A 274,346-nucleotide genomic window follows, 5' to 3' on the forward strand; every position below is an offset into this window, starting at 1 on the left:
GACGTCCCTACAAGCTCGCAGAGGTGCAAGCCCTTCTTCTTGAATTCGCATCACGTTTTTCTTTAAAACTTCTCTCCTTTTGTTAAGAGCGTCTAATACAGATTTAGCTAGATCATCAAATGCCACATCAATCTCAGTTAAACTTTCTTCAGCAGTCCCTATTACCTGTACGAGGGAAATCTTAAATTAGTAGGTGGGATTAAAAATTGGTGACCTAAGCTTTTGACTACCTATCTACCTTAAAAGTAGACTAAAAAAAGTGAAAACATTGTAATATAATCAGCTCCCGATTGGTAAACCTACAACTCATAACTTATTTTGCAAGAAAATTGTGTTTAAGCGAATCGAAATACTAGCTAACAGCCAAATTGGAAATCGTCTGTTCGTCTAGTCCTATGGTCTAGTCTTTGTCTGTCGTCTGTCAACTAACATCAGTCATGAGGTTATGTAAAATAACTTGTTATTTCGTTGTGTTTAACACACTATTTTGATGGCACAACAACTGCCTTCCACACATGCCTACCTAAATAAAATCATTCTGAAATAAGTTATTCAGTGCCGTGTTGTTTCTTAGATGTTTGTAGCACATGTAGGCCTACTTTGAATGTCTTGATTGACTTATTTTTATTCTCTTCTCTACAATTTTGTATTTTCATTTTCATTTCAGGTTCAGTATAACTTAGTTCTACAAGTAAAAGTTAGTCCGTTCCGTAATTCCGTAATGCGGCAAGCAGTAGCAGACTAGAATAGAAGGTAGATAAAGGAAATCAAAACGATAAATTACCTTAAGTTACCTTAGTTAATATTCGTCGCCTCGGAGACATTTTTGCACTGTAATTTCCAGGTCAAAAGTGAGTCTTATAAGTTACTTTAATTGGCTGCACTTTACTTGACGTCCTACACTCATTCGAATGAAAATATCGATCGATATATCGAATAATCGATTGCTTCATTCGATATATCGTTTGGTTAGTTAGGTAAGGTTAACCTAACCTAGGCCTACTTATAATTAACGTAATATATCAAGTATCTGGAGAGAACATTTCATAGGCTTACAAATAGGCCTAGGTTAGGTCAAAAAAACAAAGTACTGGTAGCCCTAAATAAAACAGCCGTAACTCCGTTAATATGTGAGAGTGAAGAAAATTTTTGCACCGTTATTTTCAGCTAAAAATCTAGTTTCTAGTGATATATAAATCTATATAGGTTCCCATGGTCACGTTCGTCACAATAAGTAGCCTACCAATAACAGGGTAGGCTCCAATGTTTTCTTACCTGTTGCTCTGCTCCAATTACAGAGTTTAAATTTCTGTCTAGCTTTGCAGAGTACTCAATTGCAGTATCCACCGTTTCCAAAAGCGTTTTTTTAGTTATATTTTCCATTTTTTATTTCACCTCTTGGTTAAATCCTGTTCACTTTAAAAACGCCCTACAATTCATAACCTATTTAGCTAGAACATAGATTTCGGTTTAGTGCCTAGGCCTACTTTAAATGAATGATCACTTTTGGATTTGGTCTAGTGCATAATGAGTCCAAATAACTTAACTATTTCTGAAGAAAGCAATACTTATTTCAATGAATCTCAGCAAGATGAGAAAAGTCCGAGTAATTACTCCACAATTGAAACTTTGCTAAAATAAAACCTCTCCGACTCCGACCCTCCCCCCTCATCAGACGTGACTCTATTCTATTGTATATTCTATAAGGTAAGGATTAGGGTAGGGATCAGGGCTAGGGAAGATTTTGTAAACAAATAATAGATAGAAAATAACACGAATCGAAAACAGACAGAAACTAACAGAACAACAGTACAGGCAACTGGAGAGAAGAAAAATCAAAATGAGCCTTTTTTTCTGCAACAGTTTAGTAGTCTAAGCACAGAATTTCAAATTAACTTGTTATGTTACTTCCTGCAACCATTGATTTAAGATCATTTTAGGTTCGAAGTGGAACGGCTGCCTTTTAGGGGTTGTGGAAGTGGACAGTATTGTTTGTTGTTGGAAATGCAAGTGCCTGTTACATTTACGTATTAAGGTTAGTAGATACAAGAATCTAGCTGAGTAGTTTTCACGGATTTCTTTAACTTGATCTTATTATAATAATTGCATAATTCAAGGTGAAATTTCGATACAGTAGTTCATGGTTGGTTTATTTGTGCACGGCCGTGGCACGGTGTACCGGTGTACCTCGTCGCGCGGACGAATACGCTCGTAGCTATGTTATGATATGTCCTACAACTACAACATTTATGTTCAAACCCACAAATAAACTAATGATAGACAAACCTCAAGTGAATAAAACTTTGGCCTGCAGGAGCCCATATTTTAGTAGCATCAAGATCTTCAACTCACTAACAAAGAACATAATTGAAGAGCAAAATACTAATAAATTTAAGAAGATGATAAAGGAATATACATGTGAAGCGGCCTACTTTAAAGTAAATGATCTGATAAATTAGGCCTATTATGTTTTTCCACTTCCAGGCGTTTTGACGACCACGTCGCAGAGGAGCGATGCTAGTGGGGCATAATCAAGTATTTTCGAAGTCATCCGGTTGTAGAAGGATTTGCTGGTTGCCTGGGGTGCGCCCGATTGTGATGTCGTTCATAGTGTGTAATGGTCACAAGGGGAGTCTCCTTCTGTGCACCCCAGAATGTCCTCAGAACCTCAGCTTTAGCGCTCAGTGTGTCGGCTGCGGAGTACGCTGCACCAGTATGGATCGCATCGTCACATGCAAAAAAGGTTGACATTATGCAGTCAATGACATGGCCCGGATTGTAACTGGGTGTTTGAAACCAACCCCAGTACACAAACTCTATCGAGGAATCGCCCCTCCACCAATCCGACGTGATGTCGCTGCCGACGCAGAAAGGACTAAGCAAGAGACAGACCCTCGTCACCCATTACACGGCCACCAACCTGCAGAGCGACGCCTTCGGTCCAGAAAGAGCTTTTTATCACGGACACGAGTACTGGTTGGATCACTCTCAAGCAATCGGGTGGCAAGGTGGGAGGCCACGTTGACTAACCCTCCCATACCAGCCAAGGAGGAACTGGCTCCTATAGTGGAGGCCTTCATTACATACGGCTAATTTTTGGAAAAGCGAAGTCTGATTTCCGGACACGGAAAGTAAGTACTGTATCAAGTATCAAGTAAATACTCTTGCGCTGCATTGAACAAATGCTTAAAATGGAGATGGTCTGGAAATGGGTAAATTAATTTCATAATGTCTGATACAAGACAGAAAACTTCGTGAGAGCACGTGTCGATGTGCCGAACTTTTCTAACAAATCTTTCAAACTAAAATGCCACCATTGTAGTTGTAGACCACTGACCTATAATAAATGATTGTAGGTATCAGTTTATCGATAAGGTTTCGTGCCACTTGCGGCAATTATTTTACAAAGTGCTGGTTGTCGAAGACACTATAATTTAACACTGTGAACTAATTTTATTACAACGTCAAAATGCAACTCAAATTTTGAAAAAAAAAACTGAGAAAAAGCTAGGCCACTTTACATTTACCTTTACCGGTTCCTCATCGTTGCCCATAGCCATAGCTGGATAGATTAATTGCGTTATGAAAAATTAAAACTTTAAAACCTAGACTATATACACGGCGGTGGATCATGATGTCCAAACTGAGTCAGGGGTTTGGGTTTGGTCACTCTTCTCTCCCCAACTAATCTGTGGAATATAGATATTCTGTATAACTCCTTATCCTCTGTTGTCAAAAAAATTTCAAACAGAACGCGTTCTTTTGAGCTTGGTTTGAATTATGTTGGATAATCACTTTTTCTTCTGATCTTTAGTTAATTCTAGCGTTATTGGCTTTGGGTGTGAAAACCAAACCCTCTTTTACCTAATTGCCCTTATAAGCAACTAAAAGAAAACACAAGGACATAAAATAAACCTTGTAAAATACATTTGGATTATGTTGAAATAAGTCAGATAGTTTTGTATTTAATTCAACACCAAATTGTAGAAAAGTAATTAATTTATCACATATGATGATGATGATTAATGACTAAAAATCAGTTTATGAAACTACAAGACATGTAATCAAGCCTGCCTTATTAACTGGTACTGAAGAATACAATAAAATGTTTTACTGAATTATACTTTCTACACAAAGAAAAAAACAAACGTCAGAACCAGAACAAAATCAAAATGTCAACAATGTCTGTCTTGTCTAATGTCACTACACTATGTCAGTAGTCAGTACAGTAACAGTATTTTCATTTTCAGTTGAGTAGTGACTAAGTGAGGTTAAGTTGTGTGATTTTATTTTAAACTTGTGAAACTGCATTATAAACTTGATTTCAAATACATAACAATTAATTTGTAACTTTATAGATTGAAGTGTTTGACAAAGTTTCAAAGGAATTAAGTCTTCTGAGATATGTAGCTGGGTAACTTATTTTCCTATTTCTGCCAAACAAGGATTAAGAGTTAGGACAAATAAATTTTCATGAAGACCATGAACTATCAAAGTGTAGCCTACAGTCGATTATTATATTCTGGTGAAAGTGCCAATTCTTGTTTATGACTTTGTAGGTGAGATATTTATTTTACTCATACATAAAAATGGGGAAGCACGAAGCAGGAACACCCAAATACATAGCCAATAAAATTAAAGCTAAGGGACTCCAAAAGCTCAGATGGTATTGTCAGATGTGTCAAAAACAATGCAGAGATGAAAACGGTTTTAAATGTCACACAACTTCAGAGTCTCATCAGCGTCAATTGTTGCTCTTTGCAGATAATGCAGACAAATACATTGATGAATTTTCAAAAGAATTTCAAGAGGGGTATTGTGAACTATTGAAACGCCAGTTTGGAACTAAACGTGTGAATGCAAATAGGGTCTACCAAGATTATATTGCTGATAGAAATCACCTTCACATGAATTCAACCCAGTGGGAAACATTGACAGACTTTGTCAAGTGGTTAGGACGAGAAGGATTTTGTGTTGTTGATGAAACTGAAAAAGGTTGGTTTGTGCAATACATTGACAGGGACCCAGAAACTATAGCACTGCAAGAAGCCATGGCCAAGAAGGAGAAAATGGAGAAGGATGACAGCGAGAAGATGATGGAGTTTTTAGAAAAACAAATTGAACGAGGAAGACAATTAGGAAATAAGGTAGAACATAAACCAACAGAACTTGTTCGGGATGAAAGTAGTGAGCCAATTACAATAAGTCTTCCTAAGTTTAAGAAGCCTGAAACAAAAGTGAACATTGTTCAGAAACCTCAAGCAAGCAACAAGAAAGATGATGATACTGCGAGTCTAAAGGCAGATTCTTTGAAAGGTCAAACTATGAAGAAGGAGAAGAAGAAACTAACAGCCCTTGATGAGATTATGAAAGAGGAAGAAGAAAGAAGGAAAAAGGCCCCTAAAAAAAACAATTGGTTAACAGAGGATATTGTTGTTAAGGTTGTTACTGATTCGCTCGGAGAGAAGTTTTATAAGAAGAAAGGAGTTGTTACTAAAGTAATTGATAAGTTTTGTGCTAAGGTACGAATGCTTGATTTTGATGTTAAACTAAAGCTGGACCAAGCCCACCTAGAAACAGTGATACCTGCAGTTGGTCGACGTGTGAAAATATTGAACGGTGCATACGCGGGTTTAGTTGCGGAATTGGTTGAAATAAACACTAAACATTATTGTGTGTCTGTTAAAATAATATCGGGACCACTGAGTGGTAAAGTTGTAAACAATGTTCTATATGAAGATATCAGCAAGCTGCATTCTTCGTAGTTTGGAATGTACCACGTTTGGTATTTTACATGTAATTCGATTTCTTTATATCTCTAAGGTTTTTTATGTGTTATTTTAATGAATGAAAGCTAAATTAGATTTAAATTTGAATCCCTAATAAATCTGTAAGTATTTTTGGGTAATTTGAGTTGTGGTCAATTGATTTACATACCTACTTGGTTGTCCATTAAACAAGAAGTTGATGTAAAGGTAGATCATTTGTGCTATTCTATATTACATAGTTTTATTTCCTACTCTTTGCATGTTTTGCTTAGCAGATGGATCGTGTATTTTTCAGAAGAGGGCCGTCACTATTTAAACTGTGGAAAAACCACAGTTTAGGCTAGGTTAATTTATAGCTTTATCATAATGTTATTGCATAAACGTATTGATCAGCGTCACCTAAATGTCTGATATAAAACAGGCCAATCCAGCAGAGTTCCGGCTACTAAAGGTAGCGGTGAGACAAGCTAATATTACGGTTGATAAGATATTGACAACTTATCCTGACTTTCAATATGCACTTAATTGCAGATAGAGTTTTCATTCATCTTTGACTCTCTTAATATGAAGTACTCATGTGAAAACAATTTAATCGTGTAGGGAATCTTTAAATACAGTAGCGGCAGCCCTCTTCTAAAAGAGACCCGATAAATTTCATACACTAATAATATCAACTAGGTACATCAAGAACGACCACAGGCCAAATTATTTACCCATTAAATATTGCAGTGCATCCTTGCCTTTGTGAGACAGGCAATCCGACTGATCCTCTTTTATAGCACACAGCCAAAAATGAAACATTAGGCCTACCTACTTGGTAATGATAATTAAATGGTTTGATTCATTCTGATACAACATATTTTTTCTAATTCGTACGCCAGTGGCATTTTGTTATAGAGAGAGAGAATACCTAAAACGTTTAAGAGAAAGTGGTCTAAATCCCTAAGTTTCTCTAATTAAGTAAGAGATTAACCCATACCTGCCTAAAGACGGGCGGCGCCTGTCCTAGACCAGGCCTGTGTTTCGTCAGGTTACGAAACACTAAAGATTTTCAGCGTCTGTCCTCACGCATAATGTATTATTATTATGCATTATTATTGACTTAGGGCCTACCTAATTTTTCCCATTTTTATTGTTAGTTGAAAAATTAATAATGTATAATCATGCTTAGAATATAATTTTACATTTATTTTAATACTCACAACATCATAACTTAGTAGGCCTACACATGCAATTTCGGTGCAAAAATTGTATTAGGCCTATTTTTGTCATTTTGCAGTTTAAAAAAATCAGCTATAAAATGAAGGATTTTATATAAACAAACCAAATAGGGACCTAAAGTTTTAACTATATATATAATACCCCCGCCGCAGCAAATCTGCAGACTAAGCGAATTTCCATTTGCCTGATTGGATTTACACTAAAATGCCTCCTGAAAAATATCACATTTATTCCCTATTTAAATAGAATTAGTTTAACGAGTACTTAGGTTTGCTGCAACAGGGAGGGTGAAGGGTGTTTTTTGTTGTAAAATGTTAGGTAATAGTTTAGCCTAGTAAGAAATGAATGTATTTTACATATTCTATCAAAATATGTTCATAAACAAGCAAACTACAACAGTTGACTTATTCCCCATAAGAATAACATAGAAATTTTAAATTTACAATTTTTTAGAATTTTCTCCGTAACCATTAGGCGCACAACAACGCTTCAATATACTAAATTATTTGTTTTTTAAGCTCTACAAAATGGAATTGGAAAGAAATTATGAAATTTTGTGTTTTTAGGGTCAAAAATGGGAAAAACCTATTTTTACCCCATAAAACCCCCCATAAACCCCCATTCCCATCATGATGTCCGATCATGATGGTTCGCGAACTCGTTCGAATAAATGTAGGTTTACATGTTTATACCAAATTTCATCAAAATCGGATCATTTTTGCTCGAGTTATCGTGCTAACGGACACATACATATATATGAATTTGAACGGATGGTGTTTTTGGCCTCTAGGGACCTCAAAACAAAAAAGTAAATCGGTCCCGGGTCCAGGTCTTACCATGAGTACTACGGTAATAGTTTATTCCCTATATGGGAAATTCGCTAAAATCCAATGTATGTTTGTTTGTTTGTCTATTAGTTTGTTTATCCTTTATGGACTCCGAAACCGCTCGACAGATTGTAATGAAACTTTCAGGCATTATTAAGCATTATTCAAGGATGGTTTGTGTGAAGTTTGGTGCAGATCCGTCAAAAGGGCTCCGCCCCAGTTGCTCTGGAGTTTCCCATGTTAACCTTATGAGTACCGGTACTCATATTTAAATGGAATTAAAGAATCTTAACAGCTGGTTCAACTAAACAATTTGATTCTGTGATGTTCAATAGCATTAAAAAGTTAATAGGTTTACCAACAGGGCGCAGCTCTACTGTATTATTTTTTAAATTTATGACAGCAGCTAATTTGCAACCAAAAGGTGAGTGAGCATAGCGAACAAACTTCAACCTGGAGGCGAGTTAGCGTAGCGAACGAGCAAAACTCCAGGCAAGTGAGCGCAGCGAACGAACTCCAACCTAAAGGTGAGTGAGCGTAGCGAACGAACTTCAACCAGGACGTGATTGAGTTACCGTATGCATCATCTTGAAAAAGAACGAGCATTTGACATAAAACCACATTAGGACAGGACAACGTCTGTCGGGCCAGCTAGTATGTAATAAATTGAAAACTGTTGACCAAGAAATAGATTTAAAAAATCAATAATTTTTGTAAGGTTTGGTTACAAAAAATATATGTTGTATATGTCTCTTTCATACAAATATTAAACTGCATATAATATATGCATTTTTATATACATATGTATTGAAAGTCACTATAAAATACTATATTTAAAATTAGTGGAAAAAGGAAATTTTATGTAGATCAATATAAACATGTTAGGCCTTCATGTTAGTGCTTCGTAAATTACATTTTACTGAGTTTTTTACTAAAACATTACACCCATTTTTACTCAATTTCAACTGTGTTGATTGCCAAATAACTCAGTCAGCAATGGGTTAAACCTGTCCCAACTACATCAAATTCCCAAACACTAGTAACAAAATTTATGTGGCATTTAGGTAAAATGCTTTATTCATGTTTTGTGAAAGAGGAAATCAGTATTTGGGATGGTAAAAATCTCACACCAAGCTAAAAAAAACACAACAAGTACCATTAGCTAAATGTTACTGAATGGATGTAGGGCTTAATACAAAATAAGTTGATTTAGTTTAACATGCTTTAATAGATCAAACATTAACATCATATAATAAAAACATTTAACTAAAACTTAAGTGCAATGAGTCATTACAATATACTATGGAGATCAAAATAAAGCAACAGAACAACATATTAACATAGTCATAAAGTAGCATTAGCAAATAGAATAGTGATAATAGCCAAGAAACATTAGGCCTACATTCAATGTTGTAAGCTCAATAGAATGCAATGAAATATAATTCAATCACACATTAGTAATTGGATTATAAATAACATTTAAAATCCATAGTAGAAAATTTATTCCATAGTAGCTATATTGATATTTTCTAACGTTCTAACAATATATTAAGTCTTAATCAGTTCTCTGAAAAACCTTGTATGAAAGCAATGTTTACGTCAACTGTTTAAGTTTGCTCTTCAGAGTAAGTATATCGCAAGGATTCCTCCAGGGTCTTGCATTTTTTTATACTTTATAAAAAAAATTAAATTTGGTACATCATATTGTTGAAATGAATAAATAAAATCAGCTGAGCCAAATACATCACGATGAAACCACCATTGAGATGAATAGATTATAACTGGAGTCACCACTTTGTTTAAAAAAGTGTACCACTCTTTTTGATGTTTTTTTTTCAGTTGTTCTTATTGTTATGTTGACCATATGATTGGTTGGTTGGATAGTTGTCAAATTTGATCCAATCAGATGGGGTTATACTTTGACAAGTCCAACCAACCGAGACAGTGTGACAGTTATAATCTATTCATCTCAATGGAAAAAACCTTATGATTCTCTGTCAGTTGTTATACTCTAACTATAAATACTTCCCATGTATCAAAATATTTAGGTCCAAGCCTCTGTTTTCCATAGTTCTACATGGTAAATTGGAATCAATCCTAAAATACAGCCGGAAAATATTAAAATACTTCTGAGTATTTTACAACTAGATACAGTACAATACATGATATTGAATGAATGCTTCATTGAATTGGAACTACCAGGTGTAAATAAGATATTTTCAAACTAAATTGCATTGGAAAATAGCATGCTAAAGAGTAAACTTAACAACTGACTAAAATATTTTCAGTTTCTCTCTAAAAGTATTAATAAACAACATTACAAATTTAAAAATATTTCAAGTTCCACAAAATTGGTCAAAGGAGAAATAAATATTGATTGATTGTAGAGGTAGCTGTATAAAGTTATAGCGTAATCGTGCTAATTGAGCGGAGCAAAGCTCTTTGGAATCGACTTCAATGCAAACTTTCTAACACATTTACTCAAGGATAAAGTATTTTTTGCGTTTTTGTTTTACAAGAAAATACCTAATTTGTATAACAGTGTCATATTACGGAAAATTTCAGAATGCATTCTCAAAAACTGCCTGATATTTGTAAAAAATGAAGACGAGCAATAAACCCCAAAACACACAAACAACTACTTCTGGCAATGTTTTGAGATAGTTGAATGTACAAAATTTAAAAAACAAACCTCATAAGGCATGGTGACAACTATTTGTGCAATTCTCTCAAAGCAGGCAAGTCTTCAAAAGGTTACATCTGCTAATTGTATGGATCAATGAAGGATTATTTCTGCCTGAATTCGAATTGCAAAATCTGGCCAAGAATGAGAAAATGTCAGTTGGTTTAGCTTCAAGGTCGGGTTCAACCAGAACTGTGGGTTCACCAGATGACATTAGCAAGCAAACACAGGAAAAATACCGATACAAAGGATTTGTATTTAATGTCCACATATACTAATGAAACTTCTTATAGATGTTGATAGTTCTGAGCAAAGCTTATAAGTTAAATTTTTATTTATTTATTGCTTTATAAAAAATCATAAAACGTCATCGCTCCGCTCAATTGGCTTTCACTGCTATGAAAGAAATCCCACTAATCCTAGTAAATATTAACATGTCCCTACTACAAAATCTTGAAAATTGTTATTTTAAAATTCACATAATCTCTACAGCTGAATAATGCACTTAAGTATATACGAACATCAAAACTTAACAAAATATGATAACAAAATGTAAAAGCATTTATTTACAAATATTGAATAACATACAGTACCAACATAATTTAACATTTTTTTATTGGATAGCATATTTTTTATTGGATTGGGTTTCTCTGTTACCGGTGAATCAATTGGTTGATTTTTGGGTAGAGCAACTAACGACTTACACATGATCTAACTTTTTAATTAATCCTTAACTAAAGTATCCATTTTACTTACAGTGACTGCCAACCAGTAGCAATGCAATAAAATTAACCCTCCAGTACACGTGCCGCGGACTCAGAGTCCACAAATTTGAAAAATCGTGTCGAAATAAGTGAATCCACGAGCAAATTACATGACCTGTCATCTACCTTCCCCCACTACCTTTCCAAGGACAATGGCGGTGTTTGACAGTCTTGGCGTCAGTTGGCCCTTAGCTACGAGTTTGTTAAGTTAAACACGTCATGTTTCAAGAGGATGAAGAACAGGCCAGCGATTGACTTCTTGGTTTTCAACATGATATTTTCAATTTAAAATATTTGTAATTATTTTGAAGTTTTTCTATATCTATTTACCTATATTTGGATTATTTGAAATGATGATGCTTGCTATTATGAACTTTATTAGGTATATAAAAGAGAGTTTCCACCAGTAAGGAGTAAGACGCGGACTGTCAGTCCGCACGCGTGTACTGGTGTTACTTTTAGCCGCGCAAGTACTGGAGGGTTAACAAAAAATGTAACGGTCAAATATATTTAGTATGCTACCAGAGGAGATTTGGCAAATAGCTTTTGGCAGCAACAAGAAAAAATTCAACACATTATTGTCTCTTCTGTGCTTTCTCCATTAAAAAAACATTTCCATGATCTATCTGTTTGTCCTAAATTGTAACATTACAATAAATAACGGTCAAACTGGTAAAACTTTCTGGATCACAACAATTAAAACCATGTATTATCACAGTTAACAATGAAACATTTTTAGCAATAAAACACAAAGATATGGTAACAGTGTTGATAAAAACTACACAGATCTGGAAGAACTATGTCAGAGAAACGTAAAACTGTTGGTAAGATAGTCTATTACTTCAGGTAACAAGTAAGCACATTTAATATTTCAGTAAAATCTTTGGCTAAATTCCTAAGGGGTTATAGGTACTACTAAAACTATAAAATATTAAACTAGGAAGATGAAAGTACAGTAGTGATGTTACGTTCAATGTGACTAGCTTTCAAACGGAATGATCTGAAAACAGAAATAAATATTAAAAAGGATTTGTTGAAAAACAATACAGCTAGGTATAAACCATAGACTAACCATTAACCAACACAAGTAGACTTCTCATCATATAGTAAAACCTGAAGCTTGTGTTTATGTGTAAGATTTGCTACAAATTTGTAAATTAATCCTAGCTCTTTAGACTTCAATTTTGGACTGAAAAAAAGTTCCATTGAATGTTTAATTAAATACCAATGAAATTTAAGATAAAAAGTCGTTACTACAGGGTGTCCACCAGGCCTACCAGAAAAATTCATGAGTAATTCCAGGTAGTTCAGGTCGTACTTTTCATACTAAACTTCCCAACGCGTTTTTGCGCCAACTCTCACAATGCTGTTTTAGCATTAACCCAGTTCGCTATTTTAGTTATAGTTATCGAAAAAAGCATTCTCAGTTAAAGAAACAAAATTTATGATTACTGTAATATTACCTGACACAAGTATGCAATTTTTATTTAATACTGATTAAATAATCAGAACATTACAAACTAATCCTTAAACCTACAATCACTAACATCTTAAAAATGTATCGAATCTCCGTACCGACACCTAAAAAATAGATTCTAATTACTGATGATTTTAATTTTACTGAATTTTCTGTAAGGGTTACTACACCAACCCCATTCTTTATGTACTTTCATATAGGCCTTATATGTGATTTTGGAGTTATTGGTTGTTTTTCAAGAAGCCTACAGAAATAATTAATGCAGATATTACGAATAATTCACATAGCCAATTTAAGTTTTAAACCCTTCTAAACACATTAAATAGCTTCCACGATAATGGTAAATGAAGATATTACAAAAAATACATATCAATAAAACTTTCTAAAAGTGTGTCATTTTGGAATTTTTCATTCGCAGCAAAATCATCAAAAAATCCCGCGGCCGTTTAGAGTTTAGATGTCATTGTCGTCTCCCGCGATCACGAAAACGTCATCGTCGTCATGCGCGATTGCAGAATATCACTAACATATCCTGCGGCTGTTTGAAGTTTGGTCATCATCATCATCTCCGGGCAACGGAAACGTCATCGTCGTCTCCCGCAGTCACGGAAACGTCATCGTGTCCCGCCGTCACGGAAACGTCGTCGTCGTCTCCCGCGGTCACAGAAACGTCATCGTCGTCTCCCGTAGTCACGGAAACGTAACCTTTATGCACGATCTTGGCAAAATCACTACAAATCCCGCAACCATTTGGAGTTTGGACATCATAAATCCTGTCCCGCGGCCATTGAAATTTCATCGTTGTCTCCTGCAGTCACGGAAACGTCATCTTTATGCGTGATCGCGGCAAATTAAAAATTCCTGGTAAAATACAACAATTATGCATAATGCCCGTTTTTCCCAGTCAGTGGACACCCTGTTACATTTACATTATAAGCCACCAAAAATTTGTGTCCGTTAATTCACTACACTACTTTTTTATCGCAATTCCGATATTTTTTAATAGTTAGCCTAGTCTATGAATATATCAGACCTAACTCAAACTTTCCCTATCAAACTTTCTGATTGTGAAGAAATTCTGGTAGTGAATAGACGGAATTGCAATTAAAAAGTAGTGGTAGTGAATTAACAAAAAAGCACCAAAATTTGTGTACCAGCACTGTGATAGTGTTTCTTAATATTTACAGACATTGTTCATAAATTAACCCCAGTGACTATTACAATATTTAAATTATTTAATAATTCAAATATTTGTTTCATATTTATGAACGGGTTAAGTGTAAGAAAGGACCATGTGGTCCTAACCTTGCCTGTGTAAATAAATAATATTTGTTTAATTTTCATTACAATGTACAATAAATTGTTGATATGCAGGGCACATGTTACTATAATGAGTAATGGCCATAACTTGTCTATTATTAAAACGTTTAAATCCAAAAGTACATACTTGGCTTGGAAGGCAAGGTAGTGTTGATATGTTGAGATCAGTCTTCATTCCCTGAAAGTAATCAAGTATTATTAGCTTTTTTTGTAAAAACTTCAATGTGTAATATAAAAAAGAACTAAAGGAATGGTAGTGACAGATTAATGTAATTAATAATGTCAGTTGCTGACTCTAATTATAATTGATAATCTAAATTAATAATATCAGTTGCTGACTCTAAATTGTCTATTTAGTACCACAATTAACCCTTTGAGGTTAAATTTTTTCATTTTTCGGCGAATATAGGTTGCCATTTGAGCAGTCGGGAAAATAGTATTCCGTGACCTACACTCGCCATTTGACCACAAAGATCTCCCTAGAGACTAAAAATTCTACTTAGACCCATAACGCACGCATTAAAAACGGATGTTTTTGCTGCAATATGACAAAAACAATCAAACATGCATGGTTGTAAACAATCAAACAAGGAATAAACATATATTAAAAGTTACTTTTGATTTTAACACACGTTTTCAGCTTAAGAGAAATCAATAATGTTTTGGCCCAGGTTGACAAAAAATTTATTTTGGTTAACAAATTATGATCGGAAAATACTTAAGTGTTGTTAAAAATACTTAAAAAAAGTAGTCTGAATTTATTTAATACATAGTTTAAATGCCTATTACCGATAACTTTAAATATTATTGAAATATCAGCCATTGTTTTAATAACTAAATCTCTGTCCCAGAACACCAACAGCTCTATTAGTTTTTGAGAGTTGTGTCACACAAAAAATATATTTAAAAATATAAAAATTTTCATTGTTTAAGATTGACTTTTGGGTGCTGAAGTAGACATCTCATCAACATGGACCAGTTGTAGCCTGTTTTTAATTCAATATGATAGTTGAATGAGCCACTAACAGAGTGCATTTTTTCTCCCTAAGATAATAGATGTGGTATAAAAGATACTGAAGCTGACAATAAGTCTTATCAGAAATTTACATCAGCTTACTGTCTAAGGCTCAGTTCAACTATTTTAATTCTGGAACTGGTAACAACTTTAACATGGGGATGGTATGTCTAGTTGTCTCAAAGGTTATATTTAACAGTTTCCCTCCTACCCGTTGGTGGTGATGCCTCGATACGGACATGGGTCCTGGGGGCACGGTGTGATGCTGTTGCCGCGGCAGACGACAGTGGGGACATGTGATGAGTCCCACATACCAGTGCCGCACAGCTGACATAGTCCTACCAGTGTACAGGGTATCACAGGGCGTTCTCGGAACTTGTACACCAACCCTCGAGCCTACAGTCCAAGACAATGATTACAAATAGTGATTGTTACATGTATTATTTACGCTTACATAAACTACCTTTAGTTCCAATTCTGTCATACAGCCTAGACACATGTAGGTATTAAAAAGAATCTTTAGAAGTAAAACTTTTAGGAAAAGTAATTGAAAAAGCAAAGATGAGACAGGAACAGAAATAAAAATCTAAGTGACCACAAGTTTTGGATAATGTGGCAACATAGATCCAAGAATATGTATTATTTTGTATTGGTTTATATTGGAGGAACAAACTCATCACTTCTTTCATTATTTCATCTTAGATTAACTGTTAAGTGTGAAAGAATATCGTTTTGTTTTTAATCAGATTGGCAAGACTACTCTAGTATAGGTCAAGTAAAAAGAACTGATGGCGGAAGAGTGTCTAAAATCAAGTCTTCTTGATTGACAGTTAATCTTGATTATCAAGATTAAGAGAAACTGGTGGAAAAAGAAGAGTTGAATCATCACAAAGTGTTCGGTCAATTTGTTTTGTATATTTTTAATAATTTGGAATGTCTTTGATTTAAAAGTCTTCCTGTGATTTCTCTCACATGACCATAAAAATATGTAAATTTTCATTTATGTATTCAATCATCATAAATCACCTCTCACAAAAACATGTACTCGTTTTTTTACTTCATTTAAACCCTCGAATTTTTAAATTCTTGTTCATAAACTACACCGCACGCAAAGGAAATGAAATGACAAGAGATCATTAAAGCTAGGAAATATTTCTGAAGGGTAAACATCTACAGCAAACTGGAAAGACTTTGCCTAAGAGACGAGGATGGAAGAGTTGCCTTATGCTGATAACTCATAGCCACTTTTTTCTGTTTCCATATTTTAATCCCTGTCTGTTTACCTATCTAGATCTTGGTTATATTCACTCAGCTAGAATATTTTTTCTAATGCAATGAACATGTTAATGTATGATGAAACAATGTACCTTGGACAAGCAATATTGCAACGTGTTGCCCAGTAAAATATTTTACACTCCTTAGTCAGATGATCCACTGATTACAAAACCATTTCACAGTATAGGTACACACTTTATTTCCAATACCCAATCTCATATTTTCAAACAACTTAGGCCCAGCGCACACGGTGTGACTGTTTTGAGAGCAACCGTTGCAAACCCGTTGCGACTGCAATCAGTTTGCAACTGAAAAAGAGCTTCTGTCCGCACACGGTGCAACTGTGTTACAACTACAGTTGCGTATATTCTGCAATCAGTGGAGTGTTATTGTAAGTGCAGTTACGTTGTTTTTAAGGCCTTCCTTGTTTTTAAGTGTTTTTAAGTACAATAACAATGTCAGACTCAGACGAAGAAGACGTCATTAGTTATTATGAATACAGAAAGCACCGTAGGGTACAGAGGGAACATTGGGTCCACCCTTATTTGAGAAATAACATCAGGCGTAGGCTGTTTGTAGCAGCTAGAGAGTTGTCACAGTCGGATAGGAAATTTAAATCTTTTTACAGAATGACAAAAGACACCTTTTTGGAACTTACAAGACTGGTTGGACCTTCCTTGGAGAAGATAGACACAACTATGAGGGAATGTGTTCCTGCACAGGAAAGAATAATGATCACTCTGAGGTAAGTTTTATAACTCAGCTTTATTGTCATTTAGAATTACACTAGCAAAGGTAATGAAATGATCAATAGATGAAAATATAATTAGACATGTGTTTACACGTAATTAGAATTAAGACTTTGAGAAAAGGCCTCATAAAAATTTGCACTCTGCATATTATCAACAGCATTGGAGATGTTAGTCACGTCAATTTCTGAGTCTCTTGATTCGGACATAGATGGGGATGTGAGCACTGTCAGAGCTGATGACGACCGTGACTGCTGATGTTGGTCCATGGCTGAAATATCATCAATGACTCTTAAAACCTGACGTTTGAATAGCTTGACTTGTGAATCACTGAATTCTTCCAATTCTGGTAGCAAGCTGAGCATGAACATCTTAATCCCCTGCTGTTTATCAATCTTCTGATTGCTAGTGTCTTCCTTGGTGTTTGACAGCAACTTAGCCTTTTTTGCTTTGAAGTAGTCAGCAACTGAATGATCAGCTACAGCTGCTGGGCTTTTGTTCTTTTTCTTCTGGATTTGGGGAGTACTCTTTGACGACAAACTTGCAGGTGTTTTTTCAGTTTGGGGTTGAGATGGCTCATCTAAAATTGACGGAGACATTGCTGGACATTCAACTTCTAATTCTTCAACTTGAGTTTCAGAACCTTCATTATCACAAATTGGCGACTGTGTTGTGCAGGGTGGTGTAGGCAAATTTCCCGATGAAGGAGGAACCACTGTTTTTATGAATGGTAGACAAAACTGCATTGCATTTTCCAAATAGTAAGCCTTTTTCTTCCCTCCTGAACCGCTGGGCGAAGGTTTCATTTTCCTCATGAATACTGTCCGTAAATTTCTCCACTTTTCTTTGCAATCTTTAACTGAAAAAAAAAATGAAACAAGAGATAAAAACAATACTTTTATTAGCAAGAACTTATTGATGCAATAAATCAAGTCTGGTTTTATCTAACCTATATTTTTTGTTTTGCTTGCAGGTATTTGGGTACTGGTGAAACATTTGTGGCAATTTCCTTATATTTTGCCAGAGGTGAGAGCACGGTAAGAAAAATTGTCAAGGAAACTTCAGAAACTATCTGGGACGTCCTGAAGGATATTTACATGCCTGTTCCTACACAAGATAAATTGAAACATACTGCTGATCGTTTTGAGCTGCTATGGAACCTTCCAAACTGCATTGGCGCAATCGACGGAAAGCACATAAGAATTGAAAAGTTTCCGCATACAGGATCTGAAAATTTCAATTACAAGAACTTCCACTCCACCGTGCTTATGGCGTGTTGTGATGCTGATGGGTTTTTCACGATTATTGAGCCAGGTTACGCTGGGCGTAACAGTGATGGAGGGATTTTCAGAGCAAGCTCGATTAAAGTCTGGATGAAGCACAGTGACAGTATCCCAACATCCCATTTCCATACTACTTCGTTGGAGACGAAGCATTTCCGCTGAGTCGCAACTTGATGAGGCCTTTTTCCAGCAAAACCCTCGACAATGTTAAACGCATATTCAATTACAGGCTGAGCAGAGGAAGGAAAACAATTGAATGTGTTTTTGGAATGGCAGCGGAAAAGTTTGCAGTGTTGAACGGGCCAATACGATGCCGTGATCCTGTAACAGTGAATAGTATTGTAAGAGCAGCCTGTATCCTACACAATTTTGTGCGTAAGCATGAAGGAACTGACTACAGTCCACAAGACGTATCAGAATGTACGAGTAACAATCTACCAGAACATCCAAACAACATTGAACCAAGTGACCTTGAGTTAGAGGATGGTGCTTCAGCGACTACTTTGAGGAGTTATCTGGCAAACTACTTCCTTTCTTCAAATGCAAGTTTACCATGGCAGTGGAAAGTAGCAGTACAACAGTAAACAAAATCTGGACTTGATTCCAAAGACTCTAGATTTGTCATGATAGTTATTGATCTTGCCATTTAAAATTAGGTGTATTTTAATACAATTTTCAATCCAGTTACTGTCATTAATTATTACCCTTTCGCCCCTTTTGTATGAGCTAATTTTTCTGGTTTGTGACCTGGTTTGTGGCAACTGGGTAGTACACTTAAATGGTGGTCTACCATACGAACGAGGCCTAACTAATATAAACCACTCCTGACACCAGGAAAACTATATGTTCAACCCTATGTTATCAATTGTATCCTAAAAAATACTGCCAATTAATAGCATACTTTAATTAAAAGACTGCTTAATTAAACAAAAACACATCACATAAGGTTTTTGTTGAAACAATAAACACAAGACATTTAAGCTGTATAGCTTACTGCAGCTGTATTCAAGCATAATAAAAAATAAATACATAATAGGTGCCTTGTTGGAAAACCAAGTAAATTGTTAATGACATTGCATATCATAGAATCAACTTATTTAGTTGAAACAGTTGTCAAAATTCTTTAATTCTTTTTGAATACAAATAGGCCTACTCATAAGGTTAACATGGGAAATTACAAAGCCACTGGAGAGGAGCCCGAAAAGATTTTTGAGATGAGAATAGGCCTATATGTTAATCGGGAATGTGAGCATTCATCATGCAAAATGTAAGCCCAACCCGTCCAGTAGTTATTGCGTGATTGAACCCAAAACAAACACACCCACACAAACTTTCACATTTAGTATGATATGATGACTCAATAAATAAAATGCATCATTATTGTTTGTCAACTCTATTCTAGACAAGTTAGACTGCCCAAATACCGTGACCTTAAGAAAAATTATCTTTAAATTGTCTTATTACTAATATAATTACGACTTTTGGACAAAATATTTCTTACCAATAGGCCTATGTAAAATTTTTTCAAGAAAATGAAGGTTTCAGATTGTAGGTAATGTGCCAAAAAAAGATATTTTTAATTTTTTTGTCAACATTTTTCAAAAATGTTCCTAATATTTCTTATTCCGTGATTTTTCAACCGAAGTCCGTGATTTATCAGCTAAAGTCCGTGGTTTTAAGCCAAAGTCCGTAGTTTTAAGCCAAAGTCCGTGTTTTCAACCAAAGTCCGTGGTTTAAAGCCAAAGTCCGTGATTTATCAGCTAAAGTCCGTGGTTTTAAGCCAAAGTCCGTGGTTTTAAGCCAAAGTCCGTGTTTTCACACAAAGTCCGTGATGTATCAGCTAAAGTCCGTGGTTTTAAGCCAAAGTCCGTGTTTTCAACCAAAGTCCGTGGTTTAAAGCCAAAGTCCGTGTTTTCAACCAAAGCCCGTGATTTATCAGCTAAAGTCCGTGGTTTTAAGCCAAAATCCGTGTTTTCAACCAAAGTCCGTGATGTATCAGCTAAAGTCCGTGGTTTTAAGCCAAAGTCCGTGTTTTCAACCAAAGTCCGTGATTTATCAGCTAAAGTCCGTTGATTTATCAGCTTAAGTCCGTAATACTGCAATTTTGGAGATAGAAGTTCCGAAAATTACCAGAAACGTCTATTGCCTATGTCATATAAAAATATACCAACAGTCTACGACCAGGAATATTATTGTTATTTGGTAGAAAAAACCAAAATCACGGAAATTGGTTTAGTCACGGTGTTTGGGTTGTTTGGGGGACCGAGCAGGTTTTTAGATCCCTAGGGCCGCAAAATCAACTGTCCGCTTACTTTCTTAAAACATAAATAAATACACAACCAGTATTGCCGTTGGTTGCCTAGCAACTATTATTTATTATTTTTTTCTAATTCTTCAATGATTTCAATGATGGCTGTCATTGGGCCGAGTGAATAAAAACAAGTAGCCTACAGCAAGTATTTACTTGTGAGTAAATACTTGCAAGTATTCATCCCTCCAAGTAAACTCTGTTTAATTTAAAAATTATAAACTTAATTAAAAATTAAAAACTCTTTAAAAATAATAATAGTTGATTGTGCATACGTTCACTGCAGTCCTAGACCTAAATTTTTAGGGGGGAATGTTCATGTTGCAGGGGAGGTCTGGAGGTCCTTCCACGCCACGGAAAAATGTTAACATTATGTGCTCAAATGAAAGATTTTTAAGCTATTTTGGGGCGTAAAAAGATAAATTACCTAGCTTGATGTACAAGCATATCATATTATTATTGAAGGTCCAAGAACTTTGTTTAGGCTAAACATGTAAATTGTAAAGGTTTTGCATTTTTGAGACTTGTGGATTTGCATTAACACATAGCTTGAACATAACAAAAGAATACACCTCCACTTCAGTTGAAAATTATTATTTTTTTTATTATCTATGTTTTAGGACTTTTGAATTTAAGGTTCCATCTTCTCCCCATGCATTATTTTGCGGAAATTACTTAAGCCATACATCATCATTTAAATAAATGTATTAGGCCTACACTATACTGAATGTGTTACATGCATTTATCAACAAGTAAACTCAAACAAGCATGGGTTACCTACTGATAAATTGTTGAAAAACAAGTATTTACTCTTTAGGCAAGTATTTGCTCGTTGTTATTCACACCAAATTTATAGGTTTATGAGGGTATTATTCCTTGGCAAGGCTTTACTAACAAGTACAAGTAAATACTAGTGTTTATTCACTTCTGTTCAAGTAAATACTCAAATTATGAAAATTTAAGACAAGTAAACTCTTTTACTCGTTTTTATTCACTCGGCCCATTACCAGTAATGTAGTGTTTGTGAGGTTATGTTGTTAACACCTGAGTTATGGTAAATAAATGTATAATATTTAATTAATTTGATCAATTGATAAGTTTACAAATAAATAAATTGATTAATTTATAACATTACCTGGCAAACCCAATTCAACAGACACATCTTGCCATGCTTTATCAGTCAAATCTTTCCTTGAATATCTTGGCAGTTTGTAGTTGTACAGAACTTCATGTTTCTCCACTTCTCCAACGAGCTTCAAGTTGAAATCTTGATCATTCATTTTGAGATGAACACTATACGGCCGTCAAAATAACAACAAATTTCCACCAAACACCACAAAAACACCCCGTGGTTTCGTGCAACTGGTTGCTGCAACGTCGGGCCCACCGTTGCATGTGACTGGTTTCAAACTTTTTTGAAAATCGCAAACGACCAGTTGCGTCGTGTGCGGCTCCCCACTGCAATACATTGCCGATGTCGCAAAACAGTTGCAAGCGCAACTGGTTTGCAACGACAGTTGTAAAACAGTCACACCGTGTGCGCTCGGCCTTAAACATTCAAAATAAACACAATGAATCAAACCTTGCGCAAAATGAGATCTCCGTCCATAAACATGGCAAGAGAACTGAAGTGCAGCAACATCTCATCAGTGCGCAGACACTGTGCGATGACGTCGTCTGCGTACGCAGAGACAATGGCAAGACAGAGGAACAGGTGGAAATAATCAGTCAGATAGTTGGACCAGCAAGCCTCCCAGATACGCAGAACTACAGGTTCAGGGAACTCACGCTTGAAGCATCTGCAGAAAGTCGTTACATTTTAGACTGGTGCAGTGAAAAGATTCCCCTATAGTGATGTCTATCGTTTCTTTGTTAAGGTGATTAGTTATTAAAATATTCTTGATAAATAAACTAATTGTGAGTAAATATTTCAATTGCATTCAGGAAGTTAAATATATCAAGAGAACGTTATCTCTACAACTTTGCTGGAAAAGCCTAGGCCAATGGTCGATTATTGCATGCTTTCACTCTAATGGTGTTTTTTTGTTAATGAGTATACCAAGTAAAATTACTGAATTACCTTAAGAACTCAAGAATCATCATCAAAGTACTTACAATAAAATCCAACGATGACAAAACAGTAATTCCATGGCATCAGTATGCTTTTGTAAATGTGTGTAAAACTCCGGCACCATTTCTCTAATCAGTTCTCGCAAGTAATTCTGTAAATCCCCAAAAGATCATTATTGAGTATGTATATGCAACACAAAAGAATATTTTTTAACCAACCATGTTTTAAATTATACTTAAAAATTTTGAAAGGTAAACACCTTAAATGTTGATCTGATAACATAAAACCTTGTCTTTGTCAGATAGCGCAGTGAGCACTTTTTTCTTCATACCTTTACATCATAGGGTGCTAGGCTTTAGTGCGGAACTGTTATCATATTACTTCAGACTAAGACTAGAGGGTTGTGGCATTATCAGTTAGATAATTCATTGGTGATTGGTGGGATTTCAACACAGCATCCCATGCACCAAAGTCTGGGGCTTGCTCCCAGCACAATAATCACTGGTGCCAATGTGTTATACAACTACAAAATCTGTTTTATTCCTGTCACTAAACAGTACACCCGCTGCATCAAACCCGCAGACTAAGCGAATTTACATTTGTCTGATTTCATTTTCACAATCTATTCAAATAACATTAAATTTAATGAGTACCTAGGTTTGCTGCTGCTGCTACAGGGAGGGTAATACAGTGTGTTTTTTTAGTAAAATATTAATAGCTTAGTATAAAATAAATTTGCCAAGTTCGATTAATATTTATCCAAAAACAAGGAAACTACAACAGTTTACTTATTCTCCTTAAGAATAACATGGGATATTTTCAGAGTTATGAGTTAAGAGCCGCTTACCAAAGTGGAACAGTGTTCTGGACCCTTCCTCTCTCTAACAGAATATGTACAAAGTTTTAATCATTTTAAACAAAGATTTTTAAAATTTCAACAGAAGCTACATTCTTATTCCTCACTACAGCAAAGCTGCAATAGAGGGAGTCAGATGAATTGTGAAGGATGTAAAGGAATTCGCCAGACATTTATTTAAAACGTGGAAGGACACATCCTAATATCTCCCCTGCCTACTCTGGGGTCATAGTTTCTGCTAAGTTTCAGTCCCATTACCTCAACTTTTTTAACCAAGCAATGAAGACAGATACATACCAGGTTTCTCTCCATGTCCGAGTCGGTCGGAGTGCAGACAAACATGCCTCGCTGCATGAGACCCACAAAGCACCAGAAGGCATCAGACTCAGTCTCAATCTCAGCCAACACTGGGGCCAGCAGATCCGACATGCCCTGAGTGTAGCCTAGACTGGCATTGTACACAGCGTAGTTCAACAGGATCCTCCTATCACATAACAAGTGTTAGTTGCTGTTATCTGTTACCAAGTGTAATGCTAAAAAAACCATTTAGTCACTAATACTGAACCTATGGAGTTTTGGATAAGAAAGATCGTAGAAGCAGAAAAGATTTGAACTTATAATTTAAAAAATATTCAGAGTAAATTAATTTATATCTGTGGGGTTTTAATTGGCATAAAAATACTATGCCAAACCCCAATAAAATACCCCTGCCGCAGCAACCCTACAGACTAAGGGAATTTCCATTTGCCTGATTGGATTTTAAATTAAATCTACCTATTTACATAACATTAGATTTAATAAGTACATAGGTTTGCTGCTACAGGGAGGGTAGTAATGTGTGTTTTTAGTCAAATACAGGGTGTTTTTAAAAGAATGCCGGGATTTCAAACGGTCGTTGCTCGGGGACTATTCAAGATAATTAAACGATTTAAACGTCAAATTGATGGGAAAAGAATACACTTTTTTCTCATTCTTTCATACAATTCGGAATGATTGATTAAAATTAAAATTTTAATCAATCTTATATGAGCGTAAAACTGGCAATGTCTGTACGCTTAAGGCGATCGGCGGGTTTATCTGATGTCTTAACTGAATCTTTTTTGGCACAAAGACTCTATATTTTATAGATAACATCATAAAGTGCCCAATTTAGGTTTGTTAAACTGAAGACTTTGTCGGGCAATCAATTTTTTCGGGCTTCTGATGCAGAATTGTCGGATTTCTTCGACTATGGCATCGCTTTTTTTAGCCGGCCAGGTGAATGTCTTTTCAAAACATTTTGGTGCCACGAAACTCATTAAACCAGCTTCAAGTTTCTTTATAATCAAGTAGATTTAAATTTAGTTTAATTTAGCAATTGATATAAACTCTGCGAACTACAGATTACAATCTGTGCCTTCTGTTGCACCGTAAACGTCGCACTGGCGACTGGCGTCAGGCGTATGAGTCACAAAAGCGGCCTAGCACCACGCACCTGTTTTACGCATACCAAGGACAAAGTTTCCTCCCTTGCTACACGGGAAACAAAACTTAGTTATTTTAGCTTCAGTTTGACGTATAAAACGTTTAGTTACCTTGAATGGTATCCAAGCAATTACCATTTAAAATCCCGGCATTCTTTTAAAAACACCCTGTATATCCAGTTATTGTGTTTACAGACGTATCTATACAGCGTGTCCTGTAAGTAAACAGCCAAACTGAAACAATAAAATTTGTCTATCTATGCCGATGACACCAACATGATTGTAACTGCCAATAGTAAAGAAAGCCTAGAAATTGCATCTCATATTAACCTATCAATGATTAAAGACTTTTTTGATAGTAAAACCCGGTAATTATATATCGATCACGGACGTGTCGCTAAAAAAAAATTTTTTCACTATTCTTATGCTAAATTACATCCTGAATTCAAAAATGATTGTCATTTTCGTCGGAAAAGCACCGTTTTCCCGGAAAAGCGGAAAAACGGAAAAAACAAAAGTTTTGCGGAAATGGGTCATGGGTATACTCAAATTAAACGGTAAAGCGAGCTGAACAAGAATATGCAAAAAATTTCAAGATCCGATTACTATTACGGAGATACGGCAGGAAAAGCGTCGGTAAATCGAGTTAGCGTCAAAATGGCCAAAAATAAGGTTAGGTACGGTTAGGTTAGGATAAGTTAGTTTAGGTTAGGTTAGGTTAAGTTAGGTTAGGTTGGGTTAGGTTAAGTTAGGTTAAGTTAGGCTAGACAACCTAATCTAACCTAACCTAACTTAACCTAACCTAACCTAACCTAACCCAACCCAACTTAACCTAATATAATCAAGGGTATAAAGAATATATATTCACCAAATAACCTCTAAATCGCTCCCACAGACAGCAGCACCTACGGATCCTCCTGATGCCGTTGTTCCTGTGACTAATGAACTTTTCCGGCCGCTCTTTCGGCCGTATCTCCGTTAATATTAATCGGATCTTGAAATGTTTTGCATATTCTTGTTCAGCTCGCTTTACCGGTTAATTCAAGTATACACATGACCCATTTCCACAAAATTTTTGTTTTTTCCGTTTTTCCGGGAAAACGGTGCTTTTCCAACAAAAATGACAATAATTTTTGAATTCAGGACGTAATTTAGCATAAGAATAGTGAAAAAAAAATTTTTTAGCGACACGTCCGTGATCGATATAATTGCCTAAAACCCTTCTGCTAAATTCACAAAAATCTAATTTTGTTACATTTACAACCAAACAGACTAAGCAAAAATTAAATCCCACAATATTCATTGAAGAAAACTTAATAGATCAATAAGAGAGAACAACTTTTTTGGGATTAGTTATTGATGAAAACCTAACGTGGAATGACAATGTAAATCTTGTAGTTAAAAAAACAACAAGTGGTTTGTATGCTCTTCGGAAAATGGCAACCTCTTGAAATATTGAAACTTTAAAAACAATATATTTTGCCTTAATCCATTCACATGTGTCTTATGGTATCTGCATCTATGGGTCAACCTCTAAATTAAACATGGATTGAATATTACTCCAACAGAAAAGGGCATTAACGGTAATTTTGAATCTAAAAAAAATCTGATGTAGTTAAAAATAATTTTTTTCAAATTGAAAATATTTACTGTTTACAGCCTCTTTATTTTTGAAACAAAAAAAGTGTAATATCTAACAATAAACTAACATTTGGTAATACTGTCCATAGCTATAATACAAGACCCCATCGATTGGTTAAACATCATAAATTAGAGTTTTTTTTTTTTTTTTTTAATAACCTATAAAGGAAACAAATATTTTGACCTTTTGCCACAAAATATCAAAAAAAGAAATACATAAATAATACGAACAGATTTTTGAATTTGGCAAAAGCATTTCTAATTCAATCAGCTTTCTTTTCTATCGGGGAGTTTTGTTCTTGACACTTTTAATTTTGACTCTTTCTCTTAATAATTTTGAATGTAATTTAACCTTATGTATTTTTTAAAAAACCTACTCACTTAGTTTTAGTTCCCATGACTCTATTTCATATTTCATGTAACTATATGTTTGCATATTATGAAATAAAGATATTTTGATTGATTGATTGATTGAACTCCGAGAAACCGGCTAATTTTATGAAAAATAGGCCTAAACAAAAGTGTGCGGACCGGTACACTGACTCGTGTGGCACAACGATATAATCTTTGTATCTTTGTATAATACTTTAAGAAAAGTATAAATTCTCAATGTTACGTGTAAATATAAATGTTTCGTTTGTCAGTGTATGTATATATGTGAACTTCAACGATAACCAATGCTATTAACAGTAATAAACAAGACAGAAAATTTGACAATGGGGCTGTTGGCCCCGAAACTATAGTCATCATAAAAAGACGACTTGGATTGAGGACGTAAACAAGGTATTTAACCTATTATTATTATTACTACTCATTATCAATCCAGGAGGCAAACATGGATAAAATGGTTATTGAAGCGACTTTGGAAAAAATGTTATACTTGATTTTCTCTTTATTTTGACTCAAGGGATCAGTACGCAAATTATGTCAACACCTTTTTCTGAACACGCTGTATAAACATATAAAAATTTGGACGAATAGTGTTTTTGGCCTCTAGGAACATCAAAATAAAAAAGTATATAAGTTCCCGCTCCAGTTCTTACCGTGCCACCTATGGTTGGTAATACCTACAAATGGGTAGCTATTATTGTGTAGGGGAGAAATTCACTAATACTTCTCTATAGGGAAATTCGCTAAAAAGTTGAATATCAATTTTTGTAGAAGTATTAGCGCAAAAGCGCAAAATTTTTGTCACCAGATATACCACTATGAAATGAGGACATTGGGTTATGTGATAAGAATTAAAGAGACCCATTTAAATCTAATATGTTTTTCGTCTGCTGTCATCGGTGAGCGAGAAAAATTAACAACTGGTGTTGTTTTGAATAGAGACGAGAAAAAAGCTGTGCGAGTAGCATTTTAACTAAAGTAAAATCTTATATCTTCCTATCAATTTTGTTTTATTGCATATTTTCACATTAAAGAATTTATATTATATCAGTGATTAAATAGTTATGGTTTGTTTTTAATAACAATAACATTATTTTTGTATACAATGGGTCTGTTTAAATGATACTATTTTAACCATCCATCACAATTAATGAGTACTTTGTTTTTTTTTAACACACCATTTTGTTTTCTCACACAGATATGTTGTAAATTAAATTAGATCTGTAACGGTTTAGTCACTGAATCTTTAAGTTTACATCTAGTGCCTGACCTACATTTCACTAGGTCTATCAATTATCACACAGGAAGTATTGTTATGGAACAGGAACTGTGTTATCAGTGAGATAAGAGAAACAATGTAACCATTATCATTTGTGTAAAGTGCAAGACTCTAGTATTGAATGTTCAAACTGAATGTGGTAACCTCTATTACCTTCGCACCTTGTTCTATTTGAATAAAATTACTTACATATTATACTGTACCTTAACATTTTTTTAAATGAAAAAGATACTTGGTTACTTTTGATTTGTCGCCAGTTAAAAACTATATTAATTATAAATTGATCAAAACAAAAAAAAAGGAAAGGAAGATAACCACTTACATTCAAACAAACGTAGAAGCATAAAATATTCAAGCTACCATCTAAATTGGTGCTTTAAACATCCCAGTGCTTTCTAAATGTAATAATAGGCCTATAATAGCTATTTTGTGCAACACAATACACCTTCTATTAAAAAATCATAATTTGATTTTACACATTTTACGCCAAACAAATCCCTGTTGTTAAAAAATCATACAGGTATCATCTTAAAAATTTACTGCGACACAATATCTGGTTGAATTGTACTTTCAGTGTGGAGCAACAATTATGTAAACTATCTACTTGACTAAATGGTGTTCTCTTTTGTGACTGTCAGAAAAGTTTTCTAATGTAAAAATAATTAGCCTATTGAATAAACGGTATCACCAAACCGACACATTTTTTTCTCCCATTACCTTGACATTGAAATTATGTGTGGATGTGTACAGACAGGGCACAATTTTTATGAAATAGGGGATGTGGGTTTTCCATGGTATCTCCTAGATGGTTATTTTTCATTTGATGAAATTTGTATCTTGATTTTTAGCAAATTTTTAAAGGATTTGTGTAATTTTGTTTAAGGTTTTAACATATACCATATATTACCATATATATATATACCATATATTTTAATAACATAGGTACCAAATTTCAATCAAAATTGTTGGAGCAGTTTTTATAAAAATTAGAGTTTTTTGTTAAATCACGAATAAACTTAAAAATTGCCTGAAGATACAACAAATTAGTTTTTTTTGTCCCACCTTCACATCCTAGGACGCTAGTTTTAGCCCGGAACTGTTTTACACATTACTTAAGTCTATCCCTAGTGGGTTGCGGCATTATCACATAAAATCCATTGGTGATTGGTGGGATTTGAACCAGGGACTTGGGGCACCGAAGCTCTGCGCTCAACCCTTGACAAGCTCTTTCCCCCTTCCCAACAGTTATACTAGTAACAGTAACTCACATCATGGTCTGCACGTGAGGGTTGCTGTCTCCCGCGTAGTACGGGTGACTTCTGTCCGTTCTTACAACATCCTTCTCTACGACACAGGTAATGTTGCGAGTGAACCTTTCCCTTGCCGCACCCTCCAAACTTTCACGTCGACAACTACAACAACGCCAACTGCCATGAAGTATTAAAGCAGATTATTCTGTTGAATATTTTAGGCTATAGTTCCCACTGCATTTAGGTTAAAGATTTACCTCTTTAATTATTACAATGAATGATAACTAGTTGAATCTTTGATGAACACTCAATTGCGTCTTTGTTAAATATGATTCAAATGTGAGTTAAGAAAGAAGGGAGATGACCTGTATGGGCTGGTTACTGACTAAGATTAGCTGTAAATGAGATTCTTAACGAGTTGCAGCAGTATCTCCATTGTATTAACAATATAGATGGATACTACATTACCATATCCTTGCCTTTTTCATTGTGATTTCTGTAATATCACAGCACAGCTATAGCAATATTTTCTCACTTACATTTTAACTATAGGCTGATAGGCTAGTAAGGGACTAAAGTAATCAAATTGATTTTTGTATGTTTCAGCTTCAGTGATGTTGCTTAATGAAAGTAATATGTCTTGTACAAATAATCTTCTGTAGCTAACGTGTTTTCAGAAAATGGTAACTAAAGATGGCTCTGAAATGTGTAATTTTTGTGATGCAAAATTTAAAATAACCACTGGTTCTGGAACAATATTAGCAGTTTTGCGAGTGTTTAGGATCAATTGTGTATAACAACTTTTCAGGCAGCATACCTTTGTCACAAGGTAACACGTAACTGATTCACTCCATCCACTACAACAGTGAATGGTGCAACATCAGGTAAAATCACCAGATAAAGGTAGGTGTTAATTGATACAGACTACTCTCGTTATACAAACACTCCATAAAATGAAACTTTCGGTAATTCCAAAAGCTCAGTCCATAGAGAATCTCTCAATATTTCCAAGTTTTACCATGCATTTTGATACTCTCAGTATTTAAAAAGCCAAGCAGAGGGAAGGTCGATTTGGAACAAAAGTAATTCCAAGTTTCAGCAACAAAACGTTCTATAGTTCAAAGGCACAGAATTCTTCCTATCATAACAAGAAACTATACATCCGGTTAGCACAGAGGCATCTTAAATAATGTAAATAATGTAATTCATGACCAATAATCAATAAAATAGGAAACAAAATAACAGATTTGTTGTTACTAACTAAAAAAAAGCTGTTGATTGTTGTAAAGTGACTAAAATAAGCTGTTTAATTGTAACGTTCTGTACCTTACATAGTACAGTATTTAATATAATTTACTCTTTGTAATTTGAATTGTTTATTTTTCTTCCAATAAATCAAACTCTTAATAGTTCTAATTTATTTGCTAGGCCCACTAATTTAGAATAATCAAGAGTCTTCTGTACTTACTTAATCTGATGATATTCGAGCCTCCGTCTCTGTAGGATGTGTTCTCGTTCCGCGTAAGTTGACTGGAATGAGTAAAAATGCAGCAGGAATGGCCAAACAGTTTTGCGTAGGTCTGGTGAAAGTCCACCCAGAAAAATTCCCTAAATTTAAAAAATCAGATTAAATTATCTGTCAAGAAAACAGAAGTATGCCAATGTTAAGTACATGACGATTTACCTCTAGACCAACTATCTATCTAGAAAGAAACTGACTCAAATCATCCATTCAATCAAAGTAAACTTGTAATGGTCAAATTTATTAGGGGGGTTCGTTTTAATTATTTAAAGACCACGAAGTGCTAGAGTGCGCTCGACAACAATTATCGGAAATAAACATGTCCAGTTGTCCACTTGTCAAGGCTCCTAGTTCGTGACTTGACCGCCGCGACCTCGGGGCGCTGACGTAGACGTGGTGGGGAGAAGCCGAGACCGGTGGACAGTGGACAGTTCTTAGGACAGTCTACGGCGAGCGCTTGTTCGCCTAACAACCTTCCTCAAGAGCGTGCAGCGGACCTGCGAGCATAGGTCGTGGATGTCGACTCGCAACGTGCGAGACAAAATACATAAAAGCGACAAAATAATAGATCGAGAGAAGTATCGTCAGACGTAAGTACAGCGGTCTATCATTGCGTTAATAATAATCTTATTTTCCCGTTTTACTTTGGCGAGTAAAAGTTAACCTTTATTTACTATCATCTTAGTTGTAAGTGATTAGCCTATTGTATTTCTCGGGCCGGCACTGCGTGTGCGGTGCCACAGTAGCCTACACTTTTTAGTTTATTTATCGGAAGTTATTTTATTTTATTTTACCTAAAAGTATTTCATTTAGTTATATTTCGAAGCCAAGAAGTTCATTGGCATATTAGCGCTGACGCCATTTCATTTTGTTATTTTGTTATTGCGCGGGTCGACCTTTTATTTCATTACGAGAGTTTTATTTTTAGTTTTATTCGAGAAGCGATACCTTTTGTTGGACTAGAAGCTGGTCACTTATTTTAATTCTCATAACAGCATCGTATTTAGTGCCGATATATTCCTGGTCAGCGCGTCGTTGTGCTGACACGCAACCATAGTCTCGGGTACGTGTAGGACGAAAACATATACGAAGATCGAGAGCGGCGAGCGAGCGACGAGGACTGCTAGCGAGAACCCTGGACTACTCCTGAGCTGTCCGAGCAAATCGGAGGTAAGTTTACGATAGTTGCCCTACCCGACATAAACACCTCACAAACTCAACAACCATAGATAGAAAATAATAAGAAATAAAACTGCATTAAAATACCAATGTTAGGTAGCACATTAGATAAGTTTTCAGATCATTGTATTCAGCCTAATTGAAGCGGTTGGTTAATATGTACGTTTCCTTATTGTTTACCTTTCTAAGTGGAACATCATCTTCCAATTGGCCGTCACAGTTGAGCATTTCCACCCAATCAGCTGATGAGATAGGAGAAACAGTTCCTTCCTCAGGGTGCAGATCACTTTCACTGACAGCTGGCCTGGACAAAGAGATAAATAAATGGTATCAGCAATCTGACACATACATTCTCCCATTGACAACAATCCTTATAATGAACAAGCGGAGGGTATCAGCAGTCTGACACATACATTCTCCCATTGTCAACAATCCTTATAATGAACAAGCGGAGGGTATCAGCAATCTGACACATACATTCTCCCATTGTCAACAATCCTTATAATGAACAAGCGGAGGGTATGAGCAATCTGACACATACATTCTCCCATTGTCAACAATCCTTATAATGAACAAGCGGAGGGTATGAGCAATCTGACACATACATTCTCCCATTGTCAACAATCCTTATAATGAACAAGCGGAGGGTATCAGCAATCTGACACATACAATCTCCCATCTATATATATAATACGCTAAGCCGATTTTTGTAAACAGAACTCCTCCCACAATTTTGGACCGATTTTGATGATTAAAACGTCAAAAAAATGGCCCTGATCTGTAGTTTTGCAAAGTGTTTTTGGTTTTTTGAAATCTTTATTAGTTTGGGCAGGATCTTCCATCAAAGTTGGGTTTCCTCCCTTAAGATTAACATGGGGAAATCTAAATAATTAAATGGAAACTTTGTCTCCACTAATTTGAGAGAACGGCTGGACGTAGAAACTTGGTAGAGGTCTCCAAAGAAAGGCCTTGGTCTGTAGATGAGTTATCAAAAGAAACACGAAGTAAATTCCCTTAGGGCTCTGCCCCAGAAGCTTTTAAAGATAGCGTGACACATTTGTTTACATTTTGGCCATGTAGATAATACTGTTTCATGAAACAGCTTTTGATTTTTCAATTGTGTTTTAAACAACACACATTTATTGGTAGTTACTAAATTGTCCAAAAGAAGTATTTGCAATGCTATTTTCTGATTATAACATTTATTTTCTTCTGTATCATGTCATGTTTTGCAATATAACATTCCATTACGAGTGGATATTCCTTTTATCACAGAACTCTTACAATAATTTCTTATTGAACTATCTTATATCTGCTGTACGGGTTGTTGTCTGCCTTTTCCCCCACTTTTGCTTATATTTTATCATATTATTATACAGATCGTCATAGGTTCACGAGATTATTGTTATACATGTTTTCAATCATTGGAAAAATTATACAAGTGCAGAAGGGCACGTTGCCCCCAGTGTCCATATTTTGCTAAATTAATAGAAGTTTACAGCAACTGGATAAAACAATTTACACTATTTATGTAGACATATCTGGCCTAAAATGGTACCTATCTTGACAGATAATTTGAAGTGATCTATATTACAGACCGTGGCTCACTGGGTTGTTAACATGATTTAAAATAACACGCCATTTTGGCTGTAAAAAAGGCACAAAGAGTAAATACTATTTAAGCAGCTACTGTCATGACAGAAAGGTCATATTCCTTTTAAACTTGATCACATCATCCTTTATAAGATACTTTTTTGCTTGTATGAAAACGTCAATATTGACGTAACAGCCAATTTACAGTATTTATTGCTTTTTGGAAATGCGGCATTGTTATGTAATTTGAATGATTTGTTGCCAATGAAGCCGCACAACCATATAAACGAGGAGGTCCCTAACAGTTTAAGAGAAAAAGCCAACTTCACTTCAAGTATATTCCACTAGATCCACTAGATCCCAACTTTCCGTAGATGAATAATTAGCTTAATCCTTGACAGTGACCGTCGATTTCGACGGGTTTCACCTAGTTGTATATAATGAACAATCACAACAGTTTCAATAACTTAGGAACCAAAATGTTTACAGTTTTGGGGATTGTACTATTTTGTGTATTGCTACAAGGTTCATATCATGCCAAATTTTAATCATAATCAGTCAAGCCATTTTTCTTTTTTGTGATCCGATTCTTATTTTATGGGTTTTTATGGGAAAATCACATTAGTTGCAATAAATATTCAACTGTAATTCAACGGGGGTTGTACCGTGCTGTTAAAGGCAAATTTTGTAATAAATAATTTTTTTTGTTTTTAGGCTAGGGGTTTTTTTTTAATGACCATTAAAAAAAATATTAAAAAATGATAAAATTCCTGGAGAAATCATGGATTAGTACCTACTACAACCATTTCATAAAAATCTGACCACAGGTGTAGTCTGTAGCTCTGTACACATCTACACATACATACAGACAGACAGACAGACAGACATAACTTCGAAAAGCATAGTGGGAGAAAGTAATAAAAATTTTATACTTTGCAAACAAGGAGATTTAAAAATAAACTTCTATTACCACAATAATTTAGAAAAAAATATAACTTTTTTGGATGAGGAACGATTTTTATTATAAGTTAGTCCAACCTATAACTACCGACGATTTACTTTTAAAGTAATCTTTCAAACTCTTCAAGATTGGGGAAACACCATGTTTAGCCTTATTTACAATGAATAACACTAAAGCCGCGTTTACACCAGAGTTTGAAACACGAGTTGCAAACAGAAATTGCAAACATCTCTAAAAACGCCCATTTTCAGACGAAACTTTTCGCTGTTGCAAACAGTGTTTCAGTGTTTGCAACAGAAATTTTTGTTTCTACTTGAAGTCGGTAAAGATCAAAGAAAGTTGCAAACTCTTTGTTTGCAACACTAGTTTCGGTCACTAAGAGCCATTGAAACACAAAACAGAAACATTTCTCCGCCATCCCCTACGCTACCACCTCCAGTCTCACTCACGTGATCACTCGCACCACCCTGTGTCTCGACTCAGTGAACCCTGTCTGAACTGCTACCTCGTGTTCGTGTTTGTTGTGACTTATCTCGTATCGTTCGTGCGTGTTGTGAGTGATGATCTACTGAGTGAGATGGAGTGAAGAGATGACAATATTATTAAGTTAGCTTGTACAGAGAACATGAAGTGCTTTGGAATCAAACTATTTCTGACTAGCATATAAAAACAAAAAACAAGAAAAACTATGCGTGGAATGACATTTCACGGGAAATTAACTTAAGCAAGGCAGAGGTGCAAAATAAGATGAGGAACCTATAATTCAATTTAACGGAGAATCTAAAAAGGGCAATAAGTCTGGATTGGGGATCGCAGGCTGAAGATTGGGAAAACCAAGTGGAAGTTTTTTTTCAATCAACGATGTTTCAATCAAGGTTGAAATTATTTCAAACATTTTAATGAAACATGAAAACAAAACCATGAAATAAAAATTGCAAACTTTTATTTGAAACTACTGTTTGCAACTGCTGTTTGCAATAAAATTTTGCAACTTTTTATTTAAAACTCCGGTGTAAACGCGGCTTAAACCTCACAGATAACTATGCGACAATGCATATCAGCTGATCGGCAATGAAGTAAATAAAACAAGGATACCAAAATATAAGCTTGTTTTGTCGTTAATATGTGTCTGACAGTACTCTTAATTTGGGTTAGCCTACGTTAAAAAAACCCTGTATTTTTTATTATGGTGAAATTTGAACTATATTGTGTTTTATGATTTTTTGGCAAACCAATAAAAGAAATGGATGAGCTTATTCTTTTAATGATAGATAGGCCTCCTAGATACTTGGATCCTACATCAGTGACCGGCAAAGTCGGAATTGATTGTGTCAAAATAAGAATATAGACTCTCCTTTTAAATTGAAAACCACAAAAAAGAGAAGAGAACATTGCGCTCACCAACCTGCAGACCATGAAGTGTCTATAAGGTGCGTCATCATTGCTAGTGTCACTCTGGACAGTGAGCAAGTTCCATGCTTGTAGCGTGTTGGCCAGCCTGTCTAGCCCTCCATGGTGGAAGTGTAGGATCTTGTACTGACACTGCCGCGAGGCAACCACCAGCTGCCCCTGTGTGGACGATGCGTCGCTAAAGAACAATCGCAACGATCTCATCTCACCTGCAAAGCAAATTATAGGAGATCTATAGTCATTGAAAAATGCTTTCTGCTTTCTAGCTAAATTAATATTATTAGAGACATGGGTGTCTTTTATTTTCTTTGAATTAGATCAGTATGGGAATTAAACATGAATGTTGTGATTTTGTTTTTACAGTAATGCTTAACTTGTGTCTATGGAGTAAATTGTCAGTTGAACATAACAGAATTGTTGACTTAGCACACTCTTGTATAAAAGTAACTTATTATACCAGAGATTTTATAAAAAATCAGATGGTGAATATATCGGATGGTATCTACTTCAGCATCCAGAAAGTTAATGGTTGATCAAAACCCATTTCCCAAATCTAATACTTACTTAGATCGACAGAAAACTTCCGACAGGTCCGGTAGGCTCTCCGGACGACTGGTGAGGCGGTAGCGCTGTCAGGGAATGTGAGGTTATGTCTCTGAGCGAGCACTTCAGGCGACACCATCCACGCTGGCATCTCCTTAGACGCAGACATCCTTCTCTCACACATTGAAGTATCACTAACACTATCTAATGAGCACGGAGGACTAGAATCGATTACTATATTTGGCACTGATTCACAACACTCTGGCTTGTTCTCATCTGGACTCTTGATGGAGTTGTCTGATGAGAGGCTGCCTCGCTTCAGACGACTTTCTATCTCTCTAAGCCAATCACTGTTGGGCACACTGCTGTGAGACTCCAGACTATCAGCCGAACTGTGTCTGAACGAATCTGGTGTCGAAATTGATTCGGTTGACTGTCTCCGCTTATCGCCACACCTGTAAGATAACAGATCTTGAAAAAGGTGTTAAATGTTTTTTCAACAGCTAAATCTTATAAATGAATTTGATCCCAATGACCATGAAATTGTCTTTATTCAACCGAACCATGTAGGGATCTCAAGTTTAATTTATAGCTTGTACGAGAGAACCTAAACTATCATAGACGATACTCTTATGTATATCTTACTGCACTCACTACTTATATAAACAGAAGTATTGAATTTCTCATGCCAGCTGACACAACAAGGACAACATACCGTAGGTTATAGGCCTACTTGACTAAGTTAGCTGGATTTAGGTTGAGGGACGGAGTTATAGAATAAATATTTAGATTTAGAATCTTCCTTCTTATCTTATGTTTCTAATAATGTACCTATTATAAATGTGTAAAATACAGATTTTAATAAATAGGCCTACAGAAAAATTAAATTGGATTTTTGTGATGGACATAGGCCTATTTTTATTTTGAGACCCTCCCAAGGCTCCCCCATGCAAGCGAGCTGGTCTAGTGATAGAGCGCGGGATTTCAATCCCTGAGGTTCTGGGTTCAAATCCCGCCAAATCAACAAAGGATATGATCAAGTGTTAATGCCGCAACACCTAAGTCTAGCCTAAAGTAATGTGAAAACCAATCCCGGGCTCAAGCCTAGCCTCCTAGGGCTCCGTCCAATTGGCTCCCTGCTTGCTTAAGTTGCTATGTTATTCTTATGTTTACATTGACATTAGAATTAATTTGTTACTAAGAACCAAATGTTTGGAATGTTTTTTGTTGATGTTTTATTTACACTGAAAATCCTTGGGCTATTTAAAAGAAGGTTATGTTTAATTAATGTTCATTCATCATTTTCATTAATTTGTTTTTGTTTTTAATGAGCTTTAGGTAAAGAGGCCCAAATCAAAGAATTGGGTTAAAAGACTTAGAAGTCTCTATTTTAATATCAAGTATGGCAATTGATTTTATTGCCTCACTATTGTCTTCATTAAATATAATTGGGAGTTTAAAAGCACATACTCATTTAAGTAATATATAGTGCTACTCACACATCAGCACCACTTATAGACCGTAACTAGAATAAATAATTTATAATAGGTAGATTAGAACATGTAAACCCGTTAACTAAATTTTAAAATGATCAAACAAAACGGTAACATTATGTTTTGATTCTAAAATAAATTATGGACAAGTAATTATTTCATGCAGTAGGTATGAAGACCCACATCGTTCTCTTCCACGTCCTCTTAAGTTACCATGGTGAAACAAGGGTATAGCTGCTACTGTAGTTTGTTAATAATCTGGAAATCTGTACAAGTTTTCAAAACTGTTCAGTAACTTACATGGTTTTTTCTTACACAATTATAGCATAGAACATAGAATTTGAAATTTTAGAATTAATTTATTGTTATGTCACTTGGCAAAGTTTTTTTTTTTTTTTGATAATATGGTCTGGTTTGAAAAATTGACAGTTCATGTTACCTACATCAAAAGTAAATATCCTTAAATCTTATACCGAAAACACATAACGTGTTGTTTGTTGGTTATTTTGGCCTACTGTAGTTCAGGGGTCGCCAACCTGTTTTACTCAAAGACCACATTGAAAATTTTTTAAGGAAAGGTGGGCTGGACCGTCAACATTTCAGTGTAGAAAGGTAGCCCTCCTCCAAATAACCCACAAAGAGGTAGTTTTCTAACTAAGAGCTCAGCGATGAATTTTGAACATTTCATGCTGATTTTTTATTTCTATATAACCTTTTGACTAATAATTTAAATTCTGTACGTTTTTGAGCACTGTGGTACCGTGTACCAAACAAAATAATTGACCAATCTCACATATTAAATGGGTACCTATACAAACTGTGTTTGTCATATTTACAATTTGTCATAACATAAGTAGGCTTATGATTAATTAACTTATTTGAATTCAAAATAAAGTTTATATCAATTAATTTTACAGTTTATTTACCATGACATTAGTATTTGTTCTATAATGGAAGTTTTTAGTAGGAATGATGATAAACACAGGATGACGCACATAAACAACAAAATATTTTCAATGTATGCCTACTAAGTTTACTTAATTGAACATTTAAATTGTAATGAAAATTAAAATAATTGATAATTGATAACATTTACAAGGAGAACACAAAATATGGCCGGGAGTGTTGCCACGATTGCAAATGACGATCACAGAGACCGCAACATTTACTTACGAGTGTTGCCGCGATCGCATATGACAATCACATTATTACCGATCATCGATTTATACCAATAATATAAAAATAATTATTTTCCAGTAGGTCAACGTGGGCTGGATTAAGTCTGTTCACGGGCCGGATGTAGCCCGCGGGCCACAGGTTGGCGACCCCTGCTGTAGGTGGCTAAAATAGGCCTAGCATCTTTCTTTCAGAATCCTTCTTTCTTTTTTTGGAAGACCTATCAGCTCAAAGAAAGTTAAGTTACCTCGAAGCAGAGAGGCTACGTTGCTCCACTGTCGCAGGGTTGCCTCGAAGCACCTGGTTGGGTATCCATGCTAGCATCAAAGTTGGTCTGTTGGTAACACTGTTTGTCTGGCACGTGAGTGTTAAGTAGCCAGGATGATGGATGATATCTGTGTCTTGTCGTAGCATCGTAGGTGGGTGAACGCAGACATTGTTCTTACCTGTAAGATCCAAATCATTGGATTTTCACTAGCTAACAATGTTCCCTTAAAATTGTCAGACTAGGTAATAATATTAGGCCTAATTTAAATAACTTACGAAAGTATTTTTTTAGTTACCTTATTACCGTATCTTCATCTTTTACCCAAAAGGAATTGATAGTGTCAGACTTTCAAATTCACAAATACCATACATTAAATACTAAATATAAAACACATATAAAACAACATTGGCATATAGGCGGATCAGTCAGAAAATTCTAGAAATTTGTCTTCAAAACATTCTTTAAAGAAGTAGTAGGCTCTTGACTTGAGTAGAGGGACCAGCTTCTTTGAGAAAAGATTATGTGCAAGATGTTTGATAGAGTTCGGCAGCTTGTTATAGATTATTATTGCTACTGTGTTATAATTCTTCTGGGCTCTCGCTAGTCTAACCCTGGGCAAATCAAGTAATCCGTGCTGCCTTGTTTGGTGGTCATGAACCGCTGAACAAAGTTGAAATTTGTCGCAGTGGTCATGGATCAGCAGTCAGCATACCAGAATGCAATGGCTATATATATGGTGAATATTCCCAGACTTGCAAAGATGGGTTTACAGTAGGCAAGGCAGTCACTAAATGTAATAGGTAATGTCTTACATCACGTTTCTGGATCACTAATATATCTTAAAAATCAGCGGCATGACCTCAAAGTAGTAGGCCATAGCTCACATAGCTGCCATAGACCATGGCATGATAGATGTTTAGCAGGTACTGTTCAGTCTGGAAAATTACGCAGCTGTAGCAGAAAGCAAACCCTACAAAGTTTGCTGCTAACTATGTCTAGTGATTGTGACCATGGCGTGATAGATGTTCAGCAGGTAGGCCTACTGTTTAGCCTGGAAAATTACGCAGCTATAGCAGATAGCACACCCTAGAAAGTTTGCTGCTAACTATGCCTATGTGACTGGTCCACTCCAATTTTCTATCCAGATCGAATCCAAGGAGTTTAACTGGTTCATTAGGTGGGGCATTTCTTTCCAGACTGCAGACCAGTGTGTGGGTTTTATCCTGGTTGATCTGAAAACCATTTTCTACAAACCAGAGGGATGCTACGGAGAGATGATGGTTGGAATCTGCAGTGGACAGCTGAACTTGGGGTCCCCGTGACACCAGGGTTGTTTTGTCAGCAAAAAGCACCACCCCTCAATCTCTCTATCAAGCTCATTGATCATTACCAGGAATAACAACGGACCTACAATCGATCCCTGAGGGACACCATACCTGAAACTCTGGGCTTGGATGTTGCGCCCTCAGAAAATATAAAATAAGCAAGTAGATACCACCGTCATAATTATTGATCTGCTGTGGGACTTTAACAGATTTGATTATATACACTCTGTGTCATCGTAGAGGTATTTTGCAGTGCTGAAAATATCTTCACTGCATTTTCATAATTAGTCTGCCAAAAGGATAAAAAAAAATAAAACTCTTTACTTCTTATAACATACAAGAGTAGGCTCCAATGTAAGCCAGAGAACCCTGGTCTATCAACTGCTGGTGGGTCGTTTACTGGGATAAAAATATGTGTTTTACTCTTTAAGTCTGCTGTTAGCAAATATCCCTATAGGGAAGTGGCCATTACGTAGGTGGGTGGTGTCTGAACACTGGTTAGTGTCTGGAGAAGTTCAGTGTTATAGCAACATTGGCGAACTCGATCTTTTTGTCATTTTTGTAGGACAAATCCTAGTGGCGGTGTCGCCATATATGTTAAGCCTGGTCTTAAGTGTGCAGGTTTGGATCCAAGCAACTACTGTGAAGAATTTGAGGGTGAGTTTGCCTAGTAAATACATAGTTTTACTACTTTGGTTTTATTACAATAGGCCTAGGGCCTAAATAACTTGAGATTGGGTACAGTTTCGTAACTGGGCTATGCTAATATTGATTGAAACTATATTGATTCGATAAGTAAACCTTCAAGCAATTTGTTCACTATCAGCAAGTTTGGTTGGTTAGGTTAACTTAGGTTATGATAGTTTAATTTAATAATCTTATAGCCTATTTAAAAATATCAATTAGGCCTATTAAGTTAATCAATATTTTCAATTCATAGTTTCAATGGTTAAAAATTAGCATAGCCAAGTTAAGAAACTGTACCCCTGATAGTGATATGATTACCTGGGTGACAAAAAATATGCATAAACTTCAAATAGTCCAGGTAAGTAGTAAGCTATGCAAAATGATAAAATTTGTACTTACAGAATATGATCTCCCCTTCATTAGTAAACTGGCATTGCTGAGACTCATTCTGAGACCCAAGAATATAATGTGATGCTTTTTTGAAAATTCCCGATAAAGACATAGCCCAACCAGAATAAAGTTAGTCAGTTTATTTCTTCCTTAAGTAAGTTTATGTTATATAGTCAATGGTTTATCTCAGCCTAGGCTAATTATTAGAACTAGGCTAGGTTGTTTATAACATATTCTAAAGTCAATATGTTAACTACTTCCAACATAAAATCAATGATAAAATTCAAGGCGATAAATTTAAACAAACTTAAGATAGGCTACCTAACAATTTTCGTGATGTTGAAATAGGCTAACTGATAAAGATGATATCCCCCAACTTGGAACACTACCATATGTTTGACATTTAAATGCAATACTTCATTTTGTTTATAGCAGAAGCAGAGCAGAAAGCACTGCGAGCAGGGAATGGGCACACGGGAGGGACTAAGGCTAAAGGTGTAGTGACGTCATATCTCTAGTGGCTAATTTCTTCTCGACCTCGACACGATTACCCTAACGAAACGATGTGAATTCAGCGGCGTTAGTGGCGTAGTTGGTAGCGATTCGGATTAATGTTCTGGGGGGCCCGTGTTCGAATCCCGCTGGCAGCACTAACTTTTTGTCAACAAATTTTTCATATCAGCAAGTTTGGTTGGTTAGGTTAGGTTATGACAGTTTAATTTTATAAAACTAAATTTTAAAATTAATGTTATAATTAATTAAACATTATAAGTAATCATTAATTACATTTTTATCTTATATAGTTTTTATATTATCAGCAAGTCTGGTTGGTTAGGTTATGTTATGACAGTTTAATTTTAAAAATTAAAAATTTATTTTATAATTTTAAAACAATATTTTATAACTAAAAAGTTAATTTAATAACTAAAAATTAAAAACAATTAATTTAAATTTTTTAAACTTAGCAGTTCTAGCGGCGAACGCTGACACTACAAGATATGTTTATGTTAGCCTTAGTCCCTCCCGTGTGCCCCAACGCTGAAAGCAGTACAGTAACAATAGCTAGGCCTAGTTTCTCACGACACGTCACGACCGTCTGTTTGTAGAAACAGAAACTAGGATGACAGCTGGGCTGCGTCCTGTTACTTTTATATAACGGTTGTGAGATGTAACGCTAGTTGTAGCGGGGGTAGTTGTTTCTGCGATGAAGGTTGAGTGAGACCAAGATGGACAGTAAGGCGAGGCCGGTGACACACTATCCTGTTTCGCCGGTCCGGTTAAACGGGATCAGTTTGGCGGGACGATTCAAACTCATGGGTTTTAATGGGAGCTGTCACATTGATGCAGTAGCGGCGCGTCGATGGGATCTACTGCAAGGTGCTGTAGCGTGGCGGGACGACCGGATGACGACGTGATGAAAAGATAAATACATGTAGTTAAATAAATTATGCCTGAACCAAGCCAAAACTCAAAACATCACTTTCAGTCTATCTAGGGAACTGAGGGAAGAAAACACTGTGAAGCTGCTGGGCTTCACCCTTGACCCTCAGCTTGATTGGAACGATCATATTGAAATCCTGTGTGGTAAGCTAAGTCGTGTAATCCATTTGCTCAGACGGTTGAAGGCTGACATGCCATTTGAATTTGTTCGTCTTGCGTACTTCGCTTTTTTCCATGCTCACATTCTGTATGGCACTAGGCTCTGGGGTCACTCCCCTGGAGTGCAAAAAGTCCTCAAACCACAGAAGAAAGCTGTCAGGGTCTTGTGTGGAGTCCATCAGCTGGAGCATTGTAAACCTCTGTTTGTTCAGCATTGTATAATGCCTGTACACAATGTATTTATTTACCAATGCCTGTTAGAGATTAAGAACAAAGAATCAGCTTTTCCATTGGTTAATAATGTTCATCATTATAGCACTAGGAACAATGAAAATATTTTTAGAGATAGAGTTAGACTAGATTTAACTCTCAACTGTTTTCCTTTTGCAGGAATAAGGTTCTACAATGCCTTACCCAAAACTGTAAGACAACTCTTACCGAACAAGTTTGCGACCACACTAAAAGCTTGGATGCTTGCCAATCCATTTTATTCCACAAAAGAGTTTTGAAATGCACAGCTTGTTACAATTGGGTTGAACCCACATACAGTAGTCTAGTAGAGGTACTACGAAATTTTAAATTTATTTTTTTCTGCCTTGCATGGCTTGCAGCTTGTAGTTTTATTTTTTTTTAATTTTTAGTATGCATGCATTGGTTTTGCATGTTTTATATAAATTATATCCTGCATGCGTTTATTTCTGCATTGTTATTGTTTGACTTAGCCTATTGTCTGTACAAACTGAATGGCCTAATAAATCATTTGAATCATTTGAATTTGAAATGAGTGCCGTCACACTGTCCTGTTTTCCCGCGCGCGTTTAGCATTTTCAACACGGACAAGTTTATCGCGAATGTGTCCACGATCTACTTGCACTGTTTGCTTGCTTGCTTGTTGGTATCCCATTAGTAGCACGGGTGTGCCATGGTCGTAAAAGTTTTGGCCTATTCTTGATTTAAAAACTCTTCTATTGAGTAGTAAGGCCTAGTAGTTAAATATTCTTTTAGCTTGGATTTAAACTTCTCCGCATCTTCAATTTCCCTTATGCCAGCTGGAATTTTATTGTAAATTCTTATGCATGTAGGTCTTGGTCCATCTCTCACTAAACTGGGTCTGACTTAGGGGAGGTACAAATGAGGCATTTAGTTCAAAATTCCTCCGTGAACAGCGCTGTAGTAGAGAGCACTTTGGCAATGAAGGTTTACTAATCGCAAAAATAGTTCTGTTCATAAAATAAAATTATAAATGCCTCAAATTCAATTTTACTATTTTTTTAATTATAAAATTAAACTATCATAACCTAACCGAACTAACCAAACTTGCTGATAAAGAAATAATATAACAAAAGTTTAGTAATCGGAAAAATAATTCTGTTTATTAAATAAAACTAGAAATTGCTCAATTAAAATTTTATAATGACTTAATAATAAAATTAAACTGTAATAACCAAACCAAACCAACCAAACTTGCTGATAATAAAAAAATCTTGGACAAAAAGTTAATGCTACCAGCGGGATTCGAACCCTGGACCTACAGTATATCAGCCCGGCACGCTAACCAATAGACCACCGAGGCCGATGGCTGTTGAACGTTTTGTTACGGTAATGGCGTTCCCTCAGCTAATAAGAAGCCCTCAGCTGTCATCGTAGCCTCTTCTATACCTCCCCTGAGTAAATACCCACTAAACTGGATGAAACTTGTGGTACATGTAACATTTCCTTCTGCCTCGTTGAATAGTTATGGATTTGTTGATTTTTTGGGAAATGTTCTGGCTTCCTTTTAACTGTCACTGCAGACTCAAGAATGAACAGGAGCTGGCAGTGTGAGTATTTTCAGTTGTATAAAGATTGGTTTACAATGTGATAAGTAGGGTTCTCTCGCAATTGTTCTTACTATGCGTTTTTGAAGCAAAAATATACGCTCCGCTAAAGGACTATTCCCCTAAAATATCACACCATAATTCATCATGCTATGGAAGCATCCAAAATAAACTTTCAACAGTACAGCTTGATCATCTATAAATTGCAGCCTACGTACCATGTGACACACAGCTTTCAGTCTTGCTGCTGTGGCGTTCACTTGGTTCTGCCATTTTAAGTCACTATGCTATTGTCAGACCAAGATACTTAATAGAGTCATCTACAACGATACTAGTTGCCTCAAGGCGAAGAGTGGGGTGCTTTCAGGCTTCTTACGGTTGTAGAATTGTATAGCCTTATAGTTTTACTCCTATTCAGTATAAGATCGTTTTCTTTACACCATCCGCTCATTTCATTTAGGCCAGTTTGTGCCTTGTCTCTTAGCCTACCTGGAACGTTTGGGGTGCAATGACTTGAAATAAAAACACCATTTGGGGAATTAAATAAAACCCGGCCGACTACATGGTTACGGTTTGCTGGAATCTTGAGGACTGGTCAGCAAGGAAACTTTTGGAACGGCGGTTAAACGTGGAGGGAATAGTGGCGTGATGGGTTGTAGCCAATCCGGGAGCTTTATTGAAATCATACGATATGACGTCACAGTCGCCTGATCGCAGTCAGGACACAAATGCAAAACATATTGCCAACTCTTTCTAACACAAATCTAAATATCGTAAAAATGGCAACATTATGGTACATTATTATTGTATACACTACATTTCCTCCCCTTTAAGTTTAAAATATTTTTTTCTTAAAATACGAAATTTTATCAACACATCAAACCAATTAAATAATCATTAAGTAGCCTAAAACAAAAACACTTTTATAAAACAATATTGTATGACTCAATCAAATAATACAAAACAATAAACATTAAAACAAAACAACCTTGATAAAATTGGAAACAAAACACAGAAATAAATATTTACAAATTCAACCTTTCAGGAGGTTTTATTTCTCTGGCAGATCGCCTCAATGGCGATGCTTGTTTTGGTCGATCAGCTGATCGTACAGGTGATGTAAAGGTCACGTCCGGTGGAGTAAGCGATGAGCGCGTACTACTACGTTTACTACGTCCTGGAGTACGAGGTGTACTCGGCATTTCCGGTCTCATGGGTGAAGCTCGACCAGCTGACTGAGCATTGTTACCAACATCCTGGTCAAACATATGTTCAGCTGGAGGCAACACTACCTCTCTAGTAATATCATTCTGTTGATCATTTAAATTTACCTTAGTGTTTAACCCGACCAGCTGGTCAATATGGCGTTTCCATACAATACCTGAGTCTAATTTTACTAAATAAGATACAGGACTTAACACTTTAATCACTACACCTTGTGTCCATTTATTTCTTCCCCTGTAATCACAAACTAAAACAGGCTGTCCTATTGACAGTTCTCTAGTTTGACTTCCCCCTTTGTTTACAATTTGTTTGTTTTGGTTTGACAAAACCGTTTTACTAACAGAAGGACGTATCAAATCTAATGTAGTTCGCAATACTCTACCGAACATTAGTTTGGCTGGAGTTTCATTGGTTGTATTATGTACTGCATTTCGATATGCCAACAAAAATCTACTTAAAGCTAAGTCTGGATTTTGATTTGAAAACAAAGCCCCTCTTATTCTTTTCTTTACTGTTTTTACAGCATTTTCCGCCTGGCCATTACTAGCGGGAAAGTAAGGTGGTGTCAGCGTATGCCTAACCCCATTAGCTTTAAGAAACTTGCTAAATTCACAGGATGTAAAAGGAGGGCCATTGTCTGTGACACACTGTTCCGGAATTCCAAACCTTGCAAACATAGGTCTCAATTTATTTATGACTACTTTGGCAGATGTGGAACTGACCTCCTCTACTTCTATCCATTTACTATAAGCATCAACTACAACCATATACAACTTTGAATTAATAGGGCCTAAAAAATCGATGTGTAACCGTTGCCACGCTGACTTTGGGTATTCCCATACATGTAAATATGACCTTGACGGGCTTTGACGTTCCATGAGACATTGCGAGCAACTATTGGCAAGTTCTTCTATGTCTTTATCTATTGAAGGCCACCATAGATAAGAACGGGCTAGAGCCTTCATTTTGACTATCCCTAAATGTCCACAATGTAATTCTTGTAACAGTCCCCTTTTATACATTTTTGGAATGACAACCCGATAACCCCACATTAATATGCCATGCTCAATAGTTAGTTCGCTCCGCCTTATGAAATAAGGTCGTAATTCCTCGTTTACCTCATTAGGCCAGCCATACAAGACATAGCCAAATACCTTACTTAACTCGTGGTCTTTTTGTGTTTCCCTCTTAATATCAACAAAACTAATTGGAATATCTCCCTCCGCTAAAAATTGCAAATAGGTTCCTACATAAGGATTTTCCTCATACTGATCGTTAACATGTTTGGCTTGCAAAGGTAAGCGAGATAAACAATCTGCAGACGCATTTCCCTGAGAGGAAACATATTGTATGTCAAAATCATAGCTGGCTAAAAATAAAGCATACCTCTGTAATCTGCTAGCGGCAAAAGCCGGAAGTCCCTTTTTAGGGCCAAAAATTGACAACAATGGTTTGTGGTCTGTTACTAGTGTGAATTTTCTACCAAACAAATACTGATTAAATCTTTTAACAGCAAACACAATAGCTAAAGCTTCTTTGTCTATTACAGAGTAGTTTGATTCGGCTTTAGACAATGTTCTTGACGCAAAACAAATAGGTTTTTCAGATCCATCTGATTGCATTTGACTTAACACACATCCGACCCCGTAGGCAGAACTATCAGTAGCTAACCTCAAGGGTAAATTTGGGTCATAATGCGCCAAAATAGGAGCTGAAACTAATTTGCTTTTAATTAATTGAAACGCTTTGTCACATGATAAATTCCATTCAAATGGAGTGTCCTTTCTGAGTAAATGATACAGTGGGGATACAATGGTAGACATACTTGGCACAAATTTAGAATGATAATTGACTAAACCTAGAAAAGCTTTTAACTGAGTTACATTGGTAGGCACTGGGGCGTTTACAATAGCTTCAATTTTACTAAGAGATGTGCCTAGTCCTTGTTTACTTAAAATGTACCCTAAATACTCAACAGATTTACAGAAAAACTGACATTTATTTTGACTTACTGTTAAACCATGATTCTTTAAAGTTTCACACACTTGAATCAACCTCTCTAAATGCTGTTTGTCATCAGTTCCTGTTACCAAAATATCGTCTAGGAAGCAAACAACGCCGGGAATGTGAGCTAAAATGCGTTCCATTATACTCTGAAATATTCCCGGGGCGGATGCTACACCATATGGAACTCGGTTGTAAATATACAATCCTTTCGATGTACTTATTGTACAATACTTCTTTGATTCCTCGTCTAACTTTACCTGAGTGTAAGCCTGAGAAAGATCGATTTTTGAAAATGTCTCCCCTTTTTGTAAATTATTAAAAATGTCCTCAATCCTTGGAATTGGGTGGCGATTGACTACTAAATAGGGGTTGAGCGTTACTTTAAAATCGCCACATATTCTTATACTTCCGTCCTTTTTCAAAATAGGCACAATTGGAGTTCCCCATTCACTATTGCTAACTTGAGTTAAAATCCCATTATTTACTAATCGATCAATCTCAGACTCCACTTTACTCTTGATCGAAAATGGTATGGGTCTGGGCTTGAAAAACTTAGGAATTACATTTTCCTTCAACTCTAATCTAGCTGCATCTCCCTTGTAACAACCTAATGCATCAGTAAATACTTCCGGAAATTTGCTGTACAGTTTACTGACAATTACTGGTTTTTTATCTAGTTTTTCAACCGTGTTCAAACTATTTTCTTTAGGGATTTGGATCGATATTTCTAGTTCCCTAATCCAGTCTCTTCCCATTAGAGGATTAGCCCCTTTAGACACAACATACAATGTTAACTTTTTATGCTCAGATTCATGCTGTACATTTACGTTAAGTTTTCCTACAGGTTTTATTGGCTGGTTTGTATAGGAGCTCAAAACTAAATTAGTGGGCATTAATTCGAGATCAGAGAAATTATCGTTATAACACTTTTCAGAAATTACTGACACGCATGCTCCACTGTCAACCTCAAATGGCAATACAGTATGTTCTACTTTAAGATTAACCGTGATAGGTTTTATTCTATCCCTCTGTTTAGTTTCCTCGTCATTTATGGAAAATAAGTTAGCTAAATCACTATAATCATCGTCATTGTCATTGACCCCTGTGTTCTCTACATAGTTTTGCTTATACTTATGAGACTTGTTACCAGAGGTAAACTTAGGTGTACAGTTCTTTTGTCCATCTTTACGCTTATCATTAAATGCAAATTTAGATTGTGACTCACCATTGTTTTTCTTCATCAGACACGCACTTTCTAAATGGCCTTTCCTCTTACAAAAATTGCAAGATAAACTTTTAAAACGGCACTCACTTTTTAAATGACCAGATTTACCACAACAATAGCACTTTACTTCACTTTTTGAGCGCTGCCACGGCTTCCGCTGGTGCTGCTGCTTCGAAGCGACGTTGTGGAGACGACTTCCTCCCCCCGTGTTGTGGTAGGTCAGGGCCGCGGTGTCTCTAGCTGCCAACTCCATCGATGTGGCTATTTGGACCGTCTTCTCGAAGGTGAGATCTTCCTCGCCCAGCAACCTCTTCTTGGTGGCGTCGTCCCTCAACCCACTAACGATCCTGTCCCGAAGATGATCCGGTAGTTTGCCCTTAAACTCGCAGTTGACAGAGAGTTTCTTCAGGTTGACGATGTAATCAGCGACTGATTCATGCTCTAATTGTGTTCGTAGACTAAACTTGTACCTTTCGGCAATAAAAGATGGTTTTGGATGAAGATGTCCCTTAATGATCCGTACAATATCCTCGTAGCTCTTAGTAGCAGGTTTGTCTGGTGTACATAAGTCTTTAAGCAGGTTATAAGTTTTCACTCCGACAACCGTCAAAAGCGTACTAACCTTTTTAGCATTGGTAATATCGTTACATGTAACAAACAATTCGAAACGCTCGATATATGAGTCCCACGTTTCTTCTGAATTATCAAAAGGACCTATCGCACCGATGAACGACATCTTGAAATTTAATAAAGTTCTAAAGTTATCAATAAGGTTCTCATCAAGCGGCATTAATGTTCACACTCACACGCACTGTTCGAAATTAACTTGACCGAATTCTTCTGTAAACACACGTACCTTCCTACGGTGCACTAGAAGTTCAATTGTCACTTTTAAAAACACACGTACCTTGCTACGGTGCACTTCGATTGTCACTTAAATCACTTAAAAACTTTTTACGCGTTGAGTCATTTTCGTACCTCGTCGCCACTGGAACGTTTGGGGTGCAATGACTTGAAATAAAAACACCATTTGGGGAATTAAATAAAACCCGGCCGACTACATGGTTACGGTTTGCTGGAATCTTGAGGACTGGTCAGCAAGGAAACTTTTGGAACGGCGGTTAAACGTGGAGGGAATAGTGGCGTGATGGGTTGTAGCCAATCCGGGAGCTTTATTGAAATCATACGATATGACGTCACAGTCGCCTGATCGCAGTCAGGACACAAATGCAAAACATATTGCCAACTCTTTCTAACACAAATCTAAATATCGTAAAAATGGCAACATTATGGTACATTATTATTGTATACACTACACTACCCAGGTCACTGTCCTGAACTAAGTGACACACGTCATCAGCAAAGAGCCACACTTTCCCTTCAGTTAAAAAGTCGGGTAAATCATTGACATATAGATCAGAAACAATTCTGGTCCAAGGGTGGAGCCTTGCGGCACTCCGGTGTTTATGGCAGGGGAAATTGTAGAACGGTAGTTTCTTGTTAGTCCATCAGAGCCTGAATATTTTATTGTTACAATCTGGTGTCTGTAGATAGGTAGAAATCCATTGGAGTGGCTTATCTTTAATTCCAATATTTGCCAGTTTAATTTTATGGGAGAGAAGGTCAAAGGCCTTTGTCATGTCATAAAACAAGCACAGGGATTCTTCGCACACATCCAGGTTGTCATGTACTGAGACTAATAGATCAAAAATTGCATCAGTTGTTGAACTATTTGTTTCTAAATCCATATTGTTGTGGTTATAAAAGATTGTTATGTGATAAAAAAAGGATTAAGTCGTTTGAGGAAAATTATTTCAAAAATCTTAGAAAATGCACTTTGGACTGCCACTGGCCTGTAGTTTTTTACTTGATCTTTATCATCCTTTTTGTGGATAGGCACTACCTTGGTGTCTTTAGTTTACTAGGAAAAACTCCATTTTCAAAAGATTTATTTACTGTGGGATATACACTTTCAAGAGTATTCTGATAGGACTGAACGTGAGAAATGTTGGAATTTAGTTGGAGGAGAGATGTTCAGCAACTGATTGGAGATTAAATTAAAGGTGAAAGATGCTAGAGTTATCATTGACATATAGATCAGAAACAATTCTGGTCCAAGGGTGGAGCCTTGCGGCACTCCGGTGTTTATGGCAGGGGAAATTGTAGAACGGTAGTTTCTTGTTAGTCCATCAGAGCCTGAATATTTTATTGTTACAATCTGGTGTCTGTAGATAGGTAGAAATCCATTGGAGTGGCTTATCTTTAATTCCAATATTTGCCAGTTTAATTTTATGGGAGAGAAGGTCAAAGGCCTTTGTCATGTCATAAAACAAGCACAGGGATTCTTCGCACACATCCAGGTTGTCATGTACTGAGACTAATAGATCAAAAATTGCATCAGTTGTTGAACTATTTGTTTCTAAATCCATATTGTTGTGGTTATAAAAGATTGTTATGTGATAAAAAAAGGATTAAGTCGTTTGAGGAAAATTATTTCAAAAATCTTAGAAAATGCACTTTGGACTGCCACTGGCCTGTAGTTTTTTACTTGATCTTTATCATCCTTTTTGTGGATAGGCACTACCTTGGTGTCTTTAGTTTACTAGGAAAAACTCCATTTTCAAAAGATTTATTTACTGTGGGATATACACTTTCAAGAGTATTCTGATAGGACTGAACGTGAGAAATGTTGGAATTTAGTTGGAGGAGAGATGTTCAGCAACTGATTGGAGATTAAATTAAAGGTGAAAGATGCTAGAGTTATCGTTAATCTTTCTTCAGCACTGATTGAATTCCTGAATTGTGTACTGATCTTCGTTAAATGTGGCTTCAACCGCAGAGTAGCTCATCAAAAGATGTGATGGACATTCTTTAATAATTCAAAAACGTGCGAGGATATTACCTTATACTTTGATAAAAACTCTTAAACTGTTCATCTATCATTTTCGCAATGAAAATGGTGTAACCAATAACGCCTACGTAGAGGGTCGAAATCGACGGTTACTTTCAAGGCTTAAGCAAATTCTTCAAACTGCGATAAATAGAATAACATTTTACAACTTTTGAGCATTTAGCTTTTTTTCAATTTTGCCAAAAATGGCCGGCTTTGCTTTTTATAAACAATGCAGCCACGAGGTTCTATATTTTACATAATTATAACTTTTTTCGGTTTGGTTGCTTCCTTTGGACTAGTATAATTATTGTCATCTGAAATGGGCAGTTTGTTAGTTACATGGTTGTACAATAAAATTGTCAATTTTTGTTAGCATAGTTACTTTCACATGGTTATTTTTATTATTGTAATTTGTTTTTCAAGAAGATTGGGATATTTCTAATGTTAAAATGGGATTTTGAGGATGGTCAGGGTTGAATGTCTTTACTGCTTGGGGTCTATCAAGCAGAATTTCCTAATAAATAAATAAAAATGCCTTTATTGATCAAGCGTTTCTCAGTACAACTGCTTTTCAGAACAACTCTCGTCATATTATAAGTAACAATAACTTAACTAACAAACAAATAAACAGGAACAATAACAAGAACAATAACAACAATAACAATAACACTAACAACATAACAATAACAATAACAGAAAAAAGAAAATCTGAATAACAACTAATCATAACAGTACAGTTCCTTAATTTTGGCTCTAAAAAATGGAAAGGCATATTTATTGAGGCCAGAGGGGAGGTCGTTGTACAGCTTTTGGCCGAAGTACGAGAAGCTTCTCCTTCCAAACTCAAGCCTCATACTCTTGGAAAGTGAAGCTGGGGACCTCCATGGCGGGTACTGCGCTGGAGAGAAATCCTCCCGGAAAGAGAGCCACTCAAGAAGGTACTGTGGCTCCTGTATGACAAGAGCCTTGTGCACCATGCAGCACGACTAACTCATTGTGTAGTATACCGCAAGGTCCTGGTACCCATTTGAAAATTATATTTTTTCACATTCCATAGCAAGATAAATAATTTCTGACGTTAATCCGTTCTTCTCAATTCCATTATAAGTACTCTCTAGGACTCTCGATTGTGAGTCAGTACATATTACAAAGTTGAATCCTTCAAGTTGTTTAATCAAACTCGATGGCTGGCTTTGTAGATGACAATTAGTTCAACTGAATAGCTTGAACAAATTTTGTTTATACATACTGTATTTTTCGATAAAGTTTGCACTCTGCAGATGGAATCGTGACAGCCGCGCCAACTCCTTCTATATTGATTTGAAAATCCCGCCCGAGTGGTGAGCGTTCAAACTTTGTATATACAGTGTGTAAATTATGTATTGAAACAAATCTGTGTTTTTTAAACTAAAAGAGATAGAAATATTCTGTTCGTGGCATTGATTGTAACAAAGGTTCCGCAATTTTTTACACCAACAAAAATTGTTCACCCCTTTAATAGCAACCCCTATTGAGTGAAGGGCTTGTCAAAAGAAACACAATGCCGCAAACCCGAAGTGAATATCTCACCCCTAGCCAAAATGGCAGGTATTCCAAAATGGGTGCTTTTTCACATAAATCAAATTTTGGAATACCCGCCATTTAAGCTAGGGATGAAATACAGTATCTACCTTGGGTTTGCGTCATTGTGTTTCTTTTGAGAAACCCTCCAAAATGAGGGGACACTCAGGGGTTGTTTTAAAAAAATAAATCACCCTCACCCCCTACCCCGTTAAAGGGTAGAACATTTTTTTTTGTGTAAAAAATTGCGGATTCTTTGTTAAAAATCAATGCCACAAACAGAATATTTCTATCTATTTCAGTTTAAAAAATACAGATTTGTTCAATTCTTAATTACATACTGTATATTAGTATATCTGGTTTTTTTATAGGACGCTAAGCACGAGCCTGGGATTGTTTTTCACATTACTTCAGGCTAGACCTAGGGGTTACGGAATTATCACTTGGATAAAATGCATTGGTAACTTGGCGGGGATCGAACCCGGGACCTCAGTGACTGAAGTCCCGCGCTCAAACCACTACGCCAGCTCGTTCCCCAGGTCCCCAGTATATTCTAGTTGGATTGGATTGGATTGAACGAGGGTCGAGGACGAGAGGAGGAATCGAGGAATCGGAATCGAATAACGGATATGACCATTGAGAGATTGAGACCAGTCGACCTCGCTCGACTCGACACGCTCCACCACGCTCGAGGCTCGACCTCGACTCGACCAGTCGGAGTCGGAACAGTGTTTCCATTTGAGGGATAAAAATCCCTTTCTAGGGATATTTAGGGCCTTCGAGGGATTGAAAAGGGATTGAGGGATAACTAGGGATAATCAGCGAAATTGAAGGATTTTTGAGATTTTCTAGGGATTTCAGGCCTTTGACATTATAAAATTGAAATATTGATAAAATAATACATTATGGCTGTATTTCAACAACGTTAAGGACCTATTTTGGCTAATTTTGCAAGGGACTGATAACACATTGATTATACTATTTTTTCCCTAGGTTTTGGTAACAAATCGATTGTAGCATAGATAAAAGATACTCCTCAAGGAGGATGTTTTGTCTATGGCCCGTATTACACTATCATAGTTCTATGACATATATCTATTATCATATGTCTTTGATGAAAATTATTACAGTGTAATGTACCAACTATTATAATGGTTTTGAACTATGATAATATGTTCTCCTTGAGAGAACATATTATCATATATTTGATAATATAATATGTCATAGAACTATGATAGTGTAATAATACCGGCCTATGGTTGTAGGTAGTGGTATGGTAGTGACGTAGTATTTCAAAGTCGGGACACTCACAGGGAAGAGTAACAAACAGCCAACACTGCAGGAAACAAGCGAAGTTGGAGTTGGTCGGTGGAATGGAATGGCGGATCTAGATTACTGTATTTGTTTCTTAGTAGCCCTGTGCCCTGTGTCAATGTCGAATGTTTGTTTTCGTTTTTATTTTGTATGCCGGTGATTTCTGTGATGTTCTTTGGTTAGTAACTAACTTGGGGTAACCTTTTCACCAAGGCATGGTGGCCTTGTTTGAAAAAGACTATTAAGTTTGAAATTTGGACACTTAAATAATATTTTTGAAACAATTGTATACCAATTAATCTTGTTTTGTACCACATAGACAGTTTTTAATCACGGCTACCTTTAATTCCAGGCCGGAGGCCACGGCCTTCGAAGTGGCAACGTTGCAAGTATAGTGTTGTAAAAGGTGTTTGTTTGGAGAACGCTAAGCTAATGATATTTATGTATTTTTTTAAGAATACGAAAGCTTGGTTACTGAGCTAAATGTTGACTCCACATTCAATGTACAGAAATAGATTTTCAATTTATATTGTTTTGGTTTTCGATTCTATATTATTTTTTTTTCATGTTAACTTATGGGACGGCTTGCGCTAAACAATGCCTACTACGGTACTTGCAACGTTGCCAATTCTACCAGGCCGCGGCCTGCCTGGAGTTAAAGGTGGCCGTGGTTTTAATGGTACAAAAATGTTTTTTATATAGTGTTACATTATAAATAATGTGGGATATTGAAGAATAATATCACCAGTTGCCATATTTTAGGTGGCTACCTATACATGATATCCATTGGTATTGCTGCAAAAATAATAAATTATCTAGATTTGATATAGAGGGATAATTGGAGGGATTATTAGAACACGGACTAAGGATAACTAGGGATTTTTTGACGTTGGCCCAGGGATATTTTTTTCTTGCGGATGGAAACACTGAGTCGGAAGTCGGAGTCGACCGACGAGTGACGACCACGTGACGATTTCATTTCCATTTCCATTCAAGTACTTTGTCTTCATCATACAGCAAGAGCAAACCTTAAGTCTTTGTGAAGTGATCGTGCCGTGATGTGAATTTAAGAAGGATTTTATTATATCTTAAAGTTTGAGTTGAAATTTTCTTATCTAGCTTTGGCTTAACATAGCACATAGCCAGCCAGCCTAACTTAGGCTAGGTCTACGTACTAAGTAGTCCTACTAACTATCCAAAATGGAATCAGTCCATCCTCCTCCCAACTTTATACGGTTTTTATTTTCATCCAAACCAAAATTTGACTGCTATTTCGCAGTTAGAAGAGAAGGTCAGGAAGAACCAGTAAGTGTCTTATTCATATTAACATATCGACAGATTTTTTATATCTTGTCCCTTAGAAATTCTACTAGGCTCACAAAATTGGTAATAACTTGCGCAGGCCTATTAGGCCTAATATATTTTCATCAACCAAGCTAGTCTAGGCCCTAGGGATGAGAATTGATAGGTCAACCATTGGTGGTCACCTAAATTACTAAAGCAAAGAAGGGTTAGGCCTAGGCCTACTTCTTGGATCTATTTTTAAAAGTACCGGTATACATCTAAGTTAGGCCTGGTCCAAGTCAGGGCTCTCCTACGCCTTCTTTCACACCAGCGTGGTGCGGGACCGTCCCGCACCGGACAAAGCTGTTTAGACTATTGAATCATATGGACTTGTGTGAACCTGGCAATAACTTGGCAATAAGTAGTACGCCCGCCCGCTAAAATCTATTGCTGGCCGTTTTGCGGCAAAATGCGACCGCGTAACATGAAACCGATGATGTCACCAGATAGAGGACAGTTTAACGGACACAACAGTATCAATATCATGTACCTGGGGAATTGGAAAGGGGGGGTAAAGTCAGCAATAAGTAGTGGGCGCGCCCGAAAAAATCTATTGCCGGCCGTATTGCGGAAAAATACGTCCGCGAGCAAAAATAACGACGATGCCAACAGATAGAGGACACTTCAACGGACACGACAGTATCAACATCATGTACCTGGAGAGTAATTTTGGGGGGGTAAAACCAGCAATAAGTAGTGGGCGCGCCCGAAAAAATCTATTCCCGGCCGTTTTGCGGAAAAATACGTCCGCGAGCAATAATAACGACGATGCCAACAGATAGAGGACACTTCAACGGACACGACAGTATCAACATCATGTACCTGGGGAGTAATATAAGGGGGGTAAAACCAGCAATAAGTTGTGCGCGTGCCCTTTCAAATCTATTGTTGGCCGTATTGAGGAGAAATACGTCCGCGAGCAATAATAACGACGACGCCAACAGATAGAGGACACTTCAACGGACACGACAGTATCAACATCATGTACCTGGGGAGTAATTTAGGGGGGGTAAAACCAGCAATAAGTAGTGGGCGCGCCCGAAAAAATCTATTCCCGGCCGTATTGCGGAAAAATACGTCCGCGAGCAATAATAACGACGATGCCAACAGATAGAGGACACTTCAACGGACAGGACAGTATCAACATCATGTACCTGGGGAGTAATATAAGGGGGGTAAAACCAGCAATAAGTAGTGGGCGCGCCCGATAAAATCTATTGCTGGCCGTATTGCCGAAAAATACGTCTGCAAGCAATTTTAACAATGATGCCAACAGATAGAGGACACTTCAACGGACACGACAGTATCAACATCATGTACCTGGGGAGTAATATAAGGGGGGTAAAACCAGCAATAAGTAGTGGGCGCGCCCGAAAAAATCGATTCCCGGCCGTATTGCGGAAAAATACGTCCGCGAGCAATAATAACGACGATGCCAACAGATAGAGGACACTTCAACGGACACGACAGTATCAACATCATGTACCTGGGGAGTAATTTAGGGGGGGTAAAACCAGCAATAAGTAGTGGGCGCGCCCGAAAAAATCTACTCCCGGCCGTATTGCGGAAAAATACGTCCGCGAGCAATAATAACGACGATGCCAACAGATAGAGGACAATTCAACGGACACGACAGTATCAACATCATGTACCTGGGGAGTAATATAAGGGGGGTAAAACCAGTAATAAGTTGTGCGCGCGCCCTTTCAAATCTATTGCTGGCCGTATTGCGGAGAAATACGTCCGCGAGCAATAATAACGACGACGCCAACAGATAGAGGACACTTCTACGGACACGACAGTATCAACATCATGTACCAGGGGAGTAATTTAGGGGGGGTAAAACCAGCAATAAGTAATGCGCGCGCCCGATAAAATCTATTGCTGGCCGTATTGCCGAAAAATACGTCCGCAAGCAATATTAACAATGATGCCAACAGATAGAGGACAATTCAACGGACACGACAGTATCAACATCATGTACCTGGGGAGTAATATAAGGGGGGTAAAACCAGTAATAAGTTGTGCGCGCGCCCTTTCAAATCTATTGCTGGCCGTATTGCGGAGAAATACGTCCGCGAGCAATAATAACGACGACGCCAACAGATAGAGGACACTTCAACGAACACGACAGTATCAACTTCATGTACCTAGGGAGTAATTTAGGGGGGGTAAAAGTTATTGCTCGCGGACGTATTTTTCGGCAATACGGCCAGCAATAGACTTTATCGGGCGCGCGCACAACTTATTGCTGGTTTTACCCCCCTATATTACTCCCCAAGTACATGATATTGACACTGTCGTGTCCGTTGAAGTGTCCTCTATCTGTTGGCATCATTGTTAATATTGCTTGCGGACGTATTTTTCGGCAATACGGCCAGCAATAGATTTTATCGGGCGCGCGCACTACTTATTGCTGGTTTTACCCCGCTTATATTACTCCCCAGGTACATGATGTTGATACTGTCGTGTCCGTTGAAGTGTCCTCTATCTGTTGGTATCGTCGTTATTATTGCTCGCGGACGTATTTTTCTGCAATACGGCCGGGAATAGATTTTTTCGGGCGCGCCCACTACTTATTGCTGGTTTTACCCCCCCCTAAATTACTCCCCAGGTACATGATGTTGATACTGTCGTGTCCGTTGAAGTGTCCTCTATCTGTTGGCATAGTCGTTATTATTGCTCGCGGACGTATTTTTCCGCAATACGGCCGGGAATAGATTTTTTCGGGCGCGCCCACTACTTATTGCTGGTTTTACCCCCCCTAAATTACTCCCCAGGTACATGATGTTGATACTGTCGTGTCCGTTGAAGTGTCCTCTATCTGTTGGCATCGTCCTTATTATTGCTCGGGGACGTATTTTTCCGCAATACGGCCGGGAATAGATTTTTTCGGGCGCGCCCACTTTTTATTGCTGGTTTTACCCCCCCTAAATTACTCCCCAGGTACATGATGTTGATACTGTCGTGTCCGTTGAAGTGTCCTCTATCTGTTGGCATCGTCGTTATTATTGCTCGGGGACGTATTTTTCCGCAATACGGCCGGGAATAGATTTTTTCGGGCGCGCCCACTACTTATTGCTGGTTTTACCCCCCCTAAATTACTCCACAGGTACATGATGTTGATACTGTCGTGTCCGTTGAAGTGTCCTCTATCTGTTGGCGTCGTCGTTATTATTGCTCGCGGACGTATTTCTCCGCAATACGGCCAGCAATAGATTTGAAAGGGCGCGCGCACAACTTATTGCTGGTTTTACCCCCCTTATATTACTCCCCAGGTACATGATGTTGATACTGTGGTGTCCGTTGAAGGGTCCTCTATCTGTTGGCGTCGTCGTTATTATTGCTCGCGGACGTATTTCTCCGAAATACGGCCAGCAATAGATTTGAAAGGGCGCGCGCACAACTTATTGCTGGTTTTACCCCCCTTATATTACTCCCCAGGTACATGATGTTGATACTGTGGTGTCCGTTGAAGGGTCCTCTATCTGTTGGCGTCGTCGTTATTATTGCTCGCGGACGTATTTCTCCGAAATACGGCCAGCAATAGATTTGAAAGGGCGCGCGCACAACTTATTGCTGGTTTTACCCCCCTTATATTACTCCCCAGGTACATGATGTTGATACTGTGGTGTCCGTTGAAGGGTCCTCTATCTGTTGGCGTCGTCGTTATTATTGCTCGCGGACGTATTTCTCCGAAATACGGCCAGCAATAGATTTGAAAGGGCGCGCGCACAACTTATTGCTGGTTTTACCCCCCTTATATTACTCCCCAGGTACATGATGTTGATACTGTCGTGTCCGTTGAAGTGTCCTCTATCTGTTGGCATCGTCGTTATTATTGCTCGCGGACGTATTTTTCCGCAATACGGCCGGGAATAGATTTTTTCGGGCGCGCCCACTACTTATTGCTGGTTTTACCCCCCCTAAATTACTCCCCAGGTACATGATGTTGATACTGTCGTGTCCGTTGAAGTTTCCTCTATCTGTTGGCATCGTCGTTATTATTGCTCGCGGACGTATTTTTCCGCAATACGGCCGGCAATAGATTTCTTCGGGCGCGCCCACTACTTATTGCTGACTTTACCCCCCCTTTCTTATTCCCCAGGTACATGATATTGATGCTGTTGTGTCCGTTAAACTGTCCTCTATCTGGTGACATCATCGGTTTCATGTTACGCGGTCGCATTTTGCCGCAAAACGGCCAGCAATAGATTTTTTCGGGCGCGCGCACTACTTATGGCTGGAGTTATTGCCAGGTTCACACCAATCATAATGTTGATACTGTCGTGTCCGTTAAAGTGTCCTCTATCTGTTGGAATTATTGGTAATATGGATCGCGGACGTATTTTGCCGCAAAACAGCTAGCAATAGATTTTTCGGGCGCGCGCACTACTTATTGCCGAGTTATTGCCAGGTTCACACAAGTATCATATGGGAGCTTTCACACCAGTGCGGGTTGACCCGGACAGACCTAAACCTCTGTCCGGGTTGAAAAATCACCTGCACGAACCTAAACTTCCAATGCGGGTTGAAACCGCATGAATAGTTTTTATATCATGGGCACAGAAAACGTACTACTATAACCCAGAATGCCAACCACATGGTAAAAAGCATTAAGCGTTTTGAGAGAGCTTTGCCTGTCGATCCGTAGGCAGCGCCACCAGCGTTGCCATGCAATAGCATAGCAACGCTGGTGGCGCTGCCTACGGATTGACAGGCAAAACTCTCTAAAATCACTTAATGCTTTTTACCATGCGGTTGGCATTCTGGGTTATAGTAGTACGTTTTCTGTGATCATGGGCTCTTATGTATGCTTTCACACTTGCGCGGGACGGGCTGGTTTCACCCGCACATAAATCAGTATTTTTTACAGTCTGCGTGGATCAGTGGTTGAGTGTGGTTGATTTTGTAATACTCTTGTTAACTTAATAGGGAAGTTTGTTGTTTTTGGTATGGAGGTTAAAATTTATATAGGCTGATTAGTTTGGCCAATGGTCAAGCTTTATATTTTGGTTTAGTTTGAAGGCCAGTGCGTATGACGAGACCCCCACTGCAGCAAACCATCTTTCATTTGCATGTTTAAATTTTTACAAACTATTCTACAGATGTTTAAAATACGTTACCCCACAGCTGTCAACATAACTTTAAATACAATGAATCGACATTTTTACACATACCGTACTGCATAGATCCAATTATTAAGCAAAGGGGGCACTGTATTTTATTTTCGGATACAACAAGCAGCATAACCAGCTTTCTTTTATTTATTTGAATGAAATATATCAAAAAATCACAAAGTTTCAGCCTGGAAACGCCCGGATCCGGGCAGCTAGTGTGAAAGGGCCTTGCGGGTCGTCCCGCATCGACGGTGCGGGACGGTGCCGCACTGCGCTGGTGTGAAAGAAGGCTACCTCTTTTAAGATACCGTACCGTAGCCTACTCAAGGTCCACATTGACAATTTTGGTTCAGCGCGAAACTAGGGATCTTGCGATAAATACCGGTAGGCCTACTATCGATACCAGTTGGTATATCGATATTTTTATTGTGACATCTTTTCTACATTTTTTTATTGTAAAAACTGTTGGTATTGTATTGGTAGGCCTATCGGTTGTTCCGATATTTACTTGGTATCGATACCGGTACCAAGAGGTGTGGAGCTCAGGACACCGAGGCCGTTATCGCGTTGCGCGGACCTGACCGTTGACCCTACACAATCACTGATACACCACTTTCTGTGACTGACTAATACACCACACTCCACCTCTCCTCTTCAATCTTCACCAGATTTTATAAATTACCTCTGTTTGCACAAAGAGTTTTTTTTTACCGTCAATTTGTTCCAGAACACAAAAAATTCAGCTTCAAGCAAGACAAATAAAAAAAGTTTAAATTATACGATTTTTTCTCCATATATTTTTTACTTTCCATTTAAATTAATCTTTTCGCAACTCGAGTCTACGCACAGGCCCTGCCTTTGTAGACTGTTTCCTTTCTTATAGAATGTATTTTTTTTTTGTTTACACTTGTATTTCTACAGTATATCATTTTTGTTTTGTTATCTAGTGAGTAATGTTTTGCTGTTTCATATTTAAGTAAAGAAAAAAAAAAATACAATGTAGGCTTACTTGTCTGTAAATAATTAATTAATGGGAAATAAAATATTATTTCAATTATTATTTCATTTCATTCATTCACTTGGCCCTTAAATTAGGACCTACCTAATTGATTTTTTAAATTCAATTTAGGCTAGTAAATAATATTAAAATGATCAGAATTTCTACCACAACCTTAACCTTTATTGCAATGTGGCAATTAAAAAAAATAATTTTCATTCTGGATTTTGTGACCGTGGGCTTTCAACATACCAAATGAGACATGAAATAGTCAGACCATCTGAGACATGATTAAATGCTAAACTATAAAAAATGGACTATGAATGTGAGATACGGCAGATTGGCAGTAAGTTACTAAACTATTTCACAACTAACACAAACAATACAAAACATTTTACTTACTTACACATGTTGACACATTTAACATTCATACCGACAAAGATTCATACACGGACGAACATTTAAAACATGACCCCTAGCATTGTCTGACCGAGCGGAATTTTCACGACAACGGTTTTTTCACTGTGTAGGACAAATAATTCCTTTTTTTCGAGCTGGTGTTATTGATTCAATTGAAAATACCGTCACGACAATTTATGACTCGATAAGAAATTAACATTTACTACCGTATCGATTATGATGCATGTACGAATTTCCTTACGAACGCAACAATCAATCTGGCAATCTCAACTGTCTCGGTTTAAAACTAGTAAAACACTTCCCCCAATTGCAGTTAGGCGAAATTTAGACAATTGCGATCATTTGATGCATGTACAATTTTCACCCAAACGCGAATTTCCGAGCTACGAATTAGATAAAGATTAAATTGTCCTACACCCGCAACAAGCGACCTTCTTGTTGATGGCGCTGCTACGAGTGACTTGCGCGTGGCACAGTTTCAGTCCTCCCCTCTCATCTCAATCCGCGTTACGTCATGGTTGGACAGACTTGTCCGTTGCCTTGTCTCAGATTTTAAACCTTGGGATTTAAAATCGGCACACTATTTAACATCAAATTAAACAAATAAATATGATACTTGATAGTTTTTTTGACTTAATCTTTTTTTCAATTTACCGTAGGCTGATAGTAAACACAAATGTGTGCGTTGGTAATGTAATAGAATTGTCTATTAAAAAGATAAATTATTCAGGCCTAGGGATGCTGCGATACCACTGTCTTTCCGATATTTGGTATCGTTACTGTCAGTAACTTATAGTATCTATTCGATACCAGTGACATCATATTCTGATTAATAAATAATGGTCTATATAAATAGGCCTACCTTATAGGCCTACTGTCAAAGTGATGCTTTGTAGGATACTGCAGTTTCATTCCCTAAAGGAACTTACATCAGAATCAAAATCACATTAAGTCACATAAATCATGGACGAACACAGAAACTTGTGTTTTTCGGTACTGGAGTTTTTGTAATGTCTATGTGTTATGTTCGTATGTTTGTCCGTGATTTATGTGAATGTGATTTTGATTGATTTTTACCATTACTTCCTCTGGAATGAAATTTGGTTGTCTTTTGAAGCCTAATGAAGTTCCTTTAGGGAATGAAACTGCAGTAGCCTACATGGACTACAAAGGATCACTTTGACAGTATAAGGTATTTAAACCATTATTTATTACTATAGGCCTACCAGTGATCCGGTGGCTAACAACATGAAAATATTCTGATTCACTGGTCTTTAATTAATGTTCACTTGCTCCAGTACAGTACAGCCAATATAGGATTTGAACCGCTAAGAACTACCTAAGTTAATTTTAAATGTAAAAAGTTCATAAAAATTAACCAAACATAGCCAAACTTTGTTTTCAATTTTACCTTCGAGTAAAAGATCAAGTAGGCCTACCTTATTTTCTAGGCCTATATAATTTATCTTTTTAATAGTAAATTTTATTACATTCCCAAAGAATACACACATTTATGTTTACCATCAGCCTAAATTGAAAAAATAGATTTAGTTAAAAAAAAACTGTAGTGGTGTCATCTATATTAGTTTAATTTGATGTAAAATAGTTCATGGTTTAATTTTATTTGCTTAACGTTGCTAACATTGGGTTGTAATAAAAATAACTCTTTGCAACCAAACCGTCAAGTTTGACCATTGACTACATGTTTTACTTTTATATGTTACCTATGTAAAGTTCCATGAATGAATAGTGAATCATAATTTACTCAAACCACATATCAGATAAGCTAGACATAGAAACTAAATATTTGGGTGAAAATATGTTTTTTTTTATCACACTGGTGCTCCAACATTTGAAAACAACCACTCAGAAGGCACGAGCGTTTACCATTTGCCTCAGATATTACCTTCCAATTCTTACGTTACGATACTGGCCTCTTGGTATTGATACCAAGTAAATATCGGAACAACCGATACTGATACGATACCAGCAGCATCTTAATATCTCTATTCAGGTCTAGAACATAAGGTACTTCAATTTTTACTTGAAGATAAAATTTAAAACAGAGGTTGTCTATGTTTGGTTAGTTTTTATAAACTTTTTACATAATTCGGTAGTTAGCAGCTCGAATCCTATATTGGCTGTACTGTACTGGAGTGAGTAAACTTTAATCAAAGATCAGTAAATCAGAATATGATGTCACTGGTATCGAATGGATACCATACTGACGGTATCAATACTTAGTTCCGATACTGAGCCGGTATCGATACTTCTTTTCGATACGGTATCGATACTAAATATCGAAAAGCACTGGTATCGCAACATCCCTAAGTGAAACTGACAATAGATGAGCAATAACTCCCTCTCTTTCTCTTATCGCCCCTCCGACAATATACGTCACAGCAAAACGTCACTACTAAGATAGCGTCATAGCCTGACTGCTCATAACAAGCGTGATAAGTTGTGATCTCTAAATAATCGTTGGCGGGATTTTTTTGCGAAACACTGCCAAATGGCATTTGGTGGTACCTGCGCAGGGTTGAGTATGAAGGTACTGTATAATATGTATGAATAAAACGGTACGCTGAATGAAATTAAACAACTATTGGCATGCATATGTGAACACAGTAAAAGCATTACCTATTGCAGCAGTATACACTTCAAAGACTGGTTTATTGAAAGATATTAGCATCTCACTTCGTTTTTCCCTCTTATTTTTCTTAAACACATGGTTATGAAAAATAAATGACATAGTCATGGTAAGCCCACTCTTTACTAATGTAGCTATTTAGCCTGGAATGGTCCTCATGTGACCTCAGCTGAACGATGACGCTATTACCTACACAAATTAACTAGCGGCCCGGCTAAGTTACCATTTTAGATAGAGAAGAGATAGCAAACTCTGGTTTTCACTATTCTTTAAGTTTTCGTAAACACTTCAAAATGAGGTCTCACTTGAAGGGGGTTTACATTTAAAATTTTTGAGTTGTCCCTAAAATTCCCCCTTTTTGAGGGACACTAAAAAATTTCAAAATCATAAAATGAAACTTCCTGCTAAGATTGTTGGGCCACCAAAAGGATATCTCTATATTTACTTCGAAAATATTAGAGGGGGGGGGGGTTGACTTTTTATTCACTCTGTATATTGGCTACAAGTAATAATGTAATAATAGGGTAATATCTATATAATTAATACGCTACATGAAACTTTGTCGGTTGAACTCCTCCGCCATTTCTTAACCGATTTTATCCATTGACGTCTCATTGGAAAGAGCGTGTCGCGTAGATTTGCAAACTGGCCTTACATTTTTGAAATAGTCCCTTGGGCTCTGCCCCAGTGGCTTTGAAAGTTCCCATGTTATCCTTATGAAGAACATAATTGTTTACATTTTGATCAGCTGTATAATTTAATTGCTGTTATTTACTTTTCAATTCAACGAAACGCATTTGGTACATTTTACTGATTTTGTTGAAATTAAATATTTCCTACTTTAATTTACATTTGTGTTTAAATAACTACTTTACTTCTTTGCAATTGCTCGATTTCGAGCAACATGTACACTAGTAAGTAATATTTAAATACCTGCCTATATCTATTCATAAAAAATAACTTAAGTTTTTTTCATGCTAAAATCATGAAAACTGTTCAGCATCACACCTAACAAGTGTTGGGCTCTGCTTATAAAAATGTCAAACTACAACTGTTATTATTAATTAATTGCACACAAGATTAATTGCTATACCCGTGCTTTGCAACGGGAAGAAAATGTGACCTAGAGAGCTATTCAAGTGGTGCTGATGTGTGTTTTAAAATACAGCAACTCTATGATTTAGTTTGAAAATATAAACTGATTTAAAAGTGTAATCCTACTTTCAAACCCCTACTTTTGATGTTAATAGATCCAAAAGAATATACCTCCATACGGACACATACCTTAGCATCAATTTCTTCATTTTGCTGCTTCATGAATGACATGTTTTACCATAATTCTTCAATTTTAGTCAAGCCTCTTTCCATGTAGCTTACTATATAAATTACAAAATAAAAACTAACCTAAACTTTGAGCAATACTTAAACAAAACTTATACAACCTTTCTTTAAAACCAACCTCCTCAATTCAATCTTCATTTTTCTAGTAAATAAACAAACACCAATTCATTGCACTGACCAGCTGTTTCATGAACTAAATTGAATTATATCATTTGAACTTTGGAAATATGCCAGGGGTAACCCTTTGGAAATTAGCCTGTGGGGCAGAGCCCTTAGGAAATTCGTCCATATTAATACTTTTCGGCAAATCTACACACTCTAAGCTTCATTTTGATGTGCCATATGCCTATATTTTTATTTGGTAAATGACCTTAACCGTTTACATAAAATTTGATTGTATCACTTTAATAATATAATAGATTACTAATGTCAAATTTACCTTTTTAAGGAAAGGATTGGAGCTGTCAAGTTGATGTTGATGGCTCACAGTGAAGTTTTCAGACTAGAATTAGAAGACAGTAAATTGGCTGAGAAGAAAGATGTTCCTATCAAAGACATCCATCCTGAAACCTTCAGGGGAATGTTGAGGTGAGTTGATTGTAAACTACCTAATTATGGAACTTAGCGATTCCATGTCCATCCATCCAATTAATTGTTTTTGGTTGGAAATAATTCATCAAATTTAATTTATATTTAATTACCACACTTAAATTGTCAAATATTTGAAATATTTATTTATCCCCAGTAGTGGGCAATAATAATGTTTGTGACTTCTAAAGGTGTGTAGTAAATGTAGGCCTAAATGGAATAAAATATATATATATTTTTTTAAGTAGAGGTTGGCAGCCTCTTTTAACCTTGCATTTGCCCGTACACATAGACCAACTGCCCGTGTGTGGAACGTATCCAGCAAATCAAGGGGTGAGCCCGTACAGTACAAAGGTGAACTGTATGCCTACTGATGACATGTTTTTGGCAGTGACCAGGATCCGAACCCACGACATCGCAACCTTGGGCCCGAAGTCTGTGACGCTACCGACTGAGCCACCGACTCACCATTCTTTACTAGATAGCGTATTAATATTGTCCTGAAACTTAAAATTTGTATTAGCAATAATTTAAATTGGTTTTAAAATCTTGTTAATTACCTACTGTCATCTAGAAGTTACACAATTTTAACCTGTTTCAGATATGTTTATGGCTATGACACTACTGCTACAATGGAATTTGATGAGGCTGATAATTTACTGTATGTTGCGGAGAAGTATTTGATGAAACCTTTGAAAGACAGCCTGGCTGCTAGACTGATGACTCTTTTGAACACAGACAACATTTGTTCCCTGATGAACAACCCTGCGTGTTACACTCATCTGGAGTTGGACTCGGCCATTACCAAGGTTAGTTTGAGTGTTTTTTGTACATAGACTTTCGGTATGTAGAAATTCAAATCAAATCAAATCAAATATGTCTTTATTCATAATATGTACAATTTATGTACAATGAATGGTGTCAGATCTTATTTCTAAGAAATAAAAATAAGTACATTAAAATTAGCCTATTTACAAGTATAATACAATATACCTAAATCTTACCAACGCCATTTTTGTTATTTAAAAACTCATTAATTGAATAATAAGTGTTCTCAATCATGAATGCCTTTAATTTTTTTTTTAAATTTCTTAATATTAATCTCACTTTTCAAACTCTCTGGCAATCTATTAAAGAATTTGGCGCCCTTATATGTGGTCTTTTTTTTTTTTTAAATTCTAATTTATGTGTTTCTAATTTCAAATTATTTTTGTGCCTAGTGTTGTAAGTATGATTATGGCCAAGAAAACTGGTATTAGTCATGTTTTGTTTCACATACATTACACATTCATATACATATAAATTAAATACTGATAAAATTCCTAGTTCACTAAACCTATCCTTTACATGAGCCTTGTACTTCAAACCTAGCATGATTCTTATACATTTCTTTTGGAGTTTCAATAACTTTTTTAAGTTTTAAAATTAGATGTGTGAAGTAGATATACACCTGAAGCTTCGAGTCTTGGCCACGACAGAGCTTATTGTTAATTTTCAGACTATGACATGATCTCCTAGATATTGAGTCCTTAAAAGTTTCCCACATTAAATTTTTTTTTTAATTTAAATTTTTTTTTAATTTAAATTTTTTTTTTTTATCTTGTCTCGAAAATATCCCGCTAGTATTTCAATCCCGCCCAAAGCTTCGAGATAAAAAAATATTGAAGTTTCGGTTCTTGTCCATCACTAATTGACAGTAAAACAATGTGTAGCCTACATATCCCAGACAATTTTTTAAACCCAAAGCACTTGACTATTTTATAACTTGCAGATGCATGTTCTCTGTGAAATAGAGCTGCTTTTTCCGATGGATGAAAAAATACCATCATCATTATATTGGGAGTAATTGTAACATAGAAGAGGTGGCGGAAGAATATTTATAAACGTAACAAATAAATTAATCAATCACGATGTGACAACTAACTTGGATGCGAAAAAAATTAATACTATTGATTTAGATTTTGTTGCAACTAATGCACTATTTTTTTCTTTAATAGATTTTGAGATTTGAGACGGATCAAGTGTTAGCAAGCCCAGAGTTTTTGTCGATGAATTCTGACGGTTTCCTCAAGATTTTGGAACAGGACGAACTTGTTGTTCCAGAAATAGAATTGTGGAGAGCAGCGATTAAATGGGGCAAACACAGAGGTAAGGATTTAGATCTTAAAGCTTAGTGTTATTTATGCACACCTAAGCCAAATATGAGTGCAAGGTGAGAATGGAGGAAGATGATCCGTGTAGCTTTGTGTAATCAATTCATCAAAAAGTCCATTTATTTTTATATCTTCCAAATCTTACATTGGATTTTACTATTTTGAATTACAGTACATACAGAAAACAATGGTTGAAAAACTTCTGTTTGGTTTGCACTCAGGCCCACTACTACTGTGAATAGTTAAGATAAAATACAATTTTTTTAAATATAAGTTAGGTTGCATGATAACCTATGCCGGTAATAATAATAAAAAAAAGAACATTCTTCCTTCTATTAATGTACAACATAGGAAGGATTTAATTATGAAATAAGTGACTTAAACCACTAGTTAAAACTCTCAAGGTCTTAATAAATTATTGTCTTGAGAAAATTAAATACCTTGTTTAGAATACTAAGTTGTTCAGACTAGCCGTATAAGCATTAAAATTGTATCAGATAATTAGAAACAAATTTACTATTATGACTGTACAGTGATAATATCAATTTCTCTTGTACAAACTCCTGCATCACGGAGGCATCATGATCATATTGCGATGATTATATCGCTTTAGGGTATCGGCGGTTATTCAAAATTTCTGGTTCCAAACGACATTTACCTACAATTTATGGAATTTCTCCCGGTCAACAAAATTCACATACAATTCCCGGTTCTTTTGGTTTCCCGGTAAGCTGGGCATCCTGTTAATATTTTAGAACACGAAGCTACTGTTAACCTTTTCTCCCTAACTGATAGTTCGGCTTTGAGTGTCCTAACGTTCCATCAAGAGTTATCATGCATAATTAAATCATCAAAAACCACTGATATTTAAATCCAAATCTCATAAACATAACAATAACGGAGGGAGTTTTCCCAGAAGCGCTGAAAATAGCACAAGTGGTTCCTATTCACAAAAAGGGCTGCAAAAATAGTGTCAAAAATTATTGCCCAGTGTCATTAGTGCCTATTTTAGGTAAATTAATTGAACGGATTGTAAAGCACCAGGTATGTACACACTTTGATAGATTTAGGGGGAGTAAGCCTTTTTTTCTGCCAGTTTGGTTTTCTCAGTGGAAGGTCAACTACGGATGCCATTGATTGCTTTGTTTTTGGGATTTTGGAAGCTTTTGAGGGAAGGAGTCTTGCTCAGGTGACTGTGTGTGATTTGAGCAAGGCTTTTGATTGTGTCGATCATGGTTTCTCAATGTGTAAATTGGAGCACTGTGGCATCCGTGGTTGTTCTAAAAACTAGGGTTCCCCAAGTCTCGGTCCTTGGTCCCCTACTCTTTTTGATTTCTGTCAATGATTTGCCACTTAGTATTGAGGGTTCTCAAACCACAATGTTTGCAGATGATACAACGTTCCTAACTGTTCACCATGATCTCAATAGATTAAAGTTATCTGTAGAACAAACAATGAAACAAGCTGGGGATTGGTTTAGTGACCAACAATCTCCTTCTTAATGTAGATAAGACACAAAGTTTGCCATACAAAAAACAAAGATTTGGGCTCAGGTGTAATTTGTAAAGAGGTTAGGCCCATAAAAGTCCTGGGTGTGTTGATTGACATCAGCCTTTTTTGGTCAGCTCACATTGATTTAGTATGTTCAAAACTGTCAGAGTTATTTATTTAGTTAGGTTAAAAATTGTTGAGAAATATATCCGAGTAGCCTATTTTGCATATTTTTAGTTAGTGTTAAGCTATGGTCTGATTCTCTGGGGTAACTGTAGTAATATAAGTGATGTTTTGTTACTTCAGAAAAAGGCACTTAGAATAGTAACCAAATCAGCTTTCAAAGCCCATTGTAGACCTTTGTTTATCAAAACTAGAATATTGACTGTCATTAACCTGTTACATATATAGGGTGTTCCACGAAGTGGTTTAAACGTTTGACTTTATATTTCTTGCCCATTTATAGACCGATGTCTTTGAAACTTTGCATAATTTATTAAATATGTTTTAAAACTATTCTGGGAAAATTTAAGCTCCCTAATCCTCGTAGAAACAAAATGGTGGCATATTGAATGTTTTTAATTAACTAATCATATTAAATTAATTAATTTATTATTATTTATTAACTAGTGATGGATCACAGTTTGAATAATTTTGGACTCTACTCTTAGGTTTTTCATTAGGCTATGTTCTAATTTCCTGATTAAAAAGCATTATTTCCCTAGGATGTGATAATACAAATATTTTACAAAACCAAAAACACTATTTTAATATGTTTAAAGTATCATTTTTTCAATATAACTCCATTTTAGCGAATTTCCCATATAGGGAATATTAGCGAATTTCCCATATAGGGAATAAGCTATTACCGTAGTACTCATGGTAAGACCTGGACCCGGGACAGATTTTTTTTTCGTTTTGAGGTCCATAGAGGCCAAAAATAGCATCCGTTCAAATTCGTATATATATATATCTATATAAATAAAATTAGAGTTTTGTCTGTACATTGCTCAGAATCATAAACTTTTAGGTTATTTTTACGTTTTATACATTAAAGAAACCGAAACAAGTCTCATCTAAATTTCTGTCTGTCTTCCAGTCTGTTACGGCCCAAGAGCCATTTTACGCGGCCTTCTCCTGAAAAACAAGAGTACCTATCAAGTTCCAAATCATTTTAATGTATTCACTGGATTGGCAAGATTGTCTTTAGCCATTAAAATATGGCGTCACTACTTTGTAAATAAAATGACGGACGTTTAAAAACCCAATTTTGTGCGATTTTTGTCAAGTTTTCTCCCAATGTCCAATGTTCATCACTTAATCATCAATGAAATAACGAACAGCTGTTCGGATCAAGATTATTTTTTCTATCTGTCACTGATATGTTTACATTAAAGGTTGTTTACAAATACCGCAAACATTTCCGATCACGTTTTGAAAGCAAAATCCAAAACCAAGTGAGATTAAAAACTATTTTCCTTACATACAGAATTTCATTAATCGCAGGTTCAATAATGTGTAAAATGAAATAGAGATTCTTTGTGTATAAAATTGCTCTGAAGCTTTGATAACCGGGAAAAAAGACCTTGAAACAGTGATGTAAAGGGCTGGGAAACTTACGTTTATTAATTAATTGACGGCGTTTCAATGGCGGTTGTGTAAAGCGTAAAGTGAAAAATCATAACTGCAGTGGGTGATTGTAACAGAGGTTTACGGATGATGCTAAACTCGCTTTTCCAATGTGTCACTTTCAGTTTCTACTTACCCCTATGTGCTACAATCGCTGGTCCATACAGCCAATAGGAAAATAAGACTGTATCTTGGGTACATAGGCCTACCCAATTATTCATAACAACCTATTCGACGACGATCCTTGATACCGGTACTTTTCCCTAGAATACATGGCCTACCTACTTACGAAATCAAATTAAAAACTTTCAAAACACAACATTGTGTGATTTTGTTCTTAGAGAATACGTCATATTCTAAATAACAAAAAGCTGTTTGGATGAGATTGTTTGGTTCAAACTGTCACCAACATTTTTACATTAAAAGTTGTTTACAAATAATGCAATTAATGGGAAATAACTTTGATTTCCGATAACGTTTTGTCAGAAAATCCAAAACCAAGAGAGATCAATCACCTCGGAACTGGATTAACGCATTTAATTGGTCGGATGTAGTATAGTTCTTAACTGTAAACGTTGGTTTTTGGTACTGGTTCTTTTCCTTAGAACCGGTGGTATTGCACAAGAATCAATTTTACGTACCAACACATCATATTTACAAATTAGTTATCGTTAGTGTTGCACCTTATTTATTACATTAGTATTAAATTTAATTGATGTCTTACTGTATAAGTTTTGCTTTTTCTTTATATGTCATTATATTAGGTTTATAGATAATAGTTTTACCAGCATATTTGCTTATAAAATTGTTCTTGAGTTTTGATGACCGGGAAGAAGACCTTGAAGGCCTATAGCCCTATATTAAAAGGATTGTTTGAAATCTGTCCTAATTTTCAACGCATACATTTTAACCCTTAAATGACAACTAAGAGCTGATGGAAGTTGATTCATTATGTATTAAAGTAAGTATCTTCTTTTGAATATTTTAGTGACATTCTGTTATATTCACTGTTTCTTCATTGGAGCACTAATTAAGGTAAAAGTCCATTTGGAACTATACAAAAGTCCATAGTACAGTACCATCAATATATTTTTTCTTCGAATCACCTAATTCATTTAAACGTAATATTTATATATTTATACACACTTCATACATATTTTTCTGAATTACTATTTGTTTTAATTTGGTGAACCATACTCAGCTGGAAATATGCTATGTAAATATTTACTATCATATCGATATTTGAATGAATCAAAATGCCTCGAAAAAAAAGAAGTTGTTTAGGTAGATTATCGCAGGACGCAAAGAGGAGAAGGCTGTTGCAAGAAAATCAATACGAGTCGGCAGATGATCTTGCTGGTCAAGAAAGAACAAATATCGTGGTAAATGACTTTTCTCTGAACGAACGTGCAGTTGACGAGAGCGCGGGGACCTCAAGATCCCAACCCTTGACGACTCGAGAGCGAATGGCTCTCTACAGAGTTCGACAGTCCTATGACGAGAGAGAAAGAAGAAGAAAAAAAGATAGAGAACATCATCAAGACTTTCGAATGGTTCAGTCCGAGGAGGAACGAGAGGCATGGAGAAAAGATGCAAGGTTGCGGTACCAAGAATTTAGACAGCAAGAAACTGAGGAAGAACGAGGAGCGAGAAGAGAATACGACAGGTTGCGGCACGAAGAGTTAAGACAAGAAGAAACTGAGGAGGAACGAGATGTGCGGTTAGAAGAAGACAGAGTGCGTCATGCCATAGTACGACAGAATGAATCAGACGAGGAGCGGAGAGCTCGGCAATTAAGAGATAATGATAGGCACAATCGTGCTGTTCACCTCCATCGCCTGACATTGGAAAATGCATCAGACAGAATAAATATCCATAGAGCAGAACAAGACCAAAACGAAAGAAATGTAGTAATGGTTGCAGACGCAGAAAGGCACCAAATAGCCAGACATCTGGAAACCATTGAGGAGACTCAAAACCGACTTGAACAAGAGAGAATACGTCACGCAAACAGAAACCTAATTAGATGGGAAAACAAATATAACAGTGGATTCCAATACGACCCAAATATTAACTATAGTGAAGCCGCTAACATTGGTGACTTTGACAAAGTTTGCAGATTCTGCCATGCTTTGACTTGGGCAAAAGAACCACGTGGAATATGTTGTGCATCTGGAAAAGTGACCATCCCCCCTATTTTGGAAGCACCTGAGCCTCTTTGTTCTTTGTTGTCTGATGATTCACCACAGTCAAGACATTTTCTCCGTAATATTAGAAATTACAATAGTGCATTTCAAATGACTTCATTTGGAGGTAATGAGATACGTGAACATGGATATATGCCTACATTCAAAGTTCAAGGCCAAGTGTATCACCTTGTCGGTTCTCTTTTGCCTCCTCCAGGTCAACCTCCATCTTACCTTCAGATTTACTTTGTAGGAGATTATCAAGTTTAGCTTGAGAGAAGACAAAACTTATTTCAAGGCCTTGAACCTAACTTGTTAGCTGCTTTGCAAACAATGCTTAATGAAATTAACAACTACTTAATAAGTTTCAAGACTACTTTGGAAACATTGCCTAGAGATTCGCCTGATTTCAAAATTGTCATTAGGGCCAACAAACGTCCTGCAGGAGAACATGCAGGCAGATACAACGCACCGACGGTGAATGAGGTTGCTGTATTGATGATTGGAGACCAAAGTGATCATCGAGACATTATTTTAAATTCAAGAGAACATGGTTTGAAGCGAATATATGAGACTCACCGTTCGTATGACGCTCTCCAGTATCCCCTCATGTTTTGTAGGGGCGAAGATGGATATAGTATCAACCTGTATCACGTAGACCCTAATACTAGGCAACTGACTACCAAGAAGACTAGCTCCAGAGAGTTCTATGCCTACCGAATAATGGTGAGAGAAGGCGAGGTGAATCATATACATAAGTTCAAGCAGCTTTTGAATCAATACTTGGTTGATATGTATGCCAAGGTTGAAAGTGAGAGATTGCTGTACCTCCGGACGCATCAAAAAGAACTGAGAGCAGAAAACTACATTAATCTGCAAGATGCTCTTAGGCGAGATGACAACATAGAACAATTAGGGCAGAAGATAATTTTGCCATCCACTTTCACTGGGGGTCCAAGGTATATGCACTCTCGAACGCAGGATGCCTTCTGCTATGTAAGGAAGTTTGGTCGCCCAGACCTTTTTATTACCATGACAACAAATCCAAAGTGGAGTGAAATCACTAATACTATTGAGGAAAGACAGACTGCTCAAGACCGGCATGACATTGTATCTAGAGTTTTCAATCTTAAACTCAACTGTCTTATGGCCGTTTTAACAAAAGGTCAGATTTTTGGCTTGGTTAGATGTTATATGTACTCTGTAGAATGGCAGAAGCGTGGTCTGCCTCACGCACACATACTGGTTTGGCTCGAGGAATCTATTCCTCCAAACAGAGTCGACGAAACTATTTCAGCAGAGCTTCCGAATCCTCAATCTGACCCTGAACTTGCTGACATCATTAAAACCCACATGCTGCACGGCCCCTGTGGCGCTTTTAATGTAAGGCAACGTAAGCTTCCCTGCATGAAGGATGATGGCCAATGCAGTAAGAGGTATCCGAGGCCATTTGTTAATGAAACAACAACGGGAGACAATGGATATCCTACATATAGGAGGCGCTCCCCAGAGGACGGAGGTCATTATGTCCTTATCAAGGTTGGAAATGAAGAGATCCCAATGGACAACCGATGGGTAGTGCCCTATTCACCTGTATTATCACGTACATTCAAAACCCACATCAATATTGAGTATTGTAGCAGTGTAAAATCAATCAAATACATATGCAAGTACATAAACAAGGGTACCGACCAGGCCACATTTGCTGTTAGTGACGAAACTGATGAAATAAAAATGTATCAGAGTGGTCGGTACATATGCACATCCGAGGCTGTATGGCGGATTCTGTCTTTTCCAATTCATGACAGGTTCCCTGCTGTGTCACACTTGGAGATCCATCTTCCAGATCAGCAAAGAATCTATTTTCAACCGGAAAATGTCAGGGAAAGAATGGAAGGAAGTACCACCACACTTTTGGCATTTTTCAACCTTTGCCAAACGGATCCATTTGCTAAAACTCTATAATGAGTTACCCTCCTACTACACATTCTCAAAACAAAGAGGTTGGTCCAGGAGACGGAGAGGACAACCTGTGGCAGGTCATCCGAATGTGCGGCAGGACCCTTGTATCGGCAGGGTGTACACCGTCCAACCCAGCTGCAGTGAACGGTACTACCTACGACTTCTGTTGCACTCTGTTCGAGGGCCAACGTCTTTTGACGATCTCAAGACAGTTGATGGCACCCTTCATGACAAATTCCAATCTGCGTGTCGTGCCCTTGGCCTTTTGGAGGACGACTCATGTTGGGAGGAGACTCTTGCTGAAGCTGTTATTTCTGAGAGTCCCACCAAACTGAGAGATCTTTTTTGTATATTGATTGTGTTTTGCAACGTGAGTAACCCTCTCGAACTCTGGATAAGATTTCGAGATCACCTATCGGAAGACTTTTTGAGAGAAGCTCAAAATGTTGAAATCAACACCACTTTTGAAAACAACCCAAACCTTTACGATCGTTGCCTATCAAGTGTGCAAGAGATCATCTCTCGCATGGGTGGGCTTGGCCTTGAAAGCTACAATTTGCCATTGCCAACCGCGGTTATTGATCATTTGAGTACGGATTACATTAGAGAGACAAGCTATGACATTCCTGGCCTTCTTCAATTTGTTGTAAGGAATGTTCAAAGTCTCACGGATGAGCAGCGACATGTATATGATCAAGTTTTGGGTAGCACAACTGTTGAAGACAACCAGAAAATGTTTTTTCTAGATGCACCTGGAGGTACCGGGAAGACTTACCTATTAAAGTTGATTCTCGCTAAAGTTAGAGGGGACCGAAAAATTGCTCTAGCTGTGGCCTCATCTGGAATTGCAGCAACACTTCTGCCGGGTGGGAGAACTGCTCATTCAATGTTTAAGATCCCAATCAATGTTGAACATATGGACGTTCCTATTTGTTCAGTTTCCAAAAACTCCCCAATGGCTCGAGTCATACAAGAAGCCTCATTAATCGTCTGGGATGAATGCACAATGGCGAACAAATTGTCAATCGAAGCTTTAGATAGGACACTTAAGGACGTCAGGAACAGTAACGCTATCATGGGAGGAGTCACATTACTTTTCTCCGGTGACTTCCGACAAACTCTGCCAGTTGTTGTCGGAGGAACGAGGGCAGATGAGATGAACGCCTCTATCAAAAGATCTACCTTGTGGCCAAATATAACGAGACTTTCACTATCAAGGAACATGAGGACAAACTTTGGAAGTGAGCATGGGCATGATGATTTCGCAAATGTTTTGTTAAAATTAGGAAATGGAACTTTAGAAAACAACAACGGAACAATTGAAATACCCCCTTCTCTTGGCGTATCTGTAGGAACCTCAGATGAACTCATCGAAAGGGTTTTTCCAGGAGTGAGAGATCTTCCAAACAGAGACAGTAGGTGGATCTGTGATAGGGCTATCCTGACTCCAACAAATGACTCTGCAACTGAGATGAACAACAAAGTGATGTCTCTACTACAATTTGAGGAACATAGCTACTATTGAATAAACACTGTTCTCAGACAGGATGATGCCGTCCACTACCCGGTAGAGTTCCTCAACTCAGTCACAGCACCTGGACTACCTGCCCACGAGCTTAAACTTAAAGTTGGAGTGCCAGTTATTCTACTGAGAAACTTGCATCCTCCTAATTTGTGCAATGGGACACGGCTTAGAGTCCGTAGCCTTCAAAGAAACTTAATTGAGGCAGAAATTCTTACTGGATGTGGCGTTGGAGAGATGGTTTTTGTTCCCCGAATTCCACTAATCCCCACCAATTACCCGTTTGAATTCAAACGTATCCAATTCCCATTGGCAATTTGCTTTGCCATGACAATAAATAAGTCACAAGGCCAAACTCTGAGTACTGCTGGGATTGAGTTGGGTGCGTCTCAGTGTTTTTCTCATGGACAACTATACGTCGGGTGCTCACGAGTGAGATCTCCTGCAAACCTCTACATACACGCCCCAGGAGGCCGGACCACCAACGTTGTATATGAAGAGGCTTTGCGATAGATAACAAACTACCCTTCATGTTTTTATTTATTTTTTATTATTTATCATTTATGTTATTTTTTTGTACATGTTTTGAATCAAAATTTGAAGTGTATTTTTTGTATTGTCAATCTCTTTCATGATTTTATAAACATCAATCTTTTTCACTATGCTTAATATCTCGACAGACAAAATTTAATTTATCATAAATGTTTTTTTTGATGGTATGTAAGTCTTATTTTAAACAAAATCCGTACGAAGGACGGGTACACTAGCTAGTATATTTATATATATATTTATATATATATATATGTGTCCGTTAGCGCGATAACTCGAGCAAAAATCATCCGATTTTGATGAAACCTGGTACAAACGTGTAAACCTACGTTTATTCGAACGAGTTCGCGAACCAGCATGATCGGACCATGGGAACGGGGGTTTATGGGGGCTTTTATGGGGTAAAAATGGGTTTTTCCCATTTTTGACCCAAAAAACTTAATTTTTGCAACTTCTTTCCAAACTGTTTTGTAGAGCTTAAAAAAACAAATAATTTAGTATATTGAAGCGTTATAATGCGCCTAATGGTTACGGAGAAAATTCAATAAAATTGTAAATTTAAAATTCCCATGTTATTCTTATGGAGGATAAGTAAACTGTTGTAGTTTGCTTATTTATTAACATATTTTGCCCAAATTTGGAAAATGTTTTTATTTCTTACTAACTATTAACATTTTACATAAAAAACACTTTAACCCTCCCTGTTGCAGCAAACCTAAGTATGTGTTAAACTGATTCAATTTTAATAGGGAATAAATGTGATATTTTTAAGGAGACATTTTAGTGTAAATCCAATCAGGCAAATGGAAATTCGCTTAGTCTGCAGGTTTGCTGCGGCGGGGGTATTGTTTTTACGAGGGTTAGGGAGCTGGAATTTTCCCAGGACATTTTTTAAACCTACTTTATAAATTGTGTTAAGTTTCAAAATGTTCGGAGCAAAATGAGCAAATAATTTTAAATCAAACGTTTAAACCCCTTCGTGGGACACTCTGTATGTGTGTTTACTTGATGTTAAATTAAAATTAGGAGACTTGGCTGATAGAAAAGATTTCCATCCTCATTACACTAGATCTAACTCTCTTCTTGAAATTCCGTCCCATAGACTAAGTAGATGTACCAGTAACCATTCAATCATGAGCTTAAAGTTATTATAATGTATTGCACTCTGAGTCAAGAGCGTTGCCTGAGTTGGTTTTTAAAGATAGGCTATACAACTGGCTTGTTGAACATACTTTTTATGTGATTAAAGAGTTTTTTGATATAAAAGTTGTTAAGTTTTGATGTTTTAATAGTTAATCTAGTATATTCTCCGCCCAGCCTATAGCCTTCTTTTTACTTTTAAATTTTTACCTGTTATTTTCTGTGATATTAGCTTATTAATCTAGTCTGACTGTGTTACTGTGTAACCCTATTTTACCATAATATGTGACCATGTCTATTGCAAGATTGTTTTGCTTAAGGACAATAAAGGATTTCTGATTTCTATTTGAGCCAGCCATGCCTTTAGTTACTACATAATAAACACAATGAAGCAAAGGAAATCTATCATTTCTGTTAGAGTTTAGGAATCCACCAGATTTTTTTAAAAGTAATTATCAGTGAATTATGTATATTAAGTGTTGATATCAATTTCACGCTCAGTAAGCTAGTTACATCAGTCATAAGATCAACAAAGTCCTTTTCTTCTTAACAACATTTTTTTTAGCGACAAGTTTTTAGCGAATTTCCCATATAGGGAATAAGCTATTACCGTAGTACTCATGGTAAGACCTGGACCCGGGACCGATTTACTATTTCGTATGAGGTCCCTTAAGGCTAAAAACACCATCCGTTCAAATTCATATATATGTGTCCGTTAGCGCGATAACTCGAGCAAAAATTATCCGATTTTGATGAAATTTGGTACAAACGTTTAAACCTACATTTATTCGAACAAGTTCGCAAACCAGCATTATCGGACCATGGGAACGGGGGTTTATGGGGGGTTTTATGGGGTAAAAATGGGTATTTCCCATATTTGACCCTAAAAACACAAAATGTCACAATTTCTTTCCAAACCATTTTGTAGAGCTTAAAGAAATAATTTTGTATATTGAAGTGTTGTTGTATGCCTAACGGTTACAGAGATAATAAAAAAATTAAACTAAAAACTCGCATGTTATTCTTATGGAGAATAAAAAAACTGTTGTAGTTTGCTTGTTTATGGATATATTTTAATCAAATTTGGCAATTTTGTTTGTTTCATTCTAAGCTATCAAGATTTCAATAAAAAAATAACACCATTATACCTTACCTGTTGTAGCAGCAAACCTAAGTACCTACTCATTAAAATAATGTTATTTAAATAGGAAATAACTCTGACAATTTTAAGAGAATACTTAAGTAGAAATCCAGCTCGGTTAGTGGAAATTCGCTTAGACTGCTGGTTTGCTGCGGCGGGGGTATTTTTTTTTGTGATGTGTGATGATACCAACATAGCTGGCAAAAGGTCTCATGAAAATAAAAATTCAAAAATATTGGTGTTTTTTTTTCTAATTTGAATACAGTAACCCAATATTACCAGTTCTTGATGAAGACAATCATCTGTCAAAATCCATTAAAGAGAAAGCAAAAGTTGGTAGTTTTTAGCAAAAGCTGAAAGAATATGATAAACAGACCAGTTCACTAGGGACGTTTTACTTGTTGCTCCATCTAAGAAGAGAAATCCGTTCATCCCAAATTTTATTATAAATCTATAAATAAATTAATAATTAATGTTACTACTGTATCAGGTTACTCATTTCAAATACTGTTCATCTACTTGAAGCTATTTAAATGTAAAAAACTGTAGGCTAACATGATAAAGTTTTTATTGATTAATTGATTGATTTAATCAAATAGTTATCAGTCAGAATCGAAAACCCAACATGTATTAATATGAACTAATATTAATGTCATGTAAAAAAATTAAGGTATGCCATTTTGAAATCAACTCTTGGAGACTGTAATAGGTTAAATTAATCAAGTCTTAGTGGAAGTTTTTGATGATATTTATTTTACTGTGTAGTTTGATAGGAACATATACATGATACACGACAAATAAAAAGGTTTTATAATTCACTTAAAGACAAGGTTCTTGGCTTTCCACTTCTACAGCAGCAGTATTCCAGCAACATAGAAAAAACTAAAAATCTGTTGAAAATTGCATTTTTGTCCTTTACTACACATACTGTATGCTGATAACCAAACATACTTCAATTAAATTTACACTTTTTATTTAAATTTGGATGGGAAGAATTTTTAAAACAGCACATAAGTTCCATAATGATAAGAGTAAAATGAAAATACAAGATAACTATAAAAAGATATGCATTTGCTGCACTTAAATGGAATTTAAATCCCAACAACTCCTCAGTGTTATTTCTAGAGTTCCATTATTCCTCTGTTGTTGCTCTGTACCTCAACTTGTTTGAGGGAAAGTCGTAACATGCATGATGTCTGCATATTGTTAGACTCATGTGATTACTTTCGATGTTGGACTCTTCAGGACTTGTGTATCTTAACTTGTGGCCTCCAATCACCTCCATCTTGACAGAGTACTTGGTGTCTGGCTTCAAGGTTATGTTTCTCCCATCAACAGCTAGAGGAATCTGAAACTTCACCCCATACTTGACATGCTTACTGAAGTTATCCAAGGTTACTGGAGGTTCTTGCTCATTTTTGTTGGTCCGCTCAGTTATTGTTGTTGAACAGGTGTTAACTTCATATGTCCAACCTACAGGGTCCCCTGGTGTATGATCAAGTGATTCACACTGTAGTGGTAACAGCTCAATCGCATTCTTTTGGGTAGTCAGGTAAAAATTGTAAACTTGTTCAAGTTCTTAAAACTTGTCCCATCCAACATCATCATGTCTAGTTGACCAAGAACAGACTTTGTTTTGTTCAGTTTCCTTTGTTTAGTCTCATTTGAAAACACGCCAACTGAAATAAGGACAACTGACTGCTCGGGGTGCTTCTCAAGCGGTTCTCTCGTATCACTCCTAGTGTCGGGGTTGAGAACTACGGTCATCCCCTGCACATGACACCACCACGTCCAGCGTTTGGTGCTGTCTTTGGGTGTACCAAATGTAGGCTATTTGTGATGGTCGTGAGAATACTACCCCCCCCCCCTTTAAAATTTGTCCCGTTACAAACATATAGATTATAAGAATCATAAACTTGTTCTGATATGTGCAGACTCAATTCAAACAAAGTCATCACTTGTTGAAAGTTGATGTTTGGGACTCAGTTAAATTAACTTTCACACGATCATGAAGGAGATAAAAATCTCAAGGACATATTTTTTTCATTTGTAACCATTATTTATACGAAGGAAAAGTCCCTTAGTTGTCATTGGCTTTATGGGGTATTAATTAACAGCTGTGCCTAAGGAATATGTCATCCTTAGTCACTAACAAGACTACAAGATCGCGCCATTCATCCTACACTCATCTCCATTCTTACTTGGCTTAAAATACCTACGTTGTATGGTCGACATTTCAATGAAAAGTAAAATATTTTAATAAGGTTATGTTTTTTCCTAGCTGACTCTGAAGATGGACAGCTGGTCCGCCAACAACTCTCAGGGTTGATTCAACAGTTAAGACCTGACTCATTGACTCCAGAAGACAAACTGGAAGTAATTTCTTCAGGTGTTTTAAACACAGAAGAAGTTCTGAGTATAAGTCGTTATCGGAATAAAAAGAAAACCCCTCCAACTCTTGGCGAGTTTTCAAATGAGACTAAACGAAGGAAAGTGAACAAAATAAAGTCTGTTCTTGGTCAACTGGACATGATGATGTTCGATGGGACAATTCTTGAAGTACATGAACAAGTTTACATTTTTGACCTGACTACCCAAAGACATACAATTGAGCTGTTACCACTACAGTGTGAATCACATGACCATACACCAGGGGACCCTGTAGGTTGGACATATGAAGTGAGCTGTTCAACAACAATAACTGAGTGGACCAACAAAAATGAGCAAGAACCTCCAGTAACCTTGGATAACTTCAGTAAGCATGTCAAGTATGGGGTGAAGTTTCAGATTCCTCTAGCTGTTGATGGGAGAAACATAACCTTGAAGCCAGACACCAAGTACTCTGTCAAGATGGAGGTGATTGGAGGTCACAAGTTAAGATACACAAGTCCTGAAGAGTCCAACGTCGAAAGTGATCACATGATTCTAACAATAAGCAGACATCATGGAAGTTACGACTTTCTCTCAGACAAGTTGAGGTACAGAGCAACAACAGAGGAATAATGACACTCTAGAAACAACACTAAGGAGCTGTTGGGTTTTAAATTCCATTTAAGTGCAGCAAATGCATATCTTGTTATGGTTTTCTTGTATTTTCATTTTACTCTGATCATTATGGAACTTATGTGCTGTTTTAAAAATTCTTCCCATACAAATTTAAATAAAAAATGTAAATTTAATTGAAGTACATTTGGTTATCAGAATACAGTATGTGTAGTAAAGGACAAACATGCAATTTTCAACAGATTTTTAGTTTTTTTATATGTTTCTGGAATGCTGCTGTAGTAGTGTAGTAGTGGAAAATCAAGAACCTTGTCATTAAAGTGAATTATAAAACCTTTTTATTTGTCATGTGTCATGTGTATATAATTATCTGTACCTATCAAACTACAGAGTGAAATAAATATCAAAAACTTCCACTGAGAAATTATTTATTTAACCTGTAACAGCATCGCAAGAGTTGATTTCAAATAGGGGTCTCAATCGGCCGATTCTAGATCGATTCCGATTCGGGATCCCGGGATCTCGGCCGATTTTTGATACCTAGAAATCCCGGGACTGGTGTGTTTTAATCCCGGGATTAACGGGATTGCAAAACCTATGTTTATATTGATTTTTTTGTGAATTTTAGGACTTTTACTTACGGAAAATTAATGACAAATAGTCCAATAACACTTGAAACACATATACTCTTTATTTTTAGGACGATTATATGAAATGGTATAAGTAATGGTCTTTTTTTATTGGAAAATTTAATTATCATTAAACTCAAATTGGCGAACAAATGTAGGCCTAAATATATGTTTCAGTTTTTAGACGATTTGGATTTACTTTCTGTAATTGTTATTACAATATTTAGAACTTAATTACAGTAGGCCTATAAGTTATTTTGAGTTTTACTTTTGACATTAAACGTAAACAACGCAATTCGTGTAGCAAACATAACATTGCAATCGGAAATTTAAGTATTATTTTCATGGAAGCTATAAAATATACCTATAAACACACGATTATAATCTCATTATTAAGATTGCTTATATTTAGGGTCTATAACTTTTATCTTCGTATTTGGTTATTAGTGTGGTGATTAAATTTCTTACAATCCAAAATTACGTTTTTCATACACACGCTACTACATAAGCATATGGTTTATTGTTTTACAGTATCACATATTGTTTTATTGCTGTAAGTCCAAATAACATTTTACGCTGCTACTCGTGATTCTTCCCATTTTATCTTTTTCTCTTGGCTATCTTTAATCTATCTATTAGCGTGAACGTGACGTATAGCTTACGTGCGAGTGCGGTTGCTCGTGATTTTTTTAAATGTATTTATTATATTCTAGAGTGACATAATCAACATTTATACACTGTAAATAAGAAATACGGGCAATGAAAGTTCCACGTGGTAATATTTTGTAACTTAGAAAATGGAAACATTGCGCAGTGTAACACTGGCCAAAGTTTGAACATTAAAGTACTCAACAAGGGGACTTCTTGCTCGTTTAAAATGGCTAAAAAGTTTAAAATCATAATATTATATAATCCCGGGATTGATCCCGGGATCCCAGGATCGGCTGAGAAGAATCCCGAAATCCCGGGATTGGATTGAAGGCCCGGGATTGAGACCCCTAATTTCAAAATAGGATATCTAAAATTTTGGTACATTACATTAATATTAGTACTAGTAATATTAGTACATGTTGGGTTTTCAATTTTGACTGATAACTATTTGATTAAATCAATCAATTAATCAATAAAAAACTTTATCGTGTTAGCCTACAAGTTTTTACATGTAAATAGCGTCAAGTAAATGTACAGTACAGTAGAACCTCGCTAATTTGAATTTCAGAGGAAAGCCAATATATTTCGAATCATAGGAAGTTTGAAATATAGAGAGTTTGAATTATAGAGGTCAGAATAAATACAATTCAAATTATTGAGGTCCCAGTTTTAAGTGTAGAGAGTTTGAGAGAACGGAGACTAATGAACACATCGTGGGAACATCAATAAGAGCGTCAGTTCATGTTTGAATATGCATATTTTTATGAATTATGACAACAAAATTAAAATTGTAGAGGCTCAAGTATGTGCAAATTCAAATTGTAGAGGCGACATCAAGCGTAAAAATCACTTTGAATTATCGGTATATTATTTTTTGAATTTTAGAGGTGTTCTGAGGGGAACAGACAAACATTTATAATTATAGAGGTTTTCGAATTATCGAGGTTTGAATTTTTGAGGAGACAAACATTTATAATTAGAGGTTTTCGAATTATCGAGGTTTGAATTTTTGAGGTTCTACTGTATTTGGAATGAATAACCTGATACAGTAGTACCATTAATTATGAATTTATTTCTAGATTTAAAAGAAAATTTGGGATGAACGGATTTCTCTTCTTAGATGGAGCAGCAAGTGAAACGTCCCTTTAATCATTGAACTGGTCTGTTTATCATATCATCTTTCAGCTTTTACTAAATCTACCAACTTTTGTTTTCTCTTTCTTTAATGGATTTTGACAGATGATTGTCTTCATCAAGAACTGGTAGTATTCGGGTTATACTGAATTCAAATAGAAAAAAATTCACCAATATTTATGAATTTTATTTTCTTGAGGCCTTTTACCGGCATCACACATCAATAAAAAAAAAACTTAGAATAATTTTCGTTGAGAAGAAAAGGACTTTGTTGATCTTATGACTGATATAGCTAGCTTACTGAGCGTGAAATTAATATCAACACTTAACATACATGGACTGTTTTTCAAATGGAAATTCACTTAGTCGGCAGGTTTGCTGCGGCGTGGGTATTTATCTTAAAAGTGTGATAATGATGTAAGTTATTACTTACCTTATCACAGGATGTATTTAAGCTGCATATCATTTATCATGGTCTGTTATTGTGGAGTAGTAGGTACAATTATATTTATTCACTTTCAAAAAATTGTAGGAATTATTGTCAAAACAAAAACAATGATATTCAATAACATAATAACTAATTCAACTAAATACAGCTGTCAAAATTATGTAAAATATATAAAAAGAGTGCATACAAGTTGTAAAATCTATCCTTGATTAATAAGAGTGAAACATTGAGTTGACGCAAGTGCATTCAAACGGCACCAACACGAAACGCTCATCACTTATCAACACTGACTTGCTCTACTTTCCCTTAAGCAGCTTATAGACGGGGACAGTAGGGACGGCAAGTAGCGGGTTTCCTTTCCAGCGGCAAGTATTTGCTGGCGGCAAGAAAACTCAAACATGTTTGATTTTACTGCCTGGCCGCAGTAAGTAGGGGGTCACAAGGGTGGTTACGTGACCACTCGCGGCCAGAACTTTCCTGTCAAAATGTGTACTTGCCATGCACTTGCCGCCAGTAGAAGTGGCAAGTGAAATTATAGTTGATCAGTTGAGTTAGGACTATGTGGTATGTTTGGGGGACTTTAATATAGATTTATTATCTAACTTCTGCCCTGAAGCTAAATTTCTTTGACGTCACCTAAGCTTCCATAACAGTATACAGCACATCACTGAACCGACTAGGGTCACTGACATCTCAAGTACTTTGATTGATCGTGTTATTACAAATAATTCATTGCAGTTAAAGAGATGTGGCGTTATTGATACTTCAGCTGTACTTGACTATAGAAATAAGAAAATCACTGACTATAAACTAGTTTATTGTGAATTAGAAGTAAAAAAAGATAAATCTATGGTTAAGTTCGTAACATACAGAGACTTTTCAAATTTTAAAATAGAAGACGCAATTTCAATCTTACAGAATATCGAATGGGAAGTAGTAATTGACATGACCAACGCTAGTCAAATAAATTCATTCATTTGCTCTGCTATAAAATATATTTATGATAAACAATTAAACATGCACCGCTTGTAACAAAGAGAGTGACAAAGAAAAAAGCACCTTGGAGAAATAATGAAATCATTATGTTAACAAAAATTAAAAATAAATTTAAGGAGGAAATTTTCAAGCTCGGGACAGAATGTAGACTGGGTAGATTATAAAAAAGTTAGAAACAAACTGAATAGGGCTGTATGGAAAGCAAAAAGAATTTTTTCTCAGAAAAACTGGCAGACTGTAAAGATACGAGAACTTTTTGGAAATGCCTTAGTGATAAAGTAGCAGGAAAGGGCAGAAATAATTTACCAAATGATTTTAGGGTCAGTAAAATTAATTTTTTGTAAAAATGGGATCATTTTTTGATTTGGGATGCAGATTTGATTAGATTATATAATGAAGATACACGTTATGTAAATAAATTCCAGTTTATAAAAATATCAGTATCAGAAGTGAGAGAAGCTATTAATGAAATTACCTCTAGAGCTGTCGGTGTTGATGACATAAGTATTGCAATGATAAAAGCCGTCAGCCCTTATGCCATTGGTGCAATAACTCACCTTATGAATATGTCTCTTGTAAACAGTGAATTTCCACACGCGTGGAAGAAAAGTATGGTACATCCATTGCCCAAAAAACAGATTCCTTCAAACTTTAATGATTTAAGGCCAATATCAGTCTTGCCTGCTATGTCCAAAGTGCTGGAAAAATTAGTAATACGCCAAATAACAGAATTTTTAGATGCAGAGAATCTGCTTCCCAAACTGCAATCAGGGTTCAGAAAGAACCATAGCACTTGTACTGCATTGATGAATATGTTTGCAGACTTGTTTGGGGCGAGGAGCGGGGGCAAGTGTAGCTCTGTAGTAATGCTTGATTTTTCACAGGCCTTTGATTCCATAAGCCATGGTTTGCTCCTAGCAAAATTGAAACATTTTGGTTTTCATTGCAATGCTATTGCTTGGTTTAGATCTTACCTGGAAAACAGACTGCAAGTGTCCAGGGTGGGTACCGATATCTCACCTCCCCTAGAGAAATCAAAGGGAGTGCCTCAGGGGAGCTGTCTGGGGCCCATTTTGTTTACCCTGTACACTGCAGATCTGTCCAGATGTGTGAGTCACTGCAATGTGCATTCATATGCCGATGACTGCCAATTGCATTTCTCCTATGAGATTCAGGCCACTGATCAAGCTTTTGCAGGAGTGAACTCTGATCTGGTGAGAATAAGTGAGTGGTCACGCAAACATGGTTTAAAATTGAACTCTGAAAAATGCATGATTCTTCATATTGCTACACCCCTACTCTTCACAGAGTTGCAAATGGAGACATGCACGTTCAAATCGCAGGAAACCCTCTAATGGTGAGGGATACCGTCAAGACCTTGGGTGTGGTACTTGACAGAGGCCTCACTTTCTCGGACCACGCCACTTATGTTTCCCAGGTGGCTTTGGGAAGGCTGCGTGGTCTGTACCGGTACAAACACATTCTTCCAGAGACAGCTAAGCTGCAGCTGGTACAGTCACTAGTGTTGTCACTTCTCCATTACTGTTTTCCTGCATACGGCAACAGCATCTCAAGGGAAGAGATGTCCCGATTGCAAAAATTGCAGAACTCCGCAATTCGTTTTGTTTACGGTATCCATAAGCGTGAACGCATATCCCCATTCCGGGATGCTGTGGGGTTGCTGTCAATGGGTGCCGTGTGCTGGGCGCAGACTTGTAGCCTCATCCATCGGGTCTTGGTTCAGCAAGAACCTAAGTACTTGGTAGAGAGGCTTGTGGCACGTAGGGAGGTGACTCAACGTGTGACCCGGCAAAACGCCTTGCTCCACATACCAAAAGTAAGCCTAGAAGTGGGTAAAAAAGGGTTTTCTTACTTTGGCCCAAAGATGTACAACGATCTCCCCTTGGACCTAAAACAGCTGGGGGTCCTGGCTTTCAAACAAAAAGTGAAAAAGATGTAAAATATTGTATATAGCTTATAATTTAAAAAAATAGTTGTTTAGCCTCCGGATTACTGTATTATACTTAAAATGGTTTACAATACCTGCATATAGTAATCCTTTGTTCCTGATTTTGGCAACTAGTTTCGGTTCATTATTGAACCATCTTCAGGCCTCAAGGTGTCAAATAATCACTTCATTCGAAGGTCGTTAATAACAAAGTTCAATAAATAAGACATATACAAAACACAATACATGGAACGGACACACATTTTTAACACATAATTTTGTTTTGTCATGCACAGTGTTTTGTATTATAATTTTTGTATATTTTTAAGTTAGTTATATTGAGTTACTTTGTAAAACAGTTCTTGTACTGAAAGACGTTCGCAAATAAAGGCATTTTTATTTATTTATTTATTTGATCGTGTTTATAGAAGTGACAAAGTTGTTTGTTAAAAGTACAAAGTTTGTTTGTTTAAAATGTCAGAGTGCCCTGTTGAGGAGAAAAAAAAAACATTAAGTGGAGTTGTGATGACATTATCAAGTTTTTGGAGATCTATCAGATCTAGAACAACAACACATTCAAGCAATTGCTTCATTGAACGCTTCACAAAATTCTTCATCACAATCAGGCATTCTAAACACAATTAAATTCAACTATTGACACCATTCACTCGCGATCTCAAATCAGACTGGCTGCAAGCTCTTTCCTTGACACCGGCCGCCAGTACTTACCCAGTGTGTAGAAAAACATATGGCAAGTGACGTAATGGACAGTACTTGCAGCCAGCAACTTGCCGTCTCTACTGTCCCCGTCTATACGTTGCTTTATATCGAGTAATCTTTGCTCAATAGTTGCAACTGATGTTTTATCACTTGTTTAATTGGTTCTTACAAACACATGTTACGTTTCTTTTGTTTGCTTTTTACTTGTTAGGGAATTTCCCATATAGGGAATAAACTTATACTGTAGGTCTCATGGTAAGACCTCGTTTTGAGGTCCCCAGAGGCCAAAAACACCATCCGTTCAAATTTATATACATATATATTTAAGTATGTGTCCGTTAGCACGATAACTCAAGCAAAAATGTTCTGATTTTGATGACATTTTGTATAAACGTGTAAACCTACATTTTACACGTTCACGTAAACGTGTGCTACAAAAACTAGTTTGTGAACCAGCATAATCGGACTATGGGAACAGGGGTATATGGGGGTTTTTATAGAGTAAAAATGGGTTTTTCCTATTTTTCACCCTAAAAACATAAAATGCAATTTTTTCCAAACCATTTTGTAGAGCTAAAAAAAAAAACACAAATAATTTAATATATATTAGCGCATTGTTGTATGCCTAACGGTTATGGAAAAATTTCATAAAAGTGTAAATTTAAAATTACCATGTTATTCTTATGGGGAATAAATAAACTGTTGTAGCTTGCCTGTCTATGGGCATATTTTAATGAAATTTTGAAATTTTGTTTACTTCATAAAAGCTATCAATATTTTAATAATACCCCCGCCGCAGCAAACCTACAGACTAAGCAAATTTCCACTATCCTGATTTAATTTACACTAAAATGCCTCCATAAAAATATCCCATTTATTTCCTATTTAGATAGAATTAGTTTAACGAGTACTTAGGTTTGCTGCAACAGGATGGGTAAAAGTGTTTTTTTTTTTTTGTAAAATGTTTATAGTTTAGTAAGAAGTAAGAAATGAAAGTATTTTCCAAATTCATTAAAAATATGTTCATAAACAATATACAGGGTGTTTTTTTTTTAAACTTGCGTCTTTATTTATGTAAAAACCGCAATAGATAGAAATATGCAGTTGGCGGGAATCATCTATTGACGTAGGGGGCACATTTTTTTTAAATTCAAAGTTACATTCACATTGCCCCCCCCCCTTCCCCCCTGCCACCAACTTAATTTTTTTAAATAGCAAGGTACCCCTTGTGACATATCAAATAAAAGAGCATGAAAAAAGAAAATGTTTGATGAGAAAAAATTGAAAATCGGTTCATAAATTTGTGAGATATTCCCCCCCTCCCCCCCCCCCGGAACTTAATTTTTGTTTTAAAGCAAGGTACCCTTCGTGACATATCAAATGAAAGAGCATGAAAAAATAAAATTTTTGGTGAAAAAAAATTGAAAATCGGCTTATGAATTTGTGAGATAATCCCCCCCTTTTCCCCTACCCATAACTTGTTTTTTAAAAGCAAGGTACCCGCCCTTGTGACATATCAAATCAAAAATAAATTTCACCAAACATTTTCTTTTTTCGTGCTCTTTCATTTGATATGTCACAAGGGGTAGGCTACCTTGCTATTAAAAAAAAATTAAGTTTCGGGGAAGGGGGGGGAATATCTCACAAATTTATGAAAAAATAAGTTGGGGGCAGGGGGGGAAAGGGGGGGAATGTGAATGTAATTTTAAATTCAAAACAATTGGGCCCCCTACGTCAATAGATGATTCCCGCAAACTGCATATTTCTATCTATTGCGGTTTTTGCATAAATAAAGATGCAAGTTTTTAAAAAAAACACCCTGTATATACTAATATATATTTACTAATCGATGTGTCATTGAATGAAAAGTTGACAATTTCAATGACACATCGATTAGTAAATATACCAATGTCAAGCAACGATTTTGAAAAAGAGAAAAACATCCTATATTTAGCCTTGAAAAATGGGTACAAATCTTCTATAATTGAAAAAATGATTTGAAAGAAAATTAGGAAGAAATTTGAAACACAAAGATCGTTTGAAGAAAACAAAAGAAAAGAATATATTTGTATACCCCATAGTACAACCTTAAACAAAGCAACAAAAAAAACCTTCCAAAATTCTAATTTGAAAATAAGTTACAGAACTAAAAATAATGCCTTTCAGATGATAAAAAACAAAATTTCTAATGAAGCATATAACAACCAAGTTAAAGATATAAACAAATCAGGCATTTATCAAATTAAATGTTCAGACTATAATAAATCCTACATTGGCCAAACAAGTTGTATAATCCATAATTATATAACCCATGTCTGAGTTTTATTATATGTTATATCCAACGGGTTTCGCTCTTGACGATAGCTACAAGATCAAAGGACACCTTCTTATTCAAACGCAGTTTTCCGCAACATTGAAATTTCACGTTTTTTAAGATTAAATTTGATATATCTTGAGAGCCACTAAAGTTACAAAGTTGAAATTTTTACTACTTATTCTTGACAATGTTAGGAAAGTATTTAGGTAGAATTAGGTATGTAAGTTAATTAGGTAGGGTGAAGTGGGGTAAGTGTTCGCACGAAAATCACTAGTTGCACTTTGATTTGCTATAACTTCAGTTGTATTTAAGATATCGTAATGAAATTTGGTGAGCAGAAAGCTTGGAATGTGGTCTATAAGTGTGATTTTTTTCAAATCTTAAATCATCATACTTTTTTTTATATACTATTTTTTGTAAAGTGATGTCCCGTGCGTACACTTGCCCCTAAAATCGGGGTAAGTGTACGCCCCCCCCTATATTCCATATAACTCGCTTTAGGTGCAATCTGGGGCAAGTGGATTATAGCTTAGAATCTGCTGATTAAAATGGTTTTTTATTTGTAAAAATATCTCAAACCGTTCAGGAGTTATGAACTTTTTCGTGAAACTCCGCGTACAATTTCCGCAAATTGGCAAATTTGTAAATTTACAATTATTAATATAAACTTGTTAATATATTTTTATTAATTAATCAAATGCTGTAAAAAACTTCTTTGACATCACACAAATAATGGCAGGTTAGTTATTATCTAAAAATATAATTTTTAATTGACTTAGAAAAATCTTACCTTGTGGGGAAAGTGCATGGCAATTGACTGTTTTTCACTGTATTCACTGTAAGTGCGTATTGTCTACATAACTAAAATAAAACTGTTAATTGACTTAGTACCTAGTTCACACACACTTATAATTATATTTATTTACATATTTACAGGTTTTTTTTTACTGAACATGGACACTAAAGAGGGAAGCGTCGAAAATCAGCTCCCCCCGTCTGCCTAGTGTAGGTTCTGGCAAAGATTGAAAATAAATTGGGGTTTGAGTAAACAAAAGACAGTTCAGATATAAGGTCCAAAGGTGAAATCAACCAGGAATATAACTTAGGAAATAGAAAAACTTGTCTTAACGTGATAACTAATTGTAAGTTGTCACACCATTGAAAACCCCTATGTACACTTACCCCGGGGCTGAGAGTACACTTGCCCCATCCACTGTTAGACCTGGGGCAAGAGTACGCCCCCCCCCCCCATTTTTGTAATTATAAATTTTAGTAATATAAAAATGACATTTTTGGATTCCTCTTCAAAAACTGCATCAGTGTACCAATTTTCAAATTTCTATGGCTATCCGTTGATTTTAGGGAATTTTTCAAAATTTCAAGGCGGTACTTTCGTAGTAAGTAGAAATGCAGAGGTGTTTTAAAACTTAGTTTTAATGTATAAATAGTCATAAATGTTGATTTCTAACTTCAGAATCTGAAAGAACACATTTCAAACCATAAAAAATTATAAATTTTAAATTTTTTTCCCCAATTATGGCTTATTTATAGCCAGCGCGTCCACTTGCCCCGTGCGTACACTTACCCCACTTCACCCTACTAAAAAAATAATTAAAAAAAAACTAATTCTTTTTTCTAAAGAAAAATTATATTTAATGTGCCACAGCAAAAAAAGTATCTGAGATATTATTAAGAATCTACCTGAATATTAAGTTTAGATAACTGTCTTAAAAAAAAACACAAAATTTATCAAAATCCATGAAGAACTCTCTTCAGAATATCGATTTTTAAAAACCCTTACAAACTGACCGAAAAACTTTATTTTTAACACCTATAATTTATATTTAAAATTAAACCAACATTTTTGTATTTTTTACTAAATTATACCTACTAGAAAAAAAATAGTTTCATGACTTTCCTCATTAAATAAAAAAATCACACTTTTCAGTGGCGAATCCCCCATATGAATATATTTATTCCTTTCATTAATTTGTTATTGTATTTGTATAAAAACATGACTATGACCCAAGTGTTGAAACATGTCGTTTGTTAATTAAAATGAATTTGAAAGGGTACTTGATGTTGTTATAATGTTTTCAATTTTTAATATAGTAGTAGCCCTAATCACAACCATACTTAGTATAAATATATATATATACTAGCTGTGTGCCCGTTCTACGCACGGGGATCTTATTGTAGTCAGTTATTGAAAAATTTTTATTAAGAACAGAATTTGGTTTGCATATTTTCAGATATGCTGGCAAAACTATTATATATAAACCTTCGCAAATACAGTATCTGACAGTTTCAAGCCAAAACAAATGCTTCGAAATTAAATGTAACCTGGGTCGTGTTGGTCCATATGTTAAATCCAATGATTAAACTAAAAAACGCTTTATAGATCTATGAGGCATAGCCCTAATGTAGGCCTATAATTGAAAGTTACCTTCCACAATGGTTAAAAGTATTTAAGGTACTACTTCAACCTCCCAATTTAACACTTTATTCGTGTTGACATTTTCATTATAAAGGTACTTTTGTCCTTTCCGTGAAACACTGAGAAATAAGGACATTAATGCTTTACTAACAGACATACACACAAAAATACAGAACTTAATTAGGGGATTTGCTACGCTTTAAGCATAACAAAGTACTTGTAAAATTAGTATCTGAAATATTTTGTTAATGTCATCAAATTTCATCATAACAATGTATATTTGCTTGGACCGATGATGACCCGAAATGACGGCTTACTATATGAAATGAAGTACTATAGACGATTGGTAATTTATAGTAAATATTACCAAAATAGGCCACGAACTATTGATACATAAATAACGTAAAGCGTTTAAACAATTCATTATGGTTTGCTGAATAAATGTTTTACTAAATTGCGTTATCGTTTTCTTAGCATAAACTAACATTTTGGAATCAAGAAAGAAAAAGCCAAAATTGTACAGTTAAGACATCAATCAAATTGAATACGCCTGTAATAATAAATAAGGTGCAACACCAACGATAACTAATTTGTAAAGTACAGTGATGTGTTGGTACTTAAAAATGATTCTTGCTTCTACCAACAGTACCAACGGTTCTAAGGAATAGAACCGGTACCAAAAACCAACGTTCACAGTTGAGAACTATAGTACAGCCGACCAATTATATGAGTTAATCAAGTCCCGAGGTTATTGATCTCTTTTGGTTTTGGATTTTCTCGTAAAACGTTTTAAAACGGCAATCAAAGTTATTTCCCATTAATTGCTTTATTTGTAAACAACTTTTAATGTAAACTTATCGGTGTCAGTTTGAAAAAAAAACAACCTCATACAAACAACTTTTTGTTATTTAATAGATTACGTACCTATTCTCTAAACAATGATTGGTAAAGGCTATCTAATAACATTAGAAGGAAATGTGACAAAAATCACCCAACGTTGGGTTTTTGGACGTTTGTAATTTCATTTCTTAAGTAGGTAGGCCGTGTATTCTAGGGAAAAGTACCGGTATCAAGGATCGTCGTCGAACAGTTTGTTATGAATAATTGAGTAGGCGTACGTACCCAAGAGATGGGCTATGGCCTTAGGGCTGTATGGTACAGCGATTGCATCACACGGTGAGTAGGTACTATTGACTATATATATATAGTCAATGGTAGGAACAGAAAATAACACATTAGAAAAGCGAGTTTAGCATCATCCGTAAACCTCTGTTACAATCACCCACTGCAGTTGTGATTTTTTACTTTACACTTTACACAACCGCCATTGAAGCGCCGTCTCAATGAGTGGAAACCATATTTCTAAGCCATTTGGCGACGATCATTATTAAATTTAAAGTTTCCCAGCCGTATACAACACTGATTCAAGGTCTTCTTTCTGGTTATCAAAACTCAAGAACAATTTATACACAAAGAATCTCTGGTTCCTGAACTGGATGATGCCTAGTTATTTAATTTCATTTACACGGTTACACTATTACACTATATTATTGCACTTTCGATTAATTAAATCCGTTATGTAAGAAAAACGTTTTTAATCACTTGGGATTTACATTCAAAACGTGATTGAAAAAGGTTGCGGTATTTGTAAACAACATTTGTAAACATATCAGTGACAGCTAGGAAAAATAATCTTGATCCGAACAGCTGTTCGTTATTTCATAGATGATTATGCAATAAAAATTGGACGAAAACTTGACATAAATCGCACAAAACTACATTTTTGAACGTTCGTAATATTATTTACAAAGTAGTGAGGCCATATTTTAATGGCTAAAGACAATCTCGCCAATCCAGTGAATACATTAAAATGACTTGGATCTTGATAGGTACTCTCGTTTTCCAGGAGAAGATAGCGTAAAATGCCATCTTGAGTGTTACAGACAAAGGGAAAGACAGACAGACAGACAGAAATTGAGATAAGACTCGTTTCTGCTTATTTAATGTATAAGACGTAAAAATAACCTAAAAATATATAATTCTGAGCAATGTACTGACAAAACTCTAATTTTATTTATATAGATGAATTTGAACGGATGGTGTTTTTGGCCTCTAGGGACCTCAAAACGAAAAAGTAAATCGGTCCCGGGTCCAAGTCTTACCATGATTACTACGGTAATAGCTTATTCCCTATATGGGAAATTCAATAAAAAACCCCAATTTTTCCCCCTGTAGCAGCAAACCTAAGTACTCATTAAAATTAATTATGTTTAAATCTATACTATTATTATTGTGAATCCGTGGATTAGTTTAAGTTGTAAATAGGTTTACCTGCATTTAATCTAAGTTTAAGTTAATAATAAGTTGAATAAATTAAGAGTTTGATTTTTTGTTAACTTTCTTTCTTTCAGTTTTAGTTTACAATACAAATTATTTCCATAGAAACCAAAAATCCAAATATTAGGTAAATCATTAAACATTAGCACACTCCCACATCCTTAGTTGTTCTGGGCCCCTTTTTTCTTTCCGGAATTCACGTCAGAGACTTCAATGGGATACAACAAGTTAATAGGTCTGGTGATGTATTTCCCAGATCCTAACTTTAATTTGGCACTTCTTACGTTTCCATCAGCACTGACGTTAAGGACTTCTATTTTCGCAACTCCCCATGTCCCTCTGGGTAATGTGTCGTGAACATGAACTACATCACCAACTTGTGGATGTTGGGTGGACAGAATTCTTCCTTGTTTGATATTATGTTGAGTTCTCTCCCTTAAACTCAACAGATAGTCTTTCTTCCAAATCTTCCAAAAGCTATTTAAGTTGTTGGTTCCCTTTTTCCACATCTGTAATAAGTCCGATTCAGTCACTTTGGAAATAAACTCCATGTTGTTTTCTTGACGTTCATTTAAACTATTTACAAAACCATTTTTTCCATGGAAGTTGAGGAAGTGGCCAGGAGTTATAATAAAGTCAGTCAAACTTTGATCTGAGGAAGGTACCTAAACTAGTGGTCTTGAGTTGACAACAGCTTCTATTTCAATCATCACAGTGTCGAGTTGTGATTTAGTCAGAGTAACTGCACCAATACTCTTTCTTAAACATCTCTTTATCAAAGATATCAACCTCTCGTACATTCCTCCCATCCAAGGTGCAAACTCTGGGATGTAAGTAAATTTGATGTGGTTTTCACTTATATAAGACAGTAATTCTGGTGTATCGAGATGTTCAACAAACATATCATTCAAGAACGAGGAAGCCTTCTTAAACTGAGTTGCGTTGTCCAAGGTAATCTTCTTCGGAGTGCCTCTTCTTCCCACAAACCTCCTGAGAGATAGTAAGAATTCTTCTGATGACAAGTTATTAGCGATCTCTAAATGAACAGCTCTCGTGACTAAACAGGTGAATATGCAACCGTAAACTTTAGAAACTTCAACTTTAGAATCTTGAAAGGATTTAACGTAAAGAGGGCCAAAGTAGTCAAGTCCTGTAAATTGAAAAGGTATACTTTCAGTCACCCGTTCTGTTGGGAGAGAGGGTATTTGGGGCAGCTTGTATGGTCCACCTTCGTATTTTAAGCATTTCAAACATTTTTGCAAAACCCTGTTGACTTCAGTTCTGCCATGGATTATCCAGAAGGATTTCCGATGTTCTGAGAGAGTTTATTGCACTCCCATGTGAAAAATCTTACAGTGACACTCTTCTATGAGCAGTTGAGTAAATAAATCGTTCTTTGGTAGAAGTATAGGGTACTTGCAATATTCTTCTAGGTCTGCATTTGAGATCCTACCCTTACATCTGATAAGTCCATTCATATCAACGAATAGGCCAAGTTGATTCTGCAATCTATCACACCTACCATCTCTTATATTAGTGTTTCACCAAAACATGTGTTTTTAACGTGTTTAATCCACGATAAACGAGCATCTTTGAGTTCTTCAGATGTAGGAATGACATAATTTGGTCGTTTATTCCGCCTGCATCCACTTATAAATCTTTTACAATAAACTGTTGTCAAAATCAGTTTCGAAAGTAATGAAAACCTTTGTATATCTATGTCAAAAGGAATAGTTTCACACACGTCTTCGGTCTTTGTAGTCAAGGTGACGACGTTTTCTTCAATAGCTTCAACAATATCGTCTTCAGTTAATGTCTTGTAGAAATCAGAAGACCAATCCGGCCACAAGTCTTGACTACAAGACAGCCATCGTGGACCTGACCACCATTCATTGCAGTGTTTCAGATTATCCACCGTTTTACCTCGAGTCGCCATATCAGCTGGATTTTCGTCAGTAGGAACGTATCTAAATTGCGTCTCGGTGTTGGTTTTGATCTCCATTACTCTTCTCTCCACAAACTTAGGAAGCAGCTTTGTTGTGTTAATCCAATGTAACACACATTGTGAATCAGTCCACAGGTCCACAGTATCTTATTTACAACAGGAAAATTTAAGGATTCTTCCACAAAACGTAATGCTCTTGTTCCAATCAACACGCCTAAAAGTTCGAGTCTTGAAAGGGTAATTTTCGGCTTTGACTTTGGGGTTAAATGGCTTTTACAAAACATCAGAGTCACTTTGACAGTCTCCTTATTAACTAATTTTATATACACAGCACACGAATATACATCCTTTGATGCATCCGTAAAACAATGGAGCTCTACATGATCTGCTCGTAATCCTGTGAATCGAGGAATAGAAACTTCAGATACTTTAATAATATCATCACATATAATATTCCATTCCCTACATTTAGGCTCATCTAGTAATTCGTCCCAGTCCAAATTGTCTTCCCACAACTGTTTGAGAAAGAGTTTAGCCTTCAGTGTTACAGGGGATAATAACCCTAAGGGATCAAAAACGGATGATATAGTACTTAAAACTTGTCTTTTTGAAATAGGTTTGTTTCTGTCATTGTTAACAGGTTTGATATGGAGAGTGTCAAGATTGGTGTTCCATCTTAATCCAAGAACATTGACATCAGTAGGATTCTTAGTTGATGTTTTATCCAATGGTATTTGTGTCATCAGTGTCTTTGAGTTTGAAGACCAACATCTAAGGTTTATGTTAATATATCAGAGAACAAACTAGAAGCAGTTGTAAATAGTGTTGTGGCGTCTTGATCTGTGTCACATCCGGTAACCATATTATCAACATAAAATGAAGACTTCAACCTTTCATTAAGATTATCAAGTTCACAATTTGACAAATGATGAAAAACAGTAGCACTGAGTAGAAATAGACTGGATATGATTCCGAACGGAACCCTACAAAATCAATACTCCTCAATATTATCCTTAGTAGGTGCTGACAAAGGATCTTTGAGCCACAGAAATCTAGTTACATCTCTATCTGGAGTTTGAAGATTTATTTGAAGGAATGCCTTCTCAATATCAGCAATAATTCCAATAGCATTCATTCTAAAACGTAAAAGTAAACTACATAGGTTTTCCAAAATTACAGGTCCACGGTAAAGACAATCATTAAGACTATTGTTGCCATTTCTGGTTTTGGCTGACGCTTCATTCACTATCCTAAGTTTAGTTGAGGTTTTCGACTCAATGATAATAGGGTGATGAGGTATATAGTGAAGGACTCCATCGTTTCTGTCTGAAAAACTCACTCGTTCGATTATACCGTCTTTCAATTGGGTTTGAATTACCGAGTCGTATTCACATAGAAGATTATGTTTGTCTGAAAGTCTATCTGTTAAAGATTTCAAACGACCGAGAGAAAGATTGTAGTTTGTGGGTAAATTTGGGGGATAATCTTTCCAAGGCCAGGAAACTGAGTAACGACCATTCTCAAATTTAACAGTTTCATTAAGTTTATTCAATGCGATGTCATCATCTTCCACGTGTGGGTCATCCTTAATACCAATAGTCTCTAATTGCCACAAGTTTTTGATGTCATCACCTTCACAAATATTGATATCTGGCTTTAAGGTTTGTGGCGACCTAGGAAATAGGTTGTTGGGTTTTACTAGGGGAAGAAAAGATGACTCGTACATCAGAGGGAAATGATCATTGTTATCGTTATGCCTACCAGCTATGATCCAACCAAATTTGCTATTCACTAAGAATAAGCCAGGTGAAATTTCTATCTTCTGACCCTGAATGATATCAAAATAATAATCGTTCCCTATTAATAGATCAATATTTTGTGAAGTAAACTGGCCGTCTGCTAACTTTAATTTGGGATAGGAGGAAGCAATTGTATTTAAGTTCATATTGGTACTAGAAACTACCTTCCCAGTGATATGTGGAACAATGTTTACTGTAATATCCATACATGTGTTGGATGTGTACACAGGGGGATGTGTGTTTGTTGTTGTGTGTTAGATGTGTTGGACATGTGTTCAGCAGTAATCGAACATCTGTTACTTGAGTCTCAACAGTTTTTAGATTCACGGTTGCCGAACGTAAATGAAGACAATGATTGACAATATTTACCATTCAAACTCAGTTTAGAAGCCAAACCTTTGGACTAGTGATGTGGGCCGGGTAAATACCCAGTGGGTAGGTAAATATAAATTGGGTATTTACCCGGGAATTTACCCCAGGCCCGGGTAAATACCCAAAAAGTGGGTATTTATAATTTTTATTAAAGTTAGAGAAGATTGAGATGTTTTTTTGCAATTATCACCCTGTAAGGATAGTAAAATGATGATAAAATGTGTTAAACAAAATTTCATATGGTCATTACTAGCATTTTACTTCTGGGTACAATCGCCATAAATACCCAGGTCTGAGCATTAAGCATAATCGGCATAAATACCCTGGTCGCATGGTTGCACTGGTCCTGACTACTTATGATTTTTTAATTTCTATGATGGATAGATGAATTTATTTTATTGAAAGTGAAGAAAAATAATTTGCGAAGTAATAATTATTATTTATAAATACATGAAAATTTAACCAAGTAGTGGCCTAGGCGTGTAAACAACTTAAGAAAATACTTAAAATTCAATCTGTAGGATGGCAGGATTTAATAATATTTTTGTTCTAGATCTTTTGTTGATATCAATGGTATCAAAATAAAAAAAAACTAATTTCATAAACTTGTGATAGGTACAAAACATTTAAATCTATAGCACAATAAATCTTTCAAAACTATATTAAGTTAGACCAAAAACAGGAGATAAATTTTTTTAGTAGGTTTATCCAAATATTCCAAATATATTATTTTTTCCAACCAAGCGGTAACACAGAAAATTGTAATTACTTTTAGTATTCCGCCATTCTGCCTTAGGTCTGTCTAGCCTTCCAAGCCATTTATACGATCAATTTTTTTAACTATCATAATTTAATAACAGTAGAAGTAGGTGAAGTTCACTATTTCTCTGATGAGGTGTTGCCTTGATAAAAAACAAAACCCCATTCTTATTTAAAAACTTTATGTTTTATTTTTTTTAAAGTGCTAAATTATTAAATAAAAGGTACTAGTAAAGCTTCAAGTTACTGTAAAAGGTGTGACTATCCTAATTTTTCATGTAATGATAACAATAACATATTTAGGAGTGAATATAAATTAATTTCAATCGATTTCATAAATACCCAAAATACCCGGGTATTTATGGATTTTGGGTATTTACCCGGGTAAATACCCAGGGTATTTACCCTGAGTTTTAAATACCCGGGTATTTTACATCACTACTTTGGACACATAAGACCTCTGACTACCGCTATCAAAAAGAACACCACAACGCGTTTCTTGGTTAGTATCACCATTACGCAAAGTAATAGTTGCAGTTTGAAGAATAACACTCTCCGACATATAAATTAAAGCAGACTCTTCGGTATTTATATTTCCCTTGCTCGGGTTGAAGTTACTTGCAGGCAAAGCTTTGGCATGATTAGTTGATCGGGTGTCTACTTTGATGGTGCTTCTAGAAATTTGGTCTGTTGGAAACTGTTTGGTACATAGGCTTCTACTGTGATAATTCTGTTGTTTACAGTAAACACACCTTTTCTGTGATTTACAAAATTTCACAGTGTGTCCCTTACTTAAACATATGTAGCACCTACCTTGAATTGCTTTCTTGCGTGTCTCAGCAGATTGATATTTTGTACACTGGTCATTCCAATGTGTTCCTTCACAAAAAATACAAGCTAATTTATCGTTTCCACGAGGTAGTGGGTAGTTGTCAACCTCTTAGTGCCCGCCTGTGGATTGGGAACAGTAACAAAATTATTAGAGTAAGATGATGTGCTAGAAGAGCTCGTCAGTTGCTCTGCTTTCTCCCGAATCGAAATTAAGTTATTTACAAAATTGCACAAAGTTTTAACATCTAACTCCCCAGAAATATTAATTTCTTCAACTTTCAAAACAATTTCACAGGGCAGCTTACTGAAAATTTGAGAAACAAAGTAGTTAGAAGTAATGTCTTCACCTAAGGCTTGAAGACAACACATATGTTTCTCAATGTTGTCAAATCCTCGCCTAAGTGTTACTGTGTCACTGGACTTGATAGGTGGCATATCCCTCAAGGCACAGTAGTGAGAATTCACTATTACCTGTTTCTTAGCAAATCTGTCTTTCAAAAAGGTAATAGCAATATCATAGTTTATATCTGTAAAAGGGAGTCCAGCGATGCAACGTTTGGCGTCACCTCTTAATTGTGCAATCAAATAGTTAAATTTGTCAACGTTACTGAGTGTGGGGTGGCTATGAATGGCAGACTCAAAACTATCCCAAAACTCCTGCCACCGTAGCATGTCCCCTTGGAAGGTTGGTAATACCAACTTTGGTAGTTGAACATACTGGTGTTGTATGGTTGGTATTGGCTGCACGGAAGCTGTATCAGGCACTGTTGCTTGTGGCTTATTAGTTTGAGAAATATCTAGTCTTACCGTAAGCTGTGCAAGCACCTCCTCACAGTCCATCATAGTATTTATGAATTCGTCCTCTGAGGAGGGTCCTTCAGTTTGTCCATCTTCAGTAATAGGCTCGGTGTCCAGACGTTGTTGAATTTCTTCCATCCTCTTCACAAAACTCGTCAAAGTCTGTAGTCGTGTTTGAAGTTGTAGTTCTGTTGATTCTGAGGTCTCCAAGAATGCATTTGTATCGGTAATATAGGTCTTCAGTCGTAGTAAAGCAGATTTCAGTCTAAGATCCCATCTTGAAGACATTCTTAGTTATTCGTGAAAGTGAAGTTCAAAGTTGGAAGTTGTAAAAATTTTGAGTAAAGGAGTTAAGTTTAGAAAGTTGTAAAAATTTAAAGCAGGAAACCACGCTCTGCTACCATATTGTGAATCCGTGGATTAGTTTAAGTTGTAAATAGGTTTACCTGCATTTAATCTAAGTTTAAGTTAATATAAGTTGAATAAATTAAGAGTTTGAGTTTTTGTTAACTTTCTTTCTTTCAGTATTAGTTTACAATACAAATTTTTTCCATAGAAACCAAAAATCAAAACATTAGGAAAATCTCAGCTGTCTAAAGACATTGCTTTAGCACAATTATATAAAAATCTAATGGTGTCTGTCGGTATGTGTATTACTAATAGGTGCAAAAACTACTGAACCAACTGGGCTTAAGTTGTACAAAAATATAGCTACCATACCAAGGACCATAATAGGACTATTCACATTTCGACACTGACCGTAGGCTTTGCCCCTTTGGCTTAATTGGACATAATTACCACATTTTATTTTAAGTTGCTTACGTTTTTTTTTTATTGTGTGTGGCTGGTTTTTATGTACGTTTGTTCAAACTTTCACCAACTTACAAAAGTTAGGTACCTATTTCAATTCAACCAATAATATGAACAACCAGTGTAATTGTTATGGACAGAATGAAGAGATTTACCGTATTTTTTATTATAAGGTATTTACTTTTGTAGTTATGTTTTTTTATTTCATATAACTGTATTTAATAAGAATCTGTTATATAATCATATTGTAATAACTTATAACATTATAATTAAAATTGGATTTGTAGTGGTAATCTTTATTATGCATTTGATTGCGGTGAAACCCCAAGTATTAGATATTTTACCCCAAGTTTGGATGCCATATTTTACATTTTAAACCATATGTATTCGTAATAATATATTTTTTTTCTTATAAGAAAATGCCTCTAGTTAATATTTAGCCGAGTAATTAAGTAATTACACTATTTTTTATCAACAATTCATATGATTTTTTAAGAAAATAGCTGTATAATGTTGATTTTGTTAAACTTATTATTGTTATAACTTTTTTATTAGTTAAGATACGACTTTTTACCCAACAACCTTTTCTATTGGCCATATTTTTTGGATTAAAACTACGTTTTAACCGATGCCCTATCTTGTACCGTTATCGAGCTACAGTCGTTTCAATGCATTAAGTCGTTCCGCCATCTTTGCCCCCCTCCCCCCAAGTTCTCGACCACCTGAAAAGTAGGCGACATGCGTATTTTTTATCACCACAGTCCATATTAAAACTATCAGCAAAAATATTTGATACTTCTTTGCGATACTCACAAATTAATTCTACTTTTGGTAAAAAGAAAACTACACGAAAAGTCAATTTTTACATATTTTATACAATAACTTGTTTATTTATAGAGATACGAACTCGGACATGAGTATTCATATTTAAAGGGAATTAAAGAATTTAGTCAGCTGTTTCAACTAAAAAAGTTGGTTCTATGATATGGAAAAGCATTAAAAAGTTATAAGATTTACCAACAGGGTGCATCAGCCTATATTTTTTTGCATTTATGAAAACACCTAATTTGAACTAAGCAGCAACAAAAAACTGTGATTGAGAACTGTCAAAGTAGGATTGTTTACAGTTATGTTTATGTTTTTCATTTCATGAATAATTTGTGATATTTTGCGAATTGTTTTGTTTAGGTGAAGTAGTAGAACATTATGGCTATGGCAGATGTGTAATACTATAGAATACTGTTAATTAAAAAAGCAAATCTTATCAAACTGTGTCCTCCCTTATTGCAAACGCAAAGCTTGAGTACAACTGCAATAAGCATTTTATACTTATGTTCCAACCCCGTACGAAGGACGGGTACTCTGCTAGTAAGAAATACTATAACTGATAATTTTAATGGATAAATTTAGTTGAATTGCAGCCAGGTAGATGGAAATTCGCTTAGTCTGCAGGTTTCCTGCGGCAGGGGTATTTTTTCAACTAACGTAGTTACTTGCCAACCCGTAATGTCAATGTTAAATTTTATTTTTAAATGAGTTGTGTAGTGAAATACAAATTTTACTGAGGTAGTGGCTGTCGTCAATCATGTTTTAAGGCTACAAGTCCCTAATTCCAAAATGTAATCAAAATCCATCTGCTGGATTTTGAGATATATATTACCATTGAGTATATACTCAATGATACTACAGACAAACAGACTTTGCTCGTATTATAGTACTAGCACCAGAGCCCTTTGTGGTTAAATACAACGGTCTCTAGTAAAATAATGGTTGTGAAATCCATACACCACTTTACTCACTAATATTAATGGTACAGATTAAGCACATAACTTTAGAATCACATACTTAACATAAGGAACTTCTTTTAAACACAAATGCAAATTGTTAACAACAACATTTAATCAAAGAAAAATCAATTAAATAACAATATACCAATATGCTGTTAAATTATTATCACATGTTTCGTATGTTTAGATTATGCTTAACGGTAAACCAATTATTGCCATCTATTAAAATTATTGGTTTTTCTTTTCCGAGTTGGGTTAAAGGTTTTTTACCCGACCGATTTTCATAATTTTGGCCTTAAACTAAAGGTATGGACGCACCACAGATTTGCCATCAAGCATCGGCATTCATTTTGACGTATATTTTGAGCTATGTAAGCACATATTTGTCATCAAACATCATTATTAATTTATCTAATGTGTTACTCCACGAAAAAATATAAATTTGATTCTTTTACTTCAACTAATAGCATGTTCTAATTTCATTACCCTATATGTTTTGGTCTAAAAACCTTTAGTGAAATACCAGCTTACATTTGAGCTATTGATTATTAAGATTCCAATCTTAATAATCCTACCTATAAAGCACACTGCTAAATCACGAAAAACCCAAATTTAAAAAAAAAATTGAGTTTTTTATCATTGATTTATAGTCAAACGGTCTTGCTTGCAACCTCAACAGCAACTGTCAGACTTTGACGGGTTTCATCAAGTAAATATTGAAAAAACCAAACTTTCATAATTATTTGCAAATCTACACGAATTAGGCTTTCCAAAAACCTGTTAATTAATAAAATCGGTTCAGTAGAACTGTAGATTTAATTGTACAAAGTTTAACAACAAAATCTTTAGTTCAGTGTTTTCTCACCGTTATAAATTTGGAGGTTGCTTAAGGTTTTTGCAAATAACTTTAAAATGGTGAGGAAATCAACCACAGTGGAAGGTAATTTTCTGATAGAGAATAAAATTTCCTACAGATTACTTTCATGTATTTCTGGAAAATACGCAATAAAGGCAGGCTAAAGTTGGCTACAAATATAAACTTGGAAAAAAGGCGTTTTAAATGTATTATTGTTTATTTTTATTGTTTTACCTCAAATATGTAATAAAATCAAACTTTCATAATTATTTGCAAATCTACACGAATTAAGCTTTCCAACGACCCATTAAGTAACAAAATCGGTCTGGTAGAAGTCTAGATTTAGTTGTACAAAGTTTAACAAAAATATATCTAATTCTGTATTTTCTCATCACTATAACTTTGGAGATCACTTAGCTTATTGCCAATAACTTTTAAATGGAGGAGAAATCAACCAAAGTGGATGTGATTTTCTAAAAGAGAATACAATTTACTACAAATTTAATAACGACTATGCATTTCTTTAAAATGCTTAATAAAGGCAGCAAAAAACTGGCTACAATTAGAAACTTGAAAACAGAAACTTGAAAAAGCAGTTTCTAATGTATTTTTGTTATTTATACTTTTTTACCACAAAGATTTAATAAAATCACACTTTCATAATTATTTGCAATTCTACATGAGTTGGGCTTTCCAATGACCCATCAAATAACATAATCGGTCCAGTAGAAGTCTAGATTTAGTTGTACAAAGTTTAACAAAAATATCCCTTACTCAGTATTTTCTCATTACCTACTAAAAATTTGGAGGTTGCTTAGATTTTTTGCAAATAACTTTTAAATGGTAAGGAAATCGACTTAAGTGGAAGGTGATATTCTGAAAGAGAATAAAATTTCCTATAAATTGATACCACACACTTCTTGGAAACACTCAAAAAAGGCTGTCAAAAGTCCCACCCAAATAAAAAGTGTGAAAAACACCGTTTTTAATGTATTTCTTATGGAAAACATATTTTTTTACATTTTTCACCATAAATCATATTAAAAACAAACTTTCATAATTATTTGCAAATCTACACGAATTAAGCTTTCAAACGACCCATTAATTAATAAAATCGGTCCAGTAGAACTCTAGATTTAGTTGTACAAAGATTTTTAAAACTGAATTATATATAGAATAGATAGGACAAACGGAATCATTGATTGTTGAAAGTGGATATTTGGGACTCTTAATAATTGTATTTAATTTCTCACGATCATGAAATAGATAAAGATATCAAGGGCCTCTTTGTTTTTTGTTTTTTTTTTAGAATTTGTTACCATCACATTTTAATAAGGCAATATTTTTCCCCAGCTGACTCTGAAGATGGACAGCTGGTCCGCCAACAACTCTCTGGGTTGACTCAACAGTTAAGACCTTACTCACTGAGTGCAGAAGAGACATGTGAAGTGATTTATTCAGGAGTTTTAGACACAGAAGAAGTCAACAGTTTGTGTCATTGTCATTTTAATAAGGAAACCCTTCCTACTCTTAGTCAGTTTTCAAATGAGACTAAACCAAGGAAACTGAAGACAACAAAGTCTGTCTATGATCAACTAGAAATTCTTATGCCAAAAATGTCAGGTCATACGGATTTCTTTCACATCTTCAACCTGACTACCAAAAGACATGCAATTGAGTTGTTACCACTACAGTGTGAATCACTTGATCATACACCAGGAAACCCAGTAGGTTGGACATATGAAGTGAGCTGTTCAACAACAATAACTGAGTGGACCAACATTAATGGGCATAAACCTCCAATAACCTTGGATCACTTCAGTAAGCATGTCAAGTATGGAGTGAAGTTTGAGATTCCTTTTGCTGTTTATGGGAGAAACATTACCTTAAAGCCAGACACCAAGTATTCTGTCAAGATGGATTTGAAAGGACACAAGTGTCGTCACAGTGACAAACTGCATACCATCGAAAATGATCACTTGATTCTAAAGCCACCATATTGTACACACAGGAGAAGCTATTATGTTTTTCCCTCAGACAAGTTGATGTACAGAGCAACATCAGAGGAATAATGGCACTCTAGAAAATACTAAGGAGTTGTTGGGGTTTAAATTCCATTTGAGTGTATGTGCAGAACACTCATATCTTTTTATAGTTTTTTTTTTTTATTCTTGTTTGACTCTGATCGTTATGTAACTAATATGCTTTTCGTAAAATTCTTCTTATCTAAATGAAAATAAATACAAATTTAGTTAAATGTATGTTTATAATCAGCATACAGTGTGTGTGTTTGTAGTAAAGGAGAAAAATACAATTATCAACAGATTTAAAGTTTAATCTATGTTGTTAGAGTAACTGCTGTGGTAGAAGTGGAGTGTAAAGAATCTTGTCTTTAAGTGAATAAAACTTCTTGTTATTTGTTTGTGTGTCTTTTGTATATAAATATGTACCAATCAAACTACACAGTAAAATAAATATGATGGAAAACTTCAACTAAGAATTGATTAATTTAACCTGTTACAGTCTCCAAGAGTTTATTTCAAAATGGGATATCTTTAATTGTTGTACATTAGATTAATATTAGTAATGGTAATATTAAAGTATTTTGGACGTTCAATTGTGACTGATAACTATTTGATTTGATTAAATCAATCAAAACTTTATTTATCATGTCCAGTGCCGGATTTAGGGTACTTGCGGCCCTAGGCCAAATTACTTGAGCGGCCCTCCCCCTGTGGTGGAAATTCTTTGCGATCGCGGAAGTAATCGTGATTATCTCCTATGCATCATGGGGACATCATCATCGACACCCGTGATCGTGGATGAAATGGTTGACATCTCTCCTAAATCAAGGTATCCGTGACCGCGGCAAAATCGTAAACATCCCCCGTGGGCTGCAACAAAGGGACATCATCATCGACACTCGCGACCAAGGCGAAATCGTGATCATATGCCATGAGCTGTGACCTTGAGGACATCATCACCGTCACCCACGACCGCAGTAAAATCCTGAACATCTCCTGCGGGCCGCAATCACGGGGACTGCGATCATGAGGTACATCACCGTCAGCCGAGGCCACGGCTAAATCGGGAACGTTCCCGCCCCGCGGGCTGCGATCATGAGGATACATCACCGTCACCCGCGGCCACGGCTAAATCGGGAACGTCTCCCGCCCCGCGGGCTGCGATCATGAGGATACATCACCATCACCCGCGGCCACGGCTAAATCGGGAACGTCTCCCGCCCCGCGGGCTGCGATCATGAGGATACATCACCGTCACCCACGGCCACGGCTAAATCAGGAACGTCTCCCGCCCCGCGGGCTGCGATCATGAGGATACATCACCGTCACCCGCGGCCACGGCTAAATCGTGAACGTCTCCCTCGGTCCGCGGAGACATCATTATGGTCACCTGTGATCTTGGCAAACTGGTGGCTTAAAATAAATAATTTTTTTATCTAAAAAAATTTTTTTTCTCAATCCTCTGCGGCCCCCTTTTGCTTGCGGCCCTAGGCCGCGGCCTAATTGGCCTAGTGGTAAATCCGGCACTGATCATGTCACAAGTTTCTACATTTTAATAGGGTCAAATAGGTGTACAGAATTTCATTTCTTGAAATGACAGTACAATATAGTAAGTAGGAACATTAAATATAAATTTATTTATGGATTTTAAACAAAATTTGGGATAAACTAATTACTCTTATTAGATGGAGCAGTGAGTAAAACGACCCTTTAAGCAGTGAACTAGTCAATTTATCATATAACCTTTCAAGTTTGACTAAAAACTTCCAACTTTTTTTTGGATTTCAACCGATGATTGTCATTGAGAAGAAAAAGACTTTGTTAATCGTATTGCTGACGTAGAGCTTGCTTACTAAGCTTGTTCCCAGCACTAAATATACACAATTCACTGATAATTAATTACTTCTAAAATGTCTAGATGATAATTAAGCTCCAAAAGAAATTATAGATTTTGTTTGCCTCATTTTATTTACAATGTAGCAACAAAGGCTTGGATGGTTCAAATACTTGAGCCATTTGCCCAATTTAGCCCAGCCTTCTTTGTTTTATATCTGCTGATTAATATTGAACTAATTTCAAATAAAACGCTACCTACCTTTATTAGTTTTTAGATTTATGGTGGATATGAATTTGTCACAAGATTGTAAACTGGTACTAAACTGCCAGGAGAGTATTATAACTAAGATTATGAAACGGCAACCAACAAAGCAAAGAAAATGACAAGACAAATCTATGTCGGAGGTAGCTGATAGAGCCGTTGTCTTGTCATGATAATTGCGTGGCCATCCAGAGTCTGGGTCGAGCTCTTCTTATCTCACTCGCACACACTATGCTGTCATACAATTACATAAAAGGTCTGGGTAGTTATAGTACTCACCTGACAATCAGTAGGTTGCCGGTTCGATACTGAGAAAAGTCAGTAGCTTTTTGATTGTTCCAAATGGACCCAACTGTATTTTCTTATTGGGCTTTCAATAAATAGTCCTTACTAAGGAACAGCTGATCTCAGGACAGGGTTCCCACAGACCTGGATAGTCAGGGAAACAGGTATAGGAACAGGGAAAGTCAGGGAAAGTTTAAAAAAAGGCCAAAAGGCATGGTACAATTTTAGTCAGGGAAATTTATTAAAAACTGTTAAAGATCACATCATTTTGTGGATGATTAGTTATGTTTAAATGAGATAGTGCTGAAAAGATAACTAAAGTTCTGAAAAATCTATGGTGTATGTAATTTTTATTACCAATTTTGGGTTTTATTTTGAGCTGTAAGTATTTAGAATTTGATTTCTCATTTAGTATTGTATTAATAAATACCCCTGCTGCAGTCTAAGCGAATTTCCATTTAGCTTACCTGGCTGGATTTCTACAAAAATATTCCCTTAAAATTTATCAGAGTTATTTCCTATTCAAATAACATTAATTTTAATAAGTAGACTACGTTGGTTTGCTGGCTACAGGGAATGTAATAAGAGGTGTTTATTATTGAAATCTTTAAAGCTCAGTGTGAAATAAACAAGTTCGCCAAAACAAAAAGCTAATCGTTCTCGGGTTTAGGTCTTACCATGATACCTGCAGTAATAGCTTATTCCCTATGTGGGAAATTTGCTAAAAGGAGGAGTACGGGATAGTTGAGGCTATGTTAAATAAAAAAAGATGTTTTAAGCGATAAATACTTAAATTTTATAACTTCTTGATCAGCATTGTACGTGTTATTAAATTTACGAAAAGTAAATAAAAGAAACGTCTTACAACACTTAAAACATATATTTACGCTTATACTGTTACTCACAAGACGGTAAATATACAAAAAAGATGGTAAGTGGTGATCGATTTCGATTGGACACTCCAATCATCATCATACCCAATAGGCTAATGACAAGAATCTTGAATGGTGTCCCTACTTATACCCTATTGGCTACCGTAAGCACCGGCCAATACATTTTTATAAGTACAGTACAACTGGAATCGAAATTTACTTGTTCATTAATCAACTTATTTCTATTTTTACATTTTTACTTTCTCCCCCTATACCATAGTATATGGAGAAAGTATTGTTTTCGTCAAAATTTTCGAGTTTGAGTTTTGAGTGGATATATTCGTTTTGGGTCCCCCTGGTCCCAAAAAAGTGGTTTTTAAAGTGATGTCTGTGTGTGTGTGTGTGTGTCTGTGTGTCTGGATGTGTACAGAGCTAGGGACTACACCTGTGGTCCGATTTCAATGACATTTGGTATGTAGGTTCTAATCCATGGTATCTCCAGGCGTTTTTTTCATTTTTTTGAAATTTTGATTTTTAATGGGGATTTTCCCATAAAAACCCATAAAAAACCGGAAAAATCTGATTTTCTCAAAAATGGCCCGAACAATTTTGATAAATTAATAAATTTGATAATTTAGTATGTTGTAGCCCTTTAAATTCTGAACAAAATGGTTCAAATTCCATTTCTGTAAAAATTACGGTTCAAAAGTTATTGTAAATTATGTTATTTTCCCATAAAAACCCCATAAAATAACAAATAAACGGTATCAGCATTCTGACACATACTTTCTCCCATAAGTTTGTCAACAACCTTTATCACGTGTAAGCGGTGAGAGTAAATATACGGAAATGGGATTAGTACAATTTTGATTATAATTTAAAGGATTATAACATACAAAATTTTTATCAAAATCGTTTGGGCCATTTTTGTGAAAATCCGATTTTCCCGTTATTTTATGGGGTTTTTATGGAAAAATAACATAATCTACAATAACTTTTGACCGGTAATTTTTACAGAAATGGGATTTGTACCATTTTGTTCAGAATATGAAGGACAATGACATACTAAATTTTTATCAAAATCGTTCGGGCCGTTTTTGGGAAAATCCAATTTTTCCGTTATTTTATGGGGTTTTATGGGAAAATCCCCATTAAAAATCAAAATTTCTAAAAAATAGAAAAAAACTATGAATGTTGTAAGGACCATTACATACTATGTTAAATAAAAACCGGTTTTTTTAATCCTATTTTTCGTTATTTTATGGGGTTTTTATGGGAAAATAACATAATTTACTATAACTTTTGAACCGTAATTTTTAGAGAAATGGGATTTGTACCATTTTGTTCAGAATTTAAAGGGCTACAACATACTAAATTTTTATCGAAATCGTTCGGGCCATTTTTGAGATAATTCGATTTTTCCGGTTTTTTATGGGTTTTTATGGGAAATTCCCCATTAAAAATCAAAATTTCAAATAAATGAAAAAAACGCCTGGAGATACCATGGATTAGAACCTACATACCAAATTTCATCGAAATCGGACCACAGGTGTAGTCTCTAGCTCTGTACACATCCAGACACACAGACACACACACACACACACGCACACCTACGGGGTTTTACCGAATACTCGCAAACACCTAATTGTGGCATCTTTCAAACTGCGGCCACCAGTGGATGAAGAAAGGTGGTAGAAACATTTGTGCATCGATATTTTTAAAGAACACTCCATTTTAACATCTAACATTCCAGTTTTTAATTGTGGCACCTTGCCACAAATCGGTATATATCAACAGTGTGTGGACAGGATGCCACTAATGCGTTGTAGCGCTTGAGCGGTGTGTTCGACCCCCCCAACTTTTCGCGTGCGCTGTTGCCAGTTCTCCGTTCTAGTTCCTTCATTCCGTTCTGTATTCATGTGGCTATGCCCTAGCTGCTGTAGTTTATTGCCCGCGCTCCTCACGTCGTCTTTTATTAGTGTAACGATTTTTTTACATGCAGTTTTTTCCAAGCTCCAATAATTTTGACAATTATTGGATTTAAAGTCAATGGACCAAATTAAATGTCGTGAGGATTACATAAAACTACATGCTATGTCGTTGATATTTTATCGTCACATTGTATGTATGGCTTACGAACTTAGATACTTGGATTAAAGGCCTTAATGTGCTGGGTAAATTATCAGTTTCATGGGAATATACAAGAAATTTACATTAAAATACGCAATAAGTATGACTCCGTTTTTTCTGTATACATATAATTAATGCATGATAATGTAAAAGTATGCGTAACGAATTTTTCACCACACTATGATGTTTTTAGATGTTTTACATACGTTAATTGGTGGCTGAAAGTTATGTTTTGTTGGCCATGCCAGCTGTCATCGTCATATAGGGGCCGAGCAGGGGTTTACATCCCTAGGGCCGCAAAATCGCTTGTTCACTAATTTACTTAAAACATTAATGTATATTAAATGCACAAGCTGTATCCATGGCATTGCAATAGACTTGTTTTTTTGTCACAGCTGCAAAGACAACTATTTTTATTGTTATTTTTGATTTTGGTGATTCCTCAAAGTATTTCACATAAATAAGAGGGACGTTATATTGCAAAACATACTTGGGTGAAAAATAGCGTTCGTACCACGAGCCAAAATGGGTTTGCAGCTCTCGATCGTTTCACGTTCTCGAATTCGTCTTGAACTTAAAACCCGATCTCGAGTCGGCAAAACGTCACTTTCGGCCCTAGGTACGAAATATACTATTTTTTTACGGTGGATTTAGAGACCCAAAGATTCTCACCCCGTTGCGAAGCACGGGAAGAAACACTATAGTTAATTATAAGATTATAAAATCTTTACTGTTTTGTCTGTACATTGCATAGATTCATGAAGTGTTTGGTTATTTCTACGTGTTATATAATAAGAAAGCCGAAACGACTCTTGTGTCAATATCTGTACGTTTGTTTGATTGTTTCCGTCATTGTGTCTGTAATGCCAAAATTCCAATTCACGTGTCCTACCATGAGAAAACTAGAGTACCGTTCATGATCCAAATAGTTTTGTAATTGTTAAAATAAATTTGCCTTGTTTAATCAAAATTTAGCCATAAACAAGCAAACTACAAAATTTTACATCATTCTTTATAAGAATAACATGGCATTTTTTTAATTTACAATTTTTGAATTTGTCCTGTTACCAATAACCGTACAAAAACACTTTGATATACTAAATTATTTGTTTTTTTAAGCTATTTAAAAAGGTCTGAATATAAATTGGGAAATTTTGTATTTTTAGGGTAACGTGTTTCTCCATTTCATATACTAGTAAAGTAACAATATGTATAGTATCAAATTCAATAATAGCATTAAATACTGTATTTAAACCTTAACACAAGTGTTTATATAGTCAATGAGGCTACTAGTCAATGCCACACTAAAAAAAACAGGCCGTAATGCTCGTATAGCATGACGTTACGATAGAAGACGCAATGACGTAATGTTTGCCGTTTGTGATCAGCTGCTTGTTTTAATCTTTTCATGGAAAACAAAAATATAACCTGAAATACGTCATTGCCTTCTTCTATCGTGACGTCATGCTTGACGAGCATTACGGCCTGTTTTTTTAGTGTGGCCTTGTACTAGTGCTACCGCTTGATGGCTTATGCATGTGTACGTTAGTAGCTAGCAGACAATTTGCCAACTAGGAACATGAAATCAGCCGTTTCCCCGTCCTCACTGTCGCGGTTGCTCGCCTAGCATGTCAACAGCTGACTGCTGTAAAAATTGGATGAGGCGACAGTAACTTTTTCTAGTACGCTTCTTTACCATGATATCTGCCAATTCAATTTCGTCCAAAAAATGTATACACATCTCTAAGATTTGTTGCCAATTGACAAGCAATTCAATAAAAAAAAATAAAAATAAAAACTATTGTTTATCATCCCTGCAAAACTGCTAATATTTCATGTTCAAAATTTCATCAGACTTCCGTTAGTTTAAATCAACGATCACACAAGACCAATAGATGGAGCACGCCTATCTAACTAACATACAAGCAGTTGAAGCCAGGTCCGCCATCTTAGTGCAGGCATTTTTTTGTCTATGGTGCAGGTTAGAAGTGGTAGATGCCAATGAAAACGGCACCAAAACTCAATGTCCAGCTTCAAAATAACTTGACATTTAGCCTATTATTTAGACTAAAGGTAAATCGTTGAAACTTCGTATAAAAGATGTCAATTAGTCTAGGACACTATTGGTTCTAATTAAAAGCTTAAAAGTTTTTATTTTCTTTTTTAAATCTTGAAATAAATTCGGTACTTTTAAATGAGTTTTAAAATATGACATAAAAAAGTTCGTCGGCTGCTACTGTTTTTATTTTTTGGTCTGGTAAGTTAAAAAACGGTGGATTTCGTGGATAAAGAGCTCAATTTCTTGGATCATATTTTTTAAAATTTTATAAAGGAGAGTTTTATAAAGACTTTCAGAAACCATATTGTGGCTTTGAAAATGTGTACATTGTAAATCAAACGCCAAACCTTTATCACACTTTAATAAGATATAGATACATATATTATACATTAATTTGTAGCTTTTCAGATTTTTTCTTTCGCCCAAAAAGTTTTTGTTGTTAATATGTAAACTAACTTTTTCTAAGATTCGGTAAACGCTAGAAAACAAATTAAAAGCGTATTTTAAAGGTCATTGTTCAACCGTCATGAATTGTTACATACCAACCTTAGGGCCTATTGGTGACATTGGGGGGTGGAAGTCTAAATTTAGTTTATTACAATTACATCAATGACCTTGAGCTCTGCTAGTAAGATACCGTGGTATGGTGGCGTGTCGGGGAGAAGGGTAAAGGGGATTAATTATTGTTCATGCTTACTCATTCACTCTTACCCACAAACAAACTTATTTCAAGCCTAAAATGAAGAACGTAGATCTAACTTTCTATATTCGATTGGAAAACGTCAGTCAGAGGCAAGTCTAGACCATCAAAGTATATAGTTGTGTTATATACTTCGATGGTCTAGACTGTTCCTATGCCTGCTCGGTCCATCACAAGTTACTGTCTTTACTACTTTTTTAGTAAGCCTATGTGTCGATTATGTATCATGTGCAATGTAAAATCAAGATGACGTTGTTCAAACTAAGATATAAGTTTGGACTTCCTTGTGTGACCAAAATAGTCGCCTACAGAGCAACAGAAGAATCTACCATTTCTCATAAAATTATTTTTATCGACATTTGCAGACGGTTTTATATAATTGTTTTTAAGGAAACCCAAAATCTATTGGCAACCATAAATTAATATGATTTGAATTTTTTTGCCTCCTACAAATGAAATACCATGTGCATATTGGTCCTCTGGTCCTGTTAATACAATTTTGTAAAGGGTTTCTTTTATAATTTAAAACTATATCATTGCACAAGCATTTTCAAGGACTCTCTGCAGTTTTGCGTACTCTTGCAACTACTAATTCAAAAATTCAAGATACAGTTTGGTGGACAATTAAAATTAATGTGTTGATGCGTTATAACAATTCAACTGTTAAATATTATAGTTTTTGAGGGTGGGACTGGAAATTTATACTATATTATAGATTTGCATTCATAGTAGAACATTATAGACTTTAAGTAAACCAACAGAAAAAAGATTGTTTAGAATTTTCAAGTTCATTTTAGAACAAACTGTTTGCTCCGCCTCCCAGTTAACTGAGAATTTCAAGAAGTAGAAACATATTAAATAAGTAATAAGTGAAGTTAAATATAACCCATTGTGTTTTTAAAAAACATTACACAAACTTCACGGATGCCAATATATTTCCAACCATACTAGGAATTTCCTAAAATTGATATTGTATGTTGAAATAGGTTTATTATTAATAAAGTTGAGAATACTAAAGGTTCTACAAAACAAAACATTGAATAATACAAATACATTTGTATTTAAAGTAACAGATGGATTGACAAAATTGTAAAACGATTGTATATTACCAAACTGAACCGTGCCCTCGTGCCTGCACCCAGACTAACGAAATGGAAGCGTGATCCATGCGCAGGCCCGAGGAGCGGCTCACAAAACTTTACTTAACAAAATGAGAACCATGGATGGAGGTTCAAGAACAACACGCCATTTGAGAGAAACAAGCTGTAATAAACCATTTAAATGCACAACAACAATAATCAACAATAATACATGAATTACTCTCAAGAAAACTTTAAAGGATTTAGTCACCCATCTAACCTACTGACTTACAGTCATTTCTTTTATTATTCAATAAAGACTAAAGGACCTTACTAGCTTTTACCTTTCAAAAATCTTTTAAATTAACAAATTACAACAATGATATATATAATGACTCTTTTAATAAATTCATTTGAACTGGTAACTATAACATTTTTAGGGGCCCCAAAAGTGAATACTGTAGAAAGGTTGTAAAAATTTCATGAATAAGTTAGGCTAAAACCTGTTAAATAAAATTTGAAACAGATAACAAAATGGAATGCTGTGCTTAAAACTATATAACAGATGATAAAGATTTCAAGTCCATTCGGCAACAGCAATTAATAACAAAGAAGTATAACAAAGAAAACAGGGAACTTGCGGTACGGCGGTAACGGTTCTATATTAGGCGGCACAGATCCAGGTCGCTAGAGGGCTGCTGAAGCTGGGCGGAGAGGAGGCCATACAGAGTCCAAATGGAGGCCATAGGGTGGTAAATGGTCTCCGCCTCAGGTTGATGCTCCACGTCCTGGGCCCCAAAAGGCGCGCAAGGCGTACTAAAATTTAATCCATAGTCGACGTTAATATCACCCTGAATAAAATAGAGGCAAACTGCATATTAAACATGCCACAAAAATAAAGATGGAAAAGGATGAATTATCAACTCGTTGTCGACAGGAGCGATGTCTCTGAGCCTCTGACACTAGGCGGTCGGAGTAAGAAGAACAAGACTCACAGCCTTGTTCGGGGTCGTGGGAAGTAACAAACGAAACACTGAACTAGCCTACTATAAAAAAAACACTTTGACCATTGATCATGAGTCGTGACATTCGCCCGGTGGAATTAGTCACGGCTCAAAACAATATCAAATTATTTACAGTATCACGGTTACAACTTTTAAACTACTCTTGTTATGACTCAATGTTTAACCTCTTTAGGACCTTCCATTTTATGCTTTTGTTAGTACTGGTTAAAACACCACAGTAGGTTTTGCAAATATGATTGTGAGATGATATATAATCTAAACTAGTTTATGCGTGTTGATAATAATATTTATTTTAATTTGAGTACTTTAATTGATTCGGTTATATGTTTACCTCATATAAAGGCCCGCCCAAACTGCCGCGGTATGCGGTAAGGGTAAACCGCCGGGTATTTTAGAACAACGTGACCTTATGGGAGCGCCCACACTGGCGCGGTATACCGCCACCGGTACGGTACAATTTACCCTCGTTTCGCAAAAATGCTGCATGCTCCATTTTTGCTGCGCGGTATTTCAGCGGTACGCATATTCTCAGTGAGAGTGTAGATCAGTTCTTAGTTGAGAGTCAGTTGAACATCATGTCACGGATCGCTTAATAGAAACTGTGTATCTGTACCCAGTGCTGTATGACCTTGGTCACAAGGACTATAAAAACAAACAAGGACTATCAAAACAAACAAAATATAAAGTATAAACATATACCCTATCTTGCTTTGTTTTTTGTCTGTCGATGTGTATGAATTTGTTACATAGCTTCACGTAACTGCAGTCTGCGGAAACACTCGAGGGGCCAACTTCAAACTTACGACCATGATGTCTAAAAGGAACTATTCTTTCCCAAAGCATTAAGTTTTTGTTTTGTATAGTTTCAAAATGGTGGCCTTTTTTATTTTGTAATGCCTAATGAAAAAAACGGAGGACTTATGGAAGAGTTACAAACGACAAAAAGGGTAATAATCTAATTATCTTGACAGAAATGTACAACTTTTACAGGGTTATCACACAAATAACGCAGAAAAATATTTTCTAAAGTTAAAACGAAAAATTTGAGCAAATTCAATTAATTAGCAGGTATTATCTTTATAAAAATGAAATTTTCTACGTTATTTATGTTAGGGCTTTATAAATACTGTACCTTTCTGTAAAGTGAATTAAATTACCACCATTTTTGTCATTAGGAACCTTTTAATAAATTCTATGGTTTTGCAGTATTAAGCTTTTAAAAATAAAGAGGGCCACCATTTTGCAATTTTACTAAGTAAAAACTTGCTGCTTTTCAAAATATGGACCCTATTAGTCATTATACGCATACCAAGTTTGAGACGCTTAAAGAAGTTCCAAGTTATGGGAAGTTATCTAAATACATACACATTGACAGACGGAAAACGTATCGAGATAGGGCATATGTTTGTTTATATGCTATTTTTGTTTGTTTTGTCCCAAGTAACATGCCCACGGAGTTTCGGGAGAGAGTTTCGAAATACCTTATCCATGGATTTGGGCATTTTGTTATTTGTTCGTTATTGTTATTTTAATTTTTTTAAATTGTTATTAGTGTTGTAAGACGTATTTCATATATTCTGTTTGCAACAACAAGTATTATTCTACATAACAATTATTTATTTCTGTCTTTTCACAGATCTGCAATTAAGTGTAATATTTACCAAGTTCCATTCTCTTTTGGTTAATTTCATGCACCCATTTCTGAGTTCTGCGATCTTCATCCTCAGCTGTAGCGATCAATAACAACATTTTTTCTCATCTGAAGACGAATACATCTTGCATGTCCAAGACACACAACACACCTAGCACTCGATTGCAAATGAGTTACGCCAAGTACCGCTTACCGCCTACCGCGTCAGTTTGGGCACCCTACCATACAGCTAGCGGTGCATCTGTCGAGGCGGTAAAATACCCGTACCGCAGACCGCGTACCGCGGCAGTTTGGGCAGGCCTTAACATTTGAACATGGATTGAAACATTAGATGTCTTTGGAATACTCTGAGAGTGGGAAGCAAAACATAACTTTCAGCAATGATGCATCGAAATCTACCTTTACTGAGTGATTCAGAAATGTAATTGTAACATATTTTGTCAACATGACTAGAATGTTAATAAAATAGATGTATCAGCACGAAATAGTTTGTAAGATAAAAAGTTGCAGCATAGGACAACTTATAGTGTTCTAACCTAAAACATTGTTATTGTTTCAATGTAAAAATTCAATTGATGCAAAATAGCTATGTTACCATGTTTGTAAACCAAAATAAATGTTTTAATGGTGGCATAAAATCAATTTAAATAATTATTTACTACGCAAATTATTTGTAATGTAAAACATTGTTCACCACTCGGAGCAAAAGTATATTATTTATGGTACTTAAATTGTTTTTATAGTACGTGGCAGTACAGTATTATTAGTTTATTAGTTGCTTGTTGCACTGTTCTACACTATGCTCAAGCGCTACAACTCATTAAATGGCATCCTGTACACACACTGTTGATATATGCTGAATTGCGGCATGGTGCCACTATTTAGAGTGTAGGCTGGCGCGAGAATTGGCAACATAGCATTAGGTAAGTTATAGTTCCAGCGGACGGCGCGAGGCGCGCTAGCTACCGGTATGGTTTCGTGTTCCACAATTCGGCGTGTACCTGCGCTACTTAAACTCACATCAACGAGTTCAAAAATACTCAATTGTGGCATGTGATGTTTAAACGACGTAATAATGCTAGAAACCCCAAAAAATGATCGAATTAGCTGTGGCACCCTGAAAAAGGTGCCACAATTTTTTAAGGTGCCACAGTACGGCCGTGTGCCTGTGAAAGATGCCACTATTCGGTGAATACAGACACACACACACACAGACATCACTTCGAAAACCACTTTTTTTGGGTCCAGGGGGACCCAAAACGAATATATCCACTAAAAACTCAAACTCGAAAATTTTGACGAAAACAATACTTTCTCCATATACTATGGTATAGGGGGAGAAAGTAAAAATAGGATTTTAGAAAAAATCTGTTTTTGATTTAACATAATATGTTATGGTCCTTACAATTTTGATAGTTTTTTCATTGTTAAGAAATTTTGATTTTCAATGGGGGATTTTCCCATAAAACCCCATAAAATAACGGAAAATTGGATTTTCTCAAAAATGGCCCGAACGATTTTGATAAAAATTTATTATGTTATAGTCCTTTAAATTCTGAACAAAATTGTGCAAATCCCATTTCCGTATATTTACTCTCACCGCTTACACATGATAAAGGTTGTTGACAAACTTATGGGAGAAAGTATGTGTCAGAATGCTGATACCGTTTATCCTTATAAATATACAGTTCTTCCCAAGCATTCATTACATATCCTTTCTTACAATTCTTTAAAATACCTAGACTATCCTCCATTTTTCCTATTGAGTGGCCATTTTGTAACAGGTGTTGTGCGACATTTGATCTTTCCGGTTTGTTGTTCCTCCACGCAGATATGTGGTTTTTGAAGCAGTTAACGAAGTTCACAGTCTGTCCAATGCAGAAGCTATCACAATCGTTACAATTGATTTTATAGATGCCCAAAGCGTTGAATTTGTTACAATCTTCTATCTTCGTTTATTTTATCTAAATATTAAGAAAACTGACAATACAGTAGAACCTCTTTAATCCGAACCCCCGTAATCCGAATGTCCTCTAATCCGAATGCCTCATTGCTGTTCTCTATACACAGAACAGTAGTTCTTCAATGGATACTGTATTTATTGGTATACACACCGTAATTGTTTCTATTGCAATGTACAGTACTGTTTATTCCCTATGTTTACTACTGTATTAAATAAAGACTCTATTTTACTTTATAAAGCATTTTTCACTTTTCCCTAGCAATTGTTATGTTAAAACAACTTCCCAACAATCCCCGGTCCCAATTAGTTCGGATTAAAGAGGTTCTACTGTACCTAAAATATACCGTGGTCAGGGGAATTAACCGAAAAGGCCAGGGAAGGTTAAGGAAAGTCAGGAAATTCACTTTGCAATGTTACATGTCATTTTTAGACCATTCACTACATTCATTCTTTAGTTATATAATTATACTTCTTTTATTGTACCAAAATTCGCCATATAGCCTATTAAATAAATTGTCAGAAAATTCATAGCAAATTTAAATTATATTAAAATTCATAGCAAATTTAAATTATATTATTCTTTAATCACCCCTCAGAAACCATCATCACATTTTAAAATATATTGTATATATTCAACACATATTATTGTTAATAACAACCTGTAATTAAGTCCATAGTTGCAATAACACTTTTATCCAAAATTATTAATATAGTATAAATTATTTCTAAAACCCCAACATTAAATTAATATCCAAAAGCCTGATTATTAGTGCATGTGTAAGTGATGAAGAAAGAAGACAGCTGGCTTCAACAATGAACTGATCAACATCCTATGTGAAATTAAAAAATTTCCTTCTTCTCAATTGGGACATGGCAGCATCAACACCTTAAATTCAGTGAGGGTATAATCCCTAACATTTTATAAAGTCAAAGTGATCAAAATTATTTAACTTAACAACAGAAAAACAGTTTAGCTTTTATATATATATATTTTTTTTTCATTCCAAATTTGTACTGCCACCTCAAGATTTATATAAATTGGACACAATTACTGAAGATCTGGTGAGAACTCTCCATTTTGTATAGGCTTAGCCTACCTTCAAGAAATTCAACTTAATAGACCTATTTTATTTTTCTTTCTGCTCATCGAACCTAATTATTTGAATTCAAAAACTAATTTATTTTCATCAATAATAATCCCAGAAAAACAATTTGAACAAGAGAACTAAATTCAACTTTGATAAATTTTTCACCTAGTCTATTCATTGTTGGACTTATTTAATTATTTACCTATCCAAGCCTAAGAGCAATATCAAAATTATCCCATTTTTCATAATAATTGACATAGTTTATTTCATAAATCTTAATATTTGAAGATCTTTTTAGCCAGCCGAGTTCCCCTCCCTGAGAAGATTTATGTAATTAAACTAAATTGTAAACTCATTGTTCTGTTTTTACTGAGCTAGGCTAAACCCTAGATGATGACGACCCTGTAACTTAACTTATCTGTTATCTGTTCATTTAAATATCAAACCCCATTCATCATTGTAATATTATTCCTAGTTCATTAAATTTTTATTGTTAGAAAATTCTTCAGCTTAATCATTTGTCTTGCTATAAGTATATTTAATATAGACTTAACCTAGCAGTAAATCAAGGTACAAACCTGAACTAAATTTTATTAAGTTTAACTTAGTCTAAATTATTACAAACACGACAGGCATAGTGTTTTCTTTTAACTTAAGATATTTTTGTGGGAACCCAGCAGTACAAGCAGTACAGCAGTACAGGTCATTTCACTCCTTTGTACACTCATCTTGCATTTAGCTTACAATATTCAGGTTAGGTTTTTATCTTAAAAGTAGTGATAATGATGGTCGTTATTAGTTATTACTTATCTTTTAACAGGATGTATTTAACACTAATACCGAAACCATACCCAGGCTGATGCTAACCGAAACCCCCGGTCTGTAAGACCCCAGTTGAAAATAATGGACCAAGGTTAGAAACACACAAATCACAACCCTGGGCCTGTGAGGCCCCGCTTTAAAATACACTAACTCTGGGGTTCTGAGACGTTCATGTTATGACCAGACAACCTGTCAAGGTCAGGGCACCCACGCAAAATGAACAAACAATATATCAACAGGTAGGGGAGGAAAAGGTGGGAAGGTATTGGGGGAATGGAATCCCGCAAGTAATCAGTGTTGCCAACTTGTGTTTGTGAAAATTACCGTGGGCCTGTCAGACCAGGGTTTCGGTAAAAGTGTTAAAGTGCATATAATTTATCATGGTCTGGTATTGTAAAGGAGTAGGTACAATTCTGTTCATATATGGAGGGTTTATTCACCTTCAAAAAATTGCTGTGGGAATTATTGTCAAAGCAAAGACTTAACTCTTGGTATAAAAAAATATTTCCCTTGTATTGCATCCTTTCGTTTGAGGTTCATCCATAAAAAAATATTTTTGTTTTTAAATAGTAGTATAGTCAAGTCAATGCTTGTTCCTTGGAGGGAGGCGCCCTCGCCGCCCTCCCTCTTTAAAAATTTGTCATTCAAAAGAACAGAAATCAATAAACTGACCAATTTTGAGCAACTTTTGTTGTATACAGTTTTTACATATTGGCAAGTGAAATCGTCTGCTTTCATTGTGAATAACTGGAAAAAAATTCATTCAATATAAAAAATAAGTAAAGAGCTAAAATGTAGCTTATAACATAATAAAAACATTCATACATTTTTTATATATACAAGCTCAATACAAACAGAATTATTGCCTGTTGAAAGTGGGTATTTGGGACTCTTATTAATTGTATTACATTTATTACAATCATGAAGGAGATGAAAATATCAAGGGCCTTATTGTTTGTTTGTTTTTTTAGAATTTGTAACATCACATTTTAATGAGGCAATGTTTTTCCCCAGCTAACTCTGAAGATGGACAGCTGGTCCGCCAACAACTCTCTGGGTTGACTCAACTGTTAAGACCTTACTCACTGAATGCGGAAGACAAATTGGAAGTGATTTATTCAGGAGTTTTAGACACAGAAGAAGTCAACAGTTTGTGTTGTTGTCATTTTAATAAGGAAACTCCTCCAACTCTTAGTCAGTTTTCAAATGAGACTAAACCAAGGAAACTGAAGAAAACCAAGACTGTCCATGATCAACTAAAAGTTATAATGCCACTTGTGTCAAACTATACAGATTTAATTCACAACTTCAACCTGACTTCCAAAAGACATACAATAGAGCTGTTACCACTACAGTGTGAATCACTTGATCATACACCAGGGGACCCTGTAGGTTGGACATATGAAGTGAGCTGTTCAACAACAATAACTGAGTGGACCAACAAGCTTGAGCGAGAACCTCCAATAACCTTGGATCAGTTCAGTAAGTATGTCAAGTATGGGGTGAAGTTTCAGATTCCTCTAGCTGTTGATGGGAGAAACATAACCTTGAAACCAGACACCAAGTACTCTGTCAAGATGGCGGTGAGAGGCCTCAAGTTGAATTACAGTGAAGGAGAGCCAAACATTGAAAATGATCACTTGACTATAAGAATATGCCAACCAGATGGTGGATATAGCTACTTCTACTTTCCCACAGTCAAGTTCATGTACAGAGCATCAACCACAGACAATTAGAATTAAATATAGACTCCACTGCTGGCTGTCTATATTTCATTCTATTTGTCTACAATAATATTAAGGAGTTTTTGGGTTTTAAATTCCATTGTTGAAGTGGGTGTGCAGCAAATGCATATATTTGTATAGTTATCTTGTATTTTCATTTAACTCTGACCATTATGGAACTAATATACTTTTTGTAAAATTCTTAAAATTTAATTTTAAATACATGCAAATTTAGTTAAAAGTATGTTTGATAATCAGCGTAGGCTACAGCGTGTGTATGTGTGTGTGTGGTAAAAGAGGAAAATACAATTTTCAATAAATTTTAAGTTTTAATCTATGTTGTTGGAGTAACAGCTGCATTCTGCGGCTGTAGAAGTAGAAACCAAAGAATTCTTTTAATGAATAAAATAACTTCTTGTTATTTGTTGTGTTTGCGGATGTGTACCAATTAAACCATACATTTTTAAATGAAAAAGATTGAAAACTTTTATTTAACCTGTTACAGTCTACAAGAAATGTTAACAAAATTCATTAGAGGATATCTGTAATTGTTGCACTTAACTTGAATAATAGTTATAGAAATATCAGTTGGATTTTCAATTTTGTCTATTAATTTTTTTATTTAAAATAAATCAATCAATAATCAATACATTTTAATAGTGTCAAATAGGCGTACTTATTTGTTTAAATAAGTTAACTGATTCAGTAAAATATAGTAGTACAATTTAATACTTTTAATAACATTAAAATGAGTTATTTTCTATATTTTAAAGTTAAACTAAATTTTAGAAAAACCAATGTTCCTTAGTAGATGGAGCAGCAAGTTCCTTTAAGGAGTGAACTGGTCTGTTTATCATATAATCTTTAGGTTTTGCTAAAAAACACAAAAGTTTTGATCCCTCTTTAACCCATTGGCGCCGACTTACAAGTGGTACTCGTACGGCCACTGCAGGCCCGGCGGCCGACTTACGAGTGCCGCTCGTGTCACCGTTAGGCAGCACCATTAGTTATTTAATTATTATTATTTTCCTCCCTTTTTTCTTCTTACTTTTATAATGTTTATAAATATCTTGCTTCTCTTGATTTGCCTATTTACTCATTTATTTTAGCGAATAACAAACAATGTTGTGTTGCCATGGAATCCAGATATCACCAAAAATCAGCTGCGGTAAAGTAAACAAACAAATTTTTTTCTACAAGCACACAACTTTAGATTTTTCTACGTAGGGAATCAATTGAACTTTATAATAGTAGTGTTATTTGGTGTCTGGATTAATCTAGGAATTTGTAAATTTTACTTCCAAAAAATTGTTTTTAAAATTTTTATTTTGATAATCTTTATAATTTTAGTTTTTTTTTAGTTTTACACTTTGACTATTCAATTACCACTTTTCTGTAGACAATTTTACTGTGAACAAAATGGTGAAAGAATTATTAATTTATTACTTAAGGTTTTCTTTCTATGGCAATCAGAGTAAAAGTCTACAAAATCGGTAAAATTAATTGCCGACAGCACTGGGTTAATGGATTTTGACAGAATGATTGTGGTTGAGAAAAAAAGGTCCTGGTTATTCATATGACTGATATAGCTAGCTTACTGAGGGTGAAATTGATATCAACATTAAATAATACATAACTAGTTACAATACTACAATAATACAAATATAATATGTGTACCTGTTGCTCAAATTCAAGCGATTTCGAAGTATTACAGGTGTTATTTAAAAAAAAGAACAGTAATAATTTCCGATGACTTTAAAAGAGTTGTCTCAAAGATTATAGAAATACTCTCAATGTACAAAACAGATTGATATAATCAACATTTCTTGTAAATATCATATCATTTTTCAAAAGTTGATCTTGTTTTAGCGAATTTTTTGTTTGGTTGTTGGTAACAGAGAAAATTCAAAAAATTTTAATTCCCATGTTATTCTTATGGTGAATATTTTAAAATTTTATAGTTTGCTTGTTTATGGATATATTTTGATCAAACTTGGCAATTTTATTTATTTTATACTAAGCTATTAATATTTTACTTAAAAACGCACTTTATTAGTTCCCTTGTAGCAGCAAACCTAGGTACTCGTTAAACCTAATGTTATTTAAATACAGTAGATTTTATTGAAAATCATTTCAGACAAATGGAAATTCCCTTAGTCGGCAGGTTTGTAGTGCGTCGGGGGTATTTTAGTGTTTTATACAAATATTTCCCACTCATAGCCGCATTAGGTTGTCCATAATAACAATTATAAATTCTAAAAAAACGTTAATTCTATTTCTTCTACTTGGTGGTGTTCTACGACTTTCCCATGATTCCATAGTTTGCAAATCGGCTCTTTCAATGATTGCTCAAGAAATTTAGCACAAAGTGTTAATTCAGTTTTCTTTTTGGTATATCAAATTGTCCAGGCTTTCTCGCTTTTTTCCATTGTAATATTTACGCCAACCCAAATTCAAATATTAAATATATCATTTCAACCAAGTCAGTAAATGTTTGTAGCACACATCTATACTTTGTCTTATTTAATACGCAAGCAGGATTTTTGTGACAATTACTCCTCCGAAACTACTGAACCGATTGACATGTTTTTGGTGTCATTGGAAAGAGCGTAACGTGAAGTTGTGCAGGAAACTTTCTTTTTAGGGATATAATTAGAGAGTGAGGCCCTGGGGCCCTTTAAAGTTTCGTATTTCTCCATAAGATTAACATGGGAAACAAACATTGTTTTGAAACTCCAGCTGTTGTCAGAAATTGAATATTAATAAATGGTCTGCATGAGAAAATTCACAATGTTTACATTTGATTTGACATTTAAATGTAAACAACCAGAACTGTCAAATGCCTATTTCACAATTTCAGACAGCTGATCAAAAAAATAAAACAACTATGTAGTAGGTTTACTTGAACTTAATGATAGATTATCTTACTAATATTATAAATGTGAAAGTTTGTGTGTTTGTTTGTTTGTTTGTTTGGTTTGTTTGAAGTTCAATCACGCATAAACCACTGGACGGATTGGGCTGAAATTTGGCATGATGATAGCTTACATTCCCGATTAACATATAGGCATATTCTTATCTCAAAAATCCTTTCGGGCTCCGCCCCAGTGGCTCTGTAATTCCCCATGTATTTCTTATGAGTATTCATATTAAAGGGAATTAAAGAATTTAGTCAGCTGTTTCAACTAAAAAAGTTGGTTCTATGATATGGAAAAGCATTAAAAAGTTATAAGATTTACCAACAGGGTGCAGCACTATATTTTTTTTTGCATTTATGAAAACAGCTAATTTGAACTAAGCAGCAACAAAAAACTGTGATTCGCAATGAGAACTGTCAAAGTAGGATTGTTTACAGTTATGTTTATGTTTTTCATTTCATGAATAATTGTTGATATTTTGCGAATTGTTGATAATTTATTTTTCTCTATTGTTTAGGTGAAGTGGTAGAACATTATGGCTATGGTAGATGTGTAATACTACGGTATAGAATACTGTAAATTTAAAAAAACAAATTTTATCAAACTGTGTCCTCCCTTATTGCAAACCCAAAACTTGAGTATAACTGCAATAAGCATTTTATACTTATATTCCAACCCCGTACGAAGGACGGGTACTCTGCTAGTTTATTATAAATCTATTTCAATGATAATGAAACAGATTTTTCCCGTTGCGAAGCAAAAATTAATTAGTGAGAAGAAGAACATATGTTGTAAACAGTCAATGTGTAAATTATCTATGTTTTATTAAAAATGTGTATAGTTTTGGGTTTGGATGTTAATTTGTGTTTATTGATATAAGTTATTAGTTATTAAATTTGTTTTTAAGGATTTGGCATATGAGTAAGCCTATGATAAATAACACCATATCATAGTTCTGCCAGTTTTTGCCTAACTCTGTCCTGTAGAGTTTAAAGTAGCCTACACCTTATTGTCTACAAATTGGCTAAATAACTTAGGTACGGTACCTACTTTATAAAAGCTGACAGCCTTTTTACGTTGACTTAAATTGTAAGCTTACCTTATCCCGTCCATGGGCAGTTTAATTGTTAAAAATTAACCCTTTAAACTGGAATAGGACTGTTATGTAAATTGTGAGTATTTCCATTGGTTAATAATCTTTTAGTTGACTCTTTTAAAATCATTGGACATTATGACTGTTAATAGTTTTTAAACAAGCAATTGGTTTATAAATAACTCCTGTACTTCCTTGCAATTGCTCGATTTCGAGCAACATGTACACTAGTTTCCTTAAATTGCTACTAAAATATTAACAGCAATTAAATTATCCAGCTGATCATAATGTAAGCAAATATGTTCTTAATAAGGATAGCATGGGAACTTTAAAAGCAATGGGGCAGAGCCCAAGGGACAAAAATGTAAGGTCAACGCAAATCTACACACCTAGACAAACATTTTAGTACAACATAATATGTGGGGTTAAATCTTAAAACAAAAAATCCTTATTGTTTACAATGTTTCATGTAGTGTATTAATCCTTATATATATAATACGTGAAGGTGATTTCTACGAAACACTACTCCCCCGTTAATAATAGACGGATTTTTACAAACAATGTGTCAAAATTAAGTATTTTTTTGTGTAGACGCCCCTCTTTCTCACCAATTCCTGTAATAAAAGTCCTCGGGCTTTGCCCCACAGGCCATAAAAATCCCAATGTATTTCTTATGAAGAAAAGATTTTGTTTACTTAAACAGACAGAGACGAATAATTTGTATTAATTGCAAAACAAAACAGCTGTTCTACAGTAGACTACCTCTTATCCGGACTCCTCGGGACCGAGGCCAGTCCAGATAACGGGTTTTCCGGTGAAACCGACGTCCCCAAAAACTCGTTAATACGGACTGTTTACTGTGATATTCGACTTAAATTTAGGAGAGCATTGTATTTAGACACATGATCACTGGTCTCAAATCTTTTTCACGAGAACAGTCGTTTCAGTACTGCCCACTTCCTGCCGATCTAGTCCGGTTTAACCAATGTGATGATAAAAGTTGTACGGTTAAAGAGATGTCATTTCCATCGAGTGTAGTCCGGTTAAACCGATGTCCGGTTAAAAGGTGTCCGGATAAGAGGGAGTCTACTGTAGTAAACACACGATACACAGAAGAGTGTTTGTTTTCAGAGTGAGTTCGTTTTCAGTTTTGATAACTGGGGTAGAGTGATTGATTACATTATCTTTGAGTTGACTTTTTTTAGTCATTGGTAATTATGACTGTTATTTGTTTTGAAATAACGCCTGTAATACTTTGCGATTGCTCGAATTCGAGCACCAGGTGCACTAGGAAAATAGATTCTCTGATAATTACATCTAAAAATGTCTAGAGGATTCCAAAGCTCTAACAGAAATTATAGATTTCATTTGGACCATTGTATTTATAATGTAACAACAAAGGCTTGGCGTGTTCAAATACTTGAGTTATTGGCTCAATGTAGACCAGCCTACTATGTTTTATATCTGCAGAACTATATTGAACTAACTCCTAATAAAACTCTACCTCTAAATATACTTTTTGATTGATGGTGGATAGTAATTTGTGACAAGATTGTGGACTGGTATTAAACTGCCAGAAGTGTAGGTATTATAAGTTAGATTATTTAACGGCAACCAACAAATCAAAGGAAGTAATTAGACAACAATTCTATGTTGGAGGTAGCTGACAGAGCCGTCGTCTTCTCATGATAGTTGTGTGACCATCCAGAGTCTGTGTCGAGCTCTTCCCTTCTCACTGACGCAAACTGTGCTGTCATAATACAATTGCATGAAAAGTCTGGGTAGTTATAGTGTTCACCTGACAATCAGTAGGTCGCTGGTTCGATCCTGAGAAAAGTCAGTAGCTTATTGAATGTTCAAGGTTGGACACTGCTGTCCTGTATCATTGGGCTTTAAATAAAGTCCTTATTTAAGAAACAGCTGATCTCAGTGTCAAAACTATACAGGTAATTTCACTCTATTGTACATCTCATCTTGGATTTACGTTCAGCTTACAATATGCACTTAGGTTTAGGTTTTATCTCAAAAGTGGTGATAATAATAATAGCTATTACATATCTTTTTACAGGATGTATTTAAACTGCATATAATTTATCATGGTCTGGTATTGTGGAGGAGTAGGTACATTTCTGCTTATACAAGGCAGGTTTCTTCACCTCCAACAAATTGTTGTGGAAATTATTGTCAAAGCATAAACTAACTCTTGTTATAAAAAAATTTCCCTTGTATTGAATCCTTTTGTTTGAGGTTTATCCAGTTTTCTTAATAGTATATCAAGTTAATGACCATTTTCCCGTGTATTATTCCATCCAGCACCAATTTTCATAAATATTAGGATTTAGGTTCTTTGTTCTCTATTTCAAAATCTACCCTGAGCGTGGGGTTGTTTTTCCCAGAAGGGAGGCACCCTCCCTCTCAAAATATTTGTCATTCAAAAGATCGGGAATCAATAAACTGACTAATTTTAAGCAACTTTTTTTGTATAATGTTTTTACATATTGGCAAGTTAAATTGTCTGTTTTCATTGTGAATAACTGGAAAAATATTCATTTAATAAAAAAATAAGAGCGGACAGTAAGTACCCTTAAGGATTTTCTTATTTAGGGTTTTCATTATTTTCTTAGATAAAAAAAACCTTGATTGAGTGGACTTGTTCATTTACGAGTAGGGGTTTCAATCCCGGGATCCCAGTCGTCTTTTGATACCTTAACCTAGAAATCCCGAGATTAGCGTCTTTTAAACACAGGCTTATGAATTCTATATTTTTATTTATTTTAGTTTATTTGAAGGGTTTTACCATATGGTATACAGGGTGAACAACTTAACTGTTCCACAATTGGTACCTCAGAAACTATTAGATTTTGAGAAAATATTAAATGAAGAATCTTAACTTATTTTTATGACATTAAAAAAGTTTATATTTCAACTTTTTCTAAAATGGCTGTCATTTTCCAACACAGCTCTGAATTTGTCCTTTGTAGTGGATCACCCAGTTTTTTTACTTATGTTAAGCCATAAACGTATCCATCAGGGATTAAAGCTTATTTAAATAAATCTCTCAATGTCGTCAAACAGTTAACACACTCAGAACATGAACAAACACGATGTGAACACGACCTAACAACAGCTAAGCCTTAGAATTTAACATTCCAAATTGACAACAGGTAATGGTAGTGTTCTGAGATGGTCAGAACAGAGCACGCATACATATGACAATGGCAACAAAAATCCAAAGCCCAGATCATCCACTACGAAGGACGAGTCAGAGCTGTGACCGAAATTATGGTTTGTATATTTTTCTCTGCCTGACGCATGATGATTTGATTTGATACAGAAACAAGGAAGTCTAATGTAAAAGACCATTTAGGTTAGTATGTCAATTAATAAGCTTCTTAAACTTGACTTACACATATTGCAGCAGAACTACTTTTTACGTTCAATATTTTAAGATTAAAATGCAACTTTACAAACGTTTTTAAACACAAAAGTGTCCACCATAACTATGACTTAACACTGCCACAGACCGTTTGAAAGGGTCGACCACAAGGTACATAAAGTTCTGTAGATTATCTACCTTGTAAGGCACAAGAGGTCGCCCATGGTCATCAAAAGTTTGAACTTTCATGACGACAGAACGGATCACAAGTTCATTTGAGTCTCCTATCCGTTCCACACTCACTAGTTCCTTGTAGAGTGACTTTGCCGCTGTTAAATAAGCCTGAACCTCAAACTCGTGTTGGCAGTATTCTCCTCCAAGACAAAAGTGGGTGAAAATCCTCCACAAGAATTGTCGGCGATCTGAATCGCTATAGAGATTGAAAAACTTGCTATCACGATTCAGAATCATACTTCTCAAATTGTCGTCGATTGAAAATCCTTCCACATCGTCCTCCAAACATTGTGTTATGGTTTTGCCATCACAACGGACAATGTTGTTGTTCGGGTTGAGGATTCGGTCGAAAAAATCCATAGAGAGGATTGTACACGGGATGGACTGGAAAGTGACGGATGCTGGCTTACCTAGAGGAACTTGGTTGTAAATGAGACTCCCGTAAACCACAGGATCGGTGAAGAATGAGTCCAAAAAGTGCTGCTTTTGATGAAGTTGAAATTGTCGATTGAAAGAGTAATACTGCACACCAAGTGTCCCTTTCATGGACCATTTCATCAAGCTATCCTTCAAGTCTTTATCTTCTAGTGTTTTACACACCTTGTTTAATTGGATAAACGTGTAAGTGTTGTTCTCCATGGTTGTGTCACACAGTATAAACAAACAATAAACTCAAAATAACCTTAAATTTGGTTGTGATACAGGTTGATATTAGCAGTTCAGTTAGTAGTAAGTGTTACTCTGTGTTGCTATAGCAACCAGAGTTGATGAGTGTTTATTGATTTAATTTGGTTGTTTTAGAGATTTGGACCTGTTGGATTCAATGGTTGTTTAATTCACCTGCAGAGAATTTTATAAAAATTAAAAAAATGTTTTTATGAACTGTACAGTTAACTCGATACAATATTTAGTTCTAAATACATAAAAACTACTTTGTTAAAAACTTATATAAAAAAGGGTGAATATATTATTTAAAAACTGTATTAATCTAAACAATGTCACTGAATTTATAAACATACTTTACAGATATTTTTGTCAAGGTAAAACAATTGTTGTGTACATGTATTTTAATCTGAATAGGGATTTCTAATTCTCCAACCTTTTTCCTGGGTGTTTTAAATCATTAAGATATTTTTGGGATGGAAATCTAGCAATATTATTATTGACATAGTAAAAAAATTATTACAATATGCTTCTTCTTGATCACATTGATTTGTTCAACTGAAAGGCAGTCATTAGTTTTGGAATTAATTAAACAAAGTAGCCTACTTAACATTAATTAGTTATGTCACAGTAGATTCTAAAATAGTCAATGATTCTATACACTGAACTTGGTTTCTAGATTTGAAACTTTATTTTTTAACATACTAATTCAGATTAGAAACTTGTAGATTTGACTATCCTTAAATATATCTTAAAAAAAACTTAAATTGATTTGCTTTTATTTTGCACTCTTACAAAATGGATTCATATTCATGTGAGTTGCACCACAAATCAGACAAAGACTGAAGGTAAAAGGTAATCTATATACAGTAAATAAAATTACAGTTTTGTCTGTACATTGCTTAGAATCATGCGGTTTTTGGTTATTTTTACGTTTCATAGCCTAAGAAAGCCGAAACGAGTCTTATCTCAATTTCTGTCTGTATGTCTGTCTGTCCATTCTGTGACTCCGTCTGTAACGCCAAAATGTCATTTTACGCGGCCTACTCCTAGAAAACTAGAGTACCGATCAAGGTTTTAATCATTTTTCAGTATTTACTGGATTGGTGAGAGTGTCTTTGGCTATAAAAACATGGCCTCGCTTCTTCGAAAACAAAATAACGAACCACCAAAAACCCAATTTTGTTCGATTTTTGTCAAATTTTCTCCCAATGTTTACTATTACATTTGATGAAATAACGATCAGCTGTTTGGATTAGTTCTCACTTCTAGCTGTCACTGATATGTTTACATTAAAAGTTGTTTACAAATACCGCAACCATTTCCGATCAAGTTTAGTCAGCACATCCAAACGAAGTGAGATTAAAAACGTTGTGCCTTACTTAACCGCTTTAATGGATCGCAAGTTTTGTTTTTGTTCTTGAGTTTTGATAACCGGGGAAAATACCGTGAATCAGTGTTGTATTAGTGCAAGGAAACTTACAATTTTTTAATCATCGGCACCAATACCGTAGCTTACAAAGGTTTCCACTCATTGACGGCGCTTCAAGGACAGTTGTGTAAAGTGCAAAGTAAAAATTCACGACTGCAGTGGGTGATCGTGGATGTTGCTGCGATCTTGGAAGATCTTTCTGATTTCGCTGTGATCGTACCGTAACAATGGTTTAACTTAACAGATGTAGCTAAACTCGCTTTTCCAAATGTGTCACTTTTGGTTTCTACTTACTTACATTTCGACAACGATATCGGTACTTTTCCTACTTAGGAAATAAAACTACAAACGTACAAAACCCCAGATTTGTGCGTTTTTTGTCACATTTCATCCGAATGTTTGCTAGATATATGTACCGATTATCGTTTAGAGATTACGTAATCTTAAGAAACCTTTGTTTGGATAAAGGTGGTTTCTTCAAACTGTCATTAATATGTTAACATTAAAAGCTGCTTACAAATAATGCTATTAATAGGAAATAACTTTGATTTTCGAAAACAAACAAAAAAATTAAAACCAAAGGAGATTAATAACTTCGGTACCGGTACTGCACCACATCAAGTGAAAGTTTTTTTTTAGCAAACCATAGTGAGTTTTCAAAGCTTTACGTTGTTTACGTTACATGTTACATGTTTTGTGGCCTGTGTGTATTTATTTATTTATATAATTGCCAACTGATTAACACCTATAATACAGTTTGAATTAGTCGTAAGTACTACAGTTCTTTTCTCAAATGTAAACGTTGGTTTTTGGTACCGGTACTGCTACTTTTCCTTAGAACCGGTGGTAGCAGTACCGGTAAGAATAATTTTTACATACAAACACATCACTATTTTCACTATTTATTTATAAACACTGCACCTTATTGCTAATTAAATTTAATTGATGTCTTACTGTATAATTTTTAGCGTTTTCTGTCTGGACTCCAAAATGTTGTGTGGACTCAATTCTGTATTTGTGTGTGTATGTCTATTGGTAATGCATTAATGTCCTTATTTTTCGTGGAAAAGACAAGAGCACCATTGTTAATAAAAATTTCAACCCGAATAAAGTGTGCAGGAGTGAGGTTGAGGTAGTGTTTTAACTACTTTTAACCAGTGTGAAAAGTAACTTTCAATTCCTTTCATCGTTAGATATAAAATATGGACTAACACGATCGGGTGACATTTAATTGCGAAGCATTCGTTTTGGCTTTGAAACTGTCAGATATTGTATTTGAGAAGGTTTATATGTATTCCTAAACAGTTATAGTTTTGCCATCATATCTGGAAAAATGCACACTAAATATGCAAACCAACTCCTGTTCTGAATATAAGGTTTTAACTTACTACAAGATTCCCGTACGTAGAACGGGCAAACAGCTAGTAACAAATAAACATAATAAAATCAATCAACAATTAATTAGCTCAATGGCTAATTAATCTGGAATAAATAGTCTTGCTAGCTGAGTGGTTAATGTTCTTGCCTACAGAGCTGATGATGGAGCTGATCCCAAAGAGTGATCAATTATAGGCCCAGATGCTACTGATGATTCTTTCTGACAACAATAGAAATTGTAACCAGATGAGGGTTTGGACCGTTCCCTTGCAAAAACAAAAATTGCCGATGGTGTTAAACATACAAGATACATTAACAAAAATATACATCGAAAATAAACTTAGTAATATCCCACAGGCAACATCTGTACCTTATTGTGGGAATAAAACTCTCCTTATATAACTTTACCTGTTCCCCTTCATATCTATAATATTAAAACGAAACAGGGTTTTTTTATTTCACGATTCTGAATCAACCACTTGACGGATTTTCATGATTTTTGTGTTGAAAGAAAGATAATTTTGATAACTAGGGAATGTCGAAGCCATAATTTTAGTTTAGGGTCCCAGTTTTTTAAAAATTAAGTTTTAATTTTTAAAAAGTCTAGCAGCCGACGGACGAGTTAAAGTCGTTTTAGTGGTGGTGTAACTAACAGCTGGTTTCTAACTGTCATTGAAATGTTTATGTTACAAGTTGTTTGTATACAAAAATATTGATCCAGAGTTTGCCTACACACTATTTCACTTTAAAATGCAGTTTATTACCTACCGTAAAAGATCTATGTTATCAGGAGATTGTGTAATTTTGAACTAAACATTTTAAACGTATAATCAAGTTTTATCATAAATGCAATCCGTCTAAGTATAAGTGCTTAATCCTTTAAGATATAAGTGGTTTATGTGTTGATACATCTTTTTCTAGATGCTTGAATATAAGTATGACTGCATTCAGTACCTACACATGAAAATGTCAACCGGTGTAGTAGGTCTCCAGAAAACTGACCGGTAAGCTGCAGGGTGTCAGTAGAAACCAAAATCGATTCATACCTACATACATACATACATTCATACATACTATCCCAGTAGTACTGTATGATTCAGAAACTTGATAAAAGGTACATTCCAAAAGGCTCAGATCTCGGATGGGCTGGGCAGGCTTTGCATGGCGGAGAGAAGATACTTCAACTTTTAAAAGTGTATTCCAAGGAATGAATGAATGAAATATACGTTTATTTCCACATAATGTATACAGAAAGAAACATACTTTTAAATACAAAATATAATCACAATTACAAAATATAAACTAAGGCTAAGAATAAAAAAGAACATTTCTGTATTAATTAATTTGACGATTTTATGAAATTCAGCAGACATAGGCAGGTGCTGCCTGTGCGTCTGCTGGGTTGCTATTTAAATTATCAGTAGGTTACCAAATCATAATGGAATTATTATACAAAAGAGATTAATAAATGAAATGACTGTTGCTTAAAGAGTTATTAGTTTAGGGAAAGATATTTATAAATGCGTTAAAATATAATGATAAACTAGAATAAATACAGTTATGATCAGGGGGGGAGCTAGACCTATACCTAAGGATTTATGCTGACTCAGGGTGGAGGGGGCAAGGGTCGGGTCAAACGCGCCGGTAATCAGCTGTGATGATAACGTCGGCCTCATCTATACCAAGCCTGAAGAGAAATTGTTTGATTCTTAGTTTGAACACATTAATTGAAGGTGATTCGAAAAGATTATCATTGGTAAAATATTTACAGATATTTCGATAGAGTATATTAGAAATATAGAAAGAGTTCGTTTTAGAGAAAGTATAGTTTAAATGAAGTGATGAGATACCTACTCGCGAAGAATAACGGGTACTGTGAGAGTGCGTTATTCCTTGAAATATATTAGTGTGATTTTTAAAGATGTTTATTAATAAGCTTTTAATGAATAACTTTCGAATAGTGAGAATGGACAATTCCTCAAACAGAGCGTCAGTTGGGTATCGTTTACATTTACCAAACCCCACTTTTAATATAGTTTTTTGAGCAACGTTTAAAGGTTCCAGAATACTTTTATAACATCCACCCCATGCAATGATACCAAAAGAAAGCAACGACTGGACATACGCAAAGTATGCCATTTTTAATTCTTTTATTGAAAGTATTTCATTCATCTGTTTAAAAGCAAAAATATATTTCCTAATTTTGTTTCTGAGATAAGTTACATGAATATTCCATTTCAATCGCTCGTCAAAAAATACACCCAAGTATTTGTACGAGTCTACCTTTTCAATGCTTTCGCATAAACATGTAGTACTTTGATAGTTATTACAATTATGAATAATTAAATCAGTTAAATTAAATTCAGTACTTTTATTTATAGAAATTGGCATAAATTTAGTCTTAGATACATTTAACGAAAGAATGTTTTGATTCAACCATCTTTTTACAATCATAAGATCATGCATAGCCTTATCTCGGACCTCGGGCCAAGTCTTTCCCTGAAGGAAAATTAAGGTATCGTCAGCAAATAAAAACATATTACCAAAAATGGTTAGTTTAGAGATGTTATTTATATATAATAAGAATAAAATTGGCCCGAGAGTTGAACCTTGGACCACCCCGTAGTCTACAGGCATTCTACTGCTATTCACACCACATATAGAAACATACTGTGTTCTATTTGAAAGATAACTTTTAAACCAGTTGAGAGCGTTGCCTCTTATTCCCAGTAATTCCATTTTGATTAATAATTTTGCACGATCAACAGAATCAAAGGCTTTTTTAAGATCAAGAAATATTAACATTGGGTGATTTTTATCAGAGATAGCGCGATTAAGTTCTTTATTTATATCAAACAAAGCATCTGAAATATTTTTATCTCTACGAAACCCGTACTGACGCTCGCTGAGGATGCCATTTGTTTGAAGATAGGAAACCATTTGATCCTTTACTATTTTTTCGATTATTTTTGCGAAGACACTTAGCAGAGATAAAGGGCGATAATTGTTTTTATTGATGTAATCGTTAGATTTGTGCAAAGGAAATACTTTTGATAACTTATAGCAATCAGGGAAAACTCCAGAAATTATGCTGTGATTGACAATATGAAGTAAGGGATCACATAATACATTGAAGTTGCTTTTCAAGACTTCGGCCGAGACACCACAAGGTAGGCCGAGGAGTACTACAAGGTAGACGACCACTTGGAAGACCAAGTAATGAAAGACATCTTCAGACTGGTATCTTCCTTAGAAATGGCAGGAGATAGAAGAGAACGGGAGGCCAGGATCATTTTAGAGGTTTCAGTGGCCAAGGTGGTAAAATAAGGTACGGTAAGTATGCAGTGGAAGGTGTTGCTACTGTACTCAAAGCCAGTGTGTGTGAATCAGCCACCAAGTTGTAAACTAGCTGTTCTGAATCAGTTTTAATGGACTACTCGATTCCCGTACGTAGGACGGGCCAGACAGCTCGTTTACTTTATAAAAATAAGTTAAAAAGGAAAATAAATACATTTTTGACTATGTTTTATTTATAAAAGTATACAGATGTGACACATCACTAAAGAGCAGTTTTTTCTTGAGCAGTATTTACAAATTCATTGCAAAGCGCATTTTTGTGAACTTTCTCTTCTTTACCTGAAAAAATAGCCCAAAATAATTTGTAATTTTATTCTCTCCTTGTACCAAAGAAAACCTAACAACAATCCTAAAGACCTAAACTATCCTACTATTTTAACTTAACTAAAGAAGTTCCTTGAAAATACAATACCAACTAGCTTTTCAGTAGAATACTAAAGTAATAAATCTGTTTCATTCTTGAATTACTAATTGACCTTGATGGTACAATTAATTGTAGCAATGCAGAAAATTAGCTTGACAAATTTTATGAACAATTTAAAATAGACTACACTCATCATTTTTTCCCACAAAGTTGCAGATACTACCATTTTATGGATTGCGAGTTCAGTATTCTAAATACTCACAATTCGAGTTAATCGGTGTGCAGTAGGCCTACATCGTAAAATGAAGTTTATTGGAGTTTGTACATTCAAATTTATGGTATATGTATATGCAGGCAGTTTTGGAGATTGGTGGAGATTCATATTTCATACATGGGGAAGTTATGGGAATATTGCATAGTGATGACAAGATCATGTGTTAGGTCAAATGAGGGTATGTGCGTTAAGTTTATTGGAAAGGGATGTCTGAGCGATTCTAAACTTTATCTCATAAAATTATCATTAATCATATCTCACAATTATACTTTACCATGTTTCACTTATTACTGAGTTTTGCAATTTAGTCTCAACTCCACTGCTTGATAATTTTTTACTTATTGATATTATAACCACATCACCAACCTGGTTTATATAGCCACTGTCCCAGTTCCCAGGCTGGTGACTCAACAAGAAAAAATATAACAAAAGCTGCTACATTGGCAATCAAGACATCCGACAAGAAGCCTGTCCACTGTAACAAAATAGTTAATATCAGATAACCCGCAAGGTATCATTGGTATCAATACCAATACCAATGAGTTAAACAACTATACAATTTTATTTTTACTATAGGTAATTTGAATAACTTACTTATGAAATTATTTATGTCTTGTTAAATCGTTTTAGCAAAAATAAGATGACAAAATGTTTCACTTCACATTCTTGGATCTTTGTCTTTTTTGCTCTTAACATCTATCCTAACCTTGGCCATAAAAATTAAGCTCTAGTTGGAAAGGGTCACGTTAGGACCTAGTAATATTTATAATACACTCATGTTTGTATACTTATGTTTTAAATACACGTTTGTTCCAAATATGTAAATGGAAGAAACATTCAGGCTAGAGAGAACTAGACTCAACGAGTCTGTAGCATAACTTGTCATGTAAAGGATCTGAAAAGTGTGAACACGTTGAAACATGCACATACCAGTGTGAACATGTCGAAGGCCAAAGGCTGCCTTATCCTGGCAAGGCCTAAGGCTTGGAGACCCATGTGGCTCAGGTAGACGCCGTAGGACAGAGTGGCCAGAGGCCGAAATATTCGCCATCCCAGGAAACTCTGAACAGGACCTGTAAATATTTTTTTAAGTCTCAGATTAATCAAGTTCAGTTTTATGTGAAATGTTGGCATTGAAGTTTTGTTATTGCTTAATAACAAGCTGGTGTTGAATTTGCTAAGGTTTGTTAAATAATACCTTATTTGTTTGTTGATAGAACTAAACATTCAATCCCTGTTAAAGTTGTCGCCAGTTTTTAAATCAAAATAAATGTAGTTTAACTGAGCAATTGGCGGTTTGTGCTAATGTAAATTACTGATTTCTGGGCTTTGAATCAAGTAAAACTGATAGGAGGACCTGTTGTCGAATTTTTAGCACATTCTCTAGAGCAAAACTCTCAGGCCTACAACGCAATCCAGAAATACAGTGGTTCTAAAAACATTTTACATCACATGGTTGGTGTACAAACATTTTTATGAAATTGTTCACTTAAAATTTGTTATCAATCAGTTATACTCTGCAAATACATACCTACTAACTATGAATAACTAAGATGTAAAGCTAAAAACATTGTCCAATGTCGCTTTTTGTCTGTCAATGAGATTTTGAACAAAATCACGGAACATGCGATGAACGATTTGACTAATCCCTGACACTTTTCAACCATACGTCCCTTGAATCATGATTAAATAAAAATTATTCTTTTGCTTTTAGTGTAGGGCGTAATCCAATCAAGTCTCCATTATCTCTCACAGGCGAGAAAGTCCTTATTGTATTCCTTCTTTGCTTTTGATTACTAGATGATGGATGATAGATGGATTGTTTGGTTTGCTTTCAGCAAAAAAGGCTACAAACAACCAATAATTTGCAGCTTTGTCCAAGCCATTAGGACAGAAGTTCCCTACTATAACCAGCAGCGTCAGAATTTTTAGTTGCTGCTTTGACACTAAACGATTTAACTCACCTCCTTTCCCCAATACACAGAGTAGTACTACTCCAGCTGTCCCGAGTGAGAATACATTCCGATGAAGCGCAATGTGTAGACTGTCCACCACACGGTGATATTGGTGTTGGGGAGACTGGAACTGAACTATGCTGAAGACTGCAGCTAGACAAAGAAATAGAGAAACGGACCAACAGAGCGCCACTGCCATCTGAAACACAGGTGAACATAGTTACCAAAACGTGAGATGAAACTCTTCATGCATTGGCATACTGTATATCTAAAGGCAAAGGAGGGCATATCACTTAGTATTGCAGTGATGATAAAACCTTTGGAGTAGGCGTAATTTTTTGAATTTTAAAATAGCCAGGCTTCTTAACCATGGATTTTTAGCTATGTCAGCTTATGCTCAATTGGTACTATATTTGAAAATCTGTTATAAGGTTAAACAACACACTGGTAATACAGTATACACATACACAGCTGATACATTGGGTGCTAAAGGCCTTAGCCCCTCCCAGAAATAAAAATTCATTTTTTCTGTTAAGTTATTTTTTTTAATAGTAATATGTTCTTAATTTATAAAATTGCTTTCTTATTACAATTAAACTATAAAAAATTCTTTAGCTCTCAAGAGTTTAGTATCGTAGGTAACGTATAATATATCGGTAGCATCGAAGTAACGTATAATATATTATAAAATAATGGACATAGAAAATCATGGCAGCCAGACAGAGCAACGGCGGCAGCAGCAAGAAGTGAAGAAATGAACTCAAACCAAAGACTAAAATGGCGATAGGAATAAGTCTATTTAATTTGTTTCTCTAGTCTATGCTTGGACTGTGTTGCCTTTGACCTTGACAGACTTCCCTCCTCACCCTACGTTTTCAAAACATAATTTTGTCTCAGTAGTTCCTAATGATTAAACTTAAACTATTATGTTCGAACAGAGTGTTGAAAATAGCCGTAACCTTTAACCTGCGGTCAAATTCTGGTTGTAGTGTGTCTACATGTTTTCTGATGAGATTTTGTGTTTCAAGCACTTAATAACAGAAAACATCCTTTCCAAGCTTAAAAAAAATAATTCCAAATCTAGATAAGAACAACAACCGATTTTAATGATTGTTGGTTTGGTTCGACATCTACAAATTTTTACAGAATTGTACCTAAACATGTTTACTGTGAATTACAGAAATACAAGACGCTTGTTTGTATGAGACGCTATAGTAGTAATTTTGAAGATGAACACTTAATTTTGTTTGTGTTAAAAGAATGGTTGACACTCTTTTCGAGCCCGAGACAGGGTAGATCCCAATCAGGCTCCAAAGTGAGATTATAAGACTGATAGTGATAGATTAGACAAAACAAATCGCCTAATATTTCTGTTTATACAAAACGGTTAGTCACTGGTGCACTCACCCTATTGCTCAAGTTAATGTTGAGCTGTTTCTTCTTGATCAGATGAAGAACGTAGCCCAAAGCCATGCCAGTGAGCCAAGATGCAGCTCTGACATGGGTTACAACATATTCCGATCCATGATTCTGCTCGGTCTTCTTATCTCTGTATCCAAACAATATTTTCTAATTATTATACTGTATTTCCTTTTTTGTCATTTTATTAAGATAGCAACACACTTTGTGAGGGTATTTTGATGAATCTGAATGCAGATGGGTGCTAATGGAGTAGGAATGAACAGATCAGTCCTTACAGCCAGTTATTGAATGCCCAATGCTTAAGAACAGCTGGATCCGATTTCAAGTCACAAAAAAGCCACTGAAGTATCTCAAGATCAAACCAAAATCTTCTTACTTCCAGGAAAGCACTGTAAACCTACTCAACTATATGTGGATATTCCTTCTAATTCTGCAAGTATGGTAGCAGAAAAACAACTTTTATTTTCTGTAATTTTTTTATAATAGATCCTTTATGGGGATTTAAAAAAATTAATGTTAAAAATTACAATAAACAAACATCTTATATAATTTATTGATACTCAAGACATTTCTTTGCTGGTCAAGCCAAGCTCAGGACTAATGTCCTGGAGATTTGAGTTTAAATCCAGCCAATCACCAATGATCTGTGTCATATGATACTGTTACTCACTGCAGAGGTTTGAAACCTTTCTTAAACTGTAAATTCACCTCTGTTGGGAAAAATTACTCTCTCCGCATTGGATAGCTCAAACCTTTGAAACTCACATAATAGGAAAAAATGTAAAGTAAACCACAGACATATGTCTTAAAATAAAAAAAAACACACGTAAAAATTCTTACAATGATACTGTTGCTCCTGCTGGAAGTTTAAAGTAGAAGGCATTGGCGAAACTGGCAGCGGTTGTAGCAATATAGCAGAAACAGATAAGCACTATGCCTTTGTTGGTCCAACGATCAGCCGATCCAACCAATGATCTCGCTAAGGGGATCAGCAATAGTGGAGCGATAAGATACAGCTGCATGTCAGCTGATAAGTACCAACTTTGGATCATGCACTGGAAAAAAGATGATCAGACATGATTTGACTTTAAGAGTAAACTTATACAAAAAACTTTTCACCACGCTACAAAGTAAGTAGCTAGTTACTGTCATGTTTGAAGAAATTTAAGTTGTTTATAGAAAGCGACCAGTAAAGTCAGCTGGAGTACGGTATATCTACTGATCATCATCACAAGCAAATTACACTTTTTCAAAAAGGTATAATATGAGTGTCTTCGGTAGAGACTCACAATAAACCTGCACAATGAAATGTTAAGTATTAAATACTGAACTGTATATTTAACAAGGTTTTGATTGATGGGTTGTGTTTTACTCGTCCTGTATATTTGTGCTGGCAAAAAGTATCGTACGACACTCATTCAAGAAGGTTCGTATGGTACTCGCTGAAATCCTGGGTTCGGCAAACCTCATGATTGTACAGTAAATACCTACTTCCTGGCCTTGTAGCGTAATATAATATTGTTGTATCTAAGATCAACTCCGATTCATTTCTGAATTGATGATCGAGGGAGTTTGGAAAATAATTTTTCTACATGCATGAGTGAGTTTATTTCTTATTCCCAAACTCAACCACCATTAAGCTTTGCTTCAAAACTTTCAAATTTACCATTATCTTATTAGATTTGTATTGATTTGTTGTAATAGAGAATCAGTGAGAAACAAATGTGTTTAAACAATTTTGTTTTGAATAGTGACTGCTTGTGTTTTAAAATCATCTTTATTTGTGCTACAATTGGTTAAAATAAAACTATAAGTTATAGCTATAGATGAGTTTTTTTTTAAATCAATGTTGGTAGTGAATCTTTTTTCTGCAGTAGTTTTTTTTAAACTTTTCTTCCATTTTGTGTTCTCATTATATTATGAATTATAAGTTAATGGTAATAATAATTTAAATAATATGGAAACAACCAAGCAATGAAAATATTTTAAACTTAATTGTCTCACCGTATGATATGGATTGACGTAGTTGCTTATGTAAAATAAATTCAACCACCAGTTCTCCACACAAGACGATGCCCTGTTTCCGATCAGACGCTTCCATAGAGGACCGTCAGAGACATGGAGTAAGACACACCCCTCCATCATCATCACAAATACTAGAGCAGGCGTGAGTCTGTAAATAACAAGTTAAAAATAAGTTAAAACTTTTAATTTCTATCACAATACATTGATAAAAAATAAGTTATTTTTTCACTTGTCCTTATCAAGCTAAAATAGGTACTGTAGGGTTATAATGACTGTGAATAGTGCAAGCAAATTTCTCATCTTATTGTAAAAACTAAAAAGCGTGTTTCATGCCTGATTGCTGATGTTTGATTGTGCTGATTGATGTCGACTGATTGTGTTTATCTGTTTTGGGGAATTTCCTTTAAATAAAAATCCTTTTATTACATCAGCTATCATAGAATAACTCTAAGAGATACCCTTGGTACGCTATTACTACGTAATACGCTTTTTGAAACTGTATATTGGCATACTCAATGATATTGGTTATACCTGGCCAGGACAGGTACAAATATCAGACACTCACCTAACGTATCTTTTATAGTAGAAGTAGAAGATATTGAATCCTTGACCTTTCTCTTGTGCGCGAAGGTAGTGGAAACTGAGCAAACAACCTGAGATGAGGAAGAACACTTCCACACCCAACATCATGTTGAGGATAGGAGACATGAACCATGCAGTCGTGTACTGTGAACATAAAACATCCAGAGTTGAGGAAGAACACTTCCACACCCAACATCATGTTGAGGATAGGAGACATGAACCATGCAGTCGTGTACTGTGAACATAAAACATCCAGAGATGAGGAAGAACACTATTTTATATGGGGACGATACAACTTCAGTTGCCAAATGTAAAAATGATTCAGAATTATCGCTCAAAGTTAAACAATCCCTATCGGAACTGGAACAGTGGTTTAACATTAATGATCTAAAAATGAATCAAGATAAAAATAAATTGGTAAAGTGTTGTACTGCTCAGGCAAAAATTTAGCTGTTCAGGATGATGCAAAATTTCTCGGTTTGTATGTAGATTCAAATTTGAATTGTAACAAAAGCATTGAAAATTTAATTAGTAGACTGAACTCGGCTTGTTATCAAATGATATATGTTTGAGAAACACAATTCACCTAAAAACTTGTTTGATGTTATATTATGCATACTTCTATTCAATTCTTCAATATGGAATTGAATTCTGGGACTTTGCATCAAACATTGATTTAATTTTTAAGATTCAGAAAACATATTAATTTGAAATAACAACTTCACCAATATTTCTGAATTTTTAATTTTTATGAGGCCTTTCGCCAGCTATGCTGGCATCATCAGACACATCACAAAACTGAAGGTTATGTTTATGTTTAAAAAATTCAATTATAAATTTTAAAGAATGTAACATATGGGTAGTTAAAAATAAAAACTATTCTGTTAAGTACATTTAGCTAAAATTATGAAAATTAATATATGTATATATGTATAAAAATGAAATATAAAGTAGAATTATCTTATAACTTTGTAAATTTAGAATTAATTTAGTAATGTAACATTTTGAATTGGACCGTTATCATTATTTACCAAATTGTCCATTTTATTTATAAATAATGATTCCCATGCATTTAGTTCATTGGATTTTGTTATATTTTTTAGTAATTTATTGTAGTATTATTGATTGATATTGTGTGGTCCGTTTCTAAGCAATGTTTTGCTATTGCTGATTTTTCAGGTCTGTTGTGTGTTATGTGAGAAGTGTGTTCTTTGAATCTAGTTTTAATATTTCTTTTTGTTTGTCCAACATACTTCATCTCACAACTGTCACACTGAATTTGATAAATGCCAGATTTTGTTGTATTTTATAATTTACTTTTTGGATTTCCAAGAATGTTTTTAATTTTGTTTTTAATTTTAAATGAAACCATTAATTCAGCATTTTTCTGAAACGTTTTCGTGACGTCTTTATATTGCTTGGTATAGGTAGTGCTTACCCATTTATTCTTTACTTTGATTGGTTCCAGTTTAGTTCTTTTCTCAGAAAACATGTTAAAGAATAATGACATTTGCACCATGGAGAACATAATGTAAGCCAATTTTCAAAGAATTAGAGAGTAATGACTGTTCCGAGGTTAACAATTTTTAAAACACTTTTGATGGTAAGTTACGGTAGAAGGAAATTTTGAAAAATTATGTAGTGAAAATGTTGAGCATAGGTATGATACTAGGTTTAAAACTAACTTTCAATATCCACGGCATCGTCTTTCATTAGGAGAAAAAACCCCGACATACCTGGGCAAAAAACTATTCAATAAACTGTCTCAAGAATTAAAGAACAAAATACAATCCAAGCAAATCAAAAGCAGCCTTGCTAATTTTGTTTTAAGAAAACCCTATTACAGTATAGATGAGTTCTTAACCTGATCAGGATTTTTAAAGTTAAATTTGTTTTCCTAATGAGATAACATTTCATTCTGGTAGCAGTTCAACAAGATTCTAAAGACTATTAACAAGTGTACCCACCCTTTCCATATCCAGCAGACTAAGGTTAGGGACCTGCAGTGACATCTCGAACCTGTGGCCCAGGATGATCCAGGATATTGCCAGGACCCTCAACCCATCCAGGATATCCAGACTGTCCTGTCTGTCACGACCGGATAGCTTCTGCCAGGTGTTGAACATTGAGAAGCTGACCAGCATTCTGCGGCTCTTGGCTAACATGGTTATGATCAGCTGATTATTAGTAAACAAGTATTAGTGACAAGGACATAGCTTAAGAAGACCCTCTGAAGATGCCACACAAGCTGGTGTAATGCAAAAATAAGGTGACACACAAACATCTTACTCAAGAACATAGGCAACAACACAAAAGGATATCAATTACACTTATATGGTACCATTGACTATTTGATACAGAAGAAGACATCCCATCTATATAGATCAGCTGTCGCCAACTCTGTTTACTAAAAACGAATGTAGTTGTGTGAGCCAGTCACAGATTGTGCTAGTGTCTAAAACTCTATTTTGTACCTTATTTTTTGTTACTGACATAGTTGCTGGGTCATAACAGTTGCTATAGCTCATAATAAGTCATTCCATCAGTTTGACTTGGTAAAAACCATTGTGTATTCGGAAGAAATCAGTAATTTAAATCAGCGCAATATGTAGGTGGCTCATCAACCAAGACAAATTTGATTAAGAACCTGGCAACAACTTTAATATGGGGATGGAATGTTTAGTTGTATTAATAGTCAAAGATGGTACTTTAATGATTTACAAGATGGTAAATATTTAGACATGTATATTAAACAAATAAAACGTAAATATTAAACATTATTTTAGACATGTTACAAATAGCTTTAAACCAGTTGCACCATTCATCAGGTCAAATGTGAAAATAACAATCACTCTAGTAAATTCAAAAGGGATAGGTGTAATAATATATCAATCAATGTTCGTAAACATCTTTTAGTTAATCTGTTTAGCAGCATAGCACCAATGTACTAAATAATACGTTTTTTAGTCATAACCATTCCAAAAATAATAAAAAAACACAAAAATAATTTTAAATAAACTAATTAATCTCTAATTTAAATTTTAGATGTTTTACACTTATTAAACCTGCATGCACATATTGTTGTGCATTTTCCCAGAGTTTCCTAAAATACTCACCAGGCTGATAGTTCACCGCCCAGTCATACCAACTGCTCAAGAAAACTAATGCAAACAGTGTTGCCAACACACACCTGGAATTAGGCAAAATAAATCAAACACAGAAAGTTTTAAATTTTAAAACAAATACCAAACACAAAATTGACAACCAATAGTGTAGACCTGTGTAGTATTAAATTTCCAATGTGGTAACGCTCAACACCGTCTAAAACTGGCTTAATTTATATGAAAGGATTAGGTAATGTGTATGGAGTTCTTGAAAGAAGCAGAATGGGAACACCGTACCCACGCTTTTCTGTTCTACTACCACTGATGACAACACTGGTTTTCAACAAACAATTAAAATATTAATTTGTTGTAAGCTCGGCTTAAAACAAGTGCTGCAAACAGATGTTTACAACACTCTTTGATTTTTACTGACTTCCATTGGAAAAATTTATATTTTAAACACTTAAAAGCTATTTAACAAAATAATAAATTAGTCTTTGGATTGTTGTAAATGTTTGTATAGTTTGTGTTTTTAAAACTAAAAAATATATTTATGAAATTGACAAAAATAATGTTTTAATATTGTTAGTCAATTTTTCAAACATAATTTGCTAGGTGGATCTTTGAACTACATTTCTAAGAATATTTCAATCCACAAAAAAACAGCTGTTTAGCATAAAAAGAATAATGATGAGGTAAGCTATATCCTCTCCTAACACAAGGTCGCGGCCCGCGGCGAGACAAAAGTGGAAAAACCGCTTACACAGCAAACCGAAACAGCTCTGTTGCACTAATTTATAATGGAGCTTGTAGCAAATGTTTATGTTTACACTTTTGTTATTACACATATTACCATGGCAATAGGCATACCGGTGCAACATTGCCAAACACCAATCGCCTTGTTTGTCGCGGCCTTGTATTAGAGGAGGCTATATGGGTATATATATATACCCAAAAAGGTTAGCCTTAAAAAAAAACAACACAAAAGTGAAAACTTACAGGGCCTGCCAGAAGCGAGCTCCTGGCTTCAAGTCGCCTTTGACAGAGCAGTCGAATGGTTCGACAGTGGCGGTGGCGTTGACTTCAACAGCAACTACCCGCCAATGTTCAGCAACATCAGCATATGTACAGGTGGAGGGCAGACAAACCGCAAAATTCAAGTCTATAGGCAGCGCTCTGAGTAGCGAGTACTGTAGGCATTCAAAGCATTCTATATTCCGTTCACAAAATTTAGGCGGTTAGGATAAGAAATTCATCCCCTCCTTTTGATCCTACATTTGAACCAATTGCTCAATAGCTGAGGTTTGCCAAAACGTCAATCAGCTGAATTAAGCAAAAAAAAATAGGGTGGGCCACTCAAACCGCTTAAATTTTTGAACGGACTAGCGAAGTGGTTAAAAAAGAATTTGGTTTATCAGTCTAAATACAGTTGTCTTCCTCCAATCCAGCTGGATGAAGATCAAAGTCTTGGCTGGAATGGCAACGATGAAGATTTTGTCAATTATTATATTAAAAATATGTTTATTAATGTGTTGAAACAATGAAATATTATACCAAATCCCCTTATCTGGACAATCTCAAATTTTTAGTGTATTTCCATTGAATGAACGGGTGTTTCTGATTCTGTTTTCCTCCCATCATGGAAAACACAAAATATACTTAACAGAAGGTACTAACTGCAGAAAAGCTATACATGTAAGATTATTATTCTCGTTATAAAAAACTGCATTTTAAAACTTTTTGTTGCAATACATAATGTTAACATTTTTACAAACTAAATAAATGTTAAAGAATGTATGAAAAATTATCTGTGAAGCTGACAAATCATAAATAATGATACTGGGATTCACTTAACTCAAACCAAACTCAAGCCAAACGCAACTGACTAATTGAGGTAGGTTAGGTACATATTTATTTATTTTGTTATTATTATGTGGGAAAGTCTATCCACGGGTGAATATCATCTTTTTGAGACCAGCCAAACTTTTACTCACCTCGGCAGTTGGAGGGTTGTGCACCACAGAGGGCAGCATCCCCTTAGTCTGCACAATGCACAGCTGACCAGTAAACAGCTGGTTGGGTTCGCTGACACCCAGACACTCATCGTAACTACCCAGCCCTTGGATGTTGCCTTGGAGGAATCCGTCACCGATTTTGCTGGATGCATCAACCACTATGAACAAACAATGTACCATTTCAAGTTAATTTACTGATTTATTATTTTGCGTGTGTGTGTGTGTGTTTTGTAAGGGAACGGTCCACACCCTAGGTTTTTTTTCTATTTAAACCTAGTAATTAATTTTCCTTTATTTTTGAATAAATACTTGAATTTGGAATCACAGTCAAATCAAACCAACTGGTGACGAATTAAAATTATGTTTAAAGCACCACCATGATTGGAGACAAAAAGTAGAAAAAGAATTCCTCCCCTCACAATTTATACTGCCACCATGTTATCAAACATAACATCATTGGAACTAGATATTATAAAATCTGGAAGTAACAATAGTTTAGAGTTTGGCTTCTTTAAGGTACCATTGCATTAGTTTGAAAAGTTGCTATAGTGTCCTGGTCCAGAGAGTGTTATACCTCATTCAGTTTTACCAACAGCTATAAACTAATTAAATTAGATGAAGTCCTTTTTTGTTTAACACCAAGAAAAACCAATGGTTTGTTCATAAAGCGAACACATGCATTTACCAATATGATGAAAAACATGTTTTTTATGGTTGAGTTTAACTATACTCTACCTCGGCACATTCCATCTCAGGACACAACTAGCTGCCAGCGGCACAAAATCGGAAAATCCCCTCAAGAAGTGCTATCTCTAAAATATTTGTCATAGCTCAGTGCATTAAAATGAGAAAATGCTACAAACAAATGTTCTATTCGACATTTTTATCCTCTATGATAACAATCAGCTAATAGTTTTTTTAATAGGAACATCAGACAATGCAATACTGGAAATGATGAAAGTGGGGAAGGCTACAAGGTTACAATAACTAGGGAATGATGAGATAACTGTTTAAAACTTTAATGTAATTGCTGACGTAGATGATTACAAATGACTACCAACCAGGTAATTGGAATTCGTAAAGGAAAATCTAGCAAAGAAATACAAAGAAGAAATCCAACAGGTAGATGACCTCAGAAAGACAGCAAGAGTGAGGAAACCAGTGATAATAATAGGTATTTGAGGTTAAGAAATGTAATTGAACTCAAAATAAAAAGAAATTATTGTAGAAGAAGGAATCGGTCCACTTACTCGATCCACAGAGAAGAGTTTAAGGTAGTTAATAGGTAGGAGTTTAAGGTAGCAGAACAGTTACAGAACATTAAACTTGGTATTTCACCGCTCCAATAAAAAAATGCCCCCACCACAGCAAACCTGCCGACTAAGTGAATTTTAATTTCTCTGAATTGATTTTCAATTAAATCTATTTAAATAACATTAGGTTTAACAAGCAACTAGGTTTGCTGCTACTAGAAAACTAATAAAGTATGGGTTTTGGTAAAATATTAATAGCTTAATATAAAAAAAATAAATTTGCTAAGTTTGATCAAAATATAAACTCATTCAAGTTTATCTTGCCTTACATCTTTAAACCAAATTTCATCAAAATCTAACCAAAAATTTCTCAAGTTATCGCAATTCACAAACACATATATACAAAGGTTTATTGCGGACATTTTCCATCACGATTGTAAAAAACAATACACAACGTTTCGGGATCTGGAATCTGTACTACCCAACAGTACAACAACACCCCAACAGTACCCAACTAGTACTGTGTGTGTGTAGGTTTGCTGCTACTAGAAAACTAATAAAGTGTGGGTTTTGGTAAAATATTAATAGCTTAATATAAAAAAAATAAATTTGCTAAGTTTGATCAAAATATATCCATAAACAAGCAAATTACAACATTTTACAATATTCTCCATAAGAATAACATGGGAATTTTAACCCTTAGAGTGCCAGGCGAGAAATAAAAGTAACGCTCAAAAAATGCCGATGATTTTTCCCGAAGGTCGCGCTAAAAATGCCGAGCGCAATCTGGCGGTTTTTAGGTTAAAATTTCGTAAAAATCGAATTTTCGATATTTCGACCAACGAAAATCGATGTATCGCATCTAGTAACTTTCGACTCAATGTTAATATATGGGTTAAAAGAATCCGAGTATCCGTTCGGTTGTTATAACAGCTGTTCGATCATTACGAAACGTCCGGTCAGCCGGACGTTGGCACTTTTGGCTCGTTCTAAAAACGTCCGGTCGGCCGGACGTCGGCACTTTTGGCTCGTTTTAAAAACGTCCGGTTCCCCGGACGTTGGCACTCAAAGGGTTAAATTTACAATTTTTAAATTTTCTTCGTCATCAATAACCGTACAAAAACACTTTGATATACTAAATGATTTGATTTTTTTAACTATTTAAAAAGGCCTAAAGAGAAATTGGCAAATTTTATGTGTTTTTTGTTTTTTGTTGTTATGTTTTTTGTGGAAGTATGGTGAGTTGTGTATTGTTTTTTACAATCGTGATGGAAAATGTCCGCAAAAAACCTTTGAACAACATTAACTCACCATCACCAACAATGAACTTCAAACAAAGAACATATATACATATATAAAAATTTGAACAAATGGTGTTTTTGGCCTCTGGGGTGGGGACATCAAAATGAAAAAAGTAAATCGGTCCCGGACCTAGGTCTTGCCGTACCACTTACGGTAATAGCTACTTCCCTATAGGGAAATTCGCTAACATCTTTTAAAAAGTACAACTACTTTTGTCAAATCTTGCCCAAAGTCTACACTAAACAAATCCATCAAGGTTTACCAATAGCGGGATAAATTATAAAATATTGATGGTCTATACAATCTCTAACTGCGTATATACACACCTATTCTGTCATTAGTAGCATAGACAAAAGTAGACAGACAGGATCGACAGTCCTTGTAACACGAGCTGGTTTTGTCTTACTATTGTGCTTAACTTTTTAAGTTGTAATTGTTGAATATTTCACTTTTCTTATAATTTTTCACTACCTATTAATTTATTTAATACCTCCATTATAAATGTCAACAAGAGGTTCTACCCGCGAATTCACGGGTGTACAGAAGCCACCATTAAATTAATTTAATCAACTTTTACTTTATATTTCATTTAAAGGTCCCAAGCTCGAGAAATTGTCATCTTAAAGGATGTTAAAAGCAGTGGAACCTTCATAACTTACGTCCTGAGGTGGCTGAGGTGGGTACGGTTGTACCTGAACTCACCGCCATTGACTTTATATCTACACGCTCTCTTCCATGACGTATTTAATACTTTAATACTTTTCAATGATGGCAACCTGTTAAAGATTGGTGACAACCTCTTGGAACGAACAACATATTCATCGTGTTTTAAACACCTTTAATCACTCAAACAGCTACAAATAGCTTCACTTTCCATTCACCGCACCTCTTTTAAGAACATAAAAGTAAATAATAAAATAAGTAAACATAAATGTAAACAAACTATATTGTCAATTGCATTGGCCAGCTGTTGTTCACTAAATTAATTGAATAACGTTAACTTCCAAAACATGCAAGACGTAGCCCTTTAACCTCTGTGTCCAGAAATTTTTGAGTTGGTGTATTAATTTTTTTTCTACAAACTTTTTTTTAACATTTCTTATTTATGAATAACCCTAGCATAAAAGGCATAACGTCACAAAAATAAAATAAAGTGAACTTAAAAGCTTTTATGAGGGCTGCAAGAACATTTGACGCAACCCAAACAACAATAAACATGAAGTTTCCAGTAATGTTGAATGTACGGCTATCTCCCAAAAACCTGTACTGGTGAACGTGGAATGGAATATATGTCCCTATACAGAGTCAATGATACAAACTCACTCCGCTGTGCCCACGGCTGATCACTCAGTACTGCCACCTGGTAGAGCGCGCTGTGGTTGCTACACCTAGGGTTGTCTGAGTCGGTTGGTACTACGTAAGACAGCAGATGGAACATTCCCTCTTGGTACATTCCTCGGTCCACCAAGTGGTCTCGTAGCTGCTGAAGTCTCAGAGGAACAATCTTGTCCGCTCTACGCTCAAGAGTGTCATACTGGCCTGCAGAGGAAGCATATGTTAGATATTTTTTTTATTTTTCATAGATTTGGGTGAGTAACCCCCCCCCCCCAGCCATTGGTTTATTTCTAGATGTTGCTGTTGAAATTCCAGTGATGCTGACCAGCAATTTCCTTAATAACGAACGGATTAAAACATGAATCTATATTATTAATACGCTACCCGTACATGAAACTTTGTAAACAGATGAGGCTATTTTTGTTTGAAGATTTAACCCCACATATTATATACCAAAATGTTTGTCTATTGTCGGGACCACGTAAGTTTGCAGTTGAGGGAGGAGCCTATTTACCATATGGTTTTGAATGAACCAATGAGAACCGTGCGGTGTTGCCAAATCTGTTAATACCAGTTGATTTTAATATATTGCTTAGTATATTTTAATTAGTGTTGTCAACGGGTGATGTGGCAACGTCGCACTAGCCTTGTCTTGTGATTGGCTGCCACCAACTGCAAACTTACGTGGTCCCGACAATAGGTGTGTAGATTTGTAAACTGACCTTACATTTTTGAAAAAGTCCCTTGGGCTCTGCCCTAGTGACTTTTAAAGTTCCCATGTTATCCTTATGAAGAACATATTTTTTTACATTATGATCAGATGGATAATTTAATTGCTGTTAATATTTTAGTTGCAATTTGAGGAAACGTGTGCTACAATTAAACACAATATGTGACAATTACTCCTCCGAAACTACTAAACCGATTGACATGTTTTTGGTGTCATTGGAGAGAACATGATGTGAAGTTGTGCAGGAAACTTTCTTTTTAGGTAAATAATAAGAGAGTGAGGCCCTGGGGCCCTTTAAATTTTCGTATTTATCCATAAGAATAGCATGGGAAACAAAAATTGTTATGAAACTACAGCTGTTGTCAGAAATTAAAAGTGAGACGAAGGACATATGATAATTGTAAACAGTCAATAAGTTTGCTACAAACACTTACGGTTGAAATGAAATATTTATTATTTGAATTTGGGTTGGCGTAAATATTACAATGGAAAAAAACGAGAAAGCCTGGACAATTTGATATACTAAAAAGAAAACTGAATTAACACTGTGCTGCACTTCTTGAGCAATCATTGAAAGAGCCGATTTGTAAACTATGGAAACATAGGAAGGTAATAGAACACCACTTAAGTAGAAGAAATAGAAATAATGTTTTTTTTTTTAGAATTTATAATCGTTATGGATAACCTAATGCGGCTATGAGTGGGAAACTTTGTAGAAAACACTAAGAAACAAGATCAGCTTTTGAAAATGAAAAATGATAAGATATTAACAAGAAATGTTGATTATATCAAACTGTTATGTACATCGTGAGTACTTCCAATCTTTGAGTCGACTCTTTTAAAGTCATTGGAAGTTATGACCGTTATTTGTTTTATAATAACACCTGTACTAAATACTTCTCATTTGCTCGAATTCAAGCAACACGTAAACTAGTTGTATTTAATTATACCTACGATTGTCTTTAGTTTAATTTTTAATCTTAGTCAGAATGTAAAACAATTATCTGTAATTGTTGTTACGTTGTTGTCTTGTTATTATTTTTTGTTGCAATGCTGCTTTGTTTCATGGTCCATATGTAACTTATCTTTTATTTTTGTTGTTATCTTTTCATTCTGCTCATGTGCTTAAAACACATATATTTTGTAAATGGTGTATCCGTTGATATGAATAAATGAAATGAAGTGAATAAAAGGGACAAACCAGTTTATGAAAATGAGTGTTCAATTTTTCAATACCGGTATGCAAATTTTTTTGAAATATTTATCCTAATTAAGGTAGGTTAATTCAATCTTTACGGTATGGATCTACTATTGATTTATTTTAATATATTTCGTAAATCTTACAATCGCATCCTTATTTGTATTATTATTTTTCATCAATGCAATGCTAGTATCTCCCTCAATGCAACCTCACATCCTGTGTTCCCCCAGCCTATTACAGTTGAACCTCTATAAGACGAATTTCAAGGGGTACGGGGAAAATTCGTACTATAGAGGTATTCTTAATAAAGAGGGTCGTTTTATCGAGGTTTAATACTGCTGTTATTCTTCTTATAGAGGTTTCTCCTCGCTCCAAGGTTTCTCCAAACAATGACTGATGAAGGAGGGGGATGGGTGGGGGTTTCATGTTGAGACAAGCCTCTGTTTGTTTTGAAAACTACGTACTATGGAGGTTAAGATTTTGATAAATTCGTCTTATAGAGGTCACGTTCGTCTTGTAGAGGTTTTGTGCTAAGAATATTCGTTGTATAGAGGTTAATCAGTCCTAGCCCATGTCACAAACAAATTCGTCTTATGGAGGTTTTTAACTTAATTACTACGTTGTATAGAGGTGTTTTTAGCATTGGCCTATATGAAAGTGTCAAGGGGATTAAAAAAAATTCGTCTTATCGAGGAATTTGTTTTATCGAGGTTCGTACAAACGAGGTTCAACTGTATATAACTACGCCAAACAACTATGTGTAATTGAAAACTGTTTAAACTGTACAAATTACGAGTTAGTTATCCATAGGCCTACAGAACACTAAATTATTTTGATTGTTACAATAATTTGTTTAATCTTTTGAGGTTGTTACCAGCCTTTTAAGAAAAAACAGCTTTAGACCTAAGTGATATATAATAGTAGTGATAATGTACAAGTCATTGAAAATAATTTGTTTGTCATTTAATAGTTCACTATTTGTATTAGGTACTCAAGTTGTACTATGATTACAACACCTGCACTAAGCGAAATTAATTATACTTGCAGAACAATCATCAATGCCATTACAGGTACATTTGTTCATCACATTCTCAGAAATTTTGCTGTGCATTCATTGAGGGCTTAGTTGTTGTAATTCAATTAAATTGTGTTTAACATTGTGCTTTGCACATCATACCAAAATTAATAGTTTTGAATGAACACCAGTCATTGGTTTGATTACAGATTTTTACTCTGTGTAGTTCAAAAATAATTGTTGGTAAAAATCACAAGACCAATCACATTTCTAGGAAAGTTACTTGATCGTGTTCGGTTTGTTTGGGTATTACAGGCTGTGTATAGTTATTGTAGTTAAGAACTAGGAAGTTTCTGTTCTAGTAGTTGACAAACTACAGTACTATAGGGAATTTAATTGCAGGACAGTAGTTTCAGGAAGTAAGCTAACATACAATTACTATTAAACACACCACCAGGGACTTCTGAAGACTGCAACCACATGGTGATTATCTTTTGATTGAAGATACCATTTGATGCCTTAAAACCATTTTGTTTGCCTCCAGGATCGATGCGTAGACCACGATATATTTATTTATTCCTTTTCATTACATTACATAAATTTTTTTCGCAAATTATTTAACCACATAATATTATATTAGTAAATCTACTAATGTAAAAAATATGAGAGAACATAGCTGAACATTCTCTATTTCCACGTCTTCCAGGTATCAAACCAACATGCATATACTATATACACTTTCCAAATGAATGGTTTTTAATTTGTTCAAAGATGATTTGAATTTAGACATAAGATAAATGGTCTTTATTCAGAAAGTAATTATTAATTTGTTTAATGTTTGGACTTCTCAAACATGAGGGATTAGTTTGAAAAGGGGGTTTGGAGGGATTAGGTTTTCAATATTTGATGGTGAAGGCAAACTGGTTTTATATTTGTAATTATTGAATTAAGGGTATGACTTTGTTGGTCCGCCTTGTATTTTAAATACATTAAAATCACTTTCAACCAATCATACCAATTTCAAGATATAAGCTAAACAAGATTAACAATTTTAAACTTAATTAATTAAATAATCTTCACAATGGGTTTTTTTAGTGACACAAGCTATTATACTATTACAATTTAAAAATTATAAAATTTAAAAAAAAACTGAGTTGAGCACCACACAATGAAACTAATTATAATTATAGTTGTTTGAAACCGATACTAAAGGAAAGTTAATACTTTGCCTAGTTTTAGTAGGAAAATTAAGGTCCAGGAACATTTGTTGTGCAGGAATTGTGCCCCCCAAAAAACGCTTACCCATAAAGGTTGTTGACAAGCTAATGGGAGAAAGTTTGTGTCAGATTGCTGATACCGATTATTTTCTTTTGTTTTTACTAAACAAATAAGAATGTCAAAAAGTTACTTCTATGGTGTCTCTATCTTAAACTTGTTTGCATAAAAACAACTAGAAACCCGCTTAGTCTGCAGGTTTGCTGTAACAGGTGTATAATGTAGTGTATTTCAGTGAAAGAATTGGTTTTATTTTACTAAACATCTTAAAAAGGTGAAACAAAACAACTGTGAAAATATTTTTCTAATAATTAATTGTTAAAAGATCTAATGTAGAATCTAAAGATGAACTCATTTTAGTTCATTAGCCATAGAAAATAAGCTATTACGGTAGGTCTCATTTTAAGACCTCAACTTTGGAATACTTTACTTTTTTGTTTTGATGACCACAGAAGTCAAAGTCACCATCCTAGATATACATGTGTAGCCTACGTTACAACAATAACTCGAGTAAAAATGATCTGATTTTGATTAAATTCATTACAAAAGTGTAAACCTATGATTATTTGAACGGAGTTCGTGAATCAGCTTGATCAGACTTTGAGGTCAGTATTATGGTTTTTTCTCAATTTTGACCCTCCAAATTTAATATTTTGCAGTTTATTTCCAAAACATTTTGTAGAGCTAAAGAAAAGCAATTAATTTAGTACATTTAAATATTGTGTGTATAATATGGTTAGAGAACAAATAAAAAAAAAAAATTTAATTTACATTTTTTTCTCAATCTTATGAACAAGGGTAAACTGATGTAGTTTACTTGTTAAGTTGTTTATATATTTTGATCAAATGTGGTAAATTTATTTCTTTTATACCAAGCTATTAATAATAATTGAACAAAAAACACACTTTATGACATTCCGCGTAGCAGCAAACCTAAATACTTAAACCTAATGTTTTTAAATTGAAAATACACCTAACATGTTTAAGGGGATATTTCAGTAGAAATTGGTTAGGCAAATGATAGTTTGCTTAGTCAGCAAATTTGCTGTAGTAGGGGGAGTATTTTTATTTTGGTACATATTTAGATTTTTATAGCGAAACACTGAAAAGGTCTAATTTTGTCCTGTTTAAAATTGTTTGTAATACAAATTATTTTCATCCTGTAATGATAAGAAATGAAAAGGAAAATAACAGTGTGTCTTACCCACAACAAAGAAAAAAAGAAGAAAAATACCTTCAGAAATTTTAAAATCATAACGCTCAGTTAAAAAAGCTTAAAAATCAATACTTGATTCACTTCTAATTTTTCATACAAAAATACATTTAATAATATGTTTATTAATTAAACTGTCATAAAAGTATGATAACTATATAATTTAGTAAATTAGATTATAGAAATATGTGATGTTTGATAGTTTATGAGATAATAATTTATCTTATACAAATTAACAATACAAATTGAATTAAACAATACTAATAATATAACGAATATAAATATTTAAATTTTGTCTTACAACTAACAAAAGAAAATAAGATGAAAAGGAGCTACAGAGAATATTTTAATTATGAAACAAAAACTCTTTTTAAACCCAAGTTTATGACAAATCTTATTTTTTATACACAAGAAAATTAGTCACACTAGATAATCACAATAATTAAAGTATGCTATAAAACATTTTATAATTTTTTTTTTAATTTTTTAATACATTACAGTCATAGATAAAGTCCTAATTATTTCAATATGTGAGAAATAAATAAAAATATTGTATCTTACCTCCAACAAACGAAAATAAGAAGAGGAAGACACCCAGAGATGCTGCAGGGTCCATAGTCTCTAGGTATTTGCCTGTCTCTCTCTGTCTGTCTGTCTTACTCTTGTAATAGCCACAGATTAAGAAGCAACCTTACCACCATTAGCACCTCAACTCCAAAAATCTGTGTTTACACAAACCGGTCTCCAAAATCTGTATTTGCTCAAGAGCAATAACATCTCAAGAGAGTCTTTTTGTTTTATTTTGCAGCCGTTAATTTGCCTGAGGTCAGTTCCAAGGTTTGTGGTTTTGGAAAAGTCAAACAGAAAAAGGATCGTGATTAACAGAGAATTCACATGATTACGTGGATAACAGAGAATCCATTATGATATAACTGAACAGCCTGTTTCTGATTTGGTGTGTTCAAAGTAGGCCTACATACTGCATTATTTCTTCACTAATACATTTTTTCTATGTGTATTAGTGTGGATTTCATTAGTGTTATGGTTTTTTTTTATTTTTTATTTAAAACACTTTTGGTATTTTCCACGGGGAAAGGTTCAAACTATAAAAAGTTGTATTTATGCATACGGTAATATTTTATCATAGAGATTTTGTATTAATGATTAGAAAAATTTGGTCTAAATATAAAATTTTGCATAGGAAAATTAAAAAATAAACACTGCTGTGGCAATCCTGCAGACTAACTCAGTGAATTTTCATTTGCCTTTTAACTAAAAATATTTCCTCAATAATGTCAGATATATTCCCCATTTAAATCACATATTAGGTTTTAACAATTAATTAGATTTGCTACTACAGGGAAGGAAAAGGGTTTTTTTTGTATAATGCCAATAGTATAATATGAAAAAAAAAATTTATAAAAAACACATTTCAAACAAATAAACTACAAAATGTTACTTTTTTCCATAAAAATAACAGAGAATTATTAAGTGAACATTTTTTTTATTAATCTCTGTAACATTTATACAACACTTAACGTCCAATTATTTAATAAGCCCTTTATTACCTATGGTTGTAATAATAATTGGGCATTTTCATGTTTAAAAAATAAAAATTAACAAAAAAATTGAAAATTTGAAGCCCCATGGCCATACATAACACTATTCTTAGCATCTGATCTTGTTGGTTTGCAAACTTAATTTTGTTGGTATACAATAACTCGTTGGTATATTGTTTTCTTTACTTCATTGCGATCGCCTAATATGATTGTTGCACAGATATCTATTAGGCTTAAATGTTATTGAGAATTAATTATAAATAATACTCAACATGAGTTTCCGTTCAAATAGAGTATGTATTGTAGGTCTATACGTTTATTGCTTCCCTACAGATCTGGTTTCCATGTTTAACTATTCTAAGAATAGTTGATTTGTTTGGTATTGGCATCACACTTTGAAACTCAATTTCAAACCTTTCTTGGCATAAAACAAATGATTTACTTATTTTAATGTAAAACAAACTCTAAAATAAAATAAAATAAAATCAAATCAAATCAGTTTTATTTCCACAATATATAAACAATTTACAATTTTTCAAAAAAATAAAATACAAATATATATAGTCTTGAAGCATTACAATAAATTGTTTACGTACATTAATTCTAGTAAAATTAAATTTATAAAGTTATAATAGTAAAAACTTAAATAATAACAATAAATAATATATGTGTGAAAATGTGATAGTATATAAATAAATAATAATAAATAATAACTCTCTGAGATTTTGAAAAATCCATTTTATGTTAAGTCTTATCATTTGCTTAGTAAGTAGAGGTGTATAGTCAATGGTATTCTGTCTTCTATATATTTAAATATGCAAGCATGTTTCTCAACCTTTTTTCTCAGCTTGTTGTGTGCATTGTAGGGAAAATCTATGCATACTGTTAGAAAGATATTTTTCTGTAGGTGTGCAGAATCCCTTTATAAATTAAACTAGGCTCAAAAATAAGCACACAAAATGAATTTTAAATTTTAAAATATTAACATCGGTCAATTATGGGTTGCCATGGTGAAATAACAACAAAATATAAACATAAAATCAAAACAAATGGAAGAAATTCCAATCACATGTTTTACAGGTTGGGGTGAAAATGGAGAAGCCTGTACCTTTGACTTACTACTACTATAGTCATTCCATCCCCATGTTAAAGTTGTCACCAGTTTTTAAATTAAATTTGTCTTTGTTGATGTGAGCCACCAACCAGATTGCGCTGATCTAAATTGCTAATTTCTGTCTAATAAACAATGTTTTTTACCAAGTCAACTTTTGGAATGACTTATTATGAGCTATAGCAACTGTTATGACCCATCCACTTTGTCAGCAACAAAAAATAAGGTAGAAATTAGAATTTTAGACACACATTCTGTATGGCTCACACAATTACAATGTTTTATAATAAAAAAAAATTACGATAGCTGGTCCATATAGATAGGATGTCTACTTCAGTATCCAATAGTCAATGCGTGTACATTACATATTTTTGGTCGAGTTTTAGACCACTGGACAACCACTAGTTCACAATAAATTCCCAATAGCTGTGTGTAATGGATAAATACAACGATGCATATATCATGTGATTGGCAATAAAAAAAGAAAACAGGGATACCAACATATGAGCATGTTTATGTGTAAAATAAGGCTATTGTGGTACAGTAGACTCCCTCTTATCCGGACACCTTTTAACCGAACATCGGTTTAACCGGACTACACTCGGCCGTAATGACATCTCTTTAACCAGACAATTTTATCAGCGAATTGGTTTAACCGGACTAGATCGGTAGGAAGTGGGCGGTACTGAAACGAATGTTCTCGTAGGAAATATTTGAGACCAGCGATCACGTGTCTAAATACCATGCTCTCTTAAATTTAAGTCGAAAATCACAGTAAACGGTTCGTTTTAACAAGTTTTTGGGGACGTCGGTTTATCCGGAAAACAAGTTATCCCGACTGGCCTCGGTCCCGAGGAGTCCGGATAAAAGGGAGTCTACTGTACTTGTAATTTGGTTTGTGTTTTTAAAAAATTCTCCCTGTATTATAACCCTTATAGATAAATGACAATACTTACATATAGGCCTACCTACTTAGTAATTTGAAAAAAATAGTGTTTTTTCCCTCAGGGGATGTTCAAATAAAAAAAAAGTAAATCACTCCCAGGTCTAGGTCTCACCACCAGTCACCATACCACATACCCGCGGTAACATGTAATATCCTTATAGGGGGAATTCGCTAAAAACATAAGTTTCCTAAGTTAGTATTTTTTTATTCCGATTAATCAATACAACCCAAACAGATATCTTTTCTATATTGACCCTAAACACTTTAGTTCAATAAAACCTAATAACCCTTATATATTTTACACCTTTATCCTTGGTGTTGGTGTTTGGATGTAGTATTATGGCAGGGAATCCCTTTTACAACTCTGGTTTTAATTGGCAAAATAAAACTCCATTTTATTTTTACAAGTTTGACCTTCAGTTTGTGACTCTTTTTGTACAAAGTAAATTCTGGACAAACACTTCAAAGTTTGTAATAAAAATATACATTTTGAGTTATCAAGGCCAGAGTAAAGCAAAAATAATGTATGGACAGTTAAAATCTAAAATAAAATCTAGTCAGAAGTAAAACATATTTGTTAGATATTGTACCTAAGTAGTGTTAACAGCTTAGCAGAGTAGGCCTAAATTGCAAACACTCTTTATAACAATAAAGTTTGAAAATAATTGAATGCTTTAAAGAGTTATAATTTTGTATTCCAGTCATGAGTTTAATTAGTTGTTCCCGGAAGAAAGTGTTAGAGGAAATCTGTTAAAATTGAACTCTAATATGTATGTTTTAATGAATGTTTAATATTCTGTGGAAACAGTGTGGCACTATTTCAAATCAACCTAAAAATTCCCATGTTATTCTTATGGGGAATAAGTAGTAAACTGTTGTACAGTAGTTTGCATGTTTTTGGATGTATTCTGATACAATTTTGCAAACTTACTTATTTGTCCAAAGGTATTTAATTTTACAAAAAAGTACATCTTATTACACTCTACCTGTAGCAGCAAACCTAACCACTCTTTTATCCTAAAGATTAAAAATAAAACTAATTGATTTAAGAAAATATTCAAAAATTAGAAAATTAAAAATAAAAAAGTCAATTATACTGCTAACCCAACCCTACTCTGGTGTTCATATTCAGTCCTATTCACCCCCCCCCCCCCATAACTAACTGCACGCCAATCAACCACCGAAAATGATTTTTTTTAAAATAAACTATTAACAAGGAGTTAATTTATTTATGGTTGTAAAACATTTCCCCTCAATTATCTCCAATATAATGCGATTGTACATCAACAGGAACAGGCAACGTTATTTAGATATTAAGTGAAGTAATAACTACTGAGGGTTTTCCTACAGTTACCTATCAATGTACATGTTCTATCACTGATTTGAGAAAGCAAAGTGGCCAATTCGCTCATCAGTGAGACAATGTTGATGTGTCTCACTCTAATTACTTTGTCTCACTCCAGATTTGCAACGTGAAGGCACGAAATACGTTGGCAGCACTGGCTGTAAATCAGCTGGTCAGCTGTTGTATCATTAAATGTCATATTAAAAGTTCACTTCTGTGTTAAAATATGTTACGTTTCTTTACCAATTTATTTGTTTTATGGTAACTGTAGGAAATAGTTATTTTCCTACAGTTACCTAATAATGTACATGTTCTCTCACTGATTTGAGAAAGCAAAGTGGCCAATTCGCTCATCAGTGAGACAATGTTAACATTGTCTCATGTCTCACTCTAATTACTTTGTCTCACTCCAGATTTGCAACGTGAAGGCACAAAATAGTGAGCGCGTACCATGCAGTCAACGTCGTATGCGCGCGAAATACGTTGGCAGCACTGGCTGAAAATCAGCTGGTCAGCTGTTCTACTGTTGTATTTGTCACTTCAGTCACTTCACATTAAATGTTATGTTAAAAGTTCACTTCTGTGTAAAAATAGGTTATGTTTCTTCGCCAATTTATTTGTTTTATGGTAACTGTAGGAAAAGTATAATTTGCAACTCGAGTTCAAAGTACAATTGCCTCACTCGAGAAACCATTCCTCACTCGCCTACGGCTCGTGAGTAAGGATTTCTCTCGAGTGAGTCAATTGCTCACTTTTCTCACTAGTTGCACAAATAACTATTGTGCAACTAGTGAGAAAAGTGAGCAATTGACTTGCAATTGACTTGAGAAATCCTTGAGGAATGGTTTCTCGAGTGAGGCAATTGTACTTTGAACTCGAGTTGCACATTATACTTTTCCTACAGTTACCATAAAACAAATAAATTGGTGAAGAAACATAACCTATTTTTACACAGAAGTGAACTTTTAATATAACACTAGCTGTTTGCCCGTTCTACGTACGGGAATCTAGTAGTAAGTTAAAACCTTATATTCAGAACAGGAGTTGGTTTGCATATTTAGTGTGCATTTTTCCAGATATGATGGCAAAACCATAACTGTTTAGGAATACATACAAACCTTCTCAAATACAATATCTGACAGTTTCAAAGCCAAAACGAATGCTTCGCAATTAAATGTCACCCGATCGTGTTAGTCCATATTTTATATCAACCGATGAAAGGAAAGGAATTGCTTTACAGTTAGATCTATGAGGCATAGCCCTAAGGTAGGCCTGTAATTTAAAGTTACTTTTCACACTGGTTAAAAGTATAGTTAAAACACTACCTCAACCTCACTACTGCACACTTTATTCGGGTTGAAATTTTTATTAACAATGGTGCTCTTGTCTTTTCCACGAAAAATAAGGACATTAATGCGTTACCAACAGACATACACACACAAATACAGAATTGAGTCCACACATTTTTGAGTCCAGACAGAAAACGCTAAAAATTATACAGTAAGACATCAATTAAATTTAATAAGCAATAAGGTGCAGTGTTTATAAATAAATAGTGAAAATAGTGAGGTGTTTGTATGTAAAAATGATTCTTACTGCTACCACCGGTTCTAAGGAAAAGTAGCAGTACCAACAACCAACGTTTACATTTGAGAAAAGAACTGTAGTACTTACGACTTATTCAAACTGTCCTTCTAATCAAGCTGAATTATAGGTGTTACTTAGTCTGTTGGCAAATATATAAATAAATAAATACACAGGCCACAAAACATGTAACATGTAACGTTAACAACTACAAAGCTTTGAAAACTTACTATGGTTTGCTAAAAAAACTTTAACTTGATGTGGTGCAGTACCGAAGTTATAAATCTCCTTTGGTTTTAATTTTTTTTTAAGTTTTCGAAAATCAGAGGTATTTCCCATTAATAGCATTATTTGTAAGCAGCTTTTAATGTTAACATATTAATGGCAGTTTGAAGAAACCACATTTATCCAAACAAAGGTTTCTTATTTAAAAGATTATACGTAATCTCTAAACGATAATCGGTACATATATCTAGCAAACATTCGGAGGGAATGTGACAAAAAAACACACAAATCCGGGGTTTTGTACGTTTGTAGTTTTATTTCCTAAGTAGGAAAAGTACCGATATCGTTGTCGAAATGTAAGTAAGTAAAAACCAAAAGTGACATATTGGAAAAGCGAGTTTAGCTACATCTGTTAAGTTAAACCATAGATAAAACATACTATGTTTTATCGACCTCCGTTCACCTCCGATCAACCTCCGTTACGGTACGATCACAGCGAAATCAGAAAGATCTTCCAAGATCGCAGCAACATCCACGATCACCCACTGCAGTTGTGATTTTTTACTTTGCACTTTACACAACTGTCCTTGAAGCGCCGTCAATGAGTGGGTGGCGATGATTAAAAAAATGTAAGTTTCCTTGCACTAATACAACACTGATTCACGGTATTCTCCCCGGCTATCAAAACTCAAGAACAATCAATCGTTGCACTTGCGATTAATTAAACCGGTTAAGTAAGGCGCAACGTTTTTAATCTCACTTGGTTTGGATGTGCTGACTAAACATGATCGGAAATGGTTGCGGTATTTGTAAACAACTTTTAATGTAAACATATCAGTGACAGCTAGAAGTGAGAACTAATCCAAACAGCTGATCGTTATTTCATAAAATGTAATAGTAAACATTGGGAGAAAATTTGACAAAAATCGAACAAAATTGTGTTTTTGGTGGTTCGTTATTTTGTTTTCAAAGAAGCGAGGCCATGTTTTTATAGCCAAAGACATTCTCACCAATCCAGTAAATACAGAAAAATGATTAGAACCTTGATCGGTACCTACTCTAGTTTTCTAGGAGTAGGCCGCGTAAAATGACATTTTGGCGTTACAGACGAAGTCACAGAATGGACAGACAAACAGATATACAGACAGAAATTGAGATAAGACTCGTTTCGGCTTTCTTAGGCTATGAAACGTAAAAATAACCAAAAACTGCATGATTCTAAGCAATGTACAGACAAAACTGTAATTTTATTTATATAGATTTAACGTGAAGTGACAAATACAACAGTACAACAGCTGACCAGCTGATTTACAGCCAGTGCTGCCAACGTATTTCGCGCGCATACGACGTTGCCTGCATGTTACGCGCTCACTATTTCGTGCCTTAACGTTGCAAATCTGGAGTGAGACAAAGTAATTAGAGTGAGACAATGTTAACATTGTCTCACTGATGAGCGAATTGGCCACTTTGCTTTCTCAAATCAGAAAGAGAACATGTACATTGTTGGGTAACTGTAGGAAAAATATAATGTGCAACTCGAGTGCAAAGTGCAATTGACTGGGACGGGTGGCATCGTCCTGTAATCCAGCTCACGAATTGTGGATATTTATAGGTGCATGCACTGTGGATGCGATATTCCCTGGTGTGGATTAACGGCCGCACGGGTGAGTACTTCGACTATCCGCAGTACTATCCTGATAATTAGACCAATTCGTATATACCAAAGGCAAAAACGTGGTTCGGATTCCACTATAAACTGTAGGTCCCTTAGTTGCCATTAGCTGTATGGGCTATTAATTAACAGCTGTGTCTAAGGAATATGTCGGCCTTAGTCACTAACAAGACTACAAGATCGCGCCACTCATCCTACCTACACTCATCTCCATTCATACTTGGCTTAAAATACCTACTTTGTATGGTCGCCATTTCATTAAAAAGTATTAAAGTATTAATTGCCTCACTAGTTGCACAAATAACTTTTTCCATGACTGTATTTAGTAACATTATAATAGCACAGGAACTGCTATAAAATAGTTCTGTCGTCTTTTATGGTGCTTGAATTTGGAACTGCTGCTGGAGCGCTGGAGGGTTCCGAACGAGTAATCGGACTGAGAACTGAGGGCATGGCATACAAAGAATACAAGCGGGGAGGGAACGGAACAATAACTTACTCACTCCATTCTAGTACTTAACAGCTGAGCTAAAAACATGACCCAAGCTTTTTTCTTACAAATGACAGATCGACAGATCATCGCAAAGTTAGGTAAAAAAAATGAAAATATGTCATATTTTGGTCCTTTACTGACTGTGACTGTGTGCCTGTGTGCTACTGCTAATAGTAAAACTGCCAAGCTAGCTATCCATTTTATTTTGGACTGAGGTTGCTTAAATAAATTATTTAACCGATGTTACAGTGTTCTAAGGTAGGAAAATAGACGTTTTGTGTTATTTTTGTGGTTTCGTAACCTTACCATAGCTAATATACCAAGCAATAATGATGATAGATGAGTAATTGACTTCTTAAATTAATGTGAAGATTAACTTACCTGCCTGTTGTGTTGTGTTAGGCCTAGGCCTAAGCCTAAGTTAGTTGTAACAATGAATTTCCCCAATGCCCTATGTCTATTATAAAACTTTTATCTTTGTACAGGCCTTAAACTTATTGGGCTCTATTTTAGGCTACCTAGGCCTATAACCTTTTTGCTGAATCGTCATAAAATAGCCTAGGCCTAGAGAATTTGGCCTCTCATAAGGGCTGCACTTTACTTTACCGTACGTTTTACACTCATTCGAATGAAAATATCGATTGTTTCATTGTTTCATTCGATATATCGTTTAGTTGGTTAGGTTAGGTTAACGGGTACAGTATAAGGGTATAGTTTCTTAACTGGGCTATGCTAATATCGATTGAAACTAGGCCTATCGATTCGATTAGTAAACCTTCATGCAATTTTTTCATTATCAGCAGGTTTAGTTGGTTAGGTTAGGTTATGATAGGGCCTAGTCTAATTTTATAATAGAAATATTTTAAAATATCGATTATTAATCAATAAGTTATTTCCAATTGATAGTTTCAATTGATATTAACATAGCCGAGTTAAGAAACTGTAGGCCTACCCCAGTTTCTTAACTGGCCTATGCTAATATCGATTGAAACTATCGTTTCGATTAGTAAACCTTCATGCGATTTTTTAAGCGGATCAGCAAGTTTGGTTGGTTAGGTTAGGTTATGATAGTTTTATTTTAAAATTGATATATTTTCAATTTGATAGTTTCAATTAATATTAGCATAGCCCAGTTAAGAAACTGTACCCAGGTTAACCTTACCTAACTAACCAAACGATATATATCGATTAATCAATATTGAATAATAGATATATTGATCTATATTTTCATTTGAATGAGTGTAAGACGTAAAGTAAAGTGCAGCCCTCATAAGTGTAAATAACTTCATAGCACCATAGTAATTTATATATCATTAGAAACAGGATATGCCTACCCTAGGCACGTGCCTATTCGGTAAATCGGCCCTGACTCTGTCGAGGTTAGTTAAAAGTTTGGTTTGAAACAATCAAAGGAGAGCTGTTTTGAAATGTGTTTAGTTTACTAAATGAAAATTTTAGAATAGGTTGCCCCCTAAATAATAAATAAGTTAGGTCTAACTTAATTTACCAAAGCCTCGGGTTGTTGCTTTTTATTAGCCATTGAAAATTATATCAATAAAAACAAGTCTGTTCAGCCATATCCTGGTAGGCCTTAGTTAACGTAGGTACCTAAGTTATATTTACAAATATTTTTTTTGCTTAACCTTAAGCTAGTAAACATATGTTTTCAGGTAGGCCTACCATATCCTAAGCTTACCACTACAAGCATGTTAAGGTTGTGACAATTCCAAAATGGATGCTAATGCTGGCAATCGCACCACCCGCTTCATGATGGAAGGAGTGGGGGCTCGTGTGATACGCGGACCTGACTGGAAATGGGGTAAACAAGATGGTGGGGAAGGGCATGTGGGGACGGTTCGTAACTTTGAAAGCCCAGAGGAAGTGGTTGTGGTGTGGGACAATGGAACAGCAGCTAACTACAGATGTTCAGGGGCTTACGACCTTCGTATCCTGGACAGTGCTCCTACTGGTAAGCGCCTAACTAAACTTATAGTTTGTTTTCATAGCCCAAGTCTAATTAGGCCTAGCCTATAACGAGAGGGGCTTTTGAGCATTTTGTATAAGTTAAGTGGACCTATGTATAAAATTAACTAGGCCTAAGTTGACTTATAACTTACGCTGTATTAAAAAGTGATTTAACTTAGTCTAGGCCTACCTCAATCAAGCTACAATTAACTTCTAATTACTGTAGGCCTATATAATAATCTAATTAGAATATTTAAAATCAATTTTTTACTGCCTTATTGTTTACAATCTGACAGAGAGTAAAAATTCAACTAAAAATAGTTGAATTACATGGATCATCACACTTTATTCTACACTCATCCTTCACTCATATTGGGTAAAAATGAGCCTAGGGTGTGTCTCCATCTCATTTCGTAATATAAGTTAAATTAAAATAAACTTAATCAGCTCTTAATCTTTTAAACTTAGCCTAAGCTAGCCTACAATTTGTATTTAAAACCAAACGTTATATAAAGCAAATTAGTCAGCAGCACCTTAAAAATAAATAATAAATCTATAAGCCTTAGAGGACAAAGTCCTAAGTTGATGAAAAATACCTTTTAATAATTAATAATTCAATAATTATTTCTATTTTCATAGCGTTAGTTTATTTTATTCTTTTATAACTCCTTAGTTTTAAGGTATTTGTATACTGTGTTGACAATGTCACCTGTTTTATAGCATTGCTATATTTTGTAAACGTTATGTGACAGTAAAGATTTATTTATTTATTTATTTATAATATTTATAATGATATTCCAATCGTAAACATCTGTTCAGTAAGACAAAGATTCAAAAGATTCAAAAGCTTTATTTGCCATTCAATACAAAATGTACAATAGGCATTGTCTCATACATTAAATAACTTAACTGCTAAAATAAATAAATAAAGTAATTTCAAATAATAAATTACAAAATGCAAACTCACACAGCAAACCATGCATAAAAAACAAAACAGCAAGCCAAGCAAAACAAAATAGCAAACTTACATACCAGATTACAGGCAAAACCATCCAGGTGAAATGGGCTTAGCCCTTATAGCCTCAAAGAAATCCTCAATTTTGTACAGAGGATTTAATACCAACCATTTTCTTATGACCGTACAAAATTTAGAGGTACACAAGGACCGTACTTCAATCGGTAGGCTGTTAAAAAATTTTATGCCTGAAACAGGAAAACATTTCTGAGTCAAACTTAGCCTATGACTAGTCAAATGTATGCTATTGGAGCTTTTTGTGTCATGTGTGTGTACCTCCTTGTTTAAAACAAAGCTAGACTCCTCAGACTTGATGGCAATTAAACATTGATAAATATATACATTAATGACTGTCATAATCTGCAACTGTACAAACAATGGCTTACAATGTGCTAGATAGTGTGCCCCACATATAACTCGCACTGCCTTTTTCTGCCATATCAGGATTCTCCGAACATGAGGGGAGTGACCCCAGAGCCTTGTCCCATACAAAATGTGGGACTGGAAAAAAGAGAAAAAAGCGAGTCTCACAAAATTAAGGGGAACTTCACACATGAGCCTCCTAAGCAGATGAGTGACTCTACTAAGTTTAACACAAAGGGCATCGATGTGATCACTCCACCCAAGTTCAGAGTCCAAAGTGAAACCCAACAACTTTACTGTGTTACCCTCAAGTACTTTCTTGCTTAGGCTAAACAATATTCCTTGTGTTTTTCCCTCATTAAGTGCTAGCTTATTACCAGAAAACCAATCTGAGGCTGCATTAAACAACACATCAACATTATTACACGCAATATAAGGATCAGGATGGTTCATAAACAAAGTAGTGTCATCCGCGTACAACAACATGTCATGAGAAACACAATGATACAGATCATTCATGGCAACAATGAAAAGGAAGGGCCCTAACACTGAGCCCTGCGGGACTCCACATCTGACCTCAATGGCACTCGAGTTGCTACCATTCCAACTTACAATCTGAGACCTATTGTCTAGATAAGACTGCACCACCTTGAGGGCACTCCCCCCAATGCCATACTTCTTAAATTTCTCAATTAAGTTGTCATGAGGAACAGAGTCAAACGCACGAGATAAATCGCACAAAAGAACAGCAGTTGACGACTTGCTCTCAAAAGCTTCCAAGATTACTTGAAGGAGAGAATCTACAGCCGTAACTGTAGACCTTCCCCTCCGAAAACCATGTTGAATAGGGGCAAGGAGGTTATTCCCCTCAAAGTGGTTACAGAGCTGATTCAACATGATCACCTCAAATACTTTACCAAACACCGGTATTAAAGACACCGGTCTAAAACTCTCCATTACATCCCTAGGGCCCTTCTTGTATACTGGCACTGTTCTAGATACTTTCAGTACATCAGGAAAAACACCCTGCAGAAGGCAGGAGCTAAACAGATGGGCCAAGATTGGAGCAATCAAAATGACAATCCTTTTCATAAAATTAGCCGACATATCATAAATATCCTTACTATTAGAGGATTTAAAGCTATTTACAGTATTTACAATATCTAAGGCATTCACCATTCTCCACTGGAAATTTACATGGGCCAATGGAATGCTATCTATGTAATTAATATATTTCACCAGGCGAGTGACAATGTACCAATGTTGTAATCCTTTGGCATGACTTAAGTTGCAATTTATATTGCTACACAGCTCAATCTAATGTAAACTTTCAAGTTACAAACATACGTAAAACTAGCGCCTCTACATTTGCAGGAGTAAAGCACGACGGGACCATGTGTGATATGTGTCGACATCAACCGATCTTCGGCATCCGGTGGAAGTGTGCCGAGTGTGCCAATTACGATCTTTGCTCAATCTGCTATCACGGAGACAAACATCCGCTGAGGCATAGGTAAGTAAACCATATTATAGCTGTTAAGTAGCTGAGTGCTTTTATTGTTTGCCATTATTTTATAGTCCTATGCAAGTTAATTATTTGATTGACTAAGTTAAAGAATTAGCTGGTATAGTTGCCAAAATTAAATCTCTGTATAAGACAAAGGCCAATACCTAGAAAACACTTATCAATAAGCTTGAAATATAGACTAACATAATTACCATGCCACAGAAAATGGAGATGACATCTAGTCCAGAATTTGACACTACTTGCCAGTGGTGTTTAAGTACAGTGAGTGGTGCCCCCCCTCTCCCCCACCCAACTACAACATCACCACTTTTGTTTTATTCATTTATCTCAGCAAAAGCCGATATTGCGGAAAAAACCAAAAACTCTGGCGGATGTTTTTTCATCGTCTCCCTCGGTCATGGAAACATTGACATTGTTTACCGTGATTGTGGCAACATGTTGTACACATCCGCGGTATTGTAGTCATCATACTCATCTTCCATGGTCACAGAAACGTCATCTTTTCCCTCGATCGCGGCAAAATCATTAATGTCTTCGGTCTTGAAGTTATCATCTTTGTCTCCCGCGGTCACAGAAACAACGTAATACTTTTCCCCTTTTGTGGCAAAATCATTAAATATCTTCTTTGGTCTTGTAGACATCATCTTCGTCTCGGACGGTCACGGAAACGGCGTCATCTTTTGCCGTGATCGTCTCCCTCGGTCACCGCCTTTTTCCGCGATTGCGGTTAGCGGTGATAGTCGAACCTCGGCGCCCCCCCCCCTCACTGCGGGGATGTGGTCGCCATTTCATTGATAAGTATTAAAAAGTAAAAGTACTTACGCCACTGCTACTTGCCTTGCATGATGTGTGTTTTAGGTAAACTTAGTGGCCATTTTGGAGGGCATTTGATCGGTACAATACAAAATACCCCACAGCAGCAAACCTGCAGACTAAGCGAATTTCCATTTCGGAGGTTGGATTTTCACTAAAATATTCCCTTAAAATTATCAGATTTATTTGCTATTTAAATAACATAAGTTTTAACGAGCACTTAGGTTTGCTAGTTAGGCTACTACAGGGAAGGTAATAAGTTTAAGTGTTTTTTTAGTAAACTGTAAATAGGTTAGTTAGCAAGAAATCTATATGTATATATAATACGTGAAGCCGTTTTTTGTTAACGCAACTCCTCCCTTATTTGTAGACTATTAACGTTTAAGGTGTCAAAAGATTTGTCTCAATATGTAGTTTTGCAATAAGGTTTTAGAACTTTAAAATTCCAACTCTTAAGGGCATGAGACCCTCTCAAAGGCCGGGTTTTCCCCATAAGAAATATATGGAACAAATTTAAAAACAAAAAACAGCTGTTTATATAAAAAGAAACTCCTTATCTTTTTGGGAGTAAATATTAATGTTTGTAATATTCAGAGGTTAAGACCAAGTTAAACAGTTAACCAGTTTTGTTGGAAGTACAGAAAATGCCTCAAATTCAAAGAAGAAATATTGAAAACGGGAGGAGGAGACGATTAATAATAAGGTAATATCTTTTGCGTATGAGGAGAGTAGAAAAAGAGAGGTCTGGTCTAACAGATACCCATCCAGATACACATTCACTTGGTGAGATGAATAATATTTGCCAGTTCTGCTATGCAAGTTACTTTGGAAGTGAAAAAATATACGAAGCACATAGTGTTGTCATGGTGGTAAAGTAAACTTGCCTAATGTCAGATCAAATGAATGCATGCAAGTTAAATGTTTACTTCCGACACTGACAGATCAAGATATTTCAAAACATTTAGTACAAACTATATTAAGGACTTGACTATGATAAGTTCAAGTAGTAAGATTATACCAAATCTTGGCGGACCTTATGTTTTATTTTAAACTTTTGTATTACTCACTTTCATTTTTTTCATTTTCATTTTTTTGTATTACTGTTACTTCAGTTGAGAAAAATCGCAAATGGATTGTTTACTTCTAGGTTATGTTGCCAGTTCCTCGGACAAACTTATAAAGTTCTTTGACTGTATTCACCTACACAATCCAGACATTTCAAGTCAAAAATAAGAAGTTTCAAAAACTCATTTACTATTGAAAGTTTTAGTGGCAATATTAGACCAAACATAAGTGAAGGAAGTAGTGTTTATTCAACGTTCGAGTAGTTACGGTCAAGTTTTTTTTTTTTTTTTTATTCAGGAGAGGCAAATAATATACGCTGTTCAAAAAGAGAAAATGTAAATTGCTATCCAAATCTTAAAGCTACAAGAGTTATCCAACCTATTTCGACAAATGAATGGACCTATTTCGACACTTTCAAAACTTTTGGACAGGTACAAACTCCTCTGAACAACGTGAGAATGTTGAGTGCGGGGCATGTACTGTGACTGACAGACAACACGTTAACCAACTTTCAATGGTGTTGCTGCTTTAGCCTATTCAAAGCAGATTATGGCTGTCCAGTTGGTAACCCTGAGTTTGTGGGTAAAAAATGGAGCACATGAAATGGTGTATATCACCCCACTTTTCAGGTTTCTCTACAGAGAAAATTCGTTTGATTAGGGGGATGTCCCAAATCGTGTGGGTGAATCGGTGGCTTAGTCGGTAGTGTCACGGACTTCGGGGTCAAGGCAGCGATGTCGTGTGTTCGGATCCTGGTCACTGTCGAAAACATTTTATCAGTACAGTTCACCTTCGTACTGTACCGGCTCACCCCTTGCTTTGCTGGATACGTTCCACGCACAGATCTGTAGTCTATGTGGACGGGCAAATGCAAGGTTAAAAGAGGCCGCCAACCTCTTAAAAAAATAAAAATAAAATAAAAATGACCCAACTTAAATTACTTAACACAGGTTATCAATAAGGTAACAGTTTTCTATGTATTGTATGTTTAGTTTCCATTATATGCTGGGCTGATATTGTACAATGTGTTTCCCTCGTGCTATAAGTCACTAAACAAAACCAAATTTAAAGAGACAATAGATAATTTACTTATTGACAAGGCTTTTTACTTAATTGAAGATTTTTACAGAACTTCAATTTAGAACATTTTTATTTTTTTTTTCATTTTAAGTGTTTAATTTTAAGTTAAGTTTAAATGTTAAATATTTTATGTATGGATATAATTTTGACAATGCACCTATTCTAAATGTTATGGAATGTTTTTTGCGAATAAAGTATGTCTATGTATATGTCTATTGAAAATGCTACTGTTTATAACGTTAATTTTTTGTTGCAGATTCTACAGAATCACTACCCCTGGCAGTGAGCGGGTGCTTCAAGAGCCGAGAAGGAAAAGTAAAAAGGTACATTAATCAAAATAATATTTAGAAATAATTACCTTTTAGAAAAAAAAATTACCGTAGGCTTATTTTCGTATGAGAAAATAACCTTAATGCTATATCATTGAGCATATTCTTTCGAATATGTTTTAGTAATGATGTGTCGATAACAAAATGTATCCATTCTTGATACCGATACCATTTTTTATAGTTTGACCAAAATTCTAAATGGATTAGTTATACTACACCAACATGTTCAACCTACTCCCCATCCAATCAACACTCCATCATCGTCTTTATGTTCTTCCATTACATATTTTTAAGGGTTAATGGGGTGTTTTTCGAGTAAAGAAAAAATAAAAAATGTATGCAGCTATGAAATAGTCTAGCCAATTTTCTCTTCCAAACCCATTAAATATTACCATATTAACACGTTCAGTGCGACGGGCGCCGATCGGCGGCCGAGCGGTGTCCCTTTACGCGTGCGGCGGACGCCGATAGGCGCTTCGTGTAGCATCGTGTTTGGCGCCAAGATATCAGCTGGTCGTTCATTTCACGTGTTTTTGCGCTACGGTGTGTTGTTGTTGAAGAGTTGGGTTATGTTTTAGTGGTGATCGTTCGTAGTTTTGCAATAGTTCGTAATAGTGAAAATCATGGATGAAAATCCAGGACCTTCAAACCGTAAAAAACAAAAATGTGACGGTGATTACATCGATGTAGACAATCTTACTGTTAGTGAGATCGACCAATTGTATTACGACTCTGATGAAGATTATGCTTCATCACATGAGGATACTTTTGATGATGGTGAAGATTGTGACTACGTCCCAGAAAGTGATTATGACAGTGATGACAGTCAACAAAACTGTGATAATGATAATAGTAGGCCTACAAGCGATTTCGGTGAAATTGACACAGTGTTCAATAACAGTAACAACCCGGTTTCAACTCAAGATCAACTGGAATCTGACCCAGATGACCCAGACCCCGTTCAGCCGGAAGACCGTCCAACTCAGGCAGCTACAAGAGGTAGGCCTACAGAACACGACCCCGTTCTGCCGGACAACCGACCAACTCAAGCAGCTACAAGAGGTAGGCCTACAGAAGACGACCCTGTTCAGCCGGAAGACCATCCAATTCAGGCAGCTACAGGAGGTAGGCCTACAGAAGACGACCCCGTTCAGCCGGAAGACCGTCCAACTCAGGAAGCTGCAAGAGGTAGGGCTAAAAAAACTCAACCTCCTAAGTACAAATGGTCACCTAATTGTAACTTAGTTGATGACATATATTTTACAAAAACAAATGAGCTTCTAGTTCCCATACCTGGCAATAATACTCCAGTTGACTATTCTGAAATGCTAGTGGAAGATTCGTTTTTAGAAAAAATAGTAAAAGAATCTAACAGTTACGCCTTGGACACATTTTTTGGTAGATCAGATCTGTTGGAGCATTCCCGGATCAATAAGTGGACTGACATTACAGTAAGTGAGCTCAAAATATTTTTGGGTTTAATTTTACACATGGGAACAATCAAAATGCCAAGGCTTTCCGATTACTGGAAAACAGATCCATTGTTTTTGTCAGTGTTTCCCCAATACATGAGCAGAGATAGGTTCTTCCTAATACTGCGCCACCTTCATTTCAACAACAACAATGATGGGAATGACAAGTTGTTCAAAATTCGTCCAGTGATAGACTATCTGAACAACCGAATGTCCGAAATATATTATCCTAGTAAGGAATTGAGCTTGGATGAAGCGATGATTCTCTGGCGTGGACGTCTACAATTTAGGCAATACATAAAAAATAAACGCCACAAGTACGGCATCAAGATTTACACTCTTTGTGAGCCAAATGGCCTGGTCTTGAACACTATCGTGTATACAGGTAAAAGTGATGAACTTGGTGGCAAGGGACATACTAACAAAATTGTAAAAGCCCTCATGACAGGTAGAGAGAACCACGGACATTCATTGTTCATGGATAATTTTTATAACTCCCATGACCTGTCCAAAGAACTGCTAGAACAGGGTACCCACGTAACAGGAACCCTATTGGCCAACAGGCAACACAACCCAAAGGATGTTGTAAATTCCAAACTGGAAAAAGGGGAAACGACTTGCCTGTTCTCTGAAAAACATGTCATGGTAGGGAAATGGCGTGATAAAAGAGCCGTTCTCTACCTCTCTACTGAATTTGACAACACAATGACCCAAGCAACAAATCGGAGAGGTCAAATGTCTATGAAGCCACTTCCAATAGTAAGATACAACGCGTATATGTCTGGAATCGATCGTAAGGATCAGATGATGGCATACTACCCAGCAGAGCGGAAAACCATTCGCTGGTACAAGAAGCTGTTCATTCACTATTTTGTAATGATGATGTTGAATTCGTTCTCTTTGTTCAACAAGTACACGACCTCAGGAAAACTGGCACTGTATGACTTCAGGCTTCAAATCATAAGACGCCTTCTTTCAGAAAAACAATTAGTAAGAAGGGAACCCATGCCCAGAAACACGGAGCATCTTCCAACCAAATGCTTAGTCGGCGAAAATGGTAGAGTAATGAGGAAAAAGTGCAGAGTTTGCAAAACTGAACAAAACAAAAGGAAAGTCACTATCTACCACTGCATCGCCTGTCCTGGAAATCCCGGCTTATGCTTGGAGCCATGTTTCAAGAAATATCACCAGTAAGAGAGGCCTATCACAAGGATCTTCATGTGGGATCAAACTTGCTTTATTATGAATGTTCAAAATAATGTCGCCTCTAAATGCAGCCTCCGTAAATGTTAACTTGTATGATTATTTTTAAGTATTATTCAGTCTTACTATTTTCACTTCATGTTTTGTAACCAATTTCTCATTCAAAATATAAAAAATAAAAAATGTAAAAAAATATATACATATATTCATCCACAAATGTTAACTTGTATGATTATTTTTAAGTATTATTCAGTCTTACTATTTTCACTTCATGTTTTGTAACCAATTTCTCGTTCAAAATATTAAAAATAAAAATGTAAAAAAATATATAAATATATTCAAAGGAAAAAGGACTTGTTTTCTCTTTGTAGCAACAGGCCGTAATGCTCGTCTAGCATGACGTCACGATAGAAGACGGCAATGACGTAATTAAGGTTATATTTTTGTTTTCGATGAAAATATTAAAACAAGCAGCTGATCACAAACGGCAAACATTACGTCATTGCCGTCTTCTATCGTGACGTCATGCTAGACGAGCATTATGGCCTAGCAACCGATTCATACAAGGACGCCTATAGGCGCCCGCAGCATCCAACACCAAAACTCTCAAAATTTCTTGCTGGGGGCTGCGGACGCACATAGGCGTCCATATATAATTGTTATACATATTGGCTATATTTTACATGGATTAAAAGCTTTGACATAAATAAACTTATTTTAAATGTCTTTGACAAAAATAATGATGCAGCCACTGGGGAATGGATCGTGAATTCTTCCATAGCAGTGAACGTATTAAAGGTAAATGAAGACCTAACAACAAAAATAAAATATTATAGAGGTGTGCCAGTGTGATATTTTCAGTCAAGCCAAACTCGAGGTAATATCGTGATCGTCTCCAGCGGTCTTGAAGATATCATTGTTGTCTCCTGGGATCACTGCGAAATATGAAATATCCTCCTCAATTAAGGGAACATCATCACTGTCTTCCTCAGTCACGGCAAAATCATGAACATCTCCTGCGGCCATGTTGACGTCATTGTCTCCCGAGGTCACAGAAACCTCAACATTGTCATCCGCGATCGCAGCAAAATCATTAACATCTCTTGCGGTTGTGTAGACATCATTATCGTCTCCGTTGATTGTGGCAAAATCATGAACATCCCAAAGAATGATTCTTAATTTAATGTTGTTATCTGCAATGCTTTAACCCAAAAGACTGAAAGAAACTGTAAGTAATAACTAGAAGAAGAAAGCAGGCTGAGGTTTGCTCCTCAGCTCATACTCCTTACAGCTACTCCTCATGCTCATGGAGGGATTGAGCCATGAACTGGCAGTTTTTTTAGGATTTTGTTCCAGTCCAAGAACAGTAATTTCCACCAATGCGCCTAAACACTTTTAGGCCTACTATTTTCACTAAAAATGCTTTGTATGGACGTTCAATATGAATCATTAGCTGTTAAGGTGTCATACCTAACCTTTATCTCATAGGATTCAAAAACATATCTATAACCTTTTTCTATGAAGTTCAAAGGTACCTTTGAATCTTACCTATATCTTTAGTTTATTACACCTTTTAATCTTGTTACACTTGTACAGTCCAACCTCAGTATAACGAATCTGAAGGGACCGAACTAAATATTCGTTATATCAAGGATTTCGTTAAAACGAGGTTCGTTATATAGAGGTTATGTTTGCAGGAATTTCGCTAAGTCGAGGTTCAGAACCAGCGTCGGTCAATATAGGTCGGGATTAGACATCATTAAAACACAATTAAAGTAGCATAGGCTACAATACTTTACAGTACAGTGTTTACATTGTACAGTAGAACCTAAATTATACGGCATAAAAAAGGGGAGGGATCTTGAATATTGCGCAATCATGAAAATGGCATTGACCTTGGTACAGGTAAAAAAACTGTAAGTTTAAAATCACAGCTTGTTCTAACCCTCCTAAAACCTAGCCAAACACTTTATTGTGTAGTAATATAATAAGCCATGTAAAGAACAAACAAAACAGTAGTAGAAAGTTTTGTAAGCTACTGCTCGTGATAGGCCGGTAGGCTACTTACAGTACAGTACTGATTTATCACTACAGAGGAATGTCAATAATAATCATTAACTATAGCATTGGTGTTGCTAGTTGAAACAAGTCGTATTGAAAACAATAAATAATTAGATAAGTCATTATAAAAGTGTATAATCATAGCCAACTTAAAGATACCGGTAATAAAAACACTCGAAAAAGGAATGTTAAAATAACGATGTTGCTATTCTTTCTTTTTGGTTTTGTTTTTATATTCTTTCTTAGGTTTCTCTTTATCCAAAAATTGTACAATTCACCATAGTTACTTATCGCCCAATCACAGCTTACTAAACATTACGTCGTCATCAGTCCTCAGTGAATGAAATCAGTTCTCAGTTGCAACATAGCGCGCGCAGCGACAGCAGACAAGAGATGTGTAGAACGGAGCAGACGAAGGTTAGCGCAAGCGATTACGTCACCATTCTATTTAATTTGATAAAGAAACAGATTTTCCAAAAACAATAATGGGGTGGGGGATTTGTTATATTGAGGGAAAGACGTAGACAATTCGTTATGCAGAGGTTAAATTTGCAATGTAGAGGTTCTGACAATGATAAATTCGCTATTGAGGTGTCTTATTTTAGCCGAAATCATGAAAATTTCGTTAAATCAAGGTCGTTGTTATGGTTTGTTCGTTATGTAGAGGTAAAATATACATTGTCTCTTATGGAGAGTTCTAGGGGATTTAAAAAAATTTGTTATATCAAGGAATTCGTTGTATCGAGGTTCGTTATATTAAGGTTAGACTGTATAACAAATTAGATATTGAATCATGTTACTTATTTTCCTTCATTTTCATCAACTAATTATCGTTATTTTTAAGAATACTTTTAATTTGGCCGAAAAGACTAAACGCCTTCAATAATATGTTTTAATATTATGTTTACTGAGTAGGAACAATCTGTTAAAGAGATCTATCCAACAGTTATGTTAATACCAGTAATATGGGTGAGCTCATGGTTTGTCTGAGGTAGTGCTTCATATTTAGACAAGTTTTAATTCAACTGTTTGCCGCAGGTGGCAGTACGAGGTATTTTTCCTGGGGCAAGAGTTGTACGAGGAGTTGACTGGCAGTGGGAGGACCAGGATGGGGGAAACTTACGACGAGGGAAGGTAAGTGGGATTTTTTATGATCATTGTCTTATCAGTTTGTATAAATATCCACAATTTCCAAATCTAGAGACCCCTAGATGTAAAACCTACAAATGAATATGACTTTCAAACAGAAACTTGGCTGAGTCTAGCTATTATTAACCTGTTCTTCTTAGTCTTAAAGCAATGATGTGTTTCACAGGTTAACGAGATACAGGATTGGTCTGCGGCCTCGCCTCGGTCAGCTGCTTACGTTGTGTGGGACAACGGTGCAAAGAACCTCTACAGGGTTGGCTTCGAGGGAATGGCTGACCTTAAAGTGAGGAAATATTTTATATTGTGAACACAATCTTATACATTTCAAATAAGGTCAGTACTCATTAAAAAAAAATTCTCTTAGGTCCTCCGTTAGAAATACTATAAATCACTAGAAAAATAATACTAGAAACCGGAAAGAACAGGTGTCCTAGAGAAACCCCTACTTTAGAAGCTACAGTAGACACTCACTAATCCGGTTCGGGACTTTGACAGTGCTGAATTATTGGAAATACTGAATTTCTGAACTCCTTATTCAATGTCATGTGTGTTATTAAATGTAGCCTTTTGAGAGACTAGTATAAATACCGCTACAGTAGACTCCCTCTTATCCGGACACGTTTTAACCGGACATCGGTTTAGCTGGACTAGATCGGCAGGAAGTGGGCTGTACCGAAACGACTGTTCTCGTGGAAAACATTTGAGACCAGTGATCAAGGGTCTAAAAACAATGCTCTCCTAAATTTAAGTCAAATACCACCAGTAAACGGTTGGGGACGTCGGTTTAACCGGAAAACCTGTTATCCGGACTGGCCTCGGTCCCGTGGAGTCTACTTATGATAAGTGTCAAAACATGTTTCTTATAAAAACAATATAAAAAACAAAAAACAACATAAAAACAAAACATGTGTGTTTCTTATATTTTATTCTATGTGCTTTCTGTTGTTTTAATGGTGATATAAAATTCTAAAAATTAAATTAAAATAAAACACCCTTGAATTTAATTGGGTGCAACCAATGTCTGCTGATGGCTCCCAGCAGTCCACACATATGCCTATTAGTCCAGGAGCTGAGGGGGTTTGAGCATGCATAAAAGTAGTACGCAATGTTATTGCTGATTATTGTAATATGGACTGTGGTGATCAAAATTACGTATGTCGCCTATTTCAAAAGTGGTCGATAATGTGTGGGGGAGGGGGCAAACATGGCGGTTTGCGCTATGCGTTAAAACGCTGATAGTTCGAAAACGGTAAAAGATAGAACATCGGTTAAAACGTCGTTGTAATTTTAAAAATGTGGACAACAATAATGGTTATTGGGCCCAAGGTCGTATCTCTATAAATAAACAAGTTATTGTATAAAATATGTAAAAATGGACTTTTCGTGTAGTTTTTTTACCGAAAGTAGAATTAATTTGTGAGTGTCGCAAAGAAGTAATATCAAATATCTTTGCTGATAGTTGTAATATGGACTGTGGTGATAAAAAATACGCATGTCGCCTACTTTTCAGGCGGTCGAGAACTTGGGGGGAAGGGGGGCAAAGATGGCGGAACGCGCTATGCATCGAAACGACTGTAGCTCGAGAACGGTACGAGATAGGACATCGGTTAAAACGTAGTTTTAATCCAAAACATATTACCAATAGAAAAGGTCATTGGGTAAAAAGTTGTATCTTAACTAATAAAAAAGTTATAACAATAATAAGTTTAACAAAATCTACATCGTACAGCTATTTTTTTCAAAAATCGTATGGATTGTTGATAAATAATAGTGTAAATACTTAATTACTCGGCTAAATATTAACTAGATGCATTTTCTTATAAGAAAAAAAAAATATTATTACGAATACATTTGGTTTAAAATGTAAAACACGGCCTCCAAACTACATATACTGCAATACTTAGGGTTTCGCCGCAATCAAATGCATAATACAGACTACCACTACAAATCCAATTTTAATTATTATAATGTTGTAGGTTATTACAATATGCCTAATCCACTAGTCACTAAGAACAAACGTATATAAAAAACCAGCCACACACAATTAAAACAAACGTAAGCAACTTAAAATAAAATGTATTGAAATTTAAAATATTTAAATAACTATTAAAATTTATAAAAGAATGTTATTTGTATAAATAAAACACAATAAATGTCAGTAGTATTAAACAGTAAAAACACTTTCACAAGCCCGATATCACTGAGTTGGAAGGCAATGAACTTTGGGGGGATTAACAGTTGTGCCGATATCAGCAGCACTGCGCAGCAATTATGACGCAACCTATCGGACGAACCCCAAGGCGTTTGGAGACCGTCTTTTACATTTTAAACCAGATGTATTCGTAATAATATATTTTTTTCTTATAAGAAAATGCATCTAGTTAATATTTAGCCGAGTAATTAAGTAATTACACTATTATTTATCAACAATCCATACGATTTTCGAAAAAAATAGCTGTACGATGTAGATTTTGTTAAACTTATTATTGTTATAACTTTTTTATTAGTTAAGATACAACTTTTTACCCAATGACCTTTTCTATTGGTAATATTTTTTGGATCAAAAAATTACGTTTTAACCGCTGTCCTATCTCGTACCGTTCTCGAGCTACAGTCGTTTCGATGCATAGCGCGTTCCACCATCTTTGCCCCCCTCCCCCCAAGTTCTCGACCACCTGAAAAGTAGGCGACATGCGTATTATTTATCACCGCAGTCCATATTACAACTTTCAGCAAAGATATTTGATATTACTTCTTTGCGACACTCACAAATTAATTCTACTTTCGGTAAAAAAAACTACACGAAAAGTCCAGTTTTACATATTTTATACAATAACTTGTTTATTTATAGAGATACGACCTTGGACCCAATAACCATTATTGTTGTCCACATTTTTAGAATTACAACGACGTTTTAACCGATGTTCTATCTTTTACCGTTTTCGAACTATCAGCGTTTTAACGCATAGCGCAAACCGCCATGTTTGCCCCCTCCCCCCCACCTTATCGACCACTTTTGAAATAGGCGACATACATAATTTTGATCACCACAGTCCATATTACAATAATCAGCAATAACATTGCGTACTACTTTTATGCATGCTCAAACCCCCTCAGCTCCTGGACTATATTGCTCCCAACTCTGCTGAACGTGCTAATATAGCGTAAAACAGCATTCAAACATTTTTTTGGGACATTTAGACGATTTTGGGTTTTTGACAGTGCTGGACCAACAATGCCGGATAAACGGGCTTTTACTGTATTTTTATAATAATGCAATGTTTCAGGTGGTGAACGACGCCAAAGGACAGACTGTCTACAAGGATCATCTCCCGTTGCTTGGAGAACAAGGTCCAGGCAGGGCAGGACCTCACGGACTACAGATCGGAGATCAGGTGGGTTGCCAACTGTTCCCTCATGTTTACGCAAATTTGTGTTAGCTTACACATATAACATGCTGACTAGCTTGGTTGTAAGCGTAACGTTGTAAAACCTTGCTCCTCTTAAAAACATCAAAATAAATAGACAAAACATGAATGATACACAAAAAAATAAAGATTATTTAACATGACAAATTGGTTTATGCACCTGCATAAAACAGAACATACTCCCTTTTTATCTGTTATCATTACTATACCTTAATTTAAATAAAAATTATTATCCTCTACACTAAAATAAGTGTAGAGAGCTTTGACAATGTTGCACGTGCTATCAAACTAGTCGGCATATTATAAGGTGCAGGCTAAGTCTTTTAACTGTGACGTGACCACTCTTACACATTTTGAACATCAAAGAGCCTGTAGTCCATTCATGACCTCGTAACACATTCTGTCCTGTTGTCCACAGGTGAATGTTGATCTAGAGCTAGAGATTGTACAGTCTCTACAGCACGGCCACGGCGGCTGGACTGACGGAATGTTCGAATGTCTGGGGTCGACTGGCACAGTGGTGGGGATAGACGAGGACCACGACATAGTCGTCAGCTACCCCAGTGGCAACCGGTGGACGTTCAACCCCGCAGTGCTCACCAAGGTGAGGACAAAATACCCCCGCAGCAGCTAACCTGCAGATTAAGAGAATTTGCATTTGTCTGGTTGGATTTTTACCAAAATATTTTCTTAAACATGCCCAATTAAAATAACCATTAAAATAACATTAGGTTTAATAAGTGCTTAGGTTTGCTGGTATGGGGTGGGGAAAATGTTTTTTGTAGTAAAACGAAAATAACTTGATTTGAAATAAATACATTTTTCCAAAATTTAATGAAAATATGTCCACAAACAAGCAAACTACTTATTTCCAGCAGTATACTTATCCTCCATAAGAATAACATGAAATGTAGATTTTTAGGTTTTGGTGATTTTCTTCATAGCTAGGCCTATTAGTTTTAATCACTGGATATTCATAGTACGTCAATTATCAACCAGAAGGTCAAACCATCTACACTCCTATCTATTGCTCTAGTCCAAAAAATAAAGCCCATAAAAAATCGGTTTAAACTCTTACAATGTATGGCTCAACTAAACTTGTTAAATTCTTGGAACAAATTTAAATAATTTCCTTTTAAAGCAACCTGTTACAGAGTGGAACATAAATTTACCACCATGATTGGCATAGTTGGCTCTTTGCCAAATTTCAAAGATGAATTCAATTAAGTAGGATTTAGTTCCTAATTTTACTGTTCAAAACGATTAGGTTTTCATATGTTCAAAAAGTATAACTAATAGTAACCCTTTCAATAGTAAAATGTACTTCAACAGTGATTGAAAAAATCTCAAATGTGGTTCTTTAAATATGCATCTTGAAGGTGTATCTTCTTGCAGACCTTCATCTAATTAAGATTCTGTGCTATATAGGTGGCGGTGGCAGTTGCCTCAACCAGCACTGCAGACAGTCAGACAGTGTTTGCCGTCGGAGATCTTGTGCAGATTTGCTCAGACTTGGAGAGGATCAAGATTCTGCAGCGTGGACATGGGGAGTGGGCAGAGGCCATGGCCCCTACATTGGGAAAGATAGGGCGTGTACAGCAGATTTACCATGACAACGACCTGAAGGTTAGTGCTTAGGATAACATACCTACAGTAGACATAATAGGATTCTTAGTGAGGATACCAGGCTTGCCTGAATAGGAAAGAATCCAAACTTTCACAAGACACACAAAACATAAGATCATTTCACTGTCACTGCCAGCATTTTCATAGATTACATAGATATCATTCAGACGGATACATAGCAATATTTTTTAAAATTGTATTGATCGTATGATTTCTATGTAGAAACTAAATCACTTCTGTATTAGCACTTCTCTTTGAAGGATAAAACAAAGATCATTAACTCTTTTACTAGGCAAATAAATACTAAATCCTTAGAATCTTCCAATGCCTTTCTCCAGTTATTTAATACAAGTTTATACAGTTTTTTTGCTGTATTACACTGTAGTTAATAATTAATTTTTAGTAAACAATTTTCTGTAGTTTTGTTTCCTTCAACTTCTAATCATACCAAGAATAACAACACAAATCATCAATCCTGAAGACAAATGTCATTATTCTAACTGTTTTAGGTTGAAGTCTGTGGAACTTCATGGACCTACAATCCAATGGCAGTAACAAAAGTGGCATCTTCAGATGGAACAATGCATGGAAACTCCAGTGGAGAACGATTGAGTGCTCTCTTGAAGAAGTTATTTGAAACTCACGTCTCAGGAGATGTCAATGAAGAGTTGGTAAAATCGGCTGCTAACGGAGACGCACAGAAAGTGGAAGAATCGTTGAAGAGAATGGATGCTGATGTGAATGGGGTATTTGGAGGTCACACAGCTTTGCAGGCTGCGAGTCAAAATGGACATTTGGAAGTAATCAAAATCCTTTTAAGGTACCAAGCTGATGTTGAAGTCGAAGACAAGGATGGGGATAGAGCTGTTCACCATGCTGCTTTTGGAGATGAGCCCGGTGTGATGGAGCTTCTGGCTCACGCTGGAGCTGACTTGAACGCTAGGAACAAGAGACGTCAAACAGCTCTTCACATAGCGGTCAATAAAGGTCACGTCGGAGTTGTGAAAACGTTACTCGAACTTGGCTGTCACCCGAGTCTGCAAGACTCTGAAGGAGACACTCCTCTACATGATGCGATATCCAAGAAACGAGATGACATGCTGACCCTTCTTCTTGACCACAATGCTGATATAATGTTGACCAACAATAACGGTTTCAATGCTCTTCACCATGCTGCATTAAGAGGTAACCCGAGTGCAATGTGGATTCTATTACTGAAGTTGCCAAGAAGGTGGATTGTAGATGAGAAGAAAGACGATGGGTACACAGCATTGCACTTGGCCGCTTTGAACAACCATGTGGAAGTGGCAGAGCTGCTGGTACACCACGGGAAGGCCAATATGGATTTGCAAAATGTAAATCTTCAGACTGCGTTGCATCTCGCTGTAGAAAGGCAGCACACACAGATTGTCAGATTGTTGGTCAGAGAAGGTGCGGATTTGAATATTCCTGATAAAGACGGAGACACTCCTCTACATGAAGCTCTGAGGCATCACACTCTTTTCCAGTTGAGGCAGCTTCAAGACGTACAAGACGTGGGAAAACTCTTGGTCGGCCTGGGGAGTCAAGGAGCAGACAAAAAGAGTTCTGCAAGTATCGCTTGTTTTCTGGCTGGTAACGGAGCAGATTTAGGTGTAAAGAATAAAAAGGGTCAAACTCCACTGGACCTTTGCCCCGACCCGAACTTGTGCAAGGCTTTAGCGAAATGCCACAAGGACAAAAACACAGATCAGATCGAACCTAGAAATCCCGATGACAACAACGAAGACATCACCGACGAGTGTTTGGTCTGCTCAGATCTGAAACGTGACATGTTGTTCAAACCGTGCGGCCATGTCGCATGCTGCTCTGTCTGTGCGCCAAGGGTAAAGAAGTGTTTGATATGTCGGGAGCACGTCGCGAACCGGTCAAAAATTGAAGAATGTTTACTATGTGCCTACAAACGTGCCAGTGTTCTCGTCAAGCCTTGTGGTCACATGGTGGTCTGTGAGTGTTGTGCACCCTTGATCAAAAAGTGTGTCCATTGCCGAGCTCACATAGAATCCATGGTCCCCTTCAACGTGTGCTGCGGTGCGCCGGGCGAGTCGACAGAGATCAGCAATGAAGTGGTGGAGGAGTCAACGTCAGTCACGTCCCCGACGGAGCCTGTGCTGATGAACAACGGAAGCAGAGACACTTCTAACTCCGACATACAGAAACTGCAGCAGCAGCTGCAAGACATCAAGGAGCAAACAATGTGTCCTGTTTGTCTTGACAGACTGAAGAACATGATCTTCCTCTGCGGCCACGGAACATGTCAGATGTGCGGAGACCGAATGTCAGAGTGTCCCATCTGTAGGAAGGCTGTAGAGAAACGAATCCTCCTCTACTAAGGTTACACTTCTGGAACATCACGGGAACCAGTGGAACATATCGGATTTCCTAATACAGTATGCTACTGTAGTTCAGATAGAATTTTGCTGCCACACTTGACAGTAGGCAGATAGTTTGCGGTCAAACTAAACAAAAACATAGCTTTCAACAGTCAACTGATTCTTATTGCATACTAATTAATGGGTATGTTTAAAAATCAAGTTGTAATATACTGTTTGCCACACTACACAGTAAGCAGCTGGTGCCTGGTCTATTTGTAAACAGGAAGGCCATTGTTTACAGAAAATCAGCTGAAGTCCAGTCAATTTACCAAGCACACTCAAAAAGGGAAAGAATGAGTTTCTTCTGTAGGTTCCCAATGAAGCTACACAGTAAATATTAGACAGGCACAATGACAACTTTGATGAAAAATACTAGATAGGTGCAAAAACGTGAACTTTTTAAGTTGAATAGTCGGTTAAAATGTTGTGTTTAAATATTGTGTATTTGTTGCTTGTAATGTGGCGAAAAGTATCGTAAGTGACTCTCATGGGAATGGCCTTTTTAACGGTACTTTCATGGAATACTGCAAACTGTCACACTTGTACTGTAAACACTTACTTCCAGGCCTTGTGGTGTAATATACCATTTCACCATTTCGTAGTATTTTGCCTTGAACCTAGATGAACTATGGTAAGCATTGATGCAGAGCGTGTTATGTTTCCTCAACGTAGAGGAGTTGTATATGTATGTCTTTCTCCTGTCTCTTCTGAAGATTCGAGTTTATAAAATAGAATGTAATGATGCCATTGTAAATAATAATAAGATGCCTATGCTAGATGGTTAACCAACTTTTCAGACAGATTTCTGCCATCTGACTGAAATTGAATGTTTTTGTAATGCACGTTGATAAAATCACTACCTATCGAAAATAATATTTACCTTTGGAATGTTATACTGCTTTTGTAATTGTATTATATTAACTAATATTAAGTATATTGTTTTAATTTATAACTATACACCTTTACAGTTGCAGATTTTTGTTGTAGGCCTATCACCCACTAATTTATTATGATTTTAAAAGTGTTTATTTATCTTATATAATTACTATGCCAAAGCCAAGTAACATTGTTTCCCACACTACACTGTAAGTAGCCAGTTTCTGAACCCGTTGTAGATGAAAAAGTCGTTTACAGAAAGGGACCAGTGAAGTGAGCTGGAGTTTGGTAAATTTACCAATAACTTTTGCGTGCAACTTCCACAAACTCTCAAAGGAGCTAAGATAATATATATTGGACAGGATTAGCCAGACCCATTGCACTTTTACAAATTAATAAGTTTTGGAAAGGTTTACAAAACGTTTTTAGGGCACTGTATATATTAAACATTGCTGTGTATGGGTTGTGTTTTACTCATCCTGTATATTTGTAGCTGGAAGTTTGGCAAAAATGTTAATGGGAAAGTTATTTACAGTATTCTTAAACTATCATGCTTGTACCGTAAAAATCTACCCACCAACCTTGTAGCATTATACTATTTTCTATTTGTTGTTCTCCAGCTCTTATTACATGTAAAAAGATTATTATGTTGGTCTATTATTTTACTAAAATCAGTTGTTCATGTATGCTTTGGAATGGTTGAAATTTTGCTATTACTAGGAAGTGTTCAGTGATTTGTAAATAGCCTGCTGTATTATAACATTTAACAGTAATATGTTTAAATATATTTTTATAAAATTAAGTTTAGTTTATTATTAATTTTCTTCTTTCTTAGAATATAATTAAAACTTATTAACTTAAGGTTTTCGCACCAAATTTGCCGATAAGTGCACTTGTTACTTGTAGTAAAAATAACTCTTCTGGTAAATAAAACATACACAAAATATCACAGAACAGTATTCATAGTAGCCGACTTTTTATAACCTAACGCATTTAATAATTTACTCGTAAAAATTGCTGCTATCTTAAGTGCTTTCTTAATGCTTTAAAAACTTAACACCTTTGAACATTTGGCTCAAACATTATACTATTAGTTCTTTGATTTTTATTTGAAAACCATTAATTCATCTTCCACTTTAAGCCTTTAAAAAAAACATTGCCACAAACAAATTGAGAACCTCCTCCTTTTGTTGGTAGTGCAGAAGTCAGAAAAAAAACACTCTTAATTTTTACAGTCTTCTGCTGAATGCTGTTCTTTTATATGTAACAATATTTTTATTTTTTTAACCCCATTGTTTTTGACAGACATAAAGACATTGACTTGAGATACTGAAAGTAGACTTTCCATTTGGTTGTAACATTTCTGGCAGGTACCTATTAGTGTGATTTGATGCATGAAAACTACAAACTTTGGTTAAAATAGTTTAATAATTATTTCCCAATGGGATGTTATACATGTAGTATTTACAGATAGATCTGCCTGAAAATAAAAAAGCTCTCCAACTCTAAATTTTTCATCATCAAAACAATTGTCAACGATTAATTGGAAATTCACAAACAATTTGCGAATTTGTATAACGGACTTCAAACTATTACGACACCATACTTTTTTATTAAACTTCATGGCAAAGAGTTGGTTCTACTTGTTACTGCGTTTTTTCTTTATATAGAGGTTTATATTTATTTATGTATCATATTGTAGCTGTATTTTTCTTTTATAGTTCAAAATAAACTATTTATAAAGTTTAGAATTTCTGATCATTTTATACACTTTCATAACCTAGAAATGTTTTATGTTTTTCAGAGGATTTTTGAAGTTATTATTGAACTATTAAACTAAATTAAACAGTAATTTGTACATGATTGCTTTTCATTGAGTTGTGCTGTACTATTTCCTTGAAATGCCAGGGGATGAGCAATTATTAAAAATTGGATTGTTTTATTTTATTAAAGTTGAAATTGGAGAAACTACAATAAACCAATAGTAAAAACCCCCAACCTAATTTGACAGCACTGGCCTTAAAACTATCTTCAAATACACGGGCTTTTTGACAAGTCAAACTGATAAATGACTTATTGTGAGCTAGAGCAACTGATGGTTAAGACCCATCAAATTTTTCACAAAAAAAGAATAAGTTACAAAATAGAATTTAAAACACTAGCACAATAGCACATTCTCTGACTGGCTGGAGAAAAGCTATTAACGAATGTCTCATGGTAAGACATAGACCTGGGACCGTTTTACTGTGACTTGTTTCCCTAAAGTATTGTTTTCATAAAAATTGTTGAGTTTTGTGTGGAAACATCCGTTCAGGGGGACCCTGAACCCAAAAAAGTGGTTTACAAAGTGAAAACTGTGTGTGGGTACCAATCCATGGTATCCCCAGGATTTTATGTATTTATTTTAAATGGTGATTTCCTGATTTTGATAAACTTATAAAATAACCGAATACAGTAATCAGATTTTTACAAAAACAGCTTTACGATTGTGGTTAAAATTTTGCATGTTATAGCACAGAAAACATACTGTGTGGTTATAGTCCATTTAACTATAAACAAAATGGTACTATTGCCATTGCTGTAAAAATTATGTTCAAAGCAACTTTTGTGATTTCCACATAAAATATCATAGTTACTACCACCCCTTACTTATTATAAGGGAGGTTGATGAGCTAATACCATAGACAAAAAGAATTAAATATAGACTGACAGCCGTCAGTTACCATAGGTTCTGGCGCACACCGCTGGGAGCGCCGAGTAGTTACGTAGCGCCTACACTGTAGCTACATGGCGCTACCAGTGGTGTGCGCCAGAACCTATGGTAACCGCACAGCTGACGGTCTATATTTAATTCTTTTTGTCTATACTAATGCTTAAATTCTGAAATGGCAACCATATGAATGTAGGTACTTATAATGTGAGACAGTGAATCAGATTGCTGATACCTTTATATTATTTATATAGCAAAAAAAATAGATTAATGAATGAAGAATTAGTTTTTCCCAGATCTCAAAAAATAAAAACACCATAATTTAAATTCAATTTCAAGTTATCAGCTGATTATTTAGCTAGGATAATTTGATTAAAAGCCTAATACCTTTGACTATAATACTGTACATGGTTATTAACAACAATGGTACAAAACTAAACGGTTGGTACGTCAGTTTCACTAATTTCAAACAGCTGATCGTAGCAACAATGGAAAGGGAGTGTTTATATAAGTTTGTTTTGACAAGGTTATGTTTTGTCTCAGTTGCTTAGTTGAGTACCACGGAGCCTGTCAACATGGAATTTTTTCTCTTCCCTGCCTGAACATGCCCCAGCACACAAACATCCATTTGTCTTGAATTGCCTCACTCAACGAGCTAAGCATTTTTTTTTTTTATTATTATTTATTATCATCACATTACATCAATGATTGACAGGTGATTTGTCATCAAACTAAAATCTATTGTAACAAAACAACAATCATAATATTAAAAATAACTATACACCTTCTCCAGAAGCCATATCTTAAGGGTTTTTTTTAAATTTCAATATGCAATCAATTTCTTTTACTGTTGAAGGCAGCTTCTTATAAATTGTGGGTCCCATATATTGTGGGGATAAATGAAATAATTTTAGTCTATGTTGCATTGGTTTTATTATTTTTTTGTATCTTGTATCATGTTTGTGAGATGGCTGACTCTCCATAAGTGTATCCAAGTTACTCTTGACCATCATAGAAATATAATAAATATAAGAGCTGTATAAAGTGAGAATTTTGAATCGACTGAAATATTCTTGGCAATGTGTATCTGGAGGAACCTTGGCTAAATGTCTAATCGCCCTTTTTTGAAGAATAAACACTTTTTTGCTTTCACTATACATCCCCATAAAATCCCATGCGGAACCTCCTTCCTATAAGTTCTGGTACCCCTGAACACTAACATCTGCCTGCACTGCACGATCAAACTCTAAAACACAAAATGCCTTTTCTTGTTTTGTAGTAAGCCTAGCCATTTTGTTGACAGACTTTGTGGTACTCAACAAAGTAACTAAAACCAAAAATACCTAGTCAAACAATTTAGGTATTGAAACAATTGTTTTATAAATCAGGTGTTTGAATATACGGAAACAGTCATACCACCCGGTTTAGTTTTGCACCATTATTATTGAATAACCCTTTATGATTGAGGACAGCTGTGTCCAGTGTTGAGCTATTAAAAATATGTTTACTTTTTTAGGTTTGAACCGTCCTTTTATTCAATGTAAGTTTTTTTTTGCCGTGGCCAAAGATTAAACATTCTTCCTTGCCGTATATTAAATGCTACAATAATTATTGCAATTGCATCACAGACTATAGAATATGTAATTTACTGATTTACTCTATATACTGAAGTCACGGCCGCCTTTAAAGGTGGCCGTGCTGTAGTCTGTGATTATACCATAGACAAATGCAATAATGAAACATGACGTCGATAAAGCAGATTTTAGTTGACTCTTAACACCAACAGGCTGCATTTGCTACCAAGTTTGGTGACAGAAACGGCATCCGGTATCGTTATAAATATAAAACTCGTTATAAATATATAAATATAAATATACTGGTACAGTAAAAGGTAAAATTCGTGTTTATTTAATTTTGTTAATAATATGATGAATACTTGTGAACATAAATTTAAAAGACGAATACAAATTTCATTTACAAATCCTTATATTTGAATCCGGATTAAGTTGTTGATCACTGAAGAGTGTTTCTTTAAATTAGCATTGACACTTGATTCAGTAATTGCAAATATGCCGAAAACAGTTTTTGATCAACATTACTCCATTTTGGAATTATTACTGGGAACTGATTAAACCGAGGAGTTGGAATTTGTTTTAAGAAACCGCAAAAGACAGGAGTTAGGGATCAAGTTGACGTGTTTCTTTAAATTAACTAGAGGTCGCCTTGTGGTCGAAAACTCGACCAAAATATGTATTGTACAAACTTATATTAAATTCTATATTTTCACCCCACGGTGTAAATAAAACAGGTGATAGGTATTCCTTCTATTTGTTTAGATTTTCTATTTATATTTTGTTATTATTTCGTCAACAGCATGGCAACCTATATTTTTTTTATTTTAAATTAATTTTTTGTGATTACTTTTGAGTCTGTTTTAATTTATAGGGGTTCTGCACATCTACAGGCAAATGTCTTTCTAACAGTATGTGTAGATTTTCCCTGCGATGCACAGGAGCTGAGAAAAAAGGTTTCCAAGAAACATGCTTGCCTATTAATAAATAGATAGCCTACTATTTTTATGTCCTACTGGCCACCTGCACACAAGTCTAGACTCATGCACTGAACCGTTAGACACATTACTTCAGGTAGACCTATAGTATCGTTCTACTCAGTCAAGGATTTTTTTAAACATCAAATTACAATGGAATGATTCATACTGTAGATCAGGAATTCTCAATCTTTGTTACCTATAGATATAACATACTTGTTAATATTTTGTTTAATGTAATTTGACAATGCCTATTCCTGTGTACAACTTGGTCAATGGCAATAAACTTTCTTATTCTTATTCTTATCGTGGCATTATCATGTAAAATATCCATTGGCAATTGGCGGGATTTGAACCCGGGACCTCGAAACCCGAAGCCCCGCACCTTATCAAACCCCTACGCTGGTTTTGTGGTTATCACGCACAACTTCTATCCAAAAGTTCGGGGTTCATACCTCAACAATCACAAATAACGTTTAGCAATGCGATAAATGATGTGACCCATAAGTAGTACTGAGCTCACATTAAACAATCATAGTTATCTTAATAGAGGATAACCATCTCTGTTTGGAAGATCTCCCTCCCTCCACGAAAATTCAATCACATTTTAATCTGAAATACACCTAAAAGACAATCTACAGTAAAATATACACAGAATAAAATTCCGGGTAGATCATTATAAATCTTCCGGGAGTAGAATCTTCATAACCTAGGCTATGTTTCGCACTCCACGGCAAACCGGTTTTGTTGCATTGTTGGAGAGAAGAAGTCGCGTAGGAGTGCGACCTACAACCAGTGACGTCACGACTCACGACGTAGACCGTTCGTAATTCAGTCTGTGCTAGGCCTTGGCAAAGAACGGATAACCATACAAGGTAATGTACAAACAGCTGATTATTAAATCAGCTGTTTATATTAATTGTCTATACAGTTGTGTAGTTTTCGATACGAATGTAGCGTGCATTTGTTTTGTTGGATAACACCCGAGATCTAAAATGGTCGGTGAATTTATAGTATGGGAGACGCATTTCAACTCTTAAAATTTTTTTTGAATGGATACAAATGTCGCGGATTTTAAATAAACCGTTGCTAAATAATTAGATACCAATAAAACAATCTACCTAAAAACGCAATACAAAAACGCAGTATTTAGCACTAAAAGTCTTTTCGTGCTTTTCTGTGATTATGAACACAATTTTATTTTTTGTTATCAGCTGAAAATGATTTCTGTTAAGCCACGTGAACAAAATAAAAATTTAGGAGTACCTACAGTACTTTTAATATTTGTTTTCAAGGAGACCGATCAATATTCAACTTCCTCAAGCATCTATTCTAAGAACTTTGGAAGTCCGAAATAAACCTTAGCTCGAAATTAAAATTAGAATTAGCTTAATCATGCATACGTATAATGTGCTATAACTATAACATGTTATCCAACAATATCACTTTAATTAGTCCGGTGGTTTTTGTGTGCAGTGGAAAGTCAGACTTCATTTGAAAAAGTATGGATTGTATTTTAAAATGTTCTATAGAGATGTTCTACTATTCCAAACCTTCAAACCCAAAATTTAACGAGTTTTGGGTTGAATTAAAATTTTATTAAATTAGTTATTATTTAAACATGTCGTACAACTGTGCAGTCATTACATATTTTTTAACTTAATGCATGATTGTGTCTTTTTACTACAGTTGTGCAATACAAGTGGAATATGTAGTGTTCTGTTTTGCAGCAGTAAACTTATAAATTTGAACAAATCCAAAGCAGTTTTGTCGTTGGTAGTGTCTAGTAGTCCGCCTGGGAATGTTTTGAATCAATAGTAATTTTGTTAATCATATTTCTATGAAATTGACACACGAAAATCTGATTGAGAAGGCATTGGCATCACTGTTTCTGCTATGCCGTGACACGTGTTAAAAGTCTAACAATTAACTAACACTTGCTTTCCAAGGTCAGTTATCAGTTATGTTAACACAGAGCGTCGGTGGCAGAGCAAAAATTTCTCGTACTCTGTATTTAAAGTTCATTGTTGGTGAAAAACTTAAATATTTACTCCAATAATTTTATTTGTAAAAATAATAGATAGTAAATATTTCTGTGGCCACAGAGATCGTTCAACATTTTTTTCGAAAGTTCCAACCACTGACGTTTGAATACTGAAGTTGTAAATGTCACGTTTATTCGGTTCAAATGTAGCAATTTTTTCCTTTGACTGATCCAAGGGAATGATATAAATCAATGGCATAAATGCAAATAACTATTATGCAGCTCTGATTCAAGATTACATTACTAATCACAAAAAATACATATTCAATTGAATATAGGTACCCACAAGTAATCTTGACTAAAATACAATTTTTTAATGTTTTTTTTTTAATTTGTTAGTGAAATTAAGCCTTCAATAGCAAAATTGTTTACTTCGATTGAACAAGAAATCACATGGTTTCCTGATGAAGATTCAAGTTACTTTAATTGATCTTCCTTTCGAGAAGTTAACCTTAATTGGTTGACATTTATAAATGTCACCGCCATTGTTGTCTTTTGTAAGTAGTTTAATTATTTGTCGATAACAGGTAGGATTTGACAAAATGTCTCGCACAGGTTTTGGACTTCAAATTACTCCAGTTTTATTTGAATTGTGTATCCTAGATCATTATTATTAATTGTTTTTTAACAGCTACAGATAGTTTTAATAGTATAATATTATGTAATGAGCTGTATGTGAAGTTTAAAATGGAGTGATCTTATCCTTGTAAATTTGTCAGTAAGACCAGTGGTTTCTTCAGGTAATATTCCAAGGCCATGGTTATTTTATAGAAGCCAAATGACCAAGGGCAGCCGGGTCCGGTTTCGAGTTAACAAAAAACTTCCGACGTTACCCGGAATTGCAGCACAATCGTGTAATTGTTGGCCTATTCGTTAAGGCGACAACTACATCCACGCATCTACTTATCAAGCCATTTTTAATTTTAGAATAATAATTGATTTTAGAAAAGAACATAAAACGTTGAGCCAAATATGCAGACTACTATATTTACATAGCTATTGTTGTATTGTTGACGAATCAGCTGTTTTAGTAGCTATTGTTCTTGCCCAGTCATGTCTGGAAATCTGATTCAGGTTGTTAACCTAATAAAATCGTAGTTTTGATTTAGTAAGCAACAGCTGTTCTACTTAAACTAAAGTTAGTTCAGTATTAAGGTTAGGTTATAGTATAAAAAATACAGCTATTTAAGTGGCGTGTATTTTATACGAATTGGAAAGTTAACATGGAATAACTTGTATTAGAGATTTTGGAATATTGTATTGTAATAGTACTTTTTTAGGTACTTATAATTATTATATATTGGCCTTTTGTACCTTAAAATTTAGTATTACATTAACTTACATTAATTTGGAACGGTTGATTCAAAAACTGTTTGGTTGCGATTTCCGAAAGTATAACCACTATATATCATATAAATGCACTACGAATGCTTATTGTAAAAAATACTAGTAACAGTAAAAAAATAGGAAATAATATGTAGTTTTCTCTCTTTATTAGTAGTAGACTAATTCTCACCATAACTAAATACACAAAATACTATTGAGTGAATGCTATATTCTATCATAGACTAACCAACACAAGTAGACTTCTCATCCCATTGTAAATTTTGAAGCACGTTTTTCGTGTCTAGTTCATGTACGTGGCACAAAGGCGCCAGTGTCGATGAAACTTTGTTTCCATTATTTTAGGGTTAATTTCTTGATTTGTGCTTTACTGTTTGGTTATATAACTAGGGGACAAGTTATTGTTTATGATTAGACCGTATTATTTGTTTAAACGAGGTTTTAAATAACTGTAATAACGGGAAAAAAATTGTAAACAAAACACGACCTCTACATAAACCGTACATGAACTAACAATAATATTGTCTTCAGCTGTTCCATAAGGATGAGAAATCTACTAAGGGAGTATGTTTTATCTATGATTCTATCTTTTGCTATAATAGTCAATAAAAAAAGTCTGAACGAGAGGTGATGTAGATTTGACCATTGACTTGAATATGTTTGATCTGTGTTTTAAATCCCGTATCATCATTCTATATCAGCTGAAGACATAAAAAGTGAGTTAACCATCGAGCACTTAATATGAATGTGCACATTTATATTATGTGGTCGATAACCGACCAGTATATGTTAACATGTGTTTATGTGCTTGTTTGCTAATAATTGTTGATGACCAGCACATGTTTCGGTGTATACTCTTTGACTAATGATCTATATTCTTCTAATTATTTTGCAAACTTTTACAACGAATTGGAAAGCTTTTTTTGTAAACTGTTGAATGTCCTCTGGTAAGATTACAAAAGACTTTAACACAGGCTGTATCATTTACCCTAATTAAAAGGATAACATGTGATCGACATCTGTGCACCGAGGTGTAAGAGGATACGAAACATATTTGCTCCAGTTTCTAGAACAGGATGCAAATGCTACTTGCAGTATCCAAAGTCAATGGAGTACACGTAAGTCACGTGAAATTGGCATCTTTATGTGACTTTGAACGTGACTTCGTGACCAATGCACTGGACGAAAATACGATTATTATTGTTATGACTACAAGCTCGCGGTGCTCTCTCGTTAGAACATCTGCTTCAACTATATTACAAATTACATTTGCCCGTAATTATGTTGAAGGTTGTGTTTGTTTAGATTAAGTTGGGAACCACTGATAGTAAACTCTGCGAGTCGGAGTAGTGAAAACGGATTACAAAAAATAAACTATTTACATCATACATGATCACCAATATTTTCAGACGTCGATGAGTCATTGTAATTATAAAATAAACTGTACCTTAAACCGCAGATTAAACATTTCACTACCTATATTGATAGAACTATGTAGACATTACATCCCTCATGTTAAAGTCGTCGCCAATTTTCACAACTGTCGTCGCTGAAATAATCCGACAGATTGCACTGATTCAAATTACTGATTTAATTCTGTTAAACACGCGGACTTTTAACAAAATCAAACTTATAAGAAGTTTATTGTAAGCTATATGGCATTTTTTATATCACGTCAACTAACCCAATAAGGTCGAAATTTTAATTTTAGACACTAGCGCCCCCTGTTATTGGCTCATTCAACTATTCAACCATGTTATTTTTTATCCTGGTCCATTCAGGATGGGATGCATACTCCAGTTTCAGTATGCAAACAAATTAAATACACTCCATTGTATCATTCTTATAGATTAACTTAAGTTTTCCTGAAGACTATTTTCAAACACGTCTACTACTAGAAATCTTCAAGAACTAAAAGGCAACTACCAAACAAAAAGGTAACTTAAAAAGTAACTGGATTACAATAGTAAACGTCTACTACTGTACATTGAGGGCTGAGTTAGTAAAACGTATTGTTAAATACCTACGCATGTCTTTAATTTGTTGAGTCACTTTTGAGGGATTTGCTGACTTTACCTTATTCATATATTGTTTTAAATTTTAATTAACGTCAATATCTTCAATTAGGACCTGTTAGGATTGTGTTTGTTGTAAACTGTAGCTTGTCCTTTGCTATCATAACCGAAGAGGAAAGAGGTGAATGAGTGTATCTTGAAACTACACTCTGTAATAAGAGAGAGGCATTTAATCGGCTTAGGTAAACCCACAACTAACTTAAATTAACTACACCCCACGTAAATACGGATGATTTTCATTAGAGGTATACGAGGTTTAGAAGTCTATCTAGTGTTCGAAGTCAATGCTTAAACATAGTTAGTCTTTGGAGAAATCGTGGAGAGGTTCTTAGAATTTTGAGTCACAATTTGTTTCGTTCAATGAGAAAGGTTCTGAGAAAGGACTATGCCAGGTGTTCAAAAGGTTACAGAAATAGCGAAACATTACAATATTTCTGGAACTGTAATCCTTGAATGAACCTAGTATAAAGTAAAATTGCTATATTTATCACGCAGATGTAATAGTACCCCAATTTGGCCAGGTTTAATAGTATGTAAGAGATTTTTATATTATCAACCACTATACCCATGAATTTTAGAATGAAAGAGTATCCCAACTCTTTAAATCTATCTACATCTTGAATCTGTCTACTCTTAAATCAATGATTTTAGGTAAACTCATTTAGTTTCTGGAATATATTTATTTCAGCATTTGATAGACAGTGATTTGTTTTGCATTGGACTACATCTAAATAAGCCACTGTTTACTAAGCCTTATCAGTGATTATTTTTAAGTTTTAATCAAACCGCTGATAATTTGAAGCATAAAACATGTAAACAAAGAAAGTATTGCAACAATAATTATTGCAGAATTATTATTATTTTGACATGTGATATCATTGCACTGGTATCATGGCAAGGTTATCATGTATGGCAAAAATTGGATCAGTTTCTTACACAAAAAATATCCCACTCGGAAATCCCTTTTCATCTCACAGTTTGGGGTAAAATCCTTAACATCGGATCCATATTGAATCTTGAGTCAACGCATACCGGTACCTATTATCTCTAATTTCGTTTCGTCCTTCAAACGGCCAACACATCTCAAATCGGGATTTGTTCCCCAGAGTCAAAGTAAACAGTAGAATGAAACGGAAAGAGAGAAACGTGTTTCTGCTTTTCTGTCTTTCAGAGAGAAGTAGAAGAACCAAGTTGACCTATTGTATATTCAAGGTCGAGGGCAAAGCAAGGAGAGGTGATGTCATCTACTGCTGTTCCACAAACTTGTGGCGAACTGCTTACTGTTTGTTTCCCATTTAGATGGGGACAAAAAATGCATTTAGCGATTGTTGTGAGCAACTTATTACTCCCTGGGGGTGTGGAAGTTAAAATGTTTTGTCAATTGCTTTAGCATTGATGATTCACGATTGTATCGAGATTAACATGAACCAGTTGAAGTGTTTCCTCAATTAGCTTTATTTTTATTGTCTAATTTGCATGTATTTGTAAACCTTCTACCTTATGAGTTAAGAATCCTGACGCTAATTATTGAGCAATGCATAGGTCTATTGAATCAAAATACAGTGTGCTGTTTCGTTGCCAAGAGGGACAGGTTAAGTACCCATAATGCTATTCGTCATGGATATCAACTATTTATGATATCTAGTCAAAACGTCGACGTTTATAACAAAACCACAATTTTCACTCCTCTCCTACGAATAACGTAAACATGATATTAGTAGGGAAACGCAGATGGATAAAGAAATAAAACTGTATACTTCAGAATAAAAATGGGGCACATCTTTGCAAATTCGACGGAACCTATTGTGAAAGGATGTAACAGGGGGGTAATGTCAGTGTTATCTGTTATTATAAAGGTCATCGGTCGATAGTCAAGGTCACTAGGTCAGCAACGCCCTTCCTGGGTCTTTAAGGTCATCTGAGGGTTGTAATTTTGGGCAAATCTTGGAATCAATTTATAAATCTTACCAATTTATGCGTTATTTTATAGTACGACACCTTATGTTCATTGATGGGTCTAGTGGTTAGAAAGCGTGGATATCTTACCGATTTACTTTGGAAAGTCGTCATTTTAAATCACCAAAGTTGATGATACAAACTACTTTTGATTTTTCCACGTTAGTTGGAAATCTATCTTCCTACTCAATCCTATAAGGGGGTTTTCTGTAACACCCCTTTTCCAGCCGACCAACTTAACCGATTTTTGTTCAATTGAGTTGTAATTTTAAAGTTCATGATCTATCCCACCTGTGACACGTGAAAATGTAGTTTACTTTAGGGCTGCGCCCCCTCACGTTTAATTTATTTCCAGAGTCTATTTAAAAAAAATATCCAGTGATGCTGACCAACTTTCTTCATTACGGGTTGAATTTTAATTAATTGTAATGCAACGGCTGTTCCTTCAGATGAATGTTAATGAATGACATTAATTCATTCAGTAACATTCATTAACTTGTTTAACCACAGCAGATTGTAAATAAGAGATTAAACAGTTTATGCAAATATATTTGAAATATTTTACAGCTAAATAAATAGCAATGGATTATTTTTGCCTCGGAAACAAGTTTTTGATTCTTATAATCAATGATTCTAAGCCGCGAAATTTGCGCACGGGTCCCCTCGTTTAATTTAATATTCAAAATCATGCGCGTAATTATGGGTGAGGTTCATAATGTCCAAATTTCACAAACTCCAACGTCTAAAATATTAAATAAACAGTGTGTTTCATAACCTCCAAACTTCATGAACTCCAAAACTATAACTTTCAAATAAGCACAGTTTCACAATGTCCAAATTTCACAAACTCCAACTTATAAATATCAAATAAACAGAGCGGTTCACAACCTCCAAGTTTCATAAGCTCCAACGGTACAGTCTCTGCCATAAGTCAATCGAATTGGCGGGATACCGAGGCGGACGGGCCGAATGAACCTCTCTGTTTTACACAAACATACATTCACTCAACCTGCTCTGCTACACTTATTTGTTAACATACAAATTTCAAATTGATATATTATTTTTCTGGAAAAACCAGTGCTCATTACTATGTAGCTAGTTTTTACCTTAACATAATTTTTATAATTTATTTAGGCAAATTAAAAAAGATGATTGTTTTTTAACACCATAAAAAACATGAAAAATGTAGTAAGCGAGGAACTTTTTAATTTTTTGGTCAGGAAAAAAATTCCTGCGGCAAAGTTTTAGATCAAAGTATGAATTTTATTTTTTATTTGAAGCTTTTTTTGATACGGAGCATGCTTGTATCATTTTTAAGCGATTAAAAATAGGCATAAAATCGCTTGGTGCGGCATTGGCGCTAGGAGTTTGGCCGGCTCAGCATCAGTTTACGGGATATAGAAACTGAGTTTCTAGCATTTAATTATCATTATATTACATCAAATATGTCATTAAATTACGAAGAATGGTAACTTAATTTACAGGCATATGTTTGTGCATTTTAATGCTTACCGGTAGTCTATAGTTTACAAAATTCTTTGATATAAATGCTTCCCCGATTGTAATTTCGGAAATTGTCTTCGTGAAATATGAAAAAGCATATAAGGATGTGGAGATAATAATTTAAGTTCTTGGTAAAACCCACTGAAATAGCGACCTGGCCCAGTTATTATTTCTACTTTTATTCTCCTTTCGTTAAGGTAAACTAAATTAGTGTAAATGCATCCCTTTGACTAAACTTTACCCTAGATTTGGTTCTGGTCAAAATAATATAAACAAAAATAGAAACTACTCTTATTCTAAGTTTATGTGGTGGAATTCCTGCTAAAAGTGCGATTGACTTTACATTCTATCGAGATAGGCCTATTTAAAACGTTCAGCGGGTTCATAGTTGAGACCATGGTTGAGACCACAATACAATACCTATTTATTTGCTTCTTCATCCTCTTTAGCCATTTAGTTGTAAGGTAGTATTACATGTTATATTCAATGGATATATTATGATTTTATTTTAAAACATTTAACGAGTTTATATTCATCTATATTTGAAAAAGCTAATCAACGGCTCAAGTCTAACATTTTTGCCACTGCAGTGCATGGTTAGGGTTTGATTACCCATTTGTCGAAACCAATCACGAAATTACGTTTCTCCAGCATTGACAAGCATATAAAGAAAAGGAAACTACCTCAAAATATTACTGTTATAGGTTTTCCCTGTACTTTATTCATACTATGCATGCTAGTCTATATGATTTTAACCCCTTTTCCTTTGAGGAACAGAATGTACCTAGTTAAAACCTTCTCCAAACAAAATTAATAAATCCCGCTCACTGGAACTTGTCATAGTAATTGCTTTAGTGAAAAAATATATTGTCTCTACGAACTTTTTTAGTTTAATTCTCAGGTTAGTTCCAGAGTAGCCGTTGAGGTCATTCCACTTTAAACAAAATATTGATTAAACACTAAAGTAAGCGTCAAATGTTTACAGAAACGTTTAGAATATATAATCTCATTATAATGTTTTTGAAATAAAAACAAAGCAGGAGTTTTCCATTTAATATTGAATCCATAATTAATTAGTGAAATTAGTGATTTGTGTTAAAATTTTATTTGGCGTTTTCTGGTATCTTGGTTTTGTTGTTAAAGTTAGTGATGGTAAAAGGCCTAATTGAGTCGCAGTTTACATGCCGATTTTGCAGTTTTTTTTTTTAAGTCAGTAAAAGATAAATTAATTTTTATTTTGTCCTTAGGTAATTAAACATTAGTCCATACGGCACGCGTACGATTGTAGTTTCTTTCTACACGTTGCAAAATGCTAAATTGCCCTACCTGTTTAAGCAATCTACAGAAACATTGTTTGTAAAAAATTAAAAAATACAGGCTATTTTATGCATTAAACTATGCACATAGATATTACACCGAGTAGTAACTATGTTACATATACTTTTTATACATCGAGTTAAAAGTCGTCCAAAACCCGAAAGGTAAATCACAGAATAAATATAAATTCACAGTAGGCCTATAAATAACTTGACGTAATGTTTAGTGTTACGTAACCATTAAAAATATTAGCAGATCATCCACTATAGTTCGGCCGCTTAGAAAACGACCTGCGCGCTAATGCTAAACCAATTATGGAGGAGGTCGTTTTTTAAGCGGCCGACCTATAGTACATGTATACATATTGTCATTTCTTGTGTAATTTAAAACAGATTCTAAGCAATGCGTTCACCTACGATGAAACTTAGCAGCATTTAATTATTGCAATGGTTCTACGCTTCATCGACTGTTTTTACTTATCCTAAAATCGACGCACGGCTCGAGTAAATACGGAGTGAGGAACTGCTACCAGTGTACCAGTGCTACCCGGCCTCGAACGCCGGAAGTGGCGCGGAGGGGGGACGGTCGGTAGTGATATCACTGAATCTAAATATCAAGTAGCATTATCCCTCCGTACATCGTTATATATAAACATCGAAAAATAAACAATTCGATTCGAAGGAGTTTATTAACAATCTGTTTTCAATTAGCCAATTTGATATCTTGTCTAAATCTTTTCTTATTTTTAGTTTCAGCGACCTTTTATTGAAAGCTGAGCACACAAGAGCTGTGTCATCAGCATAGGCAAATATTTTTGAACATAAATCAAGCTCCAGCTAGTCGTTTATATATATCAAAAAATAATGGGGCCCAAAACCACTCCTTGAGGGTTGTCAAATTGCAAATCAAGCACTTCACTCAAAACATTATAATCAATCACGAGAAAATTTACAAAATGAATTTAATTTATTGTACCGTAAACACCCTTGTTTGTATAATTGTTCTTGCAGTTGTATTGAAGTAGTAGAATATGTTAAATATCTAGGATTGTTTGTTGATCATCATTTAAAGTGTGAGCACCATGTAAAACAACTTTCAATTAAATTAAGGAAAATAAATTATGCTTTATATCACTTAAGAGACAACATTAGGAGTGAGCATTTAAAAAAGGTATACGTCTCCTGGTTTGAAAGTGTGATGAGATATGGAATAGTACATTATGGGGGTACTTATCCTACCATATTACAACCTGTCATCACGAACCAAAGACATGCACTGAGGGCTGTTTTTGGATTTAAAAAATATGATAGAGTAAGTTATCTTTTTGAACATGAAGAGCTTTTAACCTTCAATCAATTGCACGTATACTGTTTGATTATGTTTGTTTTTTAATATCCGTACATGTTTAAAATGAAACCTGTCAATAGAATATCTCGATCAGCACAATATTACTTGTTAGCAGAAAGCTTTTTTAAAAAGGAAACTAGTAGGCATCAGTTTTGTTGTCTTGGTCCAAAACTTTTTAATGCGTTTGTAAAAATGTTCGGTAATGAAGTTTATAATGATAAAAGGTCTGTGATAAAGTCAAAAGCTTTGTTGTTTTTTATCAATCATAATATAGCATAACTAATCTGTAACTTATTTTTAGCTTTGTTTTAGATAAATAACTATTTATATTTGCATGTAGAATTTATTGTCTTTCTAAAAACCGTGTTCTTATTAAATTATTCTAATTTGTCTAAGTGTTATTTATATGATTAAAACTGTTGCAATAGGAAATGTCTACTCACTGTTCTGTTAAAGTGACAAAGAAGGAAAAATGAGCTTTTTTCTGCCAGAAACAAGAAAATGAAATGTATTAAGAAATAGTAGTTTACGCAACGATTGCGTTAAGTGAGTCTTTACGACACGAGTAGAAAATTTTCACGAGCCTTGGCGAGTGCCTTAACAACTTCTACGAGTGTCGTAAAGACTATTAACGCGAGTTGCGTACACTAATTACCTAGGACCGTTTTTTAATTACTATCAATCTGGATTTAATTACTAACAATAACTACTGATAACTTTTTAGAGAGGTTATGTTTTCGTGTATTGTCATTGCCACTGAAAGTGATGCAACGACTTGTTGTATAATCAGCTGATTTCCTGTAATTACGTGTTTGTTAAACTTCGTTAAATATTACATTGCTAGCAGCATTCTTACCATAAATAATATTGTATCAGGTACAATTCGGCAAATATTTAATTTATTTTTGGACTTCCACCAACTTAATTAAGAATACGCGAGTATCAACATGAACAAGTCGGATCAACAATTAAATTGGTCAACTGATCAGCTGATCAGCTGATTAGTTGACGTTCGAAGCATTACAATTTTAATTCTTTTCTCTCAATACTTGAACCTCATTGGTCCGTTACCTGTGTGGATATGAGAAAACTATGCGGATATGAAATGAAACTATGCGGATATGAAAGTAAACAGCTGTAAAGTGAAACTTTTCAATTCTAAGAACTGGACTGGAATGGCTACTTTAAAAAACGGTCGTAGGTAAAATATGTTTTTCATCCCGCGCGTGCTTTGCATGTCACAAGGGATTATATATTTAATAAAAAAATTGCATTAATTAAAATTTTTTGAATTGAATTGAATTGAATATATACATATATACAAATTTTAACGAATGGTGTTTTTGGCCTCTGGGGACATCAAAATGAAAGAGTAAATCCATCCCGGGTCTAGGTCTTACCATGCCACCTACGGTAATAGCTTATTTCCCTATAAGGAAATTCGCTAAAAATGACACCAAAAATGATTGAAGCAAAAATTATCAGTGGTAAGTTTAAAGGAGAAATAGTCATAATCCAAAGAATAATGATGATTTCATCCGAATTACCCTCTGAATTTAAGAAACTAAAATTTCCTTTTTGTCTTGCTTTCGCAATAACCATTTTAAGACACCAGGGCAATCCCTGACTGTCGTCGGTTTAAATTTAGAAAATGCATGCTTTCACACGGACAGCTGTATACATATATATACAAATATAAAAATTTTAACGAATTGTGTTTTTGGCCTCTGGGGACATCAAAATCAAAAAGTAAATCGGTCCCGGGCCTAGGTCTTACCATGCCACCTACGGTAATAGCTACTGTACTTTCTTATAGGGAAATTTGCTAAATAGAATCTAAAAACTATAAAAGGTACCTATCTAATAACTTGTTGAATTATTTACATTGAACACTATTTTTAAATAGAATATGCAATAATCGTTACAACAACAACAACTTCATACCTTAATATTTTATACGACAGTCAAAGGCTCCACTGTTTGTGATTACGCATTTTTATTGGTAAATAAAAGGTATACAATGCTTAGCTCTCCACTGAAAAGGCAATCAAAATATAAATTATCACCTTGTCAAAACTTTAACATTATTGAACTAGCCACATTAAGTTGCAAAGAGAAACGAGACTGCTGTGAGTAAAAAAGTGTAAATACTCGAGTATGAGCTTTTATTGAAACGTGACCAGTATACCTACAATATGATGTATAAGTTAAATCCTACTTATAAAAATGTATTTCTGCGTTTATGTATGTTAGTTTCTACCTTTTTATGTAGTTTAAACTCATCCTTTTAGTGGGTAGAATGAATAAAGTACAAGGTTTTCGGCACTTTTCTAACAAAGGGCTATTTTTACACATAACAAAAAAACAACTGATGTAATCATTATGAAATTTTAACAGCTATTAGAAAATATACTTATAAAACATATTTATATGTTTTAAAATTTTTCATCGGTAAAAAAAATCTCTTACGATATTTGTAATGTAATAATTGGCTTTTTAATTGAGAGACGGAACAGTTAAGAAACTCAGCTGAAAGCTTGAATTAAAGGTATTGAAAATGTAAAAATGTAAATTTGATTTGCACATTGTGTGCTAACACATATTTGAGTCACACAGCTGAGTGTTCTTCAATCATAAAATGCACGTATAAATCAGTAGTTGAGCGCTGGCGAACGGTGCCTGCTATCTGACTGTGGCAACCACTGTAGAGACTTCTGGCTCAGACTGTACCGTTGGAGGTTATGAAATTTGGACATTATGAACCGCACTGTTTATTTGGTATCTTAACGTTGGAGTTTGTGAAATTTGGACATTGTGAAACAGTGATTATTTGAATGTTATAGATTTGGAGCTTATGAAAATTGGAGGTTATGAACCACTCTGTTTATTTAATATTTTAAGCGTTGGAGTTTGTGAAATTTGGAGTTTATGAAACGCTCCCGTAATTATCTGAAATGTCTAAAATGTACTAATCTAAAATTATAGAAATTTTTACTCTGAGTTGGTTAATTACATAAACACTCTCACGCTATTGGTTTAATCGTCCGCATGAAGGCTCTCTATTGGCCCTTCGTTTGGCCTATTTCCCACAACAGCTGATTTAAGTTATTTTAGCGGGTGGACGAATTTAAACTATGACGTCACCGTCTAAAAATCCGTTCAGTCTGTGCGTACGCGAGCTGGTGCGCGAACTCTTTGTAAACGTGATCAAAGTTTGAATTTTGTTAGGAAAATGTCACAAGCTATTAAAAGGGTAGGTAATGTAATTTACAGCTCTGATGGAGTAATTTTGCATAGTGCTTATCTGTAAACGTTCTGTTAATTATCTAAATCAATTTGTGAAATGAAAACTTTTAGTTTGAAAGGAAATATTTCCTCAAGATCGTTTTAGGGATTGAAAGAATTATTGCTATCACCTATGACACATCCTTACTTATATAAAAAATGGGAACTGAACTTGAGTTCTCCACTATGCTTTCACACTGACTGGATTACTTTGACTAAACTTAACAAAAAGAAAGCTTGTGTGTTTAAGAGTTTCATACTATTATTAGGATTTTTACGTTCTATTTTGGGGTTTTGCCCCAGACCCAATGTGTGTTTAAAGATGGAAAGTATGTTACCATAAGGACACCAAACAAAACAAAACATAAAATGGTTACTTTTGGTTTGTTTACTATAAGCAATGCTAGGTTTGTTTCCAGAAATATTATTTAGTACTGTGTTTTACACCTGATTAAATCGAGCAAATATTGGATTTTATAAACATTTTTTGATACTGTATCTGTAATTATTTTCTTGCAATAATTAAACTAATGTTACAGGGAATTAAATTCTTCCTTTCTCCACCCCTTTGCGAAACACGAGAAAACTAATTGTTTTTGGTACCTAAGCATTTCGATTTATTTTGTAAAATAATTGAACAAACTCGTATGTAGCCTGTGTCAGTAAAAAAATAGATTATAGAATTGTAAACAATACTGATGATTCACTCTGACAACGAGAACAATTAGTTTAACTATTTACAAACGAGTTAAATATTGTCGTCCAATGATCTGTGACACTCTTTTAAGGATAAGGACATACACGTAAATGTAAGGATAGATAGTTACAGATAATTTAAATTAGTTATACAAACTTTTAGGAGAAATCAGGCTTTCATAAAAACCGCTCCCCCATGTTATTCTTATGGAGAATAAATAAACTGTTGTAGTTTGCTCGTTTATGAATATATTTTTATCAAATTTGGCAATTTTAAATAATATTGATTCATGCGATTGTTTACAACTGTTTACAAAAACTGATTTTTACTCCCAAAGAGAGAGAGTAAAAATGCTACTTTAGACCCACAACCTATGTATAAAAAAAATGCTGTTTTTGCTGCAGTATAACGAAAAATTGATTTGTGAATAATTGTAGGATTTGAACACCGAGTTCCAGGACGTTTCTCACGCTCCAACTCCAACCCACTTCCTCCTTTCTTTTTAGGAACCAAAGGAAGGATGAAGTAAAACCGCATCGACCACGCTATTCAGTTTCAAAACACGTTACTTTAACCTCAAACCCAAACATAGCCGGACCCAGTGTTGTGTAAAGAACCGATAAAGCTTGTGGTGAAGACTTAACTCAGACGACCATTATCTTAAAATGTTTTGTCAACACATACATTATTTTTGCGCCAACTCGTAAAATACAAATACTTTTCACGTTACCAAATTATAAGTTGTAAAGTTATTAATAAATCTTGTAACCTAGCTATTTGAAATTTAATTTCTCTCAGAGTTGTCCAAAGTAATATCCTACTGCTCAATTTCTTTTTATCTGTAGGAATATACACAATGAAGCTACAACAAAATAAGGGAATATATTAAATTTATTAAAATTGCCGGTCACACACTATAAAAGTTTACTTTAAAAAACACAATCGAATTGACGGTCTGAGATTTTTCACTTAATGTTATGAAATTACAAAAAGGTTCACCCAAAAATATTGTCTTTAATTGTTTTAATATTATTGTTTAGCATACAGTACTTACATCTTTGTATGTTAAACAATTTTTTCCAATTTATGAGCCATAATTTTCAAAATTAAACAAAAACAAATCAAAATGTTTAATTAAACTAATTTGATTTAGAGTTATCTGAGTTTTTTACAGCAAATTTGAAAAAAAGAATACCCACATGGAACAACAATGCTGATGGGGATCTAATAAAAATTAATTCATTTTGCGTCTGAGTGCTGGATTCGAAATACTGCCACATATGTGTCATGAACGGCACATGATCCTACTAATATTATAAATGAGAAAGTTTGGATGTATGGATGTATGTTTGTGACAAGTGAACGCGAAAAATACTGGTCGGATTGGGCTGAAATTTGGCATGATGATAGCTCACATTCCCGATTAACATATAGGCATATTCTTATTTCAAAAATCCTTTCGGGCTCCGCCCCAGTGGCTCTGGAGTTTTCCATGTTAACCTTATGAGAAATGGAATTATTGAATCTTAACAGCTGTTTCAATTAAACAAGTTGGTTCTGTATGGTTCTGTTCTATGATGTTCAATAGCATTAAAGTTACAAGGATTACCAAAAGGGTGCAGCACTATTATTTCTTTTACATTTATGACAACAGCTAATTTGCAACCAAAAGGTGAGTGAGCGTAGCGAACGAACTTCAACCTGGAGGCGAGTTAGCGTAGCGAACGAGCTAACCTGAAGGCAAGTGAGCGCAGCGAACGAGCTCCAACCTAAAGGTGAGTGAGTGTAGTGAACGAGCTCCAACCTAAAGGTGAGTGAGCGTAGCGAACAAACTTCAACCAGGACGTGATTGAGCCATGCGAACGAGATAATCTTGAAAATTAAGAAGTTAAACGGGGCAAAGCCCGCGGGTTACAGCTAGTAAATTATAAAGATAGTTTTCCACTCTATGCAGTCGGGCCGTCAGCAAAACCCGTAGATAAAACCATATAAAACATACGGCCCTTGTGTTAATTAGTCTATGGCAAAACTATGCCCATGTACCTCACATTGAAATGCATTCTAAGTTACATAAAAGAAATCCCTGCTGCTCCAGTTTTGTTAAAGGGTTGATCATTATTTCACTAACACGTTCAAGTACATAAAAAAATATTTGTTGATAGATTTAATACGAGAAAATTATAGCCTACATAAATATTTTTACGTGCATATGGTGTATACAAATTATTCTAACAAATAGTTGTGTAATCAAAGTATATAAAAATTTACAAAAAATCGAGAACATTTTACCAAGTTAACTTAAAACTATGTATCGAATTTGTAATCAATAATTATTTGCTCGAAATTATGCACCAAGCCAGAAAATTATTTGTGAACTTGTCTCTGGAATCACAAGTAATAATATTTTCTTTACATTTCCCGAGGCAAAATTTGCCATAGTTGCATTTGTTGAGAGGAGGACAGTGAACTAAACAACTAAAGGTTCATTTACTTTATCCAAACGTCTTTGACCGCCTGCAACACTGTCAGTTCGGTGGTCTGTGGTCCAAGGACAGATGATTGTTGAGGTTAAATTTAGCGGTTCAGTTTGCCAACATCTCATCTCTTTAAAACAGCTCTTATTTATCAAATCCCCCCCTCTCTTTCACAACTCATCCTATGTTGCAAGGGACTGTGTCTTACAAACCTACACTATAATAAATACTGTACCCCCGCCGCAACAAACCTGCCAACTAAGCGAATTTCCATTTGTCTGAATTGATTTTCAGTTAAATATATTTTAATAACGAGAGTACGAGGTTTAATAATAATAACGGTTTAATAATAACGAGGTTTAACGAGTACCTAGGTTTGCTGCTACAAGGAAACTAATAAAGTGTGTTTTTGAGTAAAATATTGATAGCTTAGTACAAAATAAATAAATTTGCCAAGTTTGATCAAAATATATCCATAAACAAGCAAACTACAACATTTGACAATATTCTCCATAAGAATAACATATGGGAATTTTAAATTTACAATTTTTTTAATTTTCTACGTTACTAATAATGGAACAAAAATACTTTTATATACTAAATTATTTGTTTTTTTAAGCTCTTTAAAAAGGTCTGAAGAGAAATCGGGAAATTTTGTGTTTTGAGGGTCAAAAGTGAGAAAAACCAATTTTTACCCCATAAATCCCCCCGTAAAGCCCCGTTTCCATGGTCCGATCGTGCTGGTTCGCGAACTCATTCAAGTTTATTCCGCTTTACACCTTTAAACCAAATTTCATAAAAATCGGACAAAAATTACTCAAGTTTTATCGCGTTCACGGACGTATTATATATATATACTAGCTGACCCGGCGAACTTCGTATCGCCTAAGTTATAGGTTTCCCCTAAGACAGACCGATGGAAAGAAAGTACCGTTACGTTTAATTTTCAAGATGATCTCGTTCGCATCGCTCAATCACGTCCTGGTTGAAGTTCGTTCGCTACGCTCACTCACCTTTGGGTTGGAGCTCGTTCGCTACGCTCACTCACCTTTAGGTTGGAGCTTGTTCGCTGCGCTCACTTGCCTTCAGGTTAGCTCGTTCGCTACGCTAACTCGCCTCCAGGTTGAAGTTCGTTCGCTACGCTCACTCACCTTTGGGTTGGAGCTCGTTCGCTACGCTCACTCACCTTTGGGTTGGAGCTCGTTCGCTACGCTCACTCACCTTTAGGTTGAAGCTTGTTAGCTGCGCTCACTTGCCTTCAGGTTAGCTCGTTCGCTACGCTAACTCGCCTCCAGGTTGAAGTTCGTTCGCTACGCTCACTCACCTTTGGGTTGGAGCTCGTTCGCTACGCTCACTCACCTTTGGGTTGGAGCTCGTTCGCTACGCTCACTCACCTTTAGGTTGGAGCTCGTTCGCTGCGCTCACTTGCCTTCAGGTTAGCTCGTTCGCTACGCTAACTCGCCTCCAGGTTGAAGTTCGTTCGCTACGCTCACTCACCTTTTGGTTGCAAATTAGCTGTTGTCATAAATGTAAAAGAAATAATAGTGCTGCACCCTGTTGGTAATCCTTGTAACTTTAATGCTATTGAACATCATAGAACAGAACCAACTTGTTTAATTGAAACAGCTGTTAAGATTCATTAATTCCATTTCTCATAAGGTTAACATGGGAAACTCCAGAGCCACTGGGGCGGAGCCCTTTTAAGAATTTCGAAACGGGAAATAGTTTACGTCCGATTCGCATACCTACAGAATTTACACACCGAATTTCATAACGATCGGTGAAGTCGTTCCGGAGGAGTTTGCAGACAAACACTGTGACACGAGAATTTTATATACTAGATATATATATAAATATATATATATATACACATATATAAAAATTTGAACAAATGGTGTTTTTGGCCTCTGGGGACATCAAAATGAAAAAGTAAATCGGTCCCGGGTCTAGGTCTTATCGTGCCACCTACGGTAATAGCTACTTTCCTATAGGGAAATTTGCTAAAGCTAGAGGTCGTCGAGTGGTCGAAATCTCGACCAAAAATATGTAATGTACAGACTTCTATACTTCCCCCCCCCCCTCGCTTTAAATAACACATGTGTTTGGAATTTATTCAATTTGTTTTGATTTTCTGTTTATATTTCGTTCCAGCATGGATACCCATAAGGCCCATGTCATTTTTTTAATTCATTATTTTTGTGCATATTTTTGAGTATATTTTAATTTATAAAGAAATTCTGCACATCTATAGGCAATAAATATCTTTCTAACAGTATGCGTCGATTTTCCCTGCAATGCACACGAGCTGAGAACAATAAAGGTTTGAAAGAAACATGCTTTCCTATTACTGTAATATATAGATATGTTGTCCGTCTTTCCATTTGCATAACACACTGGACCAAATAACATTAAATCCATTTGCACACCGATCTTATGTTAATTATTAATACATGCCTATCACTGATTCAATATGACTAAGCAATCTTAATAATTATAAAAAAATAATTAGGAGTTAAGAGAGAATTTAATAAAACGTTATAATACCTTAAATAAGGTGCTAGTATTCTAAAAATGCATACAAGCAATTTTTTCTAAAGTTGCGTTAGCATAAGCAAACTAATATTGTATACTAAAATTTATTTTTGTTTTCCAGATGCCTATGTTAAATTCCTGTTGTGGTTGTGCCTCATTGAAGGTTGGGACGATTATAAGTGGAGCCTTAGGAGTGGTAAGTTTACAAAACTTTCCACTTTTATTTTTAACTTATCAGAATATTGCATACACCACTTGTTTCCTCAGTCTCAGGAATTTAAAAAATTCTACCTTTTAACCATGCTTTTGTGTTAATCCTTTGTAGATTCATCAGTACTAATATTATTACCATTTTCAGTTTTTTACAAATAGTTATGTTAAGCTTTACATGTCCAGTTCTAAAGCCTTGTTTACGCCATAGTTTTGAACATTTACGTTTTTTTTAATGTCAAAACATTTTGACGTTTTTAACAATTTCCAGTGTAACATCAGAAATCAGTTTAATTAAACAAGTTGTTAAAACACGTATACAGCACTTGTTGTACCCTGTGTTTACACTGCAGTTAACAACAAAATATCCAAAACCCCTTGGTTGGCGTTGGTAACAAAATTTTCGAGTGCAGCAAAAATAAGTAAGTGAAGTAATTTAGCTACTTGCTGTACTATAATCAGTGCAAGGAAGGCCACTTTGTCAGGCAACGTAAGTATTTTCTTATGCAAACTATATATCCACATCCCAAGAACTACAGTGTTAATTACTTAAATCTTTTAAAATATCAAATTAGTTAAAAAAAATGCTGTCATGACAAATAAAGGACAACAAAATAATTGGAATTTTTGTGATTCAGGTTATTGGAGCTGTCACACTTGTTTTCATCTTGGTCACAGATGTAAAACTGCAGACGATAGTTATTGACACACTTCCATCTGACATTGGTAAGTATCTGGGTATCAAAGGAGTATCTTGGTACCAAAGATTATCTTGCTATCAAAGATTATCTTGGTACCAAAGAGTATAATGGGTATCAAAGCGTATCATGGGTATTAAAGACTATCTTGGCATCAAAGATTATCTTGATATCAAAAGAGAATTTTGGTATCAAAGAGTATCTTTGGTATCAAAGGAGCATCTTGGTACCAAAGAGTTTCTTCGTACCAGAGAGAATCTTGGTATGAAACGGAAAACCTTGGTTATTATGAGTACGTTACCTTGTTAAAATGAATATTTTGGTTACAGGATAACAGACTTAAGCATTAAACCTAATTTTTAACAATTTAGATACACTCTGTGAAGATTAAATTCTATTCCCATATATTCAAGTTGTAGTGTTGAGTGTTGACTTTTGGATTCCGAAATAGAATCCCATCCATATGTGCCAGCTGTAAACAAATTTTTCACTATAAAGTAACATCTAGTGCAATGAGCCACTAGCATTGACTATATATACCTATAGGTAGGTATTATTAGATTATAATTATTAGATACAGTAGTGACTAAAATAATATTTCCACTCTTTTTTACAGTGATATTTAATGCTATGTAAATCCTTTTAATTTTCAGATCTCAAAGTCTTTAAATTGTGGTTTTCCAAGTAGTGATGGGAAATTTTTACAGTAATACTTTTACGCCATAAGCTTACCTATCTCTAATAATAAACTTAAACAAATAATTATGGTTAATTTCTCTAATCAACCTTAATTTTTTTGTTTGTTTTCAGTAAAAATAATCCTTGCCATCAACTTAGTGATGACAATGTTGATATCAGTTCTCCTTATCATTGGAGCACTTAAGGTAAGTATTAGATGAAGATAGTTCTCAAAAATATTTTTAATTTGTTCTTTGGAACAACCAAATTAAATATCTATAAAATCTTTATAAATCAAGAATTCCTGAGTTCAGGAAACTTTGTAGAGCTTAATCAACAAACAGTTTAGTATACCGAATCCTTATAGTAAAGCTTGAGCTTGATATTTACGGAGTATTCTATTTTGTTTTGTTTACATTTATTACTCCAAAATGAATCAGCACCTGATCAATTTGAACTATCTATATAAATAAAATTAGAGTTTTGTCTGTACATTGCTTAGAATAATGAACTTTTTGGTTATTTTTACATTTCATAGGTCAGAGAAACCGAATCAAACCTTATCTCAATTTCTGTCTGTCTGTCTGTCTATCTGTCTGTCTGTCTATCTGTCATTCTCTTGGTAACGCTAAAATACGCACTTTATTACAACTACTCCTCAATAACTATAGCACTGTCCCGCCTGAAACTTATTTTCCAAATACTATACATATATGAGATGGTTTTAGACGTATTTCATCGAATATGAGACAGTTAGATATTTAACAGTAAACCCTTGAAAATCAAGTTTTTGTCGATTTTTGACGTGGAATTTCTGGAAGCCCATGTTAACCTTATGAGAAATGAAATTATTGAATCTTAACAGCTGTTTCAATTAAACAAGTTGGTTCTGTTCTGTGATGTTCAATAGCATTAAAGTTACAAGGATTACCAACAGGGTGCAGCACTAGCACTATTATTTCTTTTACATTTATGACAACAGCTAATTTGCAACCTGGAGGCGAGTGAGCGTAGCGAACGAGCTAACCTGAAGGCAAGTGAGCGTAGCGAACGAGCTAACCTGAAGGAAAGTGAGCGCAGCGAACGAGCTCCAACATACAGGTGAGTGAGCGTAGCGAACGAACTTCAACCAGGACGTGATTGAGCCATGCAAACGAGATCAGATAGTAAAAATAAAAGTAAGCCTACCGTTATAGGATCGACCGGCAGACACAGAGGTAATTTAACCTTTTATTGATTGTCATACCGATCCGGAACAACAAAAAACAACATAAAATGAAGCTATGTATAATAGTTTGGCCAGCATATCTTAAAATATGCAAACCAACTGCTGTTCTTTATATAAGAAGGTTTCAACTGAATATTATAAGATCCCCGTGCGTAGAACGGGTACACAGCTAGTTATACTATAAAACCTTTAAAAAATTGGGTTTTCTAATTTTTGACCCTCAAAACATAAAATTTCCCAATTTCTCTCTAGACATTTTTAAAGAGCTTAAGAAAACAAATACTTTAGCATATCAAAGTGTTTTTGTACGGTTATTAGTTACGGAGAAAATTACATAAAATGTGATTATAAAATTCCCATGTTATTCTTCTGGAGAATATTGTAAAATGTTGTAGTTTGCTTGTTTATGGATATATTTTGATTAAACTTGGCAAATTTATTTATTTTTTACTAAGCTATTAAAATTGTACAAAAACACACTTTTAGTTTCCCTGTAGCAGCAAACCTAGGACTCGTTAAACCCGATGTTATTTAAATAGATTTAATTGAAAATCAATTTAGGCAAATGGAAATTCGCTTAGAAGGCAGGTTTGCTGCGGCGGGGGTAATTTACGATATGAGGGATGTTATGTTCAATAATCATAATAATTCCTAAACAAAAATATTACTATAAATTTACTGACAAACTTTACAATAACTTGAATCTTTTCCGCAGAGGAACCGGTTTATGATGTTGCCATGGGTTATTCTCGCCATCATGTTAGCCATTGGTCTTGCCATCTCAGTTATCTACACAGCCGTTGTTTTCTTCATGCACAAACAAGCCTTTGGAGCCTGCCTGTGGCTACTGTTCGGACTATCAAGTGTCGGTAAGTGATTTAGATTTTTGAGCTAAGATTTGTTTGGTTTCGGTAATCAATTTTGATTTTTAAGTTTACATTGGTCAATTACACGTTCAGTAATCAAACTACTGACCACAAGTAAACCTAATACATCAAACAGATTATTGTGGTAATTTTCCATCACGATCAATAAGGAACAAAGTTTTTACGACGTTTCGGGACTTGGAATCTGACTCCATCCTCAGGTTAGTAAAATATACTACATTACATCAAGGCTACACCCTACACAAACCCAGTTAATCCTATAAAACGCAATAAAATCCACCCACAGAACAGTAAAGTACCGATAGTCAAACACAAATAGCGTATGAATAAAAACATAAAAGCTCTTAAATAAAACCATATGATAGTAGCACCAGCACAACAGTAGAAGTACAAACATAGTACCGTTAGCTGTTTGATTATCCGCAATTGATAATGGGTATTGGCAGTGCTCGATTTGTAAAAAAAGAGGTGCTGGAACCTGTAACCTATTAATGTGTTTAGTTCTTATTTATGTACCTACCTATTTATGCCAATATTTTTATCTTTCCGAAAGAGAGGTAGGTACCGGAACTCTGTTCCACCGCAAATCGAGCACTGGGTATTAGCAATGAATACAAGAAGCGAAATGCTTATGGGGAATAGTCAGAGTGGAATTATGCCGCCAAAATGAGCTTTGCGAGGCGGCCCCTAAGATCGCTCGGGCGGCAACTGCGCTACTCTATCTCTCTATCTTTCTAAGCAAGTTCTTTGTCTCATGCTCTCTCATTCAGTCAGCTGACTTGGTCGTGCGCTCGCGATGGTCTACCTAGCGGCCGCCGCGGGAACTATAGAAAATTCAAGTATTCCCAGACAGATTTTTTTACAAAAGCATTGCGCTTCTTAAAGGGTTTTTATTCCTTGGTATTAGTGTCCATAATAATCAGTTAGGTGATTTAAACTCACCATCACCAAAGATGAGTGTTTAACTAAGTTATAGGAGGTACTTTTTCAGAGGTAGAACAATGAATTGTCACAATTTTCCTCAGACTAGTGTAAAATCTGAATAGCATAATATAATTGTACAACTTTGCAAATTTTAAGTTTTACTTTCTTGCCTTACATCTTGTAAAGTTGAAAATTAAGACAATGATGATGAAAAGTTCTAGGACACTCATAATGTTGTGTATAAAAATAAAGATTGCAGGGAAAACTTTGAGAAATAAATGCATTTCAGACCCTTCATGCATGAGTAGTAAAATTTAGTACTGTATTTGAAAATATTTTTGCCAATGATGAGTGTCCATTAAATTTTCATTAGAACCTTTCTCTAAAATTTATTTTTGGAAGTTGAAAGGCATCAGTTTGATATAGCATATTATGCTATTTTTTCTAATAAAATCAAATCCTTGACTTAACCTATTGTAAGATATCTTTGTTTTCAACGATCGTTATGGTTAGTAACAGAGGTAAGCAAAGAGAAGTAAACATGAAGTGAAGTAATCTGCAATAACCTTGGAGCAAACTTTAGTGTTATCAGAAACTTTATTGTGTTGATAGGGAAGTTATGTGTGTATAAAAGAGAACTAATACGCAATGACAACACAAGATAAATAAATAGTAAAAAGTTTAAAATTTTTTAAAATTACGACTTTAGTAAATTAATAAAAATATTAATTTACAAAAACTAATGTACGGTACCAGTGATCTAATACAAATTCGGTATTTAGAAAGAGAACTGTTATTGATGAATAGCTGATTCCACTGATTAAAAAACTGGAATTTTAGTAAAACCTGGTTGGATAAATCTGATTTTGATATTGTACAGAGCTACTTAACAGATTATTAACAAGGGCTTTTCAACAAGTAAGGCTTGATTTTTAGCTGGAAAAGTCTTGAGGCTTGCGGTAGACCGTTAAACCCATGAAAACCACATATAGCGCAAAGTAGTTTAATACTTCAATAGTATGTTCTAGGAACATTGAGATTGAAACTATTTCTAGATACTGATTCCTTGAACCCACAGTTTGCTACTAAAGCCTACCTTAATACTACAGATACATATCAAGATATACAAATAGTAACTTTGAGGATCTGGAATTCCTTTTAAGGGTTAAATCGCTCATAAAATTAGAACAGTTCTGTTCACGTTTACAAAAAATACAAAACGCACCAAGGTACATTGACAAAAAACTAACATGACCAGGTTGTAGTTAAGTCTAGACTATAACACCTTGAGGCACGATGGTTCAGAAGCAGGTATTAAGTACCCATTGTGGTTTGACTGAAGCATTGGTAAAATAAACTTTCATTTATTAAAAGTCTGACAATCAAGTAGAGATCTAATATTTTAGTTTCCAACTATCAAGAGCTACTGAGTTCTCTCAGAACCAAACCGAGTACTTTAGCCACTTGTCCAGATATGACTAAGGATTTAAACGTACTGAAGAAGTTCTTTGCAATCGGTCTTTTCCTAACAACCATTTGAGTATTATTCTTCCAACATAAATTTTGTTTCAGCCATCTACGTGTACCTGTGGTTTGTTGTCTTCAGCTACTATCAGCTCCTTCAAGAAGAGAAAGGCAGAGGTCCTTATTCTCGACCCGCCTACAGACGCTAATCCTAACCTCTACAATTCCTCATTGCTGATTCTTCCTAATCTCAATTCTTCATTGTTCTTTCTTCTTTCCCTATTTTGTTTGCCATTAGCATACCTTCCCTTCCCTTATAGAGTAGGATCTCATCATCTGAAGGCTATGTTAAGAATTATTCTGTCTGGAGTGTGTTATGATGTTTACTATCTATTTATTGTACATAAACTTCTAAACCATTTTAATAAGATAAAACAATATAACAGCATTAGTACCGGTAGACAATTAATTGCTTGTCATCTGGAATTATAAACAAAGTATAATTGTGTAAAATTTACCCTAGAAAAACTTGAAGGCAATATGAGCACACTCAAACGTAACGATGCATAACATACATCAGAGCATGCTTTAGATTTTTTATAGGAAGAGAAGGCTCCAGACAATAGGTGTATAAAGTTAATGCTATAACTAAACCGTAATTTCATATAGCAGAATTCTTATTTTGTGATTAAGGCCAGAATAGTCAACAGTAATCCTTTAGTTAAACCCCGAGTTAAACCTCACAATCATAATATGATCATTAACAGTTATTGTTTGATTAGTTTTATATGAAGTTTAATATATTTTGTTTGATAATCTTTTTACTAGAAATGTTAAGACGAGTAAGTTATTTTAATTATATTGTTTATATGTGTTACAATTTTATTGCATATTTTATTTTGTCTTTCTTGATGATCTGTAAGCTTTTGACAATGTTAAAAGAAAGAATCTCTGTGTTTTTTTTTTTACTTTATCTTTTACTTTCTTATACTATTTTCATTTAAGTCTTGCCTAATTCACTAGTCCATTTCATTATTTATTATTAGAATAGTTATATTAAGTAGTTTAGGGTTATGTTAACTAATTATAATTGAATATATCTTAACATTTTGATAACAGAAGTGTAAAACATTAATAAATATCAACAAAATAGTTACCAAATTAAATAAAAATCTACTTCAGAATACCCTACTAAAGTTAATTGCAAACATGTTTTGTAAGGGATTGAATTCAACATTTAAGATGTAGATTATAAGGGCTTATTTACTAAAATACATTACACTGTATATTTATTTCGTCCTTGTGAAGGAAGTTAAGAGAAGATCCATTTGATTGTTTTCAGTATCTATAAGCTAATAGTCTCAAACTTTATTAGACAACAATATTCCAAACATTTTTCAAAAACGTAACTTTTCATTAGATAATGCTCTTTTTTAGAGCCATGTTGTTCCCACAGAGGATACAAGCTTGTGGGACAAACTTGCGCTTTTAGATCTGGTATTTTGGGGCGGAAATGTACTTGTAAAGCCCCGTTTCCATCAAACATTTTCTGCTCAAAACATTGTTGTCAGCTAAACTCACAATAAAGTTGGAGTAAAATGTTGAATGGAAACACTAGCATAATGTTTTGAGCAGTGTTGGCCAACAAAAAGTGTTGGCAGCCGTTGCAGCTGACAACATTGTTGTGAGCTGTGCTCAAAAGGTAATGGAAACGGTGTCCAGCTGCCAACATTGCTGTGAGCAGAACTCGCGCATGCGCACTTGCTCTGTGAGGAGCAGACGCCGCGCCGCACATCCACCGCAGCACCATCGCACCTCTAGCCTAGCAGACGGGTTAAACACCAACAACACCACGTGTTTTTGTTTATGGTGTAAACATTCTTGTGTAGTGTCGGTGTAACTTGTTGTGTTGGGCTTTTGGACGGTATGGTGAGGCCATGGCGATGTCAAGTCAATATTGGGGAAAAGACGAAGTGTTAAAGTTGATATCTTTGTATTTGTAACATTAACTAATCGAACAGGTTTTTAATTTTAATTTTGAGATGCATTTATCAGGATTTGATCTTTGAAGCCAACTGTTGTTAATATGATCAAAATAAAACAACGAATTCTGTTTACTTAGTTGAGATTACAAAATAAATAAATAAAGATACCCTGACTAAATAATGAAATGTTTACAGTTAATTAAAAACAGAAATAAGAAAATCAGTCGTTCAATTTCTAAAATCGGCCAGGGGGTAAAATTCCGGGGGGTAAAACTCCGGGGGTAAAATTCCGGGGTTAAAATTCCGGGGGTAAAAATCCGGCCCGTACATCTTCAGTTGTCTAAACGCTAGTTATATGGACAGTACAATTCCGGTTTTCATCGCTAATCTAATTAATCACGCTCTGACTATTTTCATTAGACTTCCAAATCCGTGGTGGTAAAATTCCGGCCGCGAACAAACTTTTGGCCACTCAGGTTACAACGTCATAGTGACGTCAGCTTTGCCCAGGGGGTAAAATTCCAGGGGGATAAAATTCCGGCGACCCGTGGATGGTAGTGAAATGTGCTCACAGTAGAAGGAGGGGTTGGCGGGAAATGTTGGCGCGAAATGTTGGCGCGTACTGCTGGAATGGAAACAGCGCGCCAACATTGTTGGGAGCTGTGCTCAAATCAACTTGAACTTAGCTCCCAACATTGTTGGTACAAAATGTTTGATGGAAACGGGGCTTAATGAGCCAGGAAGATCCTGAACACTGATGGCCACACAGCGTTTTTGTACAGCAGTTGTAGCACACAGGGTTTTACGTACAGCTTTTTTTCGTGATGGCGAGTGGGAAAGGAGAGCGGAAGAGAATGACAAATAGAATTTGCTTTAGACACCAGCAACTGGTGCTAGACACCACTTAAGTGGACCATTGAATGTATCCTCTGTTTCTTACTTCTATGTGTTGTTACTTAAAATTGGTTATGCTATTTATTTAATTATTGCACCACGTTCAACTCTTGCAAAATCATACTGAGTATGACTTTCTTTAAACAAAGGAATTTTTTTTAGAAATACAGGGATTTTTAAAGAAATGTACCATGAATTCATTATAGCAATGTCTCGTGATAACCCTTTCATAATTTTTGCGCTTGTTTAAGCAATGTATGTATTATAATTTATTATAGTTTTAAGTTAAATTAGATTTTGTTAATTGCATTTTAATTTGTAAGATAACACAAGTACCTTATACTTAATAGTTTTAACAGTTTTTAATTTTACAGAAATTTACTTATTGAATCTAATGTGATTCGTTGCGTTTTGTAATCTCCTAGATAAAATGTAGAATTGGAAATTTAATACTTGCTTGGTATGAATTGTTCAGTTATATATTTGACTAATTTTAAAACTGTACAAATCCATAAATAGTTTTTTTCTAAGCACATACAATGATTGCATTAAAAATATGTTTGATTAGAGTTGTTTTTAAAGTTTTATTTTTTATAAACTGTGCCATCCACAAAATAAATTATTATTTAATCAATACATTATTTTAATTGTTTTCCTCCACCATTTGAAGACTTTCTCAGGAATCTACAATATACACTTAACCCTCAATCCTGATTGATTGTAAATTAAATTCGGTAAAGTTAATGAAAGGCCAGATTAAATTAAAATAAGAAATGCAGTGGTATTCAATGGTTGTTGGACACCCCTTGTAGAAAATCCTTGGAAAAAGCTTGAACAATCTATCTATATTTCTATCCATCTACAGTAGACTCCCTCTTACCCGGACACCTTTTAACCGGACTACACTCGCCGGAAATGACATTTCTTTAACCGGACAATTTTTATCAGCACATCAGTTTAACCAGACTAGATCGGCAGGAAGTGGGCGGTACTGAAATGACTGTTCTTGTGGGAAAGAATTCAGACCAGTGATCACGTGTCTAAATACAATGCTCTCCTAAAATTAAGTCAAATACTGTATACAGTATGCATTTAAACAGTCTGTTTTAATGAGTTTTTGGGAACCTCGGTTTAACCGGAAAAACCGTTATCCGGACTGGCCTGGGTCCCGAGGAGTCCGGATAAGAGTCTACTGTATCTATCTACCTATCTATCTTATCTATCTATACTATTATAAAGAAGAGGTGGTGTCTGTCTGTCTGTGTGTTTGTATGAGCTAAACTCAAAAACTTAACTACTGAACCGACTGGGCTCAAATTCGACAAAAATAAAGCTACCGCTCCGAGAATACATATATTATAGAACTATTCCTCCATCGATATTGACCTAAGGAGGTGAGGGATTTAAAAGTAAATTCATTGGTCTTCATGGTAACAAAGTACAATCTGACAAAGTTTAAATAATTTGATTTCACATTTCCACACAGCTGGTTGAAACATATTAAATACTGCACTGATATTGGAACAGAAAGGGTATGAATCATAAACATAACAAAAATGATGTCACTCGCCTGAATGTAAACATTATTTAAAATTAATTAAATGGAACTGGTAACGTCATTAGTATAGGATTCTTTCATTTACGTCATGTTTTTATGTTAATGATCTATAGTGAGTCTGTTCTGATATTTGTGAAGTTCTGTAATAATATTTACTAGTGTACATGTTGCTCCAATTCGAGCAATTGTAAAGTATTACAGAAGTTATTTCAAAACAGTCATATTTACAATGAGTCCACAGAGTCAACTAAAAAATTACTGGTGTGTAACTCATGGAGATACGATGTGTATAACAGTAATCAACATTTCCTGTAAATATTTTATCATATTTCATTACCTGGTATTGCATAGTTTTTAACACTAATAACGAAACCCTACCTAGGCTGACGTTAACCGAAACCCCCGGTCTGTGAGACCCCATTTCAAAAATAATGGACCTCGCTTAGACACACACAAACCGAAACCCTCGGCCTGTGAGACCCCACTTTAAAATACACCAACGATGAGCTTCTGAGACGGGCATGTTATGAACAGACAACCTGGGCCCTGTTTCATAAAGATACTAGTCTAGTAATTACTAGTCTAGTAATTACTAGTCTAGTAAATACTAGTCCCTTATTTACCTGTCCTACTAATTTGTGTTTCATAAACGTTTTTATACCGCTAGTAAATACTAGTGTATTTTACTAGTCACGTGACCGAAACTACTAGTCACGTGACCAACTTTAAAAGGTATAAACTTTCAAAACAAATTTCTAACCTCAATCACGGGTTTTCAAACCCTTTATAAAGGGTTTTAATTTTGTTTTCATTTGATACAAGAAGTAAATAGTTGTAGAAACGCAGTGTTTTCTTTTAATTAATAAATATATAGACACACAAGTAAAACAATCACACATTATTTATCAAACCGCTATTATTTATGTTCATCAATGAGCCCGCCGGCGCGGCGTCGCGTCGCTGCAATCAACAGGTGATTGTAGGCCTAGTTGCGGCGCTCAACTGTTGGGTGGAAGTTGATCTGTGTCTGCCGCATTCGCTGTGATTTGTATAGTTTTTGTTTTATTCTGACATATAAAATTAAGCTTGCTATGAGTAAAGAAAAGAAGGCTCAAATTTTGAATGTAATTGAATCTTATAAGGACATTTTGTTAGGAACGTTTTCAAGTACCCTAACCTATGTTTTCAAATATTCGAATGCATAAGAATATTTGGGTTAGAAACCATTCTGTGATATTCTAATTTTGAGTCTACAAACCATGAATAATAAGCCTAAACGTTTATTGATGTAACAAATAATTGCAACGCCGTTACAAGCAATGGAGAAGTAGGTTTTCAAGTACAGTATAGTAAAACATGGCATATGCGCTATTGCAGGACGTAGCTCAGAGGTAGAGTTTTCGCTTCTCATGTGGTGAGTCCCTGGTTCAAATCCGCACCACTCACTATACTTTAGTTCCATTAATTAAACTTTTACATGTTTTCCATTTAAATAACAGCTCTAATCAACATCTAATTTTTTTATTACTTTGAATAACAAATTCAGAATACCAAAATGGATTAAAAGTAATGTTTTTATGATAAGCAGTTCAGTCCAACGCCCAAAAATCAAATATAGGCCTACAAAATTGTTAGTACATCACAGGGTTTTAGCTATTTAGGGAAACAAATAATAAGCACCTAAAAAAATACAATGCAACTCCTCTCTAAAATTGTCTTACTATTATTTCCTATTAAAATGTCTTCAAATAAAACCGAGAGCCTTGGGTGTAAAATAATCTGATTAATGTTGCAATGTTGGATACATTTTTGTACATCTTTGTATGCAATATGGTATGCGGTTTTAATTTGGTTTCTCTCAAACTCAAAGCTTAAAAATCTTTTCTCTGTGATAGCTAAATAGTTAATACAACCATGAAATTTAACTCAAGTAAAATTAGACTAAAATTTCACAGAAATTGATAACCTTTAATTATAATTAATTCTAATAGGGCGATTGTACATACATTATAAAATTCAATTTCACTCTTTTTGTACTACGCCACATTTATTGATTGTAATTTATATCTAATAATAATTATCATTTTAGCACTCATAGATCTATTTTTATCTTAAATTGCAAACGTGAGCCAATTCGCACTTGCAAAAAGAACTTAATAATTAATTTTTTTAAATGATGTGAGTAATGAAATAACTCTCTTTCCAAAAATACTAGTCTACTTCAAATAATACGGGTGTAGAGAGGTTGTTAGAAAATGGCAAGTATTTACCAGTGTAATTTACAAGAGTAAAACTTTATGAAACACATTGCTGTCTACACTAGTAAAAACCACTAGTAATACTAGTCCCTACACTAGTAACTAGTATTTTACACTAGTAGGTTTTTAAAACGTGGACTTGTAAAATACACTAGTATTACTAGTCCATGGACTAGTAAATACTAGACTAGTAGTTTTATGAAACAGGGCCCTGTCAAGGTCACGGCACCCATGCAAAATGAACAAACAATATATCAATAGGTAGGAGAAGAAAAGGGGGGAATGGAATCTCCCAAGTAAACAGTGTTGCCAACATGCATTTTTGAAAATTCCCGTGGGCCTGTTAGACCGGGGGTTCCGGTATTAGTGTTAATGTTTTCTACAAACATTTCCTGTTACAATACGAGAATGAACTGACTGATAAGTTTTTAATGGCACCATGAGGCAAACCCATGATATCTCGTCTTGGTTTCACGTTCTGGCGCACTACAGACTAGAAACCAAAACTGGCTCACTCGTCATCTGTCAAGCCCATTTGAACTTCCAATAATCACACCTAATTATCTATCGTAGGCCAAAAACAATTCAGTAAAGTCCACTACTTCTGTGTAATATTTTGTTCTACTTATGCATCTGGGAAAAACCTAAAAGGTTTGATACAATTTTTAGCAAGGTATATTAAAAAGTTAGTTACAGTAAACAATTTTTATTTTACAACTTTATAAATAGACTTAGTAAAAAATAACATTAGGACTACAAAATAAGATCCTATGAATAACACATGAAACATTTTTTTAATGGTAATAAAATACATAGATTACTTACAGTAATAAATAGTTTTTATGTCTCACCAAAATCCAGAATATTACAAAATACACAAGAAAGCCAAAACTAATGATGATAAAACAAAAGTCAGTGGCAACAGTAACAAAAAACAATAGTTTTTTTTAAAAAAGGGTTTTAAACAAAAAATTTTTTGGGTTGAACAAAGTGCACATTATATAATTAGCAAAAATATGATCTACAGAATCAAAATTAGAATACTTTTATTCCAAGACTGATCCCAAAATTAGTTTAGGGAAACATCTTCCGAACAATTTAATTTAAATGTTTTGTTAATCAGTAAAGAATTGACACCAATTCTTAGTTTTGATAATACCGACAAATAATCTATGATTACCGAAATCAGACAAAATTGAAAATATTAAGTTAAAAATGAAAAATACTAAGAGACACAGCAAATAGCTTATAGCTACTACAAACTTAGTTTACATTTTGAATTACACCAAAATTAAAACAAAAATATAGAAAATAATAAACACTACAACAAATTGTGGAAGGAAACTGTTTTGGGAAGAATTGGGAGTCCAGCTAGCTTACCTGGGAAAATTAGTCCAGTGTCGGTAAATTTACAACAAAATGTCACAAAATTGAACACTCTTTTTTTGGTCCTTGGTTAAAATATAATCCCTGAAAAAGTCCTATTCTAGGGACACAAAATAGCAGTGTTAGGTTATGTATCCTTCGTCATGTATCTATAAGCCCGGGACTCTTGTTTTGAAAGTTGCTAGCTCAACTCCATGCCTTTATAAAACAACGCCAATCATTGCGTTGGCTCTATGTCAAAATAAAATAAAAAAATAGATTACATCTCTTAACATAACACCGATTGGTTGTTTCATTAAACAATTTCCCTGCACTGAAACACCCAATTCTAGGTAGCAAACTTTTCAACATTTCTGCAATAGCAAATTACTGTTTAAAAACTTAACAACCAGAAAGTAAGTTAGAAAACACAAAACTTTAACTTAGCTTAGTAATTGAATTTTTAATTCTGCAAGGAATGTTACCATTTTCTGCGTTCCACAATGCCCATGGCCGGTATCATTTGCTGTAAGACGTCGAGTCTTGTGGCAGTTGGACGTTGGAGAATGTGTAAAACACAACAGAGCCAGGTGCGACAACTGCACTCAACACTGGTACTTTGTCTTGAAACCTCTGGTTGACTTCCCGCAGCTGGGCTGGGCTGGGCAGAGGATCTGTTCCTCTACAACACAAATAATTGTATGAATCAATCATAAATCATTAGACTAATTGACTGGTTTCTTGAACAGATGACACCAGGTGCTGTCTTTAACCTTACAAGGAACAAAAACACTGTAGTATCACTATCTACCCATTCTCCATGCAATTAGCTTCCCAACAAACCAAGCAGAGACCTGCACCAGACACCCATAAACAAAAACTTACAGAAAGTAATTTTTCCTAAATGAGCTGCATGTGGCTTGGCTTAGGAATACAGGAAGAGTGAATCCTAACTATCTAACTAACTTACCCCAGAAAATAAGTTCCAGATACCATAGTTGCTAGCAAACTAAAAGTTTGTAATATATTATAAAGATATTACATTATAATTTGAAAATCACCCCTTTAAAGAAAATAAAAGAATGGGTAGCATTCTACTACTTCTTTCTAAAAAAAAGTCCTGTTGAAGGGTGAAATATACAATTAATTGTATTATAACTTATAAACCATTTGTGTGCTAGCAACTGCTTGGAACTATCCCTTTTCCCTGAAAGTTATGACACACAATGCTCATACATTCATAGAAAGTAGTGATGTGTCAAAACCAAATTTCAAAACCATAAAAACTTTGGAAAAATTTCGGTTTCGAAATTCGAAGGCTAGTTTCAAGATTCAAAAGTTTCAAAGTTTATTTTTATTTTTTAAATACTGTCATTTTTTTGTGTCATTATAAGCTGGTAGCAATGGAGCAAACACATCTCCATTAAGACTAATGAAACAAGTAAATTGTATTCTGAACTGCAAAAAGCATCTTAAATACAGGAACAACCTGTAATTCAGTTTCATATCGATATTTATTAAACACAAAGAAATATTGACCACACAATGTTCTAATTAGAGTGAAATATTCATGTTTATGTTAATGTCAGGAGTTTAATTAATTTTAATATTTGTTGTTTATAAGAATATGTTTTTTAGGGTTTTAAGTTTATCCGTCACATTTATATTATTATGTCTCAGGAGTCAATCTCTTTCAGTTTTGATCGCATAATCATAATGAAAATGTTATCATTACCTGTATTTTTAGAAACCTTGATCAGGTAACTAAAAAGTTCCACGTTTAGGTTTTGAGATTCGAGATTCGATTTTTTAAGTTTCGGTTTTATTTTCGAGATTCGTAATTTATGGTTTTGACCATCACTAATAGAAAGGTTTAAAAATACTGGAACCTCACGATGAGTGCAGCAGGAAAAAACTAACCAACTTGTAAAAGCAAACAGGTTTTTATCAATTTCGGTCCAGACACAATTTTCTCACTTCAATTTGAATAGTTTAGGCAAAACAATAATTCCCAACACAAAATTCCAATAAACAATGAATTTACAAATACCTCGAGAAAGAACTTTTTTGGCATTCCTGTAAAAATGTCAAGAGTTTGCATTACAGTCCACATTTTAAACATCCAGACTACATTATTTTAATTTAAGTTTAGAAATTGAAGTTTGTCATGTTATAGCTTTATAGCTTCTCGCCAAGAAACTTGCTTTATTTTACCATCTCTCATGCAAAGTGTGCTGCTTAATTTGCTCTTGGAATTTTGCTATGTAGTCTACTTGTCCTTTACATTAAAATCATCACTAACTATGATATATTTATCTCTAAGGATTTCTTTGTAGAAATAGCACCCAAAAATAGATTATTGATTAATTGTTTGAGCAGGAACAAACCATGTAACTAAGAGCACCATTCACACAGTGGGCTTTTACGCACTCCAGTGAGCGCTTCAGATTCTGACAAACATCAGATACTTGATGGACTTGGCATTCCGCCCAAGGCAGGGGCCTCTCACTATAATTACAAGAATACTTTCTCTTACCTAAGTTAACCTGCAATACTCTGACGGTAATAATTGCTTAACTCATTAAAACAAATTTTGAAATATAAAAAGCGTAAAATTAAATTTTAAGTAGGACTTACTTGAAAACAACAATCCTGTACTGAGGAAGGCCGCGGTGGGATTTACGGAACTCTACTGGAAGGTACAAGTCAAAACTGATCTTCAGCCTTAAAATATCTTCAGGTGGTGAGGCACTGAAAGGACTGAAGATCTGAAGGGCTGATAGGACGGTACCTGTAGGGAAATCAGAGTGTTAAATTGTTAAACTGAGATAAGGTATACAGAGTAAGGAAACAATTGTACCAAAAAATGTCTTGGATTAGAATGTTTAAGGGGTGCATCAGAACTATTAGAGAGTAGACAATTGATTTTTCAGAGTGAAAACTAACCACAATTAACCAGTGTCCAAATTTGAAGGCAGACAACAACTTATACAAAAATTTTGACAGCTACAAACTAGCTGGGTGGCGTCTGATGAGATAGAGAAACATTATTTAGGAGGCTCTGATTTTATCAAGTTTTACTGTGAAATTTAATCATAAAAAAGTTAAATGGTTGTTCATAGAGATATTAGCCTACTTGCAGAAAATAAGAAGGATATCTTTCCACATTATCAGAGTAAAATAAATTTTTGTAATACATACCTATTGTTTTACAATGTCTTGGTCTTAACAACGGCTTGAGTTCTTCATCTTCTTCATTATCAAATTCATCTTGACTCTCTGCGTCTTGGGTAGTAGAGAGAGGTAAATTCTGTTTTTTTACATCTGCCCAAGTAGACACCTTTTCTTTAGGAGAATTTTCAGAAAGATCAGTTCTGTTACACACATTTTCACTACTTGAACAGCTTTCAATACTGTTTACTTCTTCACTAGCAGCTAGAACAATATTGTCACTCATATTTGAAACAGTCTCACTATTATCTTTGTTGGAGCTTTCAGCTTCATTATCAATAGTGTCCATCTCTGTATTTTCAGTAGTGTCTACCTCTGCAACCTGCACTACAGGATCTAATACTTCTTTTAGTTCATGTCCATCTTCTTCAGTTTTCACATTGTTAGCATCTTCAGTTTTTATAGCAATATTTTCCTCCTTGACTTGTGACGGTTCTTCTTTCACTAGATTTGATATAGGTAAACTAACAACAGAGGAGGTATCACTGGAACTTTCAATTTTAATCTCTACCCTTACACTTTGTCCAGCTTCGCCATGTTCCACCTTTACTCTAACACCACTGACTCCTGCTGACTGAGCAGTTTCTTCAGATTTCACTGCAACTCCTGTTTGGTTTTCTTCTTTCACTGTAGAGCCTTCGGCAGATTCTTGTTTCACATTAGCTGTTGTTGGATTTGATTCTTCTTGTTTTACGTTCCTTTGTTCATTCAACAATTCAGATTTGACCCGAACAGTAGTTTCATTTTCTTCCTTGACAGCGGGTGAAAAAGAAGAGTTGCTTACAGGACTATCGAGAAAAATAATTTCTGGGACCGTATTCTCTTTGGAGTTTGCATTAGGACAACTCTTTTGAGACACTGCTTCCTCCTCTCTTCTCTTTTTTGCTTCCTCCTTTTTTCTCCTTTTTGTTTCTGTCCTATATGCTATTTTGCTGATCATACCTCTCCTAGGCACAAAGTCATCATCATTGTCATCAATACTGATGATTTCCACAGGTTTATTGGACGAATTTGAAGATGGAATTGGGATGAAGTCTAACTGAGAATTTGAATTTTCCTCACCAGGAACACCAGGAAGAGGGATATCAGGTTTAATGTACGCAGGATCTATAAACTGATGGCTTTGCAATGGCCCTCCTCTTGAATTCTGTTGAGAAAATCCACCTCTTCTGTTTGGGTGACTCCTCGGATATCTTCCTCTTTTGTTCCTGAAATTTCCTTGATTGTTTCTAAAATTTCTTCCATTTTGATGGCTGCTGCTCAAATCAAACTCACCATCCACGGAGATACTGCGATCACTTTCAACAACAGGTGAATTGGAGTCATCAGAAAATCTAATGTGATTAGGAGATCCAAAATTTGATGTCTGTGGCATATCAAAGAGATTTTCAAAACTGGGATTATTTCTATGAGGCAGGTTAAAAGCATGGTGATTTAAAATGCGTGGCTCATTAAATGTTAAGTTTTGGTTCACTGGTGGAAAGTGATGCGTGGCCATGGGAGGAAAGTTTTGGTGCATAGGGAAACGTGGCCTAGGATTATAAGGGATTATTCCATTACTGATATTATTCTGTGGCATATTCATCATTAGTGCAGATGCAATTTGCATTACACCTCTTGCGACTAAAGAGACGTCATTTCCACCCAAAATCTGAGCTAACTGGGGAGTTTGAAATACAGCTTGTGGTCCTCCAAAGGGCTGGTTGGGGTAGAAGTTATCAACAGTGTTGTTGTAATACGGATTGAAACTACTGAACCTTGGGCCGTGAAAGTTCCTTCTGCCTCTATACCCCTGACGGAATACTCTAGCTCGCAATACATTGGTATTGTAGATATATGAGGGTTGCTTCAGAACAATACTATCTGGTATTAGTCTCAAATCCGGACTATCAAGTGTCATTAACCTTTTATTTTGTCCAGCCATTGTGGGCATCATGTCCAAAATTTCGTTCCTTGATTTCTCCACTTGAAACACAGGTCTCTTAGCTCCTGAAGATGGACGATCTTCAGAATTGACAATATTTTCAGCATTAATATTTTTTTCTGAAGGTTTCTTTTCTTCACAGAACTCATCGACAGATGCAAAAGTCAAATGGCTCATTGTCGGGGGCCTTACAAACTTCTTTTTCCTAGACGTGCTTCGCTTCCAATTCCCATCATAACTTTTCTCGCTCTCTGAACTACTGCTATTATCTTCCTCTTCTTCTTCACTATCAGAGGATAAAGTCTCAACAATAATTTCTTTTTTCGGTACAGGTACTTCTATGATTTCATAATCTTCATCGTCCCCTAGATTCTCATAAACTGGATTTGGAATTTCGTCAATAATTTCTATGTCACTGTCAGATTCATCATCATCTTTATTCTTTTCTCCTTCTTCTTCTGATGAAGATGATGATGAACTGTCTGCTATATCGATGACTTCAATAGGTTCCTAGAAAGAAAAACATAATGATTGTAAATAAAATACAAATATTACAAGATATTTTTGTTCACTTAAACCTCCCAGTGTTATACATCGATGCATCGATGGTAATGACACGCTCTGGGATGTCAAGCGTCGATGTGTCAATGGTAGTGTAGACTTACATATTGTCTTTTAACTCAGTCAATTTCAGTCCAATTTGGAATGGATTGATATCACTGTAAACAGCAGAAAACTGGCTTTCTTCTGGTGTCTGCTTCACAAACTTACTTTTGTTTGTCTGTTTCACTGTTTCCAGATGTTTTGAGACAAAGATAATGTTTTGCTTGCCGTGTTGCGTGTTGTTGTTGTTGTTGTTTACAAGTTGTTTGTTACTATATTTTCTTTATTGAAAACAGATTTTTATCTGTTTAGATTACATATTTAGATGTACAAAATAATCAGTGATGACTAACTTGTTGGTTTGATGTGTTTGCAGTAATATATTTTAAGGTCATGTGTAATGGCTGTAAAGTCATTGTAATATGTCTAGTGAGTGATTTTGCGACTATTCTTCGATCATATTTATGACTCTTGTTGGCTGTCCTAAAAATTAAGTTAACCATACTAAAGTTCATATTTTATTTTTTGTTATAATATTTAGAAATAAATGGCTATTTCAGATGTTTTATTTGGTTACAATTACTCATAAAAATAGGGGCACAAACATTTTTTTCATATTTTTATTTTGTATTTTTTTATCCTTCTAAGTATTTTTTTTATGGTAAAATAGTTATAAAACCCTAATTATATGTGCTGAATCATAATGTGCATATATTTAGCTGCACAACAATATATAACAAGGTATAGTTTTTTTACAAAGTAGATTTGTTACATTTTTTAATAAATATTACTGCAAAATGCCCAAAATATTAACCACACAAAAAATGACTGACACCAGGAGGGTTAAAAGAAAAGAAGGATTATGCTTGTAATTTCTCATGCTGCTTGTCATTAATTTGTCATGCTGCATGTGATTATGGCATATTTAGATGAATAGATTTTCATAACCATTTACCAACAGATCCTAAAGGCTCCGGCCTAAGGGCGCTGCAATATGTTTGTGTCCTCATTATTTATTCGTCTTACTTATTTTCTCGGAAAACTTTTATCGAATGTTAAAGACTAAAATACATCTCTACATTTACTTTCACTTTGATTCATTCCTTTTCCTTTCATTCACTTTCATTCCTCTACAAATCTAGTCTTTTGCCACAAATAGGCTACATGAATAAATGCAGTAGAATCTAAATCCAGCCATAGTCATAACCTTAATCCTTTCAATGCAAAAAACAACGGAATAGGTATAATATTATAAAAGAATAGCTTTTAAATTTAACTGGAGATGAAAAGTGTAAACATCAACACTGTACACCAACATATATCAATAGTTGTATAGCCTAAGCTGTGTAAAATAGTGTGTGTAAAGAGTACCTCTCTTGAGCGGTTTAGAGTCAAATATAAACACGCAAATAAATATTTTCCCTGAAGAGGAAATGAATCTATTTTATATCAATTAAAAGCAAGAAAAGTATATAAACCTGACGACCATGTCAGGTTGTATTGAAATTCTCCAAATACAAAAAAAAAACAAAAAAAAAACCAAATACTGTATACTAACTTGTTGAGACAAATATTTTTTATGACTGAGATTACTATAATCATAGAAGAAAAATGCAAATAAATATATTTTCAATAACAAATAAAAATGTATTATAACTAAATGTAGTATGAATTAAACTAAACTAAGTAAGAGTGAATCGACACAAAAGTGATTTCAAATATCGTTTAGGTATAATAAAATACGAGGGATTTATTTGTTTTTGATTTAGGGAAATATCTATCTGGGCTGAATCGGTAGTTATTTTGAAGAAGGCAGAAATGTCTTTTTATACAAACCTACCAAGTTTCATCTTGATATTTTAATTTTTCGTGTTGGTGTAGTACTTTTTTTGCAGTCTGACAGGCCAGCTGGCGGACTATTTTCCACATTTTCTATTTTTTTCATCAAAATGCTGTTTATGGTTATAGGCCCCTATTCTAGCCGGTGGGACACACGGGAGGGACTAAGGCTAACATATCTTGTAGTGTCAGCGTTCGCCGCTAGAACCGCTAAGTTGAAAAAATGTAAATTGATTTTTTAAATTTTTATTTATAAAATTAACTTTTTAACTATAAAATTATTTGTAATAAATTGTAAAATAAATTTTTTATTTTTAAAATTAAACTGTCATAACATAACCTAACCAACCAGACTTGCTGATAATATAAAAACTATATAAAATAAAAATCTAATTAATGATAACATATAATTTTTAATTATAAAATTTATTTTAAAATTTAGTATTATAAAATTAAACTGTCATAACCTAACCTAACCATTCAAACTTGCTGACACTATAAAAATATATAAGATAAAAATCTAATAAAGCTTCAATATTTAAAAAAGGTTCTGTTCATAAATAAAATAATAAATGCATCAAATTCTAACAAAAGGTGTACAGTTAAGAAGTATTCGCATTCTAAGCAAAAATCGTTGACAAAAAGTTAAGGTCCCCGGCAGATTTCGAACCCGGGACCTCATGACCACCAAACCGGGACGCTACCAACTATGCCACAGACGCCGCTGACATCACATCGTCTCGTTACGGTAATCGTGTTGCCTCAAGAGAAGACATTAGCCGAAAAAGATATGACGTCACTACACCTTTAGCCTTAGTCCCTTCCGTGTGCCAATTCCCTATTCTAGCTACTGCCTTGATTGCCTTTTACAACTGTGGCGATACCTTGAACATCTTCTGCAATCACTGTGACACAATGAATTTTGTATACCTACATAATCTTTGCAGACCCATTTTGCAATCACCAACGTGGCTAGAAAGTAACAATTAGACTCATCTCAATTAGGGTTGGTGCCCAATTACTCAAGATTTTAGGTGAGACTTGAAATCCCATTCACCCATATCCAATTTTAAAAACCTTATCCACATTACAAATTAGTAAAATATTCATCTGCTTGATGTTTGTGTTACCCTAGTGATTGTGCTCGGTTTGACAGGAGATGTGTATCCAAATCTTACTTCCACGTCTTCCGGGATTTCAGAAATAACTATGGGCGGCTGCCATCGTTCTGGGGGACACACCGGAACATCCTCTTCCAGATCAAACAGTGAGCTGCAAACAAATTAATAAACTGTGTCAAACAGTAGTAATGATTGCAAATTGTAAAATAATATAATGGTATAATGGAGAACTTGTGCTTCTAAATTTTCAGTTTATTGGAAAATAACCAACACTGAATTTGAATGTATGTAAGTTTAATACAGGTTTAAGTACTAATAAAACGTTTGGGATGAGGTGTAACTTATACTTTTTATAACATGTATATTTTTCTATAGGCCTATTCAAAAGCCTATGATAAAAATTTTTTTTATTTTTATTTAGTAAAATCTAGTTTTTCTAGAAAAGTAAAGTCTAAAGAAGGGGTTATTATTTTGGCAGAGAAGATTTTTTAGTTGAGGAGGGTCTCGGTGCTGGATTCAATATGTTATTTTCTACTTGAAGAGTTGAAATTTTTAATTTTGTGTCTGTAAATTTAGTATTAAAAAACAAAAATATCTCATTATTGGTATTTACAGAAAACCTAAATCAGATGTAAATGTTTTCTCGACAGATTAGATATTTTAATTGATTATTTTAATAAGCCTCTGAAAAAGGCAAAATATCAGTATTTTTATGTGTTCTTTGACTTGTCTGCAACCTTTCATCTCTTTTTTTCTTGGAGTTAGCTGTGTCCTCTCCATCCTATATATTTATTAATCCAAGCTAAATGCTTTTTCGCTACACTAATGTGAAATGACCTGTTTTCGTAACATGTTTATCACCTGCAAAAATTCATCATCACATTGTTTACTACGGCCAAAGAATGTTTACTATGCGAAAGTAATGTTAACTATCTTTTTTGGATTTTGCCAACGTAAACAAACAAATATTTGTTATTGTTTTGTCAACTGTTTCAGTTTTCAACAACTAAAACTGTACAACCAAAGTAAATATTAACTGTAAATTGAAGTTATAACCTAAAAAATGAGTTTTGTAATGTTCAAGAAAATAATTAGCCTTTGTAGTGTAGCGAAAAGTAACGTCCAAAACTCAAGTGAAAGTGTGTCAATACATATTCTTGACCATTGATAAATCTCACACTTTACACACGGTCTCAAATATGTAATGACTCACTTTCTGCTCTTGTTATGAAATATACTATTTCCTAAAAACATATTTTTATATTATGTATTTTGACACTATTCACTGGATTGCCAATATACATGAGTTATGATGGATAAAGATGTTTCAATATGAATAGGAATTGATTTAGTAAATTAAAACACATGCAAAATGTAACTTAACCACTCATTGGTGGTCGTTGAAGTAAACACCGGCAACTCAATAGTCTGCCTCCTCAGGCTTAACATCTTGGTATAACATATTTTTAACTAGCTTAATATATTTTTAGTTTTGATTTTTTGCTATTGTCGTTAATCCGCAGCCTGGTTAAATCCACTCGTGGAAGTCCACTTTTCCTTTGTATTTTAAAGGAAAGCCAAGTGGTTGATTAGGATTTTTTGAAAAGAGGATAAGGTTCAGACAGCTCACCTGAGAAAGTTAAAAGTTCAATGGCTAATAGATACACATAAAAAAACACAAACATAACACTGATACTTCCTCCTAATCAGAGAGTTCTGCAACCTACTCGGTGGAAAAGTCCAATATTAGGAGGAAGTATCAGTGTTAAGTTTGACTTTGACTATTGATACAACTAGACACAACTTGGTGACAATTTATTATCTAAATGGACGTAGTTAAATTGAACCACCGACATATTGTGCTAAAGTAAATACAGTAGGCTAACTGATTTCTGTTGAATTTGCACACTTTTTGACTGACTAAAACTGATCTATAGTATCCTTTACGTCACGTCAACTATCAGTAACAAAAAATAAGGTAGAATATAAAATTTTAGACACAAGTGCAATCTACGACGGGCACATTCAACTATGCTATTTTTGAAAGAACAAAAATTGGCACCTATATGAACAGCTTGTTCATATAGATTGGATGTCTACTTTAGTAACAGTCAATGATAATATGCAAATGAGTTTTTACAGAAACTCTAGGTAGTTAATGTGATAAACTGTGTGCTGCATTTGAACATATCTTTACCTGATTTTTGAGTGAAATCCTTCATTCTGTTTTCCACCACTTTGGTTCTCCATTGCTTTTTTTATAATACTGTCTAGACTTTGTTTCTTAAGATTTGTAGATTTTTTTGCAAACATGTTTCGAAGAATCCCCAACGTTTTCTCAGCAAGCTTAAATTTCCTTCTTTGAATTTTGCGTAGCTTCCGTTTTGTTCTACAAGAATTAAAGTCAGTTTAGCTGTAAACAACTAAAATAAAATAAAATTGCACAGTAACATAGTCAGTAAGCTGATTTTTTGAAAAAAAACAAACTTTTACAACTTCTTTTGAGGGTTGTGTAAACAAGTTTCTACTGTACAAATCTTAAACTCCAATAATCCTTTATTGATTTTAATTGAATTTAATTTGATTTTTTTAGGTACAGATGTAGTGAAAAATATAATTTGTTTTGATATCAAGTTTTGATTGTTTTAACTCTTTAAGACAATAACTTTTGATCGTTTTGAACTCTTTGAAGACAAAATTCACTCTCAAGGTGTCCCACCAGGGGCAGGTCGGTTGTACTTACATTTATTGTTTAAGGAACAAAGTCTTGAATTTGCAAATGGGTTGGTAATTTATAAAGTCCATTGTTTCCATCATGTAAAGCTAAGTTGTTCACTTATTGCAATAGACAGTCTACATAATTGTCCTTAGGGAAGGCGGAAGGGTGGAAAATTATTCAATCAAAATTGTTTGTTTTTCTCGATAAAATATAAAACAAAAATGTTCACTAGGCTATACATACTGTTTTTACTACCGTATACTTAATTTTCTCTCAAAATTGTCTCAGTTGCTACAAAATAAGCTTAAAATGATCCAGTAAATCTAACCAAACCCCTATGACTGAGGTTACAAAGATGTAAACTCCTATCAATTAAATGGATGCGTCAAATCCGAATCTATCGAATCTTAAGAAAAGATACGGATTCGACACTCAATTAACAAGTTTCGAGAATCAACAAAAAATATTTTTTGAATAGAATTATAAGGCATATACTGTGACATTGCATAACCATAAAGATTATTGATGTCGTAATATACACTATACTGTGACATTGCCTAACCATAGAGGTTATTGACGTCGTAATATACAGTAGGCCTACTGTGACATTGACTAACCATAGAGGTTATTGACCTCCTTATGTAGTGTAGCACTGTGACATTGCCATTTTATGACAGATTTAGGTTAATAGGTTAAAAGATGTAACCGATTAGTCGTCTATTATTTTTTCCATGTGTCAAAAGTAATTACGTAACTTTTCATCGCAAAGAGTAGTCATTTATGGTTAGTGTAATATTTATTTTTAAATGGTTCCTATTCCATTCTTGCTTTTTTAATCACCATAAGCCCATTTATAATTATTTTTGGGACTCAAGATTCGAAGATTCGAGATTCAACCATCACTAAAATGGAGTGACTAAATAAACAAAGGCTTACCCCATACACTTCAAAATATAGTTTATACTTACAACATTCCAACAGGGCTATTCAAAGTTTTCTTAGATACATTCACCTCTTCTGAATTCATTTTCACTGATTCAGTAGATTCTTGGGTTGAATTGAAAACATTTTCTGTAGTACTTGTTGAGGGTAAATTTGTGTTGTAATTTTCTTCGATTTCAACAGAAGATTCTTTTTCTTCTGTGTCCATATTCTCTTGGTTATCTTTAATCTCTTCAATATTTTCTATAAGTTTAACGGATGCTTGATTTTGATCACATGACTTTTTTGCATCAATTCGATCTTCTAGTACATCATTATTCTTTTTATACTTATTGCACTTTTCTGCGACTGTATGCTCTGCACGATCATCCACCTTATTCTTAACACTGGGTTCAACATTATCATCAGTTAAAGGTGTTTCGACATCAACTCTTTGTATTAAATCATTGTCAGTTTTACGCTTTTTCCGATTTTCTATGGCTACATCTTGGGCACTTTCTTTGGCCGTTTTTTCAGAACCTTCATCAATACCTATTTCCTCATCAACATTTTCTTCTACATCATCGCTCTTGCGCTTTTTGTGCTTTTCGTCTTCTTTTCCTTGTGCGCTTGTACCCTCCGCACTACCTTCCGTCTTCTTTCCAGATCTTTCTTCAAAATTACCCAAACTTTTACTCTCATCAACAAAAATCTCCTCATTGGCATTATCTTCTATCACATCATCAGTATTATGTTTCTTATCTTTTTCTTCCACTGTATCTTCCATGGAATTTTCCATCGAGTCACAATCTTGAAGGTAATCTAAAGCTTCATTCCAAGTTCTAATCATTTCATCAGAATCACTTCCATCAGTGTCATCGTCTGTATTATGTTTCTTATCTTTTTCTTCCACTGTATCTTCCATGGAATTTTCCATCGAGTCAGAATCTTGAAGGTTATCTAAAGCTTCATTCCAAGTTCTAATCATTTCATCAGAATCACTTCCATCAGTGTCATCGTCTGGTTTTTGCTTTTTATGCTGTTCTACAATTACATCATCCGTTTTAACTTCAACTTCAATATTTTCAAGATTATCTGAAGCTAGATTGCCATTACTTGGTATCTCAACTGTATCTTTCTCTATAGCAAGCTCCTCAGCATTTTCTGTCTCTATGTCTTCAGGGATTTGCTTCGTCAGATTTTTAGAATGCTCAATACTACAAGGTGCTGATTTTTCACTGTTACATAGATTTTTATCACTGCTTTCCTCTCGCACATCTTTCTCAGGTACTTTTTGCATTCCTGCAATATTATGTGATTTACTCTCCACCACCACTTCAGCACTCTCAATATCAGCTTCAGTTTCATCTCTAAGGGTAATTTCTTGAACTTTCACACCACTATAAGTCTTGCGCTCTGTAAGATGCTGGTCCAGTCTTATTGTCCTCTCGTAAGCAGTCACAGTGAGGTTTGGCATATGGCGTAGCACTCGGTAACCAGCCCGACACAAATGAGCGAACACTCTGTACTCATCCATAGTGCATCCGCTCTCAGGTTTCAGAAGCAATGAATACCCCTTCTGTATGGACAGAGGTACTTCGCCGTGGAAACATTGCAGACAGTTCTGAAAAATATGGGTGTATCAATAGTTTGTTATTAAGTTTTTGCGAATAAATCAACTTTTTGTGAAAGTTATTTAGGTATTTTATGTAAAATAAAAATTGTGTCAAGGAAAAATATATTGTGAAACTGGAGGCCTTAAACTATTTTCTAGTATGATGGAGAAGTATATGTGGACTAATATACTAGTTCTAGTAAGGTTTGAGTATTTTTTACTGAAACTAAACCAATCGGTAAATAAAAATAGTCAAATTGATTAATTTATTTTAACAAAACAAACGTAAATATTTCCACAACATTTTACATATTTTTTATCAAAAAATTTATTTCCAAACAAAACACCACAGGATAAATAAATAAAATATGTATCTAGAGAACATTTTCACTTTAACTCACAAGTAGGTTTATCACAAGACACACATGGACATTGTGTCCATTTTATAAAAACAAAAATCTAAATGCCCAATCAGATTCAAAGATGAAATTTACAATGACTTCATCTGTCCCATCAATATCCGCTAGAGCCAATGTTTATTTTAGGTTGGCCTCTCCCATTAGCTCTGCCACAAAGGAGTGAGGTTGTGAGTTGAACACCACAACCAACAACCGAGACAGGATCTAAACCCTCCATTTGCACGGATGTTTTGAGGCAGGGAAGTGCCATGGAGTATTTATCAGACCCAATGGTCGACCACCCTTACATAGACTGTTAACTAAATGCTCCTACCCATTAGTTCTAATTCTACCTTAACACGTTCGCTGCCGCCCTTCAATGGCAAGCGAAGCCCAGGTGCAGCGCTGCATCGAACGAACCAGATTGCCGGACGATTGGCTTTAAAATTTTGTTCTGAAGAATAGCAAATAACGTGCGGTGATGTACTGCGTTACGACGAGAGTCAACGTAGTTTGCTAAAATACCCACAGATAGCAGCACTGCTTGAATTGTAACCGGTCCCATTGTATTGCCAATTTGATGGAGAAAGACGGGACAGTAAGTTGATTTCTAATCTTGCCAGACAGGGATTTTACGGGGAAATTTACTACCAACCTACACTACAACAAAAAGCAAGTCACATACAACGCAGGACTAAAATGTACAAGCAACGCTGACAGAGAAACAAAGATATACAAAAGGCATTTTCGAGCGTTCCCGATCGGGTATGGACGCACCCGACGGGCACCAAGCACCATACCCGATTGGGAATGGCTGCATACAACGTGTTAAAACAATCTTACAATCCCAGTTCACTTAAATAAAGATCTGGTACTTCGCAGCGACACTTCAACATAATTAGTAACAGATCTTTTTTCTAAGTATACAGGGAAAGTTTCTTTAACGACAAAGTTAAAAAAGTTTGTAATACGTTTTACAAACCATTTCCAACAGGAAAAGGACCTCTTCTGGAAATAACCAGTCTGCATCTTCCGCATGATGGCCAAATGTCTCCCAGTGTTTGCTTTTACGACTGACTGCGGCTTTGTGCTTATCAGGTCTCCAGTCAGCTGACATCAAATTACTCCTGGAACGAATGAAATATAACATTTATCAATTAATCACTACAAGGGTTTGCCAAAATACAAGGCCAGTTACAGCCAAATGGCCCTGTACTAATGTCTTTAGAGTCAGCTAAAATCAAATTACTCCTGGAATGAATTAATCATAATATTTTATTTGTTCAAAATAGTAGTAACAAGGGTAAAAAAATACTAAACCAGTAACAAACAAGAGCTAAGTAATTATTTCTTTTTCAATCATGCCAACTTTTAAATCATGCCAAAGTAGGGACAACTTATAGTGAAATATTTTATTTTTATGTGGCTACAAACTGTCTAAGAAACACCAAAATAAAATTATTAAGTTACCGGTACTTTAAAAGCCCATTCTAGACTTAGGCTACAAGAAGCTTATCTCTGTGTTGAAACGTTGCCACAGCTGGTGCATAAAGATGGGTATTTCCTTTACATATTTTTAGTGTAAACTATGTTGTCATGTGAAAAAGACGAGCTTTCTCTTCTACTGAAATGACTTATTACCAACAACTATACATGAATAAATAGGTATTTGAACATAGCAGCAGCCAGGTTTCTATAAGAGTTTAGGTCTACACATGCTTGTTAAGTAAAATAAACTAAATCTCACACATACTTTCTAACATAAGCTTGTCAACAACCTTTTTGTGTGTAAGCAATGGGAGTAACTATGATATTTTAGAGGCAAAAAAATCACAAAAGTTTGCACAAACTTTGAACCGTAATTGTTACAGCAATGGGGGGTTGCACTATTTTGTTTGGAATTATAAGGACTATAACACATTAATTTCAATCAAAACCGGCTTTTTTTATCAGATTTTTTATTTAAGGGGTTTTTATGGGAAAATAACATTTAAGTTACAATAACTTAGGAACCATAATTTTTACGGAAATGGGATTTGTACCACTTTGTTCAGAATTTAAAGGACTATGACATACTAAATTTTCATCAAAATCATTTTCGATAAAATCCAATTTTTCCATTATTAAACTTTTTGGTTTTTATGAGAAAATCATAATTAAAATCAAAATTTCCAAAAAATTAAAAAAATAAACTACTGGAGATACCATGTATTAGTACCTAGGCCTACATGCCAAATTTCTTCAAAATTGGACTATAGGTGTGCTCTGTACCTACACATTCACACACACAGACATCAGTTCGAAAAACCAATTTTTTTGGGTTCAGGGGGGCCTAAACAGATATATATTCACTAAAAACTTAAACTCGGTAATTTTGATGAAAACAATACTTTCTCCATATACTATACATATAGGAGGATAAAGTAAAAGGTTTCGTGCTTTTTATCACTGAGAGCAAACTCTTATCCGGGAATACTGTGCCGAGGTCAAAGAGACTTATTGGTAAATCCAGCCCTGATTTTGGTAGATTCTCAATATTTATTCATAGTTTCTCTGGTAAATTGAGGTTTTCTCAGTTGTACAAATTGGGTTTGATTTACAACAGTTTTGCACAAAAATTAGAAAAAATCTTTATTTAACATAATGATATAACTAAACTGATACTCACTCTTTTTCAATTCTCTCTGCCTCCAAGAGAGTTTTACGACTGTCGAGAGCACTTTGAATCTGCTTCTGTTCGAGCCATGAGTGATTTGGCTCAAACTCTTTTACTCCGACAGGTGGTAGCTCAAAGTTTGTCTTGGAGTTGGTCAGAACCATTTTCTCACCACTAGACAAATTATGAGCAAGTTAAAATTTTTATTTGAAAATAGGCCTACTAGTAATCAATAAACCATCTTACATGAAAACCCATGGATTAAATAAAGAAAACCCCTGGGAGAATAAAAGGGAACAGGATCTGTATTATTGTGTTCACCAATGTGTTTGAAGTGTTGAAACTAAGTTAAGTCACTCATATAAGCTTGCCCTTTTCGAGAATTTTAGGGTAGAAGAGCTTCTCTCTACATTCCATTATCTAAGACCTATTGTCTTTGGCAGGGCCGGTTCTAGGAATTTTTCAGAGTTAAGCGAACACCCGAATCAGCGCCACTTAGAACTCCCCCCCCCCCCCAAACCATGAACATAACTTAACCGTATTTGTGAATTTTTTTCCCAATAATTTTGGGAAGAATTTTTCAATAAGTTTAGGTTAGAAGAATACTTGCAATAAAAGGCTGTTTATTATTCGCAGAAATTTAAAATTTTTCCAATTTTACTCATCATACAAACTTTAGCAAAACCAAGGCCACACAAAAAAAACAGGCTTTAATGCTCATCAAGCATGACCTCACGATAGAAGACGGCAATGACGTAATGTTTGCCGTTTGTGATCAGCTGCTTGTGTTAATCTTTCCTTGGAAAATAAATAAATAAATACCTAAATCATTGCCGTCTTCTATCGTGACTTCTTTGGGCTGAATGGGGTCGCCACCAGATGATTTAAAAATCTACTCATTGATTTGGCTTGTTTTTTTTTTATCTTCCTCTTCCAAATTCACCTTACGCTTTCTATAATAAGTGCCAGACGGTTTCTTTTTTTCTGCCATTGTTTTCTTAGTATCGGCTCGCAAGATGTTTTGCTCATTCATTCAGTTTATACTTTCTTCTTATTTAATGCGCTAATTATAAATTAAACTTAAACCACTCGTAATCATATACTTATCAACAATCATGAATCATCAAAACAATGCCAATACGATACCGATACGGTATACGTATACTTTAAAAGAGTGCAATACAACGTAATGCTCTGCTCTAGGATCAGAGCCAGAGGCAGAAGGGAGAGAAGGGAAGTTTCATGTTGTGTCAAGTGGCGGTGGGGCACACGGGAGGGACGATGGCTTAACATAGTGTCAGCCAGCGTTCGCCACTAGAACCGCTAAGTTGAAAAATTTAAATTAATTTTATATTTTTTAGTAATAAAATTAACTTTTTAATTATAAAATTAAACTGTCATAACCTAACCTAACCAACCAAACTTGCTGATAATATAAAAAAGATATAAGATAAAAATCAAATAAAGTAAAATCTTTGAAAAAAAGTCAGCCTCTCGACGGGTCTTGAAACTCGAGACCTCCTGATCACTAGTCCGATGCGCTATCAATTATGCCACGAACGCCACTGGAATCACATTGTCCCGTTACGGTATTCATATCGCCTCAAGAGAAGACATTATAGCCACTAGAGATATGACGTCACCACACCTTTAGCCATCGTCCCTCCCGTATGCCCATCCGTGACAAGTGGCGCTGCGCGCTTGCTTATCTCGAGCATGAGCGAGTCGTGAAATGAAACCCACAGGCACCGCGCTGTACGCTGCCAACTGCCGAGCGTCAGCTCACTACAAATCGAAACTGCAAATGGCATTGAGTCCTTCAGTTGTAGTGCTGTACAAATATACACATTTTTCAAGTGCTGTTGGTACAAACAGAATAAATGCCTTTATTGTGGTGCTTTGAATACTTGAACTCTGAGCAAAAATATACAAAATTACGTTGTTAACGTAAAAAAAATTGTTCGTTGTTCGTCGTTGTTCGCGTAGTTCGCGTATGGGTTAAACCGGCCCTGGACTTTGGGCATTATCAATAGTAAGATGTATATTTACCGGTACCTACAGGCCTAGCAAAATGAGTATCCAGCATACTTGAGGTAGTACTAGTTGGTAAAATGAAGCTAAGGACTCAGTTTTTCACTAAAACGTCAAGCATAATGGTTTGTAACCAACACATCAATCAGATATGTTCAACAATCGCTTGCATCTCAATGTAGGCCTATTTAATTTTTTGTAATGTGTGGACAATTAAAAATATAAAAACTCAATGCAATTCCACATTTAGCAACTTAACATATGCAACTATTAGTCCTATTTAAATATCAGATGTAAACTCTGTCAGCCATCATCATTGAGCCCATTTTATCTATGGTGTCTTTCGGAAGCACAGACCTATTAACTTAAAGTTCTTTAAGCCTCCCCCAGTTTACTATCCCAGTTGTGACAGTTAACAATCATTTTTTAACACGCTCTAGGGCCCCTCAATATGATACAAACTGCATTGTAACAATTATCGTTGTAATCGGCAGATTAAAAGCTTTCCTCCAATACTTGCCTGCAGACGCTTACTCTATGCACGCTGTTGTACTGCAATCAACGAAAGTTGCCAAAGTTTTCTACCGATGAGCTGTGTTTACTGCTGTTTGAAATATCCCCCCCCCCCCCCGGAAATTGTTGCTTTTAAAGTGAAAATCACACATTTTTACATAGCTTTTAATGATTTTTATATTATATTTGCTTGCAAATAGTCTATATAATCTCACTTAATCTATATATATAAAATCCAATGTATGTTTGTATGTTTGTATATTTGTATGTAGTCCTTTATGGACTCCAAAACCGCTCGACAGATTGTAATGAAACTTTTAGGCATTATTCAAGGATGGTTTGTGTGAAGTTTGGTGCAGATCCGTCAATAGGGCTCCGCCCCAGTGGCTCTGGAGTTTCCCATGTTAACCTTATGAGTACTCATATTTAAATGGAATTAAAGAATCTTAACAGCTGGTGCAGCTAAACAATTTGATTCTGTGATGTTCAATAGCATTAAAAAGTTAATAGGTTTACCAACAGGGTGCAGCACTATATTTTTTTTTTTATTTATGAGAACAGCTAATTTGCAACCAAAAGGTGAGTGAGCGTAGCGAACGAACTTCAACCTGGAGGCGAGTTAGCGTAGCGAACGAGCTAACCTGAAGGCAAGTGAGCGCAGCGAACGAGCTCCAACCTAAAGGTGAGTGAGCGTAGCGAACGAACTTCAACCAGGACGTGATTGAGCCATGCGAACGAGCTCATCTTGAAAATGAACGAGCATGTGACATAAAACCACAATAGGACAGGACGACGTCTGTCGGGCCAGCTAGTTACGTATATTCTAGAATGATGTAACAGGCCAAGGCTCCCTTCGTAACCTCTTGGGCCAAAATCATAGCTCAATCCTAGCCTTCCCTAAAATATTTACATAGGGGTCTATCCATATCAAGTGATCCAGAAAAAAAATAATTGGTTGCTTGACCATTTTTTAAATAAATAATATTTTTATCCTCGATACGTATATCAATTCTGGGTTCAAAAGCGATTTAAATTTTTTTTAATCTCTTTTGTTACTTCTACGGCGGCTATTTTTGTTTTGCGGAACACGCAAATTTTTGCTCATGTAAGGGTTTGCGTTAACTTGCATAACTCAGTAACCATGAACACTAGAGTGGTGAAATAAAAAGTATTTTAATCTGGGAGAAACAGTCTAAATATTGTGTTGAGTACATATTTATTGAAATGTGTATCAAAAACAGTTTTCAACCCATCTCAACATTTCATAAGAAAACGGAAAAATTTCAACTTTTGAAGGCGTATTACCGTTGGAACGAATAAAATCTAAGACTTGATTTTTTTTTTGTGTGTAGCAACTCAGTAGAACTGTTTATATTTCAAATATCAACCCTGAGACTTAATTTCTTTAAAAGTTATCATTTTTCAAAAATTGAAATGTTTTGAAAAATTGAAATTTTGAGTCTTGATATCTTTGTTGGGACAAAGTTTAAAAATCTGAAATTTTTACCAAAAACCCCTCTTATGGTTGTTATACTGCTGTATAAATTTCATCTTTGAGATTTACTTATAAAGCTAAATTACAGTAGGCATATCATGAAAATCGCCAAAAAAACCATAAGCTCGGCCAACGTCGCTAGTACTGTGGGTAGCTTAAAGATTAATTTCCTATAGGTGTAGGTAATTATTTTATTTATAATGTAAACTTATCTTAATGTACTTTCAAAAGCCCAAAACAGATTTTTAACTTAAACTTTGTACCCAAAGTACAAATTATATGTAGGCCTAGGCCCCTACTTAATAAATAAAATCCTGCCGATCTTTTAAGTTCTATTCATCATTCAATTTAAATAAAGCTTAGTCAATTCTATTTATTTTGAGGTCTTAAAATAGATTTTCCATTCAGATAAAATTTACCGTAACCCGTAACATAAATCAATAAAAAGTGTTTATTATGGTATTTTGAAAAGGAATTACTTATATTCTGTGGGAACTGATAGTCCATACAGGAAGTCGTAATTGAGTCACAAAACACAGAATTTCATAACAAAAAAACTCATTATCATAACAGATGAAGAAATCACTCAACACTACAACAACAAACTCCTGGACCGATTTGGGAACTGTTTAAAGATTACTGGAACAAGAAGCTTACATTGCTTTATTCCTGTACCGGACAGTAGTAATGTAAGGTCTCACTAGCAACTGAATATGAAGTTCATTCAACATCACAAGCTGTAAAAATTACACTTCATACAAAAGACTGTATTGCATGTGTGTATGACAATCAGTGGTGGGTGGCAGAGGTGATTGACATCAGTGACCAAAATAAAGATCCAGCAGGACCAACAACCGCCTTTAAAAAAAATGATAAAGACCAAGCTTGGGTGCCTATAAACAAAGTTAAACTGACAACAACACTGGAAGGACATACAACATCACCCTCAAACTGAATGAAGAAATATCCAAACTTCTTAATGAGCACAATCGAAGTATAACAAAATACCCCCGTCGCAGCAAACCTGCATACTAAGCGAATTTCCATTTACCCGGCTTGATTTCTACTAAAATATTCCCTATAAATTTTCAGATTTATTTCCTATTTAAATAACATTAATTTTAGTGAGTAGTTAGGTTTGCTGCTACGGGGAAGATGTTGAGGTGTGTTTTTTCAATTGAAATATTGATAGCTTAGTATGAAATAAACCAAATTGCCAAATTTAATTAAAATATATCCATAAACAAGCAAACTAGAACAGTTTATTTATTCTCCATAAGAATAACATGGGAATTTTAAATTTACAATTTTTTTAAGTTTCTCCGTAGTCAATGAACATTCAAAAACACTTCAATATACTAAATTATTTTTTTTTTTAAGCTCTTCAAAATGGTCTAGAGAGAAATTTAGAAATTTAAAGTTTTTAGGGTCAAAAATGAGAAAAACCCATTTTTACCCCATAAAATCCCCCATAAACCCCTGATCCCACGTTCCGATTATGCTGGTTCGCGAACTCGTTCGAATAAACGTAGGTTTACACGTTTGTACCAAATTTCATCAAAATCGGATCAATTTTGCTCGAGTTATTGCGCTAACGGACACATATATAAATATATATATATAAATATATATATGTAAATATATATATATATATGAATTTGAACGGATGGTGTTTTTGCCCTCTGGGGACCTCAAAACGAAAAAGTAAATCGGTCCCGGGTCTAGGTCTTACCATGAGACCTACGGTAATAGCTTATTCCCTATATGGGAAATTCGCTAAAACACTAACAAGTAAAAAAAGTTGTATCGAGGCCTACCTATATAATTCTTTAAGAACTTCAAACAGCTTTTGTATGTGAAATTTCTAATATTCTTTATAAAAATAAAAGTGTTTCAATAAATCTATATAAATAATATTTATTGTAAAAAATTTGTATAGGCTAACTTAAACTCAAATAAAAATAATCTGATAAGTTTTTTTTTATTTCACAAAGACAACAAATTTGCAAGAAAAAGCTATAGGCCTACATTACTTTAAAGTAGGTAAGTTAACATTAAATAAAAATTACCTACAGCTATAAATTAATCTTTAAGCATGAGATTTTTTCACCATCAGCAAGTTTGGTTGGTTATGATGGTTTTATTTTTTAGACTAGCTGTACCCGCGGGCTTTGCCCCGTTTAACTTCATAAGTGAGCTCGTTCGCATGGCTCAATCACGTCCTGGTTGAAGTTCGTTCGCTACGCTCACTCACTTTTAGGTTCGCTGCGCTCACTTGCCTTCAGGTTAGCTCATTCCCTACGCTAACTTGCTTCCAGGTTGAGGTTCGTTCGCTTAGCTGTTGTCATAAATGTAAAAGAAATAATAGTGCTGCACCCTGTTGGTAATCCTTGTAACTTTAATGCTATTGAACATCATAGAACAGAACCAACTAACTTGTTTAATTGAAACAGCTGTTGAGATTCATTCATTCCATTTAAATATGAGTACTCCTCAGGTTAACATGGGATACTCCAGAGCCACTGGGGCGTAGCCCTTTAGACGGATCTGCACCAAACTTCACACAAACCATCCTTGAATAATGCTTAATAATCGCTGAAAGTTCCATTACAATCTGTCAAGCGGTTTCGGAGTCCATAAAGGACAAACAAACAAACATACATTGGATTTTATATATGTAGATACTTATATTTAAAAATATTGATTATTAATCAATATTTTCAATTTGATAGTTTCAATGAATATTAGCGTAGCCCAGTTAAGAACCAGTTAAGAAACTGTACCCCACTTCCATATCTTTTGGCACAAACAACCTAATGGGGTACAGTTTCTTAACTGGGCTGTGACGCTAATATCGATTGAAACTATCGAATTGAAAATATTAATTAACGATTGATATTTTAAAATATACTATTATGAAATTAAACTATCATAACCTAACCTAACCAACCAAACTTGCTGATGGTGAAAAAATCGCATGAAGGTTTACTAATCAAATCGATTGTTTTAATCGATATTAGCGTAGCCCAGTTAAGAAACTGCACCCACATAATGAAAATATCGATCGATTATTCAATAAAGGCCCTAGGGTATCATTTGGTTGTTTAGATAAGGTCGAAAATATTCCTAGGTTTCTAACCTAGGCTAACTAACCAAATTATATATCAAATTAAACAATCAAATAATCAATATTACTCATTCGGTTGTTTGTGCCAACAGATATGGAAGTGTACCCAAGTCCAGGTTTCTCTAAAAAATTGTGAAAAAGCTAAACTAGAAGAACAAGATAATTTAGGCCTATATATTAGAAGAGGGGACAAGATATTGGGTTTTTTATCAATGTTAAGATTTGCTAGAGTAATCATTTTACCTCAATAATGTTGGTGAAGTCATTTTTTAAAAATCCTTTTCTCAAGGTTCTGAAATAGAACTAGGCTAGGCCTAAGTTAGGTCTTATTGGGAAATTCCTCTTGATATCTGTATAACTTAGCTTATAGTTTATTTTTCACTAAAATTTCAAAAATATGATGGAAAAAAGCAAATAACTTATGTAAATTATATGTTAACAATTCCTGCATTACATTTTTTTTATAGAAATCATCTCATTGTAGGCCTTATATTGAAGAGATGTGCGGTAATTTAGTTTCATAACCTAAAACTTGAGACTTGAGGAGAATTCCTTTGTTATTCTTACTCTTACTATTTCGATCATATTTTCCTCCTTGATAATTTTTTTCAAATTTCTTGTTTTTATCATTGTCATTAAAAGTAGGTAAAGTACTTGATTAAGTGAGCAGTTTGAAACACGATTGGTCCTGCCTACCTAGATGATTGATTATGAGGAATAAAGCATGGCATGGGTATATTGTTTGTATTCGATCAAAACACTTATTCGTGCTTATTAATGCCTTTGAGGTGCTGCTGGTCGAAAATATTGAATAAGAGTTGTTTTCAGTGGATTCCAGGATTTATGTTTAATGTTCAGTTTTCTTACACTCGAATCTGTCCTCGTCCCAACCGTGGGGTCCCAGTTTATCGACATCCCAAAAGATCGACACTGAAATAGTCCCACTTTGTCGACAACTCAAAATGTCGACAGTGTCGGTAATATGGGATGTCTGTAAAGTGGGATGTCGGTTATGTGGGATGTCTGTTATGTGGGACGGTTGTGTAAATTTTCCCACTTTATCGACACGCAAAATGTCGACAAGCAAAACAGATCGACAAAGAGCGGGAGATTCAAATTGAAGGTGAACAGCTCTTGCTGAACAGATCGGTTGAGTATAATGAGAGTCGTTCTTTTTTAAACTCCGAACGACTTCTATTCACGGCGCTTGCAGTCTCCTTCAAATTTGTCAATGCTATCTCAACTATCTTGTGTATATAATATGTGTTCTGCCGTTTGAAGGCTTAAAATAATTTGACACTAGTGTACCTGTTGCTCGAATTCGAGCAATTGCGGAGCATTGCAGGCGACTCAAAGATTATGGAAATACTTACGATCTACACAACAGTTAGATATCAAAATCTTTTGTAAATATCTTATCTTTTTTCAAAAAGCTGATCTTGTTTTTTTAATGTTTTTAGTGTAAAAAAAATATTTCTATTTCTTTTACCTGGATGTGTTCTATGACTTTTTCTATGTTTCCATTGTTTGCAAATCGGTTACCTATATCAATGATTGCTCAAGAAATGTAGCACAGTGTTAATTCAGTTTTATTTTTAGCCTATATCAAATTGTCCAGGATTTCTCGCTCTTTTCCGTTGTAATAATTACACCAATCCAAGTTTCGTCTACAGATGCAATTGCCAAAGAATATCACCTAGGTACGTACAATCTCCAAGAAGTGGTAAAAAAAGGCAGAAACCAACCCATACAATAGATATAAGTTAACTCCATAAGTGATATTAGGATTTTCCACTGATTTGGTAATAGAACATTATATTGCAAAACATGACACGATGCAGAAGAAAATCAATTTTAAAATCAGAAAAATCCATTATATTTTGACAAATTCAATAAATCACAATTTAAATATTAACAGCTGTTAACAGCATTAAAAATGCATATGGTCGTAATGTAAACAAATCTGAAGAGGGAACTTTAAAGGCCTCTGGGGCAGAGCTCCAAGGGAATTTACCTTGTTTCTCTTTTGATGGCTCATCTACAGACCAAGACCTTTCTTTAGAGACCCCTACCAAGTTTCTACGCCCAGCCGTTCTCTCAAATTAGCTGCGACAAAAACACCGTTTTTCCTCCATAAGAATAACATGGGATGGGAAATTTAAGGCCACTGGGGCAGAGCCCCAAGGGAATTCACCCCGTTTCTCTTTTGATGGCTCATCTACAGACCAAGACCTTTCTTTAGACACCCCTACCGATTTGCTACGCCCAGCCGTTCTCTCAAAATAGCTGTCACAAAGAAAAACAGTTTCAAATTAATATATAGATTTGTCGCACTTGTATTATGATTTATTGACTGTTTTTTTTTCGTGTAAGAAGGTAGTTAAAACGTGCTACCTAGGCCAAACTTTGATAGAGGATGATTATGGTATCCATCCAAGTTTTTTCAATCATACATTTATTTGAAATTATAATGATATAGTACATAGTTTTTTCATTTAACTTGCTAGCTTAAGTGTTAAAACAGATTAACCCAAATAACAATTTTACGTTGTTCATTGTTACACTTTGAAATATTAAATGAGTTGTAGTACATTTGTATCAGCAACTTACACCGGAAATGAGGAAATGAAAAAACTGCGTTAATTTGCCTCTGCAGATGCTTTGATTCTTTTGTTAACCTTTCCATTGCCAATATGGCGATCCATTAAAAGCAATGACAACATAAAATTTTGCAATAATTTCTTTCCAAACTATTTTGTAGAGCTTAAAAACAAATTATTTAGTATATTGAAGCATTATTATGCGCAAACAGTTGCCTAATGGTTACGGAGAAAACTCAAACAGTTTTAAATTTTAAATCCCTATGTTATTCTTATGAAGAATAAGTAAACTGTTGTAGTTAGCTTGTTTATGAACATCTTTTGATCAAAATTTGAAAATGCATTTATTTCATACTAAACTACCTACATGTGAAAAAAAAACTTTAAAACCCTCCCTGTTACAACATACCTAAGTACTTGTTAAACTAATGCAATATTGAAATAGGGAATAATTTTGTGATATTTTAAGGAGATAGTGTAAATCCAATCAAGCAAATGGAAATTCGTTTAGTCTGCAGGTTTGCTGCGGGGGGGTATTTTAAATAAATCATAGAGTTGTTGCAGTATTTAGAAACACACATCAGAACCACCTGTAAACTGTAATGGCTGCTTGAAACTTAAACACCTTATCTAAATGCAGTAGGTATAAAGAAAATAATAGTATATGCCTACTGTATTACGTTACTAGCCCGGTAAGCGGTAAGGTGTTTTATCGAAGGCGTAGCCGAGTACGGGATTTTCGTGCGACACAATTTATTTAGGACAGAACATAAATTAGATTTTTTTTTATAAAATAGGCCGCTGAAATTAGCTGTTTATTTCAACAGCTGACTAAGTACACGGTAATAGTATATTACGTTACTAGTCCTGAAAATAAGTGTGTTTACCGGACGAGTGTGGTCGTTCCCGTGCGAGACGAAGTCGAGTACGGGATTACCATACGAGTCCGGTACACACATTTTGGACGAGTTACGTACGATAGTTTACGTGATATTTTAAAGGAGACATTTTAGTGTAAATCCAGTTAGGCAAATGGAAATTCGCTTAGTATGCAGGTTTGCTGCGGCGGGGGTATTTTACTCTAAAGTCATAAGTGATTTATTTAACCAGATTTACATAAGTTATGCATTGGTTACGTCAATTACAGAAATACATGAAATATATACAAAATTCCTTCTGCATGCTATACATAAGCTATTTATAATTGGTTAAACTTTTTAAATTTTGTTTGGAAATTCACTCATTATGTCCATGTAAAAATCTTTACCTTATTCTTATTACCCTCATTAACTCATTTTCGCGTATTCCAATTGTGTTGGTTCGCGGACTCATTCGTTGTAGGTTTACACGACACGTTTGTACAAATTTCATCAGGATCGTATTATTTTTGCCATGAGAGATTTTTTCGCTAATGGTAATAGCGTATTACCTATATGGAACATTCACCAAAATGTTTTTACCTACTACCGTTTTAAATACGACAGTTTTTTAAAGTAGCCATTTCAGTTCAGTTCTTAGAATTGAAAAGTTTCACTTAACAGCTCTTTACTTTCATAACAGCATAGTTTCATTTCACAACAGCATGGTTTTTCTCATAACAACACAGGCAACGGATCAATGAGGTTCAAGGATTGAGAGAAAAGAAGTAAAATTGGAATGCTTCGAACGTCAACTAATCAGCTGATCAGTTGACAATTTTAATTGTTGATCCAACTTTTTCCTGTTAATTGTTCCTGTTAATGTGCGAACACAGAATAAAAAATTGCATCCACATTCCATAAAGACCATAAAATGCACAGCTTTCCACTTTTCAAGTTTGTCGCCATTTTGGAATTAATTTTTTTAACTAATTTTGTGGTCTTTTGGAATGTGGATGCAGTTTTAAGACTTATTTACTCTTCGCATTCTCGCTATAAGCCTACTTGTTTAGGAGCTACATGATTTAAATTGTACACCGGAAGTCTCTTTTCCATAGGCTGTAACTCCTAAACGAGTGGGTTTATCGAAAAAATGTCAAGAATAAAAAAAGTTTTTAAATTGCATGTTCTATCCGAAAACATGAAAGGGTGTTCCATAATAAATTTCAAAGTTGGCTGCCATTTTCAAAATATAAACTCATATTTTGAACTGCCACAAAAAATAAAGGAATGTCCCTTATTTAATATCCCAATGGTGACCTCCTTGAGTTGATCACCCTGTATATATGTATCCGTTAGCGCGATAACTCGAGCAAAAATGATCCCATTTTGATGAAATTTGGTAAAAACGTGTAAACCTACGTTTATTCGAACGAGTTCGCGAACCAGCATAATCGGACCATGGGAACAGGGGTTTACGGGGGGTTTTATGGGGTAAAAATGGGGGTTTTCAATTTTTTCCCCTAAAACAAAAAGTTTGCAATTTATTTTTAAACCGTTTTGTAGAGCTTAAAAAAGAAGGTATTTATAAATTAAAATAGGTTCAAAAATAAGCACAAAATGGATTTAAAATCAATATAATTAATACGCTACATGAAACTTTGTCGCCGCCATTTCTTAACCGATTTTATCCAATGGTGTCTCATTGGAAAGAGCGTGTCGCGTAGATTTGCAAACTGGCCTTACATTTTTGAAAAAGTCTCTTGGGCTCTGCCCAAGTGGCTGTTAAAGATCCCATGTTATCCTTATGAAGAACATAATTGTTACATTTTGATCAGCTGTATATTTTAATTGCTGTTACAGTATTTAGTTTTCAATTCAATGAAACGCATTGGGTACATTTATTGATTGTGTTGAAATTAAATATTTACTATTTAAATTAACATTCGTACATATTACAATGTAAAAAATCGAGAAAGCCTGGACAATTTGATTTATTTTACCAAATAAGAAAAATGAACTGACATAGTACTACATTTCTTGAGAAATCATTGAAAGAACCGATTTGTTAACCATGGAAACATAGCGATATCATAGAACGCCACCAAGTAGAAGAAACAGAGATAAAAAAAGTACAGTACTATCGTCATCAACCTATATAATGAGGAACACCTACAGCACCAATATGAAGATTTCCACTAACAATGAACAAGAATGTTAGACGAAGTGACGAAGTGCTACTATTTTGTAGGAAACATGGACTTAACTTTATGATGATTGGCAAAGGAAACCCCTCTAAGTCTGAATTAAACTGGTACGGCATGGACATTAATAATTAAATATAGTATATCTTACTAATACAGTATTATAAACTAGGTGAAACCCGTCGAAATCGAAGGTTACTTTCAAGGCTTACGCTAATTTATCTAACTTAACTGCGAAAAATTGAGTGAAATTATACATATTTCGAGCATTTAGCATTGTTTAAAGATTAGTAAGTGTAAAAACAATAATGATATTAATTGCGTTAGATATCAATTATGGTTGATCATTCAATGAATAAATTATTTCCCATACATTACGTCATCGGAGTTGTTATTAAGCTATCTGGTATCTCTTCCTTTGGAAGAACGTTTAAATAGTATTAAAATCGTATTGGCGAATCTTTTCTTTTCAAACACTTCCGTGATTTCAGTGTAATGCAGATTAATCTATGATTTTATTTGAAAAAAGATGTTTGTTGGGAAGACACTTTCTAACTCCAAAGGGAGGTATATCCGTTACAGTGCAAGTTTGATTTTTCCTTTGTCACGTCGCGTCAGTTCATATCGTACTTCTGTGCCAATGAATAACCCTCTAGCATAGTTTTGAGAAATTGGTTGTGAGGTTACTGTTAAAGCTGGAATTCCTTGACATGGGGGATGTCATAGTTAGTTGTCTCAGCCTTATCAGTTACATAAAGTTGTCAATATAATCTCTCTACGGATTGTTATATAATTTTCCTAAGGCTCACCTTAGGAGAGAAGAAGTACATGCGTACCACATCAGGAGGGCCCAAAACATAGATTTTCCCCGCTGTCGTCTCAGCCATACCTCGAGTAGATATCCACGCTCAGCCATAAGAATTTACAATACGCTGCCCACTCGAGTGCGGGAGATGGATGTGCCCTCTTTAAGAAGACACTAAAAGACGCATTGATTAAAAGGCCGCTGTACTCCTTAAAGGAACTTGAGGATGAGCCCCTTGTTAGATGAGTTTCTGTCCGCCTTGCCAATAGTAAACGGCCAAGTTAAGTTTAGTGACTCAGTATAATTACTGTAAATAATGTAAATAGTCTTTATTTTTATCATTAATATATATAACGCAATCTATCAGACTGGTTCTGTCAAAGATGAAGAATTCAAGTATACAAGTATACAAGTAAGTATACAAGTATGGTCGTGCAGCTTCATTGGCAACAAATAATGCGAATGACACAGTAATGTGGCATTTCCAAAAAGCAAAAAATAATGTTAATTGGCTGTTACGTAAATATTTACGTTTACATGCATTTTAATCAACGTATCTTATAAATAATGATGTGATCTAGTTTAAAAGGAATATGACCTTTCTGTCATGACAGTAGCTGCTTGAATAGTATTTACTCAATGGGCCATTTTACAGCCAAAATCGTCGTGTTATTTTCAATAATGTTACCAACCCAGTGGGCCACGGTCCGTAATATAGGCCACTGAAAATAATTTGTCAAGACAGGTACCATTTTAGGCAAGGTTTCTGTGTTTGGATGTTATTAGAAACGGTAAGAGTACAATAAAATTCTTCTGCTGATGAATTTTCTGTTGGAGAATTATAAGCCGAATTATAAATGTCACAATGCGAGTATGAGCATTTTGTAACTATATTATAAGGGTAAGTTACATCGAGTTTTTAGGCTGCTGCTCAGTGCACCTTAAGAATATATATTTTAGGGATAAATTAAATGGTTTTTGTTGCTGAGTAGCGCTAGTAAACATGCATAACCCTTTTTGTTAGTCTAATAACATTCAAAGGCTCTCTAAGAGTTGAAGTTCTTTGTATACATATCTATATTATGTTTTCACTAAGCTGAATGAATATATAGAAGTAACCTCTCTGAAAAGTCTGCAATATATTACAGTTTTCCAGGACTTTCTAAATCATGCACATATTTCTACATAAATATTGTAACATGTTTTATCCAGTTGCTGAAAACAACTATTAATTTAACAAAATATGGACACGGCTCAAATGGGCACCGTGCCCTTCTGCACTTGTATTATTTTGTATTGTATTACACAATCGAAGACTTTTTCAATGATTAAAAGCATGTGTGACAATAATCTTATGAACCTATGATGATCTGTCTAGAATAATATGATAAAATATAGGGAAAAGGTGTGAAAAAGGCAGTCACCAACCCGTAAAATAGATATAAGATAGTTCAATAAGAAATAATTGTAAGAGTTATTGTGATAAAAGGATTTTCCACTGATTTCGGAATGGAACTTTATATTGCAACCAATTGCAACACATGACATGATACAGAAGAAAATCAATTTTAAAATCAGAAAATAACATTGCAAATAATTCTTTTAGACAATTCAGTGTGTGTTGTTTAAAATACAATTTTTAAATGAACAGCTGTTTTTATTAAAAAGTATTATCCACATGACCGAAATGTAAGCAAATCTGTGGAGGGATCTTTAAAAGCTTCTGGGGCAGAGTCCTAAGAGAATTTATTTCGTTTTTCTTTTGATAACTCATCTACAGACCAAGACCTTTCTTTGGACACCTCCTACCAAAGTTTATAAAATCGGTCCAAAAATGAGGGAGGAGTTCTGCTCACAAAAATCGGCTTAGCGTATTATATATATATATATATATATATATATATGTGTGTGTGTGTGTGTGTGTGTGTGTGTGTGTGTGTGTGTGTGTGAAAGTTTGTGTGTTTGAAGTTCAATCACGCATTAACTACTGGACGGACTGGGCTGAAATTTGGCACAATGATAGCTTACATGATTAACATAAATGTATAGGCATATTCTTATCTCAAAAATCTTTTCGGGCTCCGCCCCAGTGGCTCTGTAGTTCCATGAGTATTCATATTTAAAGGGAATAAAAGAATTTAGACGGCTGTTTCAAATAAAAAGGTTTGTTCTATGATATGCAAAAGCCTTAAAAAGTTACCAACAAGTTAAGATTTACCAACAGGGTGCAGCACTATTTCTTTTGCGTTTATAAAACTGTGATACGCAATGAGAACTGTCAAAGAAGGATTCTGTTTTTAATTTCATGAATAATTTGTGATATTTTGAGAATTTTTAATAATATTTTTTTAGTGGTAGAACATTATGGCTATGGTAGATGTGTAATACTATGTATACCTTAAATTTAGAGAAGCAAATGTTATCAAACTGTGTCCTTCCCCATTGCAATCAGAAAGCTTATGAGCATAACTGCAATAAACATTTTATACTTATATGCCAACCCCATACGAAGGACGAGTACTCTGCTAGTGTTTTCATAAAAGTCAAGGGATTTTAAAAGAATGTGACTATATCCAAGAAACCTTAATACAACTTTTATTGAAGGATTCGCATTATTCCCATTTAAAGGAAACAAAAAACCATCTGGACGACATTAGGCCTTTCAATTCTGCATTTTTTTCAGGTAAATATAATTTACGATATAACAGTAACTAGCCAAATGAATGCCAATTCATGCAAATAAAATTGCGACAGAGAGGATAAGCAGAAAATCAGGTAGTAGGGTAGTTCTTAGTCATGTAAACAAAATATTATCGCTATAAAGAATTGACTGAAATTTGTAAACGTACTGGCGACAATGGGTGGTACCATGCAGCCATACATTATCATTGACGATGATCAACACGGACAACCTATTACGGCTATAGTGGGAAACATAAAAAACCAGATCAGCTTTTGAAAAATGATAAAATATTTACAAGAAATGTTGTTTATATGGAACTGTTAGGTACGTAATCTATGAGTTGAGTCTTTTAAACTCATGGGAAATTATGATGACTTTTATTTGTTTTTAAATAACTACTTTACTTCTTTGCAATTGCTCGATTTCGAGCGACGTGTTTACTAGTTTAAACAAATTTGCATATGGGTCATATATGGGTTGCCATGCTGGTGACGAAATGACAACGAAACATAAACAGAAAATCAAAACAAATGGAAGAAATTCCAATAATGTTTTATTTACAGTGCGGGGTGGAAATAGAGAACTCTACCTTATAGCAGATTATTTTGGTCGAGTTTTTGGCCACTGGATGACCTCTCTCGTATATGGTATACATAATAAATGGTAGATACTTTTAAAGTTGAATTAACGTAACCCCATCGACTATTTAACACTTTAGTTTTACTCAAATTTTATTACTGTATTACGTGTTTTTCACAAAGGCCATTCAACTTACAGTTTTTGGACCAGAATAAAAATTAGAAAGAATCTCTCTGTGTACTAGTGACCATTATGAGGACAATTTTCGGGTAGCCATAGTAAGAACTAATAATATACTAATATTAATATTAGTTCATCTATGGCTACCTATAGTTCACTAACGCAGATTTTCCAGACTTGTTAATGGACTTTGTGTATTCGGCGATAAGCAATTTATGTTTTACGTATTATTTCGTGCAATGTATAATCAACCTGATAATGTTTGTTATTTAATAAACAAATCAGTTTTACCGCGTTAGAACATTTTAATACTCTACTGAAAGATTAAAAGTATGCACACATTAGTACTAACGGGTACCCCTATAACCTGTGTGGTTAGGCAATGCCACAGTACTGTATAAAGGGCTGTCGGTGCAATCGTAGGGTGGACCTAATCCCTGGCCATAGGTGCAATCGGACAACTACAGGAGGAATAGTACACTTTGTTAATGAAAGCAATAAAGATTACGTTAACGGCTTGTTTTATTGATTTAGCGAATAACAGTCATATATAGACTTGGACTTGGATGTAGTTTTTATTCTCACTAGTCCCGTCTCCAGTCAAGTTAAGACGTCGTCACATATACAATACATGCTCATATCCTGCGTACAGGATTTAATCCTGCGTAGCCCATTTCATAATAAACTACAAATTACAAGTTACAACAACTTGTAATTTCCATTAGATTTGCATTGTCGATAAGCTGATTTACTAATAATATTATGTACTTCATTATCAAATGGGCCCCAGTTAGTATATGTTTTCTGTGGTACAGTCGGGAAACGGTCCTTATCATACGAACTGCGCCTCGCAGTTAAAGTTGGTTAAAACGCACCCTCGAAAGGGGGGGGGTCAACGTCCTAAGGTTGTTTAGGCCTAAATTAATATTTCGGTTGAAAACCAATAATTAATTACGTTATTAATATTATGTCTCTGTCTGAAGTAAAGTAAACTATCAAATAATTTTTGATTTGTTATTTATACATATTTGAAATGATTATTACAGTACAAGTATTATTTTAATAACGTGCCAAAGTTCCACATTGACCTACCTAGACAATTTGAATCATAAAAGTACAGTACTAGGTTGACCGCAACTGTAGCCGTTGGGAGGCTCACATCGTTGGAGGAGCCTTCATGATATCAATGGCATTTCCGGCATTTCCGCTCGGGCATTGTATACTGCTGGAGAGATAGACAGCAATTGAGATAAGACTTGTTTGAGTTGTTTCGGCTTCTTTAATGTATGAAATGTAAAAATACACAAATTTTCAATTACCTTCACCTATTGAACTAATGTATTATTATCAATTGCATGCACCCAACGTTTTTCGTTTTAAATCTTAAGTATTTATACCCTCCACATATTTATAATTTATTTTCCAGTTTTTAATGTGTTTGGATGTTAAATCTATTTCAAGCGTCTATATCAGATTAAGACAGAGGCATGTAGGAAATCTAAGGTTTATTTGAGTTTCTTTTCTTTTCATATAATTATGTATTAGATTGAATGTATGGCCTACCTACTAACTATAAATATACCAATCTACTAGCAGAGTACCCGTCCTTCTTATGGGGTTGGCATATAAGTATAAAATGCTTATTGTAGTTATACCATGGATAAAAGGAGTATAGACATATATACTCAAGAGTTATACTCAAGCTTTGTGTATGCAATGGGGAAGGACACAGTTTGATAAAATTTGCTTCTTTAAGTTTACAGTTTACATAAACATAGCAATTATGTTCTACCACTTCACCTAAACAATAGAGAAAAAAATTATAAAAATTCACAAAATATCACAAATTATTCATGAAATTAGAAACGTTAAGATAACACAATCCTACTTTGACATTTCTCATTGCGTATCACAGTTTTTTTGCTGCTTAGTTCAAATTAGCTGTTTTCATAAATGCAAAATAAACGGTATCGGCAATCTGACACATACTTTCTCCCATTAGCTTGAAGCTAGAGTTTAAAAGACCCGACTAAATGCTAACTAATTGAAATACTCACGCTATTTAATACTGCTTTGAAATTATAAATAAACGTTTCTTGTAAAAATATTTTAGCATTTTTAGGACCCGGCCTTATTTTTTAGTGTTTTCTACAAATGTTTCCCGACTTAAAGCTGATACCAGTAAACATTTCTTGCATGTATTTCTTTGATCTGACTTTAGGTAGGTTTACTTTACCACTGTGACAACACGATGTGTATATTCTTCATGGTTTTTTTATTTACTTCCAAAACAAGTTGCTTAGCATAACTGGCAAAAATGATTCATCTCCCCAAGTGATTGCGTATCTGGATTCCTTACTGTGAGACCAGTCTCTCCTCTACTCTTCTCATAAGTATAAGATTTCCTATTAATTGTCTCCTCCTCCTGTCTTCAATATTTCTCCTTTAAATTCAAGACATTTTCTGTTCTTCCAACAAAACTGATTAACTGTTTGGATTTGTTTATAACCTCATACATATTACAAACATAAATACTTACTCCAAAAAAGTTGGTGAGTTTATTTTTATGTACAGCTGTTTTTGTTTTTAAATTTGTGGTACTTTCCTATTAAAGGGAACATTCATTATGAATGATGATTTTTTTCGATATATCGATATTAACAAATTGAAACATATCAGCTGACAACTACGATAAATATTGTTCAGTATATGAAACTGTTCTAAAAAAATAACCTAACATAACTAACCAAACTTGCTGTAACATTTCAAAGTTCCGTGTTTAACTTGCCTTTTTTATTATCAAACCCAAACGGAATTTTTAAATGGTACAGCAAGTTTGGTTGGTTATGTTAAGTTAGCTTAGAACAGTTTCATTTTTTAATCCATATATTAGACTATTTTAGCCTAAACAAGATCAGTTAGTTATTGTTGTCAATTTGTAATGGATCGGATCGGAAAACAAAAATATCGATATATCGAAACAAAATCATCGATAATAATGAATGTTCCCTTTAACAGGAAAGTACCAAATTTGTTTTCAATGTAATTCTTATGGGGGAAATGCGACCTTTGAGAGCGTCTCGTGCCCTTAAGAGCAATGGCAGAATGCCTAACAGAAAAATCGAAGAAACCTTTTTGTGCGACGTTAAGGGCCAGCAGCATGTGTCTAAGGAGGACAAGGAAGAAGTGGAGGACTCTTAGAGAGTTTGAAGATGGGACTGGAGTACCAGTTATTTATTTATTTAAATAGCAAATGTTTTATTATTTTTCCATATCAAAATTGTGAATTATATTATTTAGTATAAAAAAAAATTTACAGATGACTTAAATTAATTGATATATTTACATTCTTTCAAAATGTAAACATGGAAAATTTGGAAGGCCATGGGGCGTAGCCAAGGGAAATGTGAAAATTAAATGATATAATATTGCATTGCCATCCATTTGGGAGCTATGTTTCAAGTTTCAAGTCTCTAGCTCATCGGGAACTTTGTTTAAAATTGATATCAAAATTTGTAGGAAAGCGACTAGCGAGGTAATAAAAACAAGCCCATGGGGCGTAGCACAAGGGAAATATGAAAATTAAATGATATAATATTGCATTGTCATCCATTTGTGAGCTATGTTTCAAGTTTCAAGTCTCTAGCTCATCGGGAACTTAGTATAAAATTGATTGCAAAATTTGTACCAGACAAGAAATAAGCGAGCTAATAAAAAACGTTTTAATATATAATTCTGAGCAATTTGCAGACAAAACTCTAATTTTATTTATGAAGATATATTGTTTGTTTATTTACTCTATTACTGAATTATTAATTATAATTATGAATCTTTGATTCTCAATTCTCATTACTGTATAGATGATGTTTGCATTACCACAAAGTTATTGGTTTTTGTTCTGTCATACTGTTCAATGCAAACACAAGGTTGCCTGCATATTCCAACCATGGTAAGTGTGTGTAACTTATTCAGTTATGGGCTAGTTTGACTAGCCAGAAAACCGGGCTGACACTAACAATGACAGTTTTTTACTTTCCTAAATCTATTTTCACAAGGTCAGTTTGTGTGGTATATTTTCCAGGGCGGCTATTTCAGTGACATCCATATCCATGTTAATCAGACACAATAACAAACACTGAAAATCTTCAAAAATATTGATCAAAATGGTTCCTTGTGCTGGAAATATGTAAACACCTTACCTACTCTATGTTAAAAAAATCTAAAATCGTATAACTCATTGAGTGAAGCTCTTATACGTCGACTCTTATGCATTTCGTAATACGCAATCTCCTCCAAGACGGCTGAAGTAATCATTTTCAAATTTTGCATGGTGATAAAGACCATATATCGGTGAGTGCTAACAACTATATGGTGTTAAAAAAACTCTCTAAGGAATCCCCCCCACTGGCTCTAAAAATTTTTATGTAATCTTTATGGACGCAGTATTTGACACAAAAACAAAGACACAAGATCAGCTGTTGACGTATTAAAGGACTTAACTGAAACGGCTACTTTAAAAAAGGTCGTAGGTAAAAGGAATTACTGTAACTGTTATCACCGATATTAGAACAGAAACGGTATGGTTCATAAACATAAAAAATGACGTCACTAGCTTTTTATTATAATAATAGTTGTTTTATTACAAATCCAGTTATTTTATTATAATAAACCTTTTAATTGGAAGTCAACTATACTTTTTATACTAAATAAATTGTTTTTAATTTAATTCCCTCATCAGTAGATTGAAATATATAAAAATAGTCACACAATGTCCACAAAATGTCAATATCAAGCAGCTGATTCGAATCCTACGTGGTGTTTTCTAGTTATGTTTAATTTTTTTACTCGTATTATGGATACTAGTACCTGGGGACCGAGCTTTGCTCGGGAAAAGTCATTAGTTCACTCTGAAAGCAGTCTTAGTATTGGAGATACATAAATCTATTCCCAAACTCCACACGGCTCGCCTTTACTACGTCCTACACCATTTCCTACGTCTTGGACCTGTTTTCAATCAATTATCAATCAATCAATCAATTATCAATTATTTAAGATGGGGACGCCACTATGTGCGTATTTTAACCCAAATATGAGTGAAGGATGAGTGTAGGATGAGTGGCGCGATCTTGTAGTCTTGTTAGTGACTAAGGCCGACATGTTCCTTAGACACAGCTGTTAATTAATAGCCCATACAGCTAATGGCAACTAAGGGACCTACAGTTTATTGTGGAATCCGAACCACATTTTTTCCTCGTAATTAACGAATTGGTC

General features: G+C 34.9%; 8 protein-coding genes across 13 annotated transcripts; 4 read left to right on the forward strand and 4 right to left on the reverse strand.

Moving 5' to 3' along the window:
• Positions 1-4,224: 4,224 nt before the first annotated feature.
• On the forward strand, positions 4,225-5,908 carry LOC129000037 (DNA/RNA-binding protein KIN17-like). The gene has a single exon (XM_054426887.1). The coding sequence runs from the start codon at positions 4,590-4,592 to the stop codon at positions 5,763-5,765; it is 1,176 nt and encodes a 391-aa protein (XP_054282862.1). The 5' UTR covers positions 4,225-4,589; the 3' UTR covers positions 5,766-5,908.
• A 3,189-nt stretch (positions 5,909-9,097) lies between these two features.
• LOC129001315 (TBC1 domain family member 16-like) lies at positions 9,098-42,555 on the reverse strand. Its single transcript, XM_054428569.1, has 13 exons — positions 42,197-42,555; positions 39,765-39,963; positions 36,870-37,303; positions 36,301-36,514; positions 32,522-32,645; positions 31,109-31,248; positions 29,659-29,802; positions 23,915-24,101; positions 22,806-22,912; positions 22,273-22,489; positions 15,287-15,471; positions 14,188-14,238; positions 9,098-12,263 (listed from the first exon to the last, which is right to left on the reverse strand). The coding sequence occupies exons 1-12, from the start codon at positions 42,297-42,299 to the stop codon at positions 14,232-14,234; spliced, it is 2,061 nt and encodes a 686-aa protein (XP_054284544.1). The 5' UTR covers positions 42,300-42,555; the 3' UTR covers positions 9,098-12,263; positions 14,188-14,231.
• A 14,231-nt stretch (positions 42,556-56,786) lies between these two features.
• Positions 56,787-128,453, forward strand: LOC129000970 (BTB/POZ domain-containing protein 9-like). 4 transcript variants are annotated; one of them, XM_054428081.1, is made up of 5 exons: positions 56,787-57,131; positions 68,147-68,286; positions 68,888-69,095; positions 70,284-70,434; positions 109,990-111,089. In XM_054428081.1, the coding sequence occupies exons 1-5, from the start codon at positions 57,027-57,029 to the stop codon at positions 110,706-110,708; spliced, it is 1,323 nt and encodes a 440-aa protein (XP_054284056.1). In that variant the 5' UTR covers positions 56,787-57,026; the 3' UTR covers positions 110,709-111,089. The 4 variants fall into 4 exon arrangements, with proteins under 4 accessions (XP_054284056.1, XP_054284055.1, XP_054284054.1 ...); XM_054428080.1 differs by lacking the exon at positions 109,990-111,089 and adding an exon at positions 127,447-128,453 and having other exon boundaries at positions 56,788-57,131; XM_054428079.1 differs by lacking the exon at positions 109,990-111,089 and adding an exon at positions 84,341-85,446 and having other exon boundaries at positions 56,789-57,131.
• A 5,336-nt stretch (positions 128,454-133,789) lies between these two features.
• LOC129000286 (cilia- and flagella-associated protein 300-like) lies at positions 133,790-136,416 on the reverse strand. The gene is made up of 2 exons (XM_054427247.1): positions 135,663-136,416; positions 133,790-133,917 (listed from the first exon to the last, which is right to left on the reverse strand). Exons 1-2 carry the CDS (start codon positions 136,414-136,416, stop codon positions 133,790-133,792), a joined length of 882 nt encoding a protein of 293 aa, XP_054283222.1.
• A 6,392-nt stretch (positions 136,417-142,808) lies between these two features.
• LOC129000287 (nose resistant to fluoxetine protein 6-like) lies at positions 142,809-164,287 on the reverse strand. The gene is made up of 14 exons (XM_054427248.1): positions 164,233-164,287; positions 158,226-158,441; positions 154,327-154,505; positions 153,332-153,522; positions 152,345-152,418; positions 151,196-151,386; positions 149,212-149,372; positions 148,626-148,794; positions 147,462-147,676; positions 146,607-146,748; positions 145,209-145,398; positions 144,175-144,317; positions 143,611-143,719; positions 142,809-142,885 (listed from the first exon to the last, which is right to left on the reverse strand). The coding sequence occupies exons 1-14, from the start codon at positions 164,285-164,287 to the stop codon at positions 142,809-142,811; spliced, it is 2,112 nt and encodes a 703-aa protein (XP_054283223.1).
• An 8,474-nt stretch (positions 164,288-172,761) lies between these two features.
• Positions 172,762-196,740, forward strand: LOC128999632 (E3 ubiquitin-protein ligase MIB1-like). The gene is made up of 10 exons (XM_054426228.1): positions 172,762-172,864; positions 174,277-174,575; positions 177,324-177,462; positions 180,692-180,758; positions 186,539-186,634; positions 186,816-186,932; positions 189,937-190,044; positions 190,496-190,681; positions 191,506-191,703; positions 192,213-196,740. Exons 2-10 carry the CDS (start codon positions 174,338-174,340, stop codon positions 194,073-194,075), a joined length of 3,012 nt encoding a protein of 1,003 aa, XP_054282203.1. The 5' UTR covers positions 172,762-172,864; positions 174,277-174,337; the 3' UTR covers positions 194,076-196,740.
• Positions 196,741-201,051: 4,311 nt separating this feature from the next.
• On the forward strand, positions 201,052-230,381 carry LOC129000962 (uncharacterized). Of its 2 annotated transcripts, none has more exons than XM_054428061.1 (6): positions 201,052-201,126; positions 220,947-221,021; positions 221,674-221,761; positions 222,544-222,617; positions 224,355-224,508; positions 227,023-230,381. In XM_054428061.1, exons 2-6 carry the CDS (start codon positions 220,947-220,949, stop codon positions 227,121-227,123), a joined length of 492 nt encoding a protein of 163 aa, XP_054284036.1. In that variant the 5' UTR covers positions 201,052-201,126; the 3' UTR covers positions 227,124-230,381. The 2 variants fall into 2 exon arrangements, with proteins under 2 accessions (XP_054284036.1, XP_054284035.1); XM_054428060.1 differs by lacking the exon at positions 201,052-201,126 and adding an exon at positions 214,976-215,090.
• Positions 230,382-234,459: 4,078 nt separating this feature from the next.
• On the reverse strand, positions 234,460-259,538 carry LOC129000840 (uncharacterized). Of its 2 annotated transcripts, none has more exons than XM_054427886.1 (9): positions 259,411-259,538; positions 252,014-252,175; positions 250,328-250,472; positions 247,380-248,956; positions 245,890-246,081; positions 243,750-243,843; positions 238,176-240,639; positions 237,612-237,765; positions 234,460-235,656 (listed from the first exon to the last, which is right to left on the reverse strand). In XM_054427886.1, the coding sequence occupies exons 1-9, from the start codon at positions 259,431-259,433 to the stop codon at positions 235,494-235,496; spliced, it is 4,974 nt and encodes a 1,657-aa protein (XP_054283861.1). In that variant the 5' UTR covers positions 259,434-259,538; the 3' UTR covers positions 234,460-235,493. The 2 variants fall into 2 exon arrangements, with proteins under 2 accessions (XP_054283861.1, XP_054283860.1); XM_054427885.1 differs by having other exon boundaries at positions 243,702-243,843.
• Positions 259,539-274,346: the final 14,808 nt, after the last annotated feature.

This window comes from Macrosteles quadrilineatus, unplaced genomic scaffold, assembly GCF_028750875.1.
Source record: "Macrosteles quadrilineatus isolate MER2022 unplaced genomic scaffold, UCM_ALF_1.0 Scaffold_8__2_contigs__length_117827958, whole genome shotgun sequence".
NCBI lineage: Eukaryota > Metazoa > Arthropoda > Insecta > Hemiptera > Cicadellidae > Macrosteles > Macrosteles quadrilineatus.

Excerpts from the sequence above, each read along its gene's own strand:
- LOC129000037 (XM_054426887.1), top strand. The coding sequence starts at position 4,590 with ATGGGGAAGCACGAAGCAGGAACACCCAAATACATAGCCAATAAAATT.
- LOC129001315 (XM_054428569.1), bottom strand. The coding sequence starts at position 42,299 with ATGTCTTTATCGGGAATTTTCAAAAAAGCATCACATTATATTCTTGGG. Across the intron at positions 37,304-39,764 it reads CGTAGCCTCTCTGCTTCGAG|GTGTGGCGATAAGCGGAGAC; the intron begins GTAACTTAACTT and ends GTTATCTTACAG. Across the intron at positions 36,515-36,869 it reads GAAGTTTTCTGTCGATCTAA|GTGAGATGAGATCGTTGCGA; the intron begins GTAAGTATTAGA and ends TTTGCTTTGCAG.
- LOC129000970 (XM_054428080.1), top strand. The coding sequence starts at position 57,027 with ATGGAATCAGTCCATCCTCCTCCCAACTTTATACGGTTTTTATTTTCA. Across the intron at positions 57,132-68,146 it reads GAGAAGGTCAGGAAGAACCA|GAAAGGATTGGAGCTGTCAA; the intron begins GTAAGTGTCTTA and ends TACCTTTTTAAG. Across the intron at positions 68,287-68,887 it reads ACCTTCAGGGGAATGTTGAG|ATATGTTTATGGCTATGACA; the intron begins GTGAGTTGATTG and ends AACCTGTTTCAG.
- LOC129000286 (XM_054427247.1), bottom strand. The coding sequence starts at position 136,416 with ATGGAGAACAACACTTACACGTTTATCCAATTAAACAAGGTGTGTAAA. Across the intron at positions 133,918-135,662 it reads AGTGTTAAGTCATAGTTATG|CACAGTTTGCGTCAGTGAGA; the intron begins GTGGACACTTTT and ends GTATTATGACAG.
- LOC129000287 (XM_054427248.1), bottom strand. The coding sequence starts at position 164,287 with ATGGACCCTGCAGCATCTCTGGGTGTCTTCCTCTTCTTATTTTCGTTT. Across the intron at positions 153,523-154,326 it reads ACAACCCTCCAACTGCCGAG|TACTCGCTACTCAGAGCGCT; the intron begins GTGAGTAAAAGT and ends GAATGCCTACAG. Across the intron at positions 146,749-147,461 it reads GCAGGAGCAACAGTATCATT|AGATAAGAAGACCGAGCAGA; the intron begins GTAAGAATTTTT and ends GTTTGGATACAG.
- LOC128999632 (XM_054426228.1), top strand. The coding sequence starts at position 174,338 with ATGGATGCTAATGCTGGCAATCGCACCACCCGCTTCATGATGGAAGGA. Across the intron at positions 180,759-186,538 it reads CGAGAAGGAAAAGTAAAAAG|GTGGCAGTACGAGGTATTTT; the intron begins GTACATTAATCA and ends TGTTTGCCGCAG. Across the intron at positions 190,045-190,495 it reads GACTACAGATCGGAGATCAG|GTGAATGTTGATCTAGAGCT; the intron begins GTGGGTTGCCAA and ends TGTTGTCCACAG.
- LOC129000962 (XM_054428060.1), top strand. The coding sequence starts at position 215,070 with ATGTCACAAGCTATTAAAAGG. Across the intron at positions 215,091-220,946 it reads TGTCACAAGCTATTAAAAGG|ATGCCTATGTTAAATTCCTG; the intron begins GTAGGTAATGTA and ends TTTGTTTTCCAG. Across the intron at positions 221,022-221,673 it reads TAAGTGGAGCCTTAGGAGTG|GTTATTGGAGCTGTCACACT; the intron begins GTAAGTTTACAA and ends TTTGTGATTCAG.
- LOC129000840 (XM_054427885.1), bottom strand. The coding sequence starts at position 259,433 with ATGACTTCACCAACATTATTGAG. Across the intron at positions 252,176-259,410 it reads ACTTCACCAACATTATTGAG|TGGTGAGAAAATGGTTCTGA; the intron begins GTAAAATGATTA and ends TAATTTGTCTAG. Across the intron at positions 243,844-245,889 it reads GGATTTCACTCAAAAATCAG|CTCACTGTTTGATCTGGAAG; the intron begins GTAAAGATATGT and ends ATTTGTTTGCAG.